Source organism: Callithrix jacchus, chromosome 13 (genome assembly GCF_049354715.1).
Source record: "Callithrix jacchus isolate 240 chromosome 13, calJac240_pri, whole genome shotgun sequence".
Lineage (NCBI taxonomy): Eukaryota > Metazoa > Chordata > Mammalia > Primates > Cebidae > Callithrix > Callithrix jacchus.
The window spans coordinates 90,031,770-90,307,500 of record NC_133514.1 but is presented as its reverse complement, the minus strand read 5'-3'; the positions used below and the strand labels follow the sequence as shown (position 1 = coordinate 90,307,500).

General features: G+C 40.7%; 5 protein-coding genes, 1 non-coding gene and 2 pseudogenes across 22 annotated transcripts in view; 7 read left to right on the top strand and 1 right to left on the bottom strand.

The window, feature by feature from the left end:
* The window catches only part of SKOR2 (SKI family transcriptional corepressor 2), a 46,109-nt gene extending 10,308 nt beyond the window's left edge, over positions 1-35,801 (top strand). The window contains exons 5-10 of one of the 2 annotated variants that reach the window (XR_004733020.3): positions 9,994-10,059; positions 10,435-10,533; positions 21,880-21,947; positions 29,737-29,802; positions 34,977-35,140; positions 35,258-35,801. Coding sequence is in view for 1 of the 2 variants with exons in the window: in XM_035270979.3 (XP_035126870.3) it covers positions 9,994-10,059; positions 10,435-10,533; positions 21,880-21,947; positions 29,737-29,799 (296 nt within the window). In the remaining variant the exon portion in view is untranslated. Of the gene's footprint in view, positions 1-9,993; positions 10,060-10,434; positions 10,534-21,879; positions 21,948-29,736; positions 29,803-34,976 lie in introns of both variants that reach the window. The other variant, XM_035270979.3, reaches the window with a different exon arrangement.
* LOC118147010 (U6 spliceosomal RNA) lies at positions 6,742-6,845 on the top strand. Its single transcript, XR_004733192.1, has one exon. It is a non-coding gene; the product is annotated as a U6 spliceosomal RNA (small nuclear RNA).
* A 50,954-nt stretch (positions 35,802-86,755) lies between the features above and the next one.
* Positions 86,756-103,357, top strand: IER3IP1 (immediate early response 3 interacting protein 1). Its single transcript, XM_008979752.5, has 3 exons — positions 86,756-86,931; positions 100,887-100,988; positions 102,151-103,357. The coding sequence occupies exons 1-3, from the start codon at positions 86,841-86,843 to the stop codon at positions 102,204-102,206; spliced, it is 249 nt and encodes an 82-aa protein (XP_008978000.1). The 5' UTR covers positions 86,756-86,840; the 3' UTR covers positions 102,207-103,357.
* On the top strand, positions 88,965-90,394 carry LOC144579057 (ADP/ATP translocase 2 pseudogene; annotated as a pseudogene). The gene has a single exon (XR_013525887.1). The product of XR_013525887.1 is annotated as an ADP/ATP translocase 2 pseudogene (transcript).
* A 4,569-nt stretch (positions 103,358-107,926) lies between the features above and the next one.
* On the top strand, positions 107,927-155,940 carry HDHD2 (haloacid dehalogenase like hydrolase domain containing 2). Of its 8 annotated transcripts, none has more exons than XM_035270975.3 (8): positions 107,927-108,045; positions 118,560-118,625; positions 125,062-125,172; positions 127,961-128,169; positions 131,455-131,539; positions 148,064-148,280; positions 150,310-150,373; positions 154,563-155,940. In XM_035270975.3, exons 3-8 carry the CDS (start codon positions 125,072-125,074, stop codon positions 154,664-154,666), a joined length of 780 nt encoding a protein of 259 aa, XP_035126866.1. In that variant the 5' UTR covers positions 107,927-108,045; positions 118,560-118,625; positions 125,062-125,071; the 3' UTR covers positions 154,667-155,940. The 8 variants fall into 8 exon arrangements, with proteins under 8 accessions (XP_035126866.1, XP_078204218.1, XP_035126863.1 ...); XM_078348092.1 differs by having other exon boundaries at positions 125,062-125,209; XM_078348091.1 differs by lacking the exon at positions 107,927-108,045 and adding an exon at positions 108,230-108,361.
* Positions 155,941-162,281: 6,341 nt separating this feature from the next.
* On the bottom strand, positions 162,282-275,287 carry KATNAL2 (katanin catalytic subunit A1 like 2). Of its 8 annotated transcripts, none has more exons than XM_054244161.2 (17): positions 275,162-275,287; positions 243,227-243,317; positions 225,609-225,679; positions 211,217-211,383; positions 209,564-209,606; positions 202,870-202,987; positions 201,614-201,712; positions 198,192-198,290; positions 197,907-197,984; positions 193,838-193,936; positions 191,660-191,723; positions 191,334-191,452; positions 185,900-185,991; positions 183,753-183,863; positions 164,202-164,364; positions 163,251-163,353; positions 162,282-162,736 (listed from the first exon to the last, which is right to left on the bottom strand). In XM_054244161.2, the coding sequence occupies exons 2-17, from the start codon at positions 243,302-243,304 to the stop codon at positions 162,597-162,599; spliced, it is 1,644 nt and encodes a 547-aa protein (XP_054100136.2). In that variant the 5' UTR covers positions 243,305-243,317; positions 275,162-275,287; the 3' UTR covers positions 162,282-162,596. The 8 variants fall into 8 exon arrangements, with proteins under 8 accessions (XP_054100136.2, XP_078204214.1, XP_078204215.1 ...); XM_078348088.1 differs by having other exon boundaries at positions 209,564-209,603; XM_078348089.1 differs by lacking the exon at positions 243,227-243,317 and having other exon boundaries at positions 209,552-209,606.
* LOC128929477 (elongin-A3-like) lies at positions 240,220-242,580 on the top strand. Its single transcript, XM_054244164.2, is given in 3 exon segments — positions 240,220-240,894; positions 241,475-241,685; positions 241,688-242,580. Coding segments are annotated over 3 exon segments (1,662 nt in total). The 3' UTR covers positions 242,464-242,580.
* Positions 247,433-249,741, top strand: LOC100391757 (elongin-A2; annotated as a pseudogene).
* Positions 275,288-275,731: the final 444 nt, after the last annotated feature.

Here is a 275,731-nt window from a genome sequence, read left to right as displayed (position 1 = left end):
CAAATGTTTTATCCAGTATTCTTTGCTCATTAATGAAGATATTTTCCCCCGTATAACAACTGTTATCTACATGATAGTATTCCTTTATTTACTCGTTTACTCCACAAATATCTTTGAATGCCTACTGTGTGCTAGGTACTTTCCTAGACTCTGGGAATTCAGAAATAGAAATCAACACCAGTCCCTGCCCTCACATTGCTTCCAATCAAGAGGAGGAGACAGATTACCTAAGAAAGCAGTATGAGTACTATGATACTCTATACAAAAAAAACATCTGATAAGATTTATATAACCATGTGTCCCCTTAGCCAATGTTTAATTCAACCATTATTATTGGAAAATATCAATATTTTATTTCTATGCATATATAGCTATAACAAAAAAGAATGAAATGTCTTTTCAAACTGCCTGTAAGTCAGTATGCAATTTTTTATTTTTATAGGAATTGTTCACTCCTGTGGCAACCATAAATATAGTTAATCAGAATATATCTATGACCTTTCTCTGAACAAAGATATAGACCTGTATTTAACTGAACCCTAATACAAATTCAGTTTAGCAACAATACTTTGTTCCAGTTGATCTTTTAGTTCATCACTTTAATTAAGCTTAGCCTTTCTTTAATCTTTCAGCCTTATCAGTAACTGTTATTTTGGCAATTTTGAAGAGATTACATTTTTTGAATGATTTTTTTTTAAAACCTCCCTTAATGGTCGTTAACCCTACATACACCAGATATAATTCTGTATAATTAGAGGGACCAAACAGGCAGTTCTTAAGCAGCCAAAATTACCCAAAAGCTGGGAGAACTTTTATCTATAGATCCGTTAAAATTAGACCCACGTCAGATAGATTGGGGGATGGTAGTTTGGTCAAAATATTACCTACTCAAAAATATAAATGACAATATTTCCACTTGCAAACCCAGAGTAAGGTTTTGCATATCCATTTTGAATAACTTTAGTGAAGTTAAGTGATTTGAAATTGAATGCAGTGGGGTAAGCCTGTAAGACAGCTCAAAGCTATTGCGGGTCAAGGAAATCAGGTAAAGTGGAGTTATCCCCACGTTTCAATCCCCTTCACTGTAGAAACGCCAGTGCCATCGCAGTGTGAGCTCAACTGCATCTTTTTATATGTATAGAAGTTTTAAAATCAATTTGATTTTCACTGGTATGATTCTCTAGTGTACTTAATATGCTATGGACAGATTTCTGAGAATAGTAAGAAGCAATTACACTTCTCATGAATATATAGCGGATGAAGCACTCTGATTCATTATTCCATTCTATTTTAGAACATGCTTCTGATTTTTTTAAAAAAAAAAAAAGCAAAAAAGAAGAAAAATTCTTTAAAGTATAGACTAGAAGATCAGAGTTTTAATTGTCTCACTTGGTGACATTGGGCAAACCCTTAAACTATTTTGTTTCTCAGTTAATCTACCTATGAAATTTGATAAAACCTCCCACCTCTAGTTTACTAGCCACATTTAGTTATGTACAATGTATTTTGAAGTCTTTCAATACATGTATTCAAAATTAAATAATTTCCTTATTTCAGATATGAGTTTATTTTTACTTATGAAAGTTTCCTTCTTACTAATGATTATTAGAAATATAGGACTCAAGGAGATAGAGAAGGGCAATGAAAAAATTTCCAGGAAAAAAAAAATTAAACAGCATTAACTCACAATACCAGTTCTAAAACTCAAGAGCTTTCTAAATGGACTCTAGATGCACTAATCAAAAATATTTAATTTACTGATTCAAGACGCAATGTGTATGCACCTTGCAATAAATTTTGATCACAAATTGTAAAGTTTGCCATAACTCTTAGTTTACTATAATCCCACTGGTATTAGTTAATCTTGCAGTTACTCCTTTTTTCACTAATGGAGTTAATATTTAGTTAGTTCATTCTGTAGCATATGCTCTCCAGTGGTAATGATTTTTTTTTTCTTTTCTGTTCTGTGACCTCACTGAAGTGCCAAACGTCACAAGGGAAGTCATTCAATGTAGAATTTAACACCAAGAAATTAGAAGTCTATGTCCCACTGATAGAGGAGAAAATTATTTAACCTTGCTTTCCATGTAATTGATTTTTTAATGCCTTAATGCAAAGTGTTTTTTAAAACCTCTCTGTGCCATATGTTGTGCTGTATTTTGGTTATTTTTAAGTGTACCAGTTACACTAACTGTAGATTAATTTTGACCCTATCAAAATTATACCTCTAAGATAGAGTGTCAGAGACAGAGAAAATAAAAAATCCAGAAAATCTCACTTAAAAGCAGATTATAAGACTAAGATCAATTTTAAAATTCAGAGTTTATTTGGGAGTTAAACATGTATACATGTAGCTTCTGTTCAACAGTGGCCAGGCCCTGTGCCTGCTGTTGAGCAGCAAGAGGACAGAACCTCAGTCCAGCCTGAAAGGACAAGAAGGTGTATTGGGGGCAGCATGAAGAGATCATTCAGCTTTGCACGCAGGAGATGCCTTCTCTTCTAGGATGTGCTCCCCTGCAGCAGAACACAGACACTGCTAGCACATGACTCTGTGCAAACTGTGGAAATATCTGGACACTTGACCAAAATTATACCTTTCTTCATCCAGATATTAGAGTGCATGTGTATCTCATGTATAGACACAGCCTTGAACCAAAATAATTTTATTTACTAAGTTGGCTGGGCAAAGTGGCTCATGCCTATAATCCAAGCACTTTGGGAGGCCAAGGCAGGTGGATTGCCTGAGGTCAGGAGTTTGAGACCAGCCTGGCCAACATGGTAAAACCCTGTCTCTACCAAAATCACAAAAATTAGCTGGGAGTGGTGGCAGGCACCTGTAATCCCAGCTACTCCGGAGGCTAAGACAAGAGAATTGCTTGAACCCAGGAGACAAAGGTTACAGTGAGCCATTCCAGCCTGGGCGACAGAGAGAGACTCCCTCTCAAAAAAAAAAAAAAAAAACGAAAGAAAAAAAGACAAGGAAAAAAGAAAGAAAAGAAAAAAATATTTACTACATTTACTGGTGAGTGTGCAATTAGGTAACACACTTTCTTTTTTTCTGCAGACTTCCTCTGTGGACAGGCATTTTCTTTCTTCTAAAACAAAACAAAACAAAACATTTTCTCCAAAAATTTTTCATCAAGTGTCAACAATAGTACTGGGAGGACATAGAGGCCTGTTCAGTGATAAGGAACTGCCTACTCCCTGGGGCTGCTGGCTGGGGCCATGCTTCTAAGTGCCGGTAGCTGGCTTAAGGGAGAATTTAAAAGGGAGAGAGCCAAGACGAGGATTAGGAAACTGAGTAGGAAACTAAGTAGGGGTAAAAGGACTGGGGGCAGCCTGGCACAGTGGCTCATGCCTATAATCCCAGCACTTTGGAAGAATGAGGCAGGAGGATTCCCTGAGCCCAGGAATTCGAGACCAGACTGGGCAACATAGGGAGACCTACAAAAATTGTTTAAAAATTAACCTGGCATGGTTAATTTTTAATTACTGCAGAAAGACAGGCTGCAGTAAGCCATGTGTACACCACTGCACTCCAGCCTGGGCAACAGAGCAAGACCCTGTCTCAAAAAAAAAAAAAAAAGGAAAGAAAGAAAGAAAATAGTAAGGAAGAGAAAGAATGTATTTCCACAGAAGGGATGGGTGAATGCCACATTATTTACTCTTTATTCAAATGTCAGGAGTTTCATATAGTACCCCATATGCATGGTATACCCTACATGTGTGCAGGACACGATATTTAAAAGCTCTTACTTATTGAATTCAGAGTTCAGCTTGAGAAGAGTGATAACTGTTTAATCAGCTTCTCCTGTCCCATGTCCACCAACGGAACAGGTCATCTGACCATTTATTTGGCTCTTATAGTTAAATGAGCTCTACAAATGTACAATATTTTTGCTGTTGGACGGCTCCGCAGACATATATGTTAATTAATATTTTCAGGTCACAGTTAAAATTCAGTGCAGTGGGTTTTGTTTGTCCCTGAAAGAAATTTTCAAAATGTCAGATGAGAACAAAACTTATTTTCTACTGGAGCATCACAAATTTCCCCAGTAAACTGAATGTATAGTTAGCTTCATTTAGTCAGAATATGCAAATGGATCAAAATGTTCTTTTTAACATATAGGAATAAGTTAGTGCTTTAAAACCTCTCATGACAACTAGGACTTAGAATAGCATTAGTTGGTATTTCTCTTACAAAGCAGAATGAATTAAAAAGTGCAACAAGTATTTGTGGAATGTATTTGTACCCCTCCCTAAGGTAAGGATGATGGGGATTACCTGTAGGGTAGGGTCTCTCTGCCCTCAGAAAGTATATTTTCTAACTGAGGAAGACCAGACTAATATACGTAAAACACTAGAACATCAGGTACAAAGGGGTAAAGACCATAAGCACTTAGGACTTCAGCCCAGGAAGATGAATCAGCAAGATCTGCAGAAGTTGAAAAAGGCTTATGGAAGAAAAGTGTCTTAGTCTGGCCAGGCTGCTATAAAAATAATAATAACAACATTGACTGGGTGGATTAAACAATAGATCTCTTTCTCTCAGATCTGGGAAGTCCAAGATCAAGGCACTGGCAGATGCAGTGATTGGTGAGGGGTCTCTCTTACTGGTTCATAGATGGCCGTTTTTCTTGCTGCATCCTCACATGGTGGAAAAGTAGGGAGGGAGCTCTCTGGGGTTGCTTTTATAAGGGCACTAATTCCATTCATGTGTGCTCTGCCCTCATGACCTAATTACCTCCCAAAGGCCCCGCCTCCTCTAATACCATCACCTTGGTAATTAGGACTTAAATATGTGAATTTGGGGATAAGGGAGACACAGGCATTCAATCCTTAACAAGAAGAGACTTGGATGGCATTCTGATTTTGGTTGCACAAGGAATAGAGGAGAGGGCACCTTGGCACAGAGAAAAGACATAAGGCAGATGTAGGCAGCAGATGTGAAAAATAAATGCCTGTTGGGCGATAAGACAGGCCAGGCACGGTGGCTTACTCCTATAATCCCGGCACTTTGGGAAGGCGAGGTGGGTGGATCACCTGAGTTCAGGGGTTCAAGACCAGCCTGGGCAACGTGGTGAAACCCCATCTGCACAAAAAAATACAGAAAAAAAAGTAGCCACGCATGGCAGTGTGCACCTGTAGTCCCAGCTACCTGGGAAGCTGAGGTGAGAGGATCACCTGAGCCCAGGAGGTTGAGGCTGCAGTGAGCCTGGATTGTGTGACTGTACTTCAGCCTGGGTGGCATAGCAAAACCTTGTCTCAAAAGAGAGAGAGAGAGAGAGAGAGAGAGAGAGGATGGCTCAGCAGGTTGAACAAGATTATGGGAGAACCTAGAGACTTTGGAGGAGAACTTTAGAGTGAGTGGAGTCTTTGATGGAGACCATAGGGAACCATTGCAGGTTCTTGAGCAGAGGCTTGCCAGGATATTTAAGAGAAAGTAATTATCCTAGTGCCTTGAAAGCTAGTGCTATTGACTCTGTTGGCTGTTTGTTTGTGTTGTTCATATAGTCCATTTCCTCTTCATTTGCTATTTACTGCTCATATCTGCTTCAGCATGGCACTTCTCACACCCATCTCTCTTGTATTTCCAGTTTCTAATGACATGTGAGGGCAGAACCAAGAGTGGGGTGGAACATTCACTTAGAACATGGAACCACTGCTGCTGGAAGACCCTGGAGAGACCAGGAAAGCAGGCTTCTGAGATGCCAGGCTCTCTGGTCTCCAGCTGCGCTCAGCAGCGATATAGTTTCCCTGATATGGCACGATGCTGCCTCCACCCTCCCAGGTGAACAAGATTCTCAGAAGCCATTCAGATCACAGTGAACTGGTCTTGCAAATGTGCACTTGGGAAGTGCTAAGTGCTGGTGTAGACACCCTCCTAAGCAGCAGCTTTTTCTTTTCTTCTTCTTTTTTTTATTTGAGTCAAAGTCTCACTCTATCACTCAGCTGGAGTGCAGTGGCCAGTGGTGCAATCATGACTCACTGCAGCCTTTACCTCCAGGGCTCAAGTAATTCTCCCACTCAGAGTAGCTGGGACTACAGGAGCCCACCACCATACCCGGCTAATCTTTGTCTTTTTTGTAGAGACAGAGTTTCATCGTGTTGCCCAGGCTGGTCTCAAATTCCTGGACTCAAGCACTCTCTCTGCCTTGGTCTCCCAAAGTGCTGGGATTACGGGTGTGGGCCATGGCACCACACCAGACCTTTAGCAGCAGCTTTTAGTCACCTCCATCCACAGGAGGCATTGTACACCCTAGTTACACATTACTCTCCAACCTCAAACCAGGTTTTTTCTATAGTCTTAGACATGTTTGAGGCCAGACTTCCAAAAAACATGTTCCTTCCATGTATCATTTTCTCTCCTACAACTCTACACTGCTAGGATCACTATGCTTTCCCTCTAACCAACCCTGCCCCCTTTTCTTTTTCTGAGATGGAGTCTCACTCTGTCACCCAGGCTGGTGTGCAGTGGTGCAATCTCAGCTCACTGCAACCTCCACTTCTCAGGTTCAAGCAATTTTCCTGCCTCAGCCTCCTGAGTAGCTGGGATTATAGGTGCCCAATACCATGCCTGGCTAGTTTTTGTAGTTTTAGTAGAGATGAGGTTTCACGATGTTGGCCAGGCTGGTCTCATGAACTCAAGTGATCCATCTGCCTCAGCCTCCCAAAGTGCTAGGAGTACAGGTATGAGCCACTGTGCCAGGCTCACCAAACCCTTTTTTAAAAAGGAATCCGGTGCTCACTTTGGCAGCACGTATACTAAAATTGGAACAATACAGAGATTAGCATAGCCTCTGTGCAAGGATGACAGACAAATTTCTGAAGCAGTCCATATTTAAACAAAACGGGTGAAAGGAAAATTAGGGATAAAAAAGTAAGCGTTTTAATTTAGGGATGTTCCAAACCCATTCATTAATTCTGACAAAGTAAAATACATCCAACCTGATGGAATTTTTAGAAAAACTGGGAGCTCACTGTCAACTAAATCACATTTATTTAATCTAGTATTAGACTGCCTTTTTTTTTTAACCAGATGGAAACCATTAGCAGTAATAGTGAACAAATATATCCAGGCTCCCAGAGGTCATTTTTAACCACCATTAACAATCTGGTTCTCACAACTTAGTAATATACGAAAGGCAACAGTCCAGTAAAAGATACACAAAAGGCAGCAGAAGCTTCTGTGCTTCTTATTTACCTAACATTTAGCCATTTTAAAAACCCTTTGTAAGTGAGGCATTCGAATCCTCTAAGCTCAAAATTGGCAGATTTTACCCAGAAGATGCAGCAAAATATCTGTTTGAAATAGACGCCGATGCAAAGTGTTAATAAACCCTTTACAAAGCTGATGAAAAGACAAGCTTTTTACTATGTCATCAGTAGATTTGCCTGTGGTTAATATAGTTTCCATTTACTGGCTACTTGTTTAGTGGCTTCATACCAATGTAAAGCTACTAATCATGAAGTAGGAAAGAAATGTATTTTTATATATCATATTTTAAGTTTTAAATTCACTTATCTAATGAAACATAGTATAAGATAAACAGTCCACAAAATAGAGTAATGTGTCAAAAGGAAACTGGTCTATAATTTGATAAGACTATGGTTTCTAGAATTGCCTATTTCGGTATAAAGATCTCATTTAAATCATGCTTTGAGTGGTTGAAAAAGTTGTAGAATGTAGTCTCATTATGCCCTGTAGATAAGCACAGAGATACATGCATGCCTCTTTCTTCTCTGGTTCAGATTCAATACTGTATGCCAGTATTTTCAAAAATTCTACACCTTTAACTAGTTAATTGAGACTGCACATAATGTGCATGTATCTTCATTTTGAAATACTATTTTTCTTGGTTTACACATTAATGATTTGTCATCAACCTTCATCTTACCCTTGTTTTAGATAATAGAATTTTTTTAGGAATTGCAGTGAGGCCTATATTTAAATTGCTTCACAGATATTTCCTCCCTATTTTCTTTTTATCTAGAGAAGAAAGCCAAGGTATCAAGGTTCAAGATTACATCTGAGCCTATAGAGAAGTCATGTCTAAGATGAGAATGTGAATGAGGTTGTAGGAATCTGATCTGGATATTAGAGAAGATACTTGCTATTAAGAAACTTAGAAATGCCAAGGATATTATTAGACTCCTTCCCCTAATGATGCTTATGTTCTGGAATATTTGCATATATTTACATAGATGTATTTACCTACACACACACACACGCCCATGCACAAACACACACAAACATACTCGCGACAGTCATCAAGTAAAATGCACTTGAATTGCCATTGATAATATCATGCTGAAAATTTTCCTGTCTGTCCATGATACTGTTATAGGTCACCACTTCGGGGGAAAATCCTGTTTCCCCCTTTGCAGAAATTTTTACCGTGGCAATGAAATCTCTCTGTACTTCTACAAGTGCCCAGGGCCATTACACTTTGTTTTTTGCTGAGGGAAATAAAGTATCAAGGAGATCTGTGATTAATTCTGGTCCATGCCATAATTTAGAATTTATGACCTCTTGGAGTCCTTTTCAGAAACAACTGCAGACACTTTACTGAGTGCTTATTCTATGTTCAGCGCTGTGCTAGGCACTGACCATACTGAGCCCCTGCCCCAAAGCAACACATGGTCCACTGAGTGAGGACAGGGCATAAGAAAACAGCACCCACCATGCTTGAGGCCTATACGAGGCACTTTGGGGACACAGAGGAGGGACAGGGGAAAGGGAGGAGGATCCCTGAAGCCTCAGAGCCCCTTTGTTCTACCACACATCTTTAGACAGAAATGAAAAGCTTGACTCAATTATGTGAGTATCGAGGATAGTAGGTTGAATTTTTTAAAAATTCTGATTAGCTGAATGATTGGATTCTGGTTTATTTAGACTGGGTTTGTGGACTCGATTTATGGCTGTGGATAAAGACATTTTCTTAGCTTGCTATCCTAGCCAGCTCATAAGCGAAATAGCATTAATGATCTAGCCTTTATGCACAATATAGTTTTCTTTGGTCAAGGAAGATCATTTAAGAGATACCAGCAAGCAAGTAACTATTTACAAACTAATACAAGTTAACTTATTTTATCTGTCTGTTTTAAGTTGATTTTTACATTTTTTACTTTTCATTTTATTTATTTATTTTTTTATTTTGAGACAGGATCACCTAGGCTGGAGTGCAGTAGTGAAATCACAGCTCACTATAGCCTCAATCTCCTGGGCTCAAGTGATGCTCTCACCTCAGCCTCCCAAGTTGCTGGGACTACAGGCACACACCACCACATTCAGCTAATTTTTGTATTTTTGTAGAGACAAGGTTTTGCCATGTTATTCAGGTTGGTCTCAAAATCCTGGCCTCAAGCAAACATTCCACCTCAGCCTCCCAATTACAGACATGAACCACTGCACCCAAACTTAAGTTGATTTAAAAAGCAAAAACAAACTATCAATTATTAGGAAACCCCTCCAGGCTTATCAGTTATCTTAGAAGCACAGCTCAAAGCCTTCTCCCACTTCTTTTTCAGTGTCTCAAATTTTGATGGCCCAAGAAGGCTGGGCCTGTGATTCTAGTCTTGAGGACCTTCCCATTCAAACCAATCTTCCACCCTTCAAAGAGCAGTGGGACTCTGATAAGATTTCTATCAGAAATCTTGACTCCAGACTCCTCTTTTGCCCATTCTAGCAATTTCCTTTTTTGTAAAGGATGGATAGCGGTAGGGAGCTAGAGAGGGAATAACTTCAAGAATCTGCTTTTCTGGAGCTGCCGTCACAGGCCAGGCAGGCTCTGCCTTTCTTTTCTGCACCTCCCCTCCATGGTTCAAGGGGATTGTATGCAAGTGAATGAGGACAACATTTGGTTATGAGGACTCCCAAATTTCAGGTTATGTTAAATAAGCTCTTTTGCAGATATTAAAAGAAAATGAAAATGAAAACTTACAGAACTAGCCTACACGAAACTAATAATATTTTTTCTCCTTTTTTAAAAGGTGAACACACACAAGAAACCAATTCACCTCATTCACTCAAAAAGGATGTAGAAAATATGGGGAAAGGTAAATGAAAGTTTCGATTCTGTAGAACTTCTCTTAGCTTTAAACCACTATGGAGATAGTAGGAGGATATTTTTGTGCTACACCATATTTTTAGCTTGACAAGCAACATATGAATAATATATGGACCATTGGGTGGATATAATTGAGATTAATGCATACATATCAATCAATACATGACACTAATATCATACTTTAAAATAATATATTACATTGATTTATATTCATGGATTTCTGCACAAAATCTATCCTATATCTATGCAACACTTTTTAAATTGGTAAAATATTTTGTCTTATAATAACAAATTGCCATATATAACAGTTCTCTGGAGAGTTATTTGTAAAGATTAGTAAAATGACTCTTCTTTTTTTTATTAGAAGAACTTCAAAAGGTTTTATTTGAACAAATAGATTTACGGAGACGACTGGAACAAGAATTCCAGGTGTTAAAAGGAAACACGTCTTTCCCAGTATTCAGTAAGAAATCACTTTTATTTCATTGTATTTATGATCATTGATTATGTTTCTATTATTAGGCTTAAGAATGTGATTCTAAGTATTAAATGATTGTGCAAAACTTACGCTATCTTCTCACGGTCTGTCTAAATATTCATAAATTTTAGTTTCTCTTATTTTGGCTTTCAATTGACTCACAGATAAAATTTCTTACAAGAACCTTTTGGTATTTATGTATGGATATACATGTATCTGTATGTGTATGTTGCATTTTTAAATATGTGTGTAAATATATAATTAAAAATATAAATACATTTAAGTATTTAAATATATTTATAGATTTTAAAACAAAAGAACTACTCAGGTATTCACATTCTCTAAGGTAGGCAAAACAGAAGAAAAAGTTAACTTTCACTCTCAGATTGTTCTGGATAGCTTCCTGATGCTTGAGGTATGTATAAATATGAAAATCTAAACTTTAACAATTCAAGGTACACAAATCTATTTTATTAAATGAAATTAGTATAATTTTAGTAGTTTTAGTTTCTCCATCTATATTTAATGTTAAAATTCCATTCCAAATTTTGAGGCAGAAGATATTGTAGCCTAAAAACTGTTGGTTCTACTCCCAGAGTCTTGGAATTTCCTAAGACTCTATGGTAGGTGTCCAGATTTTTAAAATTCATCTGCCCTTGTCTGGGTCACATTGGACAAATACATCACAGTAGTATTTTTCAAGCTTTCTGGAGTTTGATTTAGTCATACTCCCCTCTCCAGAGAAAGGAAAATGGGAAAATAGTATGCGAACTTCTTTTTCTTTTTTTTTTTTTTTTTTTGAGATGCAGTCTTGCTCTGTCACTGCACCTGGAGTGCAGTGGTGTGATCTCAGCTCACTACAACCTCTACCTCCTGGGTTCAAGCAATTCTCTTGTCTTAGCCTCCCAAGTAGCTAGGGACTATAGGCGCGTGCCACCAAGCCTGGCTAATTTTTTTATTTTTAGTAGAGGCTGGGTTTCACCATACTGGTCAGGCTGGTCTCAGACTCCTGACCTCAGGTGATCCACCTGCCTCAGCCTCCCAAAATGCTGGGATTACAGGCATGAGCCACCATGCCCAACCTGCAAACTTATTTTTCTAATTATATATATTTAAAATTAATTTTTTCTGGGGCATATTTTTAGAATGTCAGCATACTTCTTGTTGTTAATCCAGAAATCACAAAACTCAAGTTGGCAATTTCTGTACCAGCATCCGGGAGATTTTAAAATAATTGTGATAATTTCAATAATGTCTGCCTGAAGGTCTTCATTCATTAGGGCTTCCTAAAGGTAATCATTGGCACAACGGAATGACATACTTAGGTAGCATTTTTTAATAGCACCAGGGTCAAACTGAGTTTGACCAGAACATTTAGTGGGGATTCACAATGTAGAGTTCACCGTATGACGAAAGAGAGCACTGACCACAAGGAATGGGAGGGTCTGCAAAGTGTGTGCTCTCTGCATACTCAAGGGAGGTTGGAGCTCATGATACTTCAGTTATTTTGAATTCAGAGAATGCCCGCAGGGCCCTAAAATGAGATTGAAAGGAGGAGAATGGCCTGTAGCTTTTGATAGCATAATTAGGAATATTGTGATACTTACAGCTTTGAGAAAAGGGGAAACGTTTAAAATATCTTTGAAACCATAAGAAACAGGTGCTTTGAAAGGATGTAGGATTCTCTAACTTTTGTTTTTTGTTTTTTGTTTTTTTTTGAGATGGAGTTTCACTCTTGTTGCCCAGGCTAGAGTGCAATAGCCTGGTCTCAGCTCACTGCAAACTCTGCCTCCTGGGTTCAAGCGATTCTCCTGCCTCAGCCTCCCAAGTAGCTGGGATTACAAGCATGTGCTGCCACTCCTGGATAATGTTGTATTTTTAGTGGTGACAGAGTTTCTCCATGTTGGTCAGGCTGGTCTTGACCTCTCGACCTCAGGTAATCCCAAAGTGCTGGGATTACAAGCGTGAGCCACTGCTAGTAACTTTTGAATCTTAAGAAAGACTGTACAGTTCCTTGGCCCCAATGAGCAGGCATTGAATGATACGTTTCTCCACTAGCTGATGTTTATCTAATGTTGAGTTTGCAAGTCCCTGCTTTTAGATCCAGCAGAGTGGGTCCAAGTTCCACTGAATCCCTGACATGCCCTTCTAACTCCCTATGAAACCACTGTAGTCATAATTCATCCCATTAATAAAAGCTAATTAATATTCATTCTAAGTAAGTAATCCATGATCATATATATAATTTTAGTAGCTGCTCTGTAATACCACATGTTTCTGTTAAACAAAATGTTAGAATGTTACAGTACTGGCCAGCTTCAATTCAGACCTGTCACTCATCATTTTGACCTGTGTTCATATGTGTCCTCTGTGATTGCCACATGCATGAAACACTTCAATTAAATAGTAACAGGAAAATTTCCTCTTTTTTATCTGCAACATACTCCACTGACCAAGGAAGTGGCATGTGTGTGCCCAAGTTTAAATAATGCGTGGTTTAGACACACCGCAAAGAGGCAGTCAATTTCACACAGATGAAAATAGCAAATGCACATTATGTGCTTGTTAACTAAGTGTGAGGGGCCATGAGGCTAGGAAACAGCTTTAGACTCACTCAGATGAAAAGGGGAATACCGAGCTTCGTGAAGCCTCATTGGAAAGTAGCATAGAGGAATTCTCGTGAGAGTTTTGCAAAGATTTTTACTAGGAGGTGAACAGATGCTCACAGTCACCACACTTAAAATCCAGTTCACTTAGAGCACTCCTGACCTAGGCTAGGAGCTGTAGCATGTGAGAATTGAGAATCTGGGCTTAAAAATCGACCAGACCTGAGTTCATTTTCAGGCTCTGCTACTTGCTGGTTGTATGACCTTGAAAACTGTAAAATGGGGCAGATAATTCCTGTCTCGTAGAAAAACTGGAGGACTAAATGAGAGATCTATGTGAAGTGCTGTGCACATGCTGGGCACAGGATAAGTACAATTATGATGGTGATTATGAAGCAGAAAGAGGAAAAGGAGAGGAACAGCACTGAGCTCTAGAAAAGCATTTCTGAACTTGGGTCCAAATATTTGGCTTCTGGCCAGGTGCGGTGGCTCACACCTGTAATCCTAGCTCTTTGGGAGGCCAAGGCGGGTGGATCACTTGAGGTCAGGAGTTTAAGACCAGCCTAGCCAACATGGTGAAACCCCATCTGTACCAGAAATATAAAAAATTAGCCAGGCGTGGTAGTATGCTTCTATAATCACAGCTACTCAGGAATCTGAAGCAGGAGAATCACTTGAACCCAGGAGGCAGAGGTTGCAGTGAGCTGAGATCGCACCACTGCACTCCATCCTGGGTGACAGAGCGAGACTCCATCTCAAAAAACAACAAACATTTGGCTTCTCGTCGTGGTTCTGAAGGTTACTGAGGACCACAGGAATAGTCCTGAGCATAGAGAAGGTGCAAATAAAGATAACAGAGACAAAGAGCAGGAGGAGGAGGAGGAGGAGGAAGAGGAGGGAGGAATGGTAGAGGGAAAAAGGAGAAGAAGGAGGAAGAGACAGAAAAGGAGAATGAGGAAGGAAGTTGGAGAAGGATGAAACAAGTCTCCACACTCGGGGAGCAGCAGTTGGGAGGAGAAAGAGAAACAAGCAAGTCTCTGCACTTGCTGGGACAGAGGCTTCCAGAGCTGCTCTCCGTTAATACTTATGCGTGGCCCTCATGGGGAAATCTGGGGAGGAGAAAACAGGGCGAGGCAGGCAGTTGCCATTACAGCAGAGTCAGAGAAGCATGGCGCGTCCTAGAAAGGGTTTCAGGAGTGGACGCTGACTGCTCTGCTCTCTAGCAGAGTAACCTTAGGCAAATTCCCTGATCTCTTTTCAATAGTGTAACAATACTACTACCTGCCTCCTGGGGTTGTGGAGAGGATTAAATGAGTGAAAGCCATGAAGTGCTCAACATAGTGACAAATGCATAGTAATTACCATTTAACCTGAGTTGTTGCTCCTATAAACTGTTTTAAAGTTTGGTGCTGACATTTTTGTAGTGACTGCATAGTAAACCAGCTAATGTAAGAAACCAGAAGTTTTAGAGGTCTATTGAGCTGTCATTATAGAAGGTGGAACAAGCAGTGAAACTTGTTTTGATACCAGACAATAAGTTTCAGCAAGAAACCGGGTAGAACACAGCAGAGAGATAGGGAGGTATCCTGAGGAAAGAGGACAAGCTGGAATTGGGTGGGAGTAGGTGTTTGGGGAAATGGATAAGGAGGGGCTCCACAGTTATTAAGGTTACTTTGAGGTGACAATAGGATGTCTGGTCAAACATGTTTTGCAATGGCAATCATATTCAACTGGACAGCAGTAAATTATTCAAGGTAACCCCCAATGCCACCGTCCCAAACGCCCTCACTCACAAGGGGTCTGATCATTTTTGCAGCTGTAAATACAGAAGTTATTTTTGCCACCGCGTTATGTACACCTTTCCCAGCAAATCTCTCTTCTTCCTCTCTTTTCCTCCAACACCCTATGCCTTCCTTTATGCTTCATGCTTTTCCTGTAGTTTGTATTCATTTTGCTTTCTTCCCACTAGCCATCTTATAACCTCAGAGCCTAGCCCTGAACTGGGACCTGCTAAAGGAGGTAGTGAGTGGAGAAGGCCCTCACGAGCAGGGCACCTGCATCTTCACCTCCCTTCTCCACTCCAGCCCTTTCTGCCGGCTACTGTTAGCCCTGTCTTCCTAAAACTCTAGATTTGGCACCAAATCTTCACCTCAAGAAAATAGAGTGATTTGCACTGTTCGTCATGGTATATCTAAGTTAACTCCTATCTGAGTCTCAAAACCCTTTATAATTGTGTGCCCCCTCCCCCAACCTCTCCACCCTTATTTCTGTTTCTCCACGGCTCAGCTCCAGTTACCTGGCAGACCACTCTCTCCTCTTGCCCTTCTTCACCTCTGTACACTGTGTCCTCTAGCCCAGAATGCCTACCCTCATCCAAGTCCTCCTCCTTATCTGGGACACAGCTGAAGTTTTGCCATGTCCAAGAAGCCTGGCCACTCTTGCAGTAGGCACCGTTTTCTGAAGTCCTGTTGTGTTCATTTCTAGTACCATGGGTTTTCTGTGTTGACTCCTCTTCTGTTTCTCTGTTACTCTCCTCTCCCTCTCTCTTTCCCCGAATTGTAAATAGATTTGGGAAAGGGCTACTCAGAATGTTCTTCCATTGCCACCTGTAGCACCTGGCCATATTGTGGGTACATAACATACACTCAGTAAATGGTTGATAGGAACATTGGGATCATACTCGAAAAGATTAAAACTGACAATGAAGGATGAAATTGGATCACTGAAGACTGTTGCATAAAGGAGAGTATCCAGGGCTCATGAGTTGAATCCTTAAGATTTGCAGATCTAGTGACAACTTCTTGGCACTTACAGGAACTGAGTGGAAAGGCCAATTGGTTATTACAGGAAAGGACTAATGAATGGGGTTTATGAAAAATGTTAGATTTTATCTAAAATGTCATCATTTTAGATTCTTATAAAGAATTGCTCTTCCAAATTACTGCTAAGAGTCGTTGTTATTAAAAACAAATCACATCTCATCTGCCTGAATATGGTTGTCTGCATCTTTCACCTGTGACCATTACTGAGTTCATTTTATGTTCAGTGGTTTCTTTCCTTCCTTCTTCTTTCCTTTTGTAGCATACTCTGGAAGATGAAGTGGCAGGGAGCAGGGAGGGAGCAGAGCAGATTCCAAAATACTATACGGATTAAAAGCCTTGGTCCTTTCAGTAAGATATAGCTATGGAAAAATTTTTTAACATTTTGGCTGGGCACAGTGGCTCAGGTCTGTAATCTCAGCACTTAGGGAAGTCAAGGCAGGAGGATTGCTTGAGCCCAGGAGTTCAAGATCAGCCTGAACAACATGCTGGGACCCTGTCTCTACACACACACACAAACACACACACACACACACACACACCGGGAGGAAATCTTAAATCCGGGACGTCAAGGCTTCAGTGAGCTGTAGTCCATTGCACTCCAGCCTGGGTGACAGAGCAAGAACCTGTCTCAAAAATTAAAAAAATAAATAAAAAGGTTTAATGGTTGTTTAAAAACAATGATAACAAAATGAAGACATTGTAAACAAATTGAATCCTAAAGCCCACTGCTTACTTAGAACATCCCAGGTGAACCAGATGTACCCTCTGGATTTGTCTTCTTACTTATGATTCTAGGAATATAGGCTAGATACTTTTTATTGCTGTTTGGAAAACTCAACAGCTGTCTTGAGTTTGCAGTGTGCTGCCTTGCTGTTGTGTTGGTTGACTTGCTGCACTTCAGTGTTTTTCTTTGCTACTTCCTTTTATATTGTCATTTTCCAAACCTAGTTGGTTTATAAGTGATTCTCATTAGGGAAATCGGCTTAATGATTTTTTCCATATTCAATTAAATAGTGTGTTCATCAACCTTTAGAACATAGAAAAAATATGGCTAGGTGTGGTGACTCACACCTGTAATCCCAGCACTTTGGGAGGCCAAGCCAGCCAGATCACTTGAGGTTAGGAGTTCGAGACCAGCCTGGCCAAAATGGTGAAACCTCATCTCTACTAAAAATACAAAAAACTTAGCCAGGTGTGGTGGCATATACCTGTAACCCCAGCTACTCAGTAGCCTGAGGCAGGAGAATCACTTGAAGCAGAGGTTTCAGTGAGCAGAGATCACCACGGCACTCCAGCCTGGGCAAGAGTGAGGCTCTGTCTCAGAAAAAAAAAAAAGAACATAGAAAAAAATTTAGATTTTTGTATGTTTGCCAATTAACAATCTTTATATCTCAAAAGCTGTACACATCCTTGTTGTGGAAAATGTTAAGTATGCAGAAATAAAAAGGAAATAAAAAAAATCACCCATAATCTTGCCACCTTTTTAACATTGGAGATAACCAATGTTAATATTTTGGAGCTTCAGCCTTTTTAAATCCATATTAAATACTTTTTTAAAACAAATGAAATGTAATACACACCATTTTTTACTTTCTTTTCTCTCTCTCTTTTTTTTTTAGCTGAAATGTGCCTCTTTCCATTACTACACAGCAGTGTATATACTGTTACGTTGGACATTAAGGTTTGTCCAAGTTTTAGATGATGGACACCCATAACTAAGCGTGTGGGGATCTGAGCCTGTAGGGATCCAAGATGCCTCTGACCACAGTGAGAAACTGAGGTGAATTAGGAAGGAGGGGCTGTGGGAAGCTGACATGGCTTCAAATTAGTTTATTTTGTTTTAAAAAAATTCTTTTTTCTTTTTCTTTTTCTTTTTTTTGAGACAGAGTCACTCTGTCACCCAGACTGGAGTGCAGTGGTGCACTTAATTCCAGGGGATCACAGAAGATTCTAATTTTAGAGGAGGAAACAGTTAAGGGCAATTGCACTATTATTTCCTTAGGTTTTGCATGTATGCACTATTATTTCCTTAGGTTAAACTCCTAAAAGTGCTGCTGTGGCAAAGGGCATGAACTTTTTAAAGGTCTTACCATATAATTTCAAGTTTCTTTTCAGAAAGTTTGAACTAATTTCTGTTCCCATCTTTAGAACAATGTGTATCATCTTTTCATTTAATCTTTGCTAATTTAAATGGAAATTTTGGAATCTCATGTTATTTCCTTTTCTTTCATTGCTGGTGGTGTTGAACATCTTTCACGTATGTAGCATCCTTTCATATGTTTTGTGAATGCCTATTTCTATTCTCTCCCATATTTCTGTTGATGTGTTCATTTTCTTATTGATTTGTATAAACCCTCCATATACTAAAATGTTAATTCTTTGACATGTTGCAAGTATTTCTTGGTTTGTTTCAGTTACCTTTAAATGTTGACTATGGTGTTTTATGTTTGGGGAATTTAATCTGTTTATAATGTATTGACATACCAAAGTTTTAAATTTCTGTCTTATCAAATCAATCAGTCTTTTTCTTTTTGGTTTTTTGTCTTTTATGCTCTTCCCCACTCCAATCTTAAAAAAAGTTCACCTTTTTTTTTTTTTTTTTTGAGATGGAGTCTTGCTCTGTCACCAGGCTGGAGTACAGTGGCGCAATCTTGGCTCACTCAAACATCTGCCTCCCAGGTTCAAGTGATTCTCCTGGCTCAGCTTCCCAAGAAGCTGGGACTACAGGCATGTGCCACTATGCCCAGCTAATTTTCATATTTTTAGTAGAAGCGGGTTTTCACCATGTTGACCAGGATGGTCTCGATCCGTTGACCTTGTGATCCGCCCTTGGCCTCCCAAAGTGCTGGGATTACAGGTGTGAGCCACTGCACCCAGCCCATTTTTTCCAGTACTTTAATGGCTTTTTTTTTTTTCATTTTAACTTAGGGAATTAAGTGTGCTGTTATACAAAAATGAGCATGAGTTAAGTTAGGACTAGTTTTCATCATTTCACTCTGAATTGCCCTTAGCTGTTTCCTCCTGTAAAATTAGAATCTTCTGTGATTCCCCAAAAGTAAGTGTACCACTGTACTCCAGTCTGGGTGACAGAGTGAAACTCTGTCTCAAAAAAAAAAAAAAGAAAAAAGAAAAATTTTTTTATGACAAAATAACTGATTTGAAGCCAGGTTGGCTTCCCACAGCCCCTCCTTCCTAATTCATCTCAGTTTATCACCCTGGTCAGAGGTATCTTGGATCCCTACAGACAGAGGAAAGTATTCTCCTTCATAGAGGGAGAGCTGCTTGCCATGTGCTCCAGTGTCTGGAACCACACTGATCTTCTTGGAGGCCTTCAGGCTAGAGTGCAGGACCAAGTGTTAGAACCAGTGTAGTTTGTGGAGGGCTGGTTCCCCTGTTGTCCTGTGCGCTTTGACCCACCTCTGGAGCATCCAGACTTGGTGGGGTGGGTGCCAGTTCCTCACATGGTACCTTACACCTAATTGTCATTGGTGTAAATCAAAATCTTTCCCTCCCTTCTCCTGCATGGGAAAGTCAGGTGGGTGCGTGGAGCCCAATCAAATCATCTTATTTTGTCATCAAAAAAAAATTTTTTTTTTGGGAGGGGGTGGGACAGAGTCTCACTCTGTCACCCAGACTGGAGTGCAATGGTGCAATCTCAGCTCTCTGCAGCCTTAACTTCCCAGCCTCTGGTGATTCTTCTACCTCAGCCTCCTGAGTAGCTGGGACTACAGATGTGCACCACCATGCCCAGCTAATTTTTTGTATTTTTAATAGAGACAGGGTTTTGCCATGTTGCCCAGGCTGGTCTCAAACTCCTGGGCTCAAGCAGTTCTCCTGCCTCAGCCTCCCAAAGGACTGGGATTATAGGTATGAGCCACCATGCTTGGCCTGTCATCAAATCTTAAAATGCTAGAGCAAGAAAAGACCTGAAAGACCCTATTATTCTACACCTCTGTTTCTTTAGATAAAGGCCTGAGGCTCTAGAGTGGAGTAGTTACTATAGGTGGCAGAATTTCAACCTGCTGATGGATAATTCTGTGTGTTTTCACTCCTCATTTATTAGCTAGCCCCTGCTGTGTGCCAGGTACTGTGGTGGCCTTGAAAATTTAAAAGAGTCTAAATGTATCTTCCTGCCCTCTAAGAACTCAACGGTTTAGTAGGGAGACAGATGGATAAGAAGTAATCATAGCATGTGTTATGGATGCATTAATAGAGGTATGGACAGTGTGCTAAAGTAAAAAAAAAAAAAAAAAAAAAGCAGGGATAAATAATTCTGGTGGAGAGGCTGCAGAATTGGAAAAGACTTCCTAGAGGAGGTAACATTTGAACTGGATTTTAAAGAAAAGGCAGCTGTTTGCTGCAAGGGCAAGATCACAGCAGGGGTGAAGGCACAGAGGCTGGAAGTATAATGCACATTTGAGGACTGGAGAGTGGTTTGGTGGCTGGTGGGGTACAGGGGGTTTCCTCTGTGCCCTCTGCTGAAGCCAGCTGAGCCATATGCGGTTCCCCTCTCCTCCTTCCATGTCTTTACGTAGAATGCTGTTCTCCACGTGTCTGCTCAAGCAGCTCTTCCCTCTAATGCTCCCAGGATGAATGAGGGCTCCTCCCTCAATCTTTGCATGGCACCACATACTTCCCTCTATTACAGTGACTTTGACATCAATATCAGAGGTGACAGTAGGGATTGGGTCTTTTTTAAAAAATGAATTAGAACACATATTTGGGGGTGGATAAGAAATTCAAATAGTATGAAGAGGTAGAAGTGGAAAAAAATTAAAAAACGAAGTCTTAAAAAAAAAAAAAAAAAAAACGAAGTCTTTTCATCTCTAAGCACCCAGGGTCTCATGAGTGGTAAAGGATTTACTATCTTGAAAGTGATGGAAAGCCATTCCGTCACTTTTTTTTTAAGCAGGGAATTAAAAGTATTTGAAGAGGAAGGGACTGGAGGCCAGGTGGTCAGCTGGAAAATGATCCAGGGATGAGGTGCCTATGTGTGGGAGGTAACTAGCAAAGAGGGGAGGGGATAAGGTAGAACACACAGGACTCACACAGTAGTTGGCTGTAGAGATGAAAGAAAGAGAAGAAAGGATAATGATGAAGTTTCAGTTTTCTGCACTGAAGGAGAAATCGTGCTGATTTCTCCTTCAGTGCAGAAAAAGGCAAAGTTAGTCAAGTCCACACTTTAAAAAGATCACATGGAGAGGATGTAACATTAAACTGTACATTTGTAAGTCATTATTTTTTCTACTGCAATAATATGATCCATATGTAGAATAGCAAAAATATTTTGCATGACAATATCTCTTAAAGTTCTCTCCTCAGATTAAGGTAAGGTCTGTAGAAAGGCACTGGAACAAAGAAGGGCCATAAAATAAGGCTGAGCCCAGGGTGAGAGAGTTTGCTGCCTTGGTGAGTCGGGCCAAGTACTCTCTTAGGAGTGAGATAAGCTGCAGTGAAGCCAAGCAGGCATTTTTCACAGATCTACATCTTATTCACCCAGAAGGTATTATGTACAGGAGGGACAGCATTTGCTATGCTCAGCTCTGTCTGAGGTCTGCCCCGCTCATTCGTGCTGGACTTCTGGAGACAGTGGAAGCTCTCAATACCTGTGATTTGCACAATTGTGCAAAGGTTAAATAACATAATTGTGTGGGATGTTTCTGTGTAATTATATGCAAGAGATTATACTAGATGGAATATGAGATACTGTAAAGTATAAAACATACCCAGAATTTACTGTCTAGTCTGATTACAGAATGTTGAAAACATTCTTCAAACAAGCATTTAATTTGCCTACAAAAAAAGACTTAAAAGTAGGGGCTGTCCGTGGGACTGTCAATGTTTTTACTAGATAAACTAAAAGATTTTACATTTAATCTTTCTCTCTCTCTCTCTCCTACCAGATAATTTTCAGGATCAAATGAAAAGGGAACTAGCCTACCGAGAAGAAATGGTGCAACAGTTACAAATCGTAAGATGCATTTCTACTTAAAAATAAATGCAACTTGATTGGTTTGTTTTCAGACTACTCAATATGTATGAAACTGTTCGTGTTTTCGCATGAAATCCTTTGGTCCACTTACCTCTCAGCTGGCTTAGATGCTAATTACCAAGAGATTTACTTAGACACAGGATAAACAGATGTGGCAGTATGTTTCCTCTAAATGTAACTACCTCCCATGTGTTAATAGACAGATGTGTAAATTATCTCTGGGTAAACCAAAGGTACTTGCATTTTCTTCCATTGTGCAAACTTCCAAACACAATGCTGGGCTATACTAGGAGCTCCGTGAAAGGCAACTGTCTTCCATCCTCTCCTCCATTCACTACCCACACCTGAGACAGGCCCTCTACTACCAATAAAACACAATTAATTAGCACAATTAATCAATGAAACTCACTTGAAGGATGATGAAACAAATGATTTCCAAATGAAACGTATTACTCTACCCTAATCATTTCTAAAAAAGATCTAAGATCTAGTCATATGGAAAAAACAGGAAGATGTCTGATAAGTAAATGCAGTGGTTTTGTTTTGGGTTTTTGTTTGCTTTCTGAATATCTTGCCCTTTGTCACCATGTAGATACAGCTAGTATTATTCATTAGGGCTTTTAAAGCAGTCTCCCAAGCTTCCTTACTATCATGAGTACAATGAGGAAAATTATTTCTGCTTAATATTTATAAGGTATTTTTAATCACCTGGATAAAGACACATATTGATTCTTAGTGATATTGCCAGCATAATTATTATCCTTCAGGTTGCCTGACATTTCTGTACTGATCCGTGCTGCCTTTCAGCCGTAAGCGTGGGTCCATGCGTATGTGCCTGTCTTGTCTACAGAGCCAGATATTTGTCAGGATTATTTAAGAAAGGTAGTTATTAATGTTTCCATTCTTCATTGGACAAATCATGCAGTGTTAGTGGAGATTCCTAAGAGTCATTTTTGAAGCAATCGGTTTTCCTTGATCTAGCTCAAGTGCTCGTTAACAACTCTCAGTTCTGAAAACCACTACATAAGATGCGGCTTAAACAAGATTTTCTTCTCATGTTGGTTTTGTTTGCACCTAAATTTACTGGGGAACAGAGGATTTTCATATTGATATAATAACAAATTCCCATTCTTAGCTTTTGATTCCTTGATAAGAGCTATAATTACTTGCTGTGAATATATTTATTGTTTTCTCTGTTTAAAGGAAAATTTTAAATAAAAGATTCAATGTAGAGGAATATAACATTTTAAGACCTTCCTTATTTTATACAAGACATCATTTTCAGGGTTTTTTTATTATTTTGTTTGTTTGTTTGTTTTTCTTTGTTTTTTGTTTTTTGGGGTTTTTTTGAGACTCTGCTGCACAGGCTGGAGTGCAGTGGTGCAATCACAGCTAACTGCAGCCTCAAACTCCTGAGCTCCAGCAATCCTCCCTCCTCAGCCTCCCAAGTAGCTGGAACTGCAGGTGTGCATCACCATGCCTGACTAATTTTTTAATTTTTTGTACAGACAGGGTCTTTCTGTGTTGCCCAGGCTGGTCTTAAACTCCTAGCCTCCAGTAATCCTCCCACCTGGGCCTCCTAAAGTGCTAAGATTACAGGCATAAATCACTGCACCTGGCCATTTTCAGACTCTTAAAAGAAAAAAAATTGCCACAGGTGCAACAAAAAAAAATGTGATTTCAGGGGGTAGTGGTAAGTATAGCAAAATGGGCACTAGGAAGGGAAGCAGTATTTCTCTTAGTGCCCCTCTTTAAGGCCAGTTATATAAGCTTACTGTCTTAATTTTCTTCAGCATTTGGTTTTTTTAGTAAAAGAGGACATTATATAGCATCTGTGTAATAAGCAGGTAGGATTGATAGAGGAAAAAACATCTCATGTCTTTTGAGATACTTGGTACACAGAAGATAAAAATTGGTATTACTAAATTATTTTATTGTACTGTATTATAAAATATTTTATCACGTATATTCAGTATCTAGACAAATGTTGTTAATTCACATTCCTATAGATAGTAAACTATTCCTGGTAGCAAATTAAATAGTTTGGGAGAAGCTGGAATTTCCCACCCCTGTCCCCCTGCCCTTGTAGGTACCGTATAATTCCTGACATACACAAAAGTACATCCAAGGTAACAACATGAAAATTGGTGAAATCGACATGATCTGTCCCTCCTGCTTCTTCCCTTTTGTGTGTCCCCTACCATTAGATGCCCAGGGTTTTCATGCTGACTACAGTACTTACCACAGTGTACAGCGTCAAACAGCTGTCTGTAAACATTTGTTGAATGAATCACCACCCGTAATGACCCTGACCCAGCTGTGATACTCTCATACAGCAGTCCTCTTAATTCTTTTCCAGATTTCCCTGGCTTGGTCCTGGTTTCCCCCAATGTTATTTTACACTAAGCAAATACTACTCCCACAACTCCTAAAGAAAGGAATACCAGCAAAACTGGGGGAGCTTCTGTATTATTGCGCTGTTTGCACCTAACAGACATGAGCTTTAATGTCTGAAACTTGGGATTAAGACCCATCCCATATAGTTCAGTGTCAGTTCCTCAACCAAAAGGAATGGCTATAAGGTTTAACCTAGTGCCCTGGTAGGGATATTATAAGGTGCAAGTGAATAATAAACACCAAATATACATAAAAGCCATAAAATGCTATGTCAATGGAAGTAATCAATTTAATGGTGTGGACCTTCTCAAAGTATTACCTACAAGAGTGGAGCTATTCAAGCCCTAGTGGCTATAGATACACTTTTGTGCAGGAAGGACCCATGTTTGCATGACACTATTTGCTTTAGAATCGAGATTGCAGTTTCAATGTAACTTGAACAGAAATGTATCTAATTCCTTATTCAGCTTGATGTATTTGTCAAAGTACCTGGGGGAAAATGTCTTTAGAAAATTCTATCTAAAGATTATCAAGAAATTGCAAAGTATCACAATTACTGGTGTTCTGAATATTTTAGTTGAATGATATTATTCATCAGTCAGTATGGTTGCATGCTTTGCTTCCTGAAAATAGAACAATGCACTCAAAATTATTTTACATTTAAAGTTTACAGAGCACATATTATGGAATAGGCTTTTTTCCTTGAGATGACATAAAAACCCACTCTATCTTGCAGTCATGGAGAATTCAAATATATTAAAACCATCATATTTTGTAATGATTCCCAAAGACCCACAATGCATTTATTCTATGTTGTTAAAAAGTGTTTCTATTCAAAAAACTTATATCGAAAGCGTCTTGGGTATCATTGCCATAGAAAGAAAACTTATGAATTTCTTTGGCTCCTGCATTTTTAGATTCTCTGTTGACTGTCATTTCTGCACCATTGCTTCTTTTTCCCGTGTTAAACGTAAAGTTGCAATGACTACAGAGTCAAATGATTGACTCTCTTTGTGTCTTTATAAATGAATGTGCATTTATCTCAATGTGAGATTGAAAGTATGTGAGGAATTATTTAACATGGCTTTAAGCTACCTTTAAAAAAAAAACTCAACATTTGAGTTTCATGGTATTTAACATGGTTTGTATTAAAGTCCCCCAGCCCTGCCCTGGGTTTTCAAGTGCTTATAGCATTTTTATGACTAAGCCACATCTAGTTATGCAAAACAAAGAAATATATTCCTATCACTATGAACCAAATACAAACGTTTTTAAATTTAGCATGTTTATAAAAATGTAAATATTTAGTGTAATAAAGGGTAAAGGATTTCTCATTCACAAATGAATTGTCATTCTAGGAAAAATTTATTCAATGTTAAAAGCAAAACTTATCAGTCCTTAGGATTAAGAAGCTGACTGAATATTTTTTTTCAGTGAATAACCTTTTGATTAAAGTTTTTCCAAGGACTGGAATATAATATCTTAGAACATGATGCCTTGTTGATGTGATGATGCCTTGATAACCTTTTTCTTTCATTACCAATTTGGCAATAATTTATAAGCAAGTACATCTGTGTATAAGCTACTACTGTAGATTTGAAGACACCGCCCTTTTATTTTTTAGTCATAGTTCTTGAAGGACATCGTGACGCTGCAACACAGAGCACTTGATAAATGGCTAGACCCAGATTCGCCTTCTTTGAGATTGTCAGATCGCTACCAGGAGACATGTTGATTGGGAAAATGTGCTAGTCTTGAAGTGCCCTCTGCTGTTTTTCCATAATGCTGCAGGCATACGCGGCTAGGGGAAACCGGTCTCAAAGTTCTTCATTAAAAGCCTCAATTAAAATAATGCTCAATCAATAGATTAAGGACTAATGTTTTGTTCACTGTGGACTTGTAAAACAGCAGTTTACAACTTCCTGATGGTGGGAGTGCAGTGCATCTTCACAGAGAAAGGAGCGAGAGGTAGTTATCTTTGCTGAAGGAGTGCTTGCTCTTTGGCAAGGACACAGCTCTTCAGTAAGATGGTCTTTTCTTGGAGGTTCTCCAGTATTCATTAGGATGGGAACTTGCGCAGATTTTTACTGTATCAACCTAGAGAGTTTGTAAAAATATGTCTTACATCTTTTTTTTTTAAAGGTAGATAGAACCGTTACTGTTTTGCATTATATTTTAAGAAGATCCCTGTACCACAAGATTTTGATTCTGTATCTAAATATGCATCAAAAGGAGGTCCTTGCAAGTCAGGATTTAGTGTAAGCCTGAACTTCTGTGGAAGCTGCCTTAAAATTCTCTAGTAGTAGACAGACTTTGGCTACTGTGTGTCTGTTTCCAATTATTGATCTGCTGTGCATCTTGACAGAGCTGTGTGTCCATTTCCAATTATTGATCTGCTGTGCACCTTGACAGTGCAATCTGTTGTTCTTTAGTTATGTAGCCTTCTTCTTCTCATCGTTCTCCTTTTGAGATGTCGACTGACCTGAATGTGTGAGCTCAGGTTAACTCTCTTGGCACAAACTAGAAAGTTACTTTTTTCTTTCCCTTCTTTCTTTCTTTTTTTTTTTTAACCCCAGTTCTTTTGATCTGCTATAACCAAGTAAGTAATTTAAAGTTACATAATACTTAAAATTTTTTTCTCCATGCCAATCTCAGCAATTTCCAAACTGGTCAAAATGAAAAAAAAAAGCTTTTGTAAGTCCTATTGTAGGAGATTTGCATGTAATAACTACTTTAAATCAAGCCTCTAAAATCCTGACCTTCTGAGTTGCAGAGAATTTGCTGAGATGTCTGCAAGTCCGATGTTGCATTTTATGAAATCTGAAGCACCATCAATTGTAAGAGGCACCATTACTTGATGAATCACAAAGAAAAAAGGTTTCAACTATAATTCTAAGATACCATCAATTATAATACATCTTATTTCAGAAATGTTAAAATGTGAGGGGAGAAAGTGCATCTTGGAATCAATGAAATACTGTAGTTTTCATGATCAACTGGCCATGCTACTATAATCTTTCTTTACCATTCTGAGTAAAATATGTGATTCTCAGGTCACTACTTTTTGCTTTTTATCTTTGTTGTTTTTTGGCTTTTATTTCGTTTTAATGAAATACATTTTAAAAATCAACATTCTAGTGGAAATAATTCTTCACCCCAGTTTAAATTCCAATCTGGATCCTTGGGATTCATATGTGCTTATTTGGAAATGTCCTTTTTCTCCTTTCTTTTCCTTCTCAACTTCCTACCTCAATGAAATGCTGTGTTTCTGCTTTTGAAAAAAAAGAAAGAAGGCATTTTAACTTAGCTCTGAAAGTAAAAGCCTTCAGGTGTGTTTCTTTGGATTAAGATGAGTAGTTTACTCCTTTAACGAGATGGCCCATGGTGATTTAACTTCTCTCTCCTAGTGGCTGGCATAGAATAGACACTTGCTAAATCTTTGTGGTGTCTAATCTTGATGGTGAGGACTTGTTTTAAATGTGAGAATGGCACAAACACATTTTATTGGTAACTGCTTGTGCCCAAAAGTTTACACTGTTTGTTATCCTAACTAATAGAATTCCATTCCAGGCTCTGTTGTGTCATGCATCTAGAGGGGTGATCCATATGCTTTGGCACATTGCAGCATACACCATAATGGAAAACCAAGATTCAAAGGGGTCTCTGTTAATAGCGGGTGTAGCATAACCTAGAGTGAAAAGAAGAGGTAACTGGAGTAGGTCCCTGTGTAGTTGTCCTTGTCATAGTTATCTAGCTGATCTCAGCCCACATCCTAAAATACAAGATTAGGACACTGAACTTTTAATGTTACTATATGAATCATTAATTTCAATGCTGCTATCTGTGCCTTTTATCAGTTATGTGCCTCTCTGATATGTATATGTTGTAGTTGTATATCAAAATAGTGAGAGAGTTATTTTATTCTTATCCTTTTTATCCTGTTAAAAAGACTGTTTGTTCAACTGACTGATTATTGCAGTAAAATGGTCCAGCTCTTTTTAGCCACTAGCATCATTGTAGATTTATAACTCTTTTTCATTAATAATAAAGGTTCACATGTGTGTACTGGTGGATCATGAGAGAAAAACACACATTATACTGGCAATGTGGGGGAAAATATATATATATATATATATATATATATATATATATATATATATATATATAAAACATTGCCTAATTGAATGAAAGTAATTTTATTTCCCTCACTGCTTTTACTTAACAGCCATATTTCATGTTACATTATAAAGGGTGAATATTTCTTTACATGTAGAATAGACTCAAGTCTTTAGAGCTCCGAGTTTAGCCTTGTAATGATGAAGGTAGGTAACATAAGGATAGAGCACCTTAACGGGGGTCAGTGAAGAGGCAAATCTAAATAATACATTAAGTCCAGTTTCAACCACTGAAATTTTCTAATGAAAAGTAGCATACCAACTGTGATCAGCTTTTATTCAAAACTTCAAGACTACTTTTCAAGTTTATCCAGGTAGAATTCTCCAGGTCATATTTTCCATTCAGTGCAGTTATTTCTGATGCTTCTGTGTGTGTGTGTGTGTGAGAGAGAGAGAGAGGGTCTTGCTCTGTCACCCAGGTTGGAGTTCAGTGGTGCAATCACGGCTCACTGTAGCCTCAACCTTCTGGCTCAAGCGATCTTCCCACCTCAGTTTCCCAAGTAGCAAGTGTGTGCCACCACACTTGGCTAATTTTTAAATTTTTTGTAGGGACAGAGCCTCCCTATGTTGCCCAAGCTGGTCTTGAACTCCTAGGCTCAAGCGATCCTCCCACCTCAGCCTCCCAAAGTGCTGAGATTACAGGTGTATGCCATCTCACTCAGCCTCTGATGCATCTTATCAGTTATTGGGAATCTAACCAGAGTAATAGTTTGGACTTAGTCTTAGTTGTGATTTATAAGGATAGCTTATGTTTTAAAGAAATTACATCCATTATAAAGAAATTATTCTAATAAAGTGAACAATTACATTAAACTAGTTTATAAGCACATTCTTGTTTTATGATCTTGAACATACAACATTATACTTCAGTTTTTGTATCTAAATAAAATAGGATACCATATTCTTAAAGGCAAATTTTTTAAAAACTTTAAAAAGGTAAATATCACATGTTAACCTCAGAGACTAGCTATAGCAGCAATCCAGTGTGATCACCTGTTCTGTCCTCACTGTACTTATTGATAGGCCTTAAGGATGCTCTACCCCAGAAGCCTCATACTGCTGAGAAGATGGAGACCTGCTTTTTTCAGGGAGGATCTATTGGCACTCAAATTGTTAGGCATGATGAAGGGTCTCCATTACACATCTGTCTCCAAATCCAGCTTACCTGGATGATGTTGCTTGTTTTTATCTTACAGATCCCCTATGCAGCAAGCTTGATCAGGAAAGAAAAGCTTGGCGCTCATCTCAGCAAAAGCTAAAAGGTAAGATCACCAGAGGAAAGAGATTTTCTTAACTCTCTGCATTGTTGTATGCTTGAACACATTCTTTATTGATGTGTTTGAAATAGCCCAAGGGACTGGTAAAGTTGCATCCTGTGTTTGAGTCAATATGCCAATAAACTTCATTATGTCCGGGAATGGGATTTCCTAAATCAATGGGCGAGTACATCTTATAAATTCCATGGAAAATTCCTATAACTAAAAATTCTGTATTCAGTCTGCAAAAGTGATCTTCTTTCCGTTTTAAGGCTCTGCTCTTTAGGGCTCTGACACCCCAAGTACTGTCCCAAGGAAATAGAAGCATCAACAGTCATCTTCAGGGTATCTCATCTTCTCTGTCTCTCCTTTGCTTCCAAAAAGTCTGCTTGAAATCTGACTTTCAGAGAGTTACCGCAGGTGGTGATACAGTGGTGATATGAGCAACTGGGGACAATACAGACCTTTGAGACCTTCGGCTCCAGGAATAGAAACTCATCATTTCCCTAAACCAATAATAGTTTCTCTGCAGCTGAAGCCAGGTTCAAGGTCATATCAGTTTAAAAGAAAATGGAAAAGACAATTAGCTTGGACTCTTAAGGAAAAGCAGACAGTGAAAATTCAATGGCTCTACTCAGAACATGCCTAAACATTTGAAAATCAACTTTTTGAGCCTATGGAAGAAGACATGTAATTATTAGAATTGTGGGAATGCAAAAACTGGGATATAGTTTCTGTAAGAATATAGTGGGATGACCTAACAACTAGGATTGCTAAATCGGAAAAAAACCTCAGATGCCAAAAGTAGCATTTGTTAGTGCTCATGGCCAGCTAGGACCACAGCCATTTATCAGTTTGATGCATTCCCAACAGAATGGCTCTTCTCACTCTTCCCTTCTTGAGCATATTTTCAACTCAATAGAATTTGCTGGCAAAAAAAAAAAAAAACTGTACAGTTTCCTGGTTCCTTTTGTTCTTTCACCTCTCTTCTGCGTATCACAAATTTCCTCTATCGGGCTTAAATGACAACTTTTCTTGCCATTATCTTTATTCGTGGTGGTCTTCAGTATTTGTCTTAAATAATAATCATAATGGTACATTTCATCAGGTGTTCAAAACCTTTCCAAGTCTTTCATTCATGTGCTTTTCCTTAATTTTACACATGGGGAACTGAGATTTACAGATAAGAGATGCGATATTTTGTGTTCGTGTTGCAAAGCCAAGAAGAGATTCTGGGGGACTCTGACTGTAGATCCAGTGCCTGCTGCTTCCTAATGTATGCACTTATTCTTTGTGAGCAGACGATTCTGCAACAGAGGTGCTCAGATAGAAAGTCATTCTGTTTCCATCTCTGTGAAGTTATTCACAAATGCACCTATGAGTTTGGCTCTGTTCTATATATTGAAGTATTTTATTTAAGTCTGAAGTTGACTTTGGACAATTTCTTTCTCAGTATAGTAGACCAGGTTTGCACCAGCAGTGTGAAATGAAAATTTTAGAACATTTAGGTTCCAGTGAATTTTAACTAATATCAAGATAATTAAGGCAAGAATGGTCCAAATTAATTCTGATAAACTCCATATGTATAATAGTTAAAAATGTCAAACTAATTTTCTTTCAAGAGAAAATATTAGAATGTTTTTAAAAATAACCATCTTATTCAAAGTCTATAAATCATAAAGTCATACAAATTATGAAGTTTACAAATCAAAACTCAGTGAATTGCACTCGCCCAGGAATACACACGCACACAATGAAATCAAAAACAAAAAGGAAACTCAGTGAATGTTCACGATGAGCTAACTTAGCTATCCAGCCCCTGATAAAAATCTTGTGCTCCTGTCCAGTTTCTCCCACTCGCTACCACCAACAATGGTAAATTTTTTGAACTTGCCTGTTTTTGAACTTTATGTAAATGACATTGCATAGAATATTCTCTTGTGTCTGGCTTCCTTTACTCAGCACTGTGAGATTTATCCATTAGAATTGGGTTTTTGTTGTTTGTTTTGATACAAGGTCTCACTATTCTGCCCAGACTGGAGTTGCAGTGATGTGGTTACAGCTCATTACAGCCTTGACCTCCCTGGCTCAAGTCATCCTCCTATCTCAGCATACCGGCATGCATGCCACCATGCCCAGCAATTTTTTTTTATTATTTTGTAAAGACAAGGTCTCCCTGTGTTTCCCAGGCTGGTCTCAAACTACTGGACTCAAGCAATCCTCCTGCCTTGGTTTCCCAAAGCGCTGAGATTACAGCCATGCCCAGCCTTAGAATGCGGTTTGATTTATACTTAAGAGTGTCAGTAAACTCTCTTTGTACTCCTTATACTTCCCCAACCCATTGTCCCTGTTTGTCAGACCTGAGCCCATCTTGCACGTACAAGTTAAGACTCACTGCCCAGAAAACCACACCTCTGATAGTGACCTAGCATATGGCTAGGTGGGGAAAAAAAAAAAAAAAGATTGATTTGTGTTTAGTAACTAATGCTTCCTCCATGCTGATTTTGTTTCCTTCCATCCTTGCAGACAACAGGGATTTCTCTAAGTAGACCCTGGTGCTTTCAGAAGATTAGTGGTTACTTAAATGCTTAGCTAAATCAGCCAAGCAGTGAATCACGACCATATTGTTAGAGGCAGTCTCTGATTCTCAACATGCCAAGCCTGCAAGGAGTTACCCCAAGAGAGATTACAAAATAAAAATCATTACACCAAGGTGGAGAGACACATTCTGTCTTGTAGAGTGACCACAGGTTTCCAAATTAGGGACTGATGCATTAATGTCTTATGCAAGAGTGACTCTTAAGGTAGTATGCTGTGTTCTTGCCACCCAGTGGATTCCAATATGACTATTAAGAGGAGGAAGCTTTTCAAAACCACAGGCAATCCACTTAATAAGTTGAGTGAGTACTGCCACCATATCACTGATCTGCAGATTTTTTTTTGTCCTACATTAGAACATAAGAAATTCCATGTTGAGTCAAAATAAAGATCTACCAACGCCAATATAATTTAAGAGCAAAATTGTTGTTCTTAATGATATCAACCTCAAAATTTAGGCGTATACACTGAATACTCTTAGCTTTCCCTTGATAATGCCTTAAAGATCCATTACCCATGGATTTATCTCACCTTTCTTCAATCTAAGCATAGTCCCCTTTGGGGCAATGAATTCCATTTGTTTAGCTACCAGCTGTTAAAGTGTAGTTTATTTTATTTACCTTCAAACTACCTCCTAAAACAAGCCCTATTAGATTAGACATTGTACCACTCTTCGTATTTGTCTCATTATGAGCTCATGAGTACAATGGAAAGGATTTGAAAAATACTTCAAGATGTTGCAGGCATTATCCTTTCTTCTGGGCCTGTTTTAACACCAGAATTATTCCCGATGGCCTTCCTTAACATCTAGTTATTTCTGTGACCCACTTCCTGCACAGATAACCCAGTGTAATCCATGTGAAATCGGCTCCCAAATAAAATGATATGGTAACACTAATTTAATTATTACTTTACATTCATTTTCTTCCAAACACATTTAAACATTTTGCAAATATCATTTGTGTAACTGGTTGAAACACCCACGCCTTTCACAGACAAGAATTAAACTATTTTACATAAGTAGGAAGCAAATCAGGGAACTGTCTCATTCATAGTCATGCAGAAACTCATTGGCCAAACTGGAAATGATAATAATAATAATCTATTGAGCACTAACTATGCCAGATACTGGCTAAATACTTGCTGTGTTATCCTTACAATGCTGTAAGGTAGATCCTATTATTACTCCCATTTGATACTTAGAAACTGAGGCTTGGGGGAGCCACATAGTTCCTAAGGACAGATACAGGATTCAGCCCAGGTCTATTTGACCCTAACGCTGTCTCCCTGCCTTCCTTGGGTCCTTGGGCTAGTGGTGAGGGAGCCTGAGTGTCAGATCTGATGCTATCTCCCTGTGTTATTTTGAGTAACATCATTTGATCTCTTTGAGTCTCACTCTTATCTATAAAATGTGGATGGCCAAACCTGATCAAAATCTCTACTAGCTCTAAAATTTCGGCTGTCACTTTTGTGTGCCAATTTTCTACCATGTTCTCTCTCTTTTCCCAGAAAGGGGCCACTTTCATGAAAGCCAGCTCAAGACCACATGTAACACCCAAGGGCATGACCCGCCTATTTTTCCTTATGTCTGTGTTTCCTTCATCACTAATTGCTACACTGCATCTTTCTGGAGAGTCTGGAATATTATCATTTTTTTGGTATTTTAATTATATCTACCTCTTTGGTAAACTCTTATTTTTGTTTTGCTTCTGGAATAATTACTACAAAAGTTACAACAAGAAGACTCTTCAAAAAAAGGATGTTGGATTTTAGTTGAACATTCTATTTTTGTATAGATAAAGAGCGGGAGTGGGACATTCATTTCTCTCATCTTTAGTCAGACATAAGAGATTCTTTTAAGACTCTCCCTAGAGAATAATGGTGCGCCCCGCTGTTCTAAAGACTTTATGTTGACTATCTTATTTAATCTTTGGAACAACCCTTGAGGTAAGCACTACTGATTTCACCCCTCTACAGCTGAGAAGGCTGAAGAGCCAAGAGATGAGTAAGTTGGTCTGTGGTCTCACTGCTAGGAAGTGGCAGGATTTGAGCCAGGCTGGCTGGCTCTGCATTCCATACTTTGTCTGCTTCCTCTGGTTTTAACCTAAAATCGTGGCCTAATTCACATCTTCTGTAACCAGTTATGAATATGCAGTTAATAACCAATCCAATTATTTTACTGATTTTGAATCATAAAACCTCCACTTATACTTCTATATTGCCCTGATACCCCACAACAAGAAAAATCAACATAACTTGGGCCATCCAATCAAAACCAGCAGAGCACCAGAGCATGAAATTCTGTCTGCCCCTTTCATTGCAGCCTGCTTTTGTCTTTGCCCAACAACAAACCCCAGCTTCTAAATCCAGCTAAATGGCTGTAGTGTAAAAAAGGCACAGCAAACCAGCACACTCTCATTTAATATTTCTGCTTTGGGTTGATGTCATCAGAGATATATAACCTGTGGTAGCAGACACTTTCCTTCTCCTAAGGAGGGTATACGAAATATTACTTTAAATGTTTTTAAATTATCAGTTATATTATGCTCAGCTTTTCATTCTGTGCTTTTGTCTTATCTCAGGTGCACAGAACTACTTACTCTTGTTCTCTTGTAAGATAAAGCCTGCCATGGAGCACTTCTGACCCGAATTAAAGACTGCAAATCGAAAGGGCTTGGGAATTAAATACAAACTCAGGTTCAGGAGAACCTAAGGACAAGTGACCTCAAACAGCATGGACAACCATGTAAAATAGACTGTAGCAGCCATTCATTAGTTGGGGGAGGGGGGAAGCCAATCAGAGCAGTCAGTGCTTGTCGCATCTTTTGGTAGAACCAAAGTTCGAGTCTTTGTGTTTTTAAAGGACAGCTGAACCCAGAGCCGGGGAAGTGCTGTTAGCCAACTGGGACGGGAAATCCACGGATGGTCTCAGGCAGTCTCAATGCTCCACACATGGAGAAAGCAACTCTACAAAACTGTCTTTTCCTTTTGAAGAAGTGATTCTTGGTGGAATGAAAACACAAGACCTGTCCTGGGAGCGTTTCAATGGATGGGAAGGCATTAGCCGTACAAACCTGCTTTTCATAGCAAACTGGACAGAATTACATGTGGCCCCTTCCTCTCTGTACTTTGCCTGCTGTATGAATGAAGACTGTATTCCTCTGGAAATATTTTACAGTTTAATATTGAGTGTAATTAAGAATATAATCATGCTATCAAAAATGGTATTTAACTCTGTTGTAGTTTCTTTAACATTCATGTGGATAAAAAAGTCTATAATAAAAAAGCTATGAAGTAATAGTTGTGTTCATGTAGTTACATGCACATTTGCTTGGGGACAACTAAGAAATTCATACTTTTAAGAATTATTTTGGTATAAAAATGTTTGAATAAATTATTTTTGAAAACAGAATTCCTTCAAAAATGATTATTAAAGGCAAGCCAAGCCTTTGGTCATTATCAGCATCTGGACACCTCCCCCATTGTTTTAGGATCTTTGTATCAGTAAAGGAATGTTCTAAATTCCTGCTAGGTCTTCCAATAGTGTTGCTGATAGAGCCCTCTCTAGGCCTTCCTACTTACTGTGATGTTAAATCCAAGTCTATGAGATCATATTATGCCCCAAAGTCTGCCTTTCAGAGAAGAGAGATAAATGTGAACACTTTGCAGCCAAGATTACTAAGGTAATGTGGGTTGCACAGAAGTCTGCCTCCTAACCTGAGGTTGCCAAAGCCCATCCTCACCGAAAAAGTATCTCACCATTGACATCCCTCGGCAGATTTCAAAAGAACTTTCAGATACATGGCCATGAGATTTAATACTTTTTCCCCACCAGCTTTGTTACCATGAACTATCCCACAAAGCTTCACAATTTACCATTGAGATAAATGCTCTTATCTTGGCTGTGAGAATAAGAAATCAAAGGAGGAATGCTCATTTGTGATCTTCTTCCTAGTCTATGAAGTATGAGAAGCTGCATTAGAGAAGGAATATAAACCAAGTCCTAGAGTCTGAAAACAGGTTCTCAATGACCACTAGCAGAAACTAATAAGAAGATGCTGTGACAAAAAGTTTTCTCTTTGAGCTGTTCTTCCAGGAGGGGCCTAGATGCAGGTATGAGTCCCACACAGGCCTTTGGACATGGTACGTGATTCTAAAACTGGCAATTGTGCTTAGGTGTGTAATTTGAGCAGTCAGGTAAGTGGAGAATTTTCTCCAATATAAGTATGAAATTACATAGGGATGGAAGCCCTGTGGCCCTTAGCTTTGTACTTTAAGCCAAGGATGTGAGATGACAAAATCATCTGGAAGGTCACAAACCTGGCTTCATGACTAACCACCAGGAGACAGAAAAGGTCATTTTCTATAGAATTCAGTGCAAACTCTAGGACCAGAGCAAGAGCATCTTGGCCCAGGAGTTCGGAGTTCGGAGGGAGAAGTAACTAACAGAGTTACAAATAAATTTAAGGTCTTTGTCCTCCTGCAGCTGCATCAACTGGCAGTGTAAACCGGCCTGAAATGTCATTCTTTTCTTTCCAATTGCAACTTTAAATATCTAAGAGTTATTAGCGTTAAAATACAGCAAATGATCTTGTAGCAAGAGAGAAATAAGAACCCAGTAACTTGACCAGTATATCTGCAGCACTCTGGACTTACTAACCATGGCATAGCTCTGCATTGAGTTCATGGCCAAGTTCAGTACAGAAAACCATTTTTCTCTGCTGCTAAGAATGTTAAAACTTCATTGGTGCCTTCCAGTTCTCTACCTAAATTCCAGATTCCAAAGAAGCCCAGCTATATATGTTTCTGAGTGCCAGGGGACTCCTGTTGACCTTACTCCGATGGCTTAGGGTCGCCATTCCTTACAAGGACTAGAGCCTAAAAATCCTCTAAGTAACCATAAAGCTACATGCCAAAAACCACAAGCTTCAGAGAAAAAGTCAAGGAAATCACATATGTGATGTGGAAACATGTCACTTACCACATGTATTTTCTAATTAAGAATAGTGAACATCTTTTTCCTATTCTAGTAATATTTGTTACTTTTAGGTTGAAACAAAAGAATTCTTCCCTAAAACTGGATATAATTTTGTTATCTGAGCTGCCTTGTGGAGACAGACAGGACATCTATCTCAAGTGCTGCATGGGGCTAAAAATAAAGCCACTCCTCAGAAAGACAAGTAAAAATTCTTCACTATACAAAATGACAGCAGAAAAAAAATGCTGTGCTCTTGTTTTATCATGTCAAAATTCCAAAGTCAATCCAAATTCTAGCTAATGAAGCATATAGGCAATGCAAATAAAATTCTCTATTTAAATTCCAAATTACAAAATCAGAAAAAGCACCACCAAATCAAAGCAAAAATCCAGGCCCAAACAATAAAGGATTTCCTGTTGGGGCAGACCAGACATTTCAGACTGATGCTTTCCATCCTCAGAATGCCTGAGTAATTGCTTGTCTGTTCGCCGCAGGCAAGGAGAGAGGGACATCGCATCCCAATTTCCTTAGATTGAACAATGTGTGGCCTCAGCTCTGTGGAAAACAGAGAAAAAAACTCTCTCCTAGGTACAGGGGATATGATCAAGCTGATAGGAGCTCTTTCATTTAAGAGTTAAGGTGGTGTTGGCTTGGTCAGCAGTGAGGGATGTTAGAGAAAAGGAACACTGTATAGTAAGGATATGTAACCACAGTTATTTAACTAGGCACTCCCAGCACTCTCCATGCTATGAGTAGAGGGCCTTTGTCTCTCTCTACATAGTTGAGCACACAAAGTCTGACCATCTTACAAGATTCGCCATAGGTAACCCAAACCATGTTTGTAAAAACAGACTCTTGCAGGGGAGATGTGAACTGTAAACTTTAGGAGGGCAGAAGATGTCTGTTTCAGCTCACAACCCTCTCCCTAGTGCTTAGCACAGTCCCTGGCAGGTAGCAGCAGCACAAAACAGTTTCATTAAACAAGCGTTTTGGTCTCCTTTATTTTATTTGAGCCAATTGGAGAAGAAGACAATTTCACTGTTATCAATTTAAGCTCTCCCAAAGTTGACTTTTCATCTGATTTCAAATGATGTGTAGCAAATTGCTAGTTGCCATCTTATACTACCCATTCTCAGGTGGCAATATACCTAAATGAAAGACTACCTTCTCTAGGTTTACTTGCAGTTAGATATGGCCATGTGACTATATTCTGGCCAATGGGATGCAGGTGGAAACATGGAACTTTCAGGAAGGTTGCTTCAAAAGAGCTTTAACCTAATTAAATATTTCTTTTATTTCCTTTCCCTTTCTCATTTCTGATGTCTGCAAGGTGGATGGAGGCCCAACAGTCATCTCAGGCCATGAGATGATTTTGAAGATGAAAACCATATACTATTAATAGTATGGCACAAAAAAATAATAAAAGCCAGGGTCTCTGGCAACTATGGAACCACTATTCCAACTCTGGACTGCCCATTTCCAAACCTCTTTTATGTTGGAAGGAAATGAGGTTTTATCTTATTTAACCATATCATTTTAGATTTTCTATTAACTCTGATTACAAAACCTTTTGCTCTATTTGAGGGCTCCCATCAGCCAACAATAGCATGATTTCTTATTTATGTGACAACTTTCCAACGCATATTTATGCTGTTTGTTTCATTTTATGAGCTCATTGGCCCATTGGTTTAGCTAAGGGTATTGGATATGAAGGCTAACTAGTTGCAGAGTCAACCCTAAATCCAGTTCTTCTTACTGCCATGGCAAGCTATTTTTTTCTATTTCTTGGCTTCACCATCGCATTAAGCTAGCTGTAACATCTCTGATATCTCCCATTGCAGTATATGCAGGTGAAGATAGGGAAAGGGGCTGAACCTGAACTTGGCTGGCTTTCCATGGTAGAATAGGAGATGGACTAGAAAGGTAAACTGCCCAAAAGGCCTCATTGGTTCTCATGTGAGACAAGGAAAATGTCAGCAGGTATGTAGCCAGAACACAGCAAGGAAATAGATCTCAGCAGTACAAGCAAGTTCAAGAGTAGGAAGTTGTCAATCATCATCATCCGTGATACGGGGCCCTGCCACTCACATGGCATTTATAGGCAAACACACCATTGAGAATAAATAGGTGGCAAGAAGCAAACCTACTCCTAGACTTGGGGACATGATGGGCAGAGATCTCTTTGGCTCAGAAGCCCATGTGGGCATTGGCTCTCCTACTCAGAGAGGTAGCAAGGTTAGCTTGGGAACTCAGGAGAGGGCCCTGGGAGTTCCAGATTTGAGCCTGTAACTACTAAACAGGATTGGGAGGAAAAGCAAAGTCTTTCTTTATTTTTATTTTTATTATTATTTTTTTGAGACGTAGTTTTCCTCTGTTGCCCAGGCTGGAGTACAATGGTGCAATCTCGACTCACTGCAACCTCTGCCTCCTGGGTACAAGCGATTCTCCTGCCTCAGCCTCCCAAGTAGCTGGGACTACAGGTGTGTGCCACCACGCCTGGCTAAGTTTTTGTATTTTTAGTAGAGACAGGGTTTCACCGTGTTAACTAGGATGGTCTTGATCTCCTGACCTCATGATCCACCTGTCTTGGCCTTCCAAAGTGCTGGGATTACAGGTGTGAGCCACCATGCCCGGCTACAAAGCCTTTCTAAATGTAGCATGACTCTACTCTTGATTTGGGATCTGAGGCAGTGTTGCAGCTTTAGGAAGAGGGATGAGAAGGGGTCTGGCTTTGAGCTAAGAGATGCTGAAAAACACTGAGAGCTGACATGGCTTCTCTGCAGATGTCCACTTATTTCCATACCAAGATGAATATACATATAACTTAGAAAAAATAAAGTTACCTAAAGTAAACAATCATTTGGAAAAGGCACGACTCTGTGCTGAATTAGGAACTTCTCTAAAAGCACTGGTAATGCTTGGAGTTTTTAAATAATAAAACTCATTCTTCACATCCAACTTTTACATCATGTCACTATTAAGGACAGTGGCTTCCTGGATGATTGTTAATGATGGTTTTCTTTATTATATTTTAGACTATTTAGCAAAGTTTATTGATTTATACTTCCTTGTAATTAGTTACAGTGATTGAAATAGCTTTTATGGCCCTCTACGGATTGACTTTTTAAAGAATCAACATTTCCCCCAAATTGTGTGCTTTAAAACATAGTTAAATACTGTTTGAATTCAGTACTAAACTATCATTGGTGAAACTGTAATTTTATGTGGAGTTGCTTTTTCATCCCTCTGCTTATATGGCACTATCATCCAATTACTTGGCAGCCAATAATAATACCAGCAGCCAACTTTCACTGAGTGATTACAGTAAGCTGAACATTGCGCTCAGTTTATGCACAATGCTTAATGCATTATTTCATTTAATCCTCTCAACAACCCTATGAGGTAGGAACCATTGAATTGAAATTTTAAAGAGTTAAGCTACTCAGCTGATTAAGTGGAAAAGTAGGAATTTGAAACTAGGGCCACTGTGACTTCAAAAATCTCTGCTTTTGGCGGGGAGGACTCAAGATGGCGCTGTGAGAACAACCCAGGATTGGAGCTCTTCTCGTTGAATCCGCAAACGGGGAGTAAGAGCGGCATTTCCAGACTGATCTTTGTTGCCCACAGAACGGTGAAACTCCCAAGTATAAAAAAGACACGGGACGCCAGGCAGTAGGTCTGCCTGGCGAAGCCAGCAGCCGGGGCGGCGGCGGCCGGCCCTACCCAGCAATCCCCACAGGGCGCGCTTGTCTGGGTGCCCTGTTGAACCGGCAACCTGAGACTTGAGAGGGCTGGACTTGAGACTGAACGAGACTTGGACAATAGGCCAGCCCAGGGGATTGCAGGGATTGGGATACCCAGTGGGACGAACAAAACCGCGATTTCAAACTATCCTGAGCAGACGGTCCGAGACGCTCTGTGGGGGAGGGGCGTCCACCACTACCGAGGCAACCCGCCCCAACTGAGATACACGCCCACTGCTGACGCAGCCAGCCGTTGCCGAGGCAACCCGCCCCAACTGAGATACACGCCCACTGCTGACGCAGCCAGTCATTGCCGAGGCAACCCGCCCCAACTGAGATACACGCCCATTGCTGACGCAGCCAGCCATTGCCAAGGCAACCCGTCCCTACTGAGATACACGCCCACTGCTGACGCAGCCTGCCATTGCTGAGGCAACACGCTACAACGAAGAGACTCCACCTCACGGCGTGGCGGAGACCACAGCAAAGCCGGCAGGAACAGCGCGAATCACAAAACAGCAGGGCGGAGCCTCGGCAGCCAAACAGTGGCTAGTCTGCCTTCTAGCTGGGCAGGACACCTGATCGGACATCCAAAAATAAAGCCCAAACCCCTCAACACAGAGCATTTGAGAAAAAAAAAAAAAAAGGGTTTTTTAATGAGTTCTGTTGCAGCAGAATCAAACATAGCAGCCTAACAGCCCTGAATGAACAACAGAGTGCACAGCTCAGCAATTAAACCCCTATAAAGTACAAACTGTCTCCTCAAGCAGCTCCCTGACCCCTCTATATCCAAAAGACTGACATTAGGCAGGCATCATCCTGGGACAGAGAGCAGAAAAAGAAACTGGTAGCATCCCTTGCTGTGCCACAGCTACTAGAGGTGCACCCCAGACAAGCAGGGTCTGGAGCGGACCTCAGCAGTCATACAGCGAAGGGGCTGGACTGGTAGAAGGAAAACCAAGCAACAGAAATACTTCATCATCAACATTCTGGGTGTCCACTCAGAGACCCAAACGAAAAGTCAGCAACTACGCAGACGACCAACGGACAAATCCACAAAGATGGGAAGAAACCAGCGCAAAAAGGAGGAAAACACCGAAAACCAGAACACCTCGCCTCCTAGAAAGGACCAAAACTCCTCACCAGCAAGGGAGCAAAGCTGGATGGAGAATGACTGTGACGAAATGACGGAATTAGACTTCAGAAGATGGATAATGAGAAACTTTTGTGAGCTAAAAGATCATGTATTAAATCAATGCAAAGAAACTAAGAACCTTGAAAAAAGATTTGAAAAAAGATTCGAGGAAATGATAACAAGAATGGATACCTTAGAGAGGAATATGAATGAATTAAAGGAGCTGAAAAACACAATACGAGAACTTCGCGAAGCAAACGCAAGTTTCAATAGCCGAATTGACCAAGCAGAAGAAAGAATATCTGAAGTCGAAGACCAACTCAATGAAATAAAAGGAGAAACCAAGATCAGAGAAAAAAGCGCAAAAAGGAATGAACAAAGTCTCCAAGAAATGTGGGACTATGTGAAAAGACCTAACCTACGTTTGATAGGTGTACCAGAAGGGGACGAAGAGAATGAATCCAAGCTGGAAAATACTCTTCAGGACATCACCCAGGAAAATTTCCCCCACCTAGCAAGACAAGCCAACACTCAATTGCAGGAAATACAGAGAACACCACAAAGATATTCCGCAAGAATAGCAACCCCAAGGCACATAGTCGTCAGATTCAACAGGGTTGAAATAAAGGAGAGAATACTAAGGGCAGCCAGAGAGAAAGGTCGGGTCACCCACAAAGGGAAGCCCATCAGACTCACAGCAGATCTCTCGGCAGAAACACTACAAGCCAGAAGAGAGTGGGGGCCAATATTCAACATTCTTAAAGAAAAGAACTTTCAACCCAGAATTTCATATCCAGCCAAACTGAGCTTCAGAAGTGAAGGAAGAATAAAATCCTTTGTGAACAAGCAAGGACTCAGAGATTTTGTCACCACCAGGCCTGCTTTACAAGAGCTCCTAAAAGAGGCACTACACATAGAAAGGATCAATCAGTACCAGCCATTCCAAAATCACACTGAATGCTAAAGAGCTTCAACATAATGAAGAATCTACAACAACTAACAGGCAAAACAGCCACTTAGCATCAAAATGGCAGTATCAAATTCACACATAACAATATTAACCCTAAATGTAAATGGACTAAATGCACCAATCAAAAGACACAGACTGGCAAATTGGATAAAAATCCAAAACCCATCAGTGTGCTGTATCCAGGAAACCCATCTCACATGCAAGGATACACAAAGGCTCAAAATAAAGGGATGGAGGAAGATTTACCAAGCTAATGGAAAGCAAAAAAAAGCGGGAGTTGCAATTCTCATCTCTGATAAAATAGACTTTAAAGCAACAAAGATCAAAAGAGACAAAGAAGGCCATTACATAATGGTAAAAGGATCGATACAACAAGAAGAGCTAACGATCCTAAACATATATGGACCCAACACAGGAGCACCCAGATACATAAGGCAAGTTCTTAATGACTTACAAAAGGACTTAGACTCCCACACAATAATAGTGGGAGACTTTAACACTCCACTGTCAATACTAGACAGATCAACCAGACAGAAAATCAACAAGGATATCCAGGGCTTGAACTCAGACCTGGAGCAAGCAAACCTGGTGGACATTTACAGAACTCTCCACCCCAAATCCACAGAATACACATTCTTCTCAGCACCACATCACACCTACTCTAAAATTGACCACATAATTGGAAGTAAAGCACTGCTCAACAAATGCAAAACAACTGAAATCATAACAAACAGCCTCTCAGACCATAGTGCAATCAAGTTAGAACTCAGAATTCAGAAACCGACCCAGAACCGCACAGCTTCATGGAAACTGAACAACTGGCTCTTGAATGTTAACTGGGTAAACAATGAAATGAAGTCAGAAATAAAGAAGTTCTTCGAAACCCATGAGAACGAAGACACAACATGCCAGAACCTCTGGGATACATTTAAAGCAGTCTCTAGAGGAAAGTATATAGCAATAAGTGCCCATATGAGGAGAATGGAGAGATCCAAAATTGACACCCTATCGTCAAAATTGAAAGAGCTAGAGGAGCAAGATCAAAAAAACTCAAAACCCAGCAGAAGACAAGAAATTACTAAGATCAGAGCTGAGCTGAAGGAGATTGAGACACGAAAAACCCTTCAAAAAATCAATAAATCCAAGAGCTGGTTTTTTGAAAAGATCAACAAAATAGACAGACCACTAGCCAGATTGATTAAAAAAAAGAGAGAGAACAACCAAATAGATGCAATAAAAAATGATAAAGGGGAAATCACCACAGATTCCACAGAAATTCAAACCATCATCAGAGAATATTACAAACAACTATATGCGCATAAACTAGTAAACCTGGAAGAAATGGATAAATTCCTGGACTCCTGTGTCCTCCCAAGCCTAAACCAGGAGGAAGCTGAAACTATGAATAGACCAATAACAAGGTCTGAAGTCAAGGCAGCAATTAAGAGCCTACCTCACAAAAAAAGCCCAGGTCCAGACGGGTTCACAGCCGAATTCTACCAGACACACAAGGAGGAGCTGGTACCATTCGTTCTAAAACTATTTCAAACAATCCAAAAAGAGGGAATCCTTCCCAAATCATTTTATGAGACGAACATCATCCTGATACCAAAACCCGGCAGAGACCCAACGAGAAAAGAAAACTTCAGGCCAATATCCATGATGAACATAGATGCAAAAATCTTCAATAAAATATTGGCAAGCCGATTGCAACAGCAAATCAAAAAACTTATTCATCATGATCAAGTAGGATTCATCCCAGGGATGCAAGGCTGGTTCAACATACGCAAGTCTATCAACGTAATTCACCACATAAACAGAACCAAAAACAAAAACCACATGATTATCTCAATTGACGCAGAGAAGGCATTTGACAAAATTCAACAGCCCTTTATGCTAAAAACCCTCAATAAACTCGGTATCGATGGAACGTATCTCAAAGTAATAAAAGCTATTTATGACAAACCAACAGCCAATATCATACTGAATGGGCAAAAACTGGAAGCATTCCCTTTGAAATCTGGCACTAGACAAGGATGCCCTCTCTCACCACTCCTATTCAATATAGTACTGGAAGTTCTAGCCAGAGCAATCAGGCAAGAAAAAGAAATAAAGGGTACTCAAATAGGAAAGGTGGAAGCCAAATTGTCTCTATTTGCAGACGACATGATAGTATACCTAGAAGACCCCATCGCCTCAGCCCAAAAACTCCTGAAACTGATAAACAACTTCAGCAAAGTCTCAGGATATAAAATCAATGTGCAAAAATCACAAGCATTCGTCTACACCAATAACAGACTTAAAGAAAGCCAAATCAAGAACGAACTGCCATTCGCAATTGCTACAAAAAGAATAAAATACCTTGGAATACAACTCACAAGGAACGTAAGAGACCTCTTCAAGGAGAACTACAAACCACTGCTCAACGAAATCAGAGAGGACACAAACAGATGGAGAAACATTCCATGTTCATGGTTAGGAAGAATTAATATCGTGAAAATGGCTATACTGCCCAAAGTAATTTACAGAATCAACGCTATCCCCATCAAGCTACCATTGACTTTCTTCACAGAACTGGAAAAAACCACCATGAACTTCATATGGAACCAAAAGAGAGCCCGCATAGCCAAGTCAATTCTAAGCAAAAAGAACACAGCGGGGGGCATCACACTACCGGATTTCAAACTATACTACAAGGCTACAGTAATCAAAACAGCATGGTACTGGTACCAAAACAGAGATATAGACCAATGGAACAAAACAGAGGCACCGGAGGCAACACAACATACATACAACTATAAAATCTTTGATTAACCTGACAAAAACAAGCAATGGGGCAAGGATTCCATGTTTAACAAATGGTGTTGGGAAAACTGGCTAGCCATGTGCAGAAAGCAGAAACTGGACCCCTTCCTGACACCTTACACTAAAATTAACTCCAGATGGATTAAACACTTAAACATAAGACCTGGCACCATAAAAACCCTAGAAGGAAATCTAGGCAAAACTATCCAGGACATAGGAGTAGGCAAGGACTTCATGAACAAAACACCAAAAGCATTGGCAACAAAAGCCAAAATAGACAAATGGGACCTAATGAAACTCCACAGCTTCTGCACGGCAAAAGTAACAGTCACTAGAGTGGATCGGCAACCAACAGAATGGGAAAAAATTTTCGCAGTCTACCCATCTAACAAAGGGCTGATATCCAGAATTTACAAAGAACTCAAGCAGATTTACAGGAAAAAAACAAACAAGCCCATTCAAAAGTGGGCAAAGGATATGAACAGATACTTTACGAAAGAAGACATATATGAGGCCAACAATCATATGAAAAAATGCTCATCGTCACTGGTCATCAGAGAGATGCAAATCAAAACCCCATTGAGATACCATCTCACGCCAGTTAGAATGGCGATCATTAAAAAATCTGGAGACAACAGATGCTGGAGAGGATGTGGAGAAAAAGGAACACTTTTACACTGTTGGTGGGAGTGTAAATTAGTTCAACCATTGTGGAAGACAGTGTGGCGATTCCTCAAGGCCTTAGAAATAGAAATTCCATTTGACCCAGCAATCCCATTACTGGGTATATATCCAAAAGACTATAAATCGTTCTACTATAAGGACACATGTACACGAATGTTCATTGCAGCACTGTTTACAATAGCAAAGACCTGGAATCAACCCAAATGCCCATTGATAATAGACTGGATTGGAAAAATGTGGCACATATACACCATGGAATATTATGCAGCAATCAGAAATGATGAGTTTGTGTCGTTTGTAGGGACATGGATGAATCTGGAGAACATCATCCTCAGCAAACTGACACAAGAACAGAAAATGAAACACCGCATATTCTCACTCATAGGTGGGTGATGAAAAATGAGAACACATGGACACAGAAAGGGGAGTACTAAACACTGGTCTATTGGGGGGAAAAGGGGAGGGCCAGTGGGAGGGGGAGGTGGGGAGGGATGGCCTGTGGAGAAATGCCAAATGTGGGTGAAGGGGAGAAGAAAAGCAAAGCACACTGCCATGTGTGTACCTACGCAACTGTCTCGCATGCTCTGCTCATGTACCCCAAAACCTATAATCAAATAAAAAATTAAAAAAAAAAAAAAAAATCTCTGCTTTTAACCATTACATTGCTCCCTACGCAGGTGAGATGGCAGTGTCCAGAGTGACACAATTTGAAGGGTGCTAGAAGACCCCTCTTAAACTAAAATATCTTCCTTCACTAACCTCACTTGAAGCTGAAATTTCACAACTAGCGTGATTTCTTTGACTAAGGTATTATATGTTTCTAGTAAGATAAATACTCCAAGACAGTTCTATTGAAAGTGTCTTCTGTGAAAGAGCTAACATAATAAAGCTCTTAGAAGAAAACATAAAAGTAGATCTTCATAACCTTGGGTCAAGCAATGTTTTCACACATACAAGACCAAAAGCACTAGCAACAAAAGGAAAAATAAATTGGACTTCCTTAAAGTTACAAACTTCCGTGCCGCAAATGGTATCAAGAAGGTAAAAAGACCAGCTCAGAGTAAGAGGAAAGTGTTTGCAAATAAGATGTCTGATAAGGGACTTGCTTTCAGAATACATAAAGAGCACTTAATATGTGGTAATAAAAAGACAAATAACCAAATTAAAAAATGAACAAAAGCCTTGAATAGATATTTCCCCAAAGAAGTTATATGAACACCCAATACATAAAAAGATATTAAACACTATGAGTCATCAGAAAAATGCAAATCAAAGCCACATTTCACATCCACTAGAATGGCTAATATAAAAGAAATGTATTGGTGAAGATGTAGGAAAGTTAGAACTATTACACATTGCTGGTAAGAATGCAAACCGGTGTGCAGCCACTACATAAGCAGTTTGACGGTTCCTCAGAAAAGTAAACAGAATTTCCATATTACCCAGCAATTTCCCTCTTAGATATATACACAAAAGTATTGAAAACAAGTACTCAAACAAATACTTGTATACAAATATTCACAGCAGCACTATCTGCAATAGCCGCAAGGTGAAACAACCAAATGTCTATCAGTGGATGGATGAATGGAAAAACAAAATGTGGTATATCCATAAAATGAAATTACTCAACCATGAAAAGAAATGAAGTATTGACACAGGCTACAACATGGCTGAACCTTCAAAATATATTCTAAGTGAAAGAAGCCAGACACAAAACATCACATATTGCATGGTCCTATTTTTATGGAATATCTAAAATAGGCAAATCCATAGAGACAGAAAGCAAACTGGTGGTTTCCAGTGTCTATCTAGGGATAAGGAGACAATTGAGAGAGCTTGCTTAATGGGTATTGAATTTTCTTTTGGAGTGATTAAAGTGTTTTGGAGTTAGACATAGGTGGTAGTTTTACAATACTGAGAGTGTATTAAATGGCATTGACTAATACACTTTAGAATGGCTCTGTGTAAATTTTAGGATTGCTTTTTCTATTTCTGTAAAAAATGTCATTGGTATTTTGATAGAGTTTTCACTGAGTCAGTAAAGTGCTTTGGGCAGTATTGATATTTTAACAATATTAATTCTTCTAATCCATGAGAATAGACTATCTTTCCATTTTATGGGGTCCTGTTCAATGTCTTTCATCAGTGTCTTATAGTTTCCTTCCATAGATCTTTCATTTCTTGAATTAAATTAATTCCTAAGTATTGTATATATTTTGTAGCTATTGTGCATGGGATTGTTCTCTTAACTTTTTTCACATTGTTTGCTGTTGTGTGTGTAAATACTACTGATTTTTGTATGCTGATTTTGTATCCTACAATCTTAGTAAATTTGTTCAGTTCTAACAGGTTTTTTGGTGGAGTCTTCAGATTTTTCTAGATAAAACATTGTGTCATCTATGAAAGGTTAATTTGATTTCTTTCCAATTTTAATGTCTTTTTTTCCTTTTGCCTAATTGCTCTGGCCAGAACTTCCAGTATTATGTTGAATTAAAGTGATGAAACTGGACATACTTGTCTTGCTCCAGATTTTAAAGGAAAGGCTTTCAATTTGTTCCTGTTCTGTATAATGTTAGCTGTGGGCTTTTTATATGTGGCCTTTATCATCTTGTTCCTTGTTTTTGTTTTTGTTTTTGAGGCAGGGTCTCACTCTCATTGCCTAAGCTGGAGTGCATGGTGCAATCGCAGCTCACTGAAGCCTTTACTTCCCAGTCTCAAGTAATTCTCCCACCTCAGCCTCCTAAGTAGCTGGGACTACAGGCATGCACCACCATGCCCAGCTAATTTTTTGTATTTATAGTAGAAATGAGGTTTTGCCATGTTGCCCAGGCTTGAGGTATCTTCCTTCTATACTCAGTTTTTTGAGAGGCTTTTTAAAATCATGAAGCAATGTTGAATTTTATTGAATGTTTTTTCAATATCTATTGATCATATAAGCTTTGTTCTCCATGCTGTTAATGTGACATATCACATTTATTGATTTGTGTAGTTGAACCATCTTTGCATCCCCAGGATGAATCTCACTTATCACAGTGAACTATCTTGTTAACATGTTGTTGCATTCAGTTTGCCAATATTCTGTTGAGGATTTTTGCATCTATGTTCATCAGTGATAGTACCTTATAGTTTTCTTTTTTCGTTGTGTCCTTGTCTGGTTTTGGTATCAGGGTAATACTGGCCTTGTATAATGAGTTTTGAAATATTCCCTCCTCTTCAGTTATTTATTTATTTAGAGACAACATCTGGCTCTGTCACCCAGGCTGGAGTGCAGTGGCACAATCTCAGCTCACCGCAACCTCCACCTCCCAGGCACAAACAATCCTACCCCTCAGTCTCCTGAGTAGCTGGCACCATAGGAACGTGCTACCACACCTAGCTAATTTTTGTATTTTTGGTAGAGACAAGGTTTTACGATGTTGGTTAGGCTGGTCTGAACTCATGAGCTCAAGCAATTCACCCATCTCAACCTCCCAAAATGCTGGGATTACAGCCATGAGCTACCGTGCCTGACCTCCTCTTCAATTTTATTTGAAGGATTTAAGTAGAATTGATATTAGTCCTTCAAATGTTTAGTAGAAATTCAGCAGTAAACCATCAGGTCCTGGGCTTTGATAGGAGACTTTTTATTATGGCTTCAATCTTATTACTCATTATTGGTTTGTGGAAGTTTTCTGTTTCTTCATGGTTCAGTTTTGGTAGGTTGTATGTGTCCAGAAATTTATTCATTTCTTCTAGAATTTCCAATTTGTTGGTGTACAGTTGTTCATAATAGTCTCTGATGATTCCTTGTATTTCTGTGGTGTCAGTTTTTATGTCTCCTTTTTATTTTCATTTATTTATTTTTTCTGAGGTGGAGTCTCACTCTGCCACCCAGGCTGGAGTGCAGTGGCATGATCTCTGCTCACTGCCAGCTCCACCTTCCAGGTTCAAGTGATTCTGCTGCCTCAGCCTCCCAAGTAGCTGATATTACAGGTGAGAGCCACCATACCCAGCTAATTTTTGTATTTTCAGTAGAGGTGGGGTTTCACCATGTTGGCCAGACTGGTCTTGAACTCCTGACCTCAAGTGATCCACCCACCTCAGCCTTCCAAAGTGCTGGGATTACAGATGTGAGCTACTGTGCTCAGCCGATGTCTCCTTTCATTTCTGATTCTGAGTCTTTCTTTTGTGCTTCGTCTAGATAAATATTTTTAAATTTTGTTTATCTTTTCAAGAAACCAACTTTTTGTTTTGTTGATCTTCATGTTGACTTTTTAGTCTCAATTTTATCTATTTCTTTACTTCTACTAATTTTGGGTTTAGCTTGCCCTTGCTTTTCTAAGTCCTTGAGGTGTATCATTAGGTTTTATATTTAAAGTCTTTCCACTTTTTTGATATAGGCACTTATTGCTATAAGCTTCCCTCTTAGTACTGCTTTTTCTGAATCCCATAGATTTTGGTATGAGATCTGGTTGTTTGAAAGTGTGTAGCGTTTTCCCCTTCATGCTCTCTGTCTCCTGCCAGCTATGTATAGATGCACCTGCTTCCCCTTCATTTTCTGCAATGATTGTAAGTTTCCTGAGGCCTCTGAAGCCATGCTTCCTATACAGCCTGTGAAACTGTGAATCAATTAAACCTCTTCTGTTTATAAATTACTCAGTCTTGGGTATGTCTTTATAGCAGTATAACAATGGACTAGTACGGTGAATTTTTTTTTTCATGTTGAAGAACTCCCTTTATCATTTCTTGTAAGGCAGGTCTGGTGGTGGTAAATTCTATCAGCTTTTCCCTGAGAAAGAATTTCTCTCTCTCATATTGAAAAGATAGCTTTGCTGGATATGGTATTCTTAAATGGCAGTTTTTTATGTTTGAGCACTTTGAAAATGCCAACCCACTCTCTCTAGGCCTGTGTGGTTTTCATTGAGAAGTCTGCTGCCTGATATAATAGAGCTCACTTATATGTTACTTCCTTCTTTTCAACTGTTGCTTTGGGGATCCTCTCTTTGTCTTTGATCTTTGAGACTTTGATTATTATGTTGAAATAGTCTTACTTGGATCAAAACTGTTTGTTATTCTCTGACCTTCCTGTGCCTGGATATTTATGTCTTTCTCAAGTTTTGAAAAGTTTTCTGTTACTATTTCCTTGGGTAAGCTTTCTACTCCCTGCTCTCGCTCAAATCCCTCTGAAACACCAATCATTCTCACATTTGAAGTCTTTTCCATATCTTGTAGGCATCTTCATTTCTTTTCATTCCTTTTTCACCTCTATGTCTTTTCATATGATCTGTTTTTGGCCTCACTTATTCTTCCCTCTGCTTGATCAATTCTGATGTTTCCTCCTACCCCCTCCTCTTTTGTTTTTCTGCCCCCTATTTGTCTTCCTCCTCAGCTTCCTCTCCTCTTTCTGCAACTCCCTCTCCTCTGTCTTCTTCATCTGGAACACCAAAGCTAATCCACTCTGGAAAGAGCTATTCCTCTTAATTCCCCTTCATGATCCATAAAGGAAAGCTTAGAGCCCCTCATTCTACGAGTTTAGGGGTCTTTGTATCTTTCAGCCACACAGATGATGTCATGATGACGGCTTCTTCCTCTGAGGTTCCCAGTGCTCTTCACTAAACATTATCTCCATTTCCCCACATTCCCCCACAATAGTATCATGTGAAGTAGGCTGTTAGAACCAGCAAATGGGAGCTGATTGGGCTATCAGTTTTTTCAAGCCCCAAGAGCCCAGAATGGAGCTGTCAGCATCAGGAGAGAACAGTTGTTTTGCTACGGAGAGAAAGCCCTTCCTCAAAGCAGATGCTAAAAAATCCAGAAAAATGCCTCTGAAGTATCACCTCTTCAATCAATGACAATCCTCAAGCAAACCCAGATTTATAGTCATTCACCATGCATTAGGAAAGATTTTCAATGAAGAAGATTCTGAAACTGTGCCATCTTACCAAGAACACTTTTCTGAAATGCTGAAGGCAGTTCTACAGGATGGCATAACTGTGGTTCTTCTTAGAGTCATGGAACAGACAGACCTCCATACAAATCCTTTCAGGAAGTCATGAATAATAACTACCATTGATGAAGAACTTACCTCTTATCAAGTACTAAATGCTTTATCATATAATATGATAACCCCATGAGATAGGAATTCTTACAACCATTTTACATATCAGAAAACTTGATATTAGAGGGTTCAAGCAGTGTGTTCAATAAATAAAGTGAATAGTCCAGCTGGGATTTGAATCCAAGACTCTGATTCCCAAACCCATGCTGTGAATCAGTAGTCCAGGTAAGAAAGAAGCCTAAGCGGGTGAGTACAACAGAGTAGTGAGTGCTGGATAGCACTAGTAGGCAATGCTTCATGGAGGAGGTGAGATTTAAGCTGTACCAATAAGGCTTCAATTAGTGAGGGGAAAACCATTCATGCGCATTCACCTCTTCCATTACTATACAAGTGTCTTTTTAGGTATGGATAATGTGGCCATTGTCATGTTATACCATTGACAAGCCTATTTCTCTGTAAGTGAAGGAGCAAGATTTCATCCAAAGGGTAAAATTAATATTGGATCATTTCTTCAATAAACAACTAAATGACAGCTTGGTGCCAGGAATGGTGCAAGGCACTGGGCTTAGGAAACCCTTACATACATGCTGTGCAGTGAAGGATACAAACATTTATCATGCAGCAGGAGTGCTATGGTAGAGATAGACAGAAGATGTTCTGGAAACATAAAGAACATCTGACTTGGCCTGGAGGATGAGGAAAGGCCTCTTTCTAACATCTTCGTTGCATCCTTCCTGGTACACTTTGGCTAGAGGAGGTGACACATGGACACATGGTCAAATAAAGTGTGAGTGTAGGGGAATGGAATGGCAAAGATGGGGGAAGGAGGCTCTAGGCAAAGGAAATTATACCACATTAGGGTACTCCCACGGGATTTTAGTTAACTATTGCTGGAATAAATCACTCTAAACCTTAGTGGCTTTAAACAGTGATGTGTTATTTTTCATGAGTCTCTAGGCAGATTGGGCAGTTCTATTGATCTCAGTGCGCTCACACCTGGCTGGTGGGTGGGAGGTGGGCTATGCTGAGACAGCTGGGCTAGCTGAGACTCTCTTTCCATGGTCTTTCATTCTTGGCTTTCTCATGTGACTGGGGTCCCAGGGCAGCATTCCAAGAGTGAAGGCATATGCTATAAGGCCTCTTGAGGTTTAGGCTCCAGAACTTGCACAACATCCTTGCATCTGCATTCTATTGATCAAAGCAAGTGCCAAGGCCAGCTCAGATTCCGAGTGGAAAGAGGAGCTGCAAAGAAGTTGTGGCCATATTTAATCTTCCATAAATGTCACATCATGTCATCACCTCTGAGATCCTACATTCAAATATCCTAGTTCCTGATCCCAGTCACCCATTCTTTCTCCATTTAAATCCGCCTCTTTAAGACTTCCAGTCCCCAGTCTCTCCCTCTTCCCAGCTTCTTTCTAACTTTTCTTTTCTGCCAATGCAAGTAGTTGATCTTCTGAGCTCTCCTCTTACCTGACCCCATCATTCCTACCCAGGGGGTAGGAGTGGAGGTTTGGCCCGGCTGAAATCACACAATCAGGAAGAAATCACACAAGCTACATGGATTGGCAGATTTGTCTCATCTAGTCTCACACCTCAGCTCTCAGCTCTGTCAATGTTTTCATGTGTTCCTGGTCAGTTCTTCTCCATCTAAAGCCAGTCCAAACTCCTGCTCTACAATCTCCTTACTTAAGTGTAGGCCTTCATCTCAGCAGACAGTGCTGTCTCCTACTTCACTACTGAGACAACAATTATCAGACATGCCCTCTGAACTTTCTGTTCTTACCTACAGAAGTATCTATCTCACCTTTTCCCTTCTATCTCAAAAGATGAGGTTTCTCCTTATCCGATTCAACTCTTAAACCCTCTGCTGTGCCCTTGGCCCTAGGCCTACATTTGAATTCAGGGAATCTGAATTGAAAACATAGAGAGTGTGTAACTGGTGGCAGGAAGGCAAAAACCAAGAGACAGGGAGAAAGAAGCAATAGGCAGAAGCCATGAGGCAGTAAGAGTAATTAACAAGCAGCAACTGAGAGGAAGCAGAGGCTGTGAGTCATCTGAAGCCACAAGGCAAACAAGAGTCAAGAGAAGGTGATTGTCAGAGACAGGCACAGTCAAAACAGAGACAGGAAACACCAAAGTCAGTAAAAATGTCACACACAACAAGAAACAGCTACAGACCCATGGCCGGGCTGGAAGCTCACTGGCTATGTCACTTCCCAAGCTCCATTCCTGTTTTGTGAGCCCCATTCTGTGGTGTTCTGGGGTCCTTGTGAGGTCTAGATGCACAGGCAAGATTTCTGCTTTTATTGTTGTCATACATATTTTTGAATCAAGCCCCATTGTTTGAAGTAACTTGAACAGACCTTTACAAATAAATGCTTAGCACACCGTCTGTGGTCTCACTTTTACTCATGGCTATGTCTAAAGCCAGAAGAGAAAAAATGTGTGTTTTCTGCTCAGGGAAAAGTATATTCGAAGAAAATCGTGTGGTTTTTCTATGACTTAGAAAATACAAAGCTCTTCCATAATATAACAGGTTTTCAGAACCCTCACAGACTCCAAATTCTAACATCTATAAGCATCCTTTCTAATATGCTTTGGTTTCTTCCTCTACCCTCAACCCCAACTATTTTTCCTGAGTGTGTACATGGTTACCTCAACAAAGATAAATAAAAGCAATATTTATAAAGATCTTTTCCTTAATAAGCTACATAAATAACAACAGACAAAAGAAAGCCCCTGGGAGATACTGATTAATTCTCAGAACTCCTAAGAGGCTTCCTTCCTTTAACATTAAGTAACAGGGAAGGAAAAATCTTGGCAACAGCAGATGGGTGTTTCATATTCTGGAACATAACTTTTTATTCCAAACTCTCAATAAGCCAAGGCTAATTGACACATGTAGCTGGTCTAAAACCAAATTGAATTTAGATAGTATTCTCAAATATCCAAAAGCTTAAAGCTGATACTGCAAAGAGATATATGGTCTAAGGTTTCATACCACCACTTTTAGCCTGAAAAATGTTGATGCTACCTATTGTCTACAAAATAAAACCCAAATCTCTACCTGTTTTTTAATGTCTTATATAATGTAGATCCAATCTATATTTGCCATTTCATGTCAGGATTTTTCTCATATATTGGCCCCCTTTCCTGATGTTCTTACCTTTGGTGACACCATTTCCCCACTAAGAAGGCCCTCCTTCCTTTCTCTCTTTGAAACTGGCTCAACTGCCCCATAGAAATAACATTTATAAGTTTTTGAGTAAACATAGAAATTGAGCCTACATCTTAAAACTTGAAACTTACATTTAACTGAGTTTCTTCCTCAGAAAACTGACCCTCAGACAAGGGACTGAAACTTACTAGATCACTGCATTCAGATAATGAGATGCCAGACCCCTCATTCATTGTGATTGCTTCCTTATCCCTCTCTAGTTCCTGTTTTCCTGTCTCCTTCAACATATACACATCCCAATTTTGGTCAGTCTAAAAGATGGTTTGGAATTTATCTCCCATTCTCCTTGGCTACAGTACCTGATTAAGGCCTTTTTCCTTGGCAATACTTGTTGATTCAGTGATTGGCACTCTGTGCATTGAGCAGCAAGACCTAGATCGTATCCCTGGCATTTTGGTAATATCTTCTTAAGTTGTACCCAACCCTCAAGATTCAGCTCAAGTCCATCCCAGAAAAGTTTCACAAAAGCTCCCAATTAAGTGTTGGCAGGTGCAACAGAGATCCAGCAGAGAAGCTGAAAGAAAATATCAGTCCAAACCCTTATATTTTCTTCCTTCTCTGAATCTTGTAAGGGCACTTGGTTTTCTACACCAGCCAGTTTGGCCTTCTTATGCACCACCTTGGGTTTTTGTTTTGTTTTGTTTTTGTTTGCTTTTAATCACTCTTTCTGTCTTATGTGTGCCCAGTGAGACTGCAAACTCTTTTAGGGCAGGAACAAATAGTCTCTGTCCCAAATCGCACTCTTCTTGGCTCAAGAAATGCAGCTGCCTCTGTTAAGTATTTTCTAATGCAGATGACTTGGATGCCTTAAATGTTCTAAACTTGTATATAAGTTTGTAGAGAACTATCAGAACACTCATATACAGAAATGTGGCCAACCAAGCCACCTTTTCCTAAGCGTTATTCTGTTCCTTATCATTCCCCCCCTCAACCCTCTGCCTTCACAGTCTGCCTCTACTCTGCTTATATAAACAGATGCTTTTTGACTTTCAATCCCACATATATTATGTAGCTTTGCTCCAGATTCAAGGTAGATTAGTTCCACCAATGCCAACAGATAACGCTTCCAGTTATTTGTATGGTGCCACTGGGTTTTGGAATAAATGAACCTACCAGTTTTTCTTGTTGAATTACTATTACCTAAGATAATGCCAAAATAGTTACTCAAGAAATAGTTGACCATTAAGTAAAAATTTGATGAGTCTTCTACATGTTTAAAATCCTTTTTGGAGGAGGATCCAAGATGGCCAAATAGGAACAGCTCTGGAGTGCAGTTCCCAGCAAGAACAATGCAGAACATGAGTGCTCACCACATTTCCAAACAAGTTTTCACTGCCCACAGACCAGGAGACTCCCAGGCCGAAAAGTGCCTGGAGTGGTAGTTTCAGCCAGTGCCAGGTCAGTGCACAGAAATTCACACAAGTCTGGGTGGCTGTTTCTACTGGTGCCTGGAATGCCTGGGAGACAGAGCCACCCATTCAACTGAAAGGGAGGGGGCTAAGACAGGGAGCCAGGTGATCTGGCTCAATGGGTACCACCCCCACAAAACAAGCAATCTGAAATGCTCTGGATTGAGAGTTTCACAGCAAGTGCAGCTGGACCCAGGACAGTCCAGCTTAGTGTGGGGAAGGGCATCCCTCACTACCAAGGCAGTCTGCCACTACCGAGGCAGTTCACACAGCAGTTGGGCAGAGCCTGCGGCAGCTCAGCAACATCTCTGCTGGCAGACTGTTACTATAATACTCTGTGTGGGGCAGGGCATCTATGAAAAAAGGCAGCAGCATGACAGGAACTTATAAATAAAGCCAACCTTCCAAGGGCAGAACACCTGGGAAAAGAGGCAGTTATGAGTTCTGCTGCAGCAGACTTAAAGGTACCTGTCCGGCAGCTCTGCACAGAACAATGGAGCTCGCAGCACAGCACTTGAGCTCCTATAAAGGACAGACTGTCTCCTCAAGCAACTCCCTGACCCCTGTATGCCCAAAGAGACACCTCATAAAGGAAAGCTCAGGCTGACATCTGGCAAGTACCTTTCTGGGATGAGGATAGCAGAGGAAGAAACCGGTGGCAATCCTTGCTGTTCTGCAGCCCCCAGGTAATCCCCAGGCAAATGGGGTCTGGAGTGGACTTCCAGCGGTCCTGCAGCAGAGGGGTCTGACTGTTAGATGGAAAACTAAGAAGCAGAAAGAAATATCTTCAACATGAACAAAAAGGACATCCACTCAGAGACCCCATGTGAAAGTCACCAACTGCAAAGACCACAGGTAGATAAAGCCACTCAGATGGGAAGAAATCAGTGCAAAAAGGATGAGAACACACACAAAAAAACAGAAAGCTTCTCCTTCTCCAAGGGATCACAATTCCTCACCAGCTAGAGATCAAAGATGGATGGAGAATCTGATGAATTGACAGAAACAGACTTCAGAAGGTGGGTAATAACAAACCTCAGAGCTAAAAGAACATGTGCTAACCCAACGCAAAGAAACTAAGAACCTAGAAACAAGGGTAGATGAGATGCTAACTAGAATAAACAGCTTAGAGAAGAATATAAACGACTTAATGGAGCTGAAAAACACGAGAACTTCACGAAGCATATACAAGTATCAATAGCCGAATCAACCAAGCAGAAGAAAGGTTATCAGAGAATGAAGATCAACTCAATAAAATAAAATGAGAAGGCAAGAATAGAAAAAAAAAGAGTGAAAAGAAATTAACAAAGCCTCCAAGAAATATGGGATTATGTAAAAAGACCTAATCTGTGTTTGATAGGTGTACCTGAATGTGACAGAGAGAATGAATCCAAGCTGGAAAACACTCTTCAGGATGTTATCCAGGAGAACTTCCCCAACCTGGCATGGCAGGCCAACATTCAAGTCCAGGAAATACAGAGAACATAACAAAGATGTTCCTCAGGAAGAGCAATCCCAAGGCACATAATCTTCAGATTCACCAGGGTTGAAATGAAGGAAAAAATGCTAAAGGCAGCCAGAAAGAAAGGTCAGGTTACCCACAAAGAAAAGCCAGTCAGACTCACAGTGGATCTCTCAGCAGAAACCCTACAAGCCAGAAGAGAGTGGGAGCCAATATTCAACATCCTTAAAGAAAAGAACTTTCAGCCCAGAATTTCCTATCCCGCCAAACTAAACTTCATAAGCGAAGGAGAAATAAAATCCTTTACCGGCAAGCAACTACTGAGAGATTTCATCACCACCAGGCCAACCTTAAAAGAGCTCCTGAAAGAAGCACTAAACATAGAAAGAACTACCAGTACCAGCCACTCCAAACACATACCAAATGGTAAAGACCATCGATACAATGAAGAAAATGTGTCAACTAACAGGTAAAACAACCAGCTAGCATCAAAATGGCAGGATCAAATTCACACATAACAGTATTAACCTTAAATGCAAATGGGCTACACATCCCATTCGAAATACACAGACTAGCAAACTGTATAAAAAGTCAAAAGCTATCAGTGTGCTGTATTCACTAAACCCATCTTATGTGCAAGATCCAAGGTAAAATTGAAGGGATTGAAGATTTATCAAGCAAATGCAGAGCAAAAAAAGGAGAAGTTGCAATCCCAGTCTCTGATAAAATGGACTTTAAACCAACAAATATCAAAAGAGACAAAGAAGGGCATTACATAATAATAAAAGGATCAATGCATCAAGAAGAACTAACAACCCTAAATATATACGCACCCAATACAGGAGCACCCAGGTACATAAAGCAAGTTCTTAAAAATGTACAAAGAGACTTAGACTCCAACACAATAATAGTGGGAGACTTTAACACTCCACTGTCAATATTAGACAGATCAACCACACAGAAAATTAACAAGGATATCCAGGACTTGAACTCATATCTGGACCAAGCAGACCTAATAGACATCTACAGAAATTGCCACCCCAAATCCACAGAATATACATTTTTCTCAGCACTGCATGGCACCTACTCTAAAATTGACTACATAATTGGAATTAAATCACTCCTCAGCAAATGCAAAACAACGGAAATTATAACGAACAGTCTCTCAGATGACAGAGCAATAAAATTAGACCTCAGAATTAAGAAATTAACTCAGAACCACACCTTCATGGAAACTGAACAACTGGCTCCTGAATGTCAACTGGATAAACAATGAAATGAAGGCAGAAATAAGGATGTTCTTTGAAACCAATGAGAATGAAGACACAAAGTACCAGAATCTCTGGGACACATTTAAAACTGTGTCTATAGGGAAATTTACAGCAATAAATGCCCACCAGAGAAGCAAGGAAAGATCTAAAATTGACACTCTATTGTCAAAATTGAGAGAGCTAGAGAAGCAAGAATAAAAAAAAAAAACTCAAAAGCTAGCAGAAGACAAAAATAACTAAGATCAGAGCAGAATTGAAGGAGATAGAGACAAAAAAATCTTTCAAAAATCAATAAAATAGACCACTAGCCAGACTAATAAAAAAGAAAAGGGAGAAGAATCAAATAGATGCAATAAAAAATGATAAAGGAAATATCACCACTGACTCCACAGAAATGCAAACTACAATCAGAGATTACTACAAACAACTCTATGCACACAAACCAGTAAACCTGGAAGAAATTGATAAATTCCTGGACACTTGCACCCTCCCAAGCCTAAACCAGGAAGAAATTGAAACCTTGAATAGACCAATAACAAGGGCTGAAGTTGAGGTGGCAATTAATAGCCTACCAACCAAAAAAAGCCCCGGTCGAGATTGGTTCACAGCCAAATTCTACCAGACATACAAAGAGGAGCTGGTACCATTCCTTCTGAAACTATTCCAAACAACACAAAAAGAGGGAATCCTTCCCATATCCTTTTATGAGACCAACATCATCCTGATACCAAAACCTGGCAGAGACTCAACAAGAAAAGAAAACAGCAGGCCAATATCCATGATGAACATAGATGCAAAAATAGTCAGTAAAATACTGACAAACCAATTGCAACAGCACATCAAAAAGCTTATCCATTATGATCAAGTAGGCTTCATCCCGGGGATGCAAGGCTGGTTCAACATATGCAAGTCTATAAATGTAATCCACCACATAAACAGAACCAAAAACAAAAACCGCATGATTATCTCAATAGATGCAGACAAGGCCTTTGACAAAATTCAACAGCCCTTATGCTAAAAACTCTCAATAAACTAGGTATCAAAGGAACATATCTCAAAAAAATGAAAGCAATTTATGACAAACCTACAGCCAATATCATACTGAATGGTCAAAAACTGGAAGCATTCCCTTTGAAATCAGGCACTAAACAAAGATACCCTTTGTCACTGCTCCTATTCAATATAGTACTGGAAGTTCTAGCCACAGCAATCAGCCAAGAAAAAAAAATAAAGGGTATTCAAACAGGAAAAGAGAAATCAAATTGTCTCTATCTGCAGACAACATGATTATATATTTAGAAGATCCTATCATCTCAGCCCAAAATCTCCTTAAACTGATAAGCAACTTCGGCAAAGTCTCAGGATACAAAATCAATGTGCAAAAATCACAAGCATTTCTGTACACCAATAACAGACTAACAGCAAGCCAAATCATGAGCAAACTCCCATTCACAGTTGGTAGAAAGGGAATAAAATACCTAGGAATACAATTAACAAAGGATGTAAAGGACCTTTTCAAGGAGAACTACAAACCACTGCTCAAGGAAATAAGAGAGGACACAAACAGATGGAGAAACATTCCATGCTCATGGTTAGGAAGAATCAATATTGTGAAAATGGCCACACTGCCCAAAGTAATTTATAGATTCAATGCCATCCTCATCAAGCTATCTATGACCTCTTCACAGAACTGGAAAAAAACCACCTTAAACTTCATATGGAACCAAAAGACAGCCTGCATAGCCAAGACAATCCTTTTTTATTATTATTGTACTTTTTTTGGGGGGGTACACGTGAAAAACATGCAAGATAGTTGCATAGGTACACACGTGGCAGTGTGATTTCCTGTCTTCCTCCCCTTCACCCACATCTGGCATTTCTCCCCATGCTATCCCTCCCCAGCTCCCCCCGCCCGCTATTCCTCCCCTATATCCCCCAAGAGAACTCAATGTGTAGTGCTCCCCTCCCTGTGTCCATGTGTTCTCATTGTTCATCACCCGCCTATGAGTGAGAATATGCGGTATTTTATTTTCTGTTCTTGTGTCAGTTTGCTGATAATGATGTTCTCCAGATTCATCCATGTCCCTACAAAGGACACGAACTCATCGTTTTTGATTGTTGCATAATATTCCATGGTGTATATGTGCCACATTTTCCCTGTCCAGTCTATCATCAATGGACATTTGGGTTGGTTCCAGGTCTTTGCTATTGTAAACAGTGCTGCAATGAACATTCGTGTGCATGTGTCCTTATAGTAGAATGATTTATAGTCCTTTGGATATACACCCAGTAATGGGATTGCTGGGTCAAATGGAATTTCTATTTCTAGGTCCTTCAGGAATAGCCACATTGTCTTCCACAATGGTTGAACTAATTTACACTCCCACCAGCAGTGTAAAAATGTTCCTATTTCACCACATCCTCTCCAGCATCTGTTATCTCCAGATTTTTTAATGATCACCATTCTAACTGGTGTGAGATGGTATCTCAATGTAGTTTTGATTTGCATTTCTCTGATGACCAGTGATGATGAGCAATTTTTTATATGTTTGTTAGCCTCAAGTATGTCTTCTTTTGTAAAGTGGCTGTTCAAATCCTTTGCCCATTTTTGAATGGGCTTGTTTGTTTTTTTCTTGTAAATCTGTTTGAGTTCTTTGTAAATTCTGGATATCAGCCCTTTGTCAGATGGGCACACTACAAAAATTTTTTCCCATTCTGTTGGTTGCTGATTCACTCTAGTGATTGTTTCTTTTGCCATGCAGAAGCTGTAGAGTTTGATTAGGTCCCATTTGTCTATTTTGGCTTTTGCTGCCAATGTTTTGGTGTTTTGGTCATGAAGTCCTTGCCTACGCCTATGTCCTGAATGGTTTTGCCTAGATTTTCTTCTAGGGTTTTTATGGAGCTAGGTCTTATGTTTAAGTCTTTAATCCATCTGGAGTTAATTTTAGTGTAAGGTGTCAGAAAGGGGTCCAGTTTCTGCTTTCTGCATATGGTTAGCCAGTTATCCCAACACCATTTATTAAACAGGGAATCCTTTCCCCATTGCTTGTTTTTGGCAGGTTTATCAAAGATTGTATGGTTGTAGATATGTTGTGCTGCCTCCGATGCCTCTGTTCTGTTCCATTGGTCTATATCTCTGTTTTGGTACCAGTACCGTGCAGTTTTGATTACTGTAGCCTTGTAGTATAGTTTGAAGTCCGGTAGTGTGATGCCTCCTGCTGTGTTCTTTTTGCTTAGAATTGACTTGGCTATGCTGTCTCTCTTTTGGTTCCATATGAAGTTTAAGGTGGTTTCTTCCAGTTCTGTGAAGAAAATCAATGGTAGCTTGATGGGGATAGCGTTGAGTCTGTAAATTACTTTGGGCAGTATGGCCATTTTCACGATATTGATTCTTCCTAACCATGAACATGGAATGTTTCTCCATCTGTTTGTGTCCTCTCTTATTTCATTGAGCAGTGGCTTGTAGTTCTCCTTGAAGAGGTGCCTTATGTTCCTTGTTAGTTGTATTCCTAGGTATTTTATTCTCTTTATAGCAATTGTAAATGGCAGTTCATTCTTGATTTGACTCTCTTTAAGTCTGTTATTGGTGTATAGGACTGCTTGTGATTTTTGCACATTGATTTTATATCCTGAGACTTTGCTGAAGTTGTTTATCAGTTTGAGGAGATTTTGGGCTGAGACGATGGGGTCTTCTAGATATACTATCATGTCATCTGCAAATAGAGACAATTTGGCTTCCTCGTTTCCTATTTGAATACCCTTTATTTCTTTTTCTTGCCTGATTGCTCTGGCTAGAACTTCCAGTACTATATTGAATAGGAGTGGTGAGAGAGGGCATCCTTGTCTAGTGCCCGATTTCAAAGGGAATGCTTCCAGTTTTTGCCCATTCAGTATGATGTTGGCTGTTGGTTTGTCATAAATAGCTTTTATTATTTTGAGATGTGTTCCATCAATACCGAGTTTATTGAGGGTTTTCAGCATAAAGGGCTGTTGAATTTTGTCAAAGGCCTTCTCTGAGTCAATTGAGATAATCATGTGGTTTTTGGTTTTGGTTCTGTTTATCTGGGGAATTACATTTATAGACTTGTGTATGTTGAACCAGCCTTGCACCCCTGGGATGATCATGGTGGATAAGCTTTTCGATGTGTTGTTGCAATCAGCTTGCCAGTATTTTATTGAAGATTTTTACATCTATGTTCATCATGGATATTGGCCTGAAGTTTTCTTTTCTTGTTGAGTCTCTGCCAGGTTTGGTATCAGGATGGTGTTCGTCTCATAAAATAATTTGGGAAGGATTCCCTCTTTTTGGATTATTTGGAATCATTTCAAAAGGAATGGTAACAGTTCGTCTTTGTGTGTCTGGTAGAATTCGGCTGTGAACCCATCTGGACCTGGGCTTTTTTTCTGTGGTAGACTCTTAATTGCTGCCTCAACTTCAGACCTTGTTATTGGTCTATTCATAGTTTCAGCTTCCTCCTGGTTTAGGCTTGGGAGGACACAAGTGTCTAGGAATTTATCCATTTCTTCCAGGTTTACTAGTTTATGTGCATAGAGTTGTTTGTAATATTCTCTGATGATGGTGTGAATTTCTGTGGAATCTGTGGTGATTTCCCCTTTATTGTTTTTTATTGCACCTAATTGGTTATTCTCTCTTTTCTTTTTTATCAATCTGGCTAGTGGTCTGTCTATTTTGTTGATCTTTTCAGAAAACCAGCTCTTGGATTTATTGATTTTTTGAAGGGTTTTTCGTGTCTCAATCTCCTTCAGTTCTGCTCTGATCTTAGTTATTTCTTGTCTTCTGCTAGGTTTTGAGTTTTTTTGATCTTGCTCCTCCAGCTCTTTCAATTTTGACAATATGATGTCAATTTTGGATCTCTCCACTCTTCTCATATGGGCACTTATTGCTATATATTTTCCTCTAGAGACTGCTTAAATGTGTCCAGAGATTCTGGTATGTTGTGTCTTCATTCTCGTTGGTTTCGAAGAACTTCTTTACTTCTGCCTTCATTTCATTGTTTATCCAGTCAACATTCAAGAGCCAGTTGTTCAGTTTCCATGAAGCTGTGCGGTTCTGAGTTGGTTTCTGAATTCTAAGTTCTAACCAGATGGCACTGTGGTCTGAGAGACTGTTTGTTATGATTTCAGTTGTTTTGCATTTGCTGAGGAGTGATTTACTTCCAATTATGTGGTCAATTTTAGAGTAGGTGTGATGTGGTGCTGAGAAGAATGTATATTCTGTGGATTTGGGGCGGAGAGTTCTGTAAATGTCTATCAGGTTTGCTTGCTCCAGGTCTGAGTTCAAGTCCTGGATTTCCTTGTTAATTTTGTGTGGTAGATATGTCTAATATTGACAGTGGAGTGTTAAAGTCTCCCACTATTATTGTGTGGGTGTCTAAGTCTCCTTGTAAGTCATTAAGAACTTTCCGTATATATCTGGGTGCTTCTGTATTGGGTCCATATATATTTAGGATTGTTAGCTCTTCTTGTTATATGGATCCTTTTACCATTATGTAATGTCCTTCTTTGTCTCTTTTGATCTTTGTTGCTTTAAAGTCTATTTTATCAGAGATGAGAATTGCAACTCCTGCTGTTTTTTGCTCTCCATTTGCTTGGTAAATCTTCCTCCATCCCTTTATTTTGAGCCTTTGTGTATCCTTGCATGTGAGATGGGTTTCCTGAATACAGCACACTGATGGGTTTTGGATTTTTATCCAATTTGCCAGTCTGTGTCTTCTGATTCGTGCATTTAGCCCATTTACATTTAGGGTTAATATTGTTATGTGTGAATTTGATACTGCCATTTTGATGCTAGCTGACTGTTTTGCCTGTTAGTTGATGCAGATTCTTCATTTTGTTGATGCTCTTTAGCATTTGGTATGTTTTTGGAGTGGCTGGTACTGGTTGTTCATTTCTATGTATAGTGCCTCTTTCAGGAGCTCTTGTAAAGCAGGCCTGGTGGTGACAAAATCTCTGAGTACTTGCTTGTTTGCGAAGGATTTTATTATTCCTTCACTTATGAAGTTCAGTTTGGCTGGATATGAAATTCTGGGTTGAAAGTTCTTTCCTTTAAGGATGTTGAATATTGGCCCCCACTCTCTTCTGGCTTGTAGCATTTCTGCCAAGAGATCTGCTGTGAGTCTGACTGGCTTTTCTTTGTGGGTAAACTGACCTTTCTCTCTGGCTGCCCGTAGCATTTTCTCCTTCATTTCAACCCTGGCGAATCTGACGATTATGTGCCTTGGGGTTGCTCTTCTTGTGGAATATCTTTCTGGTGTTCTCTGTATTTCCTGGACTTGAATATTGGCCTGCCTCGCTAGGTTGGGGAAGTTTTCCTGGATAGTATCCTGAAGAGTATTTTCCAGCTTGGATTCATTCTCTTCGTCACATTCAGGTACACCTATCAAACATAGATTAGGTCTCTTCACATAGTCCCACATTTCTTGGAGACTTTGTTCATTACTTTTTATGCTTTTTTCTCTAATCTTCCCTTCTTGTTTTATTTCATTGAGTTGATCTTCGACCTCTGACATTCTTTCTTCTGCTTGGTCATTTCGGCTGTTGAAACTTGTGCATGCTTTGCAAAGTTCTCCTGTTGTGTTTTTCAGCTCCATCTATTCACTCATATTCCTCTCTAAGTCTTCCATTCTTGTTATCATTTCCTCAAAACTTTGTTCAAGGTTCTTAGTTTATTTGCATTGAGTTAGAACATGTTCTTTTAGCTCACATAAGTTTCTCATTATCCACCTTCTGAATTCTGATTCTGACATTTCATCACACTCATTCTCCATCCAACTTTGTTCCCTTGCTGGTGAGGAGTTGTGATCCCTTGTAGGAGGAGAGGTGTTCTGGTTTTGGGTGTTTTCCCCCTTTTTGCACTAGTTTCTTCCCATCTTTGTGAATTTATCCACCTGTCATCTGTGTAGTTGCTGATTTTCATATTGGGTCTCTGAGTGGACGTCCAGGTTGTTGATGATGAAGTTATTTGTTTCTTAGTTTTCCTTCTAACAGTTTGGCCCCTCTGCTGTAGGACTGCTGAGGTCCACTCCAGGCCCTGCTTGTCTGGGGATCACCTGCAGCAGCTGCAGAACACTAAGGGTTGCTACCAGTTTCTTCTGCTACTATCTTTGTCCCAGAATGATGCCTGCCAAATGTCAGTCTGATCAGTCCTTTGTGAGGTGCCTCTGGATATACGGGGGTCAGGGAGCTGCTTGAGGAGACAGTCTGTTCTTTATAGGAGCTCAGGTGTTGAGCTGTGAGCTCCATTGTTCTTTCAGAGCTGCTAGGCTGGTACATTTAAGTCTGCTACAGCAGAACTCATAAACTGCCTTTTTTTCCCCAGGTGCTCTGTCCCGGGGAGTTAGGGCTTTATTTATGAGTGTTCGTTGTGCTGCTGCCTTTTTTTTTTTTTTCAGGGCTGCTCTGCGCAGCAAGGAGGCAGCCTAGTCACTGCCTAGCTGCAGAGGCTTTGCTGAGCTCAGCCCTGCTGCCATTGAGCTTCCCTGTAGTCCTGTTTATATGGGTATAGGTAGAACTGCCTCGGCAATGGGGGCCTGCCTCTGTAATGGTGGCCCGCCTCTGTAATGGCGGGCTCTCTCTGTTATGGCGGCTTGGCTAGGCAATGGCAGGCTGCCTCAGCAATGGCAGACTACCTCCATAGGGGTGGAGTGCCTCAGTAAGGTGGACGCCCCTCCCCCACTGAGCTGCACCATCCTGGGTTCAGCTGTGCTTGCCGTGAAACTCTCAACCCTGAGCATTTCCAATTGCTGTTTTTTGTTTGTTTGTTTGTTTTTGTGGGGGTGGGACCCACCAAGCCTGACCACCTGGCTCCCTACCTCAGAGCCCTTTAGTTGACCCTCTCCTAGGTGTTCCAGTTGCCTGCTGAAAGGGCACCGGGATCTGTGTGGTTTCCCGTGCGGTGACCCACTGTGCCAGCTGAAACAACGGTGCTGCCTGGGAATCTCCTGGCCAGCTTAAAAGGGCAACCAGACCAGTGTATTTTGTATGGAGAGCCGCCGCACTGTGGCACCGGCAAAACAGCCGTGCTGACTAAAACAGCCACGCTGGCCAAAACAGCCATGCTGGCGACCCATAGGGCTCCTTCACCTAGGAATCTCCTGGTCTGTGGGCAATAAAGATCCATCTGGAAATGCAGCGTCCACTCACCCTCTGCGCTTTCACTGGGAGCTGCAATCCTGAGCTGCTCCTAAAAGGGCCATCTTGGATCTTCCTCCCTATTTTTATTTATTTATTTATTTATTTATTTTGTTTTTTTTTTTTTTTTTTGAGACGGAGTTTCACTCTTGTTACCCAGGCTGGAGTGCAATGGCGCCATCTCGGCTCACCGCAACCTCCGCCTCCTGAGTTCAGGCAATTCTCCTGCCTCAGCCTCCCGAGTAGCTGGGATTACAGGCACGTGCCACCATGCCCAGCTAATTTTTTGTATTTTAGTAGAGACGGGGTTTCACCATGTTGACCAGGTTGGTCTCGATCTCTCGACCTCGTGATCCACCCACCTCGGCCTCCCAAAGTGCTGGGATTACAGGCTTGAGCCACCTCGCCCGGCCCCTATTTTTATTTTTATAAGACAGGGTCTCACTCTGTAGTCCAAGCTGGAGTGCAGTGGCATGATGATGGTTCAGTGTGCCTCAGTCTCCTGGGTGAAATGATCCTCCCACCTCAGCCTTTCCCAAAGTACTGGGATTATGGTCATGAGGCACCACACCCAGCTGGCTGTAGAATTTTAAATTTGTCTACATTTGGTGTTAGTTTATTTCTTATTTCTTTATAAATAACATTTTTCCTCCTTCGAAGCTTTCAGCATCTTCTCTTTAATAAGATGCTTTGAAATTTCATGACAATGGGTCCAGGTAATAAAATTTTTAATAAACCATTTAACCTGGGGGCACCTAATAGGTCTTTTCAGTTTGAACACTCCTACTCTTTTCATCTCTGGGAATTTTTAATTTATTATTATTCTGTCTTGCATTCTGTCCTTATGAAACTCTCATATTTCCTCTTTTCTATATTTTTATCCCCTATTTTCTGTCTGTGTTTTTTTCTATATTTTTAGAGATTTCCTCAACTTCCAATGAACGTTTCTGGTGGGCTATCAAGTTTTAATTATGAGAATTCTTTCTTTTTTTTTTTTTTTTTTTTTTGGTTGTTTCTTTATAAAAATTTCTGGGGGGAAATCTTTTGTTTAAATGCCACTTAAATCACTTTTATTATCACTAATTAAACTTCTTTTTTTCTGAATTATCTCTGCCCCCTTCTCAAGTTAGTTTTACTTATTTTTTAATTTTTTAATTATTTTTAAAATTTTGTGTAGAGATGAGGTTTTGCCATGTTGCCCAGGCTGCTCTTCAACTCCTGGGCTTAAGTGATCCGCCTGACTCTACCTCAGAAAGTGCTGGAATCATAGGCATGAGCCACTGTGCCAGCCAATTTAACTTATTTGTCATTTTAGCCTTTCTTGTTCTTGCATTGGTTTTCTTGCACTGATTGCCTATCTATACTTGATAATAATGAGCTTGAGTTCTGGCAGCTCTGTGTACTTGTGAAAGTATGAAACTAGCAGTTTAGCTGTAGATCGAACTAGTAGGGAAAGAGTAGTCAAGCTAACAGACTCCCAAATGCCTCAACAAGAACAGCTCTAGCTCTCCTTGATAGTTTAATTTCCTAAGAGGAAAGTCCTTTCTGTCTTGCCCAGTAGTAAATGTCATTCTATTATCTTGTCCGAGCAGGCTGCGAGTCAGTGCTGGGAAGGCTGACTGTAGTGTATACAGATCCCCAATCAATCCATCTGTTTTCAGCTCAGCTTCTCTGCTGGATCTCTGTTGTACCTGCCAATACTGAATTGGGAGCTTTTGTGAAATATTTCAGAACAATGACTTCCACCTCCACTACAACCCCTTCCTGGCTCATTTTGGGCTATAGCTTTCTCTACTTTGTGTCATCTATTGATATACTTCCTGTCATTTTTTGTCTTCCACAGATTGTTCAAATTGCTTTTATTCCTCCACATCTTTACTATTATAATTTTTAATTTCTTTCTAATTGAATCGAAGCTCAGAAAAGAGTGATGAGAAATACATGCATTTGGTGCACCATCTTAAACTGGAAAATAATTATATGTATTTAAAAGTTCCCAGGTGATTCTGATGATCAGCCAAGTTTGGGAGACACTGACCTAAACTCTTTTCTTCTTGCTTTCCCTTTATTAAGCACTGAGCATTTACTGCTTGCTAACTCCTTGCATTCTATGGCACATTTTTCTTAGTAGTTGATAATTTTCATCAGAGTAGGAACATGTCTGATTACTATTTGTGCTTAGCTTACTGCACCTCATCCAACCCCTTGCATCACGTAAGATACATCTTAGAAGTTTAATAAATTCTCATTGAATGAAAGAATAAACAAATGAATGAATGAGTGAAGAAATGATATGCCTTAAAGTAAGTAGTTTCTCTGGTTTTTATTCTGACTTTATTTACTTAGATAATTTTTAAAAATAAAACTAGTCAGCTATATGTAGCCATTTGAGATCAATCCACTTTTAAAATAGATGCAGTGACTCATTTTTACTTTTTAAAGAAACTTTCCATTTCAATGAGCCCTATTTTGAGAAACACTTCATAGTGCACAAGCTTTCAGCTTGCAAATGGTTTCATTTGAGCTTCATACCAGGAATAGCTTGTATGGATCCATAATCATGAATGAGGCTCTTCTTGTAGGATTTTCCTATTTTGGTCCAATGCTTACCTCAAACAGAATCCATTTGGGTGAATTCTGCTGACATAAACCCATTTAATCTCAAGGCTACCATTATAAATAACAGGATTAAAAGCAAATATACCTCAGTCATCATTGATTCATATCTCAGACACAGACAATAAAACAAATATATATATTTAAATATATTACCAGGATTAAAATGTTAAAAAACCATAATCCATTTTTGTCGGTCTTCAAAGTGAGTTTAAATTTTTAATAAATAAAATGCATCAGTCTTATCTTGATGAACTATTTTATAATAAATACAGGAATAGAGATATTGACATTAAAAAATAGGAAGACAAAGAGGGCAAACCCAGTGGGTTTACTGAAGAATTATTCTACTCTCTAGCTTGTGAAAAATTCTCCTTTACCCCATATCTGATTTTTTAAATTTAGTAAAAGCTTTTAGTCATTTTAATTAGTGACTATTTTCTTCTTCAATCAGCAAGTGTTTTCTTCTTCTACTTCTTCTTCTTCTTCTTCTTCTTCTTCTTCTTCTTCTTCTTCTTCTTCTACAATGATTCAGGTATTTGAATGGCATGTAAATTAGTCAGGGCCATGGAGATACATTGGCAAAATCCAGAATGTGGAAATTTCTAAAGGACAAAACACACAGTTCTCATAACAAGTAAATTACTTTCATTACTTGGCTTCAAAAGAAATATTAGGGCTTTTCTGGGAAGAATAAATTGTAGTGAGGCAAAAGGGAATGTACAGAGACCTGTTAGAAGGCTATTGCACTACCTACACAAGAAATGATGGTAACTTGGTCTAGGATTTTAGTGAATGAGAAATGGTCAGATTTGAAAATATGTTGAAATTAAATCAACAGCATTTTCAGATGGACTGTATGTAGAATGTGAGAGAAAAAGATAGAGCCAATCATGATCCAAAAATTTTTCCCTGAATCACTGGGGTTGCTGTTAAATGAAATGGGGTAACTGCAGAAGTAGGTTTCAGAAGGAGAATCAGGAGCTCAGTTTGCTGCAAGGTAAGTTTGAGATGTTTATTAAATACCCAAGTGGTAGTCAGCTGGAAATATCAGCCAAGAGTTCATAGGTGAGTTCTGGGTAGGGGATATAAATTTGGTAGTCTTTAGGGTAATGAAATCTTTTAAATCATTAGAATAAATTAGATTACCAAGTGAGTACAGATACAGAAAAGGAGTTATCTGTTGTTTCAAAATGTTGTGGAACAAACAACCTCCAAATGTAGTGACTTAAAAGAATAATCATCTATTCTTATGGATCTGTGGTTGAGTGAGAGTTAGTCAGTCTAGACTGGGCTTGACTGTGGTGATTTGGTTCTGTTCCACATGTCTCTTGTCCTTCCCCTGGAGCTGAGTCACAATAGGTAGTCAAGGAAGTGACCATGTCCTCAGAACACAGCCACCATAGTCACCATACCATCAACATAATAAGCCCCAGCATTTGCATTGTGGTCCAGCTCATTCAAGCAAAGCTATCTCCAGAAGGGAATTTCCCCTGTAAAGAGCATATGCATTTTGATTTTTACCTGTGTTCAGACTGAGCCTTTGCTCATTATAATAGTATAAAATATACTCCTGGGTGGAGATTTAAAATGCTAATGAGACATGCAATGTATAAACAAGCATGTATGGCTACTGCACATGGGCACCCAGAGGACCACTCACCATGCTTACACCTCTTCCCACCTCCTTATGAATAATCATAGAAGACTCTCAGAAAGGGAATTCCCTAGTGTCAATCTTTGCTGTCTCATCCTATGAGCAGCCTGCCTTGAACTCTTTCTCTCAGGTACTGTGAGAGAGTACCTGAGAGTACCTTGACCACAGTAAAGTTCATAGCTTGTCTTGAACTCTCTCTCTCAAGTACTGTCTATTCTGCACTTAACTTTCAAAATATTGTTTTTCCTTTGTAAAAATTGTTCTATGCTGCATCTCCTATGCTGTGTGTCTCTTGTTTGTATTATTATAAACAAAGAAGACAAGAACTGAGGTGTTAGGTTTGAGCCCAAGCTGGGGTCTGAGAGGAGTCAGTAGGTGGGTGGCAGGCAGCTGGAAAAACACTTGAGGAACTGTTGGAAGCTGCAACATGGGTTTATTCTCTCTCTGGGCACAGGCCATTTATACAGCATCAGCAGGGTAGTTATGCCTTTTACAGACAATACTGGCTCCGAGCCAAGCACAAACTCATGTGAGTGGTTACTTACTGCACCTCACATGGTGTGGTTACATAATGTGTGATGTGAGGCTGTGCACCTGCACTCCAAACCTGCTGAGTCACGCTGCCCCAAAAGGCCACCTTAGCCTATTCCAGACTAAAGCGCAGCTATTTCCCTTGCATGAGGTATCACAGTAGCTGTCAACAGAACCAGTGGACTAGTCCAGGAATGTTTTTACATGGCAGTATAAGAAAAAGTAGAAACATATAAGGTCCTTATAGTCTTGGCTCAGAGCTGGTATAGCATCACTTCCTCTTTGATCTGTTGCCCATATATATAGCTGAACTCCAAGTCAAGCATCAGCAAAATTATAAGACAAAGGCATTGATACAGGGAAGGGTGAAAAATCTGAGTTCAACAATGCAATCTTTCATATGTACAAGGACTAAGTCCTGGCACATTTTAACTTTAAAAGGTCAAATTTGAATTCTACAACTACCATGCTCCCCACTTCTAATCAGGAGCCAAATGCAAAGACTATCCTAGACATAATCTTAACCATTGCTCTCCCTTGACTAAGAAAGCCTGTATAGCAAGACAGTCCAAGATGCCAACCTGTGCTATCTGTGGGTCCAAGGAGAAAAAAACAAAAAACAAAAAACACTTTGAGGAAGAAAATAAGAAGACATCTGCACCTGAAACTGGAAAAATAAAGTTTCATTCCCAGTAGGAGTATCTGATGAGGTAACTAACATGAGAACATGACAGCATATCAAACAGATGTCAGAAGCTCAGCACAAAGCAGCAAATTCTAATTTTATATAGACCATAACCAGGAATTTTTTTAAGCTGCTAAGATGCACAATATGCATTCTTATTCTGTTTCTGTTGTTCTTATTGGGAACAGGCTTTTTTTATTGCGTTTTAGGTTTTGGGGTATATGTGAAGAACATGCAAGATAGTTGCATAGGTACACACGTGGCAGTGTGATTTGCTGCCTTCCTCCCCTTCACCTATATCTGGCATTTCTCCCCATGTTATCTCTCCCCAACTCCCCACCCCCCACTGTCCCTCCCCTATTTCCCCAAACAGATCCCAGTGTGTAGTGCTCCCCTCCCTGTGTCCATATGTTCTCATTGTTCAACACCCACCTATGAGTGAGAACATGCGGTATTTCATTTTCTGTTCTTGTGTCAATTTGCTGATAATGATGTTCTCCAGGTTCATCCATGTCCCTACAAAGGACATGAACTCATCATTTTTGATTGCTGTATAATATTCCATGGTGTATATGTGCCACATTTTCCCTGTCCAGTCTATCATCGATGGGCATTTGGGTTGATTCCAGGTCTTTGCTATTGTAAACACTGCTGCAATGAACATTTGTGTGCATGTGTCCTTATAGTAGAATGATTTATAGTCCTTTGGAAATATACCCAGTAATGGGATTGCTGGGTCAAATGAAATTTCTATTTCTAGGTCCTTGAGGAATCGCCACACTGTCTTCCACAATGGTTGAACTAATTTACACCAGCAGTGTAAAAGTGTTCCTATTTCTCCACATCCTCTCCAGCATCTGTTGTCTCCAGCTTTTTTAATAATCGCCATTCTAACTGGCATGAGGTGGTATCTCAATGTAGTTTTGATTTGCATTTCTCTGATGACCAGTGATGATGAGCATTTTTTCATATGTTTGTTTTGGTCTCATGTATGTCTTCTTTTCTAAAGTGGGGAACAGACGTTTTTAACCATGACAACAATTTTATAAATATATAGTAAAATTGCCAGACTTTGGAATTTCTTTATAAGTAAGGACATCAAAGAAACAATTATTTTTAAGGATATAATCTATTACCAGCATAGGCTACAAGCCTGGATTTTTGAAAAATAAAAAGTGAGATAAAATGGTACCAGTACCTGTATGCTATGTTGTATTTTAAGCTGCTTTTACTAGATCTAGAGATTTCTGGAGCTCAAGGGGCCTCAGAGATGATAATCACCTAATTTTATAGATGAAGTAACAGAGGCCCAGAGAAGTTAACCTGATTCTTTGATGATAAAAGAATTGGATTTTGTGACATGTAACCTAGTGGCAGAACAAAAGGGTAGCTGTGGGAGGCTCTACCAAGATCTCCACTCCATCCATGCCATTATTGCCAGTCATCCCCTTGTATCTCTCTTCCTTTAGTAAACAATCCAGTAAAAAAATATGATTCGCTGAGCAACCAAAGCTCCTGAACATATTTCCCCAGATGCCTCTTCCCCACACCCAGCCTGTATCAGACCCTTTTCATGCTGCTGATAAAGATATACCCAAAACTGGGAAGAAAAAGAGGTTTAATTGGACCTACACTTTCACATGGCTAGGGAAGCCTCAGGAACATGGCAGGAGGTGAAAGGTGCTTCTTACATAATGGTGGCAAGAGAAAAATAAGAAGGAAGCAAAAGTGGAAACCCCTGATAAACCCATCAGATCTCACGAGACTTATGTACTATCATGAGAATAGCACAGGAAAGACTGGCCCCCATGATCCAATTACTCCTCCCTGGTCCTTCCCACAACACATGGGAATTTTGGGAGATACAATTCAAGTTGAGATTTGAGTAGGGACACAGCCAAACCATATTATTCTGCCCCTGGCCCCTCCAAATCTCATATCCTCATATTTCAAGACCAATCATGCCTTTCCAAGAGTCCCCCAAAGTTTTTACCCATTTCAGCATTAACCCAAAGGTCCACAGTCCAAAGTCTAATCTGAAACAAGGCAAGTAAGTCCCTTCCACCTATGAGCCTGTAAAATCAAAAGAAAACTAGTTACTTCCTAGATACAATAGGGGTAAGGTATTGGGTAAATACACCTGTTCCAAATGGAAAAAGTTGGCCAAAATGAAGGGGTTACAGTCCCCATGCAAGTCTGAAATCCAGCGGGGCAGTCAAATTTTAAAGTTCTAAAATGATCTCCTTTGACTCTAGGTCTCACATCTAGGTCACAATGATGCAAGAGGTGGAGTCTCATGGTCTTGGCAGCTCAGGCCCTGTGGCTTGCAGGGTACAGCCTTCCTCCTGGCTGCTTTCACAGGCTGGCATTGAATGTCTGCAGTTTTCCCAGGTGCATGATGGAAGCTGTCAGTAGATCTAGCATTCTGGGGTCTGGAGGATGGTGGCCCTCTTCTCATAGCTCCACTAGGCAGTGCCCCAGTAGGGACTCTGTGTGGGGTCCCCAATGTCACATTTCCCTTCTGCATTGCCCTAGCGGAGGGTCCCACCTGGTCATCCAGGCATTTCCATACATCTAAAATCTAAGTGGAGGCTCCCAAACCTCAATTCTTGACTTCTGTATACTTGCAGATTTAACGCCATTTAGAATTTAACAAGGCCTAGGGCTTCCACCCTCTGAAGCCACAGCCTAAGCTCTACGTTGGTCCCTTTCAGACATGGCTGGAATGGCTGGGTCAGAGAGCACCAAGTCCCTAGACTGCACACAGCAAGGGGACCCTGAGCCCTGCCCACAAACCACTTTTTCCTCCTAGGCTTCTGTGCCTGTGATGGGAGGGGCTGCCATGAAGGTCTCTGACACGGCCTGGACACATTTTCCCCATGGTCGTAGGGATTAACATGAGGCTTCTTGCTACTTATGCAAATATCTGCAGCTGGCTTGAATTTCTCTTCAAAAATGGGTTTTTCTTTGCTCCATTGTCAGGCTGCAAATTTTCTGAACTTTTTTATGTTCTATTTCCCTTTTAAAATGGAGTGCTTTTAACAGCACCCAAGTCATCTTTTCAGTGCTTTGCTGCTTAGAAATTTCTTCCCCCACATACCCTAAATCATCTCTCCCAAGTTAAAAGTTCCACAAATCTCTAGGGCAGGGGCAAAATGCCACCAGCCTCTTTGCTAAAACATAACAAGAGTCGCCTTTGCTCTAGTTCCCAACAAGTTCCTTATCTTTATCTGAGATCACCTGAGCCTGGATTTTATTGTCCATGTCATTATCAGGTTTTTTTTTCAAAGCCATTCAACAAGTCTCTAGAAGGTTCCAAACTTACCCACATTTTCCTGTCTTCTTCTGAGCCCTCCAAACTGTTCCAACCTCTCTGCCAATTACCGAGTTACGAAGTCGCTTTAACAGTTTTGGGTATGTTTTCAGCAACACCCCACTCTGCTGGTACCAATTTAGTGTATTGGTCAATTTTCACACTGCTGATAAAAACATAACCAAGAGGCGGATCCAAGATGGCTGAATAGAAACAGCTCTGGAGTGCAGTTCCCAGCGAGAACAGCGCAGAGGGTAAGTGAGCACCACATTTCCAAATGAGTTATTCCTGCCCATAGACCAGAAGATTCCTGGTCTGAAAAGTACCATGAGTTTCCACCATGGCTGTTTCAGCTGGCACAGCAGGTCTCCACACAAAAACTCACACAAATCTGGGCAGCCGTTTCAACTGGCGTCTGGAACACCTGGGAGAAAGAGCCACCCATTCAACTAAAAAAAGGGGGGCTGAGACAGGGAGCCTGGTGATCTGGCTCAGCGGGTCCCACCCCTACAAGACCAGCAATCTGAAACACTCTAGATTGAGAGTTTCGCAGCATGTGCAGCTGGACCTGGGACAGTCCAGCTCTGTTGGGGCAAGGGCATCTGCCATTACTGAGGCAGTCCACCATAACATAGGCAGTTCTAACTATATTATTATAAACGAAACTGCAAGGAAGTTCACACAGCAGCTGGGCAGAGCCCATGGCAGCTCAGCAACACCTCTGCTGGCAGACTGTGACTAGGCTACCTCCTTGGTGGGCAGGGCAGCTCTGAAAAAAGGCAGCGGCACATCAGGAACTTATAAATAAAGCCCCACCTTCCCAGGACAGGTCACCTGGGACAAACGGCAATTATGAGTTCTGCTGCATCAGACTTAAATGTACCTGCCCAGCTGCTCTGAACAGAACAACGAAGTTCACAGTTCAGCACTTGAGCTCCTATAAGGAACAGACTGTCTCCTCAAGCAGCTCCCTGACCCCCATATATACAGAGTCACCTCATAAAGGAGAGCTCAGGCTGACATCTGGCAGGTATCCTTCTGGGATGAAGATAACAGAAGAAGAAACTGGGAGCAATCCTTACTGTTCTGTAGCTGCTGCAGGTGATCCCCAGGCAAGCAAGGTCTGGAGTGGACATCCAGCAGTCCTACAGCAGAGGGGCCTGACTGTTAGAAGGAAAACTAAAAAACAGAAAGAAATAACTTCTTCATCAACAAAAAGGACCTCCACTCAGAGACCCCATCTGAAAGTCACCAACTACAAAGACCACAGGTAAATAAATCCACAAATATGAGAAAAAACAGTGCAAAAAGGATGAAAACACCCAAAACCAGAAAGCCTCTCCTCCTCCAAGGGATCACAACTCACCACCAGCAAAGGAACAAAGCTGGAGAATGAGTCTGATGAATTGATAGAAACAGCCTTCAGAAGGTGGGCAATAACAAACTTCTCAGAGCTAAAAGAACATGTTCTAACTTAATGCAAAGAAACTAAGAACCTGAAAAAAAGGTTTGATGAAATGCTAACGAGAATTAGCTTTTCAAACAGCTTAGAGAACATAAATGACTTAATGGAGCTGAAAAACACAACACAAGAACTTCAAGAAACATACACAAGTTTCAATAGCCGAATCAACTAAGCAGAAGAAAGGTTATCAGAGATTGAAGATCAACTCAATGAAATAAAATGAGAAGGTAAGATTAGAGAAAAAAGAGTGAAAGGAAATGAACAAAGCCTCCAAGAAATATGGGATTATGTAAAAAGACCTAACCTACATTTGATAGGCGTACCTGAATGTGATGGAGAGAATGAATCCAAGCTGGAAAACACTCTTCAGAATATTATCCAGGAGAATTTCCCCAACCTAGCAAGACATGCCAACATTCAAGTCCAGGAAATACAGATTACACCACAAAGATATTCCTCAGGAAAAGCAACCCCAAGGCACATAATCTTCAGATTCACCAGGGTTGAAATGAAGGAAAAAGTGCTAAGGAAAGCCAGAGAGAAGGTCAGGTTACCCACAAAGGGCAGTCCATCAGACTCACAGTGGATCTCTCCAAAGAAACCCTACAAGCCAAAAGAGAGTGGGAGCCATATTCAACATCCTTAAAGAAAAGAACATTCAACCTAGAATTTTATATCCAGCCAAACTAAGCTTTATAAGCAAAAGAGAAACAAAATCCTTTATGAACAAGCAGTTGCTGGGAGATTTAGTCACCACCAGGCCTGCCTTACAAGAGCTCCTGAAAGAAGCACTAAACACAGAAAGGAACAACGAGTACCAGCCACTCCAAACACATACCAAATGGTAAAAAGCATTGACAGAATGAAGAAAATGTGTCAACTAATGGGCAAAACAACCAGCTAGCATCAAAATGGCAGGATCAAATTCACACATAATAATATTAACCTTAAATGGAAATGGGCTAAATGCCCCAATCAAAAGACACAGACTAGCAAATTGGATAAAAAGTCAAAATCCATGGGTGTGCTGTATTCAGGAAACCCATCTCACATGCAAAGACACATATAGGCTCAAAATAAAGGGATGGAGGAAGATTTACCAAATGGAGAACAAAAAAAAGAAAGAGTTGCAATCCTATAAAATGGACTTTAGACCAACAAAGATCAAAAGAGACAAAGAAGGACATTACATAATGGTAAAAGGATCCATGCAACAAGAAGCGCTCATGATCCTAAATATATACACACCCAATACAGGAGCACCCAGATACATAAAGCAAGTTCTTAATGACCTAAAAAGAGACTTAGACTCCCACACAATAATAGTGGGAGATTTTAACACTCCACTGTCAATATTAGACAGATCAACACGACAGAAAATTAACAAGGATATCCAGGACATGAACTCAAATTTGGACCAAGAAAACCTAATAGACATCTACATAACTCTCCAAACCAAATCCACAGAATATACATTCTTCTCAGCACCACCTCACACCTACTCTAAAATTCACCACATAATTGAAAGTAAATCACTCCTCAGCAAATGCAAAAGAACGGAAATTATAACAATCTCTCAGACCACAGAGCAATCAAATTAGAACTCAGGATTAAGAAACTAACTCAGAACTGCACTTCATGGAAACTGAACAACTGGCTCCTGAATGTCAACTGGATAAACAATGAAATGAAGGCAGAAATAAAGATATTCTTTGAAACCAATGAGAATGAAGACACAAAGTACCAGAATCTCTGGGACACATTTAAAGCAGTGTCTAGAGAGAAATTTATAGCAATAAATGCCCACATAAGAAGCAAGGAAAGATTTTAAATCGACACCCTATCATCAAAATTGAAAGAACTAGAGGAGCAAGATCAAAAACACTCAAAAGCTAACAGAAAACAAGAAATAAATAAGATCAGAGCAGAACTGAAGGAGATACAGACACAAAAAAATCCTTCAAAAATCAATATATCCAGGAGCTGGTTTTTTGAAAAGATCAACAAAATAGACCACTAGCCAGATTAATTTAAAAAAAAGAAAGAGAAGAATCAAATAGATGCAATTAAAAAAACGATAAAGGGGATATCGCCACCAATTTCACAGAAATGCAAACTACCATAAGAGATTACTACAAACAACTCTATGCACACAAACCAGTAAACCTGGAAGAAATGGATAAATTCCTGGACACTTGCACCCTCCCAAGCCTAAACCAGGAAGAAGTTGAAACCCTGCATAGACCAATAACAAGGGCTGAAGTTGAGGTAGCCATTAATAGCCTACCAACCAAAAAAAGCCTAGGTCCAAATGGGTTCACAGCCAAATTCAACCAGACATACAGAGAGAAGTTGGTACCACTCCTTCTGAAACTATTTCAAACAATCCAAAAAGAGGGAATCCTTCCCAAATCATTTGATGAGACCAACATCATTCTGATGCCAAAACCTGGCAGAGACTCAACAAAACAAGAAAACTTCAGGCCAATATCCATGATGAACATAGATGTAAAAATCTTCAATAAAATACTGACAAACCAATTGCAACAGCACATCAAAAAGCTTATCCATCATGATCAAGTAGGATTCATTCTGGGGATGCAAGGCTGGTTCAAAAACACAAGTCTATAAACGTAATCCACCACATAAACAGAAACAAAAACAAAAACCATATGATTATCTGAATAGATGCAGAGAAGCCTTTTGACAAAATTCGACAGCGCTTTATGCTAAAAATTCTCAATAAACTAGGTATTGACGGTACATATATCAAAATAATAAAAGCTATTTATGACAAACATACAGCCAATATCATACTGAATGGGCAAAAACTGGAAGCATTCCCTTTGGAATCTGGCACTAGACAAGGATGCCCTCTCTCACCACTCTTGTTCAATATAATATTGGAAGTTCTAACCAGAGCAATCAGGAAAACTTAAAAGAAAAAGAAAAAGAAATAAAAGGTATTCGATTAGGAAATGAGGAAGTCAAATTGTCTCTATTTGCAGACGACATGATGTATATTTAGAAGATCCCATCGTCTCAGCCCAAAATCTCCTTAAGCTGATAAGCAACTTCAGCAAAGTCTCAGGATACAAAATCAATGTGCAGAAATCACAAGCATTCCTATACATCAATAACAGACTTAAAGAGAACCAAATCAAGAATGAACTGCCATTCACAATTGCTACAAAGAGAATAAAATACCTAGGAATACAACTAACAAAGGATGTAAAGGACCTCTTCAAGGGGAACTACAAACCACTGCTCATGGAAATAAGAGAGGACACAAACAGATGGAGAAACATTCCATGTTCATGGTTAGGAAGAATCAATATTGTGAAAATGGCCATACTGCCCAAAGTAATTTATAGATTCAATGACATCCCCATCAAGCTACCTATGACCTCTTCACAGAACTGAAAAAAAACCTTAAACTTTATATGGAACCAAAAGAGAAACCACATAGCCAAGACAATCCTAAGCAAAAAGAACACAGCTGGAGGCATCACACTACCTGACTTTAAACTATACTACAAGGCTACAGGAATCAAAACTGTATGGTACTGGTACCAAAACAGAGATATAGACCAATGGAACAGAACAGAGGCCTTGGAGGCAATGCCACACATCTACAACCATCTGATCTTTGACAAACCTCACAAAAACAAGCAATGGGGTAAGGATTCCCTGTTTAATAAATGGTGTTGGGAAAACTGGCTAGCAGTATGCAGAAAGCAGAAACTGGATCCCTTTCTGACACTTTACACCAAAATTAACTCCAGATGGATTAAAGACTTAAATATGAGGCCTAAAACCATAAAAACCCAGAATAAAACCTAGACAAAACCATTAGGGATGTAGGCATAGGCAAGGACTTCATGACTAAACACCAAAAGCATTGGCAACAAAAGCCAAAATGGGACCTAATTAAACTCCAGAGCTTCTGTACAGCAGAGCTACACTCAAAGGAAACAATCATTAGAGTGAACTGGCAACCAACAGAATGGGGAAAAAATTTGCAATCTACCCATCCGACAAAGGACTAATATCCAGAATCTAAAAAGAACAAAACAGATTTACAAGAAAAAAACAAACCCATCCAAAAGTAGGTGAAGGACATGAACAGACACTTTTTAAAATAAGACATTTATGAGGCCAACAAACATATGAATAAATGCTCATCATCACCAGTCATTAGAGAAATGTAAATCAAACCCACATTTAGATACCACCTTATACCAGTTAGAATGGCGATCATTAAAAAATCTGGAGACAACATATGCTGGAGAGGATGTGGAGAAATAGGAACACTTTTACACTGTTGGTGGGAGTGTAAGCTAGTTCAACCATTGTGGAAGATAGTGTGGCGATTCCTCAAAGACCAAGAAATAGAAATTCCATTTAACCCAGCAATCCCATTACTGGATATATATCCAAAGAATTATAAATCATTCTATTATAAAGACACATGCACACTATGTTCATTGCAGCAGTGTTTACAATAGCAAAGACCTGGAACCAACCCACCTGCCCATTGACGATAGACTGGACAAGGAAAATGTGGCACAAATACACCATGGAATACTATGCAGCCATAAAAAAGATAAGTTCATGTCCTTTGTAGGGGCATGGATGAATCTGGAAACATCATTCTCAGCAAACTGACAAGAACAGAAAAACAAACACTGCATGTTCTCACTCATAGGCAGATGTTGAACAATGAGAATACATGGACACAAGGAGGGGAGCATCACACACTAGGGTCTGTTGGGGGGAATAGGGGAAGGACAGCATGGGGTAGGGAGGTTTGGCAGGGATAACATGGAGAGAAATGCCAGATATAGGTGACCAGGAGGGATGGAGGCAGCAAACCACACTGCTACGTATGTACCTATGCAACAATCCTGCATGTACCCCAGAACCTAAAGTGCAATAAAATGTATATATTTATATATACCCAAAACTAGAAAGAAAAAGAGATTTAATGGACTTACAATTCCACGTGGCTGGGGAGGCCTCAGAAACATGGCAAGAGGCAAAAGGAACTTCTTACATGGTAGTGGCAAGAGAAAAGGAAGAAGCAAAAGTGGAAACCCCTGACAAACCCATCAGATCTCATGAGGCTTATTCACTGTCGTGAGAATAGCACGGGGAAGACCAGCCCCCATGATTCAATAACCTCCCCCTGGGTCTCTGGCACAACACATGGGAATTCTGGGAGACAGAATTCAAGCTGAGATTTGGGTGGGGATGCAGCCAAACAACATCACAGCCCAATGTAGAAATCCTAAAATGGCCACTTTCCACTCTCAGAAATAAATTTTCTTCACTGTTATAGACAGAATCCTTGTGTTTTCTTAAAATTCATATGTTATATCTCTACCTACTAATGTGTACTATGAGGTGGGATCTTTTGGAGCCAATTAGGATTAGATTAGATCATGACGGTGGAGCCCTCATAAATGGGATTAGTGTCTTTTTAATTGTCCTGAAAGAGTTCACTTCCTCTTTTTCCTCCAGGTAAGAATGCAACAAGAAGCAGCAATTTGCATCCCTCACCAGAATCTCATCATGCTGCCAGCCTGCACAACTGTAAGCAATAAATTTTTGTTGTGTATAAGCCTCCCAGTCTATGGTATTTTGTTACAGTAATTTGAACAGGCTAAGACATTCACCATCACCAGTGTTTAGAGTTTTATGGGCCTTGAAGAACAGGAGAATTTTTTGGTATCCTGTTGTTTCCTTTATCCCTTTATTTTATCTCTATGTGTCTTTGTCTATCTGACTTGCACTTAGGGCTAGGTTTTAGAGATGGAGTTTGGGAAATAATATATCTCTTCTTTTCTGTAGGCATAAACTAGTTGACTTATCTGGGCTTAATATCTTGGGAGTTAACTAATTATTATTCTTTTCTTTTGGTTAGTGTCTTTTCCAGCAGTAGCGACTTAGGGACTTCCAACGTCCTTTCTGGGACTTAACGGAGTGTTTTTCCCTCTTTTTTTTTGGGCGGGGGGGCAGAGTTTCGCTCTTGTTACCCAGGCTGGAGTGCAATGGCACGATCTCGGCTCACCGCAACCTCCGCCTCCTGGGTTCAGGCAATTCTCCTGCGTCAGCCTCCTGAGTAGCTGAGATTACAGGCACGCGCCACCATGCCCAGCTAATTTTCTGTATTTTTAGTAGAGACGGGGTTTCACCATGTTGACCAGGATGATCTCGATCTCTTGACCTCATGATCCACCCGCCTCAGCCTCCCAAAGTGCTGGGATTACAGGCTTGAGCCACCGCGCCCAGCCATAAATGAAATTTTTAAAAATAAACTATGTTAGTATTTAAGTGTTTTAGTGTTGAGGTAAAGAAGATACACAATATGCATATCATTTGTGTTGAGAATCTGTAGTGATTTTTCTTTTTTGTTGTGTTTTTGACAGAGTCTCGTTTTGTCACCCAAGCTGGAGTGCAGTGACTCAATCTCAGCTCACTGCAACCTTCATTCCCCAGGTGCAAGTGATCCTTCCGCCTTGGCCTCCCCTAATAGTAGGACCACAGGTGTACACTACTAAGCTCAGCTTTTTTTTGTTTGTTTGTTTTGTATTTTTGGTAGAGAGGGGATCTTGCCATGTAGCCCATGCTGAGAATCGGTAGTTTTTAAGAGGCCAAGATTGAGGTGTGGTCAAGAAGAGGGCTCAGCCTAGCAGGATGACATTCCTGTAATACAGTGCATCAGTTAGGGTTCTCTACAGGGACAGAACTAATAGGATACATACATATTTATATAAAAAGACTGTCAACTTTATATGTATATATAAAGGGAAAGTTTTTTAGGTAGTATTAACTCACATGATCGATCACAGGGTCCCACAATAGGCTGTCTCCAAGCTGAGGAGCAAGGAGGCCAGTCCAAATCCCAAAGCTGAAGAACTCTAAGTCTAATGTTCGAGGGTAGGAAGCATCCAGCATGGGAGAAAGATGTAGCTTGGGAGGCTAAGCCAGTCTACTCTTTTCACGTTTTCTGCCTGCTTTATGTACTGGCCACTCCATCAGCTGATTAGATGGTGCCCACTTGGATTAAGGGTGGAGCTGCCTTTCCCGACCCACTAACTCAACTGTTAATCTCCTTTGGCAATACCCTCACAGACACACCTAGGATCAATACTTTGCATCCTTCAATCCAATAAAGTTGACACTCAGTCTCAACCATCACATACAGCTAAGCAGGCATCTAAGGCAGGAGGACTGCTTGAGCCAGGAGTTGAAGGCTGCATGGAGTCATGATGGTGCCACTGCACTCCAGCCTAGGCAACAGAGCAAGACCTTGTCTCTGAAAAAAAAAAAAAAAAAAAAAAAGAGGTTCAGAGGATCTGGGTTGGAGTTTGGTCAAGGAGGGGATGTTTCTCACTGATTAATTTTAAAACAGGTATTTTGTTTTAATAGTCTTAAATCTTTGTCAAAGCCTTTGTTCTCTCATCTGTAAAATGGGAATATTAATATCTCCTACATCTCCTGGGATCAAGTGCAGTGCTGAGCAACAGAAATATAATGCAAGCCTCACATGTTATTTACAATATCTTTATAGCCACATTAAATAAAAGAATTAAAAATAAACAAAATATTAATGTTGGTAATATATTTTAACTCAATATATTCAAAATATTTTCTTTCTTTTCCTTTCTTTTGAGACAGAGTCTTGCTCTGTCACCCAGGCTGGAGTGCACTGACAAGATCTTGGCTCACTGTAGCCTCCACCTCCCAGGTTCAAGCGATTCTCCTGTCTCAGTCTCCCAAGTAACTGGGATTACAGGCGCCCACCACCACGCCCGGCTAATTTCTGTATTTTTAGTATAGACAGGGTTTTGTCATACTAACCGGGCTGGTTTCGAACTCCTGACCTCAGGTGATTTGCCCGCCTCAGTCTCCCAAAGTGCTGGAATTACAGGCATGAGCTACCTGGCCCGGTCTCAAAATATTTTCATTTCAACATGTTATCAACATTTAAAAATAATTGGGCTATCTTCATCCTTGTTCTAGTTCCAAGTTTGTGAAATCCGGTATGTATTTTGTACTTGCAGCACTGGCCACACCAGTGCATTGATTGCACAGCACCAGTCTAGACAAGCGACAGGACTTGCCGTCTTCAGCGAGGGGCATTTCTTAGCAAGATGGGGCGGGGCTTCCCGGAGAGTTCGTCTGGGCTCCATCGGCTTCCGTAGGAAGGCGCCAGCCGCGGAGGCGCCACGTCCCTTGCGGCGGCTGGAGAGAAATCACTCGGACTTTGGGGCGGCTCTGGACCGCCATGGCCTTTACCCTATACTCACTGCTGCAGGCAGCCCTGCTCTGCGTTAACGCCATCGCCGTGCTGCACGAGGAGCGATTCCTTAAGAACAGTGAGTGGGGCCGCGGGGCGCGGACTGGGGCAGCGCGCGGACCCGAGTGAGGCCGCGTGAGGGGACACCACTGCCCGGGACTGATGAACAACGGAAGGCTCGGCTCGGAGTGGAAGCAGAGCCTTTCCTCCTCTCATCAGATTTGAGATCAACAGCCGGGAGACTATTCCACAGACACCCGCTGTGCAGGGCCCAGGGGATTGGGGTGGAGGGCTACGGAGGTCTGCCAGGGCGCCTCTGCTTGCGATTACTTCAGGTCGGTAATTTAATCGCAGTTTCCCGTGACAACTTTCTTTCTTTCTTTCTAAAGCCGGGAGCAAGATTGATTCATTTCATTGACTCCTTCAGAAGAGATTTATTGAGCACAAAGTATGTGCCAGGCCCATTTATAGTAACTGAAGTTACAGCAGCTACACTGCCCTTCTGTTGGAAGTCAATCTAAATAAAAACTGAACAAGTAACAAGTATAGAGAGTATTATGTAAGAAAGCGGAGTGCAGGCAGATACTACCTTGTGAATGAATCTGCGAAAGCTTCTTGGAGGAAGTGTGTCTAACCTGAAATCTGATACATGAGTAAACATTAACTCGGTGAAGGTGAAGGTTGGAAGGATGAGGAGACCTTTAAGCAGTGTAGACCTGTGTGAAAACTCTGAGGCAGGTGAGAACAGTGTCTTAAGACAGTGACATGACCAGATTTGTGTTATTTGCAAGATCCTTCTGGCAACAATATGGAGAAAGGTTTGAAAGGGAAAGCAGTGGATGTGGGAAGAGCCATTCTGAATAGGACAAGTAGATGCAAGTGGGTTTAACAACAATAATAATGATAACGAATACTTATATAGCACTTACATGCAGGATCTGTATCAAGTGTTTTACATATATTAACTGGCATAGCCTTCACAGCAACTCTGGGATAGTTTCTTTTTTCATCCCCATTTTCCAGTGGGAAACCAGAAGCACAAAGAGAGTAGGTGGCTTTCCTAAGAACCCACAGGTAGAAAGTAGAAAAGGGTGGAGCTAGGATTCAGACTTCATCTTCCAGTGTTCATCTGTTCACCGCTACACAGAAAAGTAGAAGAGATCAAGTTGGGGGTTGAACTGTGTCCCTCAAACAGATGTATTGAATTCCTAACCCTTGATACCTATAAAGGTGACCTTGTTTGGAAACAGGGTCTCTTTGCAGATGTAATCAAGTTAAGAGAAGATCATACTGGATTAGGGTGGGCGTTAGATCCAATGACTGGTGCCCTTATAAAAAAAGAGATTTGGAGACACACAGATGCACACACAGAAGACCATGTGACAACCGAGGCAGAGATTGGAGTGATGCATATATTAGACAAGGTATACCAAGGATTTCCAGCAACTTCTGGATGTTAAGAGAGAGGCATGGATGAGATTATCCTTCAAAGCCTCCAGAAGGAACCAACCCTGCTCACGCCCTGATTTCAGAGTTTTAGCCTCCAGAATTACGAGAAAATTTATGTTAAGCCACCCAGTTTGTGCTGCTTTGTTATGGTAGCCCTAGGAATCTAATGTAGATCAGAAGGTATTTTAAAAATAAGAGGCTGGGCACCGTGGCTCACACCTGTAATCCTGGCACTTTAGGAGGCCAAGGTGGGCAGATCACTTGAGGTCCTGAGTTTGAGACCACCCTGGATTTCACCATGTTGTGAACATGGTGAAATCCAGTCTCTGCTCAAAATACAGAAATTAGCAGGGTATGATGGTGGGTGCCTGTAATCCCAGCTACTCAGGAGGCTGAGGCAGGAGAATCACTTGTACCCTGGAGGTGGAGGTTGCGGTGAGCTGAGATCACGCCACTGCACTCCAGCCTGGGCAACAAGAGGAAAACTTCCATCTCAAAAAAAAAAAAGAAAGAAACCGCTACAAACTGTTAGAATGGTCCAGAAATACTAATACTTTTCCCTCTAGAACTTTGTCTTCCACATTTTGTCTTCTCTACAGAGGCAGCATAGAAATATTTTGCCCACGCATGTGTTTTGAATTTGGACCCCAAACTAAGGGAAGACACTACATTGGCTTGTCTAAGTTGATAAGCTGTTGTTTAAAAATATCTAAATAGGCAGCCCCCGAGTCAAAGCCGGTTCCCGGCCCAGTCCCGTCCTACAGCAGCCTGCCTCCTCTTTCCTTTCAACATGACAGATGCCACTATGTCCTTTGCCAAGGACTTCCTGGCAGGTGGAGTGGCCGCAGCCATCTTCAAGACGGCGGTAGCGCCCATCGAGCAGGTCAAGCTGCTGCTGCAGGTACAGCATGCCAGCAAGCAGATCACTGCAGATAAGCAATACAAGGGTATTATAGACTGCGTGGTCCGTATTCCCAAGGAGCAGGGAGTCCTGTCCTTCTGGCACGGTAACCTGGCTAATGTCATCAGATACTTCCCCACCCAGGCCCTTAACTTCGCCTTCAAAGATAAATACAAGCAGATCTTCCTGGGTGGTGTGGACAAGAGGACCCAGTTTTGGTGCTACTTTGCAGGGAATCTGGCATCAGTCAGTGCTGCTGGGTCCACATCCTTGTGTTTTGTGTACCCTCTTGATTTTGCCCGTACCCGTCTAGCAACAGATGTGGGTAAAGCTGGAGCTGAAAGGGAATTCCGAGGCCTCGGCGACTGCCTGGTTAAGATCTACAAATCTGATGGGATTAAGGGCCTGTACCAAGGCTTTAATGTGTCTGTGCAGGGTATTATCATCTACCGAGCTGCCTACTTCGGTATCTATGACACTGCAAAGGGAATGCTTCCAGATCCCAAGAACACTCACATCGTTATCAGCTGGATGATCCCACAGACTGTCACTGCTGTTGCTGGGTTGACTTCCTATCCATTTGACACTGTTCGCTGCCGCATGATGATGCAGTCAGGGCGCAAAGGAACTGACATCATGTACACAGGCACACTTGACTGCTGGAGGAAGATTGCTCGTGATGAAGGAGGCAAAGCTTTCTGCAAGGGTGCATGGTCCATTGTTCTCCGAGGCATAGGTGGTGCTTTTGTTCTTGTATGATGAAATCAAGAAGTACACATAAGTTATTTCCTGGGAATTTTCCCTCTGTGAACAGGCATGTGGTATTATATAACATATCTTGAGCATTCTCGACAGACTCCTGGCTGTCAATTTATCTGTGGCAACTATTTACTGGTTGAAAATGGGAAGCAATAATATTCATCTGACCAGTTTTCTCTTAAAGCCATTTCCATGATGATGATGATGGGACTCAATTATATTTTTTATTTCAGTCACTCCTGATAAATATCAAATTTGGAGAAATAAAAATATCTAAAATAAAAAAAATCTAACATTTTAAAATAGAGGTTTAAAATATTTTAAATATTTATTAAATAGAGTTTATATAGGTGCTTTCTTGTTGCCTAGATTTTTTTGTTTTTTTTTTTTTTATTTGGTTTTTAGATAAGTAAATATAGATTTTTATAGCAAACTCCTTACTGGTTATCCTCCAGTTTTGCTTCTCTTAGGTGAAGCTGAGCATGTTCTTCAGTGGTTTGAAATTCTTCAGTTCTTCAATATAAACCTCAACACTCTCACATGATTTACAAGCCCACCATAAGGTACCCCTTCCTCCTCCTCCTTCTCTTTTATCCTTTCCCAGTACTTATCCTGTGAACCATTTTTACCACTGCTGAGCCTTTACTCATCAGTGACCTTGACATAACTCCTTTCTTTAAGCAGCTAACTCCTCAGCCTGTCAGTTAAGACCTACCTCTGGCATTGCCCTTTCCCACAAACCATCTGTGACCCATCTCCATGGGTCATATCACCACTGTAGGTTCTTTTCTGTCTCCTCCAGTAGACTGAGGAAAAGAATCCTCGTATCTTTACAGTTCTGTCAATCAATGAATGTTTTCTAAATAATTACATAGCTTTAACATTATCATATTCTTGCAATTCCTGATATAAGGGATATGTGTATTTTTAGAAATAATTTAGCCAGTATTTTCACAGTAATACAGGGAATATGTTGTGTCTTCTAGTTTTCCACAATTATGTTAATTTCCTTTTAGTACAAGAAAAAAATGCCACATAGCAAAGTAGATTTTGATACCTGCAAAAATTGTTCTTACTAGAGTTTTTGTTTGCTTTATCTAATATCAATTTGACAAGTATTTGTCAATATCCAGTACTAGGTATATGTTATGAACACCACAATAGAAACACCTCACACATGAGTCAGTGTGTTAGCTCAGGCTGCTATAACAAAATGCCATAGACTGGGTAGCTTCTCACTTCAATTTTCTCACTGTTCTGGAGCCTGGAGGTCCAGGATCAGGGTACTGGCATGGCTTGATTCTGGTGAGGGCCTTCTTTCTGACTTCAGGTGGTCAGGCTTCAGGCCTTTCTCTAAGAATAGAAAGTGGGCTGCAGTTAACTGAGAACTTACTATATCTTTAAACTACTTCAGTGGTGATGCTTGAATTAATATTAATCCACTATTGTAGAGTTTTATCTTGTTTTGTTGAAGAGCAAAATTTTTTTTACCTGGGAGTCACTCATCTCACATGTAAAAAAAAAGTGTTTAAGCAATTTTTTGGAACAGATCTAAAAGAAAAAAGATTGCTGGGAAGGATGGTTTCCAATAAAAATGGAGTGCATAGTATTTAAAACAAATCCTTTTTACCATATGAGAAATTGTGGCTGTGGATGGAAAGAATTGATGATTTTACCAATGATAAACTTTTGAAACAGGTAAAGAAAATGAAACTATCAGTACCATGTAAAGGTGGTTTTAAAACATAATTTTAAATACTCAATGTGACACCAAAGAACTCATCCCAGCCCTGAGGATGTTCATGCTGTGGGGAGAAAGACCTAGTTGCAGAGGGCTTTCTCTAGCATGAGCTTCTACAGGCTTTCTTTTTAAATTTTGTTTTTACTGTTATCAAAGCAATATGTCTATGTTTTTCAAAGTCAGAAAGCTCTTCAGTTTAAAGAAAGATAGAAGCCATCTGTCTCATTCCTCCTCGACCTGAGCCCCATTCCTTAGAAGCAAACTATTGACTTATGCTGTGGAAGGGTCTCACACAATTCTACCACCAGCAGCACACTCAGGCTTGAGTGAGCACAAGCATACTAGTCCTCCCTTAATCACAGTTTCGCTTTCCACGGTTTCAGTTAAACTGCAGTCAATCACAGTCTGGAAATATCGAAATGGGAAATTTCAGAAATAAGTAATTTATCCATTTGAAATTGTGGGCCGTTATGAAGAGCATGATGGTGCAATAGCACCATCCTGTTCCATTCCACCTGGCAAATGAATTATTCATTTGTCCAGCATCTCTGAGCTGTGTATGCCACCTGCCTCAGTTACCTGTTAGTCACATAGCAGTTAGTTGTCTTGGTTATCAGAGTAAAGGTATCGTAGTGCTTACGTTCAAGTAACCCTTATTTTACTTAATGACCCCAAATTGTAAGAGTAGTGATGTTGGCATATTGTTATAATTATTCTATTTTATCGTTAGTTACTGTTGTTAATCTCTTACTATGCCTAATTTATAAATTAAACTTTACCATAGGTATGTATATACATAAAATCGTACTTATATATATAGTATATATAGGGTTTGGTACTATCTGTGGTTTCAAGCATCCCCTGGGGATCTTGGAACATATGCCCCCATGGATAAGGGGGGATTACTGTAAACATCCTTCTCCATCTCTCCCTTCTCCAACCAATTATTGGTTATATTAGAATTCCATATTTACATTACTGTCACTATAAGTATTGCTCATAGCTGAACGGTAAAAAATAATGACTTTTATTCTTATAGTTGATTTGTGATTTAGGTATAGCATTCTAGATTGAAACTAATTTTTCTGCAGAGTTTTGAAGACATTATACCTTTTAATTTTCTTATTTTTCAGTGTTACTGTTAAATTTAATGCCATTTTATTTTCTGGTTCTTTGTAGGTAACCTGATTTGTCTAAGTCTTTAGGGTATTCTTGTTATCTTTATGAATCTGAAATTTTACAATAATGTGAACAACATGAGGGTCTTTTTTCATTCATTGGGCTGTTTTCTGATTGGACCCTTTGGTTAAAAAGGCCCATGTCCGGTTTAGGGATATTTTCTCTTAACATTTCTTCAATAATTGCTTCCTATGTTTTCTTCTCTCTTTTTGGAACTGATTATTTTGACAGAGTTATACTCTAATTATCTTTTTTCTTTAATTTTGTTTGGTAGGTTTTCTTAATTTCATCTTTCAACCCCCCTTTATTTTCGAACATTTTTTCCTAATGTAACAAGAACTGCTTGACCCCTGGATGGGATCTTTTCTTATGGTATTGTGTTCTTGTTTCATAGCTATTATAATGCCTTTTCTCTAAGGATGTTCATTTAAGAAATTTATTTTTCTACTTCTTGCATCTTCTCTTCCTTAGAGTCTCCATTTCTGTTTGATATGTCTTTCCATATTAAGAATTGTTCTTTCTAGGCCGGGCGCAGTGGCTCACGCCTATAATCCCACTTTGGGAGGCCAAGGCGGGTGGATCACGAGGTCAAGAGATCGAGACCATCCTGGTCAACAAGGTGAAAACCCGTCTCTACTAAAAATACAAAAATTAGCTGGGCATGGTGGTGCGCGCCTGTAGTCCCAGCTACTAGGGAGGCTGAGGCAGGAGAATTGCTTGAACCCAGGAGGCGGAGGTTGCGGTGAGCCGAGACCGTGCCATTGCACTCCAGCCTGGGTAACAACAGCGAAAATCTGTCTCAAAAAAAAACACAAGAATTGTTCTTTCGTGACTATTAGTTTATTTTTATTTGTAAGGCACTGAGAAGCTCTTTGGAAGTTCTATGTGTGGGGTCAGGACTTGTTTACTGGTGGGTCTCACTATTAAGTGAAGGAAGAAATTGGCTATTTCATTGAGGTGAGGCTCCCAAATGTCAGTATTGGAAGGAAGTCTTTCTTCCTAGACAACTGGCCAATTTCCAGAGTAATTTTCTAACTTCCTGAGTGTAAAATATAAGTTTTATACATTCAGACGTATGTGAGAGATAGAGCACATGGGCGGAGAAGTCTTACACGTTGGTATTCAGACTTTTATTCAATCCACGCTCCATGGCTGTCCGCAGGTTCAGAGCTTGTGTGTTTTAGTCTCTTCTGAGAGTAAACAGCCCTTCTTCTGATGGGGTAAGAGAGGCACAGTCTAGGGAAAGGAATGAGGGGAGTCTAATTGCTTTTATATAGTCTTTCTTTTTTTGTTTGTGTTTTCTTTTTAGACAGGGTCTTGCCCTGTCACCCAGGCTGAAGTGCAATGGTATGATCATGGCTCACTGCATTCTCGATCTCCTGGGCTCAAGTGATCACTACAGGCACACAACACCGGGCACAGCTAATTATTATTATTATTTTGAGAACTGGGTCTCACTTTGTTGCCCAGGCTGGTCTCAAACTCTTGGGCTTAAGCAGTCCTCCATCTTGGCCTCCTAATGTGCTGGGATTTCAGGTGTGAGCCACCATGCCAAAAGACTTTCAGTTAATCCTGGTTTTCATCTTTGTCACCTACACTGGCATTTTTAATTTTCACTCACTTTTCTAGAGTTAGCCCAATTCACCTGTTTTGTTTTTTATTATGTACTTCCTGTTGGGTTTAAGTTTCAGCTTTTCTGTGCTAAGTCAGTTATTCTTCCAGTTTTTTTTTCTTATTTTCCAAATTTTGAAAGATTTCTCTTTCCTGGAGATTTCTTTCTTGTTAACTTATCCTTTTATTGTGATTTTTTGGTAGGGTTTACAGAGAAGCCTAAGAAAAAGGCTTTTTTGTTTACCCAAGAATCAGGCTGCTTTCTTATTGTTTAAAGCTATTATTTTAGGTTTATATGAGTTAGGAAATCTTCCCAGTCATTCTGTCTTTCCATAGACATTTTCCTGTAGATGTTACACAGTTTAGAAGGTGACACAACTGATGGTGATCATTTTGTGTGTCATATATGGCTAAAGAGACTAATATTAAGTAGCTTTTACGATGCTATAATTAAAGGCCGATCATCTTTGAATTTAAGATTACAAAAAGAGGACTGCCATTTAGAGGAGAATGCCGATTGAGCTACCTAAAAGAATGAAAGAGAAATATATGGAAGAAAGAAGTTAGAGTAAAACATGTACTACACTGAAAGAAAATGTTGGAGAAGCAGTATTTGCTTGCCAGAAAGATAAGTAGACTCAGAAATGAGGGTGATGCTGCCCAAGCAAGATCCAGGTATATTTTGTGTCCTTGCTTCTGCAGTGCACATTATTTCACATCTTAACATTTCTGAAATGGTTTTTTAACTTGGGTAGATGTGTACATTTAATATTGGAGGATTTCTTCCCCCCACCCTCAAATCTACCGTTGAATGATAGGTTTATTTTATAATTCAAGTGTCTTAAAAATGAAGAAATAGGCTGGGTATGGTGGCTCATGCCTGTAATCCCAGCACTTTGGGAGGCCAAGGCGGGAGGATTGTTTAAGCCCTGGAGTTTGAAACCACATAGTGAGAACTCGTCTCTGTTAAATATATATATATATATATATATATATATATACACACACACACACACACACACACACAATGAAATAGAGTTCTTTGGAAGTCTCGTTTATGATCCTAGAATTTACCTTATCTTATCCCCGATTAACTCAGTTTATTCTTATTTAGTTTAATGTCACAGAAATTTGCTAAGTACTTGCTGTGAGGTGGGGAGTGGGGAAGAGCAGAAAGTTAAAGAAAGATGGCTAAATTGTAGTCCTTATCCTCCAGGAATCTGTAATCTTTTTTTTTTTAATCACCAAGGGAATTTGTAATCTATGAGAAGACACCTGAAAACAACTAACCAAGTAGGAGAGCAAAGTCAATATAATCAGCAGATTATTTGGGTAGCAAAGAGAAAGGTTTATTCTGACATGTAAGTGGGAATTAGGAAAGGCCCTGACATTGAAGTCAGACCTAGATCAGAAGCTGCCTTTATCATGTACAGCCAACCGGGCGCGGTGACTCATGCCTGTAATCCCAGCACTTTGGGAGGCCCAGGCAGCTGGATCGCTTGAGTCCAGGAGTTCAAGACCAGCCTGGGTGAGATGGTAAAGCCCCGTGTCTATAAATAAAGTACAAAAATTAGCTGGATGTGTTTGCATGTGCCTATAATCCCAATTATTTGGGAGGCTGAGGCAGAAAGATCACTTGAGCCTGGGAGGTGGAGGTTGCAGTGAGCTGAGATTGTGCCACTGCACTTCAGCCTGGGCAACGAGTGAAACCCTGTTGTACAGCAACATGTACAGCAATTAGAGAGTAATTCAGGGGTCCCCAACCCCCAGGCCATAGACCTGTTAGGAACTGGACCACCCAGCAGGAGGTAAATGGCAGGCCAGTGAGCTAAACTTTATCTGTATTTACAGCCCCTCCCCATGGCTTATATTAGTGCTTGAGCTCTGCCTCCTGTTAGGTAAGCAGTGGCATTAGATTCTCATAGGAACACGAATCCTGTTGCAAACTGCATGTGAGGGATCTAGGTTGCGTACTCCTTATAAGAGTCTAATGCCTGATGATCTATCACTGTCTCCCATTACTCCCAGATGGGACTGTGTAGTTGCCCAAAAACAAACTCAGGGCTCCCACTGATTCTACGTTATAGTGAACTGTATGATTATTTCATTATATATTACAGTGAAATAATAGAAATAAAGTACACAATAAATGTAATGTGCTTGAATCATCCTCAAACCACCACCACCCCCAACCCCTGTCTGTGGAAAAACTGTCTTCCATGAAACTGGGCCCTGGTGCCACAAAGGTTGGGGACCGCTGGAGTAACTGACTTCGAATAGGGGTTGTGGTAGGATATAAAACTAGAATGTCAATTTAAGGAGTTTGATCTTTATTCAGTAGGCAATGGGAATCGAGGTAGCAAGAGCTAACCTTTAAGGGAGAAAACTTACGGGGTTGAGACATCAAGATCACAGGAGTATCTGTTGCAAGAGTCTTGCAAGAGATGGCAAAGGCTGTGATAGTGACAACTGTGATGGTAGTTCTACTATGGGAGTCCAAAAAAAAATGAAACCCCTGTGGACTGGAAGGGCTATAAGCAGAGCCTGAGATAGGTTCTGTGAAGAGTGAGTAGGAGTCAACAACAGCCCTGTTATAAACTTGAATTTTAAATTAGTTTTATTGTACCACAGCATATCTCAGTGACAACAAAGCAAACAAATATTATTTAGCATTTTATTTCAACCAAATAAAAGTTGATTAAAAGTGAAATCTTATTTCCCGATATTTGAGTCTTTCAGGTATATATATTTTTAAAAACTGTTCTCTTCAAGTTTAAGGGTTAGCGTGTCAGGAATTAATTAAGCCCTGTAGTCATACGAGATAGGAAAAAGTGGACCTGAAAATGAGGACAAGAGAAGGACAAATTGCAGAAATGAGGACATATAACTCTTCAGAAGAATGTGTCGCACAATAGAAGGAGTATTAGCACATAAGGGTAAAGAAATAATGATTTGTAGTGTCATAAGAAAATGACAAAAGAATGTAAAAGAGTCATTTATAGAGGATGAGGGGGTAGTAGGCTAAAATTCCTCAAGTCAAAATTAATAAATTAAGACGAATTATTAAGGAAAAAGAGAAAAAAGATATGTCCTGCTGGCAGACTAGAGCATGCTTTGGAAGCCCAACCAAGCTATTACAGGTTTGGATCATAATCCAAAAGACACAATCCTGGATGCCATAATTCCTAAGTCTCGAATCTCAAAAGATTAAAATCCCGAATCTTGAAAGAAAGCTCAATTTTGGGGAAGGGATTAGTGTGTTTTGGGTATAAGCCAGTATTATACCTGCTTATATCATGGTAGGTGCATCATGTTAGGCAGAACTATTACCTTGTTCTTGTCTCTATTTGCATTGGGTGGAAAATTCAGGTGAGTGGATTGACTACTAGATGCTGCAGTGCTAAAAAGTTCAGTTTAAAAATGTGTCACCTGCATTAGCATCCCTTCCAGCTGATAGTATTCCTGGAACTTTGAATGAATTAAAGCCACATTTGCCAGAATAGGCCAGTGAAGTTACTGACTGGTTCAAAAATAATTATGTGTGGCTGGGCGTGGTGGCTTACGCCTGTAATCCCAGCACTTTGAGAGGCCAAGGCAGGTGGATCACAAGATCAGGAGTTCAAGACCAGCCTGGCCAACATGGTAAAACCTCATCTCTACTAAAAATGCAAAAATTAGTTGGGTGTGGTGGTGAGCACATGTAATCCCAGCTACCTAGGAGGATGAGGCAGAGAACTGCTTGAATCCAGGAGGCGAAGGTTGCAGTGAGCTGAGATCATGCCATTGCACTCCAGCCTGGGTGACAGAGCGAAGCTCCATCTAAAAAAAAGAAAAAATTATGTGCACAGAGGGTAAGAAGACACTGATGCAACAGTGTTGCTGCTTGATCACCAATGGATTTCTGGGTATCTAAAACAACATAGAAGCATGGCACAGAGGATGGGAACTTTTAATAGGGAAAGCTCACATTGATATATATCAAACCATAGAAGAATTTCAAAAAGAGCAGTGCCACCTAGAAAATGAATGTGAGCAGTATGTCTGAGGAAAGCCAGGTCCTAAAGGGAAAAAAAGCAGCTATTCATTGTGACACAAGACATCAAAATATAGTTAATAATGGAGAAAGCCAACTAGCTCTTAAGGAATATCTTCAGGCAATTGCCTACAATCTATCCCTGTAATAACACATTATCATATGTCACATTTTTTTAGCTTTTTTTTCTTTTTCAATTGTTTTCACTATTTTAAATTGTCAGCATTGGTTTTTACAATTCTCATTGCTATGTATTTCATCTTTACATCATTTACAATACTGGAGGTATAAACTGGGTAGAGACTTTGAGAGAGTTTTGATATGTTTTATGCATTCTTTGCCAACTTGACTGCAAAAAGACATTACCACAGTGTTGACTTTGTGTATCGGCATTGTGCATGTATGTGAAAACATGCTCAGTAAGTGGAAAAAGGTTATTTCTCTATATCTGTCTGCATTTGTGAAAAAGAAAATTTCTTGTGATCTCAGCTTTTTGGGCAATTGCATAGGTAGTGGTCACCCACTGTATTTTTCATTGATCCTGTCAAAAGACTTAGGTTGTTTGTCATGGTATTTCAGAGGACCACAGTTATAAAGCTAGGTTAACACACTTACCAACCATAGTGATAATGTATTTATACCTGATAATGTGTTTATACATTTTCCTTTTTGGCCTATTTCTTTGTGAATATGATTCACCTGCTCATGGCTGTTATATCTGTGGGACTGCCATTAATATACCTTAGTGCCGCAAAAATATATATGCTGTCATTGCCCATTTTATTGTGTAAAGTAGCCTTTGAAGTGTTCTGTTGTGTTTTTATGTTTCTCAAATAACACATTTGCCTCTTTTTAAAACTTTTTAAATTGAGACAGGGTCTCACTCTGTCACCAGGCTGGAGTGCAGTCATGTGATCACAGCTTACAGCAGCCTTGACCTTCCCCAGGTTCAGGTGATCCTCCCACCTCAGCCCCCCGAGTAGCTAGGACTATAGGCACATGCCATCACACCCAACTAATTTTTGTATTTTAAATAGAGATGGGGTTTCACCATGTTACCTAGGCTGGTCTTAAACTCCTGGGCTCAAGTGATCCACCAACCTTGACCTCCCAAAGTGATGGAATTAGAGGCGTAAGCCACCGTACCCAGCCCCCCCAAATTCTTTAAAAGGTAACTCCCCTTTTAAAAATGTAAATGAGGGCTGGGTGTGGTGACTCATGCATGTAATCCTAGCACTTTGGGAGGCCAAGGTTGGTAGATCACTTGAGCCCAGGAGTTCGAGACCAGTATGGGTAACATGGCAAAACCCCGTCTCTACTGAAAATACAAAAATTAGCCAGGTGTGGTGGTGTGTGCCTATACTCCCAGTTACTTGGGAGGCTGAGGTGGGAGGATCACCTGAACCTGGGGAGGTTGAGGCTGCACTGAGCCATGATCACACCACTGCACTCCAGCCTGGGTGACTCCAGGGGGGCAACAGAGTACAACCCTGTCTCAATTAAAGTAATAATAATAGTAATAAATGAAATATTTAGGCCAAATGTGGTAGCTCGTACCTGTAATCTCAGCACTTTGGGAGGCTGAGGTGGAGGATCACTTAGGCAGCAAAGGGAGACCCTGTCTCTATATTATTATAAATGATTTTTTAAAAAGAATCAAAAAAATTATTCTTCCTAGAATTACATGTTTGAGATTTCAATGTTTATTGATTGTCATTTTTGGGATTTTAGACTTCAGCATTTCGATCTGTTGAAATTTCAAGATTTGGGATTATGGCATTTGAGATTTGTGTATTTTGGTATTATGATCAACTCCCACTTTACCAGATTTACTTTAAAAGTTTCCCCGAGTAATGTAGACATGATTCTCAGCTACAGCATTTTTATACTAATGATTTTAATGGATTTTTATAAATTCTGAATTGAGCTAATTATAATTATATAGCCTGATAGTATGCTTTGGTTTTCAGTTGCATTCCAGCCTGGGAGACAGTGAAATTCTGTCTCAAAAAAAAAAAAAAAAAAAGATTGAGAGAGAGAAATAAAGATCTCATATCTGTCATTCTACTGGAAAATATTTTTGAATTGAGAAGTATTTCAATGGTATTTTTAAAAAAGAGAAAAAAATTTAGACTGTAGTTTATTTTATAAAATCAAAGTGTAAATGAAGTGAAATGAGGGTGTTGCTATCAAAAATTTAAAAAAACTAAAATATTTAACTCACTATTGTTTTAACTTTCCTTAAAAGTCATGACTTTATGTCTTTAACAAGGTCTCAAACTAATCTTTTAGAAGATGCTAGTGAGGGAGCAAAGCAAGTGTGTAATAACTTTTAACACAGCTAATCTTTATATTATACAGTTGGCTGGGGAACAGACCAGGGAATTGGTGGATTCGGAGAGGAGCCGGGAATTAAATCACAGCTAATGAACCTTATTCGATCTGTAAGAACCGTGATGAGAGGTAAGAAGAAAAGCTAATAGAGCACTCTTAAGTTTTAATGTTGTGGTTTTATTTAAGTAGCAAAGCTTCTGAATGTGAATACCACATATGCCATTTGCAGTGGGAATTTTCTTTCTCTTAAACATGGCTTTACTGCTTGAAAGTTAATGGGTTTTTTTTTTTCTTAGTTTGCCTCTTATTTCTATCTAAGCCAGTTGGTACAGCATGCTTATAATCTGTATATTTTTGTGTTACCTGTCACAGCTAAAAGACAAAATTATATTCTTGCCTTTTGGGAACTGTTGCTTCCAATTTGTAAAAGCATATACAGTATTGGGAGGCTTTCAAGAGAAAGCTGGGCGCGGTGGTTCACTCCTGTAATCCCAGCACTTTGGGAGGCTGAGGCAGGCAGATCACCTGAGGTCAGTTCGAGACCAGCCTAGCCAAGATGGTGAAACCCCATCTTTACTAAAAATACAAAATTAGCCAGTGGCACATGCCTGTAATCCCAACTGCTCAGGAGGCTGAGGCAGGAGGATGGCTTGAACCCTGGAGGTGGAGGTTGCAGTGAGCTGGGATCGTGCCATGCCACTGCACTCCAGCCTGGGAGACAGTGAAATTCTGTCTCAAAAAAAAAAGAGAGAGAGAGAGAAATAAAAATCTCATATCTGTCATTCTACTGGAAAATATTTTTGAGCAATTCAAGAAAAAAGAGCAAAAACCTTTTATTTAAAATGATTATAATTAGGGCCTCTTCTCCTTTTAACAACCTTGGATACAATGTTAAATAAGTTCATTTTTAATGTAGTAAATTGACATTACAGAATTTTCTTTGCATTGTATTTCTAATCTCAAGTGTCAGTGGCAACCCTGCAGGTCTACTTCTGCCTGAATCTGATGCACTTATGTTCCCAAGGTTGTACCAGGACTATCTACAGATGTTTCACATTGATCTGATTGTTCCAGTGCAACCCTTATTCCCAGTTATACAGACTTTCTTGAAAATAAGTTTTGGATTTCATGATCTAAAGTATTTTAGAATGTCCCTGTAATAATGATTTATAACATGATAATGATGACATATTGTTAGATATTTCCATCCTTGCTAGAGGCTAATAACTATTTCCAAGTTTTTTCTCTGATTTTTTTTTTATAGTAACAAACTTTTTTTTTCTCTTTGCAGTGCCATTGATAATAGTAAACTCAATTGCAATCGTGTTACTTTTATTATTTGGATGAATATCAGTGGAGGAAATGGAGACTCAGAAGAAGACATGCCAGTAGAAGTTATTACTTCAGTCATTTATTGGAATATTTATATCACTAGCTCACCTTGCACTTGTCAAAAATGTAAAGATGAAAATAAAGCCAGAGTTTCTATTTATCTGTTTTTTTTTTAATGTTGCACTTGTGGTTTCATTACCGAAAGATCAGATCATGAGAGGCAGTAACTCTCCAGGACTGGAGTATCTGATTGGTCACTGTTAATAGTAGTTCATGCTGTGGTGAGATTGTTAAAAGAGTGCAAGACTGTTGCTTCTCTCTTTTTTTTTTTTTTTTAGATATTTTTCTATGTCTCACTTCTCAGGGATGAATTTTGTTTTCAAAGTTTTGAAGTTCCTTGCAACTTAGCCAGGATGTGAGTGGTTATCCCAAGATAAAATTTAAAATATTTTTTAAAAGTAATTACTGCACATAAAATGAAAATAGGTAATTTGAATGATTTTATTTTAAACTCCTTGGTTATTTTGTCTATATATTGCCTCAGCTATAAATTCAAATTTATAGATACTATTGAGTATTAATACTCTCTGATTTCAGGGAGAATTCTGTCAGTCACATGATGATTATGTTTTTGTTTAACATTCTTTCCATGCGTTTGTTATTTTATTAATTGGCCTGAATGATGAGACCAGACCAGTATCTACAGATTTTCATTGTCAGAAAAATCTACAAGTCTGCCCTTTTTACAATGCTTTTTTATTTATGCTTTAAAAAAAAAAAAAGCATAAATATTAGTCTGCAAGAGCAGTCCTAAACAATCACAATTAAACTACTACATAAGAAGACTCTTTGTTATGAAGCATTTACTTCTCAAAAAATCATTACATTTCTATTTCTTGGTGGAGTAGCACATTGTGGGGTGATTCTTAATTCTTCATTAAGTTTGACAATAGGACATTCATGCTGGCTATGTTGCCTTTTATTTTGTTTTTATGTCTCAGACCGTCGTGTGAGGTTGCTCATCTCATAATACAGTTTTATGCAGAAAGATTGAAACTGTGTAAATGGATTTTGTGGAAATTATCAGTTACAATATTTTAAAGGGGTACCATGGTGTCTTTGTTTATAGGAGAACATTTGTAAATAAAGTTGAATTTCTAAGTCAAGCATTTGTTTTTGTAACTTAGTATAAACCTGTCAGTGTTAACTGCATTAATCTCCATTTTTTGTATAACACCTTTTATTATATGTTCTTTGCTATAAAATTGCTAAGTATAGATTTAATGAAAGTAAATATTTACATCTATTTTTTTTCTTCAGTGAATTAACTGAATTGCTGCCCTACATCCAGAAGACTCAGGAGCAACTTTTATTTCATGACTTAAGTTACTTCTAAAACTATGGAGTAGGTATTAAGTACCTTTTGGCCTTGCCTGAGTTAGAGATGGATGATCTTTGGACTCTGGGCTTGCAGCTAGAGCAAGGAATGTATCAGGGATTCTTAATTGATTACTTGACTCATGTGAATGACTGACTAATTTGGTACTTAGAGGCCATGTTCTTTCCGCTGTACAAAGAACTGATGCATGAGTTTGAGCTACTAAAAAGATTCAAAAAGAAGCAATGAGGGCAGGCCCATTTCCCCAGATGGTATGAGCAGTACAAAATTTTTTTTTAAAAAAAGAAAAGAGTGACCTTGATCTGATGCTATTTTTCATGTAAGATATTACAGCATACCTTCATATTAATTCATTATTGGGAGATCGTCCCAATATTCTATCAGGGAGCAGTCACAGAAGGGCCAGGATCAAAGTGTTCTGTAGCCAAGTAGTTCTGAGGAAAGTGAAGCACTGAACATCAAAATATGTCATAGAAGTCCACTTCATAATTCCACTTTTAATGTGGCTGAAGAGGGGTCTGTAAGCTTTCACAGGTCAGTCCTGGCTTACCCAGTGCAGTTGTGATTCAGTAACCATAGTGTGTTATTTTAGTAGACAATAACTTAAGTGCCTGTTGGCCTGCCCACGTCTTCCCCTTCATGCGTTCTCAGGATTTACAATTTGTGATTATTCTGCACTCCAGATACTGATGATGTTTATAGCCCTTATGTATTCTGGCCCTATGTTTGCATGCCTCTGAACTGTGCGAAGGCTCTTCGCTCTATTCTGTAGATATTAACCAAATTTATACCCCAATCCCTAATTAAGTACAGTGGTTTTCAAACTTTTATTGTTAACAGCAGACTCAGATTTTCAAAGGAGTACTGACATAGAACTGTAACATTCCAATATCGAAAAGAGATGAGAGTAGGTCCATTTATTTGTTTTTAGTTGAAATAGGGCTGGGACTCAAAGGCTCACTATTCAGCCTCCTGCACTGTCAAGCTTCCCAAGGCGTTTCCATAAAACCCTAAATTTTCAAAAACATAGCTATAAAGTACCTTAAAAATCCCTGCTTTAGCCGTAAAAAAGAATTAGATCATGTCTTTTGTAGGAACATGGAGCTGGAGGCCATCATCCTTAGAAAACTAATGTAGAAACAGAAAAACAAATACCTCATGTACTCACAAGTGGGAGCTGAATTAATGAGAACTCATGGACATAAGGAGGGCAACAACAGACACTGGGAGCTATTTGAGAGTGGATGGTGGGAAAAGAGGAGCAGAAAAAATAACTTGGCTTAGTACCTGGGTGATGAAATAATCTGTACCAAAGCCCCGTGACACAAGTTTAACAATTTAACAAACCTGTACATGTACCCCTAAATCTAAAATAAAAGTTAAAAAAGTAAAAATACAAATACTTTTTAAAAATCCCTGCTTTAGGGAGGGTGGGAGGGGTTAGGGATACAGAAGCTACGTATTGAGTACAATATATAGTAGTCCAGTGATGGGTACACTAAAATTTCAGACTTTACACCACTATATAATTCATCAATGTAACCAGAAACCACTTGTACTCCTAAAGCTATTGAAATAAAAAGCTAGATGAGTTCCCCCACCTTCCTCCCCCTAACAAAATCATTGCTTTAGATGCATAAGAATAGGGAATCTGATCTGTGCTCTAGATGGGTTACATGTGTAATACTGGTGAAATGACAAGAAAAAACAAGATATTTAACTAGTTAAAAGAGTAGGAGGCAAGATATTTCTAATATATCAAGCAAACCTTTTACCATGCGACTAAAAGAAAACTTCCTAAGATCTCAGTAGTTTTTGCTGTCCTATCTGTAAAATTGGTCCGTAACCTCAGAACAAAAGTCTGGCCAGATTGTCATATATATATAAAATCTTACAGATCACTAATAATTGGATTCTAGGTGTGCTTCAACCAAATAGATGTTCTCCTGAAGTAAAATGTTTTTTATGAAGTAAATCATTTTCTCAATATTAGTTTCTAAGTTATTACCAATGTAACATTTTGAGGCTGGGCACAGTGGCTCACACCTGTAATCCCAGCATTTTGGGAGGCCAAGGTGGGCAGATCGCTTGAGGTCAGGAGTTTGAGACCAGCCTGGCCAACATGGTGAAACCCCGTCTCTACTAAGAGTACAAAAGTTGGCCAGGTGTGGTGGCATATGCCTTTAATTCCAGCTACTCGGGAAGCTGAGACACGAGAATTGCTTGAACCTAGGAGGTAGAGGTTGCAGTGAGCCGAGATTGTGCCACTGTACTCTAGCCTGGGCTACACAGTGAGATTCTGTCTCAAAATAACAACAACAAAAATAACATTTTAATACCAATCAGAATGGAATTATTTTTTTTGAAGACTTCACTTGGCCCTGATTGTTCATTGTAAGTCAAATATTGTGAAAACATTTGGTGCAAGGACCTGGGACACAGTGGGCAATGTCCATGGGTATCAATGGTCAAGGTAAGTTTGGAATCCTGTTTGTGTTCCAGTTCAGATACTACTTTATGTCTTCATTCCTTTGGGTTTTTTGCCCCATCTTTTTTTCTGAATACAGCCCCTCCCTTTGGAGGGGCTGAATTCCTTCTTTATAGATCTTGCCTTTCATCAAGTAGATCCATTTGGAGAGGAGAAAGCCATTAGTCCTATTCCATTATTCCACATAATGTGAATGAAGTGGGGCATTGGTACTCACTCCTGTAATCGCAGCACTTTGGGAGGATGAGGTGGAAAAATTGCTTTAACCCAGGAGTTTGAAACCAGTCTGGGCAACTTTGTGGGACTCCACCCTGTCTACAAAAATCAAAACTAGCCTGTTGTGGTGGTGTGCACCTGTGGTCCTAGCTACTGGGGAGGTTGACGCAGGAGTATCCCTTGAGCCTCGGAAGTTGAAGCTGCAGTGAGCCATGATTGTGCCACTGCACTCCATCCTGGGTGACAGAGTGAGGCCCTGTCTCACAAAACAAAACAGAACACTATCAGTTACATTATCCAATTGCCCAGTCTTGGAGCCTAACAATTGATGCCTTCTTCTCCCTAACCCCAGTCTAATCTGTCACCAGTTTCTGTTTTGCCCTCCGCTTTGTTTTCACACATTCTAGTTAAAGTATCTCTCTTGTAGCCCTGCAGTGAGTCTCTTATCGGGTCTCACCCATTCTGGCATCTCTTCTATCCATACTGCAGGCAGAGGAAGCATTTAGAAGAATACATTTCTTATATTACCTACTTAAAATCCTTCGGTGATGCCTTTTTTTTCCCCCCCCCCGAAGACCTTGGATAGTGATGCCTTAATCTGGTCAAAGACTCAACTGGCTCATAAGAGGAAACTAGGACCAAATTCTTTTTCCTTCAACCAATTATACCCTCACACAGAAAACTTAGCAAATATAAGTGAGACAAAGCAACCTTCAGATCCAGTGGGGAGGAAAAGCAGAAGGCTCCTAGTCCAGGGGACAGCTCCTAACAGGGCTGACTGCAGCCTTGGGTAGTGGGGGTGCTAGATTGTGATATAAGGGTGGCATATATGATCCCCAGTCAAGGACAGAGCAGTGGTCTTACCAAGCAGTACAACCTTTATATAAGGTGTAACCCGAGTCAGTATCCTATTATGTCAAGACTGATCCAGAAAGTTGTTCAGTCATTTTCATAGTGCATAAGAGTGACCTTTCTGCGCTGTTATTCGGGTCCACACAACTTACTTGGATCAAGAGGAGACAAGTAGAGACCCCCACGAGTGTGGCAGCGGAGCGGGAAGGGAGATGGTTCTGAGTGTACCAAGATAAGAGCTCCCCTGGAACAGGAAGGCACGGCCTGTGGTGGCTCTAACCCGAAGAGAGGCAGGGTGAGAACATTAAACTTTCGGGATCGCTGAAGCGGAAAAGGAGGGACGTTGCGGCCTGAGGGAGTAGTTAATGGAGAAACAACAAGTGCCAGGTGTTATTCAAGTAGCTAAGGGGGAAATGGCGACTTCGGGGATTGGGCGCGTTTAGTACAGTATGACTTCTTAAACTACTCCAGAGTGAACAAATGATGGAGGAGGGAGGGTGAAGGCAAAGAACGCTACTCAGTAACGCTCGGTTCAACAGTAGTGCTGTAGATTGGCAAACAGCTACCGAGCAAAGGCAGGGGATTATATTTCCTCGTGCATCCTGACCCACGAAGCCGCGCAATTGCGGGAGCAGATCCTGCAAATGACTACGCTTTTCGTCAACGGCGGTACAAGCCGAGGACTGTTCCACGCGGTGGGTGGGTACAGGCGGAGGACTACTCGGAGGGGCGGGGCGAGCCGGGAAAGACCGAGCTTCCGGCGTGGCCAGGCCAGCTTCCGGCGTCCGTCGGTCAGCTGTGGGGTGCTCTACCCCGGCTGTGAGGACCCTGAGGGCTGTGCAGCTGACTGGCTTTGTGGTCAGCGGGGGCCTTTCCAGAGGACGGCGTGCGGACTGTGGGTAAGGAGCCGTTGTAGGACCCAAGCAGAATAAGCGGAATTGGGGCCAGGAGGCTGCAGTTTGTGATAAGGGTCGGGCACTACCAGCATCACCCACAGGCCGCCCTTCCTGTGGGGCCGGGCCAGCCTGCGCTCTGGCTCTGTGCTCATCCCACGCCTTCCGCATCGGGACCGCCCCCTTTGCCGTGGCCCTGCGCGTGCGCACAGCAGGGCACAAGGCGCGTCGAGTGTCTCTCCGGGCGGATCCTGACACTAGTGTGTCAGTCATTCCTGGAAGCGTGCTCTTGGACTGTATTTCGGAACTAGCATCCCTCCTGGTCAGTTTGGCGTTTGCCAGGCCCTGGTACTTGGACTAGAACCCAGTGCATTGGCGAGTCTTGAGGAGCCTTCCCTGCCAAGAGATGGGCGGGCCGCGGGGGGCGGGGGGCGGGGATCGAAGTTGAGTTGGTGCTGAAAGAGTTTGTTTCTGGGGCCTTACAGCTCTGGACACCGGGATTCTTGAGTTTAGTTAATTCAGAATGTTTCTTGAACACTTAAATAACACAGTGGGAAAGGCAACACCGCCCCTTAGGCACAGAGCTCAATAGTTTAATAGGAGAGGCGCGGGCTGGTAACCAGGACTGTGGTAAATGTGGGAGCACAGGTGGCTCCTAGCCCAACCTTGGGAGAAAAGGAGTTGGACCCAGGAGGGGCACGCCAGAGGAAGTGATGCTTATCTGAGACTAAGGGCTGAAGGGATTAGGCAGGAGACGGGAGGATGTAGTGCAAGTAGTTTAGACGAAAGTCCAGCAATGAGGGAGGCAAAGTGTAGAGCTCTTGGCTGATTGCGGTACCATGGAACTTGGGTGCCAGTAGACAAATGAGTTGGAGAGGGTAAACCAGGACTCTGTCCGTCAGTGTTCATTGTTCAGATTTAATCCAGAGGACAGCAGGGAGACACTGGAAGAATTTTAACTGGAGAGTGGCTGAAGAATACCATCATTTATTGAATGCATACGGAAAAGTCTGGAACCACATAGGGGAGGAAAGAGAATTTACTTCCCAGGGGTTTTAGGAGGCATGTTCTGCAGAGCCCCAATCTCCCAAGGACAATTTGTATTAAAATTCCTTGTTTTATCTTAAGTATGCAAGTTTTGAATAATATGCCTTAATGTATCTTTAGATAAGTTTTCTCAAATCCCCAAGTTAGGCTTTAGAACTTTGCATCATATGTATCCTGTGATTTTTGTAGCTGTTGATATTTTCGTAATGTTCCCTCCTCGCTTCTCTCTCCTGCCCTCCACATACGTAATCCAACTTTTCTATGAGCGGCACAGTTCACAATTCTTTATAGGTATTACTTTAATCCTTTTATCAACCATTAGAGTTGTGTTATTTCTACATTAGCAATGGAGAAACTGAGACAAAAAGGTTAAGAAAGTTGCCCAGGTGCATCCAGCTAGTGAATGGAGATTTATACCCAGGCCATGTACGACTCCTTTGTTCTTGTCCTTAACCACTGTACAGTTGCATTTTAAGGAGTAATTTAGGGCTGGTAATAGGGAGGAGATGCAAATCAGAGAGGACAATCAAGTTGTTGAAATAGTCTAGATGAGAGACGATTTCACACTTCAGAAAGATAGTTTTAATAATGAAGAGAAGTGGATTTCAGACTGTAAAAGAAGTAGAACTGACATACTTTGGCATCTGGATTGATGGTGCTGCCAACCATTTATAAGGATGGCTGGGAAAGAGCACCTTTGAGGGTGAAAGGACTTGGATTGAGATGGCCCTGTGATATTCAAGCCCAGATGTCCTCTGAAGTATCTGGAAACGCTGCTCTTGGGATGAGAAAATTTGCTTTTCTTCTTTGCATTGAATATGTACCACTGTCCGTGGTTTATGGCTCTTCTAAGGGGTGTCCCATGTAACTTGTTCTGATTATGAGAGCTGGTGGGTATGGACCCCAGATAAATTCAGGCACTACGTTTGAAGCCTTTATAGTTATTTCGAGGGTTATACTAGTATTTTTCAATTACATTTTATCATATATCAGTTTGTAGTTCAGGTACCAAGTATTAAACAGGTTCAAGGCCAGGCGTGGTGGCTCATGCCTATAATTCCAGCGCTTTAGGAGGCTAAGGTGGATTGATCACTTGAACTCATCAGTTCGAGACCAGCCTGGGCAACGTGGTGGTACACATCTGTGGTTCCAGCTACTTGGGAGGTGGAGGTGGGAGGATGACTTGAGGCAGGGAAGCAGAGGTTGCAGTGTGCTGAGATTGTGTCACTGCTCTCCAGACTAGGAGATAGAGTCAGACCTTGTCTCAAAAAAAAAAAAATAAGTTTGGACAAGAAGAGAGGTCATAGTGATCAAGTGATCAAGTTAGTGGGGCTAACTGAAGAAGTAAGTGTATTTTGAGGTATGAGTGGGACACCTCAATTTTATTATAGGCTTTAGTCACTCTCAAATATGTGGTACTCCAGAAGAGCATTTTAGAGATTAAAAGGTATGTTCTGTGGAACTGATGAAAGCAAAGAATATAGGCTTTTAAAATGTTTTGGTAACATTAAGCCTGTGTGGATGCTTCAATAAGGATTAAAATGATAAACATTTATGACAGTTCCCTGGCTCCAAGTAAATGGTAGAATTCTTACTTTGTTTTTCTAATCTTGTTCCTATTTTGTTCTTCAACCACCTTCAGAGGTAACATTTTTATTGAATATTAGATGTCTCCCATAAAAGTTGGACTTTGAGAGAAGCAATTTTAGATTCCGCTGAATATACGAAAAGAAAATGCTTTGCCTTTTTTGCCCATCCTTTTGTGGTGCAGTTAGTGTACTTCAAAGAATTTTTCAACTATTTCACATCCAGATAGAATCCCTAGGAATGGTCTAGTCTTTTGACGAACAAGCTGTTTTCCCTCTCAGGCAGTTAATAGTGGAGGCTGTTGTTTATATAATCCTTCAATTCAAGGTCACAATAAAGATCTGAAATAGAATAACATGTGGACCATTACAAAAGGGAGGATTTTGCCATTGAAACTTGGTTAACCACCGCTCTTACTATGTTTTTTTAACTTCTGCACTCTTTTTTCTCCCTCTTTCATAAGATACAGTATGAAAGACAAAGAGAATCAGATATTTACTTAAAATTCAAAATGCTTTGGAGGCGGAGGCTTTTATGCGGAGGGTATAGTAATTCTCTGGACTACTGGATTAATTTAGTTTTTTATAACTATTAAATGTATGAGAAATACCTGACTATAAGAAGACTCATTTTTATTGTGAAATATGTCATCTATACAAGAGTTTGTAAGACATAAATGTTTTAAATAATTATAGTAAAATCAAAAGCACCCATATTCTCATTGTCTAGGTTAAGCAGTAGAGTATTGCCAGACCTAGAGACTCCCTTTGTGCTCCTCTTGGTTTGCATGTGCTTCCTATCCTCTGGAGGATAATCAGTATCCCCACTCTCGTGGTAATCATTCCCTTGCTTCTCTTTACAGTTTTATCACCCATGTATGCATCTGTATTTTTGAGTTCTATAATATTAAACCATACTGTATATATTCTTTTTTGACTTGCTTTTTTCACCCTCTAGTAGATTTCTGGAGTTGTTAAAAGATGATGTTTATGAATTCTTTCTACTACCTTTTTTTGTGTGTGTATAAATATACCACAACTTACTTATTCATTCTGTTGTTGATGAACATTTGTATTGTTTTCATTTTCTGCTGCTGTGGAAGTCTTTGTTCATGTCTCATGGTACACTGTAAAAGAATCTCTCAAAGTGGAATTGCCAGATTGTAGAGTATGGTGGAATTGTAATCTGAAATTACGACATGTGGAAAAGTAATCTAATCTGGAAGTAGAATTACCAGATCGTAGAATATGGCAATGCCAGACTTATTCCAAAATGCTGGTATTATATTCTTTGACTAACAACACATGGGAATTCCTGTTGACAATCTTTGGTATTTGCAGACTTCAATTTTGCCCATCTGTAGGTTGGTGCAGTGATCTCACTGTGCTTGAAATTTGCATTTTCCTGATTACCAGTGAGTTTTGAGTATCTTCATTTATTTGTTGTTCAGATTTGTTCTTTTTCTTCTTCTTTTGAAACAGAGTCTCACTCTGTTGCCCAGGCTGGAGTGCAATGGCATGGTCTCAGCTCAATGCAACTACCGCCTCTCAGGTTCAAGAGATTCTCCTGCCTCAGCCTCATGAGTAGCTAGAATTACAGGTGCCTGCTACCACACCCGGCTAATTTTTGTAGTTTTAGTAGAGACAGGATTTCACCATGTTGGCTAGCTGACCTCGGGTCATATGCCCACCTCAGCCTCCCAAAATGCTGGAATAACAGACATGAGCCACTACACCTGGCCAGATTTACTCTTTTATAAAAGATATATTGAGATCTTATGCCATTTTTCTATTTGGTTGTTCATCTTTTTCTTAATATTTGTACTTTATATTTTCTGCAATCTTGTCTTTTCCTACATGTGTTAGAAAAATAAGGTCTTTTTGTGTATTTTCACTCTATGGTGCTCTTGAAATATAGTTGAATTTATATGTCTTTTCTTCAATGGTTTGTGCTTTTTATGTCTCATTTTAGAAAGCCTTTCCTGTCCTAAAGTCATGAAGATACTCTCCTGTCTAAAAGTTTTACAATTGCGTCTTAAACATGTGGTCGTTTAATCTCCTTGGGAAAAAAAAAATTGTTGTGTGTGGTGTGATGTGGGAGTCGAATTTCATTTTTTCTCATATGGATAGTCCGTGGTTCCAACACCATATCACTGACCACTTTATTTTTTCTTTACTAACCTGAAACACTATTTCTATCATATATCAAGTTTCTATACATATTGAGATCTTTTTCTGTATTCTCTATTCCATTGATCATTTTGTCTCTATATGTACTAATACCACATCATTTTAATTAATTACAAGGCCTCATTAAGTAAGTCTGGCTATTAGGTAAAGCAAGGCTGGCTTTCTTTTTCTTCTTCAGTCTTGGCTGAAGTGTCTTGGCTATGCTTGGCCATTTGTACTGGTGTAAACATTTTAGCATCAGCTTATCAAATTCCACAAGATATTTTTTGGGATACAGGGTCTTGCTCTGTTGCCCAAGCTGGAATGCAGTGGTGCCATCATAGCTCACTGCAGCCTTGAACTCCTGAGCCCAAGCAGTCCTCCCACCTTAGCCTCCCAAGTAGCTAAGACTACAGGCCCATGCCACCACGCTGGGCTATTTAATTTTATTTATGGGATTTCTTGCTGTTTGGGCTGAAAACTAGTATTTTGAGGGAGTGTTTATATTTGCTATAGCCAAGCACCTGCTAGTAAAGGTCATACTAATTAAAATCTTGAAGTTTTTCTGAGGCTTATCTTAGGTAATGTGAATTTGGTCTGCAAATTGGGCCCTGTGCTGGCTTATGGTTCAGATTCTCTGCAGCACTTTCTACCTCCTACCCCTTTGGGCCACGTTTCAAAGCAGTTGATTTTCTTGTAATCAACTGAGACAAGGTAGGGAGGGCGTGCCTGGGATAGGTTTATTTCTGGCTCACCCTTACAGTGAAGTCTTGGTTTTTAGGTCAGAGGATCTATCTCTTCAAATGGGCTCTGAGTTTATCTTTATTCCCTGAAGAGGCCCATGGGGAAGAAAGATAACTCAAGGTCACATAGTATGACAGGTGCCTTTAGAGCGAAAACAGGCCACAGTGTTCTGCTAACCTCCTGAGTTTCTTGCTTTTATTCAGATCTAACAGTTTCTTTCTTCCTTGCTTCTTACGGCTTACACACACGCACACACACATAGTTTTTTTGATCTAATATTGTTGGGTTTTATTTGGAGAGTTAATTTGATACTTAGCCTGGTATATTATGGAAGCCCAAGTTTAAAGCACTTTTTAAAAATAGCATACCAGAGTTTATTCATCAATGAATGTTTACTTTTTAAAAGTAGTCAAGGTAGAAAACGATAAACTTCTACATTGCTCAAGATATTTTTGGACTCCTGTTTTGGAATTGCCTTCAGAGCTAGCACATATTCTTAGGGATATGGTTAAAATTTGTATGCTTTAAAGGTGGATATAATTTTGGAAGTGTCAGAATAAAGCGTGCTGAATGAGCTGGGTAGTCAAGGAGAGTAATGCCACTTGGAATTAAAAATAAAATGGCGCCATTGGTTAATGAGGCTGATTTTCATGTATGGCTTACATGCCAACATTGATGGTAATTCCTAAAGAGAAAAATCCAAAAATGTTTTGAGTAATAGTTACTTGAAATAAATATTTCTTATCATTTCTAGTTACCTTCAGTTAACTAGAAAAATAACTTTACTAAAACACTGCATTATTTCTTAAGCATCATGAATAGTTGCATCTTCATTGTGGTGAGGAAATATATTACTATATATATATATAGTCTCACTATATCACCCCGCCTGCACATAGCTCACTGCAGCCCCTTGGGCTTACACAATCATTCTGTCTCAGCCTCCCCAGTTGCTAGGACTACAGGTACATGCCACCATGCTTGGCTACTTTTTATTTATTTTTTATAGAGATGGGGATCTCACTTTGTTGCCCAGGCTGGTCTAAAACTCATGACTCATGCAGTCCTCCTGCCTCAGCCTCCCAAAGTGCAAGGGTTGCAGGTGCGAGGCCCTGTACTCAGCCAACAGTCTTCTTTTAAAAGAAAAATAGCTTCTTGGACATGTGCTTTCAATTTTTTTCATTACATTTTTATTCCTTTTGTGTGTCTAATTTTGTACATTATTAATAACAATTATTTGCATTGATAAAATAGATGTATTATAAATAATATGTCAAAGATCTATTTAATATTTGTGTGGCATGTCTGGCACATTGTGTGTAGGGAGGTAAATTCTGTTTCACTGAAGAGTAGTTTGTCAGGCACATTGAACCTTTAAAAGAAGAAGGCAAATTTAGTAATACATCTTTGTTGGTAATTTCTTCATTTGGCACCATCATCCTCAAGAGAAGGTAATATCTGCATAGACATTCTCTGAACCTTGGTTTTCCCAACCAAGGTGTAAAACCGGTGTGTGTAAAAAGAGGGGCGAGGGGTGGTTTGAGAGCAGATAGTCTTGAAGATCTTGTGTAACTGTAATGTTCTTTTTGTTCATTACTTAAATATTTATGGTCTGTTCTCTTATTCTTATATAATCTCATATATTTTTCTCATTATATTTTTTTCTCCTCAAAGCCCACCTTTTGCCCTCACACTTTTAAATAGAAGCATATACAAGTTTTTTCTTTATGAGAACATATGTACTCACATTCTGTGAATGGTATAATTATGTGTATGTCTCTGTAAATAGAATTAGGGGTGTTTAGCTTCCTGGTTTTAGGGTTTTTGTTGTTGTTGGTGGTGGTGTTGTTTTTGCCACTTTTCTCCAGTAGGAATCTCCTCCCCTAGCACAGGGTCCATAAACTTTTTCTGTAAGGGGCCAGATAGTAAGACTTTGTAGGCCAAAAAATAGAATTGAGAATGTTGTATAGATATCTATGTAACAGGAGAGAAAATTTTTTTCTACAAACTCTTTTTGATGAAATGAAAAGCTTTTATTTAGGAAACTAAAACTTCGATTTCATATTATTTTAATGTGTCATAAAATATAATTCTTTTGATTTTTTTTCCCCAATCATCTAAAAATCTATATTGGTTCATTCTTATGCTGCTATAAGGACATACCCAAGACTGGGTAATTTATATAGAAAGAGGTTTAATAGACTCACAGTTCCACATGACTGGGGAGGCCTCACCATCATGGCAGAAGGAGGAGGAGGAGCAAAGGCACATCTTACATGGTTGCAGGCAAGAGATCATGTGTGGGGAACTGCTCTTTATTAAACCATCAGATCTTGTAAGACTTCACTGCACGAGAACAGCAGAGGAAAACCCACCCCCATGATTCAGTTACCTCCCACTGGGTCCCTCCCACAAGTGGGGATTATGGGAGCTACAATTCCAGATGAGATTTGAGTGGGAACACAGCCAAATCATATCAAAATGTAATCAGTTATCAGCTTACCGGAAAAGATAAGATGAGTCTGGAGCATCGTGTAGTTTCAAAAGCAAAGAAGTGCTCAAAAAACAAAAGGATGGAGGCACAGGAGCCAACCTGAAAGAGCTCTCAATGGCCAAAGCTAAAACAATTTCAGCAACAAAATTAATGACATAGTAGTAGCTTATGGCACCAAGAATAGAATAAGTATCTGTGAGCCCATACCAATTACATAAATAAATGATTGGGTAAATAAATGGAGAACAAGTCTTTCTCACAGAAGAATTTGAAATAATATATGAGGATACTCCTACTTTTAGAAGGTAGAGTTTAGTTCCTCCCTACCCTCTTTAATGACTCACCCCCAAAGAATAAAAATGGAAAGGGAAAAATACTGAATGTGGGAAAACCTGACAAATATCATAATTTATTAAAGTAGCCTCCTGTTGATGGTCATTTAGGCTGTTTTTAATCTTTTAGTATTTGAATCTAGCAGTAAGTAAAATAAAGATAATACATCAGGACTGCATTGGATTTGTGCAGGATTGACTTAACATTAACTGACCTTATTGACAGCTTAAGGGGGAAAATCTGCTCATCTCATTGGATACAGAAAAGTAGTAGGTAAAATCCAATAGCCATTTATGACAAAAATTTTTAGCAAACTGGGAAAGAAGGGAACTTTCTTAACTGGGTAAAATATCTGCAGAACCCGACAACAAGCTTACTTAATGTTTAAATACTAAAAGCATTCCTTTTAAAATGAAGAACAGAATAAGGATGCATGCTATCACTACTTCTATTCAATTGTCATGGAGTTCCTAACTAGAATAATAAAACAGAAAATGAGAAAAACAGAAAAAAATTACCACTTGCAGTTGGTAATTTTTCTCTATATAGACAATAATTTTCTATGTAGGTAATAATTACCAACTACAAGTGACAATTTTATTTCTTATTTTCTTATTTTAGAATTAAGAAAGTTTGGGGTCAGTTGTGGTGACTCACACCTGTAATCCCAGCTCTTTGGAAAGCCAAGGTGGCAGGATCACTTGAGCTTGGGAATTCGAGACCAGCCTGAGAGACATAGAGAGACCCCATCTTTACAGAATAAATTAGCCAGATGTGGTGGTGCATGCCTGTGGTGCCAGCTACTTGGGAGGGTGTTGAGAGAGGATCGCTTCAGCATGGGCAGTTGAGGCTGCAGTGAGCTGTCATTATGCAGCTGCCCTCCAGCCTGGGTGACAGAACAAGGCCCTGTCTCAAAAAAAGAAAGTTTGGAATGGTTAAAGGATATAAGGCAGTTTAGAATGGTTAAAGGATATAAGGCAAAAAAAAAAAAAAAAAAAACGTATGTTAGTACACCAACACCAAACTTTTAGAAAAGGTAATTTAAAATAATTTACTATAATATACTATAGCAATGATAGGGTTGTGTCTACAAATATATGCAAGCCATTTATGTAGTTATTTATAAAACTAAAAAAACTAATGTGAATGGAGAGATATAGTATGTTGATGGATAGGACGGCAATATAATAATGATCTTATTTGTCCTGATATTGCTGTATAGATTAAATGCAATTCTAGTCAGAATCCCAAAAGTTGGATTTTGGTTTTGCTTTTGGTAGAACATGAAAGGCACCAATATGGCTAAATCTCAGAAATACAGTGTTGAGCAAAATAAATCATGAAAATTGTGAAAGAATGTGTACGTTGCGATTTCATTTTTATAACATTCTGAACATTCTAAAATGATAAAACTAAGCAATTGGTAAAAATATGAAGAAAAGAAGGAAAATGATTATCATAAATTCATTGTACCAGTTACTTCAGGATAGAGGAAGGAAATTTAACTGACCAGGTTCTTACAGGAGGCTTCAGCTGTATTGCCATTAGTTCTATTCTTAAGTTGGCAGTGAGGTAGATACATGGAATTTCATTTTTTATAACTATTACCATTCTTGAAGAAAACATTCAAAATGTTTTCCTCTGCTGTCACACCAACACAACAATCAATACAGAAGACGTGACCTCAAAATATGTGGGGATTTTTTTCCCACCAGCAAGCAAGCAATCATTTCTGCATTAGACACCAGTTGGATGTTTTCCAATTCAGTTCCAACACTGTCTACCTGGAGATAGTGTCAGATCCCACAAGTTGAGGGCTTCGTCTCCAAGACTGCCTCCTCTATTTTCAGACACCAATCATGAGTCCTGGCCTGTAGAACTATTTACTGACTGGCTTCAAGTTGAGGTTTTCACAAGTTTCCACTTGGGGGAATTTATTAGCACAGCTCACCAAACTCAGGGAAACACTTACATTTATCAATTTATTACAAAGAATTTTTTCAAGGATACAAATAAATAGCCAAATGATGAGATATATAGGGTAAGGTCTGGAAGGGTCCAACCCCAGCAGGAGCTTCTGTCCCCATGGAGTTTGAGTATGCCACTCTCACAGCACATGGATGCATTCTTGTTCACTCTCCTAACAGGCTCCATGTGATCACCTATCTGAAAGCCTCCAGTGGAGTCCTATCAATGGAGACTTCATTGGATAGGTATGACTGAAGCATGCACAACTATGTCGAAATGTGATTGGATGTAAAGGATATGATCTAAGCTTAGTAAGGCCTGTTTAGATTCTTCTTGACCCCTCTGGAGCATTCCTTCCTCCAGGGTATGAGACAGAACCTCTCTGGAATCAGGGTCGTTTGACCTATAATCAGGTTAGAGTTCTGCCTTGGGCAGGGTGAAAGGGGGACAAGAGAAGGTCAGAGAGATTGTATTTACTTCAACAAAGGCCATGGGAGTTATGAGTCAAGAACCGTGGACAAAAACCATTGCCCATTTTTGTATTTATATATCACATTATTATTAGATATAAAAACATCCTTCTTTTACCCACTTTGATAAGAGCTCTCTTACTTATTTTTCTCAAACGTTTTATGTTGAAAGTTTGTAAGAATAGTACAGTAAAAAACATATACTCCTCACCTGAAGTCACTAATTGTTCATCCTTGCTCCATTGGCTTTATATTACTCTCATGCATTGCATTTAGTTGCTGTGTCTCTTCAGACTCCTTTAATTTGATACAGTTCCCCAGCCAATTGTTTTGCACAGTTTTCTTTAATTAGAATTGCCTGATTTTTTCCTTATGACTCAACTTGGGTTGAACATTTTCAGTAGGAATCCTACATAGGTGAGATTGTCTCTCTCAGGAAGCACATCGTGTTGGTTTGTCCCGTTCTTAATGGTGTTAATTTGATCGTTTGGTTTAAGGTATATCTGGCAGGTTTTTCCACTGTAAAGGAATATTTTCTGCTGAATATGTGAGTGATTCATTGAACCTGGAGGAATATTCTGCAACAGTTTTTCATCCAGTGGTTCTAGCATGCCTTGATAATTTTTCCCTGTATCAGTTATTCCATAGTGGTCATAAAATGTTGATTTTCTATTTCTAGCATTCTTACTACATTTATTAATTGGCATTCTTCTGTGAAAGGCTTTACCCTTTCTCATCCCTTTTGTTTTTCAATTCAGTCTGTCCTCTTCTCATTTTTTTTTTTGTTTTTATTTTGATGTTCAAATTGTCCATATTTGGCCAGTCGAAATCTCTTGAAACTGGCTCCTTTGTCCCTGTCCTGTGTCTTCTATGACCAGCTGAAACAATGTATTCCAGCCTCTACTTAGGCTTTCCCTGCTCCAGTCCTGGTTTTTTTCAGTAGATTTTAGTGTGCTCAGCACTTTTGGAGTGTTATTGCTTCTTGGTTCTTTTAGTGACAGAGCTAAGACATACTTTTTTTTTTTTTTTTTTGAGACAGAGTGTCACTCCATTGCCCAGGCTGGAGTGCAGTGACAATCTCAGATTACCACAACCTCCACCTCCTAGGTTCAAACGATTTTCCTGCCACCCAAGTAGCTGGGACTACAGGTGCCTGTCACTGCACAGCTAATTTTTGTATTTTTAGTAGAAACGGGGTTTTACCATGTTGGCCAAGCTGGTCTCAAACTTCTCACCTCAAGTGATCCACCTGCCTCGGCCTCCCTAAGTACTGGGATTACAGGTGTGAGCCAACGCGCTTGTCCTATATGTATTTAAAGCATGAATTCATAATGACACCTCCAATTCTAAATCAATACTACAGGTTCTTCCTCTCCTCCCATTCTGTGTTTATATCTCTTTTCTTCCACTTGAGAACCCGGATTTTTTTTTTAACATCAACATCTTTACTCATTTCCTCAACTCTGTGGTACACACAAAATAGTTTTGAAGTCATACTGCTACTGTTACCAACTAGTCTATGAAGTAAGTTCAAGATTTCCTTGCAATTTGTTTTGCTCTTTGAATATATCCTTTTGAAGGAATAGAATCAGAGTGTTAGATGTAACAGCTTTTCTAGCTAGTTTAATTTGTCTCTGTTTTTCTTCCATTTTGAGACTGGTTTACTTAAATTTAAACATGTAAAACACAAACATGGTTCATAGTCAAAACTAAAAACATGGGCAAGTTAGCAACTTCTCAATGCTTGTTTCCTCAACTGTAGGGTTGCTGAGGAGCTTGAATGAAGCGATAAAGATTGCAGAGCTCTTTGCACAGTGCAGAACATACACAGCATCCAAATATGGGAGCTGGTTTTACTTTTCTTCTTCAGTCTCCATAGATTCCTCCCAGGTGCCTCTTTGGCTCCTTTCTTGTAGTTTGTGGCCCCAGGCCATACTTGCGGGGAGGGATCTGTCACATCATGATTAGTGGGGAGGAAGAGGTCTCATAATTTTTACCTACTGTGTACTAACCACTAGGAGGCATTTTCCTTGACTTACTGAATGCTCAGAATCCTGTAAGACAACTCCTCCTCTTCCTTTTCTGCGGCTGCTTCTTCCTCTTCTTCTTCCTCCTTGTCTTCCTCTTTCTTCTCTTCTTCCTCCTTTTCTTCCTCTTTCTCCTCCTCCTCTTACCCCTATTCCTCCTCCTCTTTCCTCCTTCCTCCTCCTTCCTTCTCCTCCTCCCTCCTCCTCTACAGATGAGGAAATGGAGGCTTAGGATATTGAATGCACTTGCCCAAGGTCACTCAGCTAACCTTGAACCTGTCTGACCCTTACTACCTGGCTCCACTTTCCCCATCATCTGCATCTCCCTCAGTTGGGGCCCAGGTTCGAGCTGGGTGAGTGGAAACCCAGCTTAGATTTGGGGAACATGTATAGTGAACAGAGCAGCCTGGGAGAGCAGGCATGGGGCCTTCCTTCCTGGCTGGTGGGGCCTTTGGATTCAACCAGAGTCCCATCTTTGTGTCTCGGCTCTGCTTTCCTCCCTAGCCCAGCCCATGCTGATAGCTCTATCTTGCAGAAAAATACATTTTTTCCTTCAGTATACCCAGTCCATGTCCACTGTACATGCTAATCAGTAGTCAGTGATTACCAGCAGTTTGCGTTAGTTCTGGGGTTTGCTCTGTTTTTTTTTTAATATTTATACATTGTGTTTGGAAATCACTGACTTGGAATGGGAGCTGGGTGGTTGCAGCCACTCAGCAGAAATGAGTGGCTCATCTTTCCGATTCATTTCAAAGAGTAACACTGGACAATCTAGAGTACTCCTGGCAGCCGTGGGAGGTGGGCCCAGTGGGGATTAACAAACCCATGTGTTAAAGGGGAAAAAAATCAAGGCTCTGGGGAGTAGTGCAGCACATTGACTCCATCTGCTGGAGGCAGTAGGTAAAGATTGAGGCTTCATCTGCCTCCCTGCTCCACGTGTTGAGGAGAAACAGGCCTGGAGAGGGTAATTTGGCCAAGGTCACACAGTGAATTTGAGGTAGAACCAGGATCAGTACCCAGGCTTGCTGACTGCCAGGCCTGAGCTCTCGATTGTGTCTCATAGGCAGCTAGCCAGGAGGAGAATCTTCCAGCCACCTGCTGTCTGTCCCAAGATAAGATTCAACAAGGTACCTGAAAGCTCTTCCCACGGCATTTTCTACAAATTATTTATAATTTCTCACGTAACATCTCCCCAGCTTCTTTCTAGCTGAGCATGGACCCTTTGCCTGTTCTTCACCCTTTAAAAGAGATGGCTCCTGCAGCTCTGCTGCTACACTAGGGATTGAGATGTAGAAGATGCTCCATCAACATTTGCCCTATGAAGATAGGAATGAACAGGGCAACCTAGCAAATCCTATAAGGGAGAAGATGAACACACACCCTTACCCAGCCACACCTGAAAGAAATGCTCACACTCGTGTTTACTGGGAGACAGGTGCAAGGATGTTCGTAGAAACACTCTATTATATTAAAATATGCAACATTACCTGAATGTCCATGATTGGGAAGACAGATAATTAAATCATGATGTATTTATACAATGGAGTATCATACAGGGGTGAAAATAAAGGAACTATAACTACATGTGTTAACATCTCAAACATACAATCTGGACTGATAAAGCAAGTTACTAAGTGTACACAGAGTACCATTAATATTAATACAAAGCCTTAAATATATCATAAAGAGTGGCTACCTTGGACAGGGGTAGAAGGGGGAATTGGATGACAGAGTGTATACAGAGAGCTCCAGCTAATCTTGTGTTTTATTTTTGAAGCTGAAGAATAGGTGAAGGGGGTTCCTGAAGCATCTTTGATATCTTTTTGTATGTCTAACAGACTTTGTTATAAAAACAAGCAAATAGAAAGAAGAAATGACTGAATAAATGGTTTGATTTTTTTTAAAAAAAACTAAAGATGAAAGTACCATCTTCTTTTTAGTTTCCATACTGTTCTTACCTACCTCCTTATTATTTTTAAATCATATATATCTTACACTCTGTATATGAGATAGCTCATAATGTAATTTTTTTTTTTTTGAGACAGAGTCTCACTGTATCACCCAGGCTGAAGTGCAGTGGCATGAGCTTGGCTCACTGCAACCTCTGCCTCCTGAGTTCAAGCTGTTCTCATGCCTCAGCCTCCTGAGTAGCTGGGAGTAGGTGCACCACCACGCTTGGCTAAGTTTTTGTATTTTTAGTAGAGATGGGGTTTCATCCTGTTACCCAGGCTGCTCTCGAACTCCTGAGCTCAGGCAATCAACAACCCACCTCGGCCTCCCAAAGTGCTAGGATTACAGGCATGAGCCACCACACGCAGCTTATAATGCAATTTTAAAAAAAGAAAATATAGGAAGGGAAAGTTGTACATTGTAAGGTAAGAAAACTATCTCCTTACTGTAAAATTACTGTGTAACTTGAAATTTAATCTAAAAGTACTGGTAACTCCTTAGCCACATACCCGATTTCTTTTTTTTTTTTTTGAGGCAGAGTCTCATGCTGTCCCTGAGGCTAGAGTGCAATGGCACAATATCTCAGCTCACTGTAACCCCTGCCTCTCATGTTCAAGAGATTCTCATCCCTCAGCCTCCTGAGTAGCTGGGATTACAGGTGCTTGCCACCATGCCCAGCTAACTTTTGTATTTTTGGTAGAGATGCAGTTTCACCATGTTGGCTGATCTTGAACTCCTGACCTCAAGTGATCCACCCACCTCAGCCTCCTAAAAGTGCCAAGCCACTGCACCCAGCCCTATTCTTTTTTTTAACAAGAAGGTTATTTAAACATCAAGATGCTTGACTTGAAGGGAACACTCTCTAGGATTCTTTTTTTTTTTTAAGAGTAATTTATCTCTGCTTAAAGACAGATTGCCCTACATGTAACAGCTACACAAAAGTTATAAAATTGTCCTTGATTTTACATTGATAAATTAAAAACAGTAAAATTCTCCAATTGAACAAGATATGCAGGAATTTTAATGTTTTGTTGTTGTTGTTGTTGTTGTTGTTAAAACAGAGCAAAGTAACTTCCTGAAATATGAAGATAGCTGAATGAACATGCCCCTAATGGAGAAAGGGTATTTTCACAGAATCAGTATTTTTCCCCATCTCACCTCTACCTGATGTCAATCGGAATGTACCATTGGCTATTTAGTTAAAAAGAAATACAATATGCTTGTGAAACTATACCATTACTTTATGTACAGTAAAGGAATAGGGAAGGAGGAAGTGAAAGAATAGAGAAAACTAGTCAGCAGGATGTGGTGGAATCAAATTGCCATTTTCTGATTAAGAATGTAATCTTGGTCCATAAGAACAGAATTCTGGAGTAAATAAATAGATTCCCTTTTTGCTAGACACTTTCTCTCTGCTGCTGGAATACATGCATTGTGTCTTCATCCTCCATTTTCAAGTGTGCAGGTGTGTCTGTTTCATTGATTGATTGCCCATCGAATCGGAATCTCATCTGCCTCCCTGACAATCCCTGTCATTCACAATAGTCTTTCATTAGTTTACCAAGTGGTGTATGCCTCTTAATCTTAAACTGAACCACAGAACCATCCTGCCCTGCCACGTTCAAATTAATACAATCATTGTTCTCAGTTTTGACTTCTTCTTTGGGCTTTTTGTTGTCCGTAGTGACTGCCTGAGTCTCCTCAGCTGCCACTTCACAAAAAAGGTACCATGTCTGCACCAGGAGCAGCAGAAGGAAGAGGTGGCAGTGTTGGACGAGGGAGAGCCACGTATTCTGTTACAGGATACAGCAGCAAAAAAGGGCAATTAGAATATTTTCATTTTACGTAACCAAAGATAAAAAAGACTTTGCTAATGACTTAATCCTTTCATTTACCTATTGTTTAGAGTACATTATTCTCATGTTGAAAAATAAATGAATGAATTTTTCACCAGAGTTCTTTTAAAAACCCTGAAAATAAGTAAGGATATCTCTGTAAGCATTTTCCTTCCTAGAGTTTTAATTTCAGTGTTTTTTTTTAAAGTATTGTAAAAGTTTTATGGATCAAATTTTGGATTTGTAATTTTTAAAACCAATTTTTTCCAAAATGGAAGCAAGCAGCTTAACACTAAGCAGGATCTTTCTGGGTACGAGTGATATTTTTGAAGACTTACCAGTTTTTAATTGTCCATTGTTTCCTAAACTGTATTTTTAATTTCATTTGCTTTCTCCTAGGGAATGAAGGATGGCAGCACGCCGTGCATTAAAAGCTGTTTTGGTAGATCTCAGTGGCACACTTCACATTGAAGATGCAGCTGTGCCAGGCGCACAGGAAGCTCTTAAAAGGCAAGCTATTCTCCAGGTTCAGCTGACAAATATGTTTGTAAGTGCCATTTTTACCACGGCAGATCATTAGCTAAATGGATGGCCTTAAGATGGCATTTTACCAACTTACCATATATAGGAACTGCCTTGGGTTTAGCTAGAAGATGTATGCATTATAATTTCCTCCAAACTGTTTTCTAAGCCTTTATTAGGTTTGGCCTTTTGATCCAGTCTTTTTGTTCTATGTATGTGTCGTTTTCTAAGTCAGTAATGTAAATGTGGGAATGACAACTCAAGATTCTATAGTGTGGAATAAATCCCATTAGAAAAAAATCACAAATGAATCCTGGAATCACAAAATAAAACACAGACAGGCATGGTGCTGCTCTCTCCTGTTTTCCCTAAGATCTAACATTGAGTGTGCAACTGCTCATATAAAGTTTAGCTAAAGAACTTGAATTTTTAGAATTATTTCCCTCAACTAAACGCTTTTAAAGGCTAAGGACTGTCTTACATTTCTCATCTACCAACTACAATACTAAACAGAAGTCTGGATACAAATGAGATACCCAGTAAAAGTGTTTTCAAGTAAATGGGATGAGAATGTTTGCTTCTGGGTGTCCTGAAAAAAACACTACCACCTCATCGCAACAGAACTAATAACCTGTATTGAGCATCTTTATCCTAAAATAATTTAGAGAAGTTTTCAACTCAGCAGTACTTAGTATGTGGTACATATTTGCCAACCTTAAAATGTTCATAGTATGGTGTTAATCAGAAAATATACTGACTCATATCACAGTGCCAGTTATTAAGCCAAAAGATTGACACAAACCTCACATTCTTTCAAGGAGCTTACCTTTCATTTGGGGAATGAAGAAATACTTATATATCTGACATACTTATATATCTGACAGGAATCAGTTGGAAGTTACCAATTAGGAGTCGTAATGTTCATTTTATAGGTGGAGAAGTAGTGGACGACATGTTGTTTAAAGTGAAAAAAATATCTGTTGCACAGTTGGACTTTATCTTAACTCCTTGGCATGGTTTTTCTCTGAGTTAGCTGGATGCCTGTTAATAAGTGTGCTCCTATTGGACAGAGCTTTTACTGCTTTAAAGATGAGCTTTTTACTGTAGATTGAAAGAAAAATCTTTTTATATCTGGTGAACAATGACATCTCTAAGTAGCTGTGTGAATTATAAACCTGTCATTCTGGAGGGGCAGGAGCCTATAAATTGTCATGTTGCTGGCACTGATAGGTTCTCATCCCAGAAAAATCACTGTACTAGCACCGCCAGCTTTAGTTTCTGTAAAAACAAATAGACTAAGAGAAATTTAGGGACTAGTAAAATGAAAAGTTAAAAAAAATTAAAAATAGTGATTATTTGAGTACTTAGACTTCTTCATTTTTAGGATAATAGTAAATAGAAGTAATCAATTTCTTAAGAGATGAACAAGCAAATTTAATATGTTTTGTAGAGAAGAGACCACACAGATATTATAGAGGTAATCATAATTACAGTGAATTATTTGATCATATAAATTTACTTAACGTTCTTTGGGTGAATTTTTTTTTTGAGACAGAGTCTCACTCTGGCCCAGGCTGGAGTACAGTGGCGCAATCTCAGCTCACTGCAACCTCTGCCTCCTAGGTCCCACTTCAAGCAATTCTCCTGCCTCAGGCTCTTGAGTAGCTGGGATTATAGGCATGCGCCACCATACCCAGCTAATTTTTGTATTTTTAGTAGAGACGGTGTTTCACCATGTTGGCCAGGCTAGTCTTAAACTCCTGACCTTGTGATCCACCCACCTTGGCCTCCCAAAATGCTGGGATTACAGGCGTGAGCCACCACGCCCAGCCTGGGTAAGTATTTAAAAGTCTCTTTTTTATTTACTTGCTTGATTTTAAATTGTGATTATCACTTTCATGCCTTGCAGCCTTTTGGGGGCAAGTATAAAATAAAAGCAACAGGGTATTGATATAAAAATCTAAATTGTAACTAAATTAAAATTATTTTTAAATTTTTTATTGAAACACTATAGGACCAAGAAAATAATTTACGCTTTTAAAGAAGGTTAGACTATCATGAATTCTTTCTCTGATACCTGATTGCCAGTTTAGGTTTCAAGAGCACATCTTGGAATCAAATCAATCGTGGATATAAGTAGTTTGAAGGGAAAACAGATTTTGGTCTATAAAAATAGAATGTTGCTTTGAGCTATCCAGGTAGTTTCTCTTTATAAACTTAGTAACCCATTAGAGCTTAGCCAGTCTCTAAAGATATTCTGAGGTGTCTTCTGCTCTCTTAGTGTAGGAGATCAAATACTGTACCAAGATACCTAAATATGGAGTTATTGTCTCAGCTTTACTGCCACCCGGCTGTATAAAGCTGGGCAAATCGCTTAACTTCTCTAGGCCTCTAGTTTTTCATCCTTAAGAAGAGAGGGTGGCACCAGTAGATAATCTCTAAAATACCTTTCACCTCTCATATTTGTATGAGTTTTTTTGTTCTCTCCTTTACTAAACTGTGCAGTAGAATGCAGTCAAAGTATAAAAGGTCCTCAGAAAAGGTAAACAGCTTTAACAGTTCGACTTTACAGCCTTTGGAAGTGCAGCTGCCCACAGGGTGTAGATAATTTGTAAGCAACTCTGGATAATTTTTTTGTTTTTGTTTTTTTTTTAAAAACAACCACAATAAAACCTTTTGGCCATAAAAACAGTTGACACCGTTTTAACAAATTAGGAGGTTTTATGGGGCCAGAATGTAAAAGCTGCCTTTTGACTTGTGAATTTTGCTTCTCTAGGTTACGTGGTACTTCTGTAATCGTTAGGTTTGTGACCAATACGACCAAAGAGAGCAAGCAAGACCTGTTGGAAAGGTTGAGAAAATTGGAATTTGATATCTCTGAAGATGAAATATTCACATCTCTGACTGCAGCTAGAAGTTTATTAGAGCAGAAACAAGTCAGACCCATGCTGCTAGTTGACGATCGGGCACTACCTGATTTCAAAGGTCGGGAAGATTTGGAAAGTTTAAAAATTAGATCTTTATATGTACTTACAAATAATTTTTAAAACTGGATGTTTAGAGATGTTTATTCTGATTTCCCTGTTATTACTGAATATTTGGTAATACTGATAGTTTGAATCTAAACTGGCATTTCCCAAACCTTTTTTGACTGTAACCCATAGTAAGAGAAACACATTACATAGTAACCTAATACTTATCTATATGTGTGTCTTTATGTAAGTTAAGCAATACTCATTCTTGCTGTATAACATGTATTTTGTTTTCTTTTTGGTTTGATTGTTTATTTGATTATGGTGCTGCATAGAGCCCTCCAAATTCGTTTTATAATCTAGATCACAGCTCATAGTTTGAAAAAACACAGGTCAAAATTACTTTGAGTATTGTAATCTAATCCTCAATGCAGGAACCACTATATTAACCTGATTAAATGAGATATGCCAGGATCTCTTTGTTTAAAGTGGATGTCATTCTGGATAGTGTGAAGTTTTTACAAGTGAACATGAAATATTTTTCAATCAAGAGAAAAGTGTTTCTCTTTGGAAAAGTCAACAGATTCTGGAAGAATATCATAGTTTCGTGAAGCTTTGCCACATTGCCTCTTTTCAGAGAGGATACTCAGAGTGAAATGACACAAGATAGAAAATGGGGTATAAGTTCAGCGTGGCTATAGAGTTGGGCAGACCTCAACACTAGTACTAATAGGAAATACAACAATGTACCAATCAGAATTACTATTTGCAAGAAATAGAAACAAATTTTGGCTGAATTAAACAGAAAATAAATTTATTAAAAGCATCTGGGGGGAACAGGGTAGGGATAGCACGGGGAGAAATGCCAAATGTAGGTGAAGGGGAGGAAGGCAGCAAAACACACTGCCACGTGTGTACCTATGCAACTATCTCGTATGTTCTGCACATGTACCCCAAAACCTAAAATGCAATAAAAATAAATTTTAAAAAAGCATCTGAGTGCAGATGGGAATATAAAATGACATGAAGCCTATGGAGAGGAATTTGGCAGTAGCTAGCAAAATTACATATGAAGCAGCACTTGTAGGAATCGATCTTTAAAATATAGTTATAAAAATACACAATGACATGAATAAGGTTATTCATTAGTACCTTATTTGTAATGACAAAATATTGGAAACAACCTAAATGTTTATCAGAAGGGACTGATTGAATAAACTGATATATTCACAAAATGGAAAGGTTTGTAGCTGAAAATTAAATAATGATGATGAGTGCTATCTCTTGATTAAGGAGTACTCTGCATAGGATGTATTAAATGAAAAAAGTAAGGTGTAGAAATCTTTACACATTTTCTGTGTAGGAAAATGAAAAGAAAATGGATATACATATTTTGTCTTGTATTTGTAAAAGGAAGTCAAAGAAGGATAAATGAAAAGCTAATAAAAATGGTTACCTAAAGGGGAAGCGAGGGAGGAGGGATGGATCAAGAGAGGAGGCTTCTTAAAAAGTCCCCATTACATATTTTGACTCTGGAACCATATGAATATTTTATGTAACGAAAAGACAACAAGTGAAAAACCAGCCTCTAAATAGAAATGAACTTAACTCTGTATCAGGCTGATGTCATCACCACTCAGAGAAAAGAATTACTTTAAATAACTTTAAAGTGCAGTTTTTTGACCTGTTCATTTATAGTGGGATGGATAAATTCTAAGGACAAAAGAACTACAAAGAGATCTTAAACTTCATTCAGGAGTCTTATTGTTATTAGTAATACTGTTTTTTTTTGTTTTTTGTTTTTTTTTTAATTTTTTATTGGATTTTAGGTTTGGGGGTACATGAGCAGAGCATGCAAGACAGTTGCGTAGGAACACACATGGCAGTGTGCTTTTCTTTCCTTCTCCCCTTCACCCACATTTGGCATTTCTCCCCAAGGCATATACACGACAAAGTGAAGTAGTAACTATTAGTTTTTTTGTTTCCTTGTTTTTTTTTGAGATGGAGTTTCGCTTGATCTTGGCTCACGGCAACCTCCGCTTCCTGGGTTCAGGCAATTCTCCTGCCTCAGCCTCCCGAGTAGCTGGGATTACAGGCACGCGCCACCATGCCCAGCTAATTTTTTGTATTTTTAGTAGAGACGGGGTTTCACCATGTTGACCAGGATGGTCTCGATCTCTTGACCTCATGATCCACCCGCCTTGGCCTCCCAAAGTGCTGGGATTACAGGCTTGAGCCACTGCGCCCAGCCTAACTATTAGATTTTAATAGTCAGTAAAAAGAGATGCAAATGTAAAAATCAAGTAAGTTAAATAAAAGTTGTGGATTACTACTTTTAAATAGAAAATATAGTTATCAACACCTTTTTTCTCTTAAATAATACATACTATGAAATCCTCCACTGGAAGGGCCTAAAACAGTGATAATGCAGTGCTCAGACTGTGGTATCTACTGTCATTTCCCATTGTAGTTCTTTGGAAAAATTACTGATTTCAGATCTGGACAGACATTATATGAGTCTGGAATAGCTTATTGTGTTAGCAAAGAAACTACTAGCGAATACTCATGGCTACTGGTAAGGAGGAAGTTGGAAAGCCTGGATATGTGCATCCAATAAGAGAGGCAAATAGGAATTGGTTTATGGATAATCCATGGAATCTTTAATCAGACTTTTAATAATTATGGAGAATGTACTTGTTTGATTGTCATGTCTGAAGTTCTGTTATAAAATGCCAAGGCCTTTAATTTAAAAAAAAATTCTGAAACTAAAAGTAGATTAGCATTATGTAGAAAACTGTAGACTCTGCAGTGCATTTCATATTAATAATGAACATGTTAACCTCAGTTGTGTCAATTAGAAAGTCTAATTTCCCTTGCCTCTTAGATTTTCAGTCCCTTATTTGTTGCTATCGATCTGATAATTCATAGGGAACTCATGGCAGTTCTTGTTGATTATAATCAGTAAAGCATTTTAACATAAGAAATTGTTATTTAAGGACATCAGGTTACAATTTTCAATTCAGATCTTCTGGTTACTGAGTACCTGTAGACTGTGTACAAGGAATATGGAAAAATATTAGATTTTCCTTCTTTCTTTCTCCCTCCCAACCCCTGTTTCCCTCTCCCTCTCCCTCTATGTACTCTTGTACTTCCAAAACATACTGGGGAGGATAATTTGTTAAATTTTAGATTATGGCTATAGCAAAAGTTTGTACTTGATTGACTAGAACTATTTTGTTTTAAATGTGACATTGCTTTTAATTGCATTTTGAACAATTATATTTTTTTTTATTCCCAGGAATAAAAACAAGTGATCCTAATGCTGTGGTCATAGGATTGGCACCAGAACATTTTCATTATCAAATTCTGAATCAAGCATTCCGGTAAATCTAACTATTTATTTTTCAACTGATCATATAGTCCCCTTCTTCCTTTCCTTTGTCATGATCATGAACAGGTTTATGTGTTTTACTTTCTGGGCACCGAAATTGCACATTAGGACAGACATCTTCAAGATCAATGTAAAATAATATTTATTACTATCTTGACTTTTTTGTGTGTATGATATGTTTTTTTGTTTTTATTTTGTTTTTGAGATGGGGTCTTACTCTGTCACTCAGGCTTGAGTGGTCCTCCCATCTCAGTTTCTGTATTTTCAGTAGGGATGGGATTTCGCCGTGTTACCCAAGATGGTCTCGAACTCCTGGGCTCAAGCCATCTTCCCACCTCAGCCACTCGAAGTGCTGGGATTACAGACATTTGCCAGCATGCCTGATCAGCAGTTTTTTCTTTTATTATTACTCCTGTGATTCTCCATTTACTATGCTAATTTCTGAAGGAAAACATTATCCAGGATAATTCACCAAAAACAATAAATGTGATTCTACCTCCAGTGAGAATCCAGGCTATGGAAAAGAGTTGACACATTTGACCACACTTTAAAAGAAATTTATTTGATGAGTGGTAATGATACGAGTGAGCTGGAATAGTGGCAGTGGGGATGAAGAAAAACAGATTCAGATACCATCAACATGTCTTGCTTTGGAGTTTAGTCAGTGAAGTAGAAGAGTGCCACAAGGGTACATCCAGATTTCTAACCTGAGCAAGTAAGATTAAGAACTCTTGGTTTGGGATTTAAGAAGTGACGAGTTTAGGTTTGGCCTGCGGAATATCCAAGCTGAGAGACATCAATGGCTGTGGGTAGAAGAAGAACTAGTACATAAAATGTTATAAATCTTCAGTTAATGTGTACATTTCACTTAAATGAACTTTTTGCTGCTACTTCTAAAAGGAAGGCTGCATAATACTTGTTCTCATACTTCCCAAGATAAATTGGATCAGAATTTATCTGCAGATCTGCTGTAGAATGAAATTGCAACTTTTTCCTTTGGATTTTGTAATTTTTCATGTTTTGCCTTTTATCTCTTGTTAAACCATTAAACAGTATAATTTACCTTTGAATGTATGTCAAGTATATAGTTCAAAATGTTACATAGAGATATATTGAACTAGCTTAGAAAAAAATTTTTAATAGCCTGGTAAAGTTTTTGTATTTAACTGCAGGAATGCTATTTATAAAACCCAGAATTTTCTTACCAGTGCAAGGGTCTATAAGAACCATTCTAACTTATACATTATATAGAATTCATTTCTTCATGGATATACTACAGAATTAGAATATTTATAGGAAACTATAAACATTTATTTATGACTCTAGCCACTTTTATTTGTGACTCTAGTCACTATGATAGTCAAGCCCTTGTTTAAAAGGAGCAAACTCACTTTTTATAGTTGTTCAGTATCTGTTTACTGTAATTATTTCCTGGACATTCACTGTTATGCCAGCTCACTTGAAGATGTACTTCAGTGTATAAGATATTAAAATGACTTTTGCTTCCCCTACTTTTTCAATTATCCTACTTTGGCTTTTGGTTGAGTGGGGAGAGACTATGCCATCTGCTCCTTAAGTAAGTTCTACAACTGTGCCAGTATCAGTTTTCATTTGAAACAGAGAATCTGCCATTATTTCTTCTGAATTTATTCCTTCTACCTTTCACTCATTTATTTAACCACAGAATTCAAGGAAAAGATATTGATTTTAGCTGGTAATTTGGGAAGGACATATTTAATAGGAAATTGAGAGGTCTGTGTCTTAGATGAATACTAGAATCAGGGTAATAAAAATGTATGTTGACATAATACTGACTTTGTAATTGCTTGGATGCTGTCTAATTAGTACACTTTCCTAACCATACTGATTTTTTAAACACTACATTTTAAAACATTACAGTGTACTTATAGGTCAACTCTAATTTCAAAAATGCACGTAACAGCTGGGTGGAGAGTTAACAGAAGGATTTTAGGTCTTGCCCTTCTTTGCATATTGATGTTTCCACAGGGACTGCCTTCCAACCAATGACTGCAGCTGTTTGGATTGTGTGTGGCAAATGTAGACATCTCAAATGAACCACCGATTAGTTAAATTACTGTTTAGGCTGATAATGACAATAAACATTGGATTTTAAAGCCCATTGCATGCCAGCTTCAGGGGCACATTACATCAAAGCAGATACATCAACCTTCACATTACGCTGCATCTTATTTACCGTGTTTTTGATGGATAGCCCTCCACAAAAATGCATAGTACAGCCTTTCTACAAATATCTCTTAGATGCATAAATGGAATTGAGAATAGACGTTTTTTATTGAGGTTGAATCTCGCTCTGTCTCCCAGGCTGGAGTGCAGTGGTGCTATCTCGGCTCACTGCAACCTCTGCCTTCTGGGTTCAAGCGATTCTTATGTCTCAGCCTTCCAAGTAGCTGGGACTGCAGGTGCATGCTGCTACACCCAACTAATTTTTGTATTTTTAGTAGAGGTGTGGTTTTACCATGTTGGCCAGGCTGGTCTTGAACTCCTAACTTCAAGTGATCTGCCCACTTCAGCCTCCCAAAGTGCTGGGATTACAGGCGTGAGCAACACACCTTGTGACAATAGATTTTAAAGAATTGATTTTGAGGAAGGATATGACTCAGTTATAGCTGATAGATATGATATGAGTATGAATTTTATAAAACATTCAAATCCAAAGAGCCATTGGTAGCTTTTTTTTTTTCCTTTTACCCAGTACTGAAAGATATAAAGAACAATGTAATGAATACCTGTAGGCCTATCAACCATTTTGAGAAACAGAAATTATTGACACGTTTGACACCCTGATGTATCCCTTCCCAATATTATCAACCAGGACCCATAGGTAATTAGGATTACTAATTTAGTGTTTATCATTTTTATGTATTTCTTTATAACATGTAAGTAGATATTCCTAAATAGTATATAGTATTATTTTTGTATGTTTTATACTGTATGTTTTTATTGATTTGCCTTCTTCCCTAGTAATATTGTGTGATTCATTAGTGTGAATATCCATAGCAGTATTACTTATATTACCTTATACTAAAATTAAAAATTTTTTTTAATTTAAAAAAAATTTCAATAGCTTTTGGAGTACAAGTGGTTTTTGGTTACATGGCTGAATTATACAGTGGTGAATTCTGAGATTTTAGTGCAGCCATTACTCTAGTAGTGTACATTATCCCCAATATATAGTTTTTTATCCCATACCTCCTCCCACCCCTCCTCTTCCGAGTCTCCAGAGTTCATTATACCACCCTGTTTGCCTTTTCTTACTCATAGCTTAGCTCCCGCTTATAAGTGAGAACATACAGTCTTTGTTTTTCCATTTCTGAGTTACTTCACTTAGAATAATGGCCTCCAGCTCCATCCAGGTCACTGCAAAAGACATTATTCTTTTTTCCTTCTTATGGCTGAGTAGTACTCCATGGTGTATATATGCCACATGTATATTTTTACCGACTCATTGGCCAATGGGCACTTAGGTTGGTTTCACATCTCTGCAGTTGTGAATTGCGTTGCAGTAAACACACGTGTGCATGTGTCTTTTTCATACAGTGACTTATTTTCCTTTGGATAGATACCTAGTAGTGGGATTGCTGGATCAAATGGTAGATCTACTTTTCTTTCTTTCTTTTTTTTTTTTTTTTTTGGAGACGGAGTTTCGCTCTGGTTACCCACGCTGGAGTGCAGTGGCGCAATCTCGGCTCACCACAACCTTCGCCTCCTGGGTTCAAGCAATTCTCCCGCCTCAGCCTCCTGAGTAGCTGGGATTACAGGCACGCGCCACCGTGCCCAGCTAATTTTTTATATTTTTAGTAGAGACGGGGTTTCACCATGTTGACCAGGATGGTCTCGATCTCTTGACCTCGTGATCCACCTGCCTCGGCCTCCCAAAGTGCTGGGATTACAGGCTTGAGCCACCGCGTCCGGCCCTACGTTTATTTCTTTAAGGAATCACCATGCTGTTTTCCATAGAGGTTGCATTAATTTATATTCCCACCAGCAGTGTATAAGTGTTCCTCTTTCACCATGTCCACACCAACATCTATTGTTTTTTGACTTTTTAGTAATGGCTATGCTTGCAGGAGTAAAGTGGTTTTAATATCTCATTGTGTTTTTAAGTTGCATTTCCCTGCCTTAAAGTTTTTATTTCATCTTCATACCAGAGTGAAAAACCCAAAGTTTGGCTGGGTGTGGTGGCTCATGCTTGTAATCCTAGCACTTTGGGAGCCCACGGTGGGTGGATCAACCGAGGTCAGGAGTTTGAGACCAACATGGCCGACATGATAAAACGCCGTCTCTACTGAAAGTACAAAAATTAGCCAGGTGTGGTGGTACGTGCCTGTAGTCTCAGCTACTGACTGGGGAAGCGGAGGCAGGAGAATCGCTTGAAACCAGGAGGCAGAAGTTGCAGTGAGCCAAGGTAGCACCACTGCACTCCAGCCTAGGCGACAGAGTGAGACTCCACCTTGAAAAACCCCAAAACCCAAAAAACGCAAAGTTTGAGCATTTAGGTAATGGACCAATTATAATTGAACTCGATGATTACTATTAGGAAAAAGACAAACAGGTCACTTATAATCTAACCTGAACTTAATATCTAATAATAAATAAAGTTAATATATCCTCATTGTGGAAAAGTTTAAATGCTCAAGAAAGATAAATTAAAAATTACCTTATAACCCTGCCACCTAAAGAGAACCACAGTTAACATTTTAGCACATAGCTAGTTTCTTTGTTTCTATGCCCATACATCAAAATTTAGAATGTATGTATACCATGTAGTAACATGTTTTTAAAAAACCTAATGTATTGTGCATGCTTTGTCATATTTCTAAATATTATTCTAAAACCTATTTGATTGCTACAGAATATTCCATTTTAAGAAGTACAATGAAAATTGCTTTGTCACAAGTTCCTATTACTGTTGGTATTTCAGGTTTTTGAAATTCGTTTTAAAAAACTTCTGAGAACATGTATTTATGCCTTCCTTATGATTGTTTTTTCAGAAGTATAGTTGCCAGGCAAAGGAATTTTGGGAAAAAGATTACATAGAATTGCTTAGCCTAGAAAAAGTTTGAGGCCTTTTTTTCCTACATTGAGCAACTGCTCTCCAGCTCCTAGAGGAGCTTATTAAAATGTCATTGTACCTGAAGAGAAATGGCATCACAACTTTCACATTTAAATGTATAGGCAGAGGCTATTTAAGAATAATGTTATTTGAAGTTTTGTTGATAACATTCTTCCCATAATTGCTATAGAGTTTGAAGGTCCTCCAAAGGTCTTTGAGATGTACAGATTTTTTTTTTTTAATTTTTCAGGATGAGCTTCTTATCACCATAAGTGGTCTTTGTTGACGGTTGAATTCCCCCATCTCCTTCTTAAGGAAAAATTATAAGTTTAATTACTGCAGTATATTCAATCCTTAGGAAAAGGAAGAAAAGAAAGAAAACAAATTGGCCTCAGTACTGTATTTGTGCAGTAACTCCTGAATCTTTTCTAAGTACTTGGAGCCCTGAGCATGAGGAATCCCAGAAAAGTGTAGCAGCAGGATTTAAATTAGAAATATATCTGTGGGCTTTTCCCATTTTTGAAAGGGTTGACTGCTATGCAGTATTCTTAATAGTCCATACTGCAAAATATTATGAAATACTTTGGAGGTGATCAATTGTTTTAAGATTTCAGAACTTGAGATATTTAAAGCATTTCATTAGTGTTTGTGGGAGAAGAGGTTTGTATGCAGATCTGAAAATCATAGAATACAGAATTGAGTTGACTATCAGAATCATTGTTCTTATTTTGTAGTTTGAGGATATATTTACTAGGCAGTTCCTGCTACTCTAAATAAAAAGTTCATGTGAATAAACCACAAAAAATGTATTGTTACTGATTTTTCTAAATTGAGGTATAAGAGGCACTGTACGTTATACAAATTTTAAGAATGTAACTCAATACAATTTTACATTTTGATATACCTATGTAACCCCCATTTGGTGACCAAGATATAGAACATTTTCAGCATCCCAGGTGGCTCCCTTTCCCAATCAGTACCCTCCTTCCCCAGGATAGCCACTGCTCTGACTTCTATCATTATTGCCAGTTCTTAATCTTCATATGACTGAAATCAAAGAATCATAGTGTTTTTTTTTTGGTCTGCTTTTGAGATTTATCCATGTTTTTGCATGCACCAGTACTTTGGTTTTTATTTCGCTTCTTTGTTGTTGTTTGTATAGTAGTAGTCTATTATATGAATATTCCACAGTTTATTCATTCTGCTGTTAATGGACATGGATTGCTTCCAGTTTGGGCTGTTATGAAAAAACTGCTGTGAACATTCTTGTATATGTCCTCTGGGGGACATGTGCATTCAGTTCTCTTGGGTACATATCTAGAAGTGAAACTGCTAGATAGTAGAGTAGGTAATTGTTTAGTTTTAGTAAATATTGCCAGTTTCCCAAAGCGATTGTACCAGGTCATACATTCTTGCTAGCTACGAATGAGAGTTCCAGTGCTTCACATTCTCTGTTTAATAGTAGCTGTTCTCTTTGGTGTATATGGTGGTATCTTTATTGAGTTTCTATTTGTTTTTGTTTTCATTTTGTTGTCGTTGTTGTTGTTTTTCAAAGATAGGGCCTCACTCTGTCACCCAGGCTAGAGTGCGGTGTCACTATCATAGCTCACTGTAGCCTCAAACTCCTGGACTCAAGAGGTCCTCCTGTCTTAGCCTCCCAAGTAGCTAGGACTACAGGTGTGTGCCACCACACCTGGATAATTTTTAATTTGTTTTTGTAGAAATGGGTTTTGCTGTGTTGCTAGATGGTCTCAAACTCCTGACCTCAAGTGATCATCCTGCCCCAGTCTCTCAAAGTGCTGAGATTGCAGGTGTGAGAGATTGCATCCAGCCTCAGTTTCAATTTGTATTTCTCTCATGAGTAATGTTGAAACCTTTTCATATATTTATTAGCCATTTGGATATTTTTTGTTTTGATGCACCCGTTCAAATCTTTTATGTTTTCTGATTGGGTTGTCTTTTACTTACAGATCAGAGTTCTTAATGTGTTATGTCTGTGAGACTTTGGTTCGATATGTGTACCACAGATATCCCTGTCTTTGTTTTGCCTTTTCACTGTCTTAATAGTATGAGAACATCAAGTTCTTAATTTTGATGTAGTTCAATTCGTCAGTATTTTCTTCTGTTCTAAGAAATTTTTGCCTACCCCAAGGTCATGAAGATATTTTCCTGTGTTTTCTTCTGGAAGCTTTATTGTTTTACTTTTAACAATTAGGTGTAGAATCTATTTTGAATTCATTTTTGTGAATTGTGTAAAATAGTTCATTTTTATCTGTTGATACTCAGTTGTTCCAGCAACATGTATTGAAAAGATCTGTTCTTTTCCCCATTGAATTGCAGTTGTGCTTTTGACATAAATCAAGTGACTAGATTCTTTATCTGTACTTATGCCCTTCCACGCTGTCTTGATTATTGTAGCTTTATAATAAACCTTAATATCTGGTAATGTATATCCTCCATCTTTATTCTTTAAGATTTTCATGGCTATTCTACATCCCTTGTATTTCATACAGATTTTGAAATCAACCTGTTAATTTCCACAAAGCCTGTTAGAAATTTATGCTTCATTAAATCTATGGATTTGGGTAGTATTTATATCTGTACAATAATATATCTTCCAGTCTGCGAAAATAAAATGTATCTCTATTTATTTGGGTTTTTTGTTTTTTCACATTTGCTCTCATCAATGTTTTATAGTTTTTAGAATGTGGGTCTTAGACATTTTGTTAAATTAATTCTTACCTTTCATGTTGTTTGGTGCTATTGTAAATTGTATTCTTGTTTTTGTTTTTCTGAGGTGGAATTTTGCCCTTGTTGCCCAGGCTGAGTGCAGTGGTGTGATGTCAGCTCACTGCAATCTGCACCTCCCAGGTTTAAGCGATTCTCCTGCCTCAGCCTCCCTTACAGGCATGTGCCACCATGCTGGCTAATTTTGGTATTTTTAGTAGAGATGGTATGTTTAGTTTCACCATGTTGGCCAGGTTGGTCTCAAACTCTTGACCTTGTGATCCACCTGCCTTCACCCCTCAGGGTGTTGGGATTACAGGTGTGAGCCACTGCATCTGGCCTTATATTTTGTTAAATTTCATTTTTATTTGTTCATTGCTAATACATAGAAAGCTAATTGGGTTTTGTATGTTAATATTGTATCCAGCAGTATTCCACTTACTTGCTAATGGTAATAAAATTTTGTATTAATAGAATCTTTTGGATGGCATTTTCTACATAGAAAATTGTAGACGATAATGACAATTTTGTCTCCTTCCAATATTAAAATTCTTTTCATTTTTCTTGCTTTATTACACTGTCTGGGACTTCTAATACACTACCAAAAAGATGTGATGATAGTAGATAGCCTTATCTTACTTCTGAATTCAGGGGTAGAACTTTCAGTATTTTACCACTTTCAGCATTTCTTACTAGGTCAATAAGCTGTATTTGTTTGTTTTTAATCCCAAAGACTTCAAAACTTTGGGATTTTCTAAAATTCTGATTATAATTAGAAATAGCAGTGTTGAAGTTGTCTTAAGATCTTCTATTTTAATTTTTCATTTTATCTTTCACTTTGGATGTGTAGTATTCTTAGATTTCTATTTTATGTGGAACATGGAGTCTTTACAAACTCATTATGTTTTCTTCAGTAATTAATGAGAGAATTACTGTGTCGGTGTGAAATTGGAGGTATTTTGGGGGTTCCAATTAATTAAATGTTAATGGGATTTTCCTTTGGTATTTTTCATGATTCACTAGTTTTAATTTGAACTTTTGATAGTTTATGTTTGTTGAGTTGATTGGTATTACTTTTAAATGTGTTGAACGTTAACACTTTGGCATTACTTTAGTTCAGCGATTCTCAATCAGGGACAATTTTGTCCCTAAGGAATATTTGGTAACATTTAGAGAAATTTTTGGTTGTCATAACTGAGGGAGAGGGATGCTACTGGCATATGGTGGGTAGAAACCAGGGATGCTGCTAAATACCATGTAATATATAGGTCAGCCCCCACAACAGGAATTTTCTGGCCTAAAATAGTAGTGCTGAAAAACCCTGATCTAATTTAGCACTTCATTTGAAACTGAGGCCCACAAATGTGAAGTTACTTGCCATTATTTATTTTTAGTATAGTTATTACATTTCCTATACTTATATATAAAAATAGTCATCATAGCCGGGCACAGTGGCTCACGCCTATAATCCCAGCACTTTGGGAGGCCAAGGCAGGAGGATCACAAGGTCAGGAGATTGAGACCATCCTGGCCAACATGGTGAAAACTCGTCTCTACTAAAAATAAAAAAATTTAGCTGGGCTAATTTTTTTAGCCCATTGTGGTGGGTTCCTATAATCCCAGCTACCTGGAAGGCTGAGGCAGGAAAATAGCTTAAACCAGGGAGCTATTTTTTTTTTAAGTAGGAAGTACAGTGATGAGTACAACTCATAGGCATTATGGAGACTGTATTCTAGTGAGGAAGACAGACCAAACACAGTAGGATAAAAATTACCAATCGTGGCGAGTGATACAAAGAAAAAAAGGGGTTGAGATAGAAATCAGATGTGAGGAGGGAGTCCATTTTATTTAAAGAGAGATTGAAAATGACTTCTTTGATTCACTGACATGTAAGCTGAAACCTCACAAATGAGTGGAAGAAATCTATGTGAAAACCATGGGGAACCGTTTCAAGTAGAGGGGACACCATGTGGAGGCTGAAGCAGGAAAGAGTTTGACATTTTTTGAGGAAGTGAGAACAGAGTATCGTGGCTGGAGCTCAGTCAGTGATTGGGAAGTTGTGGGGTGAGGGGCAGAAAGGGCAAGGACTGTGCTAAGGACTTTACTGGTTGCAGTGAGAAGCTATTAAAGAATTTTGAGCAGGGAAGGGACATGATCACATCTATCTGCACTTTTCAAAACTCCCACTATTGTTTATACAGTGGATTGGAATAATAGGTCAAGGGTAAAATGCAGGAAGATCAGTGAAGGAGTAAGACAGTTTTGAGATATTTTAATTTTTGTTTCCCAATTGGAAATTACTGGATTTCCTAGTGAATAGGGATGTGGAGGTGGTGGGAGAAAGTGAGAAATCAAGGATGACTGCTACGATTCTGGCTTGAGTAACTGGGAGAAATTACTGAGATGGGAAAGATTGGGGAAGGAACACTTTTGGGGAGTGGGGTGAGAGGGACTTAACAGTTTGATGTTGGACATATAGTAGGTGTTTAAACTGCAGTATAATTTCATTTCCACATGCTTCATCTTCAGGGAAAATAGTTATTTAGAATGACATCATAGTGTTCAGGCATACCTCCTTTTATTGCACTTTGCATTATTGCGCTTCACAGATACTGCATTTTTTTTTTAACAATCTGAGTTTGCAGTAACTGTACATTGAGCAAGTCATCGGCACCATATTTCCAACAGCATGTCCTTACTTTGTGTCTCTGCGTCACATTTTGGTAATTCTTGACAATAGTTCACACTTTTCATTATTATTATGTATTATAGTGATCAGTGATCTTTGGTATTACTATTGTAATTGCTTTGGGGAGCTACAAACCACACCCATGTAAGATGGCAAATTTAATGTTTTGTGTGTCTGACTGTTCCGTCTCTCTTCCTCTCCTCTGGCCTCCCTATTCTCTGAGAAACGGTGATACTGAGATTACACCAATTGATAACCCTACAGTGACCTTTAAGTGTTTAAGTGAAAGGAAGAGTCATATGTCTCTTACTTAAAGTCAGAAGCTAGAAATGAGTAAGGTTAGTAAGGCATGTTGAAAGCTGAGATAGGCTGAAAGCTAGGCTGCTTGTGCCAAATAGCCAAGTTGTGAATGCAAAGCCAAGTTCTTGAAGCAAATCAAAAGTGCTACTCCAGTGAGCACATAAATGATAAGAAAGCAAAACAGCCTTATCACTAATGTGGAGAAGTTTTAGTGGTCTGGATAGAAGCTCAAACCAGCCACAACATTCCCTTAAGTCTCTTCAGTTCTGGGAAGACTAAGAGAGGTGAGGAAGCTGCAGAAGAAAAGTTTGAAGTTAGTAGATGATGTTTCATGAGGTTTAAAAAAAGAAGCTGTCTCCATAAACTTGCATTAAAGGGCAAGATGAAGCAGCCACTGCTGATATAGGAGCTACAGCATGTGGGCCAGGTACGGTGGCTCACGTCTGTAATTCCAGCACTTTGGGAGGCTGAGGCAGGTAGATCATAAGGTCAGGAGTTGGAGACCAGCCTGGCCAACATAGTGAAACCCTGTCTGTACTAAATATACACAAAATTAGCCAGGTGTGGCGGTGCATGCCTGTAATTCCAACTACTCAGGAGGCCACGGCAGGAGAGTTGCTTGAACTGGGGAGGCAGAGGTTGCAGTGGGCCAAGATTGTGCCATTGCACTCTCACCCAGGCAACAGTGCGAGACTCCATCTCAAAAAAAAAAAAAAAAAAGTTACAGCCTATTATCCAGAAAATCTACCTATGATCATTGATAAAGATGTCTACACTTAACAACAGATTTTCAATGTAGATGAAACAGTCTTACATTGGCAAAAGATGCCACCTAGAACTTTCATAGCTAGAGAGGAGAAGTCAGTGGCTTCAAAGGACAAGCAGACTCTCTTGTTAGGGGCTAATGCAGCTGGTGACTTTAAGTTAAAGCCTGTGTTCTATAAGTGGAGTAACAAAGCCTGAGTGATAGCACATCTGTTTACATCATGGTTTATTGAATGTTCTAAGCCCACTGTTGAGACCTACTGATCAGAAAAATAGATTCCTTTCAAAATAATACTGCTTATTGACAAAGCGCCTGGTCACCCAAGAGCTCTGTTGGAGATGTGCCAGGAGATCAATGTTGTTTTCATGCCTCTTCACACAACACCCATTCTGCCACCCATGGATCAGGGAGTTATTTGACTTTCAAGTCTTATTATTTAAAAATATGTATTTTCTAAGACCATAGCTGCCATAGATAATGATTTTCTCTGATGGATCTGGGCGAAGAAAATGGAAAGCCTTCCAGAAAGGATTTATCATTCTAGATGCCATCAAGAAAGAACATTCATGATTCATGAAAGGAGTTCAAAATGTTAACATTAACAGGAGCTTGAAAGAAGTTGATTTTAACCCTCATGGATGACTTTGAGGGATTTAAGACTTCAGTGAAGGAATTAACTGCAGATACGGTGGAAATAGCAAAATAACTAGAATTAGAAGTAGAGCCTGAAGATGTGACTGAATTGCTGCGATCTCATGATAAAGCTTGAATGGATGAGGAGTTGCTTCTTTTGGATGAGCAAAGAAAGTGGTTTCTTGAGATGGAATCTATTCCTGGTGAAGATGCTTTGAACATTGTTAAAATAACAACAAAAGATTTTGAATATTACATAAACTTAGCTGATAAAGCAGCAGTAGGGCTTAAGAGGATTGGCTCACAATTTTGAAAGAGGTTCTGTTGTGGGTAAAATAACTGTCAAACAACATCACCTACTACAGAGAATTATTTCATGAAGATTAAATTGATGCAGCAAGCTTCATTGTTGACTTATTTTGAGACATTGCCACAGTGACTCAGCCTTCAGTAACTACCATCCTGATCCATCAGCACCCATCAACATCGAGGCAAGACCTACCTGCAAAAAGCTTATGACTCCCTGAAGTCTCAGATGATTGTTAGCATTTTTAGCAATGAAGTATTTTTAATTTAACATATGTATTTTTTTTTTAGAAACAATGCTGTTGCATACTCATAGACTATGGAAAACCAAAAAATTCACGTGACTCACTTTATTGCAATACTTGCTTTATGGCGGTGGTCTGTGGCTGAATCCAAAATAATCTCATCGACATGCCAGTATTTGGAAGAATGCCAGATGGGCTTTCAGGTTCCGGGTTCCAGCACTGGCTTTAGCTCTCCTTGATTGATGCCAGCATGTCAGATGATCTCATCTGTAAAGTAGGGCACTTTGGACTTGATGTTCCTTTGGGTCTCTTTCAGTAATACTCTGTGACTCTATGTTTATTTATTTTTTTTTTTTTAATTCTGGAGTCCATGTGTAGGATGTGCAGGTTTGTTAAATAGGGAAACACGTGCCATGGTGATTTGCTGCACCTATCAACCCATCACCTAGGTATTAAGCCCAGCAGGGATTAGCTGTTTTTCCTGATGCTCTCCCTCCCCAACACTCCCGACAGGCCCGAGTGTGTGTTGTTCCCCTCCCTGTGTCCATGTGTTCTCATTGTTCAGCTTCCACTTATAAGTGAGAACATTCAGTGTTTCTGTTCCTGTGTTAGTTTGCTGAGGATAATGGCTTCTAGCTCCATCCATGTCCCTACAAAAGGCATGACCTCGTTCCTTTTTATGGCTGCATAGTATTCCATTGTGTATGTGTACCACATTTTCTTTATCCAGTCTATTATTGATGGGTATTTGGGTTGATTTCATGTCTTTGCTATTGTGACTAGTGCTACAGTGAATATATGCATTCATGTATCTGTATAATAGAATGATCTATATATTCCTTTGGGTATATACCCGGTAATGGGATTACTGGGTCAAATGGTATTTCTGGTTCTAGGTCTTTAAGGAATCATGTGACTCTAAACTTAAATCATCCCTTCAGCTTTCTCTTGTTGCTCTGCCTGAGATTTTTATATGGTAGCCCTGCTGCCTGGCTAGGATTTTTTTTTTACAGTTTTATTTATTCACCTACATGGAATTTATAGCCAGAAATTTTTGAATTAGGCCTTCTTTTGCCTTTAAAAAACAATTATATATGTAATATATATTTAATTATTATAAGAAATAATTATGTGACTTGCTCTAGAAGCAAAAACCTAAAACCCAAAAACTAGCCTAACATTCTCCCAAATATAGGCATGTCTATGAGATATTTTGGATTTGGTTGCAGACCACTGCAATAAAATGAGTATCACAACAAAGTCACCTAATTATTTCTTATAATCATAATAATTACATATATGTTATTTTTAGAGATGGAGTCTCTCTAACTGGTCTGGAATCCTGGCCTCAAGTGAGCCTCCTACGTTGGTATCCCAAAGTGCAGGGATTACAGGCATGAGCCACCATGCCTGGCCTTTAACTGACTTATAGTTAGAAAATTTTCAGATTTCCTGCTGACATGTTATCTCTATTAAAAACAACTGTATTTTTCTATTTTGTGCTGCTATAACAATATCTCAGACCAAGCAATTTTTAAAGAACAGAGTTCTTTCTTATAGTTCTGGAGGCTGGGAAGTCCAAGGTTGAAGGTCCTGCACCGGGGGAAAGCCTTTCTGCTGCATCATCCTTCCGTGGTAGAAGGCAGAAGGTCAAGAGAGCACGCACGCAAGAGAGGGAAGGGGCCAAACTCATCCTTTTGATCAGGAACCCACTTTGCAATAACTTAACCCACTTCCTCAGTAACGGTAGAGCTCTCATGACCTAGTCACTTCTTAAAGATCCTCCATCTCAACACTGTTGCCCTGGGAATTAATTTCCCAACACATGAATTTTTGGGGGGACAAGCCATAGTCACAGCCAGCCTTTTGTTGCCTGTGTAGTAAGTACAAAAATACTCCAAGTATTGGGGTGGCTCTATTTTATATTTTAAAAAATGTTTTAACTATAAAATATCTTTTAATCTGTGTCCTAGAGAACATTTACTTTTCAGTCCGTCCTCAATATGCCTTGGCTGTTCAAAGATTCAGTAAAGCTTATACTCTGCAGAGCAGAACAGGTTAGAAGGAAGAACTGCTTCCCTGAGAGATGTACATCTTCTCTAGCCTCTTGTAGAACCAGCTCCCATTTAGAGAAGTGTAGAGGAACCCACAGTTTCAGCTCTTCCAGGGAAGGCACTAAAGTACTGCCTGGGAATTAAGTACACACATCAATCAAGCTGATAAGTCTTATTCCCAGTTAATATATAATAAAATATTAACAAAGCTAAATCAAATGAGTTTCCAGTTTAGCTGTTTAAGTGGAAAGCAATTTTGAGGTCTGTTGCATAAAGAATTCTAGTTCCGTGGTAGAGTAGCAAATAAGTGGGCTTGGGGGTGGGGTGACAGGAGAGAAGACAGATAAGTCACCTGTTAGTAACTCATTGCTGTCAGCTGTAGGTCTTTAAGGCCAACAAAATGGCTTTGCCAGGTTTCCTAATGGTTGTATTTCAAGAGCAGCTTTAAGAAATAAATTTGTATTCATATTAGTGAATAAATTTGAAGGATCTGTCCAGAGCTGTGAGCAATTTGTAGTAACTAACAGTAAGGCCCTGTAATAGTATTGGTTTTACTTAATAAAATATTTAATCATAAATGTCTGAATTCTGCATCTCCCACAGGAAGGCATCTCCATGCCCACTGACAAAAATAATTTAACAGTTTCATTGGTTGAAGGCTTAATTACTCATAATTGTGAAGGGCAAGATATGATGAATTCTTCCTTGATGGACATACTAAATATTTTAACCAAGTATATGACCTAAAGTAAATTAAGCTAGTAAGATCAATTATTACATTGTTTAAAAGCAGTTTAAGAAATATATCATGTCCCGCATGCCATTAGATGATAACACGTGCGTACTTCTGTCATGTGACTAAAGGCTGTATGATTGTGATGGATGGCAGTTTTAGGTTGGGTGCTGGAAAATGAATATTAAACTTCTTGACTTGTTTTGTTGTTTTGCCTGAGTCATTAATGAGGACTCTCTTAGCTATATGTAGAATTTGCTTATCAAAACAATGAGAAAACTCTTTATGTCCTTTTGTTTGATGTGAGAGTATTGTTTGTCCTATATCAGGACAAGGAAGGGACCTCATAGGGAAGGGGGAGGTAGATCTTGTTCTTCAGGGAAGATGGCCTGATTTGCAAAATAATGTTGAAAGCAGTCAAAAGGTAAAAAAAGAAAAAATGTAAGCAGAAACTCTTTGTGAAACACTTCATTAAAAATTTCTTAATTAAAAAGAAACTTATATTTTAAGTAGAAGAAACAGGAGTCCATATATTTTAGGAGTTAATATGTCACTGCAGCAACACTTGCATAGTATTGTAAAAGGCTCAGGAGCCTCCTGCCTACCATTGGGGAAGGCTGAAACAACTTGTCTCATTAAGTTAAGCTTCTTCCCTTGAGTGTCTTATTTGCGTTAGTTCTCTTAATTCTCTTTCCCTGGTGATTTGGGTAAAGTGTCTGAAACCACTAAAGGTAAAAGGTTGAAGCAATCCCAAATTTAATAATCTGTCACCTTTCTTTAGTGTATCTGAGTGTAATTCCCAGCAGTTCTTTGTGAATTCATTAGAAGACAGCAAGTCATTAAAAGTTAATAAGAAACTGTTTGTTTCTTTAGGTGTGAATAAAGCCACTTTGTAAGTCTGACATTCATTCCAGACATAAAAGCCTTGCTTTCAGCCAGTTTCCTTTTGTTGTTGTTGCCCTCTCTAGGTTACTCCTGGATGGAGCACCTCTGATAGCAATCCACAAAGCCAGGTATTACAAGAGGAAAGATGGCTTAGCCCTGGGGCCTGGACCATTTGTGACTGCTTTAGAGTATGCCACAGATACCAAAGCCACAGTCGTGGGAAAACCAGAGAAGACGTTCTTTTTGGAAGCATTGCGGGGCACTGGCTGTGAACCTGAGGACGCAGTCATGATAGGAGATGTAAGTAGAAGAACCCAGGAGGTGCTCCCGGCTCACCTGCCATGCTGGGAGAGCCAGCTTGGAAACACTGCTTTAGGGAAGGGGACAGTCTGTTACTGACAGTGTAGACAGTGTAAATGGCTACCTATAAAATGAGGTTTCCTGTCAGTGGTATTCTTTTAAAGAACTGAAATTTTTATTATTTCTGACATTTCTTCATAGTGTAATGGGAGATTTGTGTGTTATATATATGGTTAACTCCTAAAATATGTATAAATATATTTATATATATATAATTCAAAAAACTATTTATATTGCAAGTGAACTGAATGCCTTAAATGTCTTTTTGAGGAAAACCTCTACACGAATGAGAACCTATACCAAAGATTTCTATCACTACTGTTTTTTCTCTTCCATGCTTTATGAAAGAACTTCTCTATCTGTGTGCCACAAATAGCTAAAGATATCGATCACCTTAGCCCTTAGTGGCAGGACTGAGCCTGGGATGATTAGAGGCCCTGTCTGGTCATCTGTGGCTGTGAGCACCTTGTCAGTTTACCTCAGTGTACTAGGCAAACATAATTCCCACATATGTCATGATGGGAAAAGAGCTGGAAAGCACACTGGCACATGGTAAGTTGGTGGCCAAAATTATATTTCAATTTTTAAATAACAACATATGAAGCTGGGAGGGATCATCACAGATGTCTGGTCCAAAACTCTCATTTCATAGACTGGGAAACCGAAGCCCAAAGAGGTGAATCTCCAACCCTGAATTCCCATAGCTAATTAGCACAGTTGGAAGTAGAACTTGAGTTTGGGACTCCCTTCCTAACTCCTGATGGTGAAAATGTATCACAGTCTTCCTGATTTTATCTTCTGTTTTGATAATCATTCACTTAAAATTTAATAGGATAATCACTGTGCTCACTAGTATTTTGAGAAACTATCTTTTTAGTCATTTTTAGTCACACGTGTTCCTCTTGGCAAGCCTTTAGCTTCCTTAAATGTGTCTAAAGAAGTGGTTATTTGAGCTGGAGACTTCAGAATTCTTTATCCCAGGAGATGCTCGCCCTGGGACAGGATGAGAGGTGGGAATGGATGCAACAGCTGTGTTCAGCTGCATGGAGGATTGTTGGTTATCCAGGAAAGTGGTAGTTTCCCCCCTTCTTTTCCCACATTCACTTTTTCCCATCTCCCTTACTCTTCTGCCCCATCTCTGTTCTTCAACAGGGCAAGTTTCGCTGTAACAGGAAAGGTTTGAAGTTGGACCTTGAATGAGGATTTTGACATTCTGAAACTCATTTTCAAGAGCTGTTGCTGAACAATATTAAGGGTTTTTAAGGAAAAAAAGTTTCTTCAGGCATAGTCTGAATCAATCATGCTTATAGACATGAGGTGGCAAGATTAATTTTTTTGATGTTTCTTTTGGTCCTTGGAATTTTAGTTACCTTGGATTCATCATCACAGTTAACCAAGTATATTTATCCTTGTCTTGAATAATAACTAGAAAGAGGAGCTTCTTTTTCAGACAGATCTGTTATTCCCTAGTGTGAAACGGACATTAGACAGTCAGAGTCTAAGTGTCTGGATTTAACTTGATGCTACCTGTTAGGACAATGGGATGGAAAGTGAGGATAATATACTACATGGTCCACAGGAAAGCTATCTTCCGAGTGTAGCTCATTCACTGTCTGCAGTTGAATTATTTACTGCCAAATGGATAGAATGCATTTTTCCATTATCCGTTTAACAGGGAGATAAATAGATGTAGATGTAGCAAAGATGGAGAATCATAGCTTGCTGTGTCTGGTTATGAGGATTACTACTCTATTGTATACCTTCCACTTCTGAGATACTTCCCTTTCCAAACTTGGAATGCTTCCTTAGAGTACTACATATGGATTCACCTTTCACATCTTCTCTTCTATTTTAATTAAAAAAACATGGCATTACAGTTGGACATCCTAGCCTAATAAATCAGTTGGTAAGGTTTGTTGGCTAGCTTACTGAAGACAGTGGACTAAATACTTCCTTTATGCTTTTCTAGGATTGCAGGGATGATGTTGGTGGGGCTCAGGATGCTGGCATGCTGGGCATCTTAGTAAAGACTGGTATGTATCTTCTGTATAAAGCATTTTCTAAAACAGAATAGTAGAATACACAGTTGCTTAAAGAACAGTCTTTGCAGAAATGGCAGAGCCCTGGGCACTTTTATTCTCTTTCTGCCACAAAGCAAAAATAAAATGGCTTAAGATTATAGGAAACAATTGGGGAGGGGCCTGTGCTGTACAAAGTCAGGAAGATCGGGGCTCAGAGGTATTTTAACACCTTCCCAGAGATAACCATTCATGGTTGACAGCATTTATATGATTTCCTGGATGTACTATTCACCACAGAGGAATGGAGCAAAGGACCATGGATTGTGGTGCTCTGTAAAAATACCTTTTATTTTCTTGCTGGCTATCCTAAAGATACTGATCTCTTTAGGAACTGGCCAGCTAAGTAATCTGATCCTTTGTGTTAATGTTTGAACATTTACAAAAATATTCTAAAAACTGTTTTTTTTCTTTGCTCATTGTTTGTAGTGAGCAAAAGGTTAGGAATTATTTCCTGCACCACAATTAGGTTTGCTCTATATGGTATCTCAAATAAATTTAAGAAAAAGGAAAGACCTTATTGGGGAGGATTCGCTAATACAGTATTATGACTACCATAGACTGGTTAAGTGCCTTGGGTCCTGGTCTAAGCTCTGCATTAACTAACTGTGTGAGACTTGGGTCAAGGCTCTTCCCCTCTTCAGGCCCTGTAAAAATGATGGGATTGGGCTGGTGGTCCCTTCTTGCCCTCATAGATTATGATCCTGTGTACAGTGTGATCATAAAGTCCTTTCGAGGTAAAGAAGGAACGGGCATAAGATCTGTGAGTAGGGCTGAGTATTATTGCATTGGGAACTTAATGAGCTGTTACCATTATAATGAAAAGCCCTTCTTCCCCTGCATGCTGTCCCTCAAATGGCACCTGCTGCATTTGGAATTAACAGCATATGACAGCCAGAAATCTTGTCCAAGAATTGTTATCAGACTCTTATAAATCAAATAGCAGATAAGTGGTTCCATAGATGTCTCTGTGAGCTCATTTGTCTGGTTTCATATCATAGTAGTAAAACTATTTAATAGGCTGTTTACAGAAGGGAATATTTAAACATAAAGTCAAAGAAGAGTTACCACTGGGAAATTTTTTAGAAAAAGTGTCTGTGATGTGTGTTCAAGAAAATGTGGTTGCATGAAATGTTTTGAATTTCAAATAGAAACAAATGTAGGTGGAGCTACAATTGAATAAGAAGTATGTGGCAAAGGCCTGTATAAAGAGTGAAAACACTGTCTGCTTGTTCCTGGGGCCTGAAGTGAACAGATAGTAGCACCAGTCACTCTAAAATTAACACAGTGGGTTTGTTTAAATGTCTCAGTCAAAATGACCACCTTCCCAGGAACATAACAGCCCTGTGATGTAAGTAGAAACGGAAGAATGAATTAAAGTCTGGAAAAGTAGCCACACTCATCAACCTCCATGTACCTTTGTTTTCAGATTCCTGCCTTTTCCAGTTTTATTTTCTGATTATTGAAGAAATCCTTAGATAACTATTTTTACTTGTGTATTATTCACATGAACGTTTTCTTTTCTTTTTCTTTTTCTTTTTTTAAGTTCATGTAATTAGGATTTACACTAAGCTTCAAAATGGTATTTCTGCCAGTGTCTTGATGGGCCCAGCTCCCCTGGCTGGTCTCCACTGGCTCTGTTGTCTTTTCTGACTGGCATTTGGTTGCAACCGGCCTTTCACAGTCATCAGTTTAGTCTTTGAGAAGCACTCAGCATAAACACAATCAACTAAAATGTGTAATTAGTAAATCAACTAATTATGGCTCACGGCAACAGGCATATCTGTACCATTGATCTTTGGTCAGAAAAATCATGAATAACCCTTCTGTTCTAAAAACATGTGGAACAGCCAGCTACATTGATAAATTTTAACTCAGTGCAGTGGACAAGTGCTAGGCTTCCCATTGTTGAAAATTACCTTAAATATTTTAATTCATATTCAATAACAAGTGCTTTTTGTGAATCATTTTGAGTAATTTTGTTTCTCAAGGGGTAGCACGAGGTAGATCCTCAGTATACATTTGCTCAGTTATTTGATAATAAAGATTTTTGACTAGTCCTAACCAGAATTTATTTCTGTTTAACATGTGAAACAGTCATCTAGAAAAAAAAATAGGATCTTTCTTTGCCTTCATATATCATTAACATAGCATCCTGTTTTTTCCCTCCATTCATCATTTATCCATCCATGAAAGCACAGGCAGCTGCAGTGAATGAGTCAGCCATGAGCAATGCAGGCTGCTTCATTCACTCAGCAAACGTTATTGAGCCCCTGCTGTGTGCCAAGCACAGTGCTAGGTGCAGGAACTAGAACATATACCTCAGCCACTTTTGTCAATTTATACTTTAGAAACCCCACTTGCAGAGCCAGACTGAGCAGAAGCCTTTAACTTCACAGCCAGGAAGCTTATTTATTTGTCTCTTAGACCACTGGATCTAGAAAGTAAGTCATATACTAATATTTAGTCATTAACTTACCTGTGAGACCAAATAGAAACCTTGTAAAGGTGTTTATGCTTAATGATGTTAAAGCTTGAGAAGAAAGCTGGCAGTAAAATTTGCTGTGGGGACAGGTGCCTTGAGGGTGCTAATGAGAGTGAGGTGTATATTAATTACCTTGGTACACTTGATGCTGGCTCCCTTCCTGTAAGAAGTTATAATCAGTAAGATAAGACAGGAAGCGTCTCCACCATGATGCAAAGATGTGGAAAAGAGGGGTTTTCAGGCTTTGTATTTGTCTGGCAAAGCCTCTTACAGAAGCAGTTGTAGAAAACAGTGGGTCTGTTATTGAAAGAGCTGAGTTTAGGCAGAGAAAACTGGGAAGGGCAGAAGAATCAACAACAGAGACCACAAAGGGATGAGAGAGCAAGGAGAAAGGTGAAGGGCAGAGGCAGCCCTGGTGCCTACAGGGCAGGAGCTGTCTGCATTTCCTCCCTCCCTCCCCTCTCTTCTTCCCTCCATTCATTTTTTAAAAAGATACTTACAGGATGGTTACTATGTGCTAGTCACCATATTAGGTACTTAGAATACAGTGGGATGTGTAATAGGTATAGTCCCTGCTCTCAAAGAAGTTAGTCTTTTTAAATGAGAGACAGATGTTAAATAAATGCATAATTACAAATGGTTGTAAATGTTGTGGAGGCGAAGAACAAGGTAAATAACAGGGAGGGGGTTTAATTTGTATGGGAATGTGGGATCTGACCTGAAGCATGAAGGAGGTAGTCAGGTGAGAAGAATGGAATGCGAATGCCAAGAGAATGGCAGGTATGGAGGCCCTCAGAAGAGCCAGGTCCAGCCTAGGACTGCAGCCTGGTGAACCAGTAGCACATGCTTAGGTGAGAGGGTTGCTGGGGCTGCATGACAAAGGACATGGTAAGCAGCAGTAGAGATTTTGTATTCTTTCTGAAGGGCACTGGGACCCATTAAAGGGTCTTTAACTAAGGACCGTGCACCTTCTGACTTAATGTTTGTAAAAGCTCTTTGTGACCACTGTGGAATGGTTCCTCTGCTGTGTTGGGGTGTTAAATTTTGTGCCAGGTGCTAGGAACAGCAGGCCATCTTGAATTCCAGGGTTGGGGAGAGTAAGGCAGTGAGCCTGCTGCTTGATGCCTGCCAGGTGGCCTGTCCTGCCTGGCCTCAGGCCTTCGAGCATCCGTCACTTTCCCACCCAACCCCGGGGCGCTGTCATCCGCCAAGCTCCCTGGATCTGTGCATGGCAGCAGCACATCCTCTTCCCAGTTGCCATTGGGAGAGGATGAGGCCTCTGCCTTCTGGGGTCCGGGCTTCCATTTTAAAACATTGATTTAATCACCAATCTATCTTTAGGGCTGAGGGTAGGGGAAAGAAAATGATTTCATCAGCTGTGGATATGTGAAGGGGACCTTAAACTGTCAGATATCCCAGTACCTGTGGCAGTCCATTGTGAATGACCAGAGGGCCTGGGGAAAGGCTGAATGTGACATTTCTTTGAATTGCCTTATTTTACATCCTGAAGCCACAGTAAAAGGTGATTTGTGAGATGTGTGGCCCCTGATTCTCTCATAATTGTACGGGTGGTTCTGTGATGACCCAGATGCTCATGGGGTATGATTAATTTAGCCTTTTAGTGGTAGCCTCTGTTTACTGGCTTTACTTTCATTTCAGGGAAATATCGAGCAGCAGATGAAGAAAAAATTAATCCACCTCCTTACTTAACTTGTGAGAGTTTCCCTCATGCTGTGGACCACATTCTGCAGCACCTACTGTGAAACACTGTGTGCATCTGAAGCGACATGAAACGCAGCTTCTTCTTGCCTGGAATGACTCCCTTACCAACTCAGTGCCAGTATCGGTAGACACATCCCAGTTAGTGCTGATCACTTTTTAACCCTCCTTTATTGTGCATTAATTAGAAAGAAGAGTATTGAATTGCAGCCCGCCAGTAAGCCTTGCTAATCCCTTTTATTTTGTAACTGAAGATGAGACCCAAAGAAAGGGAAAGCTGAGATTTTGTGCCATTCCTTTTAAAATATTCATCAGGTTAGGCGGGGCTGAGAGGGAGAAGCTACCGCAGGGAAGATTGTTCTCTGCTGTCTCCTCACTGGAAAACAGGGAGGGAAGAATTCTGACTGTGAATAAAGTTGAACAGTGGGTTTTAAGTTATAAAGTAATGTATTAAAAGGTGCATTAGACCTTAGTTCTAATATTGAGTTCAACTGTGAAATCCATCAGAAGTGCTAAATGGAGAAGACAGAAGCAGCAAAGTGAATTGTCCTTTAGACCAAGTGATACAGTGAATTTGCTTTAACAGATGTTGAAAACTAAATTTTCTACTGTTTTTCCAACACTGGTGACTTCTTTATCTCTTGATTAGCCAGAGATGACTAATTTAAATTTAGAACCAGATTTTAATTTAAAATAATATTTCCATTAATAACCTATTCATTGCAGATACCTATTATACTGTGTAACAGTTGTTTTGGAAATTTTATGTAAAATTAAAACTATCAGTATTTTACAGATGTTTTAATTAGACATTGTTATTAACAGGAACAGTACAGAAACTAGAATCAAGCCTTTAATGTCTTATAGACCATGCGTTTTTGAAGTTAGTGTCCATTAGGGTCCTATTAACTGTACATTTGCAAGATTTCATTATTTTTGCCTCTGACACTATGGGAAAAATTTTTTGGAAGCTATTGGGACAGATTCAAGCTTTTATGTACTTGGTTACTACAGCTGTAAAATGAAATCTCGTCTTGTAGCATGGATTATTCTTCTCATGTTAAACCCACCAAAATGAAGGGGACTAATAGGTAATGATTTTCCTAGTGCATTTGCATATTGTGATAATCCTGGGCCTTTGCAGTTGTTTTACGGGGCTCTTGGGCATTGAATTATTAGGATGTAATTGTACATCATTGTAGTGTTCACCTTACTGAAGCTCACACTGATGTTATTAAGCTTCGGGTTTTGATGCTTGTTTAGAGATCAGCAGAGTTGGATGGGAGGGAACAAAGCTAAATAAATGGTAGTTTGGTGAGCACTGTGTTTTTGTTTTTGCAAATGCCTCACCTTAGTACTTATATATCCCAGAGTGCAAAAGACAGATATGGTATGACTACCACCCCAAATCAGAAGGATGAGTGGAATGGCTAAGAACATAGACTCTGGACCCTGGTCCACGTGTAACTAGCTTTCTGGCCTTGGGCGAGTCACCTTACCTCTCATGCCTTCTTTTCCTTATCCATAAAATGGACCACATAGGGTTGGTGTGAGTATTACATGGATGAACTACATGTTAAGTACTTATAATATAATTGGGTAAATGGTAAGTGCTCTGCATTTGTGGTGGTGGTGATGATGATGAAGCAGTACTGTCCACATTTAACAATCTGAAAAAGGTTGATAGAATTTATCTTTACATTTATCTCAGTGGAGAAACTCTTCCTGAGGATTAAAAAAAAAATTCTATACTGCATTTAGACTTCTTCATAGCAAAGCCACACAGTGAGAGAGCTCAGCCTGTGGGTAAAGAGCTCTGTGGTGCCTGGTGTGTGGGCTGCCTTCAACTTTGGCCTATCGATTGGATGCCTGGGTCAGTGATGCCTTGGCCTAACCATTATCAAGTGTTTGCTAGTTGCTGTGCACTGAGTGCCCAGATTATGGTGGGAAATAAGCATATTAAGAAAAATATTTTTCCTCAAGGATCCTTTCTAGTTGAAGAGCTAAGAAGAATACACATTACTCAAGAACACTGAAGATCTAACTTGACATTCCTATCCTCTGATGTCGTCCGTGACTGCAGGATGGGGTGAGGCATCCCCTCCTTCATGTCCATGTGGCACTTTAAAAGTGTACTTAGGTCTTCACATGCTCTTCTCCCCTCTAGACAGGACTGTATCTCATTTTTCTTTTAATTTTGCTACCCAGTTATATTTGAGTTTCATCATTCTTTTCTATATCTGCTGCAACACAGGTAAGCACTCAGATGGATACTGAACCAATAAAAACTAAATATCATAGGAATTTAAGGCTAGAAAGCATAGCTTTGAGTGGACAGGAGAAAAATGTTCATTTTAAACTTGTTGTCTTAAAGTTACCTGTAGGGGAGGCCCCATTAAATAAACACTTGGGAGTAATGGATCAGATGCTCTGGAGACAGGTTAGCAGTAAAACCAAGAAGTGAACATCATTGATGGGCCAGGAAGTGAAGAGGGTAAAGGTCTCCTGAGTATGATGGACCCAGCCAGGAGAAATGGCTTCTTTCCTTTCTTCCATTCCACTTTATCCCTGTGGGCCCTGAAAATCTTAGTTTGAGATATTTAACAAGTATTATATAGGGCTTGCTAACTGACCGGCCCACAGAAAAATTCATGAGAATAACTAAACATCTTAAACATTCTAATCCATGTTAGTCTCAGCTGGTTAGACTGCCTTGGCCTTGTGGAGGAAATTTGGTAACTGAAGTTTCCAAAAGCCTTCATTTTCTGTCTTTCCCATGTCAAGCACTCTCTGGTATTAACCTCAAGGATGGAGTTTGCATCAGTTTTATTATAATCCTGCCCTGGGCCAGAAAAGGGACCATATAACACCTTGGGACTGGGCAGGTTATTAAACATCAACTGTAAGGAGTTGAGTGCCCCACATCTGCTGTGAACCAGGAGTGTGGATCAGGGCAAGAACTCCAGTCCAGGGGAGGACAGATGGTTGTACCATCCCCTCCACTCACACCCCCAAAGTCAGCCACAGGTTGCAGTAGCTCTGACTACCATGCATTCTGCATCTGCGAGAGTTAATCATAATGGCTAGGAAAAAAAAAGGGGGCTAACCCACCTCACTCTAAGTGACAGTTCCATCAAACTTTACCTATAGCTGTGACATCAGAAATTCCCATGGAATTATAATGTCTGTCACTTCACACATAGTCCCACATTTTGGAACTCAACAGTAGTGTGTTGGACAGGGAAGTTAAAACACCCACGCTGATTGTGTTCAATTGGTTTTTGGATCAATATGTGTTCGTGTAGGATAAAACTGAAGTCCTTGGGCACCTGTAATAAAGAATTTAAAAAGCGACACTGATCTATTTCATTAAAACACTGCCTTGAGCAGTAAAATCCTTTTGTCGTATTAGCAGTTGTTTGCAGAGGGCTGTGTTTGCATTATCATGTTTATTTGACATAAGTCACAAAAGCTTTTTTTAGCCTAAATGCACAAGACCTTTGGTGACTTCTGTATTATACCAGCCATCAAGGCTTCCTATCCCAAGTCATGTTGCTGTCTTTAAGGAGCAGTAATGAGGGTGCCAAAGCACCAGAAATCATTTGTTTCAAACAGTTTGAATGCTTTTTCCAGTGCTTTATGTCATACACAGCTCAACTCCTGTTTATTTCACTAGCTGATGTTCCCAAGAAAAGCAGATATTTAATGTTCCCTGTGAGTAAAGCATAAGGGAGATGGAGAGAATACAGCTGTGGCTCCTAAGATACATGTCTTTTAGTTGGGAAATTAACATATATAAAAATATATAACAATACAAAGGGCTCTAACAAGTTCAAAATGGTTATGTAAGTCCTCTAAGATCATGGGCAGTGAGCAAAATGCATGGGAGTAGTAGTCAGAGACAGTGCTCAGATAGCCTTTGGCCTATGCCAATTTAAAGAATTTTTCATTCAGTGGCAATGAAAAATACTCCAAGTGTGGAGCTTACATTTGGAGGGGCAAACAGAAATACATGCATATATACACAGCTACCTAATACAATGAGAGATTGTTGAATGAGATGAAGACTAAGCCCAACAGGAATGCGGTTACTTTAGGTAAGTATGATTCACCAAGAAAGGCTTTTAAAGGTGAGTGGGAGCAGGCCATGAGAATTCTACAGGTATATAGTTAACGTTGATTGCCAACATCTGAACATCGGGAGATTCTAATGCAAATCATCTACTTGGTTTTCTAGGAAGAAGGGAAGAACTGGCTATGCTAGGTCCAAATTTCCATGTTCAACTGGAGCAGTCATTACTATGTCTTTCAGAGAGTCCCTAGCCCTTTCTGGCTCACCAATCTCCACCTCTGCTTTGCCTTACATCCATCTTCTCCATTTGCTACTACATTCCATGTTTCTGTAGGCCTGTGGGCTGTGACCTCTGCTTTGGAAGAAAATATATTAAACTTTCCTCCAACAGCTATCAGGCCAATCTCCTATGTAAACTTAGACATACACTTCTAATCTACTTTAAAAAGTAATCATAGAGACAAAATATAGCAGGTTAGTCATATGTGTTGTTCTCTTTTTCTCAAAGCCACACCAAAATAAGAGTAAAAGGAGTAAAATGCAAACCCACAGGGTCAGCCCACAAAAGAAGGTTTCAGTGGATAAAAAGGTACGATAATCTGAAAGGTGGAAACTGGTTGGAATGTTTTGCAAAATCAGTGCAAAGAAAATACAGCCAAAATTCATCATGTAGAACAACCTAAAAGACTCAAGGCTTGCAGACAGCAGGTAGAGAGGAAGTGAGGTACAAGACAGGATTGAAAATGAGAAAGTGGTTATACGTTGGAGCCTCAGGAAACTTCCCCACCGTGAGCAGTCAGATGCCAACTTCTAGCCAAGGCAGGTGAATGGAAGTTTTCCATTATTCTCTGGAAAAATGGAACCATGGAAATGAAGGCTTTGGGGACAGTGGGCATGGTGGTGGGCCAGGGTGAGATGCAGGGCTGGAAATGAGTTAGGTACAAATCATCTTATTCTGCCATGGTTCTCTGCTCCCCTTTCCCTTAGAACACAAGGACCAGAGCGGGTAGGCAGGGAGTGAAATGTTTATCTGGTATGTTTGACCATTTGGGAAAGAATGTTGATTGGTACCTGACAGGTCTAAAAATACATTGTCAAAAAATATGTAGATATAGATACTTAGAAAGTTAAACAAACAGAAAAACAAGGCAGTTGTTAATTCTAGAAAAGACAAAATTCAACAAGAAAGCAAATGTAATTCCAGTTCACTAGCTAGCTCTGCAGTTAACAATGTACAGTTCTAATAAAAATACTGATTATTGAGTTAACTTAAAATCTTAACTTTTTTGAGATGATGGAGAAAGACATGTATATGTGGTAAGGAAAGGGCAGAGAGATGAAAGAGCTACACTTCATTTCATCCAAAGCAAGAATAAATGTATAAAACATAAAGAAGTCACACCTGTAATCCCAGCACTTTGGGAGGCCGAGGTGGGCAGATCAAGAGGTCAGATTGAGACCATCCTGACTAAAATGGTGAAACCCCATCTCTAATAAAAATACAAAAAAATAGCCGGTGTGGTGGCACATGCCTGTAATCCCAGCTACTCAGGAAGCTGAGGCAGGAGAATTGCTTGAACCCAGTAAGTAGAGGTTGCAGTGAGCTGAGATCACCCCACTGCACTCCAGTCTGGGTGACAGAGCAAGACTCCATCTTAAAAAAAAAAGCCACCAGAGTAAATGCATGACTAAAATACCCACATGCCTAAGTATTTGAAGACAAATTTTCTTAGGAAAAAAGGAAAGAATTGAATATGTGATTGAATGTAGAGGTAGAAGTGTTAAAACCGTGGACTAGGCATTTAACGGGAATGGGGGGTGTGGAGATGTGGCAGGCACACAGGCTGCATATGGGGTTTTGGAAGTGGAATAAGGGTTAAGTGTTTTTGCTGTGAGGGATGGCAGAACTGCACTAAACCCGAATGCATTCAGGAATGGGTAGTAAGCAGAAAGGACCCAAATGTATTATCACAAGCATGCTATCTACAGAAGCGTTTCCCCTGTCCCTTTACCCACGCACTCTTGGGTACACGTACAGCACCAATTTTCCAACCACAGCAAATTAGCAACAGCAGTTGAAATTTTATGAAATTAGAAATAATGGTAGTGGCTGTAAGCGAATGGACTAGCAGCTACAAGAAATGTCAGCTGATGGCCTGACAAGAACAAACCCCCAAAACCACAAAGCAGACGTCAGAACTTGGGCAGTACATTAGTCTGAGGCCATTCGATGGAGAGCCTTCTAGATCAGTGATCCCCAACCTTCTTGGCACCAGGGACAGTTTCGTGGAAGACAATCTTTCCACGGACTGGGCCTGAGTGGGGGGCGGGGATGGATGATTTGGGGATGAAACTATTCCACCTCACATCAGTAGGCATTAGATTCTCATGAGTGCGTAACCTAGATCCCTCACATGCACAGTTCACAATAGAGTTCACAGTCCTATGAAAATCTAGTGCCGTCGCTGCTCTGTCAGGAGGTGGAGCTCAGGCAGTAATGCTCACCTCCTGCTGTACAACCCAGTTCTTAACTGTCCACAGACGGGTACTATGGATCCATGACCTGGGGACTGGGGACTCTATATGCTTTATGTCACTGATGCTGTATAGTGTAGTGCCTCATGCTCATAAAGAAGTTTAAGGATGTACTGAGATGAAATCTTTTATTTCCAATTTGTTAAATAAGATGTATTTTCAATTTGACATTTTCCATGAAATTATGTTTAATGAGGCATTTGAGGATAATCTCAAAATAATCGATACCCCCCCAAAATGCAGTGGTTTTGTTTAAAAGCATAAAATCCTTTGGGATACTTAGTTATCCAAAGTGTCACTTTTTCTGGAAGGTTTTTCTCTCTTGAAGAGTCTGTCAGCAGGGATGATGAAAACAAGGCAAGAAAGAAAAAAGGTAATTTCCCATAGGTAAGTTCTAGTGGGGGAAAGAAGTGGCATTACTTACTGGAAGCCGTCAAAATTTATCAAGGAGTGAAAGTAGATGCCTCAGATTGTGCATTTCTGAGAGATGCTTCTAGCTGTTTATAACCCCTTAAGGAGTGAGGAAGAGCCTAAGAGCAGGGAAGACTTGGAACAAGTGTTCTAGAAGCTCAGGTGCTCCATCCTAAGCTTTGGATCTGATGAGAAGCTGTGGCAATGGAAAGAGAAGGGCAGAGCACACCGAATGTGAGATGGGAAGAGTGAAAAGAAGTTATTTGGGGGCCGGAACCCAAAACAGTCAAACTGGCAGCTGGTGGTGATGGTGTGGTAGTCACCCCGGCTATTAGTTCTAGGATCCAAATGCTCAGTGACATTTCTGAGTGGGGCCTACTTTGGGAGGGGTTTGCTGCTGACAAAGCTGAATGGGGTCAGAATTAGGGAGAGTTGATGAGATTCAGAATATTGTCCAGAATGAGAAACAGACCACATTGCCTTCTCTGCTCCTGTCCTCTACCCTGGGACTGTCAGCTGGGCAGTGCCTGTCGCTTCTTGGCTGTCCCAACTCAGGATCATCCTGTGTGTGGTCAACACAACTTTTCTAAGTACATCTTTTTCTTCAAAAATTTACAAATGAGTAACATTACAGAAAATTGTTCATTAAACTTTAATGGAGTCTAGTTGTCAAAAATCTCCATTGTATAACCTAATACTGTGTGTGTGTGTGTGTGTGTGTGTGTGTGTGTGTGTGTGTGTGTAATTGAAACCCTCAATATTTTGCTGACATCAGTAATGGTAAATTAATAAATATATCTCAGCTATTCAAAAGAATACGGTGGCCCAAATTAATCCAGTCTTTAAAAATAATTTTCTCTTTTTCATTCCAATCCTTTTGTTCTTCTCCCATGGACACTAATAAACTAGGAAGCCTTTGTGGTTGCCTTTGTGGCCGGGTTAGGGTAAATGTGATTTCAAACAGACTCGAACTCTCTTTGCCAGGCTGAGTATCTCTGAGCCAGATTCTTTGCGGAGGGCTTGGTGTGTGTTAGCACATCCAGAAAGTCGGCGGTGGTTACTGTATCCAACTGAATCCCTGGTAAGTTGCTGCTTTCTAGGATAAGAACAAAACAGTAACAGCACAACAATCGACCTCTTGGTGATCAATGCTCTTGAAATGCTAATAGACCTTCTTTCAAGACAATGCATAATGCAGCATTCTTAATGGTTAATGCAGCAAAAGGCAAGACTAAAGAGGGCTGGGGAAAAATTCTTTAATGTGCAACTGAGTCAGCCCCTAAGGCCCAGACAAAAAATGTGACTTAAATGTATTGTTATCAAAGTATTATTTAATATTTATATAGTGCCTCAAATGGACCCTGCCCAACATCAGTGTGCCAGAGAAATAAAAGCCTCAGCCCTAAGGAGTTTATCATTTGCGAGCAAAGTCGACTGAATTAGAACACCCAAGGAAGTAATGAGTTGAGTGCATGAGGTATGATGTGACCAAGAAAACGCGTTGCAAGTGTAAAGACGCACCAAGAACGGGCACCAGGCTCCATCTGCTGGTGACAGTGGGATTTTTACACAAATTTCCCAGAACACCTTCACCGTGATCCAAACCATACCTGACTGGTGATTTTCAAGTGCATCGAAGATCTTCCTCACAGGCCGCATGGCTGCTTCCCTGCAGACGAGCTTAATGTCTGAACCTGAGTAGCCCTCAGTCTCCTGAAACAGCCACAAAGCCAGCCATTGGTCAGTGGGCAGAATGCTCCTGGCCATTACATTCTTATAGGCAGGACCCAGTATCAGAAGCCCTGTGTAGATTCTGTATCTGTCACCCATGAACACCCTAAAAAGATTCCCAGATAAACATTGCTTGAGGAAGAGGCCCTGCTAGCATGTTGGGATAACCTAAGCAGCTGGGCAAGCATGGCTTTCTAACACCATCGAAATATGCTATAAGATGCCAGTGAAGGAACAGACTACCCAAATTAGCCTATTAGGGCCCCTGTGCTCAAATCCAAGGATGGTCAAATTTGGTAGGTATGTTTGTTCTTGTGACTAAGTTCATACCTGCCTTTTAGGAACTTCAGAGAACATGGTGTTCAAATGTTCACCAAAAGCATGCAACGTTTCTACAACACCCTGGGAATAGACACCAGTGATAATGGGGATAATAGTCATGTACCTGGAGCTTTTCTGTTATGTAATCATCGCAGCCATTCTTTATGGCTCATCTGCTACCCATTTTACAGATGAAGAAACTGAGGCTCAGAAAGTAAGTGACTTCTCTTAGGTCACACAGCTAACAAGCAGCAGGGCCAGGATCTGACCATAGGTCCTCTGAGTCTAAACCCTATGCTGTTTCTACTGCCTTACATTGTTTCTCCCTCTCTGAATATTTTTAAGTGACAAGGAGCATATTATTCCATGAAGAGGCCCATTGCATTACGGGGCAGCTTGGATCTTTTCTAAGTGTCTCAAGCTCCTAGTGGCTCATGGGAAGACCTGGTCTACAAGATGGCCATGTGTGGGCCTTTGACCTACACGTGCCCCTCTCCAGGGCAGCTGACCTGGCTCAGCAAACTGTACTCCAGCTCTGTGCGCAGTTCTAAGGCCCTGCTCTTGCTCACAGGGGGCAGCCAGTGGTGGATCATGGCCTGCCTGGCTTCCTGGCTGGGGAGATCGACCAGAATCCTCTTCTCCAGGCGGCGTAACATGGCACAGTCCAGCTCCCTGAAACGACACCAGAAATGGAGCTCGACAGGGCTGCAAACACACTTCCTGAGTAATAACTGTACTTTAAGAACAATTTAGCATTGCAAGAAGCAGTTCTGCATTCTGTCACTCTACATCTATGCCTGAGTGGAGGGGACAATTAATATTATTTGGAGAAAGAATTGGTGAAAGAGAAAAAGAGAAGTGAGGGAGGGAAGGAAAGAAAGATGAATGGAAGGAAGGAAAGAAAACATATCCTCCCTCAAAAACTCCTAATGAAAAGTACGTAATTTTAGGTGGCTTAATTTGGGGTACAAAACCCAACTAACAACCACAATCATGAGTATTCTCATTGCAGCTATAACATGAATTATTCAATCTGATCTTGCCAGTGAGTAAATTATGGCTGACAATAACTTGGGCACTCTAAGTACATTAATTCTTCCAAAACTCTCAGTCCTTCTGGAGTGAATGACCTCCTCACTTCATTACATTGGTGAACTTAGCACCAATGGCCCTGCCCGGGTGCCCAATGCAAATACGGCTCTTTCAGACACTCACTTTTGCTCCTCCCAAACTGTCAGGCCAAATTTCTGTAATCTTTTATCTCCTGGCCATTTCCTTAAACTTCTTGGTATGGTTTGGCTCTGTGTCCCTACCCAAATCTCATCTTGAATTGTACTCCGTGATTCCCACGTGTTGTGGGAGGGATCCAGTGGGAGATAATTTGAATCATGGGGAAAGTTTCCCCCATACTCTTCTCATGGTAGTAAATAAGTCTCATAAGATCTGATGGTTTTATCAGCGGTTTCCGCTTTTGCATCTTCCTCATTTTCTCTTGCCACTACCATGTAAGAAGTGCCTTTTGCCTCCTGCCATGATTCTGAGGCCTCCCCATCCATGTGGAACTGTAAGTCCAATTAAACTTTTTTCCTTCCCAGTCTCGGGTATGTCTTTATCAGCAGTGTGAAAACAGACTAATACAGTAAATTGGCACCAGTAGAGTGATGTGTTGCTGTAAAGATACCCAAAAATGTGGAAGCGACTTTGGAACTGGGTAACAAGCAGAGGCTGGAACAGTTTGGAGGGCTTAGAAGACAGAAAAATGTGGGAAAGTTTGAAACTTCCTAGAGACTTGTTGAGTGGCTTTGACCAAAAGCCTGATAGTGACATAGACAGTGAAATCAAGGCTGAGGTGGTCTCAGATGGAGATGAAGAACTTTTTGCCAACTGGAGGACAGGTGACTCTTGTTATGTTTTAGCAAAGAAACTGATGACGTTTTGCCCCTGCCCTAGAGATTTGTGGAAATTTGAACTTGAGAGAGATGTTATAGGGTACTGGTGGAAGAAATTTTTAAGTAGCAAAGCATTCAAGATGTGACCTGAGTGCTGTTAAAGGTATTCAGTTTTTAAAAAGAAGCAGAGCATAAAGGTTCAGAAAATTTGCAACCTGACAATGTGATAGAAAAGAAAATCCCATTTTCTGAGGAGAAATTCAAGCCAGCTGCAGATATTTGCATAGGAAATGAGGGTCTGAATATTAATCCCCAAGACTATGAGGAAAATGTCTCCAGGGCATGGCAGAGAACTTTGTGGCAGCCTCTCCCATCACAGACCCAGAGGTCTAGGAGGAAAGATTGGTTTCGTGGGCCACCGAGCCCAGGGTCTCCATGCTGTGTGCAATTGAGGGACTTGGTGCCCTACATCCCAGCCACTCCAGCCATGGTTAAAAGGGGCCAACTTAGAGCTCAGGTGATGGCTTCAGAGGGTATAAGCCCCAAGCCTTGGCAGAAGGCTTTGACCTACATGTGCCTAATTTGAATCATGGGGGCACTTTCTCCCATGTATGCTGTTCTCATGGTAGTGAATAAGTCTCACGAGAGCTGATGGGTTTATCAGGGGCATACGCTTTTTGCATCTTCCTAATTTTCTCTTGCCACCACCGTGTAAGAAGTGCCTTTTGCCTCCCACATGATTCTGAGGCCTCCTTATCCATGTGGAACTGTAAGTCCAATTAATTTTTTCTTCCCAGTCTTGGGTATGTCTTCTTTAGCAGTGTGAAAATGGACTAATACACTTCTTAATATAAAAATTTCAAACAAACATAGAAGTAGAATAAAACAATTGAACATCCATATACCTACCATCTTGATTCAACAGCAGTTCACATTCTGCCGTATCTGCTTCATATCTCTTTATTTACCTATTCTGGCTAAATTATTTCAAAGTAATTTATTTCACGAAACTTCATCCCTAAATATTTTAGTATGCATTTCCAGAGAAGGACATTTGCTTACTTGGCCACAATTATCATCATGACACTTGGCAAAACTGATTCTGTAATGTGTCTAGTGCTCAGTCTATATTCAGATTTCTCCAATCAAGGTGGAAGGTGGGAGGAGGGATAGGATCAGGAAAAATAACTAACAGGTACTATACTTAATACCTGGGTGATGAAATAATCTGTACAACAAACCCCTACGACACAAATTCACCTATACAACAAACCTGTACATATACCCCTGAGCTTAAATACAAGTTAAAAAAATAAAATTATCCATCCCCCAAATATCTTTCATTTTCTGACAAAGTCCAGTAAATATGCATTATGTATGGTTATGTCTCTTAAATTTCTTTTAATCTAGGCCACTTACTTGCCCTAGACCCTTTTTGAAAACACAGGGTCAGCTGGAGAATGTCCCATATTCTGAATTTGTCTGATGCTTTCCTTGTGATATCAGGTAACTGGTTCCTCTATTCCCTAAGAGGGAGGTTAGTTCTAAAAGCTTAATGAGATTCAGGGTAAATATTTTTTGGCAAGCATATTGCATAGATGATGTTGTGATTTCATATTCATCAGGATCCACATGTCTGTGTGTCTCACTGTTGGTATGGTGTTTGATTTTATAGTGGCCATGGAACTCTTCATTGTAAAGAAAAACATCTTTCAGCAAGCAGTATTTTATGTACAATACTTTGGCACCACGGGAATGCCCAATTCCCTACACCCTTTCAACTAATGGTTTTAGCATCTATTAATGATCTTTGTCTGAATCAATTATTTCACTGGAGGTTGCAAATGCTGATTAAACACACAAACACAACATACACACATACTTGGTTTGTTTTTTGTTTTTTGTTTTTTTCAGCCAGGGTCTTCCTCTGTCACCCTGGCTGGAGTGCAGTGGTGCCATCTCAGCTCACTGCAACCTCCACCTCCTGGGCTCAAGCGATCCTTCTTCCTCAGCCCCCAAAGTAGCTGGAACTACAGGTGTGAGCCCTGTAGTTCCAAAAAATACAAAATTTTTATATTTTTTCAGACGCAGTTTCACCATGTTATCCAGGCTGGTCTTGAACTCCTGTGCTCAAGCAGACACCTACCTCAGCCTCCCAAAGTGCTAGGATTACAGGTGTGAGCCACCACACCCAGCCTGGATTTTTCATTCCAAATATATTATTTGGATTTATTATGAAGTTACATGGCACTATTATGTAAAGCAGAGCTTTCCCTCATCAGCTGAGGCTATTTGGTTACTCTAAATTACCATTCCTATTACCAGTAGATCATCCTGAGTGTGAGTCTGTTAACTATTTGATCCTGTAATCCCAGCCCTTGGAGAAGCTGAGGGAGGAGATTCACTGACTAAACTGGGCAACATAGTGAGACTCCATCTCTACACAATATAAGTAAAATTAGCTGGGTGTGATGATGCCTGCCTATAGGCTCAGCTACTTGGGAGGCTGAGGTGGGAGAATCACCTGAGCCCAGGAGGCCGAGGCTGCAGTGAGCCAAGATCACACCACTGCATGCCAGCCTGAGTGACAGAAATAAATTTTTTTAATAAAATAAAATTTAATTTCAAAATTTTCTTTTGTTAAAAAAGAACAACAATGAAAACATCATCACCAGGTATTTCTCATTCAAAAAAATACTGAGAATGTCTAAACTGTCCTCCCACTTTTTCTTATTCTCACTCTGAATCTATGTTACAATATTTCTTTTTAAATTGAAAACATACTTTCAGGGAACATATCTGAACCCTAAATTACAGCATCTAGATTTCTTTAAAGAGTGTGCCTTTTTCTTTCCTATTGTTCGTCTAACCCTGAGCTGAGAATCCATAGTCCAGAGGTGCCTTACCGACAGTAACAACGACCTATTTCTTTTTGCACTTGCTTTGTTCTTTATCAGTCTCACCCTGTTGACATTCATCTCACATCAGAGACTCAGCAGCCACCTCTTGCCTTGCGCAATCATTCCCCCTCTCAAGACACATTTATATTCAAGGCACAGGGTCAAGGAAAAGAAAAAACCATGCTTCACGGCAGAACTTTGCCTAGATCTCCAATTCAGGATGCGCTCATCTTTGCTTCACATGCTTTCTTCCTGGTTCATACTCAGCAATAATATGCAGCCTGAAGGCAGCAAGAGTGATGCTGTTTCTCTCGATTGTTCAGCACCCACACCACACCAGTTGTTCAATATTTTGAATATCACCCCTGCATATAAGCCACAAAAATACATTGTCCTTCATACCCAAGGATGTTCCAACAGAAGGCTGTCTGCATTACTAAGGTGGAAATAAAAATACTGTATTAGTCCATTCTCATACTGCTATGAAGAAATACCCGAGAATGGGTAATTTATGAAGGAAAGAGGTTTAACTGACTCACAGTTCCACATGGCTGGGGAGGCCTCAAGAAACTTACAATCATGGTGAAAGGCAAAAGAGAGAAACGGGCACTTTCTTTATAGGGTGACAGGACAGAGTGAGTGCAAGCAGGGGAAATGCCAGGCGCTTACAAAACCATCAAGGCGCAGTGAGATGGCAGGAGAACTCACTAGCATGAGAACAGCATGGGGGAAACCACCATCATGATTCAATTATCTCCACCTGGCCCAGTCCTTGACACATGGGGATTATGAGGATTATAATTGAAGATGAGATTTTGGGTGGGGACCAGCAAACCATGTTACACTTCATTGTTGATGACTTTAAATTAACTAAGACTGCACTTAAATTAGGGGATAAACACAATCACCTCGGCTTCCTCCTAAGCACCACCGAAAGAGTTTTTTAATGGCATAAACCACAAAAGCAAAGAGAATTGGAGAAGAACTGATTGAACCAAAGATTTGAAAGCTAGGAAGCATAATGATGAGGAAAAGAAACAGTGGAACTGAGAAGCTGCTTTCTACGTCAGCAGTAAAGAAAGCCAGGAAACAATCTGAGCCACAGAATCCACAACAGACTTGGCAGTATCTTCTACTTTTAGAGGTGAGGGTGAGGGTCAGTTGAAAACAGGGGGTTTGGGCCGGGCGCGGTGGCTCATGCCTGTAATCCCAGCACTTTGGGATGCAGAGGCGGGTGGATCACGAGGTCAAGAGATCGCGACCGTCCTGGTCAACAAGGTAAAACCCCGTCTCTACTAAACAAAAATACAAAAAATTAGCTGGGCATGGTGGTGCGCGCCTGTAGTTCCAGCTACTCGGGAGGCTGAGGCAGGAGAATTGCTTGAACCCAGAAGGCGGAGGTTGCGGTGAGCCGAGATCGTGCCATTGCACTCCAGTCTGGGTAACAACAGCGAAACTCCGTCTCAAAAAAAAAAGGGTTTGAGTACCAGTTTGTATAAAAAAAGTTAGACAACAGATTTTTTTCTCCACCTCCAATAGCAGGGGAGTTGCCTCTCTCATACCCTGGCAGAGGGTAAAATGGAGGGTCTCCAGGCTAAACACCAGGCTCAGTTGAAAATAGTGGACTGAGCTGGGCACGGTGACTCACGCCTGTAATCCCAGCACTTTGGGAGGCCGAGGCGGGTTAATCACGAGGTCAAGAGATCGAGACCATCCTGGTCAACATGGTGAAACCCCGTCTCTACTAAAAATACAAAAATTAGCTGGGCATGGTGGTGTGCACCTGTAGTCCCAGCTACTCGGGAGGCTGAGGCAGGAGAATTGCTTGAACCCAGGAGGCGGAGGTTGCGGTGAGCCGAGATCGCGCCATTGCACTCCAGCCTGGGTAACAAGAGCTAAACTCCATCTAAAAAAAAAAAAAAAGAAAGAAAGAAAGAAAAAAGAAAGAGAAAGAAAGAAAGAAAGAAAAAGAAAAAATAGTGGACTGTATTGAAGCAATGATATACCGACTATCTCTAGACTATTAGCAGCCAAACTCTTGCCCTCCAGGCAGGAGATTGCAAGAATCGTCACTTGGCAATCTGACCAGCCAAACAGAAAGACCTAAGGACATTGATACTGGGAGTTCCTAAACACAATAACCCAGTCAAATCTCAATACATGGAGCCCACAGTTGGCAAGCCTTTCTCACATGCACAGAGCTTCCTGTGGGTTTTGTTAATCCCCTTCCCAAACATTAGGCAGCCAAGATCTACATCCATGAAACTCCTCTAACTTAAAGACAGAGCCCAAAACAAATAAATGGGAGAAAAAATAAAGAATCTTGGAGAAAACAGAAATGTTTTTTTAAATTTTTAAATGAGAACATTATTACAGGAGAGTCAACAGACAATAGGAGATTTAAAAAGAAAGAACTGAGAAAACAGAAGGGAGGATATCAAAGAAATGATTTAAGAAAACTTTCCAGAACTCTAAGAAATAATTTTCTGTATGTGAAATATTAATAAAAGCAAATGCTTAACTAGTACTTACTAAGTGGCAGGCAATGTCTCAAGCATGTTACAGACATTAATTCATTTAGTTCTCAAAACAACCCTGTGAGGCAGGCACGAAGATTTAACTCAGTGAGTCCCTGAGCCTGTGGACTCCCAAGTCACATCGTGGTAAAATTTCAGAACCTGGAGAACAAAGAAAGGATCATAAAAACTTCCAGAGGAAAAAAACCGGTTACGTACAATAGATCAATAAGACTTCTCAACAGCAGTGTGAGACATTCAAAGAAAATAGAACACTGCCTTCAGAATTCAGATGAGAAATAATTTCTAGCATAGAAATCTATCTCTTGATGAAGACATCAGTTAAGTTGGGGGATAAAGATATTTTCAACATGCAAGCCCTAAAACCTTATTCCTCCCATGTACCCTTTATCAGGAACATTGGGGGATTCTCTCCAAAGGAAGAGAGTAAACCAAACCAAAGGGCTATAAGGGATTCAAGAAACAGAAGCTCCAACACAGAGTGAAGGGCCCTCCAGGAGGGAATCCCAGGGTTTCTGCTATGGACTGGGTGCAGGACAAGCAAGTCAGCCTGGAGCTGGTAAGAAGGCTCTTACCAGCCTTCTCTCCAAGGAGATGAAACTCATAGAATGCCTGACATGTCTCAATATATCAAGAGTCCATCTAGACAGTTAGCAGAGAGTTGTAACTGAATTAGTGGGAGGAAAAGGCGAAGCGATGGGGGAGATGAAAAGGAGAGAAGGGAAGGGAGATTCTTTTTTTTTTTTTTTTTTTTTTTTTTGAGATTGAGTTTCACTCTGTCACCCAGCCTGCAGTGCAGTGGCGTGATCTCAGCTCACTGCAACCTCCAACTCCTAGGTTCAGGTGATTCTCCCACCTCAGCCTCCTGAGTAGCCAGGATTACAGGCATGTGCCACCATACTGGGCTTTTTTTTTTATTTTTAGTAGAAACAGGGTTTCACCATGTTGGCCGGGCTGGTCTGAAACTCCTGACCTCAAGTGATTTGCCCACCTCAGCTCCCAAAGTGCTGAGATTACAGGCATGAGCCACTGCACCCATCCGGGAGATTGGGTGCAGTGACTCCCAGTCATTACATTTATAACTTAGGAATTCAGTGCCATTCAGCAGTATTTACCACCTGCCATGTGTATTGTTACTGCTATGCCTCCAATACACAGAAACAAATAAGACACCCTCTTCCTTATATGTAATTAAAGACAGTAATACGGAGGGTTGAGCCGTGGCCTGTGGGATCATTGATCCTATAAATTTCAAAGACAAAATAAGAGGTGATATCAGACTGAAAACCCCAAGGGAAGAGAAAATAAGCCCCCAGAAATAGCAGAGCAAGGGATGATGAGCAGTTGCTGTATTTTTTTCCAAGCCCTTTCCTTTGGATCAGCTGCTCGCTTCTGAGAGACAGACTGCTAAAGAAGAAAGATTCTTTCATAGGGGTTCCTTCTTCCTGCTGTCCCCATCCCATCCAGAGTGACTTCCTGTCTAAAGGAAGCCCAGAACCCTCCAGAATGCCCTAGGAAAATGGAGTCATGCAGATGGTGTGGAAAACAATCCCTCATTACAGAGGTCTGTATTGATCAGCTAATGCCCTAAAGCAAGAGATTCACCTCAAAACTGCTTGTGGGCGCAGAATAAGTGCAACTCTCTCTGACAGCCAGGCCTGATAGATGCACTTTTCATGACATCAATAATCATATAATCATATGAGGGAGGAAACGAAGGACAAATGGAATGTACCCAGGAATCATTCTTTATGCCAATATATTTATATAAAAAAATGTAACCTGTGGGAACCAGAAAGCACTCCTCTCAGCCCCTGCACTTAGAGTTTTGAACCTAGTTCCTCTGTTTTAATGTCTCCTTCTTTTGTTTTGCTGGTACTTCTATCACCTTGAAGGTCAAAACCACCAGCAAGAGTGAGCTGCTGGTGCACAGCAAGTCTGAAGTGCAGCAAAGGCTTACAGACCTCAGGGTCCCATCACTGGACCCATGTCCACTGCTGGATAAAAGGTGCAGCACCCATTGGCCACTTCCACAGTTTACATCAGGCTCCAAGGCCTTGCACCCGATCACCTGAGCACCTGTGTCAACCCTCAGGTACCTTCCTAAGTCCCTTGTCCTGTCTCCACTGTTAAACCAGGGTTCCTGGGACAGAGATCATTCCAAATTTTACAGAATGCGGAAGCAACATAATTCCAGTTTATTCCTTCACTAGTTAAAATGTATTAAATTATCAGCATGATAAGAGAAAGCAGCCTTCAGTTTTAAAAGCAAAGTCTTTGCAGCATGTCTGTGTACACCATGAACTAAGCGGTCAGGACAACTCTGGAAAAGCAGATTAATATTCATATTTATTAAGATTCTGTGGTTGTTATAGGGAGCCAATGACTAAGCATTCAAGGGTACTTTGTCTTCCACAGTGAGCCTAGCATCAGCTGTCCCCCATTTGCAGTTCATCCACTTTTTGCCATCCTAGTTCTCAGTTTCTACTCAGGCCATTTTCCTTATGTGGAACTTTCACTTTGTCTATCAAAAGTGGAGTCTTTTACCTCATAAAGGCTTTTAAAACTATATGTCATCAGAAATTGCCTCTTTCCCTTGTATAATTTTGTTCTACTTATTATTGTCTGTACCACTCACATGGTGCTGGCTGTATCTCCACCTCATAGTTATTTGTGTTTCTTCCCATTGATTGTTCAATCAGATTGTCAGTTTCCAGAGGCCAAAGATTATGGACCATATGACATGGATTCCTCTTCCCTCCATCACACAGAATAAATACTCAACAGGTGTTCAAGATATATTATTTAGGGCCAGGCATGGTGGCTCAAGCCTGTAATCCCAGCACTTCGGGAGGCCGAGGGGGGCATTATCACCTGAGGTCAGGAGTTTGAGACCAGCCTAACTAACATGGTGAAACCCCGTCTCTACTGATTATACAAAAATGAGCCAGGCATGGTGTTGGATAACTGTAATCCCAGCTACTCAGGAGGCTGAGGCAGGAAAATTGCTTGAACCTGGGAGGTGAAGGTTGCAATCAGCCAAGATTGTGCCACTGCACTCCAGCCTTGGGGACAGAGTGCGACTCTGTCTCAGAAAATAGAAAGAAAGAACTACTACTTTGGCTGGACATGGTGGCTAAGCCTGTAATCCCAGCACTTTGAGAGGCCGAGGCAGGTGGATCACTTGAGTCCAGGAGTTTGAGACCAGCCTTGGCAACATGGTGAAACCCCAGCTCTACCAAAAATACAAAAATTAGCCAGTCTTATAACCTAGTCTCAAAATAAATATATATATTTTTAAAGAAATACTACTTGGACACATGACTGACCTTGAGATTCAGAGCTACTGCTTTCATGTTAAATGGCCTGCTTCCTTAACATCCAGGAATTATTTATGAAGGTGAATCTGCTGTGTTGAAAATTTTAGCATTTTATAATCATTAGTTCTAATCAGTAGAGAAAAGCTGTATCAACTTGGGCAATGGAAATAAGATGTTATATTTTAATCTTTAGTGAAAATAATGGAAACAATGAGTTTAGGGGATGAGTCATTGAACCCACGTGGCTGGGCAGTACTTTTGAAAATCAGCTGACAGATGTGGTCTCCAGAGACCCCACTTCTCATTCTAAGCAGTGAGTTCAGAAGCCCGAGGCCAGTGGGTCCTGCAGGAGAGTCTGCAGCTGTCAGTTCAGTTTATGTCCTACTGATGTTTGGGTTGAGAGCATCATTTCTTTATAATGAAGAAGGAAAATTACTTCTAATTGCTACAATATCAACAAAGAAGATATATTCCTCAATTACTCTTGCCAGAAAATATATTACCAAAATTGAGAGGAAAAAAATAGGAAGGCTGGCTCTGTTTCCAGCAAAAAAGACAAACTAGTTTCTCTTGTTATAAAGTCCCTTAAAAAGCTCAATTAATTATAGGAAATACCTTTTGAATGCACAATTGAGCCCTCAAGGAGAGGGCCAAAATTCTCAAGGGCCAAAAGTAAAAAGGAAGCTGAAAATGAAAGTTGAAGCTATGGCTAATTAGGAGTGTTTGTCTCTTGGTTACACAAAGGTTTGAGCTTTAAAGGCTACACGTGGAATGGCATAGAAGGTCTCGGGCCATGCAAGATGGGAGGTGGCATCAAGTACACAAAGTAAAAACTCAGTATTGCTGAAGGGCACATGTCTACTATCAAAGGGTCAATTAGGAAATCTCCCCATTAGCAATGGAAGGTACCAGGGAAATCTGTCTGTCTTGTACTTTGGGGTGAGAGAAAGTGTTCACTGGTAAGTTAGGACCACAGATCTGCTCTTGTTGGCATGGTCTGTAAAATACTGAATGGGGAAATTAGCTTAAAGTGGTCTAAAGACTGACACAGTAAAACAAATATTCTCTGGAAAGACACATGCAATAATCTCACAGATAGAGACCACTTCATTAAATTAAGCTCACAATCTAAAATTACAGAACACTAGCCAGGCATGGTGGCACCTATCTGTGGTCCCTGAGGTAAGAGGATCACTTGAGCCTGGGAGGCGAAGGTGGCAGTGAGCTGAGATTGCAGCACTGCTCTCCAGTCTGGGTAATAGAGTGAGACACCCTCTCAAAAATGAATGAATAAGTAAATAAATAAATAACATAAAATTACAAAACACATAATAAACCATCATAAATGAGAGCTGGCAGAAAAAAACTAACAACATAAATAGACTCTACTGACAGAGAGTGTAATATAAATTATGTTTATGGACAAATACATAAATAAGACTTTCCCTTTGGCCAAGAGGGAGTAGTCCATTCTTCTCTACTTCACCCTCTTACAACTAAAAATCTTACAACTAAGATATAATACAAGAAATAAACATGGAGAGACACTGAATTGTGGGAAGATGAGGACTGGCTAGCTAGGGACCTCGGGACTTGAGGAATGGCGTGGCAGTGAGTTCCCTGGGTTTTCTCTTTACTTCCCACCTATCCCAATAGAATTCAGGCCAAGCCTGCAATTCAGAACTGCTAACATGCACAGATTCAAACACCCCATGACAAGCCTCGGTAGCCAAAGGACTGAAGAAAGGCAGTCTACCAGAACAGAAAAGCTTTTTGATAATACCTGCCCTATTCTAGCTAAAGACACAGGCTGGCACCAGATTAAAAACATTCAAGAAAAAGAAAAGTCAAATCAACTATGGTACACACATACAAAGTGGTTTTATGTGGGATTAGGCAGATTTTCAAAGTTGTCCACAATAGATTAAACAAAGGGAAAAAAACAGGCCATAGAACAAATACGATTTCTATCTACAGGACAACACATTTTTGTTGTTGTGTGTGTGCTCTAAACACACACACAAGTAAAAGAGTCTGGAGAGACACCATTTCCCAGGGTATAGTCACAGAGGACTATTCACTTTTTTTAACTTTTGTTTTAGGTTCAGGGGTATATGTGCAGGTTCATTATATAGGTAAACTTATATCATGGAGATTGGTTGTACAGATTATTTCATCACTTAGGTACAAAGCCCAGTACCTAATAGTTATCTTTTCTCATCCTCTCTCTCCTCCCACCCCCAACCCTCAAATAGACCTGTGTCTGTTGTTCCCTTTTTTGTGTTCAGGTGTTCTAATCTCACTTATTAGTGAAAACATGCGGTATTTGGTTTTCTGTTCCTGTGTTAGTTTGCTATGGATGATGGCCTTCAGCTCCAACCATGTTCCAACAAAAGACATGATCTCATTCTTTTTATGGCTGAATAGTATTAATGGTGTATATTTACCACATTTTCTTTATATGCTCTATCACTGATGGGCATTTAGGTTGATTCCATGTCTTTGGAAATGGAAAGACTATTCACTTTCAAAAAATAATAAAGCATATAAAATATGATTGTTATAATAAACAAGTTTTACTTTTCTAAATAACCAAAAGACTGAAAACTGTTTTTCTCTTGGGAACAACAACAACAACAACAAAATCCCCAGAGGAGGATATGGAAGCAAAAGATGATAAAGAACTAAACCGTTTTCACCGGCAGGGTTCACACAAAGACGGCAATACTTGCATCACAGTGGTGAAATCAGAAATATTTTTTTCTAGCTCTCAATTTTTCTACAAAATGGTTACAGTAATTTTGTAATGTTTTAAATTTGATTTGAAACCTTTGATTCACATGTCAGCCTTCACCCTATTAAGAAGAAAAGGTAATGCCAGAATATCCCGTTTGAAAGTTATTTTTGTCTGATGAGATCAAACAAACGAGTAAGGTGTGGACGAAGCAAGAACAAAGTTACTGCTTAGTAACCTCCTGCTAGTCATCACGTGCCCGCCCCGCTGGACCTACCAAATCCTGGTATGTATGTTTTCCAGGTGAAACCAAAACGACCATCTTTCCTGGTCGTTCCGGTTCCACCTGGAAAACATACATGGAAGATCATGGACTTGATACTGCGTGTGATAGTGACGTTTTGTATGGAAGTAATTCCAAGCAAAATGATTTGACCACTAGTAGGCACAAAAATATTATTAAAGATGAAAAGCATACAGGTAGGACTGAATGCAACTGCAGTGAAGGATGCATTCATCAGATCAGCGTGAGGTAATATAAACTGTCTTCCAAAAGGTTTTCAGATGGAACGCTGGTCTTATGCGATGCGAGATGCTCCTTGAGGAAAGGAATGGGCTCAGATTAAGTGTGAAAGTGCTTCTCTATCTTACTTTTCACAGAGAGTCACAAAGCACAGTAGCATCTTTTTTTTTTTTTTTTTTTTTAAGAGACGGGGTGTTGCAACTCTGTTGCCTGGGCTGGAGTGCAGTGGTGTGATCATAGCTCACTGTGGCCTTGAACTCCTGGCTCAAGCTATCCTCCTGCCTCAGCCTCCTGAGTGGCTGGAACTACAGGCACGCACCACCATGCCTGGCTAATTTTTTAGCAATTTTTTTTGTAGAGATGAGCCTTTGCTATGTTGTCCAGGCTGGCCTCAAGCAATCCTCCTGCCTCAGTCTCAGAAAACACTGGGATTATAAGCATAAGCCACTGTGCCCAACCTGCAGTAGCATCTTTTATTTATTTATTTTTTTTTGCAATTAAAAAAAGAGTTGAATAAACACAAGGCTGGCCACGCAGCATGGTAAATGGAGTCATTACTCAAATTCATCTCCCCAAATATTCGGAGGCTAGGGTTTTTCTAGGATAGTTTGGTGGGCAAGTGAATGGCAGTGTGGAAAGTGGTCCTCTTCTGGGGGCAGCCACAGGACTGGCTGGTGAGTCCAGGTGGAGCCATGGGTTGTCAGAAATGCACAAACCTTAAAAGATATCTCTAAAGGCCAATTTTAGGTTCCACAATAGTGATGTTATCTGCAGGAGTAACTGGGGAAGTTGCAGATTTTGTGACCTTCAGAATAATGGCTGGTAACAACTTAACCAACATTAGGCGCCTCTCATCCTCCTAACCTGGTGGTCTTCCATTACCTTTAGGAAGGCCATATAGTTTTCAAAAAGGGTTATTATCATTTATGCTATAAACTACATGTCTCCCAAAGTTAGCTTGGCTTGAGCCCAGGAATGATTAAAGGCAAGATGGAGGTTGGTTAGGTCAGATCTCTTTCACTGCCATAATCTTTTCACTGTATAATTTTTGTAAAAGCAGTTCCGGCAATAAAACTATTCACAAATTTTACAAAAACAAAGGGCCATGAGGACATTGCTGGGGACTCTCCATGAGCCAAGGAAGAGTCCGAGGAAATCAAGGGGCTGTAAACGTTAAGCGCCATTAATTCCAAATAAGCATCACTTCTGGTGACAGCACATAAAAAACAAGGCAACAGCGCAGCATAGGAAGCTGGGGCTTTAATTCTAAATGGAATGCTGAGCGGATGACATCAGAGCAGACACCTGAAGGTAACCAACAAAGCCCTGCAGATATCCGAAGGGGAACGGGATGGGGGTGCCACTGCTTTCCAGATTCTAGACGCAGGTGACTGCAAAAGCCCAGAGGTGGAACCACAGTTCCTTCCTTCCTTCCTTCCTTCCTTCCTTCCTTCCTTCCTTCCTTCCTTCCTTCCTTCCTTCCTTCCCTCCCTCCCTCCCTCCCTCCCTCCCTCCCTCCCTCCCTCCCTCCCTCCTTCCTTCCTTCCTTCCTCTTTCCTTCCTCCCTCCCTTTCATTTTTTGCACAATCCTTGCTGACCTGTGACAGACTGTTTTTGGAAAAATGTTGATCTAGTCAGGGCACAGTCAAGGCTACAAGGCCTGACCTCAGCGAGCACAGTTTCTCCCTGAAGCCCAGAAATGCACATGGTTACTATGGAAAGAACAAGGGTCACATCTGTTGATCCCTCCAATCACATGCATGCATTGCTATAGAAATGTTACACCAGCAGGAGAGGGTTCATATGGGGATTGGGTTAACATAGATAACACAAAGACATTCCTGTTAGCAGTTGCCCCTTGCAGGTTTCGAATTTGGCTGAAAAAGTAAGTTCAAGTCACCAGGCAACGGCACAGGTGAGCCACTACCGACTGACAGCTCTTTTCCCGGCTGATTTTCCCCGCAAGTGAATAAGAATCCTTTTATTCCGAGTGCAATCATCTCTTGGATCTTAAGTTTTTTTCTAAATGTTAAGGGATTTTTAAATCCAGAGTTTGGTATACCAGGTATCTGATTTTTAAGAGTTACTGGGATGTGTTCCCTTCTACAAACTGCAAGGAAAACATGAGTTTCATCGTGTTTCATACATTCAGTCTTCACACCTTAATTGTACAAACTCTCAAGGGGTTAAACAGACATTTCAAAATGACATTTGCGTTAATGACCCTGTTCAGTATTTTGTTGCCTGACTCGTAGGCTTGAGCTTGTGAATACTCAACAATCAAGGGGTGTCAAGTTAGTCCTAACTGTGTCCACTAAGTTTCTTACATGGCCATTATTTTAAGCAGTAATATTAAAGACGCAGCATTTGCTATTCCTCTCCTTGCTTGTTTATATATCAATTGACACACACGAGCTGTTCTTTCTCCTGGTCTTCTCTGTGATGTTATAGACTGGGGAAGGTGCTCTTTGGAGGAGAAGCGCTGAATAAACAACGTCTGCACACCTGTCACTGCTGGGAAGGGAGAAAATGATTGCCCCTTTGAGACAGAATAGATGTGTCTAGAGAAAATGGCGGTAAGTTAACCAGCAGTAAAGAATAGCCTAGTGCCCCGGATGATACAATAGATGAGAACTGCCACTAACTGTAAGGAATTTCTTTGGGGATTTCAAGACTGGGTCTTTACATCATTTGGTATGATTTAGTTATTTCCCCTAGAAGGACAGACTGCTCAAATCAGATAAGTCTATTCCCTCATCTAAGACCCTGAAGCCAAGAAAAATATCTGTCCCAATATTCTTGCTAAAAAATACACTCTTTTCTCATAGAAAGACTTCAGCAATATGTCACAAAGGACTTAAGAAACATCTAAACCCTCTGCTACAGTAATCTGACTTCTAGAAATCTGTCCTAAGGAAACAACCAGAACTTCAGTCAAAGATTTTTATGCAAGGAAGTTCATTTCAGTGTTATTTATAACAGAAAGTTTGGGATCATCATATATGTTCAACAGGAAAGGAATGATGGTATATTCATGTGTGGGAATTGTGGGCAGCCATTATAAAATCCAATTTTCAAGGGTTATTTAATGACATTGGAAATGTTCTTACTGTCGTGTTAAGTAATGAAAGCAGGACATTAGTGGGAATACAAATCTCCCCCACATTAGTGGTACTACCTCTGTGGGGGAGATTTGGCAGGCTCTACCATAATGTCATGCACATTAGCCCTTTGACCCAGCAAAATCTACTTCGAGGAACCTACCCCAAAGATACACTAGCAAATATACTAAGTGTGATCTCCACACTACTGCTCACTGCAGTACTCTTTTTAGTAGCAAAAGAGCAGGATTAACCCAAATGCCTGTCATTAGGTGGCTGGTGGAATAAATGATCATATACACAAAACGGAGCCCTGCGCAGCTATAAAGGGAGTAAGGAAGAACTTTATGTACTTATTTGGAAAGATTGCCAGGATATTTTGTTAAAATAAAATCAAGATACAGAAAAATTAATGTAATAAGCTACACTTTGTGTAAGAAAACCAAGTTCAGTTATTTTATGTTTTTTTAAATAATAACCTTGAGAGTTTAGCTGTGGAATATATGTCAGTTTGTCTCTATGTGATGTTTTTCAAGTCCTTAGATTAGTCCAGTGATCCTCAACTGTGGGCGATTTTGCCTCCAAGAAAACATATGGCAATATTTAAAGACCTATTTGGGTTGTTACAAGTGCTGGGGAGGAGGTGCTACTGGCATCTAGTGGACAGAGGACCAGGGATGCTGGTAAACATCATCAATGCACAGGACAGTCCCACCACAAAGAATTATCTGGCCTGAAAATGTCAGTAGCTCTGAGGCTGAGAAATCCTGCATTAGCTCTTTCATCTTAGTTAGGCCAGGTCAGTACCATTCTCCTCATCAGAATGTCACTGTCATGATAGTACTGGTGTTATTACTGAGAAACTCTGTGATATACACACATGTATAATATTTATAGATATTGGGATAAAGTGAATATTAATTATATTAATGCTAAAAACTGAGATTTTTCACAGAGAAAAGATACAAATATAAAATCAAATCTATTAAAACTCTGTAATCTTACATTTGAATGGGGAATACTAGCATGAACCCATTATTTGCCTCTTATTTTAAAGATATGTATTTCCCAGCCCTGACTAATCAAAAGGCCTAATTATGAGACCGTGATCTCTAAACATTGATATCATTTCCCACTAAAGGCACCAGGGCTTCATGAATAAATGGCTGATTCCAGGAACAAAATGTACAAAATGGACCAGAGTCATCCTGCACAAATAACAAGGAAACTTGGCCTTGACCACACCTAACATCAGGGGAAGACTAAGAAACAGAACCCCCAAGTTGAAATTCTGTTCTTCAATTCAAAGGATGAAATAAATGTTGGGAGGCAGTTGTCCATTTCTGCCACAGCAGCATGAGGGAAGACAAATGAGTCTCTGGATCTGTGCTCTCTCATATGGTAGCACCAGCCACATGTGGCTTTTGGATATTGAAACACAGTTATTCCAAACTGAGGTGTGATGTAAGTGTAAAACATATGCTGGATTTTTCCAATTTAGTATGAAGATAAAAACTACAATATCACAGTAATTTTTATATTTATTTTAAAATAATGTTTTGAAAATACTGTGTTAAATAAAATATGTTACTGACATCAATTTCACCTATTTACTTTTTAAAATGTGGCTACTAGAAAACATCAAAGTCTGCATGTGCCTCACAATATGTTTCTGTTAGACAGTGCTGCTGTCAAATAACCAGGTACAGGGTCTTCGAAAGGTCCCGGGCCTGGGAAATGGGACACACATGGGAAGTTTAGTAAGGCAGAGAGAAAAAGGAATAAAAAAGTTCAGAAAGGAAGGAAGAGAGAAAGAAAGTGAGGGATAGAGAGGACGAGGGAGGGATAGAGTGACAGAGGGAAGGAGAGAAAGGAAGGGAAGGAAAGGAAAGGAAAGAAGGAAGGAAGGAAGAGAAGGAGGGAGGAAGGGACTACTGACCACAGAATGAGAGAAATTATTTACAAATCATATATCCAATAGAGGGCTTGTATCCAGAATATATTTTAAAAGTCTTATAACTCAATAATAAAAAGAAAAAATTTAAAGTGGAAAGGGATTTGAAAAGATATTTCTCCCAAGAAGATATGCAATTGGTCAAGAAGGACATGAAAAGATGTACAATATCATTAGTCTCAGAGAAATGCAAATCAAAAGCATTTCCCATCCATTCAGATGGCTACAATAAAGAGACATATAATAACAAGTGTTGGTGAGGTTGTGGAGAAGTTGGAACCCTCATCCTTTGCTTGTGACATGTGATTTGCTTCATGTGAAATGGCACATATATATATATATATATATTTTTTTTTTTTTTTTTTTTTTGAGTCAGAGTCTTGCTCTGTCACCCAGGCTGGAGTGCAGTGGTGCAATCTTAGCTCACTGGAACCTCCACCTCCCTGGTTCAAGTGATTCCCCTGCCTCAGCCTCCTGAGTAGCTGGGATTATAGGAATGTGCCACCATGCCCAGCTAATTTTTGTATTTTTAGTAGAGATACAGTTTCACCATGTTGGTCAGGCTGGTCTCGATCTCCTGACCTCAAGATCCATCCCCCTCGGCCTCCCAAAGTGCTGGGATTATAGGCGTGAGCCACTGTACCCAACCTAGATTATATTTTCAACTAGAGATTATTTACCTTCCTACTCACTGTGAAACATCAAAGAAATTTTCCTCCTAACTTAAAAAAACAAGTTTAATTTTAATACTATGAAATTCAAACATATTATTTCTGGAATATTCTTTGAGTCCTGGAGATTTTAAGGATTTTATAGTTCTATGCCAAAGTCCTACTTAATTTAAACATACTATATAATCTGGCTTTAAACACAAAATGTCATTTTCCATATTATCAGTGGTCAGCCTGGCCAGGGTTCCCTCTGTTAAGGCAGATCTTTCATGGTACAGACAGCAAGGACTGGAACAGTAAAGCCTTCACATTAATCTTCCAGGGCTGCAGCCAAACCACACGGCTTTGCCCGAAGTGGTCAATATAAAATTTTTATTTGTACTTAGTGACTCCTGAAAATGTACTCAAAATGCACTCTCTTGGTCTCTTACCATGGCAGGTTAGAAGCTGCTAAGACAAACACGAGATCTTCTGAGCGCGCCAGCCCATCCATTTGCACCAGTAACTCTGTCTTCATCCGCAAGCTTCCTTCATGTTCTCCCCTACAGAGGGACAAGACATGATTTTCCCAAGCGTCAGAGCCTTTGCCCTCATGACAAGAGCAGCATTCACAGCCACGTCCCTGTGATTAGAACAGTGTCTGTTCTGATGACTAATGAAGCCACTCATACTAGAGTTAGAGAAAACAAGCAATTTGGTGTTATTTTCACATAGAGCATGATGGAAAGCAAGTAAATGAATATAATGATGGTATTTAAAAGAAAACCAAAGGCTGGCAGTGAGCTAGAAAATAACTGAAAGGTAGGCAGTGCCACTGGTAGATTAAATGCAGCCCACTGTGTCTACCTGCAGCATTATTTACCTCTTTAAAAACGGCATAATTGAGGATAAACCCTTTCACTTACATAGCACACAGAAAAGTACTTTCACACCCTCAGCCTCCTGAGTAGCTGGGACCTCAGGCACAAGCCCTGTTTAAGATACCTCTGGCTAGGTATATGTTTTTTTTTTAGGACCTATGCCCCTTAAGTCTCAACTGCCTTTCCTAAGAGAGAAGACCCTCTCTCAGTATATATATAATATTTATTTATTCTATATATTACATATATATATATATACTATGTATAATATACATATACTGAGAGAGGGTCTTATATATTATACTTATATACTTAGCATTCGTAATAATATATAAAATTAGCATTTGCCCGTATATTTGCTATATATTTAATTAGCACTTGTGCATAACTATGAGTCCTTTAACATAATACGATCAAAGAAGTCTTCAGAGCACCCATCCTTATTTTCTGGCCCTTTGAAGACTCTAAGTTCAGAGTCTTTGATCCCAGAGAAGGAAGCAGAAATTCAGGGCAGAACCTGGAACACACGCAAGGATAGCAGTTTTCTAATTAGCCAGATGAAGGCTGTGGGAGACTGGGGATATTGACAAAGCACGTAAGAACAAGGGCATAGGGAGACCTGGTCTTTGTAGAGTGACTATGAGGGCAGGCTGGTGCATTCTCATCTGGGTGCCTGTGCAGTTGCCTGCTCCTGTCAGGCCTGGTATAGAAAGCAGAGCACTCCAGCCTAGGGCTGACAAGCACCAGCTCCAGCTGAGCCATGGAAAGTGTCCCGTTTCAATGAATTACGTGAATTCCATATTACTCGAGTACATCTTTATGGTTGTTTTTCCCTGCTGGGAAAATGGTTTCCAACGAGTAAAATTTCATAAATTATATTCTAGTTATACTTCCAATGAGCTAATTAATTGCTTTTTATTACTATTACTTCTGCTTGATGACAGACCATTAAAGGTCATTAATAAATGCAGCTGTGTTGAGATTTCCCAGAGATCTGTTTTTTCAAGCTGGGGGGTGCCGATTTAGTAAAAAGCTTCAGTGAGAAATACCTCTGATCAAGACAGAAAGCTGATCTTAAAAACGAATGAACAAAAAGCACACTACTCAGGCTTTTGGAAGCACAAACAGAAGGCTTATTACAGTCTGAGAAGTGTTCCTTCCTGCTGAGGACATTCGGTGACACTCAATCTTTAGAGATAATATATGTGATGTCTTTAAAATTAGCCCTGCTGAGCCATAACCTGATGCCACAGAGAAGTGGTGGCTTCCCAGCCTTCACACACCGTCGAGAACTACCTCTCAGGAGTGAAGTACAGACGTGGCCCTGCACAGTGGCTGAGTGGGCAAGCCTCGTTCCCTGGGGGCAGCCCCTCTGGCTCCAGAGGAGGCCATCACAGTGGCTATTTTCAGCCAGCAAGACCGATACAGCAGCCTGGGATCCTGGGGCTAGAGGATCTTCAGGCCTGAAAACCACTCTGTGGGGAGCGGGGGAAGGGAGGATGGCATTTCCTCCGGTTATAAAAACTACTTAAATCAGCTATTCAGTTAACAGGATCTAATTTAAAGACCTTTCCATGTGTCTGCAGAAAATTTGTGGGCTTATTAATAGGCTCATTCTGCTGGTAAATGTCGATGGGCTTCCGACCATCAAACACACTTACAAGAGGGGAGAAACGATGACAAAAAACAACAACACAAACCCCAACCCTGGCCATTACCCAGGAGCCGTGCCTCTCTGACTCATCACTGACTCCAGCTCATCCAGGAAGATCGTGGATGGGGCGTGGTAGCGGGCAAGTTCAAATAACACCTGGGTGGGGGAAAAGCAAGGCAATGTTCAAGCTCATAGATTTAAAGTCCTCAGATGCTCCCAGAGAGTAAAAGCTTAGAATGACTGTAATGATAGGCATTTATGCTGCACTCTGTTATTTAGCAATAGCTTTATAATCATTACAATTATTTCTCCCTACCTCTACCCCATGGGGTTGGATGGTCCAATTATTTCCATTTATCACTTGATAAAATTAGAGGCAAAGAGAGGGTGGTTACCCCAAGGTTACTAATCATAAATATGAGAGCCTCAGATAAAATTCGGTTCCAAGGCTTGCAGTCAGCTAGTTAACTCTTGAAACACTCTGCCAGTAATATGTTCCGTATGGACACAAGAGCCTTGGAATATGTATAATCATTTGATAATTCTTCCCTTAAACTTTGGGGACAATGGGAGGTTATTCTCAGAAAAAAAGGATTTCAGGGGAAGGACTGGGTTCCAGTCATGGGTAACAAGGCCGACAAATTTTACCCCTTTGTGTTCCCCAAATTACTCTATAGCCTTCCCACACTGCCTCAACAAGGCTGCTTGGTAGGTTCAGCTACCAGAAGGCAGTTCTTGATTGAATACGATGTTCTATTCCAGAATAAAATGAAATATTATAGACTGAACAAGAACAGGAAAGCAACCAGCAAAAGGACAGACATATAAAAACAAAATAAAGAGCTCTAAAGGGAGATGTGGTAGTGATGAATAGAATATAACAACCTGAACCTTTTTTTTTAACCCTGAAACTGATCTCTTGAGCATCATATACAATCCTTCACCAGCTGATGGGAGAAAACAGTAGAGATTTAGAAAAGAATAGAGATTCTTTAATAGACATGAGGGATTTATTCTCCATGTCACTTAGCACTAGCAAAGCATCACAGAAGCAGAGGGAAAGGGTTCTGAAAAAGCCATGTTGTGGTTTTACAAGCAGCAGCAGCTCATCCCTCACAGGTATCCCTGTCACCGAATGGGAAATTCCTCACCTTCCCCACTGCCGGTGGGTACATCCAAGCTCATGCAGCAACATCTCTCTTTCACAGAATTGTTTTATTGGAATCATTGGCGGAGTTTAATGAACTGAGAGAACAATGGCAATGCTGGGGCATTCATCACAGTGCCTTTCAGATGCAATAGAGACCACCTAATTCAGAGCAAATAACTTTCTGTCCTTGTCACACACACACACAAAGAAGCCCCAATATACCTAATATTAAGGGTGATTACAACACTGGCAATTTACCTAATAAGAAAGGAAATATTAGAATCCTTTATTAAACCCATACATGTTTTTAAGGTGCTCACTAAAGGCAGAGAAACCAAGAATCTCTGCTAGACCAAACACCCAACTGGAAGAGGAATCACACCTGGAGACTAGCTCTCCATACTGCCCTTTGCATTGCTCTTTCCACTCCCGCATTGCTCTTTCCACTCCCGGGGAGTACATAGGATCTTGGGTAAGTGTTTCTGGAAGCATTAGCCTAAAATTTTCAGAGGAACCTGGAGGAAGTTAAATCTTCCAACTGAGGGGCAGTGCATTGAAAGATGTGAGCATCAACAGGTGTATGCATTTGCTAAAGAGACCACTCAGCTATTCAGTAGCAATCAGCTCCTGAGAGGCATGAACATTAGGAGTGGCGGGAGGACCATAACCCAATGGTTCCCTATAAATAACTCTTTAATTGGAATAGAAAGAGAAACAAATGGTAGAAAAAGTTTCTCTGCTTTAGGAGAAGGTCCTGAAGGGCTTGCTTTCTTTGAAAGCTTCACAGTAAGAAGCCTAACAGCATGACCGAGATTGTCCAGCTGAGGATCTTCCCAAAAGCTCATAAAACAGGGAGAAAATGATACAATTTCTGAAAGGAAATCAGATGAGCTCTTTCAAGGTTAGCAGAGGTTATCTCTTTCTTCTTGTATTATTCTTTAAAATATCCAAAATAGGCCAGGAGTGGTGGCCAGGCTCACACCTGTAATTCCAGCACTTTGGGAGGCCAAGGCGGGCATTCACCTGAGGTCAGGAGTTGAAGACCTGGCCGACATGGTGAAAACCTATCTCTACTAAAAATGCAAAAATTAACCGGGCATGGTCTCGGGAGGCTGAGGCAGGAGAATCTCTTGAACCCAGGTGGCAGAGGTTGCAGTGAGCCGAGATCATGCCATTGCATTCCAGCCTGGGTGACAGGAGCAAGACTTCGTCTCAAAAAAAAAAAAATCCAAAATAAAAATGCATGTCACAAAAAGATATAAATACTTTCTAAACCTTTCAAAAGATGCTCAAGTTCATTCAGAATCAAAGAAATATACATTCGAGCACTGAAATATTGAAATGCACATTTAATCACTGAAATACACTATTACTTTTTACTATTAGATTAGCAAATGTTTATTTAAAAAAAAAACTGGTGCTACTCAGTGTTGGCCAGGGTGTGGAGAAGCAAACACACTCATGAGCCATTGATGGGACTGTAAGCGGGTACAACCCTGTTGGCAAGCAGTCTGGCAATCAGTGATGTCTGTTTCCTCTGACTCGGCAATTCTACTTTGTAGAAATTGTCCTACATTACTATATAGGCAAAAACATGTGTACATGTAAGACTGCCCATTCTAGCTTAGTTCATAATAGCAAGAGACTAGAAACAACCTTAAGGCCCATCAAGAAAAGACTGGTTAAATACGTTTTGGTGCATTCATGCAATGAACTACCATATAAACAAATAAAAGAACATGTTTTGTCTATATATAATAGTGCAGAACAATATCCAAGTTATATGTAGTAAGTGGGGGGAAAAGCCAGGTACAAAAGGGAACATACGGTATGTCCCTCCTTGTACTTAGAAAAGCAGAAGCCAGATATGGTGGCTCATGCCTATAATCCCAGCCCTTTGGGAGGCTGAGGCAGGAGGATTGCTTGAGCCCAAGAGTTCAAGAGGAGCCTGGGCAATGTGGTGAAACCCTGTTTCTACAAAAACTACAAAAATTAGCTGGGCTTGGTGGCATGTGCCTATAGTCTCAGCTACAGGGGAGGCTGAGGTGGGAAGATTACTTGAGCCCAGGAGGTTGAGGCTGCAGTCAGCTCTGATGGTGGCACTGCACTTTGGCCTGGGTGGCTGGGTGACAGAGCAAGACCTTGCCTCAAAGCAAAATGAAAACCAAAAGAAACAGTTGTTGACGTTAATGTAGATAATAGATAAATGTTCTGCAGGGCTACTCCAGCAACCATTCATAGTAGTTGCCTCTGGGGAGATGGAGTCTGTATATCCTTTTATATTTTTTTATTTAAGGCTAGTTACTTTAAAAACATAGTAAAAGGCCAAGGCAGATGGATCATGAGGTCAAGAGATTGAGACCATCCTGGCCAACAGGGTGAAACCCCATCTCTACTAAAAATACAAAAAAAAAAAAAAAAAAGACTTAGCTGGGTGTGGTGGTGTGCACCTGTAGTTCCAGCTTCTGAGGAGGCTGAGATAGGAGAATCGCTTGAACCCAGGAGGCGGAGGCTGCAGTGAGCTGAGATTGTGCCACTGCACTCCAGCCTGGGTGACAGAGAGAGACGCCATTAAAAAAAAAAAAAGGAAGAAATTGGAAAAAGAATCATTTCCTCACTCTTTTTTGTTTTTTTTATTTTTGCTCCCACTCCACCAGGACTTTTCTTCACTCTTAGAATCCTAACAAAATAATATTGAACCAGAGGAAAACTTTAAGTAAATACAGTGCTCTCACAGGATGGAGAATTCTTGTTAATTGACTTTTCTAGCTATTCAACATTAAACCAGAAAATCCATGTAACTTCAATCTTTGTTAGGAATATTATAAACTTTCTGAGTTTCCCCTTCTGCCTAGGTAAGCCCTTTCCCGAGAGTATGTCATCTTTCTTGGTGCACCTTGCAGTGTCTTATGCTCATGATTGTAAACACCACTTTTCATGATGGGAGATGAACCTAAACTAATTCTGGGTGGTATCTTTTAAGAGTTTTGTTGCTGTTCAGCATATAGAAATGAAATGTTAAAAAAAAAAAAAAACTTCAGTGTGATAAGAATTCTAGTTAGATGAATTTCAGCTACAGTCGTCTCTAGGCATATGGAAGAGACTGGTTTCAGAACCTCTCCCTGTTCCTCCCACACTCTCCCCCGTACCAAAATCTGTGCATACTCAAGTCCCACAGTCAACCCTGGAAAATCCACATCTACTCGGGTTTTTCATCCTGTGAATACTGTATTTCACTGAAAAAATCCCCATATAAGTAGACCTGTGCTGCTGAAGCGCCAACTGTTGTTCAAGGGTCAGCTGTAACCGAACCTCCAGCTAAGTAAAATCACGTAACTGTAAGTGCAGCTAAATTCAAGCCCATCTTTGGAACTGGCACTGAGTTAGACACAAGATGAACAAAGATATAGAAGTTATTAATGTAAATTTCCACAAATTACCATCTTGAAGGGGTAATAAGGATTTATATAAGCTCACATGTTTGCAACAACTTGAAAATGATATCAAAGTCATAGTAGGTTATTTTAGGTAAGTCAATCCTTTAAACATACTCTATTATACCTTCCAAATAGGCCATAATATTTTGAGAGTCATCTAACGGAGTGTAATTTGAGCATAATTTGTTAATCACTTTTCAGAAAATATGTAATATTTTATATTCACTTATATTGATTAGGTATCTGCCGTTCTATGAGACTGTGATAGTTTAACAGGATTTCCAAGAAGGACTCGTCTTACGCTGGGACATAAACCATAAATAAAAGTGCTCTTAATGTCATTGGAAGATTCAGTACTATTTTATAATATAAAATACAACATCAACTATAAATGTGATATTGTAAAGATAGAAACAACCTCTTGAGAGCAAAAAATCTTACAGGCTATGGGCACTATGGAAGCCAAGGTGCTCAGAACATCTGAAAAAATAATGAAGTTTAAAGTTTCTTGATTCTTTCTTAAAGCGTCCAGCATAGGGACTAACATACAGTAGTAGCCTCTCAATAAATGTTAACCAAATGTAGTGTACATGTTAAATAATACATGCCTCTTGAATGAAGAAAAAATATGCCACGTCAGAGATTTTTTTCCCCAGCTTAAATGCCTAAATTGCATGAATCAAAAAAGAGCTGTTGATCGAATTCCCAAAGGAAAGGAGCTCATGTTTTGCTCATGGGTGCACAATTAACATCCATACATAATAGTCAATCCATTTCCCAAGCTGGTGGTAATCAAGATCCAGGATTGAATCTAACATAAAATCATCTAAAAGCAAAGAAGCTCTGACATCATTTTGTACCGCTGTATTATACTAGAACTTATTTTTAAAAACAAAATTAAGAATTCCTACCCGAACAAGTTTTTCTGAATCCCCTCTCCATTTGCTGACAATGGTGGAAGCAGAAATGTTAAAGAAGGTTGTTTTACATTCAGTGGCCACAGCTTTGGCCAGTAAAGTCTTTCCTGTACCTAGAGAGAGACACGTAAAAGATGAGCAAGCATTTCAACTCCACCAGCTCCATCCCCCTGCTTACAGACAGAAGTCAGTCTCACACAAGAGGAAGGAAGTGGCTGCTCAGCTCTCATGTACCCCAGTCCTGAAGAGAGGACAGAAGGAGCAACTCATCCTCTGCACACACGCTTAACACTGACATCAAAATAGGAAGCTGTGTTTACCTGGAGGGCCATACAGCAGTAGTCCTTTCCAGGGGGAAAGAATTCCTGTAAACAACTGGGGATACTGTGGAAACAAGGAACAAGGATGAGGTTCGGTGCTGACACATCAGCCTGCATATTCTCAGCACAGACAACCCAGGAAAGCTGAAGCAAAAGCAGCGCAGCTCTAAGATTACGGCTCCCTTTTTCGCTCAAGGTCATCTGCCTCTGACCTAAATAAACAGGTCTTATTCATCCCAATTTTATTTTCACCCTCGATTAGAATGCCTGACTTAATTTTTGTGGCTTTTTAAAAGAGCAATTTGTTAAGGAAAAGAAAGGTATATGTAGGTTCTCTTCCTCTCTGTTATAACAGTTACTTTTTACATGCATAACATCATTTTCCCCAGACATCTATATGCAGAGCGTTTGGCAATCTTTTGAATGGTGTAAAGCAGGTATGAATTTTAAAATACATACTAGAACCAACTAATAGAGGTTTACTCGAATAAAGTACAGAGCTATGGGGAAAGCTGTTTTAGAAGTTGGGAGTATTCAGGGGCAAATGTGTCAAGAGACACTAACACATGACAGGACACTAACAAGAGACTGGACATGCATAGCCTTCAGTAAGTCTCTCCTATTATTTCAAATTCAAACAATCTGGGGAAGATGGGTGGGAAGGGTTGGTAGAGAACGGGGGAGAGGGGTGTGGCAAGGAATGTAAGTAAAATTACAACTAGCTATCAGTTTCTTGCTAATCCTGATGTCAAATCTCAACACATGGAGTTTGTAATGCCATAGAGAGAACAAATCCAGAGAATTTCAATGAGATATTCTATCCTTTCTAAATGTTTTATGCTATAGTTCCACTTAGAGGAAAAGGTGAGTAAATTTCCATTAATTCTGAACACCAGTGTATTTCTTACCCCTAAGTCTGAACACAGAAAGAAAGAGGGGGGAAAGAGAATCCAAATGTATTGATTTTGTCTTTTTAGAGGAAAGCATCCAAAAATCAGGGACCATGTGGGCTCAGTGGTAAGACTAAATAGGTTATTCAATAAAATAAATGAATAATCCCGACAGCAGGAGATTACAGAAAATGGCCACAAATTATCTGTCGCTCCTTACATCAAGAAATAGAGCCTATTTCTCCAACATTTTAATCTGGGCCTGGCCTTGTGACTTGGTCAGCAGGACTGTAGCAAATGTAAGAGACTTGAAAATACAAGGCTGGCAAATATAAAAAATAAAAGAGGCAGGCTTGTGAATTAGAACTTGCCCTTTCTTGACTCTTTCTGGGAACCCACTGCCACCATGTGAGCAGGAGTGGGCTTTCCTGTTAGAGGATGAGAGGCCACATGGAGAGACACCTTAGCTGTACTGCTTGTCCCAGACTTTTCACTCTTTCCATCTTTTGCAGCTACTCTGGCTGATGGCTCAGACATGTGATTAAGCCCAGCCGATACCACCATGTGGAAAAAGAGATGAGCCAGCCCAGCTGAGCCCAGACCCAACTGCCTACCCACAGAATTACAAACAAATAAGTTGTTGTCTGAAGGCACTAAGTTGTGGGGTGGTCTGTTATTAACAGAAGCTAAGTTATCACTTACATCCTCATCACCCTATTTGTAAATCAAACATGGAGAGTATTGTTTTTCTATTTTTCTCCCCAGTTTGAGAACTGCACAGAGATTTGTCAATAGTAAGTAATGAGTGCAACAGGCTGGCTTTGCTGATCACTGCCCTGCAAGGGGCTGTTCAGTCTTCACAACCATCCAGAAGCAAAGGCCCCAGATGCTCCTGGGGGATAGGTGGGGAGGATAAAGGAAGGATCTGTGGAAACAAAGTGAGAGATTCTCCTCTACTAGAGGCATTTCTACAACAATAAGTATACTTTTAAGGGAGTGGGCTAATTTGAATCAATCTGACAAATCATGTATACTGTAGAGTCTTAGATCTTAAAGTTTTCACTTAGCTCACACACCTGTCTTGAACTAATATGTAACGTGGTTTTAAACAATCTAGAAAGGACCAGGCTTTGGTGCTCCAGGGTTGAGAAAGTGTTGTGACACAGGCAAAAAGTTAACGTGTGGACAGAAAATCATCCTGCCCTTCCCTTCCTGATAGGTGTGTGACATACAGCTTGTCCAATGGATATCGAACAGAAATAAACCCCAAGAGGCTTCCCGTGCTTACCCGTATAGGATACACAACAGCTTCTTTGACTAACTGCTTGGCTGCATCAAGTCCAATAATGTCATTCCACTTTATGTTTGGATTATGGAGATAAATGTCCTGCAATGCACATTTGATCATTTTGTTAAAACTGATGTTTTCCTCTATAGCTGTAATAAACTTGGGAGCAGCAGAATACTTGACTTACAATAGGATATAAAGTACTGGTGATAAAAACTGTTCATATTAGATATATATACACGTATATACATTGTAATTTTGGGTTAGTTCACCAAAGGCATGCCATGAAAATATTCAATGATTTTCCCGAAAAAAAAACATTGATAACACAGCATGGCACTTTCCGGGGAGCAAAAAAAACCTCCTAACAACGGACTCTAGCTGTCTTCAGTCAATAGCAAACCATGTTGATTTATAACCAAAATTGAAGAAACTACAGAATATGCCTTCAAATTACATTCACTTTTACTGTGAAACATAGTTTCTAGCCAGCACCTGGCCTTGCTCTTGTTCCCTGATCTCACAAACACTTTCTTAATTTGTTGCATAAAAGAGATAATGCTCCTCTGAAACCAATTTCTGTTTTTTCCCTAGCGATCATTCCTTACTTCCAGCAGGAGCAATTGCTTCTACCAAATTCAAGGAAGCCCACAACCAAGCGAAAGTGCAGTTTTTCCCACTTTTCCCTGTGGCAAGCATCTAGCATAATCAATTAAGGTAGCTCTTACTGATAACTAATTTAGTTTCCAAACTTCAATTTCAGCAGACACCTCTGAGCAGTCACTAAGGGGCCTTTCTCAGTAGGAGCTGTTTCAGGCAAACTGAATATCTAGAAGGTTTAAGGGGAAAAAAAAAAAAACAACCCTTCTTTCCAAAGTCATTCTGAGTGACTATAGAAAAAAAACCTGGAAACTACTGTTATATTTACATAATTTTTTTTTTTAGACAGAGTCTTGCTCTGTCACCAGGCTGGAGTGCAGTGGCACCATCTCAGCTCACTGCAACCTCCGCCTCCCAGGTTCAAGCAATTCTCCTGCCTCAGCCTCCCAAGTAGCTAGGACTACAGGTGCACGCCACCACAGCCAGCTAATTTTTGTATTTTTAACGGAGACAGGGTTTCACCATGTTGGCCAGGATGATCTTGATCTCCTGACCTCATGATCCACCTTCCTCAGCCTCCCAAAGTGCTTGGATTACAGGTGTGAGCCACCATGCCCAGCCATAATTTTTAATAAGTAATATATGCACATGGTCCAAAAATATGAATACATTTTTTTGAGATGGAGTCTTACTCTGTCATCATGCTGGAGTGCAGTGGCATGATCTCGGCTCACTGCAACCTCCACCTCCCAGGCTCAAGCAATTCTCCTGCCTCAGCCTCCCAAGTAACTGGGGTTACAGGCGTGTGCCACCATGCTTAGCTAGTTTTTGTATTTTTGGTAGAGATGGGGTTTCACCACGCTGGCCAGGATGGTCTCGATCTCCTGACCTTGTGATCCACCCACTTTGGCCTCCCAAAGTGCTGGGATTACAGGCATGAGCCACCATGCCCAGCCTAAATAATTTTTTAAATGCTGGTGAAATGTTTGTGCCTACTCCTGCTCCCTACCCATCCAGTTCCCTCCACCATAAGTGTTTCACATTTATTTTTAATTTTTCTTAAAACAAGGTCTCGCTCTGTAGCCCAGGCTGGAGGGCAGTGGCATGATCACCACTCACTTGGGCCTCAACCTCCTGGGCTCAAGCAATCCTCCCACCTCCGCCTCCCAAGAAGGCACAAATCACTATGTCCAGCTAATTTTTTCATTTTTGGTAGAGATGAGGTCCCACTATGTTGCCTAGGCTGGTCTCAAACTCCTGGACTCAAGTGATCCTTCTGCCTTGACCTCCTAAAGTGCTGAGATTGAGATTACAGGTGTGAGTGAGCCACTGCGCCCAGCCAACTTTCACTTTTATTAGAGACAGTTTTTTGTTTTTGTTTTTGTTTTGAGATGGAGTCTCACTCTGTCACCTAGTCTGCAATATAGCAAACTCTGACTCACAGGTTCAAGCAATTCTCATGCCTTAGCCTCCCAGGTAGCTGAGACTATCGGCACACACCACCACACCCAGCTAATTTTTTGCATTTTCAATAGAGATGGGGTTTTGCCATGTTGGCCAGGCTGGTCTCAAACTCTTGGCCTCAAGTGATCCACCCGCCTCAGTCTTCCAAAGTGTTAGCATTTCAGGCGCAAGCCACTACACCTGGTCTAGAGAAAGTATTTATACAAGTGCTTTGGTCTTGCACAATACGTATAATCCATTCTTGGGTGGAATGACAGAGAAAGGACTGAGTCTTCCTCACTCTGTCTTTAGAGCCTGGATCTACTGGAGGCCCACCAGCCACTCACATTCTTATTACCACCCTTCCTTAGGGAAATCTTGGCACCCAAGGAAGATTCACTTTCCTAGGTATTCCAGGCATCCACAGATAACAGAAGTATTTCCTGCCCTCTTCTAAAGTTGAGTTTCACAAGGCAATGTTTAATTTCCTGACAGTTTCTTCTTATATCAATCCAAAGTTAACAGTCAGAATTCAACAGGACTACCTCATGAGGTGGCAAGCGCTCCGTCAGTGTAAGCAGGGTTTCTACCTTCCATGCTACTATAGAAAGGATTCCAGATGGAGTCATCTCAGGCCACTTTCCCTCTACAGTTCTATCCTCATGGTCATGTTACCCTTTAGCAAAGATGGTAATAAGATTATTGATTTGGGTTGGTACAAAAAATACTTGCTCCGCTCTCTTATGCATCCGTTACTGTAGCCTGGCTCAGTCCCTCATCCCTCTCACTGGTCAAAACCTCATAGCTGGTCTCCCCATCTCCTTTTCTTTGCTATTCATTCACCTCAGTATCATAGACCAAGCTATCCACAAACACATGGGATCATCCCATTCTCTAATGGATGCCTTTCTAAGGTCCCACCTTCTACAGGCATGTCCCCAGCCCTGGGTACTGCTCATGGAGCCCTTCCTCCAGAACCCTGACTCTCTCCACCCATTCCCCACCATTCTCTGCTTCTTAGATGGCCAATGGGAAATGTGCACAAGCTGCAATTTCTCATGGATGTGCCTATGCCCAGGATGCCTCCCAGCCTCCCTCTTCCACTTTTTCTCTTAGCGATTTCCTATCTTCTTTCTTAACACTTTCTCCACCCCTGCCTCCTTTATGCTCTCAAAGCAAACCTTGCCCGTGGGAGGAGACACTCCTGAGGGCCAGGGCTGCTCTGACTCGTTCGCCTTTGTGTCTCTAGCCCACAGCACACACCTGACACATAAGAAACAACTGCTGAGCTGAACAGAGACAGCTTAAGAGCCCTTAGCTTCTTAGAGGAGCTGTGAATTTTGGGGATCATTTTAAACACCCCTCTGAGCCTGCCTAGGTTTCAGTCTTCAATTAAATATGAAGCATTAGAAATTAGAAAAATATCCTATAACTCAGGAATCTATTTCCCAGGAACTTGCCCAATGTCACACAGCTAGCAAGAGAAGGATCTAGAAATCAAATGCAGGTCAGCTAATTCCAAAGCCTATTCTTCACTGCCTGCTGATTCCACAGTGCAAGCTGGAAAAGCCAGTAGTCTGGATGGTAAAGTCTTTCCTGCTAATCGTGTTCTTCATGGAAATTTTCGATGATGATATCATCAGACTCCCAACGTCTCTATTTCTAGGCTCTGACTTTTTAAACCAGATGCAGACATACTCTTTTCTTCTTTAAGAGGCTTTCTTTCCTTGACTCTTGGCTCTGCTATAAAACCTTTCACCTGTCCCTTCATTCCTAAGGCTTTTCTCTCTCGGTTTTCTTGGCCTCTATCATGAGATGGTGGGCTTTTTATATTGTAATTTTATGATTCTATAATTTATTTATCATGCATTATTGTGCCTCTAAACAATATGAGTGCCTTTGCAAGTGGGGGCACTTTATAAATAAATGATCATATTTATTGTTATTAATAAAAGAAGCAGCCCACAAAGCTCCAGAAGCCCCAGCCCGTCTCTGTAAATTTGTGAATTGAGTATCAGGATCTTACCCGGCTCACTACTGCTGCCAATTCTCGCATCTCACTGTTCATGCCAATAAATGCACTCAGAGGTTTCAGTAGTCGTTCCTGATGAGAGGAGCAGAAAGGCTCACATTACAATATTGCTCCATAATTTAGGAAGAAACCCCGGGCACGTAAGGGTCTCGGTGAAACAAACGATGGCAGGTGGCTCTGGCCTTTGACTTGACCTCAAGGTTTACTCAAAATTGTATTTCCGGAGTTCATCTGGATGTTGGCAATTTGAAAGATGAATGTCACATCTTCGCCACTTACTGAGGGGTCTGGGTTATGGTCGAAGGTGTTCAAGGCAAGTTCACTGGTCGCTCCCCTGATGGCATCTGTGAGCAGCCCTTGGAAGTCAATGATTTGGCCCTGAAAGAGAGGAATGGTTATTTATGCCCTGAGAACGTAAGAGAAAACTCTTCTTAATAACTCATTCTCATTAAACCAAGACACATTTATATACCCTGGTAAACAGAGCAAACTTAAAGTTACGCTTTAAAAAGAACCAGCACTAGTGTTAAACAAGATGATTTCCTCAAGTTGGAGCACCCTAAAAAATTGTAAGTACATTTTTCAGAATGAAGTGGCTTTGAATAAAAATTCATGAGTATTTCTCAGTTCCTGACACAGACCATCTGCTTCCTTGTATGTTGGCTTCCCCTGTATGGTCTCATCCTTTTAAAACGTTACACATGCAGAAAGAACTCATTGGCACAACAGTAACAAGTTGCTGTCTATAGAGTATAATGCGTGCTCCCCACTCTGTTGAGTGCTGGGTACAAAATAAGTGTGCAACGTTCTTTGTGAGGACTATTTCTTTTTTGTTATTTTTAAAATTTTTAACAAAAATTTTATTTTTTATTTGTGTAAATTTATGGGGTACAAATGTAATAAATTTACATTTCCACCAACAACGTATAAGTTCCCTTTTCTCCATATCCTGTGAGGATTATTTCTAATCCTTTTTTTTTTTTTCTTTAAGAGACAGACATGATCTCACTCTGTTGTGCAGTGGTACAATCGTAGCTCACCGCAGCCTTAAACTTCCAAGCTCAAGGGATCCTCCCACCTCAGCCTCCCAAAGAGCTGGGACTACAGGTGTGCACCACCACTCTCCACTGATTTTTAAAAATTTTTTTGTAGAAATGGGATCTCATTATGTTGTCCAGGCTAGTCTCCAACTCCTGACCTCAAGTTATCCTCCCACCTTAGCCTCCCAAAGGGCTGGGATTACAGGTGTGAGCCAGCATGCCTGGCCTTTTCTAATTCTTATAAAACTTCTGCTAGTCAGGAGTGACACCTGGCTTCACAGATGTGGGAGTAAGTCCAGAGAAGTTAAGTGATTTGCACAGGACCACACAGCTAATCAATGGCTTAAGGCCAGAATTTAAACCCACTTAATCTGTCTTCCAACCCATGATCCTTCCAATAACACCCTGTCTCCCCTAGAAGTAGAAGGGAAAAAGCAAGGATGCACACAAAAAGCATTAATAGTAGCCAACATTTATGCAGTATTTATTATGTGCTAGGCACTGTACCAAGGCTCTCCTTTCATTATGACTCAAGGATGATTTCCATTTTACAGATGAGAGAAATGAGGCTTGGAGAGATTATAAACAACTTGCCCAAAGTTACATAGTGAGGGAGTATCTGAGCTGGGTTCTGAATCCAGACACGCTGACTCTGAAGCCTATGGCCTTAAGAACAATATACCTACTAAAATTTGCAGGGAGGCTTGGGTGTCCCAAAGCTTGGGTTCTGATATAGTAAGAATGGATGCTCCTTCCAAATCTCATGTTGAAATGTAATCGCCAATGTTGGAGGTGAGCCTAGTGGGAGGTATTCGGGTCATGGGGGAAGATCTCTCATGAAAGGCTTGGTCTTCTTACCACAGTAACGAGTGTGTCCTCGCTCTATTAGTTCATGAGGGAGCTGGCTGGTTAAAGGAACAGTAACGAGTGTGTCCTCGCTCTGTTAGTTCATGAGGGAGCTGGTTGGTTAAAGGAGCTGGGCGTCTCCCTCCTCTCTTGCTCCCTGTCTTGCCATGTGAAATGCCAGGTCCCTTGACTTCTTCCATGAGTAAAAGCTTCCTGAGGCCTCATCAGAAGCTGACTAGATCCCAGTGCCATATGGAACTATGAGCCAAACAAATCTCGTTTCTTTATAAACTACTCAACCTCAGATATTCCTTTATAGCAATGCGAAACAGACACAGGTACTAACATGAAGATGACAGATCTGGATTTTTTTTTAAACTGGTCTCAGGCCATATATCCTCACATAACCTATGAACATGTGAAATGCTAGGGAGAAAGCCATCTACATTTGGCCCTGAGGATATTTCTGCTGGTAAGAGGATTTATAGTCAGACTATTTCAAAGGTTAAGTGCTGGGTTAAATAGTGCCTAATGCCACAAAATAGCTAGGCAAAGGTGACCGAAAACACAACAGCAGTGAAGGTGAACAAGGAAACATTTTTCAGAGGGCGGCATTGATTCCAATGGTATCATCTCCAGCAATTACCATGTAAGTGAGGCCCTAGAAGGGAGTCAGCTCAGGCCAGTGAGGTCACTGCCCTTGATTTTCAGGGAGGTGCTCCAGCCACCTCTCCAAATTCACACACACAGAGTTAGTTTTTCTAAGAGCTGGCCAGAACTAAGTCAGCTCTCCAGTGGTTTGAGAACTTGGCTGAAGAAAGAAAGAAGACTCTTAAAGAAATTCAACCTTGGAGAGTATGACCAAGAGAAACGCTGTTCATTTCCAAATCACATGTTTTAGTCTGCCCTCTGACTACATCCACCCAATCTGGGTCTTTTCTGCTTAAGACATTATTATTGACAAATCCAGACATGAGATTGATTATGAAAAAAGTAGAAATATCTATCAAGGACAAAATCAACTCTATATCAACTGATGTTTCACGGTTCACATGAAATTACATTTAGACCAGGAGCCATCCCTCCAAGGAGAAAAGTGACACCACTAATCAGCTGCCACTGACGGAGCAGAGCAGAATGAGTATGTGTTTTCAACTCACTAAATAATGCAGATGTCTCAGCGCTTTGGGAGGCCCAGTCAGGAGGATTGCTTGAGGCTAGAAGTTTGAGACCAGCCTGGGCAACATAATGAGACCCTATCTAGGAAAACAAAAATATAGCTGGATGTTGTGGTGCATGCCTATAGTCCTAACTACTTGGGAGGCTGTGGCAAGAGGATTCTTTGAGCCCAGGAGTTCAAGGCTGCAATGAGCCATGATGGCACCATTGCACTCCAGCCTAGACTAAAGAGCAAGACCCTGTCTCTCTCTCTCTCTCTCTCACACACACACACACACACACACACACACACACACACGAGAACAATGCAGGATAATCAAACCAATGTTTGTCATTGTAATTACAGAATTTTTAAGCTGATGGGAACACTGGAGACAATCTCTTCCAAGCCCCTCAATTTACAAATGAGGAAACTGAGCTCCTTAGAGATGGGGCAGTTCATGCCAGATCATGCATTGAGAAAGAAGATTCCAGAGAAGAATCCATTCTCTGACCCTCGTCTGCATTTACCTCACAGCCAACATTGAAAAATCACATCTTCACTTTCCTGTTTGACAAAAATAATTTTTTTTGTTTTCATGTTTAAAAATAGAAATAATTACCCCTTTCAGTGTTAGGTTCAAGAGTTCCACTTACTCTTCGTGGGTGGGCATTTTCCTCTCCACTGTCTTTACTGATTCTTGATATAGTTAGGCCGAAATCGGCACTCTCCAGGTGAGTGTTACTAACTGCCTCCTGAAGAAAGAGAAACAAGAAGACATGGGCAGTGAGCAGCCCTGGAGAGATGCCGGCTGTACCTGCCTACGCCATCATGTGAAGTCCAATGCTGGATAGCAACTCTATAAACGCAGATGTGCACTGTAGCTTAGCCACTTTTGTGCAGACCCAGGAAGATGAGTTGGCTCTCTGCCTGCACTGTGTGGAAGGAGTTGTTCTTGGAAGAATGAGAAGGTGCCAGATCATGGGCCCTGAGCAGCTTTTCCAATGGAGGAAACAGTTGTGCCTCAACCCAACCCCATTGGCTGGCTTGTCTTTTCTCCTGTGATCAGGGGTGTTTTTGGCCAGGAGGGGCTGAATTTTAAGTGCACCAGCCTCCCATGGGACTCATCCTGCCCCACCTTCACCTCTCTTCCATCTGAGTCAGGCTGCAGCAGCCAGAACCGTAGAATCTCCTCAAGGGGAGAGAATCTTTTTGACCCGTCGGGTTTTGTGATTATTCCTTTCCATTATTTGACATTAATTTTTTTTCATTCCTTTTCTCAGTTTCCGTTGGTCTTCTTTCCTTTGAAACCTGGAATGTTTTGTCCTAAGAAGGTTCTGGACATGAGCCTCCTGAATCAGAAGCCATTGACTTCACTCACCTTGCTGCCCTCTTTGGCCCCCAGGAAGTCCAGTGTGAAGGCCTGCAGTAAGGGCTAACCGTGTGCGATTTGGAGAAGCCCAACAGGAGACCTAGAGACCCGGCCACACCTGAATATGCCTGGCCTACACTTAGGAACCCAGCAATGTTTCCTGGAACAGGAAGACCCGCCATCTTGGTTAGCTCAGTTACCTCAGATGAGAATATCAAGCTCCACAACAACCAGGCTCTCTTGCTCTGACTGGGCCCCAGCCCCCCGCAACCCCTGCCGGCTCATCTCCCAGCACCCAGACCAAGGGAAAGACTTGAAGGAGACAAAAGTCCTCCTGCTCAAGTTAAAAAACATTAGGAAATCTAGGAATGTGTCCATGGTTTTAGTATAGTGTACTAGGAAAAAAACCTAGAATTCAGTTCGATCACACCGCAATTTTAAAAGCATAGGTCCTCAAAAATTAAATAAATGTGACTTTTTTCATGGAGCTATTTTTCAGCCAAGTTTGCTATTCCCAAAGCCAAGCCAAGCCATCCTGACCTGATTAGGATGCTCCTTATTGAGAGACTTGGTGTCCCCTGTTTTCCCCACAGTGGTTTTAGACCGGGGCCTCTGCTGATTAATCTTGTGAAGATTTTGACAACTGTCGTTCATCGCCCTAAGGGAGGGAACAAGACCTTGGAAGAAATTATTCTAGCCACTTAATTCTAACAACTATTCTTAAGAATAGCGCATTTAAGAAAGCTATGGAAAGATACACAGGTGGCCACTATAGGGCCCTTCCACCTACGCTATCCACCCACCAGGTCCATTCTGGTCCTAACTCCCTCTAGGATACTCACCAGGTTCTTCTAAGATCCCCTCCTGGAGCCCCCCAGCTCACCCTCTTCATTTCCCTTTCACACCACATAGCTCCAGCCCTTCTGCAAATAGCTTTAGTTCTTAAGAACACATTGCTTTACAAGCATTCTTCCATTGTTCCTTCCACCTTCCTTAAAAGCAGCATCAGACCAGGAGAAAGGTGTGGGGGAGAAAGATGTCCTCCCATTCAAACGAAGAAGCAGTAGGAAATCCAGGGATCGGCCCATGGTTTTAATCCAATGTCCTAGATATACCCTGCCCACTTAAAATACCTCTCAGCATGTTCTGTGCAATAAACATCAAAAGGGGATTGCAGAAGGAAAACAAACCTTCCCTCATCAATGTTGTCCCAGACCAATCATAGCTGCCAAACAATTTTTCATCAACAATCGTTTACTTCAGGCAAAACAAACTGATGGGGCTGGAAGTCAAAAGAGTAGCTAACTGTGAGGGAGATGGGGAGAATTTGGGAAGGGGCAAAGAGAGCCTGCTGGTGGCTGCAACTGTGGTTATAAGAGTATATGCATTTACACATAGTAATATATGTGGTATGACTGTATATATGTTAGATATCCATAGAAAGATCAAATAATTTTTTTCACTACATCCTCATAATTAGACATAAAATTCAGTATTGGAAAATGTGTATTTTTCCATAGAAGATGACATCCAAAGAGACAGGACTAGCATGGGGGGCAGAACATGAACTCCACCATTGTTGCTTAGTTCTCTTAGTTCTTTTGTCCCTATATGTGAGAAGCATTTGCAGAAGGTTCTGTAGAAGCATGTCTCCCCATGTTCAGAGTGATCTCAGAGAGCTGCTGTTTCAACTTCTTTTCTAGATGGGGTAATAAATGTACAGCTATTTGGCCAGCAAGACCACCCATGTCGACAAAACCACCAATGTCCACATGGTGACACCTCTGTGAGTGTTGGGCTCACTGCGGGGAGCCTCACGAGAGGCAGACACTAACAGTTCTCGGGTGTTTTTCTTCTATCTTTTTTTTTTTTTTGAGACGGAATCTTGCTCTGCCACCAGGCTAGAGTGCAGTGATATGATCTCAGCTCACTGCAACCTCTGACTCCCTGGTTTAAGCAATTCTCCCACCACAGCCTCCCGAGAAGCTGGGATTACAGGCATGTATCACCACGCCCAACTAATTTTTATATTTTGGTAGAGATGGGGTTTCACTATGTTGGCCCAGATGGTCTCGAACTCCTGATCTCGTGATCCACCCGCCTTGGTCTCCCAAAGTGCTGGGATTACAGGCATGAGCCACCAGGCCTGGCACTTTTTTCTATCTTTAAACTTGGAATAAGAATGTCTTTTTCCAGCCTTTTGCTGGCACAAAAATGAAACATCTATGAAATGAAAACCAAGCATTTTACAAATCAAATTTATATTAATTAATAGTGTTGACTTAAGGGAAGTTATATATATATGTGTTTGGGCATGTGTGTGTGTACCTTTTTTTGGGAGGAAGGCAGGAAGGGAGGGAAGGAGGAAGGGAGGAAGGCAGGAAGGGAGGGAAGGAGGAAGGGAGGAAGGCAGGAAGGGAGGGAAGGAGGAAGGGAGGGAGGAAGGAAGGGAGGGAGGAAGGAAGGGATAAAGGAAGGAAGGAAGGGAGGAAGCAGGGAGGGAGGGAGGGAGGGAGGAAAGGGAAGGAAGGAAATCAAGCAATGAGAGAGACATTGCCGACCTGGATCTAGAGGTTTACAAGTTGATTTCTTTTTTATTTTTTATTTTATTTTTATTTATTTATTTATTTATTGAGAGAAGGAAAGAAAAAAAATGAGTAAAGGAGAGGAAGAAAGAGGAAGAGAGAGAGGGAGCGTGAACGGAAATATTGCTTTATTCTGAAAAAAAAAATGGGTATTAATAATGGCCAATCAATGTTTCATTTAAACCTATGAGTAGGTGTGATGTGGTATTGACAAGAATGTATATTTTGTGTATTTGAAGTGGAGAGCTCTATAAATACTTATTAAGTTTACTTGTTCCGGATCTGAGTTTGAGTCCTTGATATCCTTATTAATTTTCTGTCTCATTGAATCTAAGTCTCTATGTATCTGGGTGTTAGGATCATTAGCTCTTGTTGTTGCATTGATCCTTTTACCACTATATCTTTGTTGCTTTAAAATCTATTTTATCTGATACGAGAATTGCAACTCCTGCTTTTTATTTATTAATTTATTTATTTTTGCTCTCCATTTGGTTGGTAAATCTCCATCCCTTTGTTTTGAGTCTTTGTGTATCCTTGCATGTGAAACGGGTCTGGATGTAACATGCCGTTGGGTTTTGGCTGTGTCTTTTGATTGGGGGATTTAGTCAATTTAAATTTAGGGTTACTGCCATTTGATGTTAACTGGCTGTTTTATCCATTCGTTGATGAAAATTCTTCTTTATGTTGGTGCTCTTTACTTTTTGGCATATTGTTAGAAAAGCTAATACTGGTTGTTTCTTTCTGTGTGTAATGCTTCTTTCAGAAGCTCTTGTAAAGCAGGCCTGGTGGTAATAAAATCTCTGAGTACTTGCTTGTTCGTAAAAGATTTTATTTTTCCTTCAGTTGTGAAGCTTAGTTTGGCTGGATATGAAATTCTGGGCTGAAGGTTCTGTTCTTTGAGGATGTTGAATATTGGCCCCCCACTCTTCTGGCTTGTAGAGTTTCTGCTGAGATATCTGCTGTAAGTCTGATAGGCTTGCCTTTGTGGGTAACCTGACCTTTCTCTCTGGCTACCCTTAGTATTTTCTCCTTCATTTCAACCTGGTGAATCTAACGATTATGTGCCTTGGGGTTGCCCTTCTTGAGGAATATCTTTGTGGTGTTCTCTGTATTACCTGGGGTTGAATATTTACCTGCTTTGCTAGTTTAGGAAAATTTTCCTGAATAATATCCTGAAGGGTATTTTCCAGCTTGGATTCATTCTCTCAGTCACATTCAGGTACACCTATCAAACGTAAATTTGGTCTTTTCACGTAGTCCCACATTTCTTGTAGACTTTGTTCATTCCTTTTTATCCTTTGTTCTCTAATCTTGTCTTCTTGTTTTATTTCATTAAGTTGGACTTTGACCTCTGATATCCTTTCTTCTGCTTGAACAATTCGAGTGTTTAAACCTGTGCATACTTCTCGGAGTTCCTGTATTGTATTCTTCAGTTCCATTAATTCACTTATATTCCTCTCTAAGTTGTCTATTCTCAATAGGATTTCATCAAACCTTTTTTCAAATTCTTAGTTTCTTTATGTTGGGCTACAACATGTTCTTTTAACTCACAGAAGTTTCTTATTATCCATTCCTTGAAGAGTGATTCTGTTATTGGGATGAACTCGTTCTCCATCAAGCCTTGTTCCATTGTCGATGTGGAACTGTGATCATCTTTAGAGGCAGAGGCGTTCTGATTTTGAGTATTCTCGGCCTTTTTATGCTGGTTTCTTCCCATCATTGTAAATTTATCCTCCTGTCATCTTTGAAATTACCAACTTTCAGATTAGGTCTCTTGAGTGGATGTCCAAGTTGTTAGTTCCCAGGGCCAGAACAGCAGCATTAAGACTGATGGTGCTTTTCTGCCCAGGATTCTCCTGTCTGGCTTCCTTCTTGTGTCTGAAATAGGCGACTCTGCCTTCCCGGGGCTCCAAACCTCGGTCAGAAGGGGAACCAGTCTCGTTTACTCTGCGCCAAGAGCCACTGCGCCGAGAGCCACTGCGCCGGCCTCAGGAGTCGTGCTGGGGGCCCGTGTGGGTCCTCCAAACCTCGGTCCGAAGGGAAGCCAGCCCTGTTTACTCTGCTCCAAGAGCTGCTGCGCCAAGGTGCCGGCGAAACTGCTGCGCCGGCCACAAGAGTCGTGCTGGCGACCTGTGTTACTCCTCCACTGGGGATCTTCAGTGAAGATCCTGAATTTGTCTGAAAGTGTGGCATCCTCTAGTTCTCTGCACTTTAACTGAGAGCTGCAATCCCGAGATGTTAGCGATCAGCCATCTTGGGTCCTCCATGTGTGTACTTAAACTTGCCTCACCATCCTTGTGGAGCTGGCAGGAAACAGGGACTCTATTTTCCCACTCTGATTTCCCATTGGATGCAACTGATCCATAAGATCTGCTTTAACATGACCAAAATACAAGATCACTAATGGACGATGCAACTCAATTCATTTTCAATCAGCTCTGAGGATTGTAAAATTCTTCTGAACATGGCACCAAATTCACTCTGCTTTCACTTTAACCATTAGTCCTAGGTGTGCCCTGTTGAATTCTGCAGAGAAGACCTAATCACCCACTAGAGGGTGAACTGAAGCCTGTTCCTGCGTTGTTCTAAGGAGCCCCCCCTCCACCAAGCCTCTGTTCAAACTCAACATCTCCAGTTGCTCCAGTCATTGCTAAAGTTACCTGGCTCCCAGATTCTTCCTCATACTGGTCACCTTCCAGAATAGTGTGACCTCCTACTTTTTGGACCCTGTATTTCTATTGATGGTGCTGGGACCACAATAGCATTCATGTCACACTGTTGGCCCAGGTAAACTGAGATTTCTGGGTGTCTGATTCTGTAATGAAGGGGCTATTTGTTGTAACTCTTGTTCAAGCTTAAGCCTTATTTTATTCAATTTCACCTTGTTACTTTGAACCCATCTCTGGAATTGCCAAGACCTTCTGGGATCCCAGTTCTGTTATCCATCACATTGGATAACCTTTCCTCCTTTGGTTCATCAGTAAATCTTTAAACGGGGATTAGGAACATTTCCCAAGATTAGGAAAAGACACTTTGGTTTGCTAATATATCGCCAGTCTCATGATACGTCTCACGTCAGTGTCTATATTTGAGTACAAAATTGTCTGCAGAAACACCGTTCATTACTTTCCTGGTTTTTCCTCCTGACTCTAACCAATTGCTATTCAGCCTTTACACTTGCCATGTACAAACGTCTACTCAGAGAGGAGCTGAGGAGCCCCCATGCTGTCAAATGTGCCACCGTGCTCCATCCCTAAAGGGAACAAAGCACCCCAACACCATTCACTCACAGAGCATTTGCCAGAGAAGAATACTGAGAAGGTTCCAGAAAAATCATCAGACTCCAAAAGCCTTCCGAAGCTGGCCTCAAAGGCTCCTCACGATCTCAATGCACAAGCAGTTATCATTTATTACCAGAGTCTGACTAGCTTTGTGGAAACTATAAATAAAAGAATACCACTTTTGTCAAAGCAATAAAACTCTTCCTGCAGAACAGCACAAAGCAAAGGTAGCCCGAGGCCAACTATTATGGTGAGTAGGATTGCGGAGCATTCGTGGGCTCCATGGCCATTTTTGCAAGCTGTGTCCACCAGCCCTCTGAGGTGTCCTAGTCCCTTCTGAGGCTGGAACAAGAGAACTGGAGTCTCAGGAGCAGGGAGTGTAGCGGGGGCATGACAGAACCCCTACTTCTTGAGGGCCTAATAAGTTACATGTGATTACAATCTAACTCTTCTTTTTCCAAGAGCATTTTAAGATTTTAAACACTTTTTTCACTGCCTGGATGGTTGTATGGCCCCTACAGGAAGCCTACTCTAGGCTTCCTGTGAGGTTTAGGCTCTACTGTAATAGCAACAGCCCACAGACTGCGATGCCCCAAAGCTGGCCCTCACTGGCAGCCAGCAACAGCAACCTAGTACCCCTGGGTATTTTGGAACAGCTCTGTGGGAGGGAGTGGGGAGAGAGGAATGGGAAGGGCACTGGCAAGAGTAGGGGGCCTTGTAAGAGAATGTGTGTACCCAGAAAGGTCAAAAGAAAGAAGGGCTCCCATCAGAGGCTACAAGTCCCAAATGAGATTTGGACTTGAGAAGCTGAAGAAAGGAATGCAAGATGAGCCATGAACAGAAGGAAAAAGTAAGAGAAGAATGGGTCCCCGCAGGCCAGGACTAGTGAAGGCAGAAGCGTGAGCTCGTACCTCCTGGCTCATTACTGATCTTCAGACAGGTCAGAACATCTGATCTGGGAGTGCTTGAAATTAGCTAAATGATGAAAAGAGGGAAAATAATATTTCTTGGGTGCTCAATCTGTGCCAGGAACTATGTGTCCGAAACTTGCTCCATACTTGTAAATAGCAGAGCCAGGAATTGAACCTGCTCTTTTAACCTCTAAGGTTCAGACTTTTCATACCACATGATCTGGAAAGACAGAGCATCATAGGATGCACTTATTTACAGTAAAACCAGGGGAATAGACAAACACTGGCCCAAATCTGGAGCAGCCGTAATGAGAGAAGTCCTGGGCTGAGCCAGGGCGCATGACTGCAGTCAGTGTTGCTGGGAGCGGGTCACGGGGCTGTGCGGGCAAAGGTTCTGGAAAGGGATCCCGCAAGCTCCTCGAGCTCAGCTGACTAAGATAATTACCATTCACTTTACCTTCTGGTCTTCCCTCCACTTCTTTGTGGTAAATTATTTTCTGCTGTGACAAAAAAAACACAGGGAGGGAAAGAAAATAATTTTAAGAGTGACAAAGTGATTTTTTTCAAGTATGTTTCCCCTTTATGCATTGTTCTTAAAATTTGTGCTATAGCCAATTGAAATCTAGAGACTTTAAGCTATTCTCATATAGAGAGAACTGAAATTACCAGTGAAGAGAAAGAGGCCCGAGCTTCTCAAGCATCGCCTCACAGAGAAAGACTGCAAAGGCCTCAGATATTAAACGTGTTAAAGACTGTGGACGTGGTGGCAACTCCAATATAGGCTAGCTTTAGAGCTACCATTTTATTACGCTTTCACGAACTTTGCTGTGTTACACGGGACACCAGGATGATTGCACAAATCTGGCAGGGAATATTTAAGTCATACTCTGCTAGTTAAAATAAAAATAATGTGTCCAATATCATAGGAGAACTAGCCATCTAGAAATGAGATCATGTCACTAACAGTGCCGATCACCCTGTGGTTAGGAGTCTGGGCTTTCTCTACAAGACCCACATCTAACCCCCGAATGCTGCATTGGAAGGGAGCTCAGATAAAATACCTCTGCGACCTTTTCTGGCTCTGAGATTTGGCCCTGGCTATTTTAAATTGATGTTCCTCTTGGTTTCCCGGTCCCTACATGAAATGTTAAAGTCTGTGGCTTAACAAGTGCCTTGTAAACAGGACAATGATCTCCCTTGGTTTATAATTACTTCCCCCACTTACAGACTGCTCAGTCAATGTTACTACAAAGCACAGGGCCCTCACTTTAGATCTTTCCTCCAGCCAGCCTCATTGACTGCTAACTTATACTGGGTCTTTGTATTATATCGATCATTATCTGGATTGATGGCTTTCAAAAGCATTTCATTATCTATACATGAGCTATTAGCTTCCCCAATACTCATTTTCATAGTTATTTTCAAGATAGACAATAGGTCTCCTAAGAAGAAAAAGTATTCTATCATTTATCCTCTTCCAACAGCTCTTTTCATCTCTAAAAAAAATTTAAGTAGGCTGGGCGTGGTGGCTCATGCCTATCATCCCAGTACTTTGGGATGCCGAGGTGGGCAGATCATGAGGTCAGGAGATCAAGACCATCCTGGCCAACATGGTGAAACCCCATCTCTACTAAAAATACAAAAAATTAGCCAGGTGTGGCAGCATGCTCCTGTAATCCCAGCTACTCGGGAGGCTGAGGCAGAAGAATTGCTTGAACCAGGGAGTTGGAGTTTGCAGTGAGCCAAGATCATGCCACTGTACTCCAGCCTGGGCAACAGAGCAAGACTCCCTCTCAAAAGAAAAGAAAAGGAAAGGAAAAGAAATTAAAAGTAATTTTAATTATCTGAAAAGTATCTATGATACACTGGAGTTTTGCTTTCATTGCCTGAAAACACATTTCCTTAAAATGCCAACATGACTAAAGGGATGTCAGTGTCCAGATGATCATGATTGCAGTTGTCTGTGCTGGTTGTGAGGATGGCTACACAATCCTTTGGTGTACGCTTTTGGTGCAGGGTGAGGGTCTCCATCTATCTGGGAATAAGATGAGAAAGAAACACTAATCTTACAGATGAGATAAAGCCTTATCTCTAGAAAATAGTCATGTACCTGTGTCTGATGCCTTTTTGACAATTTTGGGGTATTTTTGAAATTTTACAAAATAATAACTCTCATATTCCATCAAAATAGTTTCAAGATCAACGTTGTCACAAACTTCAAAGCGTCGTAACCCCAGTTTAGTTTCTTGCTCCAAAGCATTTGCTGTATCAATATATCTGGCAGTTTCACAGAAGAAAAAGAAGAAATTAACTCAGGTGAAGAGAATAATGGCTAACAGGCATTACAAGTCTAAACGGATGCAATACAAAAAGTAAGCCTATACATAGCACATTAGATGAAAACTAGTAGGTGCATATGAGGTTTGCCGTACAGAGCCTGACAGTTGTTAAGTATATTTAGCTATTTCTTTCAGAGCAGTTGCCTTTGAAAGTTACATATTTATTCTTGTGATGTCACCATTGTTTAGGATGTTTTTGGAAGTGCTTAAAATGTTAAATAAGTAAATCAACCAAGAAACGTCTTGTGATTTGTCTTTACTCATTTGCAGCCTAAAATGGGAATTTCCCCAAACTTGGTTACCTCGTTATTCACAGTTATTCATTTTAGGTAACATTTGGCAAAGTGACAAAACCCAAATTTAACTCAAATTTTCCATCACTGAGGTAATTCAAATGAACAGGTCATGAGCACTGAAGGAAGTTCCAAAGATCTACTAATCAAGACCATCAAAGAATTTTCATGTAAGATAACTTCCACTTGGAATGTATTATTTATTTCTGGTAATTTTTTCATCAGTCACACATTGCACTATAGGGTGTTTCTGTATAAAAGTAGCACCTTCACCTTGGTTCCTCACTGTCATTTTTATCTTGTTCAGTTGCAAAACTATCCAATTTAAGTAGCCTTAGCAGAAGAAGCAAGGGCTTTGTCTCAAAATCCTCTGAAAGATGAAAGACTCTCCAGGTTTTAAATTTTAGTTCTTAACTTCTTTTAAAACCAACAATTTTCTCCTGAAAAGTGTGCACATGTGCAAATTAGTGTATAATTTCAGGAGCTCATCCAAGGATCCCAGTCTCAGCTCATCGAAGGACCCCAGATTCAGATTTCTGCTGCAGGTTAGAGTTCTTTCTGTTTCATTTGAATCTAGATGCAGGAAAGTAGAAACAGAAAACTTTCTTTTTTATTATGCCCTCTTTCTCTTTTTCTCCTTCTTTCTTTCAGACAAGGTCTCCTTATGTTGCCCAAGCTGGTCTCAAACTCCTGGCCTCAAGCGATTTCCTTCTTGGCCTCTCAAAGTGTTGGGATAACAGGTGTGAGCCACCATGCCTAGCACAAACTTTCTTAAAAGAGGTTGCCATGATTATTTTCAATGACCTTAAAATGTATGTATCTCTCCTAAGCTAATTTTAAAGAAGCTACAAACAACAATCACTTGACTCTCGTCTATCAGCTCTATATCTTTTCATGTTTCACCATGCTTCTATAACTATGTCTTAATCCCCATTTTGCGAGAGAAAAACTAAATCAGTTTTTTATTAATAACTTTAGTATAGAGTAATACATGTTCACTTCAGAAAAAAACTAGAAAATACTGGTAAATCAAAAGAAAATTCTGCCTCTCAGAGAAAATGACTAACATTTCCTCTGTCTTTACAAACATTTTTTTAACTTTTTTTTTTCTTTTTAGAGACAAGGTCTTGTTCTGTCACCTAAGCTGGAGTGCAGTGGCACAATCTTGGCTCACTGCAGCCTTGAACTCCTGAGCTCAAGCAATCCTCCCACCTCAGCCTTTAGAGTAGCTTGGACTACAGGTGTGCACCGCCACACCCAGCTATTTATTTTATTTTATTTTATTTTATTTTTTGTAGAGACAGGGTCTTGCTATGCTGCCCAGGCTGGCCCCAAACTTCTGGTCTCAAGTGGTTCTCCCTCCTTGGCCTCCTAAAGTGCTGAGATTATAGGCATGAGCCACTGCACTTGGCCCAAACTTTTAAAATGATTAAATACTTACACATATGCACTTTTAAAACAAAAAGAGGCCACGTGCAGTGGCTCACGCCTATAATCCTAGCACTTTGAGAGGCCGAGGCCGGTGGATCACCTGAGGTCGGGAGTTCGAGACCAGCCTGACCAACATGGAGAATCCCCATCTCTACTGAAAATACAAAATTATCCAGATGTGGTGGTTCATGGTTGTAATCACAGCTACTCAGGAGGCTGAGGCAGGAGAATTGCTGGAACCCGGGAGGTGGAGGTTGCAGTGAGCCAAGATCGAGGAGATCACACTATTGCACTGTAGCCTGGGCAACAAGAGTGAAATTCCATCTCAAAAAATAAAAATAAAAAAGGAGATAGGGAGAGAAAGAAAGAAAAAATGAGAGAAGGAGAGAAAGAAAGGATAGAAAGAAAGAAGATGGAAAATGGAAACATGCACCATAGATTGCTTGCAGCCTTTACTAACATAACATTATATTCTGAACTCTTTCCAAGATCATGTAGTCTTACGTAAAACAAAAATTACAAGAATAAATGACTGCAGGCCCCATGTTTCCTAAACTAATTGGCCAGAAGAACAAAACTGCTTCTGTGTTTTCCTGTTACACTGAGTTTGAATGAGGTTTGAATTCAATGCGGTAGGCAGGAGGAGCCACTAGAGATTCTTAACCAACAGAGGGACAGGACAGGACTTTAGGAAGAGTACTTTTCAGTAAGTAGTGTGCAGTCGTGTGCAATAGTGGGCCATAATAACAAGACACAAGAGAGAGACGCGGAGGCTGCTAACATAACCCAAGTCCGAGAAGGTGGCTACAGAGGACTATTAATAGAAGAACTGGCATCCACGACCCTCCATTGTCTGCTGCACCAATTCTCACTCACACATTCAAACTGTGGTCTTCCTGTTTACTTAATTGTTCCACTTAGGCTGTGCCCCCTCTTCCTCTGTGCCTTTGCCAAGAATGGCCTTACCATCACATTGGTCTATTCATATTCTACACCTTTCAAGTCCAGCTCATGTCATCCTCTCTACAAAGCTTTCCCTGATTGCTTATTTTAATGCATAGTACTCTATCCTCTTTGCTGAATTTACAGAACTTCATTAAGGCAAATGTCTTTTACTGACATTCATATGTCCTTAAAAGTACCTATAGTTCACTTTCATTTTGATAATCCACTTACATGTCCCTTTTCTAGGAGGTTTCGGAAAAACGATCAAGTCTACTAGAACTTTCATTGATTTGTGATACAAAGAGCCACCTTGTGGCAGAAAGGAAAAATGCATGCTTTGTAAGCAGACAGCAAACTCTTGGCCTTAACAACTACATCTGGGGGAGGACTCAAGATGGCGCTGTGAGAACAACCCAGGATTGGAGCTCTCGCTGTGTCCGCGGAGAGGTGAGTCTGAGCTGCATTTCCAGACTGATCTTTGTTGCCCACGGAATGGGGAAATTCCCAAGTGAAGAGGAGACGCGGTACACCAGGAAGAAACTCCGCCTGGCAAAGCCGGCAGCCAGGGTGGCGGCGGCCGGCCCTACCCAGCGCTCCCCACAGGGCGTGCTCGTCCGGGTGCCCCATTGAACCGGCAACCGGAGACTTGAGAGGGCTGGACTTGAGACTGAGCTAGACTTGGACAGTGGGCCAGCCCAGGGGATTGCATGGACAGAGCGTTAGGGGTGGCCCAGTGGGACGAACAAAACCGCAATTTCAAACAAGCCCCATGCAGACGGCCCGAGACGCTCTGAGGGGGAGGGGCGTCCACCACTACCGAGGCAACCAGCCCCAACTGAGATACACGCCCATTGCTGACGCAGCCAGCCGTTGCCGAGGCAACCCGTCCCTACTGAGATACACGCCCACTGCTGACGCAGCCAGCCGTTGCCGAGGCAACCTGCTACAACAGAGAGACTCCGCCGCAGGGCGTGGCAGAGAACAGCAGAACAGCAGAGCCAGGGCGAGCGTCACAACAGCAGGGCGGAGCCTCGGCAGGCAAACAGTGGCTAGTCTGCGTCCTAGCTGGGCAGGACCTCAACGGACATCCAAAAATAAAGCCCAAACCCCTCAACACAGAGCATTTGAGAAAAAAAAAGGGTTTTTTTAATGAGCTCTGTTGCAGCAGAATCAAACATAGCAGCCTAACAGCCCTGAATGAACAGCAGAGCTCACAGCTCAGCAATCAAGCTCCTATAAAGTACAAACTGTCTCCTCAAGCAGCTCCCTGACCCCTCTATATCCAAAAGACTGACATTAGGCAGGCATCATCCTGGGACAAAGATAGCAGAAAAATAAACTGGTAGCATCCCTCGCTGAGCCACAACTGCTAGAGGTGCACCCCAGACAAGCAGGGTCTGGAGCGGACCTCAGCAGTCGTACAGCAAAGGGGCTAGACTGGTAGAAGGAAAACCAAGCAACAGAAATACTTCATCATCAACATTCTGGGTGTCCACTCAGAGACCCAATCGAAAAGTCAGCAACTACGCAGACGACCAGCGGACAAATCCACAAAAATGGGAAGAAACCAGCGCAAAAAGGAGGAAAACACCCGAAACCAGAATACCTCGCCTCCTAGAAAGGACCAAAACTCCTCACCAGCAAGGGAACAAAGCTGGACGGAGAATGACTGTGACGAAATGACGGAATTAGACTTCAGAAGATGGATAATGAGAAACTTTTGTGAGCTAAAAGATCATGTATTAAATCAATGCAAAGAAACTAAGAACCTTGAAAAAAGATTTGAAAAAAGATTCGAGGAAATGATAACAAGAATGGATAACTTAGAGAGGAATATGAGTGAATTAAAGGAGCTGAAAAACACAATACGAGAACTTCGCGAAGCATGCAGAAGTTTCAATAGCCGAATTGACCAAGCAGAAGAAAGAATATCTGAAGTCGAAGACCAACTCAATGAAATAAAATGAGAAATCATGATTAGAGAAAAAAGCGCAAAAAGGAATGAACAAAGTCTCCAAGAAATGTGGGACTATGTGAAAAGACCTAACCTACGTTTGATAGGTGTACCAGAAGGAGACGAAGAGAATGAATCCAAGCTGGAAAATACTCTTCAGGACATCATCCAGGAAAATTTCCCCCACCTAGGAAGACAGGCCAACACTCAATTGCAGGAAACACAGAGAACACCACAAAGATATTCCGCAAGAAGAGCAACCCCAAGGCACATAATCGTCAGATTCAACAGGGTTGAAATAAAGGAGAGAATACTAAGGGCAGCCAGAGAGAAAGGTCGGGTCACCCACAAAGGGAAGCCCATCAGACTCACAGCAGATCTCTCGGCAGAAACACTACAAGTCAGAAGAGAGTGGAGGCCAATATTCAACATTCTTAAAGAAAAGAATTTTCAACCCAGAATTTCATATCCAGCCAAACTGAGCTTCAGAAGTGAAGGAAAAATAAAATCCTTTGCGAACAAGCAAGTACTCAGAGATTTTGTCACCACCAGACCTGCTTTACAAGAGCTCCTAAAAGAGGCACTACACAAAAAAAGGATCAACCAGTACCAGCCATTCCAAAATCACACTGAATGCTAAAGAGCATCAACATAATGAAGAATCTACAACTAACAGGCAAAACAGCCACTTAGCATCAAAATGGCAGTATCAAATTCACACATAACAATATTAACCCTAAATGTAAATGGACTAAATGCACCAATCAAAAGACACAGACTGGCAAATTGGATAAAAATCCAAAACCCATCAGTGTGCTGTATCCAGGAAACCCATCTCACATGCAAGGATACACAAAGGCTCAAAATAAAGGGATGGAGGAAGATTTACCAAGCAAATGGAAAGCAAAAAAAAGCAGGAGTTGCAATTCTCATCTCTGATAAAATAGACTTTAAAGCAACAAAGATCAAAAGAGACAAAGAAGGCCATTACATAATGGTAAAAGGATCGATACAACAAGAAGAGCTAACGATCCTAAACATATATGGACCCAATGCAGGAGCACCCAGATACATAAGGCAAGTTCTTAATGATTTACAAAAGGACTTAGACTCCCACACAATAATAGTGGGAGACTTTAACACTCCACTGTCAATACTAGACAGATCAACCAGACAGAAAATCAACAAGGATATCCAGGGCTTGAACTCAGACCTGGAGCAAGCAAACCTGATAGACATTTACAGAACTCTCCACCCCAAATCCACAGAATACACATTCTTCTCAGCACCACATCACACCTACTCTAAAATTGACCACATAATTGGAAGTAAAGCACTGCTCAACAAATGCAAAACAACTGAAATCATAACAAACAGCCTCTCAGACCATAGTGCAATCAAGTTAGAACTCAGAATTCAGAAACCGACCCAGAACCGCACAGCTTCATGGAAACTGAACAACTGGCTCTTGAATGTTGACTGGGTAAACAATGAAATGAAGGCAGAAATAAAGAAGTTCTTCGAAACCCATGAGAATGAAGACACAACATGCCGGAACCTCTGGGACACATTTAAAGCAGTCTCTAGAGGAAAGTATATAGCAATAAGTGCCCATATGAGGAGAATGGAGAGATCCAAAATTGACACCCTATCGTCAAAATTGAAAGAGCTAGAGGAGCAAGATCAAAAAAACTCAAAACCCAGCAGAAGACAAGAAATAACTAAGATCAGAGCTGAGCTGAAGGAGATTGAGACACGAAAAACCCTTCAAAAAATCAATAAATCCAAGAGCTGGTTTTTTGAAAAGATCAACAAAATAGACAGACCACTAGCCAGATTGATTAAAAAGAAAAGAGAGAACAACCAAATAGATGCAATAAAAAATGATAAAGGGGAAATCACCACAGATTCCACAGAAATTCAAACCATCATCAGAGAATATTACAAACAACTCTATGCGCATAAACTAGTAAACCTGGAAGAAATGGATAAATTCCTGGACTCCTGTGTCCTCCCAAGCCTAAACCAGGAGGAAGCTGAAACTATGAATAGACCAATAACAAGGTCTGAAGTTGAGGCAGCAATTAAGAGCCTACCACACAAAAAAAGCCCAGGTCCAGTCAGGTTCACAGCCGAATTCTACCAGACACACAAGGAGGAGCTGGTACCATTCCTTCTAAAACTATTTCAAATGATCCAAAAAGAGGGAACCCTTCCCAAATCATTTTATGAGACCAACATCATTCTGATACCAAAACCCGGCAGAGACCCAACGAGAAAAGAAAACTTCAGGCTAATATCCATGATGAACATAGATGCAAAAATCTTCAATAAAATATTGGCAAGCCGATTGCAACAGCAAATCAAAAAACTTATTCATCATGATCAAGTAGGATTCATCCCGGGGATGCAAGGCTGGTTCAACATACGCGAGTCTATCAACGTAATTCACCACATAAACAGAACCAAAAACAAAAACCACATGATTATCTCAATTGACCCAGAGAAGGCATTCGACAAAATTCAACAGCCCTTTATGCTAAAAACCCTCAATAAACTCGGTATCGATGGCACGTATCTCAAAGTAATAAAAGCTATTTATGACAAACCAACGGCCAATATCATACTGAATGGGTAAAAACTGGAAGCATTCCCTTTGAAATCTGGCACTAGACAAGGATGCCCTCTCTCACCACTCCTATTCAATATAGTACTGGAAGTTCTAGCCAGAGCAATCAGGCAAGAAAAAGAAATAAAGGGTATTCAAATAGGAAAGGTGGAAGCCAAATTGTCTCTATTTGCAGACGACATGATAGTATACCTAGAAGACCCCATCGCCTCAGCCCAAAAACTCCTGAAACTGATAAGCAACTTCAGCAAAGTCTCAGGATATAAAATCAATGTGCAAAAATCACAAGCATTCGTCTACACCAATAACAGACTTAAAGAAAGCCAAATCAAGAACGAACTGCCATTTGCAATTGCTACAAAAAGAATAAAATACCCTGGAATACAACTCACAAGGAACGTAAGAGACCTCTTCAAGGAGAACTACAAACCACTGCTCAACGAAATCAGAGAGGACACAAACAGATGGAGAAACATTCCATGTTCCTGGTTAGGAAGAATTAACATCGTGAAAATGGCTATACTGCCCAAAGTAATTTACAGAATCAACGCTATCCCCATCAAGCTACCATTGACTTTCTTCACAGAACTGGAAAAAACCACCATGAACTTCATATGGAACCAAAAGAGAGCCCTCATAGCCAAGTCAATTCTAAGCAAAAAGAACACAGCAGGGGGTATCACACTACCGGATTTCAAACTATACTACAAGGCTACAGTAATCAAAACAGCATGGTACTGGTACCAAAACAGAGATATAGACCAATGGAACAAAACAGAGGCACCGGAGGCAACACAACATACATACAACTATACAATCTTTGATAAACCTGACAAAAACAAGCAATGGGGAAAGGATTCCCTGTTTAACAAATGGTGTTGGGAAAACTGGCTAGCCATGTGCAGAAAGCAGAAACTGGACCCCTTCCTGACACCTTACACTAAAATTAACTCCAGATGGATTAAAGACTTAAACATAAGACCTGGCACCATAAAAACCCTAGAAGGAAATCTAGGCAAAACTATCCAGGACATAGGAGTAGGCAAGGACTTCATGAACAAAACACCAAAAGCATTGGCAACAAAAGCCAAAATAGACAAATGGGACCTAATGAAACGCCACAGCTTCTGCACGGCAAAAGAAACAGTCACTAGAGTGGATCGGCAACCAACAGAATGGGAAAAAATTTTCGCAGTCTACCCATCTGACAAAGGGCTGATATCCAGAATTTACAAAGAACTCAAACAGATTTACAGGAAAAAAACAAACAAGCCCATTCAAAAGTGGGCAAAGGATATGAACAGACACTTTACGAAAGAAGACATATATGAGGCCAACAATCATATGAAAAAATGCTCATCGTCACTGGTCATCAGAGAGATGCAAATCAAAACCACATTGAGATACCATCTCACGCCAGTTAGAATGGCGATCATTAAAAAATCTGGAGACAACAGATGCTGGAGAGGATGTGGAGAAGAAGGAACACTTTTACACTGTTGGTAGGAGTGTAAATTAGTTCAACCATTGTGGAAGACAGTGTGGCGACTCCTCAAGGCCTTAGAAATAGAAATTCCATTTGACCCAGCAATCCCATTACTGGGTATATATCCAAAAGACTATAAATCGTTCTACTATAAGGACACATGTACACGAATGTTCATTGCAGCACTGTTTACAATAGCAAAGACCTGGAGTCAACCCAAATGCCCATTGATAATAGACTGGATTGGAAAAATGTGGCACATATACACCATGGAATATTATGCAGCAATCAGAAATGATGAGTTTGTGTCGTTTGTAGGGACATGGATGAATCTGGAGAACGTCATCCTCAGCAAACTGACACAAGAACAGAAAATGAAACACCGCATATTCTCACGCATAGGTGGGTGATGAAAAATGAGAACACATGGACACAGAAAGGGGAGTACTAAACACTGGGGTCTATTGGGGGGAAAAGGGGAGGGCCAGTGGGAGGGGGAGGTGGGGAGGGATGGCCTGGGGAGAAATGCCAAACGTGGGTGAAGGGGAGAAGAAAAGCAAAGCACACTGCCATGTGTGTACCTACGCAACTGTCTTGCATGCTCTGCTCATGTACCCCGAAACCTAAAATCCAATAAAAAATTAAAAAAAAAAAAAAACTACATCTGACTTTTATTCATCTATCTTTTTGTTTTTACAGTTCTTCTTTCTGTTACAATTTATGGAACACAAAATACATTGTAATAAAAAAATAGGGATTATTTGTGAAAATGGCTTTGTCTTACTTTCTAATTATTCTACCCATCTACATTCTAGTAAGTTCCTCAATGGCTATGCAAATAACATTTACTGAGCATCTAATACCATGTTCACAGTGCTGGGCCCTGGCATGGTGAGTTTAAGTTTTATAAGAGGCAACTAATCCAGGAAGGCAGCATTCTCAAAATGGTCTGTGGAAAACTAGTCTCTAAAGATGGTTTGAGGGGGAAAAAAAAAAAAGAGTTCCTTAGGCCAGGCACAGAGGCTCACGTCAGTAATCTCAGCACTCTGGAAGCCAAGGTGGGTAAATCGCTTGAGCCCAGGAGTTCCAGACCAGTCTGGGCAATATGGCTAAATCTCATCGCTACCAAAAAACAAAACAAAACAAAAAGTAGCCACGGTGGCATGCACCTGCAGTCGAGATAATTTGGAGGCGGAGGTGGGAGGATTGCGTGAGACCACAAGTTCAAGACCAGCTAGGTCTACATAGCGAGATTCCATCTCTAACATAAATAAATAAATAAATAAATAACTGTGTGTGGTGGCACATGCCTGTAGTTTCAGCTACTCAGGAGTTTGAAGTCAGAGGATCACTTGAACCCAGGAATTTGAGGCTGCAGTGAGCCATGACTGGGCAACTGCACTCCAGCCTGGGCGATAGGCGAGACCCTGTCTCCAAAACAACCACAAGAACCTCAAAACCCTGGAAAAACCTTGGTCATATTGGTGTGCAAGACCTTGAATACTGTGACTTTAGTGTGATACTTACATTGCACATAGTAAATTAGATGGTCTGAGAAGTCCTGAAATAAGGGAACTTGTTTAGTTTAACCCAGTATCTGCCACGCTTACCTGACCACGAAACTCTTAAAGTAACATCTGTTAACACTCTGATAACTACTGTTCCAAGTGTTGCACACACTTAGAAAAGTACCTTGAGGCATTTTAACTCAGGGTTCTTTGGATAGAGCTAGTATTCCATCAAAAGATAATGTAAAATGGGCCGAACCCACATTCCAATTTCTTTAAGTCCTTTGCTGAACCAAGTTGGTTATTAAGAGAATAAAACCCAAATCCTATCAATAGTAGAAGTATAAGTGTAACTGTCAGGCACAATTCTAAGCAAGTTACGTATTTAATCCTCTTAATAATGGCATCTATGTGATACTTAGCTATACCCCATTACTCCATTCTACAGACAAGGGAACTGAAGCATAAAGAGAATAAGTAACTTGTCCAAGATCACAGAATAGCAAAAAGAAGAGTGGGCATCTGAAAGAAAATAGTCTGGCTCCTAAGTCTGTCTGCATATCCTGGAAGCCCTCCCTATGACAGCAAGTCACACAGCCCTGTCTTAGAGTGGGCACTTGGCACTTTTTCATATGCTACCCTGGGGATTACATTTATTAGGTGCCTGGTGAATAGAGCAGAGTAGCCTACTGCCCACAAGCACTGTCTGGCTTGTCAATTTCAGAAATGCCCTTATAGTCCAGATGGAGAAACAGAGGAATGGAAATGACCAAAGTCAGCCCTGCCCTGCTCTGAAGCTTGATTTCACCCCACTACTCTGTGGAGATACAGTGTTTGAGCCTACGCTGAGAAGTGACTGGTCTGTCTGCTAACCATGGGGCGGGCACACTCATTTCTCTAGTCTGGGAGTGGTGGGGATGTGGTAAGAATGAGCTGTTTTCTCAATAAAATGTATCTCTCTAACACCAAAAAGAGAAGTGTCTGATAAAATCATGTGTTTCAAGGTGAGTAAGAAATGCTTTTGTGTTTAAGCTGTTGCAATTCATTGTATTTACCATAAGGAAAAGTCATTTTCAAAATTCTGATACTAAAGTGTTATGAGGAAGTCTACATTTTGCAATTAAACAGCTTACATGGTCAGTCAAGGGGAGAAAATAAATCAGATTACTCAATAACAAAGTTTGTTCAAAGGTGCAGTGTCATAATTGACTACCAAATGCATATACTGAAATTTTGGAAAAAAGCCCAAAAAGAGAACCACAGATCCTTTAATGACATAAATAATTTTTAAAATGCTTAAGTGCAATTGCAGAGATTTCATTTTCTTTAAAAGACTTTAGGGGCACATGTTCTTAGGATCTCCTAAGGGCTGTGTCATGGAATTTTTCTAAAACAAAACTTTAAAAGATCATATTTCTAGGCTGGGCATGGTGGCTCACACCTATAATCCCAGCACTTTGGGAAGCTGAGGCAGGTGGATCACCTGAGTTCAGAAGTTCAAAACCAGCCTGGCTAACGTGGCGAAACCCAGTCTCTACTAAAAAATTAGCCAGCATGGTGGTGGGCTTTTATAATCCCAGCTACTCGGGAAGCTGAGGCAGGAGAATCACTTGAACCTGGGAGGAAGAGGTTTTGGTGAGCTGAGACTGCGCCACTGTACTACAGCACTTTAGCCTGGGCAACTGAGCAAGACTCTGTCTTAAAACAAAACAAAAAAAAATCATCACTCAAAACAAAACCTCAGAAAACAAGGCCCGCAGACATTAGGATTTTTCTGACGTGATCCTCAAGAAAAAGCAAATCTTCAACACTGGAGCAGAAAAATAAAGACCCTGGAAGGCTTTTGGGTCAGGACGGGCCTGGAAAGTTCTCCCACTTAGACCCAGGTGGCCTCCTGACACAATCTTTGACTCTTTGAAGCCTGAAGTTCTTCAACCATAAGATAGGTACCCCGATATCTACTGTAAAATATAGAGAAAATACCTCAAAGTCTCTACAATGGCCATTCCCTTCAAGGGGGCAATAGGTTTACTAAAAACTGCAGTTGCTGGCATGGCTGACAGAAACAACGGGAACTCTCAGTTCCTTATCAGCTGCCTCCTGCCCTCCTCACCTTTTTCCTTTGTACCTCTCTAGGACTAGGTTCACTGGAGTCTCAAAACAGACTTTTAGTTCCAGTAGCTCCCTTACTTCACTAGTAGCTGCCATATTTAATGAAGGAAAAGATGCTTATCAGACTTTTTGGGAAAATATCAAAAGTTGGTTTTTCTTGCTCTAACTGCAGATTTCTCCATCTTGGTGCTGTTGACATTTGAAGCCAGATAATTATTTGTTATGGGGCTGTCCTGTGCATCGGATGGCATTTGGCAGGTTCCTTGGCCTCTACCCACTAGATGCCAGTTCGACAGCAAAAAGAACTCTAAGCATTGCCAAATATCCCCCAAGGGGCAAAATCACCCTGAATGAGAACAACTGCTCTAAATCAAGTTTTCAAGCCCTAATTCAAGTGACTGGAAGGTTGAGGCAGGAAGATCACTTGAAGCCAGTAGTTCAAGACCAGCCTGAACAACAGCTAGATCCTGCCTCTTAAAATAATTTAAATGTTAGCCGGATATGGTGATATGTGCCTGTAAATCCTAGCTACTAGGGAAACTGAGGCAAGAGGATCCCTTGAGCCCAGGAGTTAGCGGTTGTAGTGAACTATCATCACGCAGCCTAGGCAACAGAGTGAGACCCCGTCTGTAAAAGAAAAAGTTTGTATGCTCCTAGTCTGAAACCTAAATGTTTTCTTCCTGGCTGAAATTTGATAAGAGAATGTGACATAGACGGTGCCCTTCCAACACTTTGCAGAGCAGTTCTCTGCCTCTTACACCATCCAGCATGGTAGCAGCAGCCCTTACTGTAATTGCTTGTGTGTTTTTAATGAGGTAGGTGGCCAAACCCAGAAGTTTTCAAATTTCCTCTCCCTGCCAGTTATAGAATGGGTATTGCAAAGAAGAGAGCTGGGCTTAGGTTGTCCAAGTAAATGCAATGCTTTTATTTTGAGGAAAGGAAAAGTGATTAAGAGATTTATCTTTGTGTATACAGCTAGCAGTGGGACTATAGAAAAACCTCTTTATTATGCCATCTTCAAGTGTGTAGAGGAAAGGAAAAGTACTTTATATACTGGATAGGTCTGTTGAAAAAGTGAAATATATCTAGGTAAATGAGGCAATAAAGGCATACGTCTGAGGCCAGGTGCAGTGGCTCACACCTGTGATCCCAGAACTTTGGGAGGCTGAGGTGGGCTGATCATTTCAGCTCAGGAATTTGAGACCAGCCTGGAAAACATGCTAAGACCCTGTCTCTATAAAAAAAAAATGCAAAAATTAGCCGGGCATGATGGTGCACGCCAGGAGTGCCAGGTACTAGGGAGGCTGGGAGCAGGGGGATGTGGTTAAAGGCTACAGTGAGCTGTGATTACACTCCAGCCTGGACAACAGAATGAGATCCTCTCTCAAATTAAAAAAAAAAAGTGTATGTCTGGGTTGCTGGGGCAGGAGGAGAATCAGCATTTTTAGGGAAGCGAAACGATTCCATATTTTACCATATTGGCAAATACATGACCATTATACATTTTTCAAAACTCACAACACAATATAACTCAAAGAGCATACCCTAATGCAAACTACGGACTTCAGTTAATAATGTACTGGCTCATCAACTGTAATAATATATCACATCAATACAGATGTCACTGGGAGGGAAAACTGGAAAAGGGAAGGGGTGTACAGAACTCTGTACTTTCTGCTCAAATTTTCTGTAAATATAGAACTGCTCAAAACAAGAAAGTCGATTGTATTTAGAAGTACGCATCTGGGAAAGTGGAGGGCAGAGAAAGAGGAATCATCTCGGTAAATGTTTGTAATGCAACATACCCTTCTTGTGTTAAATAATGCGAAATCAAAATTAGAAGATTTTTTCGTCGTGCTTCCGTCCTCATCTCGCACTGTGAACAAAAAGAAAAATTTAGGTAGGACCACAAGAAAAATAACACTGCTGTTGTAGCAACAAACCCTGGAAGGTAAATGTAACCTGTCAAAACCAAACAGCATGACTTAAAGGCTGGAAACAGTTCAAAGTCTCTAAGGACGTATAAAGTTGTTTTCCATTGTTATTTTCTTCTTAAAGCTGCCTTCTCAATTGTAAACTTAAGGGACAATGATTTGAATTAGGATTGCTCTTTACCACTTGGACTTCTTACTGCCAAGCCACCTGGCCTTTTATTGCTTATAATCGTGAAGAAACAAATGCACATCTACTACTATTGGGACCAGGTTAAGGAAAGTGATTAGAGAAAGATAATCAGCTGTGAGCCAGACATCAGCTGTGACAACACAGGAACTTACCTGCTACCATATTTGTAGTTCACTCAGAGCCCCACCCAGTCCCTACCAAATGCAGAGAGGAGTTCCCACAAACTATTCAGGGGTGACTGCACAGGCAAGCATTTAGAATAGCCACTGAGAAGAACAGAGGCCATAAAAGGACAACTCCTGTATAATAAGGTCCTTGCTCAAACTGGATGAATCTGTGCATTTATTCTCAGTGATAGTGCTACATTTAGGAATCTCATATTTCAAAATGCCCCAAAATGTAAAATAGTCATGTTCAGTAATACTTCCCTTATTTGAAAATAACATCTATTTTTATCTAAGGAGAATACAGGTAAGAACTAGACAAAAGCCGTAAAAGGTCTTTGTGTCTAGTTACACATAAATTACATCATAAAATCTAAGCACAAACACTTATATTTATGATACATATAAACACTTCAGGGGCTGGGTGTGGTGGCTTACACCCATAATCCCAGCTATCTAGGAGACCAAGGTGAATGGATCAATTAAGGTCAAAAGTTCAAGATCAGCCTGGCCAACATGGTAAAACCGCATCTCTACAAAAAATACAAAAATCAGCCAGTGGTGGTACCATGCATCTGTAATCTCAGCTATTTGAGAGGCTGAGGCATGAGAATCACTTGAACCTGGAAGGTGGAGGTTGCAGTGAGCCAAGATCTCGCCACCGTCCTCCAGCCTGAGTGACAGAGTGAGACTCTGTCTCAAAACAAAAAATTGAAAAACAAACCAAAAAACACTTTTCAAGCATTCATACTTGAAAATTAATGTTGTAATAAAATTAAAATTAATGTTGCAATAAATTAATGTAATAAAATTAAAACATGCATATAATTAATTACTTGAAAATAAAATAATACTAAATTTTTTTCTAAGTTGCTTTTTGTTGTGGTAAAATATATGTAATATAAAATTTACAATTTTAACCAGTTTTTTCTTTTAAAAATTTTTTTGAGACAGTGGTGTGATCAGTGCGTATGGCAGCCTTGCCCTCACCAGGGTCAAGTGATCCTTCTGCCTCGGCCTCCTGAGTAGCTGGGACTACGGGTGCACACTATCACTTAGATAAAACGAATCTGGCTGATTTCTATATTTTTTGTAGAGATAGGGTCTCACAATGTTGGCCAAGCTGGTCTCAAACTCCTGGCCTCAAGTGATCTTCCTACCTTGGCCTTTCAAAGTGCTGGGATTACAGGTGTGAGCCACCACACCTGGCCCATTTTAATCTTTTTTTTTTGTGAGACAAGCCTCACTCATCACCCAGGCTGGAGCGCACTGGTACAATCTCGGCTCACTGCAACCTCCATCTCCCAGGTGCAAGTGATTCTCCTGCCTCAGTCTCTGAAGTAGCTGGGATTACAGGTGCTCGCTACCACGCCCAGCTAATTTTTGGATTTTTAGTAGAGACAGGGTTTCACCATATTGGCCAGGCTGGTCTTGAACTCCTGACCTCAGGTGATCCACCCGCCTTGGCCTCCCAAAGTGCTGAGATTACAGATGTGAGCCACCATGCCCGGCCATCATTTTAACCACTTTTAAGTGTACAGTTCAGTGGCATTAAATACACTCTCATTGTTGTACAATCATCATCACCATCCATCTCCAGAAAGTTTTCATATCTTCCCCGATTGAAACTTCATTCCCATTAAAGAGGAACTCCACATCTCTCCTGCCTGCAGCCCCTGGTAACCACCTCTCTATTTTTCTGTCTGTGGCTCAGGATAGCTTTGAATGCAGCCCAACATAAATTCGTAAATTTTCTTAAAACATTATGATTTTTTTTTATTTTTTAGCTTATCAGCTATCATTAGTGTTAGTGTATTTTATGTGTGGCCCAAGGCAATTCTTCCACTGTGGTCCAGGGAAGCCAAAAGATTGGACACCCTTGCCCTAGAGGAAACATCCTTAATTATTTTAGCTGTTTCTTCTGATATTTACTTTCATGTTTCTAAATAATACATCATTGTTCCATGATATGTGTGTTAGGCATTAACATTCACTTCCGTTAAGGTAGATGAGAACTGAGCTGTCTTACACGCTATTTAAACTATCCTTCCCTACAGTTGGATCAATATTTAGTGATTATATTATTAGGACTAGGTAAAAATTGTTTACTGTGGAGCCAAAAATACCATTTGTTGAAATGAATAGCCACCCCATTTTTATTGGGTTACTTTTCAACATACCTATTGTTAATAATCAAAACACTCACACATCTCATATCACTTCCCATGACATCAAATACATCAAAGTTTGTGTCCTTTCTACCCTCTCATCTCTTGCTTCCCTCTTGGAGCCACTATCCTCCTGTTCTATTGCAGAGGCTGACTCTTACACCTGCAATAGATGCTTTTTCTGGAATTTCCCTTTGACATTTTCCTGCATTGGATCCCCTAGAAACTGAGTCTTTCTCTTTTCTGCTCCCTCTCTTGTTTTGATAGCTCACGTTATCTTGAGTAAAGGTGTATGGGATATAAATGTTGAGAATTTGTATGCCTGAAAATATCTTTATTCTACTTTAAGCTTGATAGCTGAAGAAGGTATAACATTACCGTTCTTATTCCTGATCCTTCACATGTAACGTAATTTTTCTTCCCAGGAAACTTTTAGGATCTCATTTTTAACTCCAGGGTTCTAAAATTAAATGATTTTTTTTGATGTGGGTCATTTTCAATTCACTGCCTAGCCATTCTCAAGCTAGAAATTCTCATGTTCTCCTTTTTGGAAAACTTCTTTTATTATTTCTTTGGTAAATTTTTTTCCTATTTTTTCTGGTTCATTTTCATATATACATATTAATTGGATAAGGAATATCCTGGATTGACTTTTAAAGGTTTTTTTTCCAACAGTGTTCCATTCCTTTGTCTCTTTTGTTCTATATTCTGGGCAATTTCCTTGGCCTTATTTTTGAGCAGAATTTATTTAGATAATAACGTTTTTAATTTCCAGGAGATTCTTCTTATTCTCTGATTATTTTTTCATAGTTATATTATTCTTGTTTTTAAGCATATTCTCTTATCTTATGATTTAAAGTCATAACAAAGAGGTTCAGTTATGTTCAATATTTGCTGTGTAAGTAGGCAGGTAAAACAGTAACCTATTTTATAAACATGTTCATCCAAACGAATTCAAATAGAAAGCTTTGTGCTTAAGATGGTAAGCCTTTATTCAGCTAGAAAACACAACACATAAGGCAACCTGTGTTTCAAAATGTTTGTAAAGGGAGCATACTAAGTACCATTTATTTGACCAGTTTTGCTCTCTGCCATTCAAAACTAGAAGTTGCTTTGAATTTAGTCTAAATTAAATAAAAGTCAGGACTCTCAGAAGTCCAAAAGAAAAAGAGGTTTAAAAATATAATCCTTGAACTTATAAGGTAGATGACATAAAATGTAGTGATTCAGAATGAGAGAAATAGTTGCAAAGGTGACATTTGATAAAGGACTGGTCTCCAAAATATACAAACACAGAAAAACCCTCTTAAAACTCTACACTTAAAAAAAAAAATCCACTTAAAAATGGGCAAAACACATGAACTGACACTTCACAGAAGAAGATATACAGACAGCAACCAAGCATATGAAAAGATAACATTATAAGTCGTCAAGGAATGGCAAATTAAAACAACAACGAAATACCACTACACACTTACTGGGATGGTGAAAATTCAAAATACCAAATGCTGGTGAGATGTAGAGCAACAGAAACTCATTGTTTGCTGGTAGGATACAAAACAGTACAAACACTTTGGAAGACACTTTGGCAGGTTTTTTAAAGTAAAGACTAACCATACTCTTACCCAACAATTACTCTGACTAGCAATTGCACTCCTTGGTATTTACCCAAGTGAATTGAAAACTTATGTTCACAGAGAAACTGGCACAGAGATGTTTATAGCAGCTTTATTCATAACTGCCAAAACTTAGAAGCAACCAAAATGTCGTTCAGTAGGTGAGTGGATAAATAAACTGTGGTACATTCAGACAATGGAATATTATTCAGAGCTAAAAGAAATTAGCTATCAAGCCATGAAAGAACATGAAGGAAATTTAGATGCATATCACTAAGTGGAAGAAGCCAATTGAAAAGCCTATATACTGTATGATTCCAAATATATAACATTCTGGAAAAGGCAAACCTATGGAAACAGTAAAAGGATCAGTTATTGCCAGGGGCTGGGGGGAGGAAGGGACGAACTGGTAAAACACAAGATTTCTAGGGCAATGAAACCACTCTATATGATATACTATAGTGAGAGATATGCATCATTATACATTTGTCCAAACCCACAGAATGTACTACAGCAAGCATAAACCCTCATGTAACATGGACTTTGATTGACAATGATGTCAGTGTAGATTTGTCAATTTAACAACAACAATTTAATCACTGTAGTTTGGCATGTTGACGGCGGGGGGGGAAGGTGAGCATGTGGAGAGGGGAGGTATACGGGAATTCTCTAAACTTTGTTCAATTTGACTGTAAATCTAAAACTGTGCTAAAAAAATGCTATTTTTTAAAAAGTAGTGACTAATTTTTAAACAAACATGTCAGGCCTACTGTACTTAAATGGATGTTTATACTTTCAAATTAGTTCCTTGGCAGATCATGTTCTTATTCCATTGCTCAGAAAACTTCTGAAACTCTTATTATAAAATTGTATTCAACACAGATTAATGACCACAGTCTTCCCCCAACCTGCATTTACAAAAATAATCATTCTTGAAAAATGGGACAATGCATAAAACCGTAAGAAAAAAACACACTTGGTCACATTCTTTTTTTAAATTTATTTTTATTTGTTTAGAGATAAACAGGAATCTCATCATGTTACCAGGCTGGCCTTGAACTTTTGGCTTAAGCAATCCTCCCACCTCAGCCTCCCAAGTAGCTGGGACTACAAGTGTGCACCACTCCATCCAGCCTATATTTTTTAAGTCCTCTTACAAAGTAGTACTCTCATGTGATTTGATAACTTGTTTTTTAAAATAATATTTTGTACATATTTTTCCAAGGCAGTAAATGTTTTTAAAATACTTGACTTTTAATGTATGCGGAGAATGTATCATAACTTAATCAATCTTCTATTGTTACGTAAATATGTGCCTCTTCCAATTTACAAATACTATTAGGAGATCTGGCTATTTCTAAAATCCAAATTAATCCTCAATGACAGATCAGATAACGTTAAGAAGAGCTTTAAAAGCGTATAACGAGGCCAAGGCGGGTGGATCACGAGGTCAAGAGATCGAGACCTTCCTGGTCAACATGGTGAAACTCCGTCTCTACTCAAAATACAAAAAATTAGCTGGGCATGGTGGCGCACACCTGTAATCCCAGCTACTCAGGAGGCTGAGGCAGGAGAATTGCCTGAACCCAGGAGGCGGAGGTTGCAGTGAGCCGAGATCGCGCCATTGCACTCCAGCCTGGGTAACAAGAGCGAAACTCCGTCTCAAAAAAAAATTTTTTTAATAAATAAATAAAAGCATATAACAGTCCACTTGGAAACAATGTTACTGGGAACGTTTGTACCTCCCTCCCTGAAGACAGTGGGTGATGAGAGGAAAATGGCTAACAAACCCAAAAACAAATTACCAAGAATGAATCAAGAAGGCAGTTAAAGTAATCTTCTTTGCTATATTTTATGTTATTGTAAAATGTATATATAATTTATACAAAGAAGTTTATAACACAGCCATTAATTTTTAATAACAACCACCACCCAGAGCACCTTCCATATCTTAGAAGCTCCCTTGGGTGCTCCCTGTAGGTGGCTCCCCTCCCTCTCTCCTGAGGTAATGGCCATCATGAATTTTGTGCTAATCATTCCCTTTTTCTTTCTAATTTTTACCAGATATGTATGTATTCTTAAGTATCTGTTTAGTTTTCCCATTTTTGAACTTTATATGAATGAAATGTGCATCTGTTTTTGGTGACTACTTTTGTCCAACAGTATGTAATTTTCTCAATGAAAATTAATATCAAAGTAAAGATTCAGAAATTAGCCAGCTATTCCATGAAATTTTTATTTAAATTATCTGCTCTGAGGAATCACCACAGCATTTTTCACAATGGTTGAACTAATTTACACTGTCCACCGACAGTGTAAAACAATGGAGCTATGCTCTTATGAACATTCGTGTTTCTGCTTTTAATGTCTGTGGAAGGAGTATTAGTCCTTGTTGCTCACTTCTGAAGGATAAAAATGTGCTAAGGAGATCAAGGTTGACCCTTCTTTTTCTGAAGAACATGGCACCAGAAATAATGTAGCCTTGGCCCACATCACCTCACCGAAATTTGAAAGTGCTGAGTAATGGTTTGTTTTGGGGGGTTTTTTTTGTTTCTGTTTTTGAAATGGAGTTTCGCTCTTTTTGCCCAGGCTGGAGTGCAATGGCATGATCTAGGCTAACTGCAACCTCCACCTCCTGGGTTCGGGCGATTTTCCTGCCTCCCCTCCTAAGTGAGTGGCTGGGATTGCAGGCACCTGCCATCACACCCAGCTAATTTTTTGTATTTTCAGTAGAGATGGGGTTTAGCCATGTTGGCCAGGCTGGTCTTGAACTCCTGACCACTTGCCTCACTGTGGTTCACTTGCCTCAGCCTCCCAAAGTGCTGGAATTATAGGCATGAGTCACCGTGCTTGGCCAAGTGCTGAATAGTAGGGTTTTTGGTTTTTGTTTTTTGGGTTTTTTTGAGACAGAGTCTTGTTCTGTTGCTTAGGCTGGAGTGCAGTGGTGCAACCTCGGCTCGCTGCAACCTCTGCCTCTCGGGTTCAAGTGATTCTCCTGCCTCAGCCTCCCAGGTAGCTGGGACTACAGGCGCATGCCACCACATCCCACTAATTTTTGTATTTGTAGTATAGACGGAGTTTCACCATGTTGGTCAGGCTGGTCTCAAACTCCTAATCCACCGGCCTCGGCTTTCCAAAGTGCTGGGATTACAGGCATGAGCCACCACACCCGGCCTGAATAATAGTTTTTAAAGCTTCCACCAATTCATATATTTTTAAAACATGTGACATAAGAATAAAACCTTGTCTTTTCTTTTTTTATTTGCTGGAGAAGTGACTTTTTGGATAAGGGAAGAAAAGCCAAGGGCTGTGAACATTTACTGCCATACTGAAAGAAAATTTAACATTTTTTGTATCTGTCGGTTTTGATACAAATATAAAATACTCTGGGTGCAGTGGCTCATGCCTGTGGTCCCAGCACTCTGGGAGGCTGAGGCAGGTGGATCACCTGAGGTCAGGAGTTCAAGACCAGCTTGGCCAACATGACAAAACCCCATCTCTACTAAAAATACAAATACTAGTCAGGCGTGGTGGTGGTTGCCTGTGGTCTCAGCTACTCTGGAGGCTAAAGCAGGAGAATGGCTTGAGCCCTGAAGGCGGAGGTTGCAGTGAGCCAAGATCACATCATTACACTCCAGCCTGGGTGACTGGGAGTTGGTCTCAAAAAAATAAATAAATAATAAAATAAAATATGTAGATAAACATACACAAACACACTGGGTTATGTAAATATGTCTGTGTAATGTCCATCTGTGAGTATTTTTTGCAAAAACTTTCAAAATAGAAGTCAGAGATCATTTCTCTACCCAGCCTCCTCAGAACAGGTGAATCCAGTCAATTAGCTCGGCTCAGATGATTCCTATTAGTCAATTAGCTCAGCCCAGGTGATCCTAAGATGTTAATTAGCTCAGCTCAGGTGGCTTCCATCAGACAATTATCTAAATAGGAACTGTGGCTTCATCAATTCAGTCAACTAATTGATAGTTAATGTAAATAGTGCAATGATACAATAAGAAATAATGTAGTACCCTGAAATGCTAGCCTGGAAATATAGCATTACATAACTGCACTGTCAGCTTACTTCTTAGACTTATTCCCAGAACCTAAAGCTTTATGTTTACACAAACAACACTGCTTGGCTCTGTTTTATTGTGAGATGCTATTGTGCCATACAGTACCAATATAAGTCTACATAGAGCATTTAAAATATCTTTTAAGAACATGCTTTAAATTTATAAATATTAACATAAACAAACTCACATAATCCTGAAAAAAATTATCTGGGTCTCTGGTTTTCTGGTCTATCTGGGCCAATTTCAAAGGGTGTTATAGGTTTCTTCTCTAATGTCTCTTAAAGTAACTTCTTTTTCCCAGAAAACAAATATCATTAATACTTTCAGCTGCCCACAGCACCTGGCATGGTGCCAAATGCCAAGCAGAGACTCTTTATTTTTCCCATTGTTTATTTAATTCTCTTCTCATTCAATTTTCTTCTCTCCCTATCAGCTTTATTAAGTTATAATTGACTAATAAAAATTGTTTATGTTTATTTACATATGATTTTGTGGTGAGAAGATTGATATTTCCTGATATGTTTATTAGATAACTTTTTTTCAAACTATAGGCATAAAGTCAACTTTATAGGTTATAAGCAGCATAGTTGAGTAAAATAGAATTATTGCAGAATGCATAACAGGTAAGAAGGCTTAGTATTGTGTCAGGAAACTTTTGTTGTATTTGTATGTGGGTATGTGTGTGAGAGAGAGAGAATTCTGAATTTCAGTCTAAGTACAGTTGGTCACAGTAAAAAAAAGTCTGAAAGCCACTATACAAAATGACACTATTTTGATATAAAATATATCTGATATTTGTAGTTTCCTCTCATCTTTCTGAAGATGTTGACATGAAAACTCTTGGTGAAGACTGAGCCCTTTCTAATTTGCCAAGTTAACATTGGCCATAAAAGTCTTTCCCTCCTTTTTTTGTAATTAAATTTGCCTCACCTATACTGCCATCTAATTTATTAGAAGGGGAAGCCCTGCATGAAATTTAGGTCATTCCAAAGTGACCATTGTTTGCATAATAAAAACGATAATCATCATAGAATTCCGTCCAGATCAAGTTGGCAAAACAAAATTATAACTGTGTATTAAATAGGCAGATATAGGATTGATGGGATATGTTTCTAAATGTATATGGTCTCAAATCTATGTTTGGAGTTTTGGTCCAGAGTTTTAAGTCTAAAAGGTACCTGTAAATCACTGAATCTCAGGGGCCCCTGGAGATTATTTGAATCTCAGGAACCTGAGATCTAAAAGAATTAAGGAATTTGCTGAAAAGCCTGAAAAGTTGAGAGCAGAATCTTGGCCTCTGGGCCAATGCTCCTCCCTTCATCAACGCCTCCTCATCATTCTCTCTGCCGTTTACATTCACTCTAGACCAGAGATAATCCACTATTTTATATTACTTCATAAACCCCATATCCTGCACAACCAGTATTTTAATTTACCAAAACCTGTGTGCCGAACTTGCCAGAAACAAACAACTATGGTTACTAGCCAGTCTTCCCTAGGTGCAGAAATGAATGATGTATTTTACAGTTTCTCAAACTTAATTTCCCACAATACTAGTGACCATTTCAAAGCTGTTATTGGCTAGACCTCCTTCAAAAAGTTAGTCACCCTGCTGCACCAGGAGTAGTATGTCTTATAGGAGATTATGTCTCGTAATTGCTGAATAGTTGCAGACTTGCTAAAAAACTAAACCATTTCATATGCATGTAAAAGTCTTTGAGAATGCAAAGATTGAAATTGGCCTAAAGAGCCATGATAGTGATCTACATTTTCAGAGAGACTATACTGGACGCTGATTTGTCCCATTTCTAACGATGTCCATATCCCTCCATATTAGAGGTTCTAATGCAATGTCCTTTACATCACATGAAATAAAGCCTGGAAAGTGCTTTGAAAACTGTGGGAGTGCTATGCCAATATTAGGGATAGTAATTGATGGGTGCTCAGCAGCTGTTAGTTACCTTGCTCATGTATTTCAGAATGTCTCTATCCTTCACTCTAGAAGCATTTGCTTCTTCCTAATTAACACAGGTACTTATGCAAATGTTCTCTACCACTAGGTCACTGAGAAAAAGTAGCTAGTGTTCTGCGTGTGCTCCTCAGTACTGGATCCACTGCACTGAGTTTGGCTGAATTTCTTAAAGATGAGGAGGGTCAATTATACTATATTATAGAAATACTCCATGTGTGCACAGATATGCATATACCCAGAGGAAGCCCCTCATTAGAGGGATGAAGAACTCATTAGGGAAAACTCATGAGATTTATTAGAGAAACAGAAAAAAAGATCCTGGAAGAGATGTTTAAAAGCAGGGAGGAGACGGCTGGGGAGGATGGGAGAATTGGAAGGGTAGGCAGGTGGGGGGTGGGCAGGTAAGGGTACAGAATTTCTCTTTGGACTAATGAAAAGGTTCTAAAATTGATTGAGGCAATGGAAGTATATCTCTGTGAATATCCTAAAAGTCATGGAATTGCACATTTTAAATGGGTGAGTTGTACGGTATATAAATGAAGATGTTTTAAAATGCAAAAGGTGGGAGAGAGACAGAGAAAAGAAGGCTTAAATAAATGTAAATAATTTAAGTAAAATTTTGCCCTGATATATAAAATAAATAGTCTAACTGAAAATAGAAATCATCTTATGCAATACTGTAAAACTATTCAAGATGGAAATGACGGGTAAAAGAACTGATTATCACACACCGTGAGGGCCTGCTTCTCAACCCCTAGAGCCTATTTCTGATTTAGGGTGTAGCAATGACACTTCATTACTACCCAACCTTGCTGCATCAGTGACAACAGGAACAGATTCACTGAATAGAAGAGTAACACAGACATTTCTGTGTTCAGAATCTTCACATGTTTATGGCATGTTCATTTACAGCAGACATTTTTCTTTACAGTTTTTCTTTTTGGTTTTATAATAATTAACAATGTATATAAAAGTTTAAGAAACCTTAAGTATCGTCTATACTTCTTCAGTTCATTGGTACAAAACTACGTTTCTTTCAATAAGAATCTCAAAATTTTAAAAGTGCGGCTATTTTTTTTTTACATTTTTACATCCAAATTTGGTAAGGTATGAAATAATATTGTATTTCAGATACAATTGGTTGGAATGTAACTTGGTATAACCCTTTTGCAGAGCAAATTGACAAAATCTATCAAAAAGAAAAACGCACATACCTGCTGACCCAGCAATATCACTCAGCAATTTATACTACAGAAGATCAGTTACACTATATTATAGAAATGCTTCATGTGAGCACATACATGCACATACACACAGGCGGAAAAATGCAGTTTATTGACTACTACCCATAGGTAAGATAGTGAGTCTCATAGCAACCCTACTAAAACCAGAATTGAAACATTTGTCAGAATTATTTCTTTCAAACTCCTTCAAACTTAACACAGTTGATCGGGATGAATATGAAAACAAAATCTCTAATTCTTGAGACAGAGCTCTAATTCTTAATCCTAAACAAATCAGAGCAATGTTAATCATAGTTTTGAAAGAACAGCCTATCAGAGAGGCTTGCTCAGGGTTTTTACTCAATTTCTGCAAAATGGTAGCTGCTCCAACTCCAATCAAAAGTATTTCCACTTATTTTTTAAATTAGAATCACAGTTTGGAAAAGAGTCGATCTCTGTAATGGGAATTGACTGAGTCCTTTAGAACTCTCAGTCCTGCAATCCCAGCACTTTGGGAGGCCAGGACAAGAGGATCACTTAAGCCCAGAGTTTGAGAGTAGCCTGGGCAACACAGGGAGACCTCCATCTCTAATTTAAAAAAAAAAAAATGGCTTTCCTAATATGTGGACTGTGAAGCAGCTTTTACTTGTGGTGACCAGGTCTTAAAAATAACAATGTGATTTTTATTTTGAGGCAAGATTGGCAAAAATTCCGAATTCAGTAAGAGTAAAATAGAGAAAGAGATTTTTAAAAGCACTATTTAAAATGTAGTGTTAAACATTTAAGATGAACTTCTGTTACTGAAAACACAGAATGCAGTCTTACAAATTTCTTAATTAAAGGTATAAAATTGGTAAGATCTATGTCTTTCTGCCCAGGCCATTCAAATTAACATAGAAAATTATCCTCTGAATTAAAAAAAAAAAAAAAAAAACTAAGAATGAGCCAACCCCACAAAGAAGGTCAGTTTAAACTGTAAGAGATGGTGTGCCCCTGAAATGGACACAAATACATGCTCAGTTAATTTCTGTGTACAAAGAAAGGAGGCCCAAAAGTGAAAATCTAATCTAGGTGTTTCATTTGCCCATTTCAATATTCTGGCTGTTTTCTTCTTCCTTCATTTCCTTTGTGGGCTATTGTACCACAAATATACCTCCATTATCAGATTCAAAATTGAATCCTACGATACCATAGCCCCAGGAAAAGGAAGCATTGAATATCATTCCCAGTTTTAGACCCAGAAGATATCCAGGAAATGTTACTGTATACACACCACATTCAACATTAGTGCTTTTAATTTCCTTTTTACGGGTGCAATGGAGATTAATTTGCATGAGCTCGTTTCAATTTCAATAATAAGATCCAAATTTTGTATTAAGCTTTCCATCTCAAAAACAAACAGTTAAAAAGGACACATCTCTTCTTTCAAATGTTTTTATTATACTTCTATTTTACAGTCCTTGCATCTAATATTCACTTAAAACCTTGAATATATATATATATACCTGTAGGTTCTAATTTGTTTTTTGTTTGTTTCCTGATTATCTCCTGGCTCTACCAGGAAACTTGCTAAATTTCAAATGCTGAACAATCAAACAAAATGCTAGAACTATCAAAAGGAGTGTCTACTGATCCAGAAAAGACATTTGTTAAATTTAAAACAATGTCAGAATTGGTCAACTATGCTCAGAAACATAGGACCAAGTATTTTCTAATTTGAGAGGACAAATAAGTAACAGCAGAAGAGAAAAAATCATAGACACTTCAAATAATCCTGTTTTTATAATTTTGACCAAAAAAATTGAAGTTAAATTCAGATATCAAAGCTGTTTCAGCAACAACAGCTACAGATGACAGTAAAAATTTCCTTCAAGATTTAAAACAGGTGGGAGGAAGTTCCTGAAGTACTTATTCCAAGATTTGTAACAGGAGATGAAATATGGCTATACTGGTACCATCCTGAAGACAGAGCATGAAGCAAAGGATACCAAAAAATGGCAGCACTCCAGTGAAAGCCAGAGCGGACTAGTCAAGAGAAGAGATAATGGCAACAGATTCGGGAAATGCTCAGGAGATATGACTCAATGACTTTTTGAATGGCCAAACTATAATTAAATGTACTTATTAGGAGAGGTTTTTTTGAAAAAGTTAGACAAAGCTTAAGCAGAAAAATCATTACCAGAGAGTTCTTCCTCACCATGACAAAGTGCGTCCTCATGCATTTCATCAAAAAAGGGCAGTCTGGCGAGAGTTTCCATAGAAAATCCGAAGGCATCCACTGTAAACTCACAATGTGGCACCTGGTGACTTCATTTTCTTTCCCAATCTTAAAAAATGTGTAAATGGAACAAAGTTCACTTCACTTAATATTAAAAAAGACATTTCATGGAAATAGATACATTTGCAGGACCCTCAGGGCTTTAACGATGGACTAGAGGGCAGGAAAAAAATATTGCTTCCAGAAGCATCTGGACCTTGATGGAGCAGAGGTTGAGAAGTATAATCTACCGTTCTTATTTTAAACATTTAATCCCATTTTCTACAACGCCTTGAAAGTACCCTCCCACAACATCAATCCTATGTAAATAGTTGTTATCCTTTACTGGTTCTTCTTTCTATAATTTTCTCTGCTTTCTTGTGTTTTTCTGTTTTACTCCCAAGAAGATTCAGTTTCTGTTTTTTGAAATCCACAGATGTGCAACCTGCGAACATGGAGGCACAATGGTCGAACTCGTTGGGGATAGCTGAGAGTGAAACTAACCTAACCAACATCTGGGGCACAGCAGTCCACCTGAACAGTGGCCTCCAGAATGGCTGCATTGTGCTGAAGAATGAATTCCAATGGGGGCACGGCAGCCCAGGAACTAAGGAAGTCGGGGCTTCAGACATGCGCAGGCCTGGGGCTGGCTCTATCAGAACGCTCTCTTGCAAATGCGCTTGAATCCCTGTAGGCAAGGGCACCTGGGAGGTCAATCCGGGCAGCGAGGGAGGACCGGCGACCGAGACACTGCATCCCCCTGTGTCGAGGACAGAGCCATGGCAGCCGAGACATCGACACCTGCAGAGATCTAGTGAGATGGAGGTAGGCTCGACTACGCTGCACGCAGTGGAGAAGCTGCAGGTGCGTCTGGCCACTAAGACGGACCCGAAGAAAGTAGGAAAATACCTGCAGAAACTCTCCGCCTTGCCCATGACTGCAGACATCCTGGCGGAGACAGGAATCCGAAAGACGGTAAAGAGCCTGCGGAAGCACCAGCACGTGGGACTTTGCCAGAGACTTAGCAGCCCGGTAAAGAAGCTGCTTCCTGTGGACCCAAACACCAGGCCCAGGCCGGACCCACAGGACCGTGAGGAGAGCTCTTCCCGAAAGCGCTTCGGGGAGGGTCTTCAGGACCAAGAAAAGGCCTGGGGCTTCCCCGAAAACGGGATGGCCCCCAGGCGACGACCTCACAGCCTGGGGCACAGACATACAGCACACACAACACCTACGGGGCTCCGGAGATCTCAGGGAAGCTCCCTCAGTAGCCCAGACCGAGCCAAGAGAAATCGCCCCAGAATTGCCCCAGCTGATTTCCGCCCCAAACCGGCCCTTCCCTCAGGGCGCACCGGACCTCTCCCGATGACCCAGGGCCCGGAGCCCGGGCAGCAAGCCGGAAGAGGCCAGGCTGACACTGCTCAGGGCAGGCCTCTGCTCCCTAGAGGCTGCCAGGTCCAACCCCAGATCGAAACAGTTAGGGGCCACAGCAAGGGGGCATAAATCCTCCCGCCAAGGAGAACGCCCCGTGGGTGCCCAGGGCCATCAGCAGTCTCCCGCTTCCATCAGGGAGACATCCTCCCAAGCCTGCGCCAGAGGGGAAACCCCAAGGCCACCCTCCCGGGAAAGGGCCAGGGACAGACCACTCTGCTAGCGCCGGGACACATAAGGAAGGAGGGATCCCCGGCGACAGTGGCCAACGTCTCCCCGCCTGGGCCGTGGCTCCAGACGGCCACCTGGATAGGCCTAGGCACAGACACTCACACAAGGAGAGGCAGGTCTGGACGACCCGGACCCACGACAGGGGACACACGGCCTGTCCCCCGGGGTCAAACAGCAGCTTTCCAGCGACCCAGAGACTCAAGAGGGGAAGCCACCGACTGCTCATTTGGACGCAATATCCGTGGGCTCCCTCTCCGAGGTGGACGAGGGAGAGGGGGCTGAGGAATCTGAGCGGCCCGCTCTGTCATTTGAACAATACCTCACCTACGACCAGTTGCAAAAGAAAGAGAGAAGGACTGTGAAATCTTCCAGCACCGCACGTGGAGATCAACAACGCAGAGCAAACCATTCCAAGGACACTCGTGAGTCCTGGGCTTCGCCTCAGGAATTGCCTCCTGTCAAGGAAAGCCACTCCGAGGGGCTACAGGCGGCCCGTGCTGATTCCTCCGGGCGGAAAACCGTGCTCAGCCTCGGCTTCTCAGAGCTGTGGGACCTCGCAGAGCCCTGGATGCAGGCCAACTACGATCTGCTCTCCGCCTTTGAGTCCAAGACCGCCCAGCCACAGAAATGGCACTCTCTGCACCGACGTTCCAGGAGGAAGCTGGTTCCTCGGGACGCAGAGTGAATGCCAAGATGCAGGTGTACTCGGGCTCCAGGCCTGCCCGCCAGCCCCAGTGGCTGACCTTGCGCCAGCAGTGCGTCCCGGCGCTTAGAGACAACCCCGACGCCCTGGGCCAAGTAGGATGTGTCCCCTCTTGGGTTCTTGAACTTGTCCTGGAAGGGTGTACGCCTGACCAGCTATATCGCAGAGAGAAAAACAATCCCGCACTCATTGGAGAGACAGATGGATTGTGGAGGATTCACTGCCTCCAGGACTTCAAGGGAGAAAAGCCGCAAGAGCACGAGTCTTGGCGGGAGCTGTACCTGCGGCTTTGGCACGCCCGAGAGCAGCGGCTGCGCGTAGTGACGACCAGTATCCGGGCTACACGTGAAAACAAGCCCAACGGCCGACAGACGAAGATGATCTGTTTCAACTCGGTGGCCGAGACGCCTTATGATGCTCCGAGGTGGCAAGAGAAGGCTGTAGGAGCCGCTGATCTCGAAAATAGCAACATCAACCCACACTACCAGCCCACGAAAAGCAGCCACCCTCCCTCCAATGGGGGCGGCAGCGCCGACAGCGGCCTTCCCAGGCTCCCTGAGAAGCGTGCCTATGCCTGCCTGAGCTGCAGCAATGCGCAGGCGACACCTGAGGCCAAAATCCGGAAACAGGCTGCAAAGAAAGTGGCCCCGCTGATGGCCAAGGCCATTCGAGACTACAAGAGAAGATTCTCCCGACGATAAACTCAAGACTCGTCTTACAGATGGAATCTAAGGGGAGGAGGACCAATGCAAGTCGATGCGGGTTAAGGAATGCAACTTCCAACTGACACCAGAACCTTTGGCTTGGTGCAAAGTTGAGCTTCTGAATTCTGCAGGTGTCCAGTGCTGGCCCTGGGATTTGGCCTCCCATACCTCCCTGCTGGGAGGACCCCTCAGAATTCAGAAGATGTGAATGCTTTCAGATCGATTCCCCTTTGGTGGTTAACTGATCACTTTCTAAATCATGCCCTAGTTAAAATCATCAAAGAGGTACCAGATGGGAGTCCCTATTTTTTGGTCTTTAAATCATCAACTAGATAATTACTTTTTAGACACAAACTCACAAGCCATTAGTTAACACTGACAAATCCCACTACATAAATGGTTTTTTGTTGTTTTGTTTTTAAGCAAAACCTGGACGTCAACCTGTAATTGTGAGCCATCCTCCTATGGGAGGCTGAGAAGTGTGGATGGCTTGAGCCCAGGAGGTGGAGACGAGCCTGGGTGAAACCCCATCTATAGAAAAGGTATCTAAATTAGCCAGGCGTGGTGGCACAGCCCCTGAGGCCCCAGTTTCTTGGAGGGCTGAGGTGGCAGGATGGCCTGAGCCTGGGAGGCAGAGGTTGCAGTGACCCTTGATCATTCCATTGCACTCCAGCCTGGGTGACAGAAACAGAGCATGTGTCAGAGAAAACTGCTGTTTCGTTGAAAAATGTAACTGTGGGCCGGGCGCGGTGGCTCATACCTGTAATCCTAGCACTTTGGGAGGCCGAGGTGGGTGGATCACCTGAGGTCTGTAGTTCAAGACCAGCCTGGCCATCATGGTGAAACCCCATCTTTAAAAGAAATAAAATAACAATAAAAAAAGGAACTGTGGGATTTTATGAAACAGTGGCAATAACCGGTAACTTTGTTAAATCAGACTGCTTTCCCTAAGCACCAAAGAGAATCGTTTCCAATCTTTTCACCCAGAACCCCTATGAAAGAATGGCAGAAACTTTATCACTTTATCTAATGAGCTTCTGAATCAAGAAGTCTAAAGTCGCCAATCAGAGTTTCTTTCTTTCTTTTTTGAGACGGAGTTTCGCTCTTGTTACCCAGGCTGGAGTGCAATGGCGCGATCTCGGCTCACTGTAACCTCCGCCTCCTGGGTTGAGGCAATTCTCCTCCCTCAGCTTCCTGAGTAGCTGGGACAACAGGCACCCACCACCATGCTCAGCTAATTTTTGTATTTTTAGTAGAGACAGGGTTTCACCATGTTGACCAGGATGGTCTCGATCTCTTAACCTCGTGATCCACACCAGCCCCCCGCCTCCCAAAGTGCTGGGAGTACAGGTGTGTGCCACCGCGCCCTGCTCGCTAATCGAAGTTTCTAATTACCATGAGGTGACCAGGTTAACATCCTTCAGTTCAGATCACATGAGCTTCTGCCAGCTTTGTTGAACCTTTAGTTTCTAACCGAGGGCATGTGGTGGCAACACACAGATGGGTAATCACAGGTCCGTGTGCCAGATACCTCCCCACCCTCCCCCACACACTCACCCTTAAGGAAATCTCGTTTACTTGATTAGATTTTCCCCTGCCTACACTTAGTGAGAAGCTGAGAGACAGACACAAAGGCCTGTCCCACAAAGCAGAACCAAGCAAGGGCAGTAAAAGAGATTAAAGTCCTGTGCCCTGGGGGTGGGGGGCGGGCAGCAGAATGGGTGGTGGGAAGCTTCTGGAATCAGGCACCTGAGTGGATGCCAGTGCAAGAGGGAAGGAACCTTCAAGGTTAAAGAACACGAAGGAAGCCAGGACAGGCAGCCACAGGGGTACTGCTCCGTGACGAAGACAAGGCAGCATTGGTTCCGGGGAAAAAAAGATGTGATGCAATCAGAGACTGTATACAATTCCGGGGAGACTCCATGCCCCTCCCCCGCGCCCGCCCAGCAAGGGACACACGCAAGGCCAGTCTCCATTTCTTCACGGCAATGCAAGAGAGGGTCTGTGGTGGCCTGCAAAACCGACAAGAGAGCCAACTCTCCTCCTCATGGCAGAAGAGCCACACGTTCTTCCTGGAGGTGTAGTAGCCACTGATCACCCTGCAGCTTCTCCCCGCTCCCACCGACACATTCCAGTCCCCTGGACTCAAATCCGCTGGCAACAGCCTTCCTTTGTGGAAAATGTTTCCCCTCCAAAAATGGAAAACAAACAGGAAACAAGCAAACACAACTCAAAACACAAAGAGCTAGCTCAAGCCCCTCACAGCTCACCTATGCCCCCACTGTCACACTACTGACAATGGCATCTGCCCCCACTAAACTCATTCATGACTGCAGAACCTGACAAGCTTTAGCGGGTCACCGCTCCCAACACGACACGCCCTCTCAAAGAAAGAATAAGATAACAAACCTCACACAAAGTATAAACCTAACCCAAACAGAATTCAGCAGCCACCTCAGGATCCTACTGTCACATTAACACACTGACCAAAAACAGTTCAATCCTCTGCTGACCTATCTACAAAAGAATCCTCATTCGGAATGCTCCACAAGCACTGCCCACGTTGCACTAGGATCCTCTTGTTGAGGTACCTGGATGTCGGGAAACAGAGCAAATTTACCTGGTTTTTCTACATATAGTGGAGGGCTAATTCTTAGAAAAGGCTTACCACCCGAATCCTCGTCCCCTGATTCTTAGGCTATTAGGATTTTATTTCTTCAGAATTGCACACACATGCACAGACACACGAACACGCACAGACGCACACACACACAGAGACGCACACACACGCGCACACACAGACGCAGACAGGAGTGGGCGTGAGCACACACACAGAGACGCGCACACACACACACACACACAGGTGCACACAGGCGAGGGTGTGAGTGCGTGCGCGCACACACGCGTGCACACACACACACAGAAAGAGACGAAAAGTCACACGAGCATTTGAAAATGAGGCGAAACCGCCATGGAGAGGAGAAACAATAGCTGGCAAAGTAGACACTTCCAATGGTTCTGCTGTCCTCATTCTGACTGAAAGATGAGAGTGGAACTCGGCTGCCGGGACTGTTGTTGCAGCAACGTCAGCTGCAGGCCAGAGCAAACCTTTCCGTGGAGATTTTAAACGGGTGGGAGCAAGTTCTGGAAGCATTTCTTTCAAGATTTGTCACGGGAGATGAAACATGGTGCTTGTGCTGGGATCCTGAAGACAAAGCACGAAGCTGCGGCTACCAAGAGGTGGCAGTCCTTTGTCAGATGGGTAAACTGCAAACAGAAAATGAAATACTGCATATTCTCACTCATAGGCGGGTGATGAAAAATGAGAACACATGGACACAGGGAAGGAAGTACTACACACTGGGGTCTATTGGGGGGAATAGGGGAGGGACAGTGTGGGGGGAGCTGGGGAGGGATAGCCTGGGGAGAAATGCCAACTGTGGGTGAAGGGGAGGAAGGCAGCAAAACACATTGCCATGTGTATACCTATGCAACTATCTTGAATGTTCTGCACATGTACCCCAAAACCTAAAATGCAATTAAAACAAAAAGAGGTGGCAGCGCTGCAGTCAAAGCCACAAGGCACCTGTCAAGAGCCGAGGTCATGGCGACCGTTTTGGGGGATGGGATGTTAGAGGGATTCTGCTCATTGAATTTCTGGAATGCCAAGCCATGATCCCATCAGCTCTCCTTCCTAGTAAGGGAAGCGTTGTGAGAAAGTTGGCCAAAACTTGAGCGGAAAAACATTCCTCACCACAGCGTTCTTCTCCACTCCTCGCACCAACGTTCCCGTTCATGCCTTTCCTCAAATAAGGGCAGTATGGCAAGAGTTTTCATGGGAAATCATGAGCGTCCACTTTACAGTTCTGATTTGGCGCCTGCTGACTTATTTTTGTTTCCCAGTCTTAGAAATTCTGTAAAGGGCACCAGCCATGTTTCTTCCGTTCATAAGGGAAAAGAGATGTCACGGAGATAGCTACGTTTCCAGGACCCTCGGGACGTTAGAGATGGACGAGAGGGCAGGGCAAAGACGTGGCTTCCAAGAGCGTCTGGAACTCCATGGAGCCGACGTTGAGGAGTAAAATCTACCTTTTCTATTTTTCTCTTTTAATCCCACTTTCCTTGGAATGTTGGGAACTCCCCTCGCACAACGTCTACTCTAGGTCAGGAGTTGGTATCCTGTGTTCGTTATTCTTTCTCTGATTTCTGTCTTGCTGTGTGGTTATTTTCTGCTTTCTTCTCAAGAAGTTTCAGTCTGTGTTTTATGGAATCCACAGCTGTGGAACCTGCCAACACGGAGGGCCAATGATGGAAGTCAAGAAGGGTGTGTTGAGGTTCCTCCCACCTCTGGGGCACAGCAGTCCACCTGGCGTGGACCTTCCCGATTGGCTGCATTGTACTGACGGAATGAATTCCTACTGGGGCCGGGCAGCCCAGGAGCCAAAGGGGTCAGGGCTTGAGCCGTGGGCGGGCCTGGGGCTGGATATATAAGGCCGAGCTCTGGCAGCCGCGAGCACCGCAGAGGTCGCTCCAGGCTGTGGCTCCACATCCCGAGGACCAGAAGCGGACCTGCTCAGCTGTCTGCAAGGACCAGACCGGCATTGCAGAACAGGTGTACCCCTCGCGCCCCGCTATCCCCTCCTTTCCCAACCGCGCAAACCCTCCCCCCACCCCCCACCCCCCACCCCCGGTACGCCCCACGCCGCACGTAGGACTGAGCCGGCTCCGGGTTGCTGTGACTCCACACCCCGAGGCCTGCGGTCTGCGAGGACCAGCGACCCAGAACCAGTGGCCCGCTGCTCCGAGGGACGAGCTTGCTCCAGGCTGCGACTCCGCATCCCGAGGCCTGCCTGACGACCCGGCGGCCAGGGAGGACCGGGGCACCCAGACTTCACATCCCGCCGCCCCAGGACAGAGCTGCCGCCGGCAGCCGCAGGGACAGCGACGCCTGCACAGATCTGGTGAGATGGAGGAAGGCTCGACTACGCTGCACGCAGTGGAGAAGCTGCAGGTGCGTCTGGCCACTAAGACGGACCCGAAGAAAGTCGGGAAATATCTGCAGAAACTCTCCGCCTTGCCCATGACTGCAGACATCCTGGCGGAGACTGGAATCCGAAAGACCGTAAAGAGCCTGCGGAAGCACCAGGACGTGGGCCACTTTGCCAGAGACTTAGCGGCCCGGTGGAAGAAGCTGCTTCCCGTGGACCCAAACACCAGGCCCCGGCCTGACCCACAGGACCATGAGGAGAGCTCTTCCCGAAAGCACTTCGGGGAGGCTCTTCAGGACCAAGAAAAGGTCTGGGGCGTCCCCGAAAACGTGATGTCCCCCAGGCGTCGATCTCCCAGCCCGGAGCACAGGCGTACAGCACACACAACACCTGCGGGGCTCCGGAGATCTCAGCGAAGCTCCCCCACTCGCCAGGACGGAGCCGAGAGAAAGCGCCCCAGAATTGCCCCAGCTGATTCTGGCCCCCATCGCGCCCCTCCCTCAGGGCGCACCGGACCTCTCCCGATGACCCAGGGCCCGGAGCCCGGGCAGCAAGCCGGAAGAGGCCAGGCTGACGCTGCTCAGGGCAGGCCTCTGCTCGCTCCAGGCTGCCAGGGCCAACCCCAGGCCGAAGCAATTAGGGGCCACAGGAAGGGGCACAAATCCTCCCGCCGCGGAGAACGCCCCGTGGGTGCCCAGGACCGTCGGCAGTCTCCCGCTTCCATCGGGGAGACATCCTCCCGGGCCTGCTCCCTAGGGGAAACCTCAAGGCCACCCTCCCGGGAAAGCGCCAGGGACAGACTGCCCTCTGCTACTGCAGGGACACCTAAGACAGGAGGGCGCCCCGGCGCCAGTGGCCAGCGTCTCCCCGCGTGGGCGGTGGCTCCAGACGGCCACCCGCACAGGCCTAGGCACAGACGCTCGCACAAGAAGAGACCGGGTCTGGTCGGCCCTGACCCACGACAGGGGACACACAGCCTGTCCCCCGGGGTCAAACAGCAGCTTTCCAGCGACCCAGAGACTCAAGAGGGGAAGCCACCGACTGCTCATTTGGACGCAATATCCGTGGGCTCCCACTCCGAGGTGGACGAGGGAGAGGGGGCTGAGGAATCTGAGCGGCCCGCTCTGTCATTTGAACAATACCTCACCTACGACCAGTTGCAAAAGAAAGAGAGAAGGACTGTGAAATCTTCCAGCACCGCACGTGGAGATCGACAACGCAGAGCAAACCATTCCAAGGACACTCGTGAGTCCTGGGCTTCGCCTCAGGAATTGCCTCCTGTCAAGGAAAGCCACTCCGAGGGGCTACAGGCGGCCCGTGCTGATTCCTCCGGGCGGAAAACCGTGCTCAGCCTCGGCTTCTCAGAGCTGTGGGACCTCGCAGAGCCCTGGATGCAGGCCAACTACGATCTGCTCTCCGCCTTTGAGTCCAAGACCGCCCAGCCACAGACAGAAACGGCACTCTCCGCACCGACGTTCCAGGAGGAAGCTGGTTCCTCGGGATGCAGAGTGAATGCCAAGATGCAGGTGTACTCGGGCTCCAGGCCTGCCCGCCAGCCCCAGTGGCTGACCTTGCGCCAGCAGTGCGTCCGGGCGCTTAGAGACAACCCCGACGCCCTGGGCCAAGTGGGACGCGTCCCCTCTTGGGTTCTTGAATGTGTCCTGGAAGGGTGTCCGCCTGACCAGCTATATCGCAGAGAGAAAAACAATCCCGCACTCATTGGAGAGACAGATGGATTGTGGAGGATTCACTGCCTCCAGGACTTCAAGGGAGAAAAGCCGCAGGAGCACGAGTCTTGGCGGGAGCTGTACCTGCGGCTTCGGCACGCCCGAGAGCAGCGGCTGCGCCTAGTGACGACCAGTATCCGGGCTGCACGTGAAAACAAGCCCAGCGGCCGACAGACGAAGATGATCTGTTTCAACCCGGTGGCCGAGACGCCTTATGATGCTCCGAGGAGGCAAGAGAAGGCTGCAGGAGCCGCTGATCTCGAAAATAGCAACATCGACCCAGACCCCCAGCCCACCAAAAGCAGCCACCTTCCCTCCAACCGGGGCGGCAGCGACGACAGCGGCCTTCCCAGGTTCCCTGAGAAGCGTGCCTATGCCTGCCTGAGCTGCAGCAATGCGCAGGCGACGCCTGAGGCCAAAATCCGGAAACAGGCTGCAAAGAAAGTGGCCCCGCTGATGGCCAAGGCCATTCGAGACTACAAGAGAAGATTCTCCCGACGATAAACTCAAGACTCGTCTTACAGATGGAATCTAAGGGGAGGAGGACCAATGCAAGTCGATGCGGGTTAAGGAATGCAACTTCCAACTGACACCAGAACCTTTGGCTTAGTGCAAAGTTGAGCTTCTGAATTCTGCAGGTGTCCAGTGCTGGCCCTGGGATTTGGCCTCCCATACCTCCCTGCTGGTAGGACGCCTCAGAGTTTAGAAGATGTGAATGCTTTCACATCGATTCCACTTTGGTGGTTAACTGATCACTTTCTAAATCATGCCCTAGTTAAAATCATCAAAGAGGTACCAGATGGGATTACCTATTTTTTGGTTTTTAAATCATCAACTAGATAATTACTTTTTAGACACAAACTCAAGCCATTAGTTAACACTGATAAATCTCAATACATAAAAGTTTTTTGTTTGTTTTCCTTTGGGTTTTTTGAGTTTTGTTTTTGTTTTCCAAAATGCAGTTTTGCTCTTATTGCCAAGGGTGGAGTGCAATCACACAATCTCAGCTTACTCCTATCCCAGTTTCTTGGGTTCAAGCAATTGCCCTACCTCTGTTTCTCAAGTATTTGGGATTATAGGTATTTGCCATCATGCCAGGTTCATTTTGTATTTTTAGTACAGAGGAATTTTTTCCATTTTGGTCAGGCTGATCTCGAGCTTTCAACCTTGAGTTGATCCACAAGCAACCGCCTCCCAATGTGCTGGAATTAGAGGCATAAGGTACTGAGCCTGCCCTACCCCCTCCTTTCTTTCTTTTTCTTTTTTTTTTTTTTTTTAAATAAAAGGCTGGGCATGATCCTGTAATCATGAGCAATCTTTCTATGGAGGTCAAAAAGGGCAAATGGCTGGAGCCCAGGAGGTGGAGACAAGCCTAGGCAAAATGCTGAAACCCAGTCTCTACAAAAGATATCCAAATGTTCCCAGAATGGTGGCATAGCCCCTGTGGTCCCAGCTTATTAGAGAGCTGGGGTGGCAGGACTGCCTGAGCCTGGGAGGCGGAGGTTGCAGTGACCCTTCATCGTTCCAGCCTGGGTGACTGAACCAGAGCATATCTCAAAGAAAACTACTATTTATTTGAAAAATTAAACTATTTGATTTTATAAACAATTCCGATAACTGGGACAGTCGGTCAATGAGAATAATTTCACTAACACCAAATAGAATCACTTTCAGTCTTTTCACCCAGAATCCCTATGAAAAAATGGCGAAAACTTAATCATTTTATTTAAGTTCTGAATCAAGAAGGCTAAAGCTGCCAGTCAGACTTTCTAATTACTATGAGATGACCAGGTTAGCATTGAGTTCAGATCATATGAGCTTCTACAAGCTTTATTAAACCTTTACTTTTTAACTGAGGGCATTTGTTGGCCTCATAGCTGCTGTAATCACAGGTCCATGTGGCAGATACCATACACACACATGTGCACACACACACACACACACACACAAGTAATATGTTCCATGCACAGAAGATAAAACTATAGGGTCCCTGTACTTTTCAGGGGAATAATGTCTCATTTTTATGCGTGTACAATTAGTTAAGAGAGAGTGGCAGATACAAACAGCTACCCCACAAGGCAGAACCAAGCAAGGTCAGTAGAACAGATGAAAGTCCTGTGCCCTGGGGTTCCAGCAGAACAGGTCCTAGGAACCTTCCTGAAGGAGGCACCTGAGTGGATGCCAGTGCAAGTAGGAAGGGGCCTTCAAGGCTGAAGAACACGAAGCCAGGACAGAGAGCAACAGAAGTACGGCCGGTATGGAAGACAGGGAGCATTCATTCCAGAGAAAAGGATGTGATCTAATCAGAGACTTCAGAAAAATCAGAAAAGCTCCCCCAGTAAGGGCCAGAGACTATACTGGTCTCTTTCTTCACAGCAGTTCCAGAAAGACTCTGAGGTGGCCTGCAAAACTGACAAGAGAGCAGAATATCCTCCTTATGGCAGAGGAGCAGCCACTGATCACCCTGCAGCTTCTCCCCTCTCCCACTGGGACACTCCAGTCCTTTGGAAATCAAATCCATTGGCAACAGCCTTTCTTCCTTGAAAAGGTTTCCCCTCCCAAAATGGACAACAAACATGATACGAACAAACACAACTCAAAACACAAAGAGACAATCAAAGCAAGCTCAAGCCCCTCACAGCTCACCTATGCCCCCACTGCCCCCACTAAAGTCATTCATGACTGCAGTGTGACAATCTTTAGCAGATCACTGCTCCCACAGAGACATTCCCTCTCAAAGAAAGAATAAAACCCACACAAACTGCAAACCTACCCCAAATAGAATTCAGCATCAACCTAAAAATCCTACTATAACATTACCACAATGAGGTGGTAATGAGAAAAATGTCTTCTCTCCCAAAATGTAAAACAAAAAAAGACACAAGTAAGCACAACTGAAAACACAAAGAGACAATTGGAGCAATGCTTTTTGTCTTTTATAGCTCACCTATGCCCCCGTTGAAAAGCTTCTTAAAACCAGCTTCAAATCAAGCTGCTTTAAATAATATCTGCTCAATCTGATTATTGGGGAATGCAACATTTACCAGATAACAACTCTCTCTACATCCCTCCCTCTCCAAAAAAAAGTAAACAAACTACACAAACTACAAACTTTTCCCAATAGACTTCAGCGTCAATATAAGGGATCTTACTCTAAGATTACTTCACTAATCAAGGATAGTTTGATCCTTTTCCAATTTGTTTACAAAATAATTCTAATTCTGAGAGTTCTGGAAGTATTATGAATATTTGATTCCTTTTTTCAGGCATTTCTAAGTCTTGAAACAGAGCAAATTTACCTATTTCTCTACACACCCCTGAGGGATAACTGTCAGAAAGATCTTACAATCAAAATTTTTATTTTCTGATATTCAGGCTATTATAAATTTTTCCTTCAGATAATACAATGGGTAAAAAAGCTAAAAAGATGAAATGTCATACCAAAATTAGAAAGCAATCAAAACCACCATTCAAATGTAAGCACCTGTGCCATCACACCGACAGTCTAAACTTTGCTGAAGACAAAGAATATGTAAACTTACTTAGTTTATCCAAAGTATAGACAGTTTTAATGTGCCAAATAAATATTAAAATAGTGGAAAATTTTTCAATGGGAGCATACATCTACAATCAACTATTCTCTGGAAAAGACTGCTTCCAAAATGCGCAGCCAAACTCCAGCCCTAGCCCACCCTCATGTCAACAGCTTCTGCTCTGCTCAGGTTGGCTTCAGAGCTGCAGGGATGTCGGAGACACCTGCTCAAGGTAGGCCAATGAGCCCTGAGGGATGCTGGCTGGCTTTTTGTGCCACACATTGATGTCCTACAACACCTGCTGCCAATGACTTTACTTGGTCCAGTGCTTTCCGACTAGTGTGTCTTTCCACTGTAATTTATTTCTTAGTTTTGAGACATCCTCTGTGATAACTTGTTACGGTTTCTGGACAGATAACTGCCATCTTTTTTGTAAAAAAAAAAAAAAAAGAGAATATTCTGCAGGCTGGGCACCATGGCTCACGCCTGTAATCCCAGCACTTTGGGACGCCAAGGCTTGTGGATCACCTGAGATCAGGAGGTCAAGACCAGCCTGCTCAACATGTGAAACCCCATCTCTACTAAAAATGTAAAAATTAGCCAGACCTGGTGGTGCACACCTGTAATCCCAGCTACTCTGAGATGGGAGAATTGTTTGAACCTGGGAGGCAGAAGTTTCAGTGAGCCAAGACTGCACCACAGCACTCCAGCCTGAGTGACAGAATGAGACCCTGTCTCAAAAAAAAAAAAAAAAAAAAATACACACACACACACACATATATATTTTTATATATACACACGTATATATATACATATATATACACATACACATATGGTATATTGATACATACATATATATATATATCATTGGATCCAGAAGTTTCTGGATATTTTTTTTTTATTTTTCTATTGCATTTTAGGTTTTGGGGTACATGTGCAGAGCATGCAATGCAGTTGCATAGGTACACACATGGCAGTGTGTTTTGTTTGCTTTCTCCCCTTCACCCACATTTGGCACCTCCCCCTCCCACTGGCCCTCCCCTTTCCCCCAAATAGACCCCAGTGTTTAGTACTCCCTCTCTGTGTCCATGTGTTCTCATTTTTCATCACCCGCCTATGAGTGAGAATATGCGGTGTTTCATTTTCTGTTCTTGTGTCAGTTTGCTGAGAATGATGTTCTCCAGATTCATCCATGTCCCTACAAACGACACGAACTCATCATTTCTGATTGCTGCATAATATTCCATGGTGTATATGTGCCACATTTTCCCAATCCAGTCTATCATCAATGGGCATTTGGGTTGATTCCAGGTCTTTGCTATTGTAAACAGTGCTGCAATGAACATTCGTGTGCATGTGTCCTTATAGTAGAACGATTTATAGTCCTTTGGGTATATACCCAGTAATGGGATTGCTGGGTCAAATGGAATTTCTATTTCTAAGGCCTTGAGGAATCGCCACACTGTCTTCCACAATGGTTGGACTAATTTACACTCCCACCAACAGTGTAAAAGTGTTCCTTTTTCTCCACATCCTCTCCAGCATCTGTTGTCTCCAGATTTTTTAATGATCGCCATTCTAACTGGCGTGAGATGGTATCTCAATGTGGTTTTGATTTGCATCTCTCTGATGACCAGTGACGATGAGCATTTTTTCATATGATTGTTGGCCTCATATATGTCTTCTTTCCTAAAGTGTCGGTTCATATCCTTTGCCCACTTTTGAATGGGCTTGTTTGTTTTTTTCCTGTAAATCTGTTTGAGTTCTTTGTAAATTCTGGATATCAGCCCTTTGTCAGATGGGTAAACTGCAAACATTTTTTCCCATTCTGTTGGTTGCCGATCCACTCTAGTGACTGTTTCTTTTGCCGTGCAGAAGCTGTGGAGTTTGATTAGGTCCCATTTGTCTATTTTGGCTTTTGTTGCCAATGCTTTTGGTGTTTTGTTCATGAAGTCCTTGCCTACTCCTATGTCCTGGATGGTTTTGCCTAGATTTCCTTCTAGGGTTTTTATGGTGCCAGGTCTTATGTTTAAGTCTTTAATCCATCTGGAGTTAATTTAATGTAAGGTGTCAGGAAGGGGTCCAGTTTCTGCTTTCTGCACATGGCTAGCCAGTTTTCCCAACACCATTTGTTAAATAGGGAATCCTTTCCCCATTGCTTGTTTTTGTCAGGTTTATCAAAGATTGTATAGTTGTATGTATGTTGTGTTGCCTCCGGTGCCTCTGTTTTGTTCCATTGGTCTATATCTCTGTTTCGGTACCAGTACCATGCTGTTTTGATTACTGTAGCCTTGTAGTATAGTTTGAAATCCGGTAGTGTGATGCCCCCTGCTGTGTTCTTTTTGCTTAGAATTGATTTGGCTATGCGGGCTCTCTTTTGGTTCCATATGAAGTTCATGGTGGTTTTTTCCAGTTCTGTGAAGAAAGTCAATGGTAGCTTGATGGGGATAGCGTTGATTCTGTAAATTACTTTGGGCAATATAGCCATTTTCACGATATTAATTCTTCCTAACCATGAACATGGAATGTTTCTCCATCTGTTTGTGTCCTCTCTGATTTCATTGAGCAGTGGTTTGTAGTTCTCCTTGAAGAGGTCTCTTACGTTCCTTGTCAGTTGTATTCCAAGGTATTTTATTCTTTTTGTAGCAATTGTGAATGGCAGTTCGTTCTTGATTTGGCTTTCTTTAAGTCTGTTATTGGTGTAGACGAATGCTTGTGATTTTTGCACATTGATTTTATATCCTGAGACTTTGCTGAAGTTGCTTATCAGTTTCAGGAGTTTTTGGGCTGAGGCGATGGGGTCTTGTAGGTATACTATCATGTCGTCTGCAAATAGAGACAATTTGGCTTCCACCTTTCCTATTTGAATACCCTTTATTTCTTTTTCTTGCCTGATTGCTCTGGCTAGAACTTCCAGTACTATATTGAGTAGGAGTGGTGAGAGAGGGCATCCTTGTCTAGTGCCAGATTTCAAAGGGAATGCTTCCAGTTTTTGCCCATTCAGTATGATATTGGCTGTTGGTTTGTCATAAATAGCTTTTATTACAGTTTCTGGATATTTTAAGACAGGCAGAGTATATGTACACACATGCACATATATATATATATCCTGCCTGTCTTAAAATATCTAGAAACTTCTGGATACGATGATCAACAACAGGTTGGGCTTGGTGGCTGATGCCTGTAATCCCAGCACTTGGGTGATGCCTGTAATCCCAGCTAATGTGGGTGGATTGTTGAGCCTTGAAGTTTGAGACCAACCTAGGAAATATGGCAAAACTCTGTCTCTACCAAAAATACAAAAAAATTAGCCAGGCGTGGTGGCATGCACTTGTGCTCCCAGATACTTTGGGCACTGAGGTAGGAGAATCACTTGAGCCCAGGAGGGCTAGGCTGTGGTGATCTGAGATCACGCCACTGCAACTCAGCCTGGGTGACAAAGTGAGACCTTGTCTCAAAAATAAATATATTTTAAAAATTAAACAAATTGTAAAATGAGCAACACCAGCTGGAATTTCTTCCTGATTGGTTCCATTGACATAGTCCTGACTCGCCAGAGAAGCAAAGCAAGCCTCAAAAGATGACTCCAACTTATCCACCAAAGTCCTTTAAGAAGGCGTTGGAGTTCTCATAGCTGCCTGAAGAAGCAAAGCCTGGCCTAAGAAGCCAGGCAGGGGTAGTGGGAGCCCCAGTGGTTGTTAAGACACTGGCTGGGCGAGGTGACTCACGCTTGTAAGCCTAGCACTTTGGGAGACCAAGGCAGGTTGATGGCCTGAGGTCAGGAGTTTGAGACCAGCCTGGCCAACATGGTGAAACCTCGTCTCTACTAAAAATACAAAAAATAGCTGGGCATGGTGGTGGATGCCTGTAATCCGAGCTACCTGGGAGGCTGAGACAGGAGAATCACTTGAACCTGGGAGGCAGAGGTTGCAGTGAGCAGAGACCATGCCATGGCACTCCAGCCTGGGCAACAGAGCAAGACTCCCTCTCAAAAAAAAAAAAAAAAACCACACACACACTGTGTTATTGGCATAGGGAGTAAACAAATATACCAGTGAAACAGAATTGAGGGCCCAGAAACAGTCCCACATATATGTGGACAAAAAACAATGTGGACATCTTTCCAATAAGTATTTTCAGAAAAAAATCGTACATCCCCAAAAATGCCTACGTCATTTCTTTCACACACATACCAAGGAATCAGTTTCACATGGATTATAGATATAAATGTGAAAAGCAAAATAATAAAATTTTTAGAAGACATATGAGAATATTATGAACTAAAAATAAAGATTTTTTGAGAGCACAAAAAGTACTAATTATAAAGTGACCCTTATTTAAACTATAAATTTGTGCTCATTTAAAAAAAAAAATCCAAAAAGAGAGGGAAAAGACCTGTCACAGAATGGGAGAATGTATTGGTATGTTGCAAATATCAACATATATACAAAGGACTAAAATACAAATTTATAAGGAATTCAAATGAGCCAATTTTTAAAAAGAGAAACTAACTCAATAGAAAAATAAGCAAGAGACATAAATTATTCACAAAGTGAGATATCCAAATAGCTAAAAAAAAAAAAAAGAAAAAGAAATGACTTCATTTGTAATCAAAAAGTACAGAATGATGATTATTGAATGATAATACCAAATGTTGGTGAGGATGTGAAGCAATGGGAACTCTTACCTGCTATAAGGAGAATACAAACGGATTTAACCACTGGTATTACCCACTACAGTTAAATTTATGGCTACTCTATGTCACAGTAGTTCCACTCCTTGGATCATATGTTTCCTGTCTCCCTACTAGAATATAATCACCATGAAGGTAAAAGCAATGTCTTTTTTCTTCACTGTATCCCCAGTACTTACTGCACCTGACTCAGGCACTCCGTAAATATTTGTTGAATGAAAGTGTATGGAAAGTCTATCAAGATATTATCATAGACTGAGGAGGAAAATATTGAATGAGGAAAATAGGCTGGGTGCAGTGGTTCCCATCTGTAATCCCAGCACTTTGGGAGGCTGAGGCAGGTGGATCACAAGGTCAGGAGTTCAAGACCAGCCTGGCCAAGGTGATAAACCTGGTCTCTACTAAAAATACAAAAGTTAGGCTGAGCGCGGTGGCTCACACCTGTAATCCCAGCACTTTGAGAGACAGAGGCAGGCGGATCATGAGGTCAAGAGATCGAGATCAGCCTGGCCAACATGGTGAAACCCCGTCTCTACTAAAAAAATACAAAAATTAGCTGGGCATGGTGGCACACACCTGTAGTCCCAGCTACTTGGGAGGCTGAGGCAGGAGAATTGCTTGAACCCGGGAGGCAGAGGTAGCAGCGAGCCAAGATCATGCCCCTGCACTCCAGCCTGGCACTTGGTGACAGAGCGAGACTCTGTCTCAAAAAAAAAAAATACAAAAGTTAGCCACCTATAATCCTAGCTACTCAGGAGGCTGAGGCCGGAGAATTGCTGGAACCCAGGCAGCATGAGCCAGGATCATGCCACTGCATACCAGCCTGGTAACTGAGCGAGACTCCAACTCAAAAAAAAAAAAAAAGAAAGAAAGAAGAAAAGAATTTATAGCCAGGCTCCTGGCATGGTAATGCAAACCCATAGTTCCAGCTTCCTGGGAGGCTGAGACAGGAAGATCACTTGGGCCCGGGAATTCGAGGTTGCAGTGAGTCATGATGGTGCCACTGCACTCCAGCCTGGGCAACAGAGCAAAATCGTATCTCTAAAAATAGTAATAATCAATTTAAAAGGAAAAGAAAGATCTCTTCTGTGTAAATAAAAATATCTAGGCCGGTGTGGTGGCTCACGCTTGTAATCCCAGCACTTTGGGAGGCACAGGTGAGTGGATTACCTCAGGTCAGGAGTTCGAGACCCGCCTGGCCAATGTGGTGAAACCCCATCTCTACTAAAAATACAAAAATTAGCCAGGCATGGTGGCAGGTGCCTGTAATCCCAGCCACTTAGGAGGCTGGGGCAAGAGAATTGCTTGAACCTGGGAGGCGGAGGTTACAGACAGCTGAGATCATGCCACTGCACTCCAGCCTGGGTAACAAGAGCGAAACTCCGTCTCAAAAAAAAAAAAAAATCTAAACACACATGCAGTTATGACATGTAAATTTATTTCCAAATAGTTAAGCAAGAAACTACTGATGACAGTTTCACAATATGGACAGGGAATGAAGAGTGAGAAAGAAGGAATTTACTTTTCACTGTATACCGTCCCGTTAAATACCCATTGGGATTTTTAAAGTTGATTTCAAAACAGTATAAAAATTCCAAGAGTATTTAACAGGAAAGTATACAATGGAAAGCAAATCATCAGTAGTTTCTTGCGTATCATTTACATACAATAAAATGCATGCATTTTAAGTATACCATTCAATGAGTTTTGAAAATGTACACATACATTTAATCAACACCCCAGTCAAGATTTACAACATCTCTATCACCCCAGAATGTTTCTTCTGTCTCTATGGTTGCTAGCAGAAATCAGTTCTTTATGAGTTGCAGGACCGAGGGCCTCAGTTTCTGGTTGGCTGTTAGCTGGAAGCTTCCCTCAGTTCTTTGCAGGGTGGGCTTCTCCAAAGGGCACCTCACAACACAGCAGCTTGTTTTGTCAAAACCAACTCTGTATCCTGCTTTGATGTGTTTGAGTTTCCAGGATCTATGGGAAAAATTTTGGCCATTATTTCTTCACATGTGTTTTTCTCCTCTCCTCCTCCACTCTGGGATATAAATTGCATATGTGTTAGACCACTCAATTTGTCCTTCAAATCATGGAGGCTTTGTTAATTTTTCCTGCAGTCGTTTCTCTGGTGCTTCAGTTTAGATAGTTTCTAGTATAATTTATTCAATTCACTAATCTTTTCTTCTCCAATGTCTTGTTATATTCATCCAGTGAATTTTTCAGTTAATATACTTTTTTTTAACTCTAGATGTTTCATTTTATTCTTATGATCATGTTTTCTTTTAAATATGTAAACATATTTAGACCAGCTGTTGTTAAAGTCCTTTCCTGCTAATTTCATCTTCACTGTCATTTCTGGATCTATTTCTATTGACTGATTTTTGTCCTGGTTTTGTCACATTTTCCTGTTTCTTATGACCACTAGTAATTTTTGATTGGATGCCAAATATTGTGAATGTCTGGGTTTTATTGTCATCTTTGAAATGTGTTGAGTGTTGTTTTGGCATATAATTTAGTTACTTGAAAATCAGTTTCATCATATCAGACCTTGTTGTTAAGCTTAATTAGGTAAGGGATATCTAAAGTAGCATTTATTCTAGGCTGTGCCTAGCTTTTCTTACTCTGATGCATAGCCTTTCTTGGATCTCTACTAAATGCTCTGCTGTCCCACAAGATTTCTCCACTTAAATTGGTCAGAACGCAAATGTCGGCAGGGTGCGGTGGCTCAGGCCTATAATCCCAGCACTTTGGGAGGCCGATCACTAAGTCAAGAGATCCAAACCATCCTAGCCAACATCGTGAAACCCCATCTCTACTAAAAATACAAAAATTAGCCTGGTGTGGTGGTGCTCTCCTGTAATCCCAGCTACTCAGGAGGCTGAGATAGAAAAGTCACTTGAACCCAGGAGGTGGAGGTTGCAGTGAGCCGAGATAGAGCCACTGCACTCCAGCCGGGGTGACAAAGCGAGACTCCATCTCAAAAAAAAAAAAAAACGAACACGAATGTCTCTAAATGCTATGAGAGCAGCTTCATATGTATCTGGGTGGTGAATTTTATACTTTGGGTATTTAAAATTAAAACCTGGCATGGCGGGCTGGGCATGGTGGCTCACGCCTGTAATCCCAGCACTTTGGGAGGCCAAGGCGGGTGGATCACGAGGTCAAGAGATGAACACCATCCTGGTCAACATGGTGAAACCCAGTTTCTACTAAAAAAAAAAAAAAAATACAAAAAATTAGCTGGGCATGGTGGCGCGTGCCTGTAATCCCAGCTACTCAGGAGGCTGAGGCAGGAGAATTGCCTGAACCCAGGAGGCAGAGGTTGCAGTGAGCTGAGATCGTGCCATTGCACTCCAGCCTGGGTAAAAAGAGCGAAACTCCGTCTCAAAAAAAAACAAAAAAACCTGGCATGGCATGGTGGCTCACACCTGTAATCTCAGCACTTTGGGAGGCCAAGACAGGCAGATCACTTAAGATCAAGAGTTTGAGACCAGCCTGGCCATGGTGAAACCCCATCTCTACTTTAAAAAATACAAAAATGAGCCAGGCACGACTGCGGACACCTATAATCTCAGCTACTCAGAAGGCTTAGACAAGAGAAGAGCTTGAACCCAGGAGGCGGAGGTTTCAGTGAGCCAAGGTTGTGCCACCGCACTCCAGCCTAGGCAAAAAAGAGAGACTCTGTCTCAAAAAAAAAAAAAATTAAAACAAAAATAAAATTAAAACCTAACAAACATTATTTTTACAAAAGAAAGCAAGTATGTTTCAACACAGAACATAAAATATACAAATTTATGTCTGTATATTCTCAGTTTGTGATTTTAAAAAAAAGTTTCCAAAAGTACCAACGGGGCATTAGCAACATGTTCCAGGTTGTCTAATTACTCTCTCTTTCTTGGTCCAAGTATGGAGAAAAAATAGTTCAACAGCAGCCACAGCTTTTTAAGAGATGCCCACAAGGCCGCAGCAGTGGTCAGAACTGAAGGGGTTAATCTTCCTTGAATATGAGAGGAACAGAGAACTTAAAACTTAAGCGTTACTTAAAATTCAGCTTAGCTTTATGGTGATTTAGAGTTTGTTTAATTAGTATTTAGAACTGCACATTGTTTATAGCTATTGGTATTTCAATAGATGTTTAAATTGTTGAACATTTGAAGTTTAATAAGCTTCAGTTCTTTGAAGAAAAACACTGATGTAATTAAATTTTCAATTACTCTTTTTTTAGGAGCCTATGCAATTAATAAAAACTAAGGCATTTTAACAACACTCATTTTAGAAACTAGTCAACAACCTCATTAATTACTTAACACAGTAGATATTTTGCAGTATAAAAGGTTCACCTAGGCAGAATAGCAACTTTTGAAAAGTACATATAATGACACATGAGAATAAATAAAAATGACTTTGTTTCAGGATGATTTTGTGCATACATGAGTGTGTGCATCAATTCCAGCTTTCAAAAAAACCATTATTATCTACTGACTCCAATTATTATTTGTTTGTTCTTAATTGTGAGGCCAAATTAAAAACAGTGACATAATTGCTCCCCAGAACTTCCTTGGCCTTAGAACATTATAGAGGATTCTTACATTCAGGTTAAGAAAAAGAAAGTGGAGTCTTCCACCAAGATGGCCAAATAGGAACAGCTCCGGTCTGCATTTCCCAACAAGAGCGTACCAGAAGACCAGAGATCTCCACATGTCCCACTGACACACCAGGTTCATTTTATTGGGATGGATTAGACAGTGGGAACAGCCCAAGGTGAGCAAGCTGAAGCAGGCTGGGACATGGCCTCACCAGGGAGGCACAAGGGGCCGGAGAACTCTCTCTCCCAACCAAGGGAAGCCATTAGGGACTTTTCCAGACACTCAGGCACTCCAGCTCAGATACTGCACTTTTCCCAAGGTCTATACAACTCACAGACCAGGAATTTCCCTCTGGCGCCTACAATGCCAGCTCCCTAGGCTTCCAGTGCAAAACCGGGTGGCCTTTTTAGTCAAGTGGCTCCTGGAACGCCATCAAGACAGAACTGCTAATTCCCCCTGAAAATGGGGTCTGAACCCAGGGAGCCAAGTGAGCTGGCTCTGCAGGTCCCACCCCAACGAAGACCAGCAAGCTAAGATCCACTGGCTTGAAATTCTCAGAATTTGATTGGGCTAAATGCCCCAATCAAAAGACACAGACTGGCAAATTGGATAAAGTCAAGACCCATCACAGTGCTGTATTCAGGATACTGAATACATCTTACATGTAAAGACACACATAGGCTCAAAATAAAGGGATAGAAACAGATTTATCAAGCAAATGGAGAGCTAAAAAAAGCAGGGGTTGCAATCCTAGTCTCTGATAAAACAGACTTTAAACCAACAAAGATCAAAAGAGACAAAGAGGGCGTTACATAATGGTAAAGAGATTAATGCAACAAGAAGAACTAAACTATCCTAAATAGATATGCACCGAATACAGGAGCACCCAGATACATAAGGCAAGTTCTTAATGACCTACAAAGAGACTTAGATTCCCACACAATAATAGTGGGAGACTTTAACACCCCACTGTCAATACTAGACAGATCAACAAGACAGAAAATTAACAAGGATATCCAGGACTCGAACTCAGATCGGGACCAAACAGACCTAATAGACATCTACAGAAATCTCCAACCCAAATCCACAGAATATACATTATTCTCAGCACATCATCTCACTTATTCTAAAACTGACCACAAAATTGGAAGTAAAACACTCCTCAGCAAATGCAAAAGAATGGAAATCATAACCACTATTTCTCGGACCACAGTGCAATCAAATTAGACTCAGGACTAAGATACTCACTCAAAACCGCACAAATACACAGAAACTAAACAACCTGCTCCTGAGTGACTACTAGATAAATAATAAAATGAAGGCAGAAATAAAGATGTTCTTCGAAACCAATGAGAACTAAGACAAAATGTACCAGAATCTCTGGAACACATTTAAAGCAGTGTCTAGAGAGAAATTTATGGCACTAAATGCCCACCAGAGAAGTGAGAAAAAATACAAAGTCAACACACTAACAACACGATTAAAAGAACTAGAGAAGCAAGATCAAACAAATTCAAAAGCTATCAGAAGGCAAGAAATAACTAAGATTGAGCAGAACTAAAGGAGATAGAGACACAGGAAAAACCTTCAAAAACTCAATGAATCCAGGAGCTGGTTTTCTGAAAAGATGAACAAAATAGATAGACCACTGGCCAGAATAATAAAAAAGAAAAGAGAGAGGATTGAAACAGATGCAATAAAAAATGATAAAGGGGATATCACCACCAATCCCACAGAAATAAAAACTACCATCAGAGATTACTACAAACATCTCAATGCAAATAAACCAGCAAATCTAGAAAAAATGGATAAATTCCTGGACACCTACACCCTCCCAAGACTAAACCAGGAAGAAGCTGAATTCCTGAATAGACCAATAACAAGGTCTGAAGTTAAGGCAGCAATTAATAGCCTACCAACCAAAAAAAGTCCAGGACCAGACAGGTTCACAGCTGAATTCTACCAGAATTACAAAGAGGAGCTGGTGCCATTCCTTCTGAAATTATTCCAAACAATACAAAAAGAGGGAATCCTCCCTAACTCATTTTATGACACCAACATCACCCTGATACCAAAACCTGGCAGAGATATAACTAAAAACGAAAATTTCAGGCCAACATCCATGATGAACATTGATGCAAAAATCTTCAATAAAATACTGGCAAACCAAATCCAACAGCATATCAAAAAGCTTATCCATCACGATCAAGTCAGTTTCATCCAGTGATGCAAGTCTGGTTCAACATCCACAAATCTATAAATGCAATCCATCACATAAACAGTACTAAAGACAAAAAACACATGATTATCTCAATAGATGCAGAGAAGGCCTTTGACAAAATTCAACAGCGCTTTATGCTAAAAACTCTCAATACAAATTGAATAAATTACCTATTTAATAAATAGGTATTGACAGATTGTGTCTCCAAATAATAGCTATTTATGACAAACTCACAGCCAATATCATACTGAATGGGCAAACCTGAAAGCAATCCCTTTGAAAACTGGCACAAGACAAGGATGCCCTCTCTCATGACTCCTATTCAACACAGTATTGGAAGTTCTGGCTACAGCCATCAGGCAAAAGAAAGAAATAAAGCGTATTTGAATAGGAAGAGAGTACGTCAAATTGTCTCTGTTTGGAGATGACATGATTGTATATTTAGAAAACTCCAGTGTCTCAGCCCAAAATCTCATTAAACTGATAAGCAACTTCAGCAAACTCTCAGGATACAAAAATCAATGTGCAAAAATCACAAGCATTCCTATACCCAATAAGAGACAAACAGAGAGCCAAATCATGAGTGAACTCCCATTCACAATTGCTACAAAGATAAAATATCTAGGAATACAACTAACAAGGGACATAAAGGACCTCTTCAAGGAGAACTACAAACGACTTCTCAAGGAGATAAGAGAGGACACAAACAGATGGAAAAACATTCCATGTTCATGGTTAGGAAGAATCAATATTGTCAAAATGGCCATACTGCCCTAGTAATTTATAGATTAAATGCTATCCCCATCAAGCTACCAATGACTTTCTTCACAAAGTTAGAAAAAAACACCTTAAACTTCATATGGAACCAAAAAAGAGCCCACATAGCCAAGACAATCCTAAGCAAAAAGAACAAAGCTAGCGGCATCACGCTACCAAACTTCAAACTATATTATAAGGCTACTGTAATCAAAACAGCATGGTACTGGTACCAAAACAGAGATATAGACCAATGGAACGGAACAGATGTCTCAGGAATAATGCCACACAACTACAACCATCTGATCTTTGAAAAACTTTGTGTAATCTACCAATCTGACAAAGGGCTCATATCCATATTAGCCGAAACCTGACAAAAACAAGCAATGGGGAAAGAATTACCTATTTAATAGTGTTGGGAAAACTGGCTAACCATATGCAGAAAGCTGAAACTGAATCCCTTCCTTTCACCTTATACAAAAATTAACTCTAGATGGAGTAAAGATTTAAACATGAGGCCTAACACCATAAAACCTCTAGAAGAAAACATAGGCAATACCATTCAGGACACAGGCATGGGCAAGCACTTCATGACTAAAACACCAAAAGCAATGGCAACAAAAGCCAAAATAGACAAATGGGATCTAATTAAATTTATGAGCTTCTGCACAGCAAAAGAAACTATCGTTAGAGTGAACTGGAAACCAACAGAATGGAAAAAAATTTGTGTAATCTACCCATCTGACAAAGGGCTAATATCCATAATCTACAGAGAACTTAAACAAATTTACAAGAAACCACCACTAAGAAACAAACAAACAACTCCATCAAAAATTGGGCAAAGGATATGAACAGGCACTTTTCAAAAGAAGACATTTATGCAGCCAACAAATAAATGAAAAAAAGCTCATCACCACTGCAAATCAAAACCACACTGAGATACCACCTCATGCCAGTTAGAATGGTGATCATTAAAAAAATCAGGAGACAACATATGCTGGATAGGATGTGGAGAAACAGGAACACTTTTAAACTGTTGGTGGGAGTGTAAATTAATTCAAGCATTGCGGGACACAGTGTGGTGATTCCTCAAGGATCTAGAAACAGAAATATCATTTGATCCAGCAATCCCATTACTGGGTATATAGCCAAAGGATTATAAATCATTCTTTTATAAAGACACATGCGCACATATGTTTATTGTGGCAATGTTCACAATAGCAAAGACTTGGAACCAACCCAAATGCCCATCAATGATAGACTGGATTAAAAAACTGGCACATATTCACTATGGAATATAAAAAGATGAGTTCATGTCCTTTGCAGGGACATGGATGAAACTAGAAACCATCATTCTTAGCAAACTGACACAAGAACAGAAAACCAAACACCGCATATTCTCACTCATAAGTAGATGTTGAACAATGAGAACACATGAACACAGGGAGGGGAACATCACACACCAGGGCCTCAGGGATGGGGAGGCTAGGGGAGGAATAGTAGGGGGTGGAGGAAGTAGGGAGGGATAGCATTAGGAGAAATACCTAATGTAAATGACAGGCAATGGATGCACAAACCACCACCATGGCACATGTATACCTATGTAAACCTGCACGATCGGCACATGAACCCCAGGATTTAAAGTATAATAAATAAATTTTTAAAAAAAGAAAAAGAAAGTGACTGTTGGGGGTGTGGGGGGCTAGGGGAAGGATAGCAGGTGGTAGGGGCTAGTGGAGGAATAGCATTAGGAGAAATACCTAATGTAGATGATGGGGTGATGGATGCAGCAAACCACCATGGCACATGTATACCTAGGTAGCAAATCTGCACGTTCTGCACATGTACCCAAGAACCTAAAGTATGAAAATTGTAAAAATAAGTAAATAAATAAATAAGTGACAGAGGTATACTGATTAGATATAGTCTTATTCATATTAAACACTAAATGTAAAATGGAGTAGGAGAAAATTCTTCATTCCATATATTTGCTACCCAAAGATTACCAGCAGCATCAGTAGTAAAACATAGAAGCTTGTGATACAAATCTGTATTAGTCATGGTTCTCCAGAGAGGCAGAACAAATTATACAAACACAAACACACACACACACACACACACACACACACGTGTGTGTATAAATATGTGCATGTATATATTTTACTAGATTTATTATTTGCTAGATTATTTTGTGCTAGATTATTATTTTTACTAGATTATTTATTATTTATTAGATTCACTATAAGGAATTTATTATTATAATGCTCTATGTGATTATAGACAAGTCCCAAGATCTGCAGTCAACAAGCTGGAGACCTAGAAGAGCCAAAGATACAGTTTCAGCACAAGTCTAAAGACCCGCAAACTAGGAGAGTAGATGGTGTGGTTCTAGTCTAAAGGCTGCCAGACTCAAGACTCAGGAAAAGCCAATATTTCAGTTTGAGTCCAAATGCAGGAGAAAAAAAAAAAAAACTGTCCCAGTTTAAAGACAGTGACGTAAGAGGAATTCCCTCTTACACGGGGGAGGGTCAGCTGTTCGTCTACTCAGACCTTTGACTAATTGGATACTGGATGAGACCAATGCACATTAAAGAGGGCAATCTGCTTTTTGCAGTCTACTGATTCAAATGTTAGTCTCCCCCAGAAACACCTTCACAGACAATCAAGGATAATGTTGACCAAATGCTTGAACCCCATTGTGCAGTCAAATTAACACATAAAATTAACTGGCACAGTATTCCCACCCCAAAACTTCTGGATCAGAATATTAAGTTTAAAAAACTCCCAGGCATAATTTAATGTGCACATTAGAGACTGAGAAGCTCTGCAAAATCATGATCAATTTGCTGGTCAGAAAAGAAACTTGCCAGAGTTCTTGCTTTTAAGGAGCCTACAGTCTACTGGAATGGGGGAAATAAGAAACAAGTAAACATTCGAATATGATTTCCTGGGATAACAATGGTGTGGTGATATCTACTCCCTGCATCAAGAAGGGATGCTTTATTAAATTGGTAAAGGGGCTGGTCAGAAAAGATAAATGTAGATCCTAAAGAACAAGAATTTAAGGGGCAAAGAAGGAGCAACTCATCAAAGAGGCCAGAAAGAAATGTAGGAAACAAGGAAATGGTAGCATCATGAAAACCAAGAGAATATGGCCTTTCTAAAAATAATCCCATCTAGGCATATCTCAAAACACCAGTACCATGTTTTACAGAAAGCAAACACTAAGTTGCGTTTATCATATGAGTTAATGAATAAATGCACATTTGCCTTAGTGTTAATCAGATGAAAACCAAGATATAAATTAAAAGCATCTAACACCCTTTCTCATGCTCAGCCATTAGACCCTACGATATCCGAAGAAATAACCATGTTGAAAACTAAATTTGAATACATAAATACATGTGTGACAAATGCCTAACTTGAAATCAATTTTTAAAAAAACTTTTAGATATGAATCATGTTAGTTAATTTTTAAAATATGCACTTTCTGAAACCACCTTCTGCAATAGCAACTAGTAGGATTCTGTGTACCCATTAGGCACTCAATAAATAATCTAAATAAAATTGTTCTTGAGACCATTTATCTCTGCTGCCTCCCAAAACCACATTAAAATGGTGGTAAAGGAAGAAAATTCTATGACCCAAACCAGGCAGATGGGAAGCAAGTGGATAAACACCAACTGACTTAGGAAAGCAAAGAAAACTAAAAATAGAGAAAATCAGCATCTACAAGAAGAAAGCCAACAAGAAGCAGAGGCCAAGCACAGTGGCTCACGCCTGTAATCCCAGCACTTTAGCTAAGACGGAGACAGGCAGATCACTCGATATCAGGAGTTCAAGACCAGCCTAGCCAACATGGTGAAAACCTGTCTCTACCAAAAATAAAAATAAAATAAAATACAAAAATTAGCCAGGTGTGGTGGCATATGCCTGTAGTCCCAGCTACTCAGGAGGCTGAGGTGGGAGAATTGCTTGAACCCAGGAGGCAGGGGTCGCAGTGAGCTGAAATTTGCACCACTGCACTCCAGCCAGGTGACAGTCGAGTGAGACTCTGTCTAAAAAAAAAAAAGAAAAGAAGAAGAGGAAGAAGAGCAGGAAGAGGAAGAGGATGAGGAGGAGAAAGAAAGAGAAGCAAACAGATCTTTATGACAGAACACTAGAAAATTCCAGGAATGGGCCAGGCTCATGTCTGTAATCCCAGAAATTTTGGGGGGAGGGTCGAGGCGGGCAGATCATGAGCTCAGGAGATCCAGACCATCTGGCCAACACGGTGAAAGCCCATCTCTACTTAAATACAAAAAATTAACTGGGCATGGTGGCATGAGCCTGTCCGTAGTCCCCCCTACTCCAGAGGCTGAGGCAGGAGAATCGCTTAAACCCGGGAGGCGGAGGTTGCAGTGAGCCAAGATCATGCCACTGCACTCCAGCCTGGGCGACAGAGCAAGACTGTGTCTCAAAACAACAACAACAAGAAAGTTATAGGAATGGGGAAACCAGGTTCCTCTGGAGTCATCAGGCACCTCCAAGGGCAGAAGTGAGGTGTAAACAGCATGCTGAACAGAGTATTACGGGTTCCCTCCTCCTCTCCAATCAGGTTACAATTCCTCCCCTACTCAGGCAGAAGACGAAGTTTACTCTTTCAAAGGACACTCACCCAGAGAAACTTTGAACTTGAGGACACCAGGACTACCTGAAGAAAGGGATAACTCAGTGCAAGCCTCTATATTGAAGAGGGAAGTGAAACCTCACCTTCTGTTCTCTGCCTTCACCCCCACAAAGTCTTCCTCTGTTCCCTCCGACAATGCTGGCAACCAAACTTATTGTGCTCTTATTCCCTGAAGGAGAGCACAGAAATTGAAGACCTAGGAAAAAAAGACCTACACATACTGGCATTTGGCATCCCCTAACGATAAGGTCCTTGGCTACCTGATGATCCTACAGAAAAACTGTCTTTATGAGACAAGCCTCCTCTAAAACACACAGATTCTAATTAACTTTTAGGTGTCTCATTATTTTTATTTTTATTTTATTTTATTTTGAGACAGTGCAGTGGTATGATCACGACTCACTGCAGCCTCAACCTGCCAGTCCCAAGTGATCTTCCTACTTTAGCACCCCAGATAGCTGGGACTACAGGCACTTGCCACTATGCCCAGTTCATTTTGCTTATTTTTTTATTGCAGTGAGGTCTCACTTTGTAGCCCAGGCTGGTATTGAACTTCTGGACTTAAGCAACTCTCCCACCTCTAACATAGGGGTGGCGCCACCATGCCTGGCTAACTTTCTATTTTTAGTAGACACAGGGTTTCACCACGTTGCCCAAGCTGGTTTCAACCTCCTGGCCTCAAGCCCTCCACCTGCCTCGGCCTCCCAAAGTGGTATTAGAGGTGTGAGCCACCATGCCCAGCCTAGGTGTCTCATTCTTAAAAACAAATGGACAGCCATGTTATCGCTGACTTTTAAGGAAAATATCTCACATGAAAAACAAAACCACAAATTAAAAAATGCAAAAAGGAACATAAAGGGAAACAGATAAAATGTTAGAAGAAAGAAAGAAAAAGAAAAGAAGGAAGGAGAGGGGAGGGGAGGGGGGAGGAAGGAAGGAAGGGAGGAAGGAAGGAAAACAAGGAGAAGGAAGTAAGGAAACAAAAAAAAAGTAAAGAAAGAGAGAGAAAGAAAGAAAAAGAAAGTCAGGAAGGAAGGAAGGAAAGGAAAACCTCCTCAAAGAGAAAAAGAAACCCTGACATCTTGTAAGAACAAGATAAAGTGAAAAAGAAACATTTAGCCCATCAACTAAAAAAATACCTGCAGGCTGAGTGCAATGGCTCATGCCTGTAATTCCAGCACTTTGGTAGGCCAAGGTGGTGGGTGGGGGAAGATCACTTGAGACCAGGGGTTTGAAACCAGCCTATGCAACATAGTGAGACCCCTGTCTCTACCAAAAAATTAAAAACTTAACCAGATGTGGTGGTGTACACTTGTAGTCCCAGCTACTTGGGAGGCTGAGATGGGAGGATCATTTATGCCCAAGCATTCAAGACTGCAGTGAAATAAATCTTGCCACTGCACTCCAGCCTGGGAGAAACCCTGTCTTTCTTTAAAGAAGAAAGAAATTAAGTAACTGGGGCTTGGCATGGTGGCTCATGCCTGTAATCCCAGTGCTTTGGGAGGCTAAGCCAGATGGAGTGCTTGAGGCCAGGAGGTTAAGACCAGCCTGGGCAACATGGTGAAACCTGGTGCCTACTAAAAATAGAAAGTTAGCCGTGCATGGTGGTGTACCCCTGTAATCCCAACTACTTGGGAGACTGAGGCATGAGAATAGCTTGAACCCAGGAGGTGGAGGTTACAATGAGCCAAGGTCGGCCCACTGCTGACAGAGCAAGTGCTCAAAAAAAAAAGGTAATAGAGCAATGCCTTCTCAATTGAGATGAAATCAATCCCAACCTAGAGTATTAATCTCAGCCAATCCATCAATCAAGGTGAGAGGAGAAGTTACATAGGTATTTTGTTTCCAAAACTTTACCTCCCATATATCTTTTCTCAGGTAGTTATTGGTTGATACGTTTCACTACAAGAGGGATATAGGGCAAGAAGGGGGAAGACACGGGGCCTGGAAACAGGATTTCTTTTTTTTTTTTTTCAGACGGAGTTTCGTTCTTGTTACCCAGGCTGGAGTGCAATGGCACGACCTCGGCTCACTGCAACCTCCGCCTCCTGGGTTCAGGCAATTCTCCTGCCTCAGCCTCCTGAGTAGCTGGGATTACAGGCACGCACCACCATGCCCAGCTAATTTTTTGTATTTTTAGTAGAGACGGGGTTTCACCATGTTGACCAGGATGGTCTCGATCTCTTGACCTCGTGATCCACCCGCCTCGGCCTCCCAAAGTGCTGGGATTACAGGCTTGAGCCACCAACGCCCGGCCCTGGAAACAGGATTTCTAACATAGCGAAGGGAGGAAGAGATTTCCTAGGGAAAGAAACACTGTATAGCAAGCCCAGAGAGCAAGAGTTGACACAGCAGGAGAACATCAGAGATCCAGAAAGCATAACACCCAGGGAAAAAAACCAAGCAAACAAAAAACCACGGGATTTGGAAACTAACTGATGAGCTTCCCTACACTGAGAATTTTACAGTTCTGTTGGAAAGTCTGGGAAGGAAGTGGTATCAAATATACAGAAAAGTAAACCAAAGAAGAAAGCATTGGTGAACATATGATTGAGTCTTGTCCCAAAAGTTAAGTAAAAAATAAAATGTAACCAAAGTGCACCGTATGGCTCAGTTCTAAGTAATATTTACACGATCAGATTATAAATATTGAAAATTGATTTAACAAAAAATATAACAGAATTTCTCTCTATGTTGAGAGAATGAAGGAAGGGAAGTATGTGCTTATGGTGGGGAGAGCCAGGGAGAGGGAGAGGGAGAAGAGAGCTCAGTGCTCATCTTTCATAAAAGTGTGTCGACTATAACTGAGGATGAAAAATCAAGCTTCAGGAGTAAGAACATGTTATTTTGAAAAAACTGCTAAAACTCGAAGTAGTTGCTTCTGGGGAGCAGTAATTAAATAAGGGCCAAGTGAGGTGAAGCAGGAGACTTGTTTTTTTCAAATTTTGTTGAACTACTAAAATTTTAAATAATTTTTGCTAAAAATTGAAAATATATACGTAAATAACTTAAAACAACGAAAACCAACTGCAAAGAAATATTCTGAAAATCCCAATACAGTAGCTGACGTAGGTGATCAGAGTTCCTTCAGGATGTGCAGTCCTCTTTATATCTAATACAGCGGATCACCTCCCCTCCTCCAGCTTCTCCAGATCCGTAATCAGCACAGTTCCTTGCACATAGACCCCAAGAGATCAAACCATCAGGGAGCATACTTAAATATTGCTCTTAGCGCCATCTAGGGACTAAAACAAAAAATAAGGCTTGGGTTCCTGCCTTGCTTTCAAGTTACAAGAAATTTATATCATCTGTTGCATGTGAGCAACAGATAACAATATAGTTAATCCAATTAAACACCAAATTGATGGTGTAGACAATATGAAGTTGGGAGACATGTCAGATTAGGGAGAATTTGGCTGGAGCACTGAGTGTCAACACAGAAAATGAAGAGAAAGTGCATGGAGGCAGAGGTTGGGCTTTATTGCAGTGCTTTTAGGTCTTGGCAAGATTTGGGGGGGGTTAATGGAAAGTCATTAAAAGTATCCCATTAAAAGAGTGACACTATTTTAAGAAAATCACCCTGATCATTGGATGAAGATGGACTGGAGAGAGGCAAAAACCAACAGGGAATAACCAAAACACTATTCGTGGTTCCAGTGAGAGGGTATGGAGTTTTAGATCAGGATGGTGGATGTGAAGATATGGATTATTGAATACATTATAGAAGTAGAATCAGGTTGGGCACAGTGGCTCACACCTGTAATTCCAGCACTTTGGGAGGGCGAGGTGGGTGGATCACAAGGTCAGGAGATAGAGACAATCCTGGCTAACGCAGTGAAATCCTGTCTCTACTGAAAATACAACAAATTAGCTGGGCATGCTGGCAAGTGCCTGTAGTCCCAACTACTCGGGAGGTTGAGGCAGAAGAATCGCTTGAACCTGGGAGGTGGAGGCTGCAGTGAGCTGAGATGATGCCACTGCACTCCAGCATGGGCAACAGAGCGAGACTGTCTCCAAAAGGATAAATGAAGAAAAAAAATAGTATTAGAAGTCGTGAAAATATATGAGAACGTTTACGGCTGTATTTTTCAAACGTGGAGTTCATGCTTAAATTAATGCAAGTTTCAAGAAACCATTCTGGGGGTTTCTGATTCAGTGTCTTGGTGAGGCCCAAGAATCCGCTGGGGTAACCCAAAAGATTCTGAGGTAGGCAGTTCAACCTCAGATTGAAATAGGAAGCAGCAACATGTGTAGCCAACCCTTTCTAGAAGGTGAAGAGAAACAAATAGAGGTTGGTAACTCTAGAGGGGTATGAAGCCAAACAGAGGATTGCTTTTGTGTGTATAATTAGTTTCTTAAATAGGAGATACTAGAGCTGCGGTTCATAACCTTGGCTACCCACTGTAATCACCTGTTGAACTTCCTAAAAATATTCATGCATAGGACTCATCCCAAGCCAGTAATTCTGAACCTCTGGGGATGAGATCCAGATATAAGGCTTTTTGTGTTTTGTTTTGTTTTGTTTTGAGACTGAGTCTCGAACTGTTGCCCAGGCTGGAGTGCAGTGGCCCAGTCTTGGCTCACTGCAACCTTTGCCTCTCCGGTTCCAGCCATTCTCTTGCCTCAGCCTCTCAAGTAGTTGGGACTACAGGCGCGCGCCACCATGCCCGGCTAATTTTTGTAGTTTTTAGTAGAGACGGGGTTTCACCATGCTGGCCAGGCTGGTCCCCAACTCCTGACCTCATGATCCGCCCGCCTTGGTCTCCCAAAGTGCCGGGATTACAGGCGTGAGCCACCACGCCCGGCCCAGATAGAAGTTATTTTTTTTTTAACCTTAATTTTATTTTTCCTTCCACCGCCCCCACATTGTTTTTATCTCCCCAATGCCTGGCAGACAAATGTGTCCTCAACTCATGTTCATCGCTGTGGAAAGAATTGCCGGCCAGTGGCAGATGATACAGTCCACAGGAAACCACTTAATGTATTGTAGAGCTCATGCAATCTTCGTGTGAAAAAGATTACAGTCCAATTCCCTGACTTCCAAATGAAGAAACTGAAGCCCAAGAGGGGAAGTAAATGCCGAAGATCTCTCGCCTTAGTAATGGCGAATCAGGATCGGAAGCCAATATTCTAACCAACGCCCAGGTCAATGTTTTCCTGCCTTTCGACAATCTAATTTGTCCACTCCCCAAGTCCATTCACCCAATCAAGATTCAGGGTCTAATAACACCTCCCCCTCAATATCTCGTTTCCTCAGTCAGGAACCGACCCCGCCGTCCCTTTCATCCGACCCGTTGTCACCCCCAAACCCGCCTCTGTCTCATTTATTTTCCCCCTATCACGACTACAAGCCACATTGCGGGATTTAACCACAGGGGCTGAGCACCTCCCACTTTGTTTGCGCTGCTCCAGTAGCCGACTCTGTCGCCATAGCAACCGCAGACTCGGAATCGGCCTGCAGCAGCAGGAAGAGAGGGAATCTTGGTATAGTTATTTTTTATATGTGCGCTCCTTACCGCTTCCCGCGCCTGATGCGTGAATTTGAGGGTCTGGTAGGAAAGCTCCATCAGACACTGAGCTAGGCCCGAGAGAAGGGAGAAGAGGAGTCAGTTACTGTGTTGACCCATCGATCTAAGGAACCTGAAGCTTAACCGGCCCGCCCCTTTCCGGATTGGCTAGAGCCTAGACACGCTGGCCAATCGGCGGCCACAGACGGATTCTTTAACATGCCAATCAATGTTAGACCATGCATGTTTTAGCCAGGGTGTTTGCGTGGCACTGGCCAATCAAGAGATCAATAAGGGATGATTGGTAGAGTATGGGACGGGCTTCGCAATTGTTTTGGTTTTCTTTACTCGTTTCTAAAATGCAAGTTAAGGATTATGTACCATACTATTTGTCCTTGATTTTGACAGTTGTTCAGGCCTTTGCGACCCAATGCTTCTATCCCCAAGACTGTATTTCGACGTCTCCTCTTCTCCTCCCCGGATTAGGGTAAAGGTTTGGAAATCCCTCCTGCTTTTCTTTGAAATTATCTGTGCATGGTCCATCTAGACTGGATGAATCTGCTGTGGATACTTTGGTTG

Excerpts from the sequence above, each read along its gene's own strand:
- IER3IP1 (XM_008979752.5), top strand. The coding sequence starts at position 86,841 with ATGGCCTTTACCCTATACTCACTGCTGCAGGCAGCCCTGCTCTGCGTT. Across the intron at positions 86,932-100,886 it reads GGAGCGATTCCTTAAGAACA|TTGGCTGGGGAACAGACCAG; the intron begins GTGAGTGGGGCC and ends TATATTATACAG. Across the intron at positions 100,989-102,150 it reads TGTAAGAACCGTGATGAGAG|TGCCATTGATAATAGTAAAC; the intron begins GTAAGAAGAAAA and ends TTCTCTTTGCAG.
- KATNAL2 (XM_054244161.2), bottom strand. The coding sequence starts at position 243,304 with ATGATGGCCAGGCTGGTCTTGAACTACAGACCTCAGGTGATCCACCCA. Across the intron at positions 209,607-211,216 it reads CAAAAAGGCATCAGACACAG|CAGAAAATAATTTACCACAA; the intron begins GTACATGACTAT and ends TTTTTGTCACAG. Across the intron at positions 162,737-163,250 it reads ACTTGAAAATCACCAGTCAG|AAAGCAGCAACTTACCAGGG; the intron begins GTATGGTTTGGA and ends TTCTTATCCTAG.
- HDHD2 (XM_035270972.3), top strand. The coding sequence starts at position 125,072 with ATGGCAGCACGCCGTGCATTAAAAGCTGTTTTGGTAGATCTCAGTGGC. Across the intron at positions 128,170-131,454 it reads GGCACTACCTGATTTCAAAG|GAATAAAAACAAGTGATCCT; the intron begins GTCGGGAAGATT and ends TTTTATTCCCAG. Across the intron at positions 150,374-154,562 it reads GGGCATCTTAGTAAAGACTG|GGAAATATCGAGCAGCAGAT; the intron begins GTATGTATCTTC and ends CTTTCATTTCAG.